We start from the raw sequence: 288,358 nt of genomic DNA, 5'->3' as shown, positions 1-288,358 counted from the left end.
ACCTAAAAAAAAAAAAAAAGTGAAACATCTGAAGTACAGGGAAGAAGTTGCCCGGGATGAAGGTTTCCAAGATTATCCTGAGGTGTGGCAGGACTAAGCACTGCTGACTGAGACATGCTGTGCCAATTGACCCGCCTGAGCCTCTGTTCCTCTTTCTTTAGTTTTCCACTTTTCAACAGAGAGATCTGACTGTGGGCATTGAATCTATTTACAGATCTTGCCAAAGAACTTCTCAGAAATCCATGTATTTCACTACAGGGGACAATGTAAGCAGAAGGTATTTTTGTGTCTATTTAAGGAGAAGATATTTTTGTGTCAATTTCTTCTGAGGTTGCTCTGAAATTTATGAAAGAGGAGAAAAATGAAGAAAAAAGCTTTCCCTTAGGTGCCTCTGGAGGTAATACTGATTCAGGCTTAGTTTAATCGCCATGCCTGGGTAAACTAATATTCACTAATCCACTCAAAATTGTCTTTTAAAGGAGATCCTTATGTGATCCTTTGCCTGAAGACAAGGGGATTCAAAGAGGCACCCTTCACCCAACTGCCCTGATTGAAAGGGTGCAAAGTGGAGCAGGCAGGCATCAAGATCTCAGAGTCAATGTCCCTTTTTCTCACCATCAGGAAAGTCTCCTAATCCCTGGGTGTTCCCTCTCCTTGGGGAATGAGGTTCCTGCCACAGAGAGGACTCAGTCAGAGACCAATATGATCAGACAAAAAGCCATTTATTGCAAAGCATTAACTCCTTATATACTATTGCTTACACACACCTACAGCAATTTGGCATATCATGATTGGATACTTGTCTAGAAGACCCTTAGTGACTAACACATAACTGGTTAAGCACAGGTGTGAGAACTTGACCTCGAACACTTGCCAACAGTCCACAGTTCTCATAACTCAGTGAATTACAGCTTCTTCTTATCTTGCTTGCTTAAGCTTCCTCAGGCCTCCCATGCCCTTGCTGTATCTTTCAGAGTTATTCAGAGGGCATGTACCAAATATCCATTCTCCTGTGAGAGCACTGTCTCCACAGGTTCCCTATGGCTTTGGCTCGTGAGCAAGACTGACAGGATAAGTGATTGGTAATTTTAGGCTGACGTTTCCATGCACCCATGGCAGAGCCACGAGAGGTGGTCAGTGTGGCTGTTTGCCCCCACATGTAGCTAAAGCAGAATCTGGGACAGAATGGTCTGAATTTGGGAATCTGGAGATTGTGTCTCACTTCTCCCTGTTCCTGCACCCCACCCCCTGAATTAATTGTTGCCTTGTTTATATAGCCAGGCCTCTTTCCCAGTGAAACCGCAAAGTTATAGCTCACAGAAAAATAAGCCTCATGCTCTTTGAACATTTATGTTTTTATTATACGGTCTCTTACACCTGTAGTTTGATGACTTCAACTGTTCAGATGCATAACTAGGATTAAGGTTGATCACAGCCGGAGTGCTGCCAACAGCCAGGCAAAGGACCCCTTCTCACCAAAACACAGGAGTGGACTGGGTAAGCTTACAGTCAAACCCCTCCATGTGGTGTAGGGCACCAAGGGACGGGGAGGAAGAGTTGCACAGACAGAGCTCACTCCCTGAATGCAGGTCTCATGGACTGCCTATTGGCTCCTGCATACTGTGGCTCAAAACCTTCAAGTATGGGCGATTGCTCTTCCAAACAACATGTTAGCCCAAACAATTTCCCAGGGAAGCAATACAGAGGGGCTAGATGGATGAGTACCCCTGTCTGGCTGCATCCATGGCAGGGGGGTTGGAACTAGATGATCTTAAGGTCCTTTCCAACCCTAACTATTCTATGATTCTATGATTCCTGGGGTGTACCATTGTCCCTGGTGTCACCTTGGTCACCTTGGCCATCCTGCTCAGGACAATTGATTTTTTGGTCCCTCCTTGGAACAAATACAGAGGATTCAGCCTCTCTCAGGGAGGAGGTACAGCTGACAGCCGGCTGCTCTCACCACAGCAATCAACTAAAATTAATTAAATTAATACAGAGCAATTAGCGTTACCACCTTCCTGAAGCCTGCTGTTGCATGACCTGCCTGTGGCTGGGATGTCACCCACTTCCCTTGGGAAAACAGTGCCTGGGTGCACATTGCTTTTTCCAGAGTGACCCATACTATTGTGCTCATTAGGGGAGAGGAAGGGAAGGCTGGTTATTTAGAGGGGGGTTGTGCTTAGGTGAAATCGCTCTAGTAGCCTACATCAAGACCCTAAAGTGCCCAGTCCTGAAGCAGTGTGACTTCCTGCAGTGCTTCCAACAGTGAGCATGTTGCTAAATACTCCCAGCCGTTATCCCTCATTATTTTTGCCGTTGTAGTGAATACCTGTGCGATTCAAGATAGTCACACTTTGCTCTTCCAAGGCGCTCTGTTACAGAAGATGGGGGAAAACCCCAATACTACACAAAATACAACTCCCCAGCAGGCCAGCAAGGCAGGGCAGTGTTGTACAGAGGTAGGAAGGGACTGATGGCCTACTTGAGGCTCAGGCTGGCTGTGGTACAGCCGGTGGGTATAGCTGCTGAGTGATACTCAACCCATGATGAAATGGCAACAGGACCTCAGTGACTGCGAGTGTGTGGCTCTTGTTCATGGTGCAGCTGGGATTCCTGCCCTGCTTGTGAGCCAGTCACTGCCCTCTCCACTGGTTGGCTTGACATGTTTCTCCAGCATTCCCAAGAAGGAGCAAAAATTGAAAAGATTTCCTAAAAATGGAACGCAGGAAGGTAAAGGAGCAAGGGATAGCCCCCACCTTGGCTGGCTGGTTCAGCCCTGCAGGGGAGACCTGCCCTGAAAGAGGAACCAGCTAAACCCAAGCAACTCAAGTAATGAAACTCTGTGTTCAGGCTGAGCCATTGCTTTTTACATGTTTGTTGGGGCTTTTGGGGGGAATGGGAATGGAGAGAGATGCTGGAGCTGCAGCTGCCTGGCTCTGAGAGGAATACACTGATCTAAGCATTTTCAGTGCAGTTTGTTTGTACTTTTCCTAATATGACTGTATTATTTATACAAGTATATAGACTACATTTTAAGGACACATGTTTCTGAGGAGAATTTAAAAAAACATTTACTTAACAAATCATGTAAATTTCTCAAATAAATCTCTGATTTAATGCACGGAACCATACATACTTAAATTTGGGAGTTGTTTTTCTATGCATGATTAACACAGATTTCTAATGTATATGGTGTTGCTTCTCTTGGTAGCTGCAACCTGCTTTGTAACTCTATAAGGGAAATCTTAGTGTTGTCTCTTGAGCTGTGACAGAGACAAAGGAAATTTTAGAGGATAAATGAAGGATGCTCTTTAAAACCAGGACTGTTAATTGCTACTCTTCTCTGTATTGATCTCACTCTTCTGCTTCTGAATTTGACTGAGATTCTGCAACCCCAGGCCAGGCAGATTGCCATTAAAGAGCTTCTGTCTGCATTAACCCAGCAGTATTAAACCCTCTGTGGTTCTGATATCCACTTGCTGAAATGCTTTTCCTTTTTCCATCAGAGATGCCAATCCAGCAGACTTTCTGTCGTTCCCTACCCTACTCTAAGAACATAGGAATGTTCCCATCCAACTGGCCTATTAAAAATTGTCCAGCATTCCCTGAAAAAAACCCACCCATATGGCTTGCAAAGCACCGCTTAGTCTTTTTGCAATTTAACGTTTCATTCTGCAGAACTGCTGATAGTGTTGTAGCTCCAAGTTTCTCCACATTAATTGCAATGATATTTTTCAGTCTTTTCCTGCCAACCAAGCTGCTGGCTTTTGATCAGGAATCACATGTGTGCTAGGAAGAAGCGTATTGCTGTCGGCTGGCTACCATCTGTTTTGCCAGGGAGGGAAGGGTGAGGTGCACAACACGGGGCTTCTGCAACTGGGGAGAGAAAAGGTGTAAGATGCACAAGGCATATGGAAGTAAGTGGTAAACTGGGGCTTAAAACCCCAATAATCAAACAGGGGCCCATGTTTATACAGTATTGGACTTGAATGGAGTAGAAATTATTTCCATCCCTGGACTCACTTCTGAGCTGACCACAGACTGCCCCCTTTCTGTGCCTCAGTATCCCTGTATGTGAGCAGGAGATAAAAGAGTCCAGACTCCTTTTACAAAGTGCTTTTGGAACTGCTGTGAAAAGCAGTAGGCATTATGTGCACACAAAATACGTTATTTGCCACGATGTGGCATCTCATACAGTCAGCCCTATGGGCACAATGAAACTGATTTCACTGGAATGAAAAGGCACCAATACATATGTAACAAACGGGTGAAGAGGCAATCAGAGCTGGGTAGAGCTCAACACAGCTCCCACAGCTTGGCTGATCTTGCCGAGGTGAGCAGCTCCAGAGAGGAGCCTGCAGCACCAGAGCGAGAGGAAACCCGCCGCCCAGGAGCCTCGGTACTGACCAGCGAGAGCCTCTGTGCAAACCTCCAGCCCTCACCAGGACCTGCCCAGGAGCCAGCAGCTCCGCTGAGGAGAGCAGAACTCACAGGGGGCGGGGAAAACCCGCCCCGGAAAGCGAGCATTCTCCTCCCTGCCAGGACCTGCAGCGCAGGCGCGGCTATAGCTGCGGCGGGGGCGTCACCAGAGCCGGGCAGAGCCGATGAGAGGGGGGGGTTGCTGTGCAGAGCTTAGGGGGTAGAGAGTGCCTGCCCTGGGCTTGTGAGGGGAGGGTGCGCAATGGGCAGGGCTGCGCTCGGTGCGCCCTGGTGGAGGTCCTCTTGCAGCAAGGGCTGAGCTGCAAAGATGTCAGGGAAAATGGGAGGGAGCAGGACTGCTTGCTCGACCATCAAAATGTGCAGGGGCCACAAGCGTACACCGTACCTCACACAGGAAAGGAGGAGGGCAGTAATCCAGGGAGCTGGGAGCCAGTAGCAAAAAAAAAAAAAAAAAAAAAAAAACAAACAAAAAACCCAAAAAACAAACAAAAAAACAAACAAAAAAACCAAAGCAACCCAGGAACAGGTGGTTGTACTGCTGTAATCGGTACTGGTGCAGGCTTGCCTTGAGTACCAGGTGCAGTTCTAGGCCCCACCATTTTAGAAGAACATGAAGGTCCTCAAATGCATCCAGGAGGGCAAGAAAGCTGGTGACAGGGCTGGAAGGCCTGTGCTGTGAGTTGCAGCTGAGGACACTGGGTTTGTCTAGTTTGGAGAAGAGGAGGCTGAGAGGTGACCTCATTGCTCTCTATAGCTCTTCCCAAGGAGAGGAAAAGGAGAGGGGGTGCTGATTTCTTCTTGCTGGCATCCATTGGTGGGAGGTAAGGGAATGGTTCAGAGCTGTGCCTGGGGAGATTAGACATTAGGAAGCATTTCTTTTACTCGAGGGTGGCCGAAATCTGGAAGAGGCTTCTGAGAGAGGGGACCAATGCCCTGTGCCCATCAGTGTTTCAGAGGCATTTGGACATCACCCTTTGTACCATGCATTAACTTTTGGCCAGACCCTCAAAAAATGTTTGAGCAGTTGGACTTAATGATCATTGTAGGTCTCTTCCAACTTCCAGGGTTTTTCTCCCTACCTCCTTCTTTCTGTAAGAGTACAGGCTGAGGAAATACTGGATGCCATTTATTCCCAGCCCTGTGCTAGCAGAAGGGATTCAATGGGTAATCGTGTCCCGTCACAGGTGTTGGCTCTGTCACTCTGTGGGAAGGAGGCCTGTGCCTTCTGATGGGGGTGACAGATGGTGATTGTCTGGATGATTTGAGCATCTGCACAGATTTGCAAAAACACGTGTGAACTGGTTTTTGAAACTCTTCTGTGTCCATCCAGTTTAGTTGGGTTTACAGGAGAGCAAAAAACCCTGTCTCTGATATCCGTGAGGCTCAAAGAGGCTCAGCCTGAAGCAGGATGTGCTCTGAGCTACATGGTTGCAAACCTTGTTTCTGTGGGTAATACCTGCTTTTGTCCTTGTGATTCCCCCATTCCCAACCCCACCCCTCCCCCAGATACTAATGTTTAAAAATGCCTGCGTTGTTTCTTTTGGAGAAACAGAGCAAAACACAAGAGCCTGGGAGCAGCAAGGCTCCATCAGGAGTCCATCTGGCCCAAAGCTCTCTGTCCAGTGGCACCTGGTACGTGTCTAAAGGAGAGTAGATGAGGAGTGCAAGTATGCTTGAGTCAGTGTCCAGGGGGTGTTCTTAGGCCTCGATGCCTGGGACTGGCCTCCCTTGGGATGTGCACTGCACATAGCCCCTCAGACCTGCGTCAGAGCTTGTCATGCAGAACTAGATGCATAACATAGCATTGCTGTTCTATTCCTTTCCATTCCATTCCATTGCATTCCATTCTGATCCATTCTGTTCCGTTCCATTCCCTGCACTCCTGATGAGTTGCGTGATGACATGACCATTATTTACCTGAAATGCCAAGGGGTGTTCAGCACCAGAAACACTTTCAAAGACACAAATCAGACACAAATCAGGTTAGAGGTGGAAAGAGTATTTTATTTATTTATAAAGAAAGTATTTTTATTTCTTTTAGTTTAGTTAATTTTAGTCTGGCTTAGTTTTGATTAGATTTTCTAAGTCCCTCAGAGCTGATGCCCACAAGCCTTAACCCGATGCACACGCGTAGCCAGCAGTGGGCTGACACATCCTTCAGTTTAGCTGGAAAACACCCTCCCTTGCAGCCTGAGATAGGAAAGCCGGGGCAGGAGCGGTGCCGTGGTGGGGCGAGAGGAGTGGAAGAACCCAGCCAGAAAGGGCCAGGGCAGACCTGACTCGGGGTGGTGCTCAGTGCTACAGAGGACAGCAGCAAGTCCCGGGGCCACACTGGGGTCACCCTGGGAGTGCTGAAGGCTGCCTCCCCCCGGATGCGGGGCACGAGGGCCAGCTGCATGGAGCACGAGCCGCTGCCTTTGGGCCACAGTGACCCAAAGGAGCCCCATGAAGGGGCTGTGCTCGGCTGCGGAGGAGGCAAAAAACCCCGGGGACACTTGCTAGTCCACTCTGGGGGCAAAAAAGCCTTCCCCCCCCAGCTGCAGGACACGAGGGGCCACCTTCGTGGTGCATGAGCACCAGGCGATAACCCAGAGCACCAGGACCACAGGAGCCCTGACAAGTGGTCGTGCTCAGTGCTCAGTGCTCAGTGCTCAGAGGAAGGCAAAAAAAAACCCGGGGACTGGTGCCAATCTGCCCCGGGGGAAAATTCCTTCCTGACCCCAGGGCTGGTGATCGGCTACTCCCTGAGCATGTGAGCAAGACCTGCTCCTGGTCCACGGCCTGGTTATGCCTCTAAGGGGACAAGGGGACACTAGTGCTGCCTTTTCTGCCTCCACCTGCAGCCATCTCAGGGGCTTCCAACAGCAGCAAAGTGCTGCTGTCCTGATCTAGCCTGGGAGCAAGAACCCTTCCAGTGCTTGGCACTGGAGCTCCAAAGCACTGGCGGAAGGCACTGGGCTTTATACTGCCCCAAGCATGGTGATGCTGTGTTGGTGCGTTCTAGCACTATGACACAGGGGTGCAGTTCTAGTGTGTACTGGATGCATTTCTAGGCCCCACCATTTCAGAAGAATATGAAGGTCCTCAAATGCATCCAGGAGGGCATTCCTGTAATGGTAATTTCTGTTTTGTCTCAGGTAATCTAGCAGGCTTGTGTGATTAGAAGGTAATTCCTATATGTGTTTGTCCATGGTTTCAGCAGTAGCAGTCATTTTTTCCCCATCTTGGTAGCTGGTGCAGTGCTATGTTTTGACTTTCGGACTGGGAGCGGTGTTGATAGCACCTATGTTTTTAGTTACTGCTCATATATTCACTCTGGCCAAGGACTTTCTGAGCCTCATGCTCTGCCAGGGAGGAGGGGAGGCCGGGAGGAAGGAGAGACAGGACACCTGACCCGAACTGACCAAAGAGGTATTCCATACCACAGCACGTCATGCCCAGGATGTAACTGAGAGTTACCCAGAAGGGCTAGTGCTTGGGGGGGTTGGAGGAGGTATCAGTTGGTGCTCGGTCAGGCAGGGTGGGGTGAGTTATTGGTCAGCGAGTGGTGAGGTGTTGTATTCTCTTCACTTTTTATTTCCTTTATCATTATTGTTATTATTGGTGGTAACAGTAGTGATTTGTGTTATACCTTAGTTGTTAAACTGTTCTTATCTCAACCTGTGGGAGCTATATTCTTTTGATTCTCCTCCCCAGCTCTCCAGGAGTTGGGGGAGCAAGGGGGGGAGAGAGTGAACGAACTATGTGTCTGGGTTTAAACCACGACAGTGGTATATATCCCTTCTCCTGCTGAGATTTTCTGTACCAGTATATTAGGTATGGGAAAGTTCTCCCAACCTTGAATAAGAACTGAATGTAAAATAATTATCCCTTTGAACCAGGCTTTCAGAAGTCAGTTGAGGAAGCACTAAACAGTTACAGGCACAGAAACTGTCAAGATTGCAGTTTTGCCATGCAAGCTGCAATTTGATTAATGTGGCAGCTGTTTGATGGGAAATTAGGAGAGAGTCTTGAGAGTCATGAGAGGAAATTAGCCATCTTACACTTTTAAAGCTCTTTAAAACTCAGTGGTGCTCCTCCTCCCCTGGAGGTTTATGATCATGCAGGCAGCCTCTGTATTTAATTAGGAAAAGTGAGCACAGCACAAAGGCTGGCAATGTTTTCCAGTGGCTGCAGGACTCACTCTTCATGTGATATCAGACCAGAAATCTTGGTTCCTGAAAATCTTAACCTTATCATCTTGGGTTGCATTGTCCAAATCCTCAGTCATGTATCTCACTTTATCCAGTGCTGAGGTCTAACTCAGAAGCATCTCCAGCATTAAATGCTGAGGATGGCTTCACTGGCCTCACTCATGGCCTCCCTGGTACCTCTGGAATTCTCCTTCACCTCAGAGGGATCTCTTGGTAGGTTGGATTGTCTGTCTAGAATGAATCTTGGTTCCCTCCAGCAGAGGAAAGTAGCCAGTGTGTCTGAACTATGTGGAAAAGAAGGTCCCATGGTACAAATCATCCACTTCCTCTGGTGGAAACAGGGTGGTTCTAATCAATGTGTTACAAAAAACTAGAGAAACCGCTTTCCTGCAAATGATCAACACAAGCCTGGCTGTATGACAAGTGTACTTCAAGAGGAGCAAACTTGGAGTCAGTCAGCAGTGTTGAGGATACCTTGGAAACTTCTTGGTGTTAATGAGGGTTCCACTGGGATTTTAAGACTTTAAGCTTTTCTGCCAGACGTGGGAATGCAAAATTAATGCAGATGCAATAACCATGGCCCAATGGAGAGGTTTTGGGCTGGAACTCAGAAGATCTGGTTTCTGGTTTTGGGATGTGCCAATTGCGACATGGGAAAATTCTCTGTGCTAGATTTAGGAAAGTTTAATATTTTTAGCAGTCACAAAATCCGGTTTTAACCTTCTGTGCTCCCAACCTTTCTGCTCACTTTGCAATGCTTGAGTCCCCAGGGTGAGAGCTTTTTAACCTCCAGGGTGGAAACTAGTAATGGTCTGTTCTGGATATCAGAAGGAGATCTGTGGAAGTGCCACAATTTAAAAACAAAATGAAATTGTCACCAGTGACAGCATGAATAGAATGGGGAAAATAAAAGTACTGAACATCCTTAGCTGTATTTGGTAATTAGTTGTATTGAAATAAAAGCTACTGTGGTGACTGCACAAAATAACATTTTCATTTTTTTCCTGAAAGATGGAAGTTGCTCTGGATTTGGGAAGCATCACTTTCCATGCATGGCTCTTTGCTGCTGTCCAGGCAGCCAGACATACACATCTCTGACAAGGCGGAGCTGCATGTCTTGTGTTTAAATGTCACCCTGCTGCCCAGACTGGTGCTTCCCAACCTGTTCTGCATCTGGAATCAAAGTTCATCTCACCTTCCCACCAGCAAATCTGGAAATCACCAGTGTTTTCCCACTTGGGAATGAATTTTGCAGTTAAGGCATTAGTTTAAGTTGCAGAAGAACCACATTCAACCCTCCCATCTGCCCAGAGGGAACTTGAATCTTTTTCACCTTCTGCGAGGTTGTGCCTGGATTCAGGCTCCCAGCAGCCCTCAGTCTCTCCCTCCCTATGGAGCATTTCCATATTTCTAAGCCAACTGTGGCCTTGCAGCCCACAAGAGAAGGTGCTTGCTTGGGAGGAGGAGGGGAGACTTGAGGTTCAGCCCTTGCTCAAATGAAAAGCTCAGTGTTTTAGTAACATGCTTGCTAACAACGTTTTTAAAGAAAGGCAAAGCACTGAAATGGGGAGCCAAGGCAATAAGTAAACTCCTAGAACAACTGCTTATTGAAGTGCTGAACAAGTTTTTTTCACTCGGAGCCTTTATTGCAGGCAGGAAAGCATATTTCCTTTATTTCAGTGTTTTCATTTTAGCTTAGTCAATGACTTGTTTATTGGAAATGAGAAATTAATTGCAAGTTTAAAAAGCTGGAAATTTCTTTTTCCTACCCACCAGTCTATGAATAGACTAAGACACCCAGGCTAAGATTTACTTGTTCTAAGCTGTTTAAGTGCTGGTTAACAGTTATTTTGTGAACATCAGTTTTCTTTGTTTAATAATTCAGTTAACTTTACATATGTTTTAATACCTTCTTCTTTCACATCCAGATAATTTAATGTGACTTTATTTGATAATGGAAACTGATGCTGTCTTTTTGCATATTATAGCCTAATTTCTATCCAAGGCAATTCAACGTAATTCCTAAGAAAAAATTTAATTACCTAGAGAATACAAAATATAATTTGCCATTTCCTAATACAATAAAACATAAACATTAAGTATCTGAATACAAATTTCAGTTGTTTAAGTATTTGAATGTATCACATTCTATGTTAGCAAAACAAGAAAGTGTGAAATGTACCAAAAGGCTTTGGGTGCTATGGAAGAAACCTCAGTGTTTACCAATTACTACCAAATACAGGAATTACCTGTTTTTAGGAAAAATGCTTAAATACAAATGTAAAACAGGAATAAAACCTGATAACTTTAACCAAGGTCACTTGCTTTCTCTTTTAAGCAACAAGTAAAATAGATTGTTCAAAATAGATTGTTTAAACCCATGTATATGAATCACTCCACCCAGCTCATTTTTCACAACAGGAGGTAGCAAGTTTTTGTGCCTCTGTGGTCATGAAAGAGAGGCACACTGCTAACCCTGTCACTGCTGGCTGCTGTTTTGGTTCACCTCCTCTCACTCCCAGCCCTCCCTTGCAAAGGGCTTCCAGCAAATGTATTCTTGTCTCATGTTCCTCTGTAATGCCTTTCTGAGGAGTAAGGCACTTACATTTTCTGCCTAGCCCTTCCCCTCCCAAACACCCATCTCTCTACCCTTGTCTTGTCCCATTTATGTTCCCACATATCTCTTCTGATGGAGGTTTCTCTTCTGAAACCATCATGTAGGTCTGACCAGAAAAGCTTGTAAGAGCTCAAGATTTTTGTGGAGCAGCAAGCTGCAACCCATGAGGTTTCTAGGGCATGAAGGGTACTGGGACCTATAGCATATGAAGGGAGAAAACTAGACAGCTGAAGTCTGCCACCCTGGGAAGTTAGGAGATGAAAAATGAAGCAGCCCTGATATACTGTTCACTGCTGTACTTGTTACCTGGGACTCTTCTGCTCCTTTCTGTCTTTCAGAGTCACTACAGCACTACACACCCTGCCCACATTTTGTACTAAGCCAAGCCCAAACACAGTGTAACTCCCCTGGATGACTGTGGAAGAGTTTTAAAATCCCACTGCACCACTCACTGCAATTACACATTCTTCCAGGAATAGGGAGGACTTGAGCTCTGTGGCATTTCCGAGAGCAGCCCAGTCCTTCTGGTGGGATGCTGCTGTGCATGCAGGTTACCAAGTTCTCTGATCCCAGCTGCTGCCTCTGAGTTACTCTGAGATGGTTTAGCATAGCTTTTGCTTTGGTGGGGTTTGTTGCTTAATAAACATGCTGAGTGCAGCACGCTGGCAACCATCAGTATTCAGATCAAATATGACTGTACAATGCAATGCCCGAGGGATAAAGAGAAATAGAAGATGACACTGGGAATCGCTGAAACTTGTTAGCTACTGGTTAGCTCCACTACAAGTCTGATGTGAGGGAACTGACTCAAGGCAGGTTTGTCTGCCTTGAATGAAAGGCATAACTGCAGAACTGTAAAGCCTTGTGACTGTGCTTATTGGGGGACTTTAAAACAAAAAGCAGGATTTGCATCCATATGAGACTGCTTTGAAAATAAATTTTAGAGCATTTGCTGTGAGATAAGAGTTAATATTTCTTCCTCCTTAATTTTCATGAAAATGAGTCACAACTCAATTCTGGGCCATTTTCTATGCCATGTGAATGTCACAGTGATTCTTTGCTCAGATATCTGAAATGAAAAAAAACAATGCAAAAATGAGAACATCACATTCCAACAGTCAAATCACAGAGCTTCTCCTTCCCTTGGCCGGGATCTGAGATGCCTGCATTTTCTCTAGTGTGAAATGAATGAAAGAAAATGCAAGCATCTCTCCTTTCAAGATGTGTATGATTTCATGCTTATTTTTGATTTGCCTTTGAGCCTTGCAAAATCACAATGTTTACTACACTGAAAACTATTTCTTTGTAGAATCAAATCTGGTTAAGTTTAAAGTATGCGTGTAAACGCTCTAACCTGGCTTTGTAAAATGGTCTCAAATGTGATTAAAGGCAGCCCAGCTTTTCATAGTAAATAATAAAAATTACGCATCTGATAGTGATATTAAACTGAAAGCTGCCAGCGATTGCATTGCTGTATTCAGCACACTCCTTTGTCTTGTCTCTTGATAGAGCAATAGAAGCACAGTCACACATTTTAGTGTCCCACGCAGGGTGTATGTGGGACACAGGTCGATGTGTACTGGTTTAGATTTGTGATTCCATAATGTCCTTAATAAAGCTGCCCTACTTTCTTTGTTGCTATGCTTTTCTAATATTAGAAATGCTGAGTGCTACAGTACAGCCTTATTAGTATATGAAAAAAAAATCTATTACTAAGCAATCCTCATTCATCCACTTTTGGTCATTTGTTCTACATTGCAAGGTGCTGTGCCCTTAAACATCACATGTGCAGCTGGAACACTGTCCTGTGCGTTATAGGTGAAATGTGTAGTCCCTGCTGCAGCCCTCACTCTGTGAGCAATCATTAAGTCCTTTCATGAGGGTTTATTTAATAAACCACAGTCGCTGCACCAGTTCCTAAAATGCTAAGTATCCTGAATGATTAATGCCTGAAGCCTGATGATGATATATGTAAATATCTGAGCTGTTAAAACACTTCTGAATAAATATTCTCCTCTTCAATAAAGTTTCTTTGAAAGAGTGCATTTTTATTTCAAGAGAAAATTATGCCTTGTTTAAGTATTAACAAGAATTTCTGTGTGGAAATTATCTGTTTATCTTGAGTTGGGAGTCAGACTCTAGCTGTTATGATTTCAAAGGACATCTCAAAAATGTAACCTCATTAAAACCAGTGCCCAGCTGCCTTCCTCAGTTTGCAGATTTCATGAAAGCCGCTCTCTCCTATTCATTTTGACAGTGAAAATTCAGACCCAGATACCAGAAATCATTCATTTCAGTACCAGAAAGTTCCTTCAGGAGGGAGGACCTGTTCTGAATGACGGCAGGCACAGGGCAAGGCAGAAGAGGAAGAGGAAGCAATCAAGCCTGATTTCAAAAAGGAAGTCTCCAGCTTTCAAAAAGCCAAGAAGTACCTTTGGCTCTTAAGAGAGAGAGAATTTAAAAAACATCTGATTGTTTCTTTGTTAAAAGGAAACCAGTGATGCAAGTTTCCTATCCCCTGAAGTACTTGACAACATAATCTCCTCACCTTGTGTGGATGGGGTTATGAGGGACCCCAGGGATGAACTGGCTTTCCTGCTCTGAACAGCAGATGTGACCCCTTCCTAAGGACAACACTCACCTTCTTCACTACAGGCATTTCATGGGTTCAATACTCACCTGTGTTGAAGAAAAATCCTACAGAAAGAACAAAAAATAGGGGGTTTACTGCAGATATGGGAGAATTTGCAGACAGCCAATAGCCTAGAAACTGGGCTGAAATGAATTTACCCTTTGCACACAGGACACAGGGTTGACTGTTATTGATTTAATGAGGCAAGGTCACAAAGCAGGTAATGAAGGCCAGATTTCAACATGATAGCTTCAGTACAGCTGGCAAATCTAAAGCCTGATATTTAATAGTGTGACAGCCTTAAAGAGCATGATTTCAAGGGAAAAATAGCTATGTGGAGGCACACCGATGTCTGAAAGCAAACTGTGGTAACCCTGCTTGTGCTATGGTACAAGTGTAGACCTGACTAATGGGGTTTAGTTTTTTTTTTCCTCAGTGCATAAAAAGTTACTTGTTAACTAACATTTACTTGTTCAGATTAAAAACAATCACAGTACCGAACCAGAGCTCCAAATACACATGCCAGAAATTCAAAATTGAAACGAAAATAAATGAGGAAGGCCTCCTAAGTTCCGGCTGACAAGGACCTCAGTAGGTAATGCAATAAATACCGCTGCCTCAAGACCTCTCACTTCAGTAGCCTAGCAGGAGAAACAGAAGAGTGGCATTTTAGTGTGTCCAGGAAGGCAACAAAACTGCTTTCAGGCAGATCATAGGAAAAGCACAGGTTTCTCTACTAATTATCACCAAAAAAAATGTGTGAAGAACAGCAGCAGAACACAAGCCTACTTTAGAAGAGAGCACTCTCCAGAGTCAATTAGCTGAATTCATCTGTTCCTGGGAAACAGATCCTCCTGGGATTCAGGATCTTCTTAGTGCACACAGGACATGGGCTTGTTTGAACAGGTAGACAGAAATTCCTGCTTACCCTGCCTGAATCACTGAGCCTTTGTTAAACAGCAGTAGGTTTTCCGTGGTGAAATGCTACTGATTTGTAGTACACTGGAAGGCTGTCCAAACCTGCAGTATTTAACACATCTGATATTTGAAAATTATTCACGCAATAGATACATTTTCCTTTAAACCCTGTTCCATAACTGTCTCTGTTAAGGCTTCTTGCAAGTCACCTTGAAATTCCAGCTGCTTTCAGAGAAAGGACACTTGGGGAGAGAGGTGACTGACTCCAGCATTGAGAACTGTTGCGCTATATTCCCATGTAAAATGTGGAGTTCTACCAAACTGAACTCTGTCAAATCCACACTGCATAGGCAGGTTTAGAAGCCTGGAAATCACATGTGCTTGCTTTCACGCCCTCCTGTAGGAATAATAACATGATGATTCTCTGCTATTTTCATCCCAAAGTAACATCTCAGTTGCCCTGCAAGCAATGTGCAATGTTCTATTGCTAAAATAATAACCACGTGTGCAGCATATTATGGCTATTTGTGCAGCACTTAACAAGTGTGATGTGACACAAACTACTGCATGGCCTCAAAGCCATTTTTTCAGCATTAAGAATCGCTATACAATTAATTCACCTTGTTATTTTTTTCACACCAAAACACCAATATGAGAATTCCCTTCTCCATGGGTCTATCTACATATTTCAACAATCATAGATTTACTAAGGTGGCTTAGTAAGCTTTAGCTACTTCTGCCCAGTCCATTGCATTTGTCCAGGGTCTCTGGTTTCCTGGCAGAAGCCCAGGCAGAGCAACAAACAGCCAAGGCACAGGAAGTGTTGTGCTCTAGGTGCGTCTCAGGTATGGCTTCTACAGAAAGGGTCTGGAAACTGGGAAGGAATAAACTCAGAAAATGTACTGAACAGGCTCAGAGTCCCCAGGCAGGGGCACAATTCCCACTGACCAGAACTCTGGAGGTCTGAATATATTATGGACCCTTTGCTAGCACGTGGTCTACTCTCTGTGGCAGGTTGGGCCATTTAATACTACAAATGTTAATTCAGTTCATGCCTTTCGATCCCAGAGCACAAACTTCTGTAGGTCATCTCATTGGGAATGCATTCAAAGAGACACTAAAATAAAGCATATGGCTCTTTGCAGGAACAAATTCCTGTTGGCCTGAGAAACTGCCAATTGTGTGGCATTAGATATAAAAAAGAACTTGAGCAACTCAGCTCTCACATCCTTTCTCGTGCTGCACACTATAGCTGTGGATGAGTCAGTGTGGCTGAGTGGGAGAACCAGACAGGTCTGAATCACCACTTTTTTCTTGTCTCCGAAGCACTGTTACTTCCATGCAAATAACTTCAAGCCTCAAAGCCATAGAAGAAGCCCAGTAGTGGTGATCACAAAATGCATATCCCAGAAGGAGTCAACTGGTTAATGAAAATTCACAGTTAACTTCATGCTTGTAGACACTGATTTATGTAAAAGGAAATTAGGTAATTAATCTTAAAATCCTGGAACTTGAGAAGAGAGACAGTAAGCTCCATTTCAGTATTTCACTGAAGCTATGTATTATTCAGCTCTTTCCATTGTTGTTCAGACTGATGTATGAGAGGTTTGAGAAACGCAGCTGTGGAGTCTGACAGGATAAATGTTACAAAAGTCTGAAAAAGACCAGATTTTCTTTTAAGTATAGAGAAGTAAGAAAGAAACTGTGTGGGATCCTGGTACACCATCAGACAGATCCTCATCTTTCTGTGGAGTTCAGCAGGCCCTAGATAGAAACCTTAGCAATATGTGGGAAAACACCTTACACATTGGGAAAGTAAATGAAGATCTTTTATCTACTAAGTGCTCTCTGCATCTTGAAGACAGCAGCTTTCTGTATTTTGCTTATGCCAACAGATAAGTATTTGCATGTTGTGTATGCTTGATTGACTCTTATACATCTTTTCTATATCCTTTTATATCTAATCTAATACTTTCAATTTACTAGCTACTTTAATAATAAAACTAAATATAAGGCTACATAAAATTTAAAATAATTGAATAAAAAGTAAAAAAAAACCCAAGTATTTCTTACTTTCATAATCTCATCATTTATTCAAGAAGAAACCAATAGAGTTCTACAGATAGAACTTCATACAATATATGAAATTCAACTGAGAAGATGGTTTCAAATCTTTGCAAACAACTGTATCAAAGGTCTGTAGAAGTGCTATTGAAGTGGTTTTTCTCACATAAAACTGGCAATGTACCTATATGTACATTGTACAGCATGACCTGGAAAACTTCACTGAAATATGTAAAAGGAACAGAACTGTGACTGCAACAGTTTTATTAGTTTGCTGGTTGCTTTCACTTCAGTGGCATGGTTGTGGTGTGTTCAGAGGTTGACTTGGCTACTGGAATGCTGAGAGCTAGGTGCCATTCTCTCAGCTTCACTCTGCAAACCATTTTCTTTATGGAGAAAAAAACCCACCAAAACCTTTTGAAAAGTAAAGCAAGGAAAAACTCTCTCAAGGAAAACAATGGACTCAGCAGAGTGTAAAAATTTCATTTCCTAGTCCTTAATTCTCATTTTTATGCCTTACTGAAAATTTCTCAAAACAATGACTTTACATAGATCTTGATAAAATGGCTCATGCCTACTAAAATAATAAAAGCTACATACTGATTAAATAGACATATAGCATCCATTTTTCTTCAACCTCCACATATTTACCCTGTTCCTGTAACCCAGGTACTTTCTTGAAGTTTATTATTATGTGCAGGCAAGCAAATAAGACAAGAAAGATATTCCAAATTGCTCATCCTGGGAACAACCCATATAAACAGGTTTGAAGGTCTGATGGAGAGCCCAAACGCAATCTTTGTATTTTAAAGAAAGGCAATATCGCTGTGGTTACTTGACAAATGGATCTGGATAGTGTTTCAACTGTCAGAAGTCAAAGAGTATCCATCTCCTTCACTTTAGTGCTAATAGTGTATGGAAAGGAAAACTTGTTTAACTTGCAGCAATCCTTTCCCTGCCTGTGCCTTTTGTAACAAAGAAGTGTTTGCTATGAGATGGGGACAGGGAAAATAAAAGCCCCAGAACACCTCGTCACAGCATATAGGAAAGGAGTGCTGGCTTGCAAGCCTAGTTTTTTTGGACACTGGTGGATTACCTTTGCCACATTGTCCCTGGCACGTTTCCAGGAGTCTAATACAGAATCATGTCACATTGAATCACAGAATGGTTTGGGCTGGAAGCAGCCTTAAAGACCATCTAGTTTCAACCGTCTGCCACAGACAGGGACACCTTCCACACAGCCATGGTGCTCAAAGCCCCATCCACTATAGGAAAAGTTGCATTTTCTTTTGTCTTTCCCTTTCCCTTTTCACTTCCCTCTTTTTTCATCCATTCCTCACTTTCCTTCCTTACCTGTTCTCTTCCTTTCTTCTAGGAACTGGTAAAACGTGGGAAAACAACACTTTTATTCTTATCCTTTTGTACTATTTCTCTTTTAAGAGATAGGCCCTGATGTAACTGTGTTGCATTTGCTGTAGCTTCTCTGCCCCTGGACCAGCTGCTCCGTGCTCAGAGCCAGGGCAGAGATTCACCTCTGAGCTAGCAAGCTCTGCACTGATCTGTGCAGGGCTGAAGATGCTGGGGGTCTGCAGCTGTTCCTGGGCTCATCTGGTAGCCCCTGGGTTGGCTCTGGAGGCCCATGCCTCAGCCTTGTCAGGGGCAGAGGTGAGATGAGCAGGAGCTGGCACCGGGCACAGATTTGCTCTTCTCTAGTGCTGGGTTTCACTGTTCAGTCCTTCCGACATATGCCAATGACCCAGTAAAGCCGAAGGGACATGATGTTTGTGAGGTGGAAAAGTGACCGAGAGTCCATTACAGGGCTGGACGGTTGGCAAGGACCTTGGCCTGGCATCCCGATTGGGTGGGTGTGGCGGGACGCTCGGCTGGGGACGTTTATATCACACACCGCTCAAAGGGGGATGCCGGGGTCCATCCAGGGTAGCTCAATGCTGCTGCGGGACACCACGGTTCTGGAGAACTGTCGCAGCAGGAGGTGCACCCCCGGCAACCACCATCACACGCCAGTTTGCCACTATGGCTCTCCCAGCTCTGCCGTGCCTTTAGCAGGCGTGACTCACAACGGCCCATCCATCACCACAGCCCCTCAGTTGCGCTGCTACGGCACCCGCACCCCCGTCAATCTCCGGCTCCCTCCGGCCGCCGGCGGAGAGGAGGGCGAGGCCTCTCCGGGGGACGCCCTGAAGGGCTGGGGCGGGGGGGGCGGGGCCGGGGCGGGGGGGGGGCGGGGCCGGGGCGGGGGGGGCGGGGCCGGGGCGGGCGGCTGCCAATGGTGTGCCAGGGGCGGGGCGAGCGGTGCAGAAACCCCCGGGAGGTGACAGTGAGGCTCCACCCCCCGCGCGGCGAGCGGGCGCCGGCGGCGAACATGGCAGAGGAGCGGCGCTGAGCCCCGCGCTTGTTGGCCGCCGCCGGGGAGGGCGGTCACCACTGCCCGCCCCGCGCCCGGAGGGAGGGCGGGCAGCGCCGGCGCCTCGGCTGAGGCGTGTGTGATGGTGCTGGCATGGCGGGGCAGCCGGTGGCCGCGGCGCTGCTGAGGCGGGGGGCGGCTGGTCCCGGCCCCGGCGGCAGCAGCAACCAGCGGGGGCTGCCTCCCTCTCCCGCCCGCCCCGGGCGGCGCTGAGGGAAGGAGGGAGCGCCTCGCCGTGCCGTGCCGCCTCGCCTCGCCCCTCGCCGCCGCCGCCATGCTGCCCGGGGTGGGGGTGTTCGGCACCGGCCTGACGGCGCGGGTGATTGTACCGTTGCTGAAGGCGGAGGGCTTCGCCGTGAAGGCGCTGTGGGGCCGCACGCCCGAGGAGGCGGAGGAGCTGGCCAAGGAGATGAGCGTCCCCTTCTACACCAGCCGCATCGATGAGGTGCTGCTGCACCAGGACGTCGACCTGGTCTGCGTCAACTTGCCGCCGCCGCTCACCCGGCAGGTCGCCGTTAAGACCCTGGGTGAGTGCAAGGGACCGGGGGGATCATACGGCTCCGGAGCAGGTCGTCGGATGCAGTGACACCCCACCTGAGCGCCGACTTTATCCTTTGCTTTGCTTCCCTCCTTTCCCCCCGCTTTCCCATTTATTTAGAGAGGGGTCCGCCGAGCTCGGCTATCGCCGCTGTCGCAGGCCGAGCGCCAGCGGCTGTATGGCGTTGGGGCGGCCCGCTGTGGTATCCCGCATCCCCGGTCCCCGGTAGCGGGAGCCCGCCTCTCCGGGATGCTCAGGCGAGCCTGGGCAGGGCCGGGCCCGACATCCAGCCCATACAGCGTGGGGGGGAGCAGGTGCCACCCGTGTCGCGCTAAGAAGGGGAAAGCCGGGGTAAATAACCACCCTGCCCGCGTCTGGCCGGCCGTGCCCGTAAGCGTCTGGCAGGGGAGAGGGAGCCGAGCATCGCTCCCGCCTCGGGGACCCCAGGCTGCTCGAAGGCTGGGGGTGCCGGCTCGAGCCCCGGCGGCAGACCGGGGAGGGAGGCAGGAAACGGTGGCAGCAGAGGAAACGTTGTTAGAGCCGAGGCTTAATTGAGTTCACGTACAAAGGGAAGGAGGGACTGAAAAGTAGGCATGCACTGTTAAAAGCGTCTCTGGTTTCAGGCGTGCAGAAATGGGCCGCATTTAGCTGTCTCTTGTGTGAGCCTAAGTCTGTGCTTTCCTTTTCCAGCTTTGTGATCTCTGGTCCTTGGACACCTGTTTCCTGAAAGGTTTTAGTGGGAGTATCCTGTGGAGTAAGGAAGTCTTAATTTGGCCTTATAAATATAGGTGGGAAAGGGTAAAAGATTGTGAGTTATCCTTGTTTCAGAGCACGTTGAGGTTGACAGGTCAGGATGGCTGGTTTGGCTCTGGGGCTGCAGCTATGTAGGCTGATGGCTATCACTTTCAGCCTCATAAATGTGTGTGGCATGTTGTAGTGTTCCATTGCTACTGGCATACTCATTAGAAACTGTTACCATTCAAATGCTGCTACTATCACAGCTAGCTAGTGTTTTCAACCTTTAAAATTAAGCTATTAAGGGAATTCAGGCAGTACATACAAAACCTTAAGTACAAGGCAGACATTTGTCTGGAAGCCTTGCTTAGCATTGCTTTCTCTACTTGGAAATGCTTGTCTTTGAGTCAGAGCATTTGCTTGTTATTTATAATAGACATTTGACTTTTTTCCTCAAGATACATGTGCACCAGAAACCTGACTTGCTTGCCAGAATGATGTGCAAATGGGTTTGTAATGTAGAAATACATATCCCACAAAACATACATGAAAGACAGTATCAAGGCAACAAGGTTTCATGTTTGACTCACATTTATTTGGTGACAGTTGTGTCAGTTTTCCTGTGACACTCTTTCCTGCAGGTGTTGCTCAGGGAAGTGCCCTGGCTTGCCTGAGCTTTGTGGAAGTAGAGCCCCATGAGGTTTCAGACAGATACAGGGCAACTGGTACAAGAAAAAAAAGGAAACACAATCGGTGTGATCTTTCTGGAGAACTTAAGAAAAAAAAATCATGTTCTTGAACATGTGTTGAATTTATGAATGGTGCTGGCAGTTAATGTAGCTGAGATGCTACTGATAACTTCTTGCTGATGCAATCTGCTAGCAACTGACTGGAGGAATAAAGAAAGGTGTTTTCTCCCTATTCATTAGTACTGTACCATTCTCAGTTCCCTTTTATCTCTAGTTGATTTGGTTTCCTCCTGTTCTCCAACAGTCAATTATTTGTATGTTGCAGGGGTAGTAAAATGTATTTGAAAATGCATGAATGGCCATTAAATGGGGATTAAATGTGCTAAATGTGACAATGTGCAATATGTGGGGGGCTTTTTCCTAGTATATTACTTAGAGGATTTCTATTTACAGAAATCTCTTGGGTTATGAATAACACTTCCCCCAGTTACTCCAGAGTTAATTTTTTACCTTTTTTTCTTTATAATTCAGGTGTTGGATCTATAACAATAAAAGTTCTTGCATGTTCATACAGGTGCAAATGGGGCTAGAGCAAGGGTTCCTTCCTGTTGGCAGCTCTTTTTTCCTGGTCTTGCTTATGCTTCATAGTTTGGGAACTGCTGTGCCTTGGAGTGATTATTTTGCTTTAATCGCTGATTTTTCTGTTTTGAGGGGATGGTTGCAATTGCGTTCATCAGGGAGGGGCTTCAAAAAGGCAGGAGTGTTGCTGTGTAGACTGAGGAAAGAAGCTGGAAAAACATTCCTTACTATGATAAGGAAAGGATGTAGGTCTTATCTTTTTTTCTTTTTTCAACTTGATTGTTTTTTTTTTCCTCTTGAGATTTCACACACAGAATTTTACCCAGCAGCTCTCTATTGGGCATAGACAGGGATACCAGAGGTTTTATTCATAGATGGCGGCTTCGGGAGGTCTAAACATGATGCCTTGCATTGCAGCAGAAAAGGTTAAGACAGACATGAGTTATTGGTTAATACTCCAGGGTCTGGCTTTCATATGAGAGGAGTCATATCTGGTCTGGGAAGAGACAGGGACAACCTCTTCTTCTGTATCTGTATTTTATTTTAAGTTGGCTTATTGCCCAAAGCTGTGTTTTCATTTGGGGAAGTCTCATAACATAAAAGTGGGGAAGTAGTTGGTGGTGTTTTTGTCATCCACCTAGAGCTGTGTTTACACTATGAATTTGCATATTGTAGTGTAATAGTTCATATCCACTCTGGTGTATTTCTGATGTGGACTCTGGAGGTGAAGGTGGAGTAAAACAGGTGTCCCTGAAGCTGTGTTTAACTCGGACCATGCAATGGGAAAAGCTTTATTGCTTTGTTTTCACTGATACGTCTGACATATAGATTTATTGCTGCTTGAAATGTGTTTTTGGCACAGTGACCCATCAACTGCTATTAAAGCACAAATATGTGACTGCATGCCCTAGCTGAGGAAGTCCCCAACCTGTGGTTTCCTGGAAGCTGTTGAGGGGAGAAAATGGGAGAAATGAAACTTTAAACTTGCCCTGTTAACTTTTTCTTTCTGCCTCAGCTGCTTGGCTCTGTTAGAGTATCCTGAGCGGGGTCTGACTCTGTATGGCAGTTTTCTTAGGAGATAGACCAACAGCGGGTAAGTCAGTGGAACAGACCAAGTTCAAGCTAGCTTCTGAAACCAGGCGTGTTTGGATGATGGCAGAAAGTATGGATAAAACCCATGGCTTTAAAAAACATGAAATAGACTGATGGCCTCTGTCACTTTTGTGTGAAAATTCCTTGTTCTACAAAATGGAGCTGATTGACTCTTTTCTGCCTCTATCCTCTGTGCTTAGGAGCTCTTTTGTTTATTGCTGTTTGTACTCATTCCCTGTAGCAAAACTCATATCCCAACTGACTTGCTGCTTGGTGGTCAAGAAAGATCAATGGGTGAATATTTAGATAAGCACAGAAAACCGCCTCAGTGTTGGATAAGGATGCCTTTCCTTCTCACAGAGCTGAAAAATTTGGTTTGTTTGCTAGAAGTGGTCTGCTTTTCCCCTTCCCATGTGCACCAGCAGTACAGTCATATCCCAAACCTGATCAGGCATGGGAGATGTATTTGCATACAGGGACAAAATGTCACCAGAGTGCCTATTCATGTTCAGCATCAGAAGTGTTGCTGGTGCAGACAATATGATATGATCCTCATACCTAAATCAAAACTGTCAATTTACAACTTTTCACAGTGTAATCCCTCCCCTTGTTCAATTAAATATGACATTCTTCGGATCCTGACTGAAATGGTTCCCCTGTGTGACTAAATAGCTGCCAGATCAGGTGAAGTGGTTTGTTACAGGTGGTGCTGAGAAGTCCTCGATGACATTTAATCTCATATCTGAAGAGATTTTTATGTGTCTGGTCTTGTTGATGCTTGAGTCAAGTCAACTCAGCTAAGAGGGAAGTTATTCCTCAGGTTCACGTAAGTGTTTCTGGGGACCAAATGTCTTGCTTTTGGGAAGAGTCAAATGCCAGATGTTTTAATAGCCTGTCTCTGGAGATGTTACCGGTAATTGTATTTACAATGTTTTTACTTGCTCTCATATTAAGAATGGGAACACTGAGTTGTGTGCTGAATATTCACAGCATGTGTTCACAGCCACTTTTGGAAATGTTTATATGGTAGTAGTGCATGGTAGGATTCTACCTGGGCACTCTGTAGAGCATGGCTTTCTCAGCCCTTTGGAAACTGTTCCTCTTAAGGAGCACTAAATTTATTTTCTGATCAGTGCTACTTCTATACTTGATTGTGATCTGGTCATGAAGGAACATCTTTATTCAGAGATAAACATAAATAGCACTGCTCAGATCCTTACATTCCCAGGAAAGTACGGGCATCGCACAGGTACGCAGTACAGACCCACTCTCTGTAATATGTTTGTGAGAACTCCTTCTTAAAGCATTGGCAGTGTTACTGCTTGATTTACCCCTGAAGTGGGAGGAACATTAGCTGTAGTGAAGTAATTCACAGATCTGATGCAATCTCTAATTTCTGCATTTCTCTGCACCTATGCAAATCAGGCAGAGGGTACAGAGTTGTAGCAGTGGATGGAACTTGGTCTGGACTTTGTACAGTGGTTAGGATCCTTTGGGATGAGATGATCTATTAAGGGAAAACATTATCATGATTATTTATTATTAGTAGCTGTGTAATATCTGTCCTGCAATATTAGTTTAAATTTGACCTAATAGTAGTGACTTTCAGCAGAACACGCTCTTGTACTTGGCAGATGACTTTGCAGCATATTAAAAGTGAATTATGGTCATCTTATTGCAAAAGAAAGTCAGATGAAGTGCTGTCTATCTTTAATCACCAGGGCTAGCAAAGGCTATGATGCCTTTTTTTTGCACATACTAGAAAGTCAGTCTAAAGAGCCTGCTGGCAATCGGCTGCAGGTCATCTTTTGACTTGAGTGATGCTAGTATACCACAGAAAATGGCACCCAGCTCTTCCATCAAGCTTTTTCTTTCAGTACTGCAGACCTTTATTTCCAGTGTTCTTCCTGTAAAACTCCTACAGAGATACTGTGGGATTTGGGCCTCTGAGACAGGTTAAGGTAACAGAGCACTGTTCAGGTACTGCTTAAAAAACAAATAAAAAAATAATAAAAAAAGGACTTCTTCCTTTCCTTCTCCTGTTTCCTTTTTGACCTTCAAATCAAAGCCATGTTTTCAATTTCCCCAATTGTCCTATTCTGTCTTAAAGTAATCACCAGTTCTGTTGCTGCAGTGGTAGGGTAGGTTTGGAGCCCAGTCTGGACCAGACTTGGGACACTGGGGCATTAAGCTTATGCCATGATGATGTACCCACATTTGCTGCAATTGAAGTGGTTGTATTAAACAATGTTAGGCATGATGGGAAACAATTCTTCGCTGAAAGGGTAGTCGGACATTGGAACAAGCTGCCCAGGGAAATGATGGAATCTCTATCCCTGGGAGTGTTCATGTAGATGGCAGACTTGGCAGTCCTGGGGTAACAGTTGATCTTGATGATCTTAAAGGTCTTTTCCAACCTACTTGTGTGTATGATTCTATGAAGATGACCACTGTGATCCTGTATCCACTTGGGTCTGTTTGTGTTGCTGCAGTTTCCTCCATACTGTTTTTAAATCGAATGCTTGGCCTTGAGGATCCCAGAAGACTGCAAGGACAAGTTGCTATGTTGCTGTCTCTGGACCAGTGTGGGCAGCTGAAGCAGAATGGGCTGTACCTCTTGAGGACTGCTGCATGTCTAGTCTTGTGCCCACTCAGCAGCAGTCTGTAGAGATGTGGAAAACAGCATCTTGCAGGTTTAGGAAATTACCATCCTCTGTCAGAGGCTGCTGTGCCCTGGAGGTGAGTTGACTGAAACAAATGTGTGCCCAAGCCCTCAGCTGTCCTACTTCTCCCTGTGATTAAAATGGCAAAATGTAATGCTGGAGCGTGAATGCCCTCCTTCAATCTGCTTGGCTGCAAGGGTCTTGGACCTTTGGCACAGGAGCAGTGAAGGAAGCCAGAATAGCACTGATGTCTGCCACTGCCAACTTTTGATCTGGCACACATTGTTAGGCGGAGACCATAGTCAGGGTGGTGATACTTTGAGTGGAAATCTGATTTTCTTTTAAATACAGCTGCTTTTGTGTTCTTTTTTTCTTCTAAAGTCCTAATGGCCTTTATCTGCTTCACTGCACTTTGGACACTGTTCTTGTACGGTTCTGGTCTTCCACTGGTGTTAGCAATGGTGAGAAATGCAGCTATTCTTCCACTATCTGTGGTACTGGAAAAAGGGCTATTCAAAGGCTAGCTCACAGTAGGGCTATTTCCAGCACAGGCCCTCTCAGGTCATCCTTGTCAGTATTAACAGTGACACACTAGCATTAGCAGTACCATAATGTCTTGATTTAGTGCTGAAAATGCCTGAAAGAGGTAAGTACTCTCTTGGGTGTGGCTTCTGGCATGGCTGACAGTGATCTGACTAATATGGTGTCAACTAGAAAAAGGCTGGAAATACTAAAATCATCTCCCATGAACGAAGGCCTTATTTCTAAAGGTGTGGGCATGTGTGTCTAGCCTTGTGACTGTGCTAGTGATGAACACTTTTCTGTATTTCTCCTGCTGGCACAGTTGGTAGAGTGGCTATCTTGTAGAGGGCATCTTGTGCAGCTTTTCAAAATGGCACAAGTGCTCTGTGGATGCTGCTACAAAAACAAAATATGTAGTATAGATTTCTTCAAATCATAGAATAATTTAGGTTGGAAAAGACCTTTAAGACAGAGTCCAGCTGTAAATCTAGCATTGCCAAATGTACCACTAAACCATGTCCCTACATGCCACATCTACATGTGTTTCAAATACCTCAAGAGATGGTGACTCAACCACAAGAAGGTCCTGATAAAATGTGTGTTTACACTGTTGGAGCTGTGCTCAGGCCAAACATTGTAATTACCTAACTTCTGGTTTAAATTATTTCATCCCTGTAACATGGGAAACAGCAGAAAACAGATCTTTTATTATTTATCTTGCATAGCTTTGTGCCTTCATTCTGATAGGCAGTTGCCACCATAACACTTGCTGTAGTACTGGGTTGTCTGATGCCTCTTAATAGACCTGCTCTCCCTTACTTTCTCTCTTGTTTGTTTTTGAGGACTTGTCTTGCTGAGTGCTCAGTGGTGTAGGTAAAGGAAGGACTTGCATCTTGCTTCTGTTGTTGCAGGTTTTGGAAAACTATTAAGTAATAGGGGAATTAGGGAAGAATGTGTAGGTAAATGTGGAGGAAGGAAAACATGTTTGGCAAATAAAATCACCATATTTTCAAGCTTCTCACTGTTGCTTCTTCTCTCTCTTTCTCTCCCTCTTTTGTTTTTTCTCTTTCCTTAAAGCCCTCTTATGCTCAAAATTGACACTACGTAATAAAGAGGTTTGCTATATGACTCCTGATATGGATAGTCGAGCACAGTCCCTGATGAAGGCAGAGCAAAAACCTTGCAAGATACCAAATATGTTGTTCTATCTGCTTTTGTTTGAGAGCTAGGTAAATTGAGTTGGAGCATATTAAAACTTTCTGTCCTTTTCTTTGTATACGCAGTAGATTGTGCCCATTTAACAAAGTAGTGGCAAAGCATGGAGGATAAAAATGGAGTTAAATTCCTAGGAAGGGCAAGACTGATATTTTTCACAGGCCACTGCAATGCAACAACACACTTCACTGTTAGTATCAGCTTGCCACAGCGTTATCCGGAGTTGCTATTAATTGTTCTGGTTTCCTCAACCACCAAAGCAGAAGCATTTACTCTACTGCTTTTTGTTTATTATTCATACAATAAACTTCTTAGCTCATAAGAGTGAGTTGTCAGCTGGGGCCTTAATTTATAAGGTCAGCATGTAGGTAAGAAAATCATGCTCTACCAAAAAAAAAATTTCAGGTCTTAAGTCTTGATCTAAACAAACTGGTTTAGAGGCCTGTGTAATTAAACAGGAACAATCCCTTGTGTAGGTGCCCTAAATTGATTTAAGGCCTGGTCTGCATATAGTTGTTTTTTTTTTTTTTAATTTTTTTTCTTTGTACCAGTATAATTATGACTGTAAGGGGTATGATTTCTTTAACGTAATAATTGCTGCATGGCCATTAGAAGTCCAGCTGGTGTGGCTCCTGGTGTGAATGCTGTTCCACTGGCATAATGGCATCTGTATTTGGAACAGTTTATTCCTGTGCAGGCATAAATTGTTGGTTGCATATATATTTAGAGTGTTCGGCTAGTAAAAATATGTCCATGTTACTGGTGTAGTCCAGCTCTAGATGAATGCATGTAGCTGTACTCTGCATAGTATGTGGGTGACATATTAATTCAGGTGGCTTGTTGCTGTAGGCATGTGGAGGAAACAGAATGGTTGTTTAGGTTGGAAGGGACCTTAAAGCTCATCTAGTTCCAAGCCCCCCTCCGCTCCCCCCACAGGCAAGGACACCTTCCACTAGACCAGGTTGCTCAGAGCCCCGTCCAACCTGGCCTTGAACACTGCCAGGGGTGGGACAGCCACAACTTCTCTGGGCAACCTGAGCCAGCCGCTCACCACCCTCACACTGAAGAATTTCTTCCTAATATCTAAATCTGCTCTCTTTCAGCTTGAAGCCATTCCCCCTTATCCCCTTACATGTCTTCTGAAAAGCCTCTCCCTAGATTTCTTGTCAGCCCCCTTTAGATACTGGAAGGCTGCTATAAGGTGTCCCCTTAGCTTTCTCTTCTCCAGGCTGAACAAGTCCAACTCTCAGCCTGTCATCATAGGAGAGGTGTGCCAGACCTCTCATTGTCTTTGTGGCCTCCTCTGGACATGCTACAAGTCCATGTTCTTATGTTGGGGCCCCAGAACTGGACACAGTACTGCAGGTGGGGTCTCACAGGGGGAGAACAGAGCGGCAGAATTGCCTCCCTCCCTAAGGTCAAGCTCCTTTTGATGCAGCCCAGCATGCGGTTGGCTTTTGAGTCGCTGTACGTTTTTGAGGCCTTTGAGCAAAGGTCCCCAAAAGGTGTAAGTAGTTTTTCCGTGCTTGTTCTGAAGCTGTCTATGCTAAAAACCTGGTGATGAAGAACTGAGGAAGCTAGATCTTGCTGCACTGCCCAGTTGGCTCTGACCAGCAGTGTCAGACAAGTCTCATGCTTCTGGCAAGTGCAAGTGTAATTATTCTTGAACTGTGGATGCCCTTAATAACTGCACTTCCAAATCATGGAACTTTCATCCAGGACATGGTGTAAACAGCAGATCTTATTAATACACAGGTTTGACTCACAGGGTAACAGGAATTCTAGGGAATTGTGGAGGAGGGGAAGAGTTTATCCCTTCTTCTCCTTTGGAAAGAGATAATAGCATCCTTCAGTTTAGCGCGGACGGGGCAAATGATGGAAGTTATTATTTAGCTGGTGTAACTCCTTTAAGTATGAGCATGGTGAAGAGCACAGAAAATGAGAACATGGTGTGAGGAACTCGGTTAGTAGTAATGTAAGAATAAACATAATGATTTAACAAAGGGAGTAAAATTACTTCTGTCATTTGCTACTGTGCTAGAGTTTTAACCTCAGGGTGAAAACCGATGCCTTCAATTCCATCACAGCAGCAATCACAGCTTTTGTGAAGCAGATGGAGGTGGAAAAAAAAAGGTAGCAACTTTGTTTTGCATTCTGATGTTTCCATGGCTTTTATCAGCAATAAAGACCCTTGTTTTGGCACTTCCTTGCAGTGAATGCTTGGCAGTCTTCAGCTCTTCCATCTGGCCATTTTTTGCCAGGAAATGCCCAGGAGGGAGGTCATGGTTGAATTAAATACTGTCTCTAGGGTACTGGGCTTCACATGGCTAATGAGAAGCCTTAATGTAGAGAGCTTTCAAAATCCAAATAGAATTAAACAAGGAGAGAGAAGGACAAAATAGTAGTTATCTTTGCTGTACTAGAGTGATGGTGCTGAAAAATGTGAATCTGAAGGCTAAACTAAGCACTCAGAATTCATGGTGTCCATACATACGCATTACATACAGTTCCACAGATGTATAAAAATTTTAAAAAATCCCCAACATTAGGGTGAAAAATATATAAATTTAAAATTCCTGGAAGTTCCTCCCCTTCCTTTACTTCCTCAGCCCATACAAGACAATGCAACTGTTACTGTGTTGTGTGGGGATAGGAAAGGGGAGAGAGAATAGCTGGGAGAATAACTGAAACAGTTGCAGCCAAGCTCATGCGTGTTGAAGTGAATTCCAGAAACATACCAGAGAAATGCATGTGAAAGTTTGGTTTCTGATCCTGCTTGCTCCATTGTGAATGCAAGTAAAGCTCTACTGGATCAAAGGAAATAGTTGTAATTTATGTGATGTTACTGAGAACATGCGGCCTATAAGAAAAGCTGACCATGCTGAAGAGAGAAAAGCCTGCCCTGCAAATCTGTGTCCTCTCATCAAAGGCATTGCTGTCATTTAGGAAATGATTGGTGAGAGTCTTGGGACATGGCTCTGTAGACCTTTGCTTACTTCAGTAGTCTCCTTGAAGACAAAATCCCCAGTTCCTTACAGGGAATATTTGTCAGGTGCAATAATTAATGTAAGTAGGAATTTTCTTGCAAACTGCTTTTGTACCATTCATCAAAAAAATCTGAAGATACAGCTACATCTGTGCAAATCCACAGCGCGATGCAGTTGTGCTTCTATAACATTGCAGCAGCATGTCTGCAGGAATAAACCATGAGGTCGAAAATATTTGGAGCAGAGGTGCTTAGAAGCATTAGCCATAGCCTATGAAAGTCTATCACTAAATGAGCATGACAGAGCTTGCAGAACTCTTTTGTGACTTGCTGCTTGCCTTGAAGGAACTTGACAAGTTAGTGTTGTGAAAGATGTTTTGTGGTTAAACAGTATGAGATAAAGGCTTGTTTCTGGGGTGCAGTGCTAAGCAGCACTCCCTGAAACTAGTTTATGGGTACAGAATAATCCAAATGCAAGAGAAGATGTCCTGAATTTAATATCCTTGGTTAACAGGTGGAACTCATTATTTATGTTGCTGAAGAATTCTACTTAAAATCTGTGTCATGAGATGCTTGGTTTGCAGGTGTGACATCTTTGCTAAACTAGCCAAAGTACATTTGGGCATGGTCTATGAGTATTGGTATAGCTTGAGAGAACCATGGACCTGAAATGTAATTCTGGCTCTGATTTTTACTGGACTCCATTGTCTATTAGGGAAAAACACTTTGACACATTTTATGCCTGAAATGAGGAAAACCTGTGTTCACAAGCCATCTCACTTCTATCTCATAAATACTGATCTGTTTGCTTGTGAGGTTTGATGCTAGCTAGCAGACTTATGCCTTTGATCATAGTGCTGTCTTGCAGTTCTTCATATAAATTTAATTGTGTTGATACTGTGATTGTTGTTTAAAGTTACAGATTTGTTCACATAGGCAAAGGTGATCCTTCACAAGGCTGATGGGCACAGCTGTTTCAGCAGCTGCTGTGCCTGTGCCTGCAGCCATCTGTGTGCAGAGAGAACTGACCCCTCATATGCTGGGTGGGAACAGAATGAATGTGTAAACCTTTGATGTGTGTTTGATGAGACTCATACCTGCTCTAAGCAAGAGTGGCATGATCAGAATAAGCTTGAGGATTCCTGTCCTGAGCTTTCATTCTATGTAATATAGATTGTGTGTTTTAATTAGATGTCACTTCTATGCTTTCCTGAAGCTGTCTTAATTTTTCAGGATTACCAAAACTACAGATCAGGGATGGAGGAGCACGTAGGCGTTAAGAGACTTGCTGAAGCTTGTGTGAGAAACTGGTTATGGGTCCTCTGGTATCTGTTCTTTCACTGTGGGACTCACTGTGGCTAAATGCTGTTGGGTGGTTTGTAATCCAGGACAAACACCTGAGCTGCTGGAAGAGGATTGATCTCTGTCATTCTCATCAGGGCTTTTCCCTGGATGGCTGTTGGGGGGTCTAAAACCAGGGTGGGAAGAGAGGAGTGGGGACATTGCAGGGAAACCTGATTCCCAGTTAGAAATGAGCTCTACACTCTTCCTGTTGATATCCCTTTTTAATGTGTGTGGGGCATTCTTGTGAAGGAATTACAAGGACTGTTGGAAGGACTCTGTTCTCTGCTGAAGATTCATGGTTGGGATTCATGGTTGGGATTGAGTGATCCATGACTGTGTTGTGTTTGAGGATTGTATCTGGCACTAGATATTTTGAGTTGTAATGCCAGTAATAATCTTTCCAGCACTGGAGCTTTATTTAACAGATGCTACAAAAAGCCTTACTAAGCCAGCTTGCTATGAGCAGTGATGGCTCAGCAGGTAGACTTGTGTGTTTATTTTTAATGATGTATGGAGTTTGTCTTTAGAATATACTATGGCCCTCTGTACAATGGTACACCCTGTTAGCAAATGGGCAGGGCTTTTCTGGTCTGACCAGAACAACTCTTTTTTTGGAAGATAAACAGTAGCATATGCATGAGTAATGTTGGTTGCAAATACAACCCTGAGCATCACCTTAAGCTAATGAGAGCAAGTTCAGATTTGCAGCTGCTGCTAGGAGGTGTTCAAATGTAGAAAGATACCTAATTTCAGGTCTGGGTGTTTTTTCTGCCCTGTAGATTGCACAGCCTCCTGCATTGGGTAGAATCATCCCAGACCTTCTGCTGTAAGGTTAATTTAATAGCATAGAAGTATAAGTATCAGGTTTTCTTTTTATTCCCAAAGAATATATATTTTACCAATGCATTGAGAGGCCATGACTTTGGTCTTCTATTTGAGGGGACTGTGTATTTTCAGAGTCCTCGTGGCAGGTAGTACCTGTGCTGTTGTGAAGTTTCCTGGTCACAAGTGTCAGATGTTTGTACCACAGCTCTGGACCAAGGCAAGGATTAGGGATATTTCTAGGTTTTTAGAATTGTCTGGTCTAAGTATGCTAGCCTAAATTCTGTGTGGATTATGTGATGCTTATAGCTGGGAACTCTTGAGTGTAGGAACCAAGCAGATCATACAGCTTATACTCTCATGGTTGTAATGACTGTAAATATATGTACATATTCCTTGCCTGTGTATCAGAAAAATCTCTAGAACAAACTTCAGATAGGCTTGTGCTGCAGCAATAGGCTTGTGAAGTTGCTACAACTGTTGGTGCAGGAAAAACTGAGAATATTATATTTAAGTCCTGCTAGCAAGTAAAAATATATCGATTTGCAACTGTGTATTGCTCACAGAATACATATGTCTAGTAATGAAATTACTTTTTCAGTCTCTCCATCTTCTTCTCACCTATCTATTTACTGTAAAGCCTGTTAGAACCTGAAACTAATACTATGGAAATTAAAAGTGTGGGAAATTGTGCTACTTCAATTTGCTCACAGCAAACAGTGGGAGTAGTTACTTGTGGGTGGGGAAGCCACAGAGAATGGGAAATCAGAAAAGCAGCTTCAGACCAAGACAGACTCTCTAGCCTCTGGTTGGAGAACTGTGTACCATGAGCCTCTTTTCTGGTTTAATGCAGCTGTGATGTGCCAGTCTCTAAACCTGTAATTACAAGGCTATGAAAGATGGATTGATATGGACAGTAGTTAGGATATTAATTAAAATACCATGGATGATGTGGGGAACAATATGCTTTATTTAAAGGAACTGGAGAATAATTCATTCAAAATGCCATGAGTTGTCAGTCTTGGGTCTTGTTTCTTCTTCTTTTGAACGTTCAACCAACTGTAAATTGCTTCACAGGCTGCAAGATAGTGGAAATCTGGGGCCTTACACTAAAACCAAGGTATTTCTAGTCAAATGTTTGTTTTGGTAGGATTAAGCTACTTGTAACTGGCCTGTTGCTTTTCAGACAGAAAAGTCAGAAAAAAGACCCGTGTGGAATAATCTTGAGATTTATCTCTAGATCTCCTGTGGGAATTTAATGTTTTGTGTTCATGCTAGTGTCTGCCTGTGTGTTCATGCAGCTCAAACTCTTTCAAAAAATATGGATGCAGTCTGTCTTTGTTATTCCTCCTTGGGATTAAATTGCACAAAGGTGGAGCAGGTGAAGAACACTTTGGGCAGCCAGGGACAGGAGTCCATGTGCCTCTTGTTCCCAGTTTCACAGATCCTATAACCCTTAACACAGCTGTGAAAATCCTTTTCTACTGAGCTTTTTTACATATCCCACGAGAAGTTTCACAGTGACAGGAAAACTTTCAACCCTGTTGATAGGTACATGTGTCAGAGCCCATTGATTTGAAGCACATCTACTGGGGTAAGTAATTGGATGCAGTGTTAGGGTGCAGGGTGCTTCCAGAGAGTGAGGTGTTGTTTGGATTAGAGGAGGAGGAGGGAGGTGAATGGGATTTGTGAGTCCTTACCTCAGGCCTGCTGCATGCTGTTATCCTTATAGACTGCCTCTATACAGCAGTGGGTGTTTTGGTTCAAGTACAGGAAGGAGGTTTTCCATCTGGCAGGGTAGGACTCGTAGGCAGCTCATCCCTCTTCCTGTTGGTGAAAAGCAGTGAAGTAGATATAGTTGACCGATAGGCAGCCAGTTCATTAGCCAAATTCATTAGTGCTAAAAGATTCACAGTCCTGAAGAACTGAATTGTCTCTGAAATCTTTGGTCAGTGTCAGGGCTCCCAGGCATGACCCTAAATGAACTTTCATGTGCCTGAAACCAAAAGACTTGAAAGCCTTCTGATTTGCTACTGGCAGAAAGTCATCTGTTTGAAGTTATTTTCTGTTTAACAGTTATTGTTTTGTCTGAACCTCCGAAAGAAGCTGGTTTTCCAGCTTCTGAACAGAGTATTACTGAACAGAGTATTACAAGAAATGGAATGCCAAACCCATTCACTTGCATTGTCTTGGCACTTCCGTGAGGTTGAAAACAGTGGCCAGAGCAAGGTTTTTGTACTTAAACAAATATTTTAGTTTTTTTTTCTCTTGTAGTGTTTGCTTTATGGCTGATGCCTTGTTCTCAGGCTTCATCTTGGAGCTGATTTTATGGTTAAGCTGTAAATACTGAAGTAGGATAAAGAGAGTGCAAATCCTGATGGAGATGTGCACTGGGCCATAGCTGTGCCATGCTGCCACTGCCATCTGGACAGGAGCAAACTTCAGTCAAATCTGAGACTATAATACTGCTCACTGTGTGGCTGATTTTTTTTTTTACATTCAGTGACTTGTGTCTGGCTTGTTACCTTCATTTGGAAGCAGTGCTGAAAAAGGACACTTACAAGGGAGGAGAGAGTAGTGTGGGCTGCTGAATGGCTGAAGTCCTGGATTGGGTGTAGAAACCTTGGACTTCTTCCTCTGCTCCTGTTTGCCTAAATCAGATGCTTGTTGCAGGCTCCCTGAATGTCACAGCAGTGTGGCAAGCCATGTTTTGTGTGAAGCCTCATGTTAGAAAGGTAACATTCTTTGGCATTTCTTGCCTTTGAAAATGTGCCCTCAGAAACACCAGTCTGGAAGAGGAGGATGTTTCTGTGAAAGAAGAGGGGAGGGACTGCTCTCAAGGGCCTGAGCATGAGACACCCTCATCATTAGAAGTGGGGAAAAACAGATGAATATAAAAAGTGGAAAAGCACCCATGATACTGACAGATTTGGCCCAAGGAAGCCAGCCAGATAAAGGCTGGCAGGGGAAGGGATGGGAGAGAGCTAGAGCAAGAGGGTTTAACACAGCAGGTTGTGCTGCTGTGACTGAGCTTGGAAAAAATGGAAAGGGAAGGAGGGTATAGCTGGGTGGTTGTGGCTCTGATTCTCTGTCTTGTGGGCTGCATTTCCTGTCTCCCTCCTGTGGCTGGGCTGTAGGCAGCTTCCCTGGAAGGCACTGGACAGCAGTTGCTCCTGGGATGTGCTGCAGAGGCTGCCATGGTGGTCACTGGTGGGTCCCCGGCAGGGAGATGAAGCTTGGAGGGGTGGTCTGCAGCAGCTTGGAGGGGTGGGCTGGGATTACCCGAAGTAAGGTTTGCATTGCATTGGGAAAGGGTGAACTGGGAGGAATGTTGTGGCAGGAGGAAACATCATTGAGTTCAGTGGGAGCTGTAACATCTCCAACACTAAGATGCAGTGGATGTCTTCAGAGTGATCTGTGGCTCTGCCAGGCCCAAGTGGAGACAAACTAAGTGGTGCTTTTATCTATTCAGTGTTGTTTCTTCTGGGACAGAGAAGGCTTAAGATTATTCCTTGGCTACATGAGCAGGGCTTATGTATGTCTGGAGGTGAGGAAGAAGGATGTTTAAGTCCTAATGAATCCTTCTTGAAGCTTTTGTTTATTATCAGTCTTCAGAGTTGTAATGCATGACAAAAATCCTCTGCTTTCTCTTTTCCTGGGGCAATATTTCTGCTTTACGAATTAAAGGGTATGGTTTCAACCAGAAAATGGCGTGGATGTGAGTGATCCTTCATCTTAAGATGGGTTAAAGGTACAGTACAACAGTGTTACTCAACCTGAGGTCTGTGAGATAAGAGTCTACAGATACATACCTTCCTCTAAGGGCAGTCAATCAATGTGCAAGGAGTAACATACAATAAATTAATATTTCAGGCATAATTTAATATTTATATGGCTGAAAGTGATACAAATGCAGGACCAAGATACAAACCAGCTCCTCTTTTTCTTTCTTTCTTTTCTAGCCCCCACCTCAGCCCCCAACAGACTTGGACTAAAAATTGAGAATGTTTTGCTTGTAAGTTACAACAAATTGCCCATCTCACACCTGGTTCACAGCCCACGCTGGCACTTTTCTGAACAGTGGGCTTGAAATGGAGACTGAAGGGAGCTGTCACCTTGACTTGGCCCAATGAACAACTTAGCCTTCTCCTAACATGGCTGTTTCTGGAATTTGCATGGTGTTGTAGTTAAGCTATGTTTTTCTTCTCCTGGCTTATTTTTATGCAAGCTTTTCTCATGTGAAATATTTTTGGATTAGATGAGATTTACAAGGAGGAGTTGACATTGCATTTAAAGGTTTGCTTCTGCTATTACATTGGCTTGCTGACATCATATCCCCAGGAGCCAAACCTCTGGGCTGAGAGCCAGTATTTAAAAAGATTTTTTTGCAGGGTGGAGGAATATTTTGTTATTTCACCCCCTATGAGTTCACCCTCTTCTCTTGCACTGCTTGTTCATTATTTCAGGTTCCACCTCTACAACATAGAAGAAAAGGCTGTTTTAGTCCTTATTGTGATACTTTGTGCTTAACCATCTGCTTAGAAGGCACTGATGATACTACATGCAGCTTGATCTCCTCATGATTCATTTCTGAATTGCTGGTACATCCCTGTATGCTGTTAAGCCATCTTTGAACCTTACTGTGTCACAGCAGTATACATGAGGAGTAAATCTACTGAAGTCAGTCAAGTAGTACCAGCATGAAACTGGACTGACTAGAAAATCATGTCTCCTTTCTTCTGGATTATGTATAGCAGAAAGGAGTGAAAGCCTCAAGTGAGCAGAGGGAATTTCGAAAGCAGTGTTTTGATTTGCCTACCAAAGAGACTGGCCAAGTATACTGAAAATAATTGCAGAGACCACAAGCTGATTTGAAGTGAGTCCCTGGAGTTGCATAAAGAGATGGTGCATTATTCATGGTAGCTGAGTGTTTGCCCTCCTCTGGTGGAGTGGGACATGCAGAAATGCACTCACTTGCTTCACCTGGTTGACTGGCCCTCTGGGAAGGGTCTACTCTTTGCAGAGTGGAGTTGAGAGCAGGGAAGGCTGCTGATACAATTAGGCTGATTTGCACTGACTTAGGAGCAGTTATGGGAAGTCCATATGAATTCACTTACGGCTTGTTAATGCTATGTTTGTCAGTAGTCAATGGGGATCAAAGATTTGAGGCACACAAAAGCAGTGCAAAATGGAAAGAATGCCTAAGTACAAGTGTACCTGTGTGCTAATCTCATGGGCTCAATCACACCTCATCCTTGTGCCTCCTGTACCTCACTTGCAGAAAACAAAAATAAATAATTGCCATTAGAAACTGTTGATTGTGGCCTCCTTCAGTGTATTTCTGAATCATAACCTTGTAGAAAGCATACCTCACACAGCAGGAATTCAGCAAATCCAGTAACAGGCTTATGACGCTGGATTCTGTGTGAGATGTTTTGGTTCAGCTGACCATAACCTGACCCAAGAGCAGAGAATTGTCCTTGTTCGTACCCATAGCTATGACATTCATGTGGCATGTGTTTATGGGAGAGCTGGGTGTTGTGTGTGGTTTCTGCTTTAAGCGTCTTGTCACAAGGGAGTTAGGTAGACACAGAAATGTAGACTTGAAGGAGTTGAGGTGGCCACAAAAGAAAAGATACTGGTGGGTGGCCATTGCCATGTTCTTCATGCTGTGTTTGTCATTCCTGCAAGCTCCACTTATGACTACTTCCTTGGTAGTTGCTCTCCTCTCTGATTTTCATCCAGCAACAATGCTAAAATAACATTTGTTTCCTCTCCTATTCTCTGCTGCTTACTTTACCATTTAAGAACTGAGGCTACAACAGTTGTAATGTTAATATACCTTGAGCAAAAGCTGCTAAAAATACTATGATCAGATAGAGTGCAGATTAATGATGTCACTTGGATGCATTCTACTAAGCTTTATTTAGTGTTATGTGTGTAGTGGTGGATATTTTAGCTGGCACAGATGTGCAGTAATGTTCTTAGTCCCAGGACTGCCCTTTCCTGTAATAGTCACAGTTCATTGCAAACAAGTGCTTGGAGGGAGAACTGGCATAATCATAGCATACTGGAAGAACTGGTCATATTACATCTTTGGAATATGCTGATGTGAAGTCATCATGAAAACAACTATTCAGGTTTGTATTTGTCTCCGATAGACAAACTTGCCTATTGCATCATATGTTCATAGTCATTTGAGATAAAGCTGTTGAGGTCACCCAGGCAATCTCCTGCACAGAGCAAAGTTTTCCCTACAGCACAATTTTGTGATATATCTAATATTTAATATTTTCCCTGGTGGAAATTCCATGTTCCTCAGAAGGCTGTAGTTCACATTGTTACCTCTGCTGGAAGAGGTACCTTTTGTAGTCAGGCTTTGTTGTCATCTCTTAATTAAGTCACATTATTTCCATGTAACTCCAGCTTTTAATACCTTATTGAGTTCCCTTCAATCCGTTATGTTCCATTCTTTGGATTCACATCTATATGAGAAATTTCTACACTGGTGCATCATACCCATTTTTCAGTGTGATTGATTAAATTATAGCTCAGTTTACTAATGACTTGCATAATCTTTTGAACTGCATTCAGATGTCATTAAAATGGGATGGAGGGTCAGACCATTGGGATAGAAAAGCTTGGAGCTGGATAATCTTCACGATCAGTTTCCAATTTAAGTTATATCCAAATGGTGTAGTAAAAAGCAGAAAAGCTGCTTTCATGATGCTGTATTTGCAGTTCATCCTCTGGAGTGTGATCAGATGACCCATCAGAGGATCTAAACTTTAAAGCCTGTGAAGACAATGCTGAATGTGTGAGCAGTCACTATTGCAGAACTAGATGCATCACAGAGAGGCACTCAGCAATGTGCTCACTTGCGAAACACAAAGAAGTGTTTTCTCAGACCTTTTGGAATATGGGTTACCAAGGGGCTGTGTTTTCACTCTGTACCACTACAGGTGGTCTGCAGCATGTGATGTGCGTTCATACTATGAAGGCAGTCTACATGGTGGTGCTGGATCTGGCATACCCATTGATCACAGCCATGTCAGATAGGTAGACAGTAGCCGTGATTTTTCTTTTTCACTCTTCACTGCACCGCTCGGTCTATTCACTGTAAGCGTTCCGGCAGCTCTTGCCATTCAAGTGGGTGATGTTCTAGCAGTATTAGAAAGCTGGTGGAAAGGGTGATGATCAGATGCAGAGAGTTAAAAGCTAGCTTACCATTTACGGGAACATTTGCTCTGCTCCCTGAGCTGAAGCTGAAATTTCACAGCATCAGGGCAGAACAGTCTCATAGCAGTCATAGTGACCTTTTGGAGTGCTTACTTAAAGATTAGATGTACATGAGAGGGCGTGTAAGCTCTGCATGAAGAAAGAAACTCAAGATTTTGCTATGGTGGGAAACCCAGGGTTGGAAATGGCCTCTTGAACACAGAAGTCTTTTTAGTGAATGTGTTGAGGGTGTTGCAGAAATACAGCTGGAGTGGGGGAGGTATAGGTGTACTCCCCAGGTTGCATAAACACATTATAAAATATATATACAGTTGTAGCTGAAGTGCTACCCCATGGTGGGAGAAGTTCCCTTGGAAGCACCCTCCTTGGATGCCCTGCTGAGCTTTATAATACAGTCTCTTCTGTCTCTGCAAAGTGTTGTGGGAGACCAGTCTCATAATTTAACATAAAGTTAGGTTACTCATCCCATGTCAATGACTTCATGTGGCAACTGACTTCCTCTCAGAAGGGTGGCTGAGGGCTGCATGTATATGGAAATTGAAACCCCTCCACCTTTGAGTATTTGGCCCCTTCTCAGTTGGATGCAGTGATGCGAGTGCTGCAGAAGAAACTGTAGCTGCTATTCTGTTCAGAAGCAGGATATGAGTCTCTGGGGATATCAGTCTCATGCTTGCACTGGCCTTAAATTCACAGAACAGTAAAATGCAATTGTTGTATTATGAGACCCAAATGTAATACATGAAGAATGTGTGGTGCATTAAACCTGTCCGTTTCATACAGAAGCTCATGTATAATTCACAGTCTTTGTAAATATGTCAGCTTAATGCCTCTCTGGCACCTATCAACAAGGCTCTGGCTCCCTGGGGTTAGTCAGACCTGACAGCTTCTGAAACCAGACCCTGAATTGTGTGACAAATAGTGCTGAACTCTGAACATGACTGAATAACAACTACTTTTGAATTCAGAAAAAGGATGACTTTTACAGTCAAAGCAATTTTTTTAAGTTCTCCATTGTCTCCTTAGAGCAATGTTAAAACTTTATCCTTGTTATGATGGAGAAACCCTGTAGTTTTTCAGTAGAATAGGACTGCATCAAGACGTTTACACCAGCACCAAGCTTTGGTTATACTTTCCTGCAACACATTATACAATGTTTCTTGATATTGGTGGATTGAAGTTGTTAGCTTCAGAATTTTCTTTCAGACATTTATTTGTATTTTAATATGTGTGATATCTTCCTTCAGACTGTAGCTTACACGCAGGTTTCTGGGTAGGTGTCACTTGCTCATACATGACAGTGCACAAGACAAATTGTTGTGCAGTAAGGCTCTTGGTAACTGGTATGGTGTGTATCTACTTTTCATTAGCTGAATTGGCTGTATTCTTGTGGAGAATTTGAGCTGCACTTATGTGAAGCCTGTAAGAGCGCATGATCTTATGTGTTTGATGTTTGCAAGCACTCCTTTTAAGTGACAGCATCAGACTTTTAAGTAGTTTGTAAAAAGCAGCAGCATGGTTCAGCCATTGCTACTCAGACTAAATCAAGTCCCAAATGTACTGTAGGCACTGAGAAAATTAATATTAAATAGCAACACGTTTTACTCTGGCTCAGAGACACTGAGAACTTTAAGAGCTGTTGGGTGGTAAATTGCTAAAACACGCTGGTCTGTAAGATGCTAAAGTAGCCTGGGCTGGAACAGAAGTCTGTAAGAGTCTAAAGGAGTTATCCAGTGAGTTTAGCCTGCGTTGGACTGGGTCCTTAGATGAGATTCTCAGAAGCAGTCAGCCCTGCTCAACTTCATTGACCCTAACTCCACTGGGAACCAAGAACTGGAATTCTGTGCTTTCCTGGCCTGCTGGATTTCATACCATCTTTAAGCAATTTAAAAGCACTGAGGAAGAATAATCTGCATTTTTCAAGTCAGATACACTATGCATTCTCTTTAGAGCTGGTTTTACAAGATTATGAAGGCTTCTGCTATGTGGTAAGTGTATATTATTTTCCTGGATATGCCAAACCAGGGGCAGTGAAAGGTGAGTCCGGATTGCTGAGCACAGCCATTTGGCTGGAGCTGGGAGCTCTCTTGGGGAAACTTAATGTCTGCCTATGAGAAGGGAGCTAGAGCAAGAGACTTTAACATCCAGAGGCCCTCCCAAGGGGACTTCTTAGACTCTGCTCCTTTTCCTGAGCTCTGGTTTCTTCTCATATTTTAAGGTTAACATTTATCACATTTTAGCAGCCAGTGGAAGCAGTATGGCTGCCTTCCTACCCTGCTGTAGGGTTTCATGGTAGTTCTTTATTCTCTCTTGAATTCCTATAATTCCTCTCACTGGGAAACAAAACCAAACCTATCTATAATAAAAACAAGAGCAAGTCTTGCTGCAAATACAGCAGCACAAAAGCTGGTTGCTCTTTCCCACTGAGGCTATCTGAACCAAGCAGCCTTTCTCTTATCACCTTCAAAGCCCTTGCTTTAAGGAAGAGGAGTGATTACTTAATCATTAAGGATAATGGCTATTTACTTTTGGGAACAATGGACTTCATGAACCACAAAAAAATTACCTAATTTTCAGAAGTGCATTTGCCTTGGAGGGAGCTGGCTGGCTATGGGATGGAACTGCATGCATTATCTTCAGAGGTGGTAAAAACTGACCTTTTGTTCTGAAATAAATCACAGTGATTTTTTTTTTCTTTATTTATCTTGAGGACTGACATGGCCCAAGCCTGGAAATGTCAGTCTAGAAAACAATACTGGCATTTAAAGTAATGAGCACAGAATAATAATAGTAATAATAATAATAATACTTACAGCCTTTTAATGACTACAAGTTCTCAGCTTTACATGACAGCTTGCTGTATTTTCCTGTGATCATTTTGCATATGCTAAGCTTAGCGCTTTGCTTTGTCTGCAGTGGGATTTTACCATGTATTCATCAATATCTGGAAAATTGCTGTTTCTGTTCCATAGAATCATAGAATAGTTTAGGTTAGAAGGGATCTTTAAAGGTCATCAATGCTCCTGCCTGGGCAAGGACATCTTTTTCTAGACCAGGTTGCTCAAAGCCCCTTTCAACTTGACCTTGAACACTTCAGTGATAGGACATCTACATTTAGACATGTCCACTTTGGTTACAGTGTAGTTAAAATGTGCTGGGACCTGTGTAGGCAAGAATAATAGAGACCATATTGCTGTCTTAATTCGCCTGTTCTTGAAAATAGGGAATACTGCTGGATATACTGTGTGAGCTGGGTTAAATTGTAAACTGGAGGTGGTGGTGGGATAGCAGGTATTTCCCTTCCTGTCTCAAGTCTCCTGATAGTCCTTCCAGCCTGTGTGCCTCTGGAGGTTGAAAGATGTGTATAGTGTCTACAGCCTTGGCTGAAACTGACTACTGCTCTGTTGTAAGCAATGTTGGTGTTTATATGGATTTATTTCTCAGGGTATAGTCTGAAATTCAGACTTCTGACTTCAAAACTGGGAGTAAATGGCACTGCAAACTTGGATGAAGGTGTCTGTCCTTTCAGAAGAGGTCCTGACAGGGCACTTATTAGAGGTACAGATGTGCATAGCAGAGACTTTGAATGACAGGATCCTGCTGCTGTTCATGATGGTTGCTGTGAAATAATCACTAGCAGCTGCATATGAACCTAAAGAATAAAATACTAATAGCAAACTATGCAGTGGCAAGCAGAAAAATCACATAGGGAGATCAGAATTAGGAAAAAAAAAACAACAGTTTTGACCCTATGTAGGTAATTCTTTATAGGCAAGTGACTTGTCAAAAACCTTGTGTGAAAGCACCACAAAAATGGATGTTCCAGGTTTCATGCACATTTTATAAAATGGGGTGGCTGTACCTTTGGCTTTGGCAAATTAGGTTTGCAAGTTTAAGCCTTTTTAATTTTCTGAAACCCTGAGCTTGCCTTTTGGTGCCCATGTATCTTCTTGCCTATGTATGCTTTCTCCGTGGAGAACTCCAGTTGCATTTCTTGTCAGACAGACAGATTTGCTGTTGTTGCCTTCTGTTGGGCCTTTACTAGGGTACACTTACCCTAGCAATGACATAATGTGAAATTTGTGGTCTCTGTCACCGATAGAGATTTTGGCTTCAAACAGTCCTGAGCTCTGTTTGAGTGACTTGTGACTGGTTATTTTGTCCTTGGACTCTTTCCGTGTTAGCAGTTTTTGCATAAAATGCCCAATGACTTTACTGGTAAAATATGAGGAAATGAATCTCATTTGTGCTATTGCACTTCTTTCTACTGGATAGGTACTATGCCTGTAGTAAGCATATAAATGCTTTAAAGTTGTTTTAGACTGAAGGGAATAGAGTGAAGTCGCCTCTGGGCTCTTAAGAAATAGGCTCAATATTTCTGAAGGGATTTGTTCTGCTGGCATCCTATGATATGTCCCCAATTTGTAGGGAATCTGTTATTAAGGCAGCTTATCTCTGTCAGTTGGATAAAGTTTTGGTAGGTGGACAGGGTCATGATTCAGAGCTTGTAGCATGAATGAGTGAAGAAGCCTCCCCACTTCTGCTGCTGTGTTTGCCCCCAGCAAACGTGAAAGACTTTGGGAGAGCCCAGCTTTTATTTCAACATTAATTGCCCTTTTTTCTGCTGATTAGTTCAAGTGGAATTACATGATTGACCTTGTCTTCCTACAGTGGTTGGACTTCTGTCACAATGCACGGTGTCTCCCATGAGCTAGTGAACTTTAGCAAATAAGTGTTTGTTCTTTCCTGATTAAACATGAGAATAGATGTTTAATAATACCCATACTGGCACTTTCATTTCACACATAAGTTCCTAAGGGCCTCATGCAGAACTGAAGGAGTGAGTCATATATGACTACAATATGGCTAATTTTGTTGACAAAAAAAAGGCATTTTATAAAAGCAGTGATTTTGTGGTGTGTCTCTAGAAAATACAAATATGCATGCATATGTGTATACAAAAGGAAGAGTATCACCATATAAGAATTATATGTATCTTCTGAGTCTGTTTTAAACTGTTTCACTGCAAATGCTTTGTTTTATTGGCATTGTACAGTTAAGAGTGGTCGAAGGTGACCTAAGGTCTGTAGAAGGACACAATATTGTCTACTTGATCAACTGATGATGTTGGGAGGAAAAAAGACCTTTGAAGCACACAAACCTTTTTGCTGTGGGGTTTGGATTTTCTTTAGGGTTGTTTGGAGTGTTACAGGAGCCTCAATGAACAGACTTTCTGTTCTTCATTTTTATTTTGCATTTTGGGCAGTGAACCACGCTAAAGCTCTTTCCACTTCACTGGTGCATGCCGCAGAAGTGTAACTGAGAGCTTCTGTAGTTTTGAGCAGACACTGCAGTAGAATTCCCTTCTGACCCTTTTTGCAGTTCAGGCTTTTGCTAATGCTGCTAAATCACCTAAAAGGCTGGATTTAAAATATCTCGCACAGTCAGAGCTGGTTAATCTGTGCTTGGTTTATGTGTCTGAACAAGCAAAAAAGTTCTCATTGATTGATTGCTTATGCGTTTGACATGTGCTTCAATGCCTTGGTTTTGGACCTCCTTGTACTGTAGATTTTACCACATTTGAGTGTGGCTCCTATCCTTTCAATATCCACAAAAGACAAAGATGATTTTCTTATATCTCAAGCATTCTGGACCATAGCAGCAGAGGGCCCAGGCTCTCAAGTACAGAAGGTCTGTATGACAGACAGTCTCTGCTGCTGTGATTTCATTGCTATTGCTGCTAGAGTAAAACTTACTCAAGTGTGTCTGCATGAGCAGCATAGTTTGCTTACAATGTAGATGTGACCATGGAGAACAAGGGTACTGTGCTGCCTCCACAGGTAGGAGGGAAACAGCAAGCATGACTCCAGAATGCTTTACAATTGTTAACCTTTAAAATGGGGACAACAATTAAGGTAGATTAAAGGTGGAGATGACCATATGGGCTTTCCTGATTATTCTCATTTAGGGTGGCAGTTGGATGATGATGATAAGAGTTTATGACTTAATGACCTGAACTCAGACTTGACCTTGTTAAGGTGTTATGAAGCCTGAAATAGTTATGCTAGCAGAAACAATACCGGTGTAGCTGTATAGTTATGAAGATGCTTACACCAGTGTAGTTTCCTGATGGTAGTTTCGATGATTCTATGATTCTTCCTGTAAGAAGAGTGGAATAACCCATGCTAAAATAAAGCATGATACATATATAACTTTTCACAACAGATGGACTGGGGAATCTGAGAGTGCTTGGGAAAGGTTCTAAGAATGACTACAGAGTTTAGACTGATTTTTCGCTTTTCTGTGGGTGGCTACTAATAAATTAGGATGCTTGTATTCTAAAATATTTATCTTACTTTAAAAATTCAGATTTACATTAAAATAGCAAAAGCAGTGGTGTATTTTGTTCACTCCAACCTCTTGGCTCTTTCGGTACACAGACTACTTGTATCCCAGAACAAGTGAAAAATGCGCATGGCCATATATTAGATCTGCACTGTGTTACCATATACTACATGCTATATACACATTATGTTGCGTGTTACCATACTGTAGGCCTTATCTGGCACATGGATTCCACTGTGCTAGGCACAGAGCACTAAGCTGATTCTGTCTGAGCTTTTCATCTTAATGAAAAACAATATAGAACAGATGGATATAGGTGGTACATGGGGGAGTGCAGAGAAGACAAGGGCATCATGTTTTTCATGAGCCATATGTCTGTTCTGATATAGGTGCCACTGAAAAGTTGACACAGGAAAAAAATTGGAGGAGACTAGCAGTAGTGGTAGGAAAGGCAAGATGAAAGGAAGCATACAAATGCTTGTTTGAAAATCTGATAGTTGGGTGATAGCAGAAGGCTTCAAGGGATGATCAGAAGCAGGAATCAATGCCTCGGCAGCAAGTGAGGAATGATAGATAGGGTGAGGGTAAGTGCTGGTAAGTCTTAAAACCAAAGATAAACTTTGCTGAAAGCCTTGAAACCAAAGATAAGTTTGATGCAAAAATGTGTGGAAAGAGCTGATGAAGATGGTGGTGAGTGAGGTGATAGTGACAGGGTTGGGCTGTGATCTTTACTAAAGCCTTCTGAGTAGGAGAGAACAAGCTTCTCTTTATCAGGACTGGAGGAAATGATATCTAAGTCACTGAGATGTTTGGTGCCAGATGCCTGAGAAAAGAACTGTACAGACACTGTGTAAAAAGTGTGTGCAGGATGTCTTCTCTGCCCCTCTGTGTTAACACAGGCTAAAGTAAGTTGTAAATTTAAAGTGTTTTCTGTTTCTAACTACTCCACTTGCAGGTATGTCTGTTGAGGAACAACAGACCCATTTTTCTATTTAGATTAACCCTTTGCAAGTGAAACTGCAGAGAGGCTTATTTCTGGACCTGAAGAAAAGTATCCTCCTGTAGAGTTGAGGAAATTTGGAGAAGCTCTTAGTATAAGCTCTGTCTCAGCAAGACCTTCTGCATTATACGGGTTTGTAGACTTAGAAGAAGTGCATATCTGGTGATATGGGGCTGAGCTGTGCTGTCCCCAGGATGAAAAGCAAGAGGAGGTGAAATCTGATGGGAAGTGAAATATTCCCTTTTACCATGTTGTGGTTGAGCTGAAGGCTAGATGTTGTGGATGTGCTGTCCAATAGACAGGCCAAGAATTTATCGAGTGCTGAAAGTGAGAAGCCTGGAAGTAGTTGTACATCTGTGTGTCATTAGATCACATATAGTTGAAACTGATGATAAAATTAGCCAGAGATGAGATGCAGAGCGGAAAGAAAAGCCCACCAGAGTATTGTATGTAACAGGTCCACAGAACATGGGAGAGAATATTAAGGAGGGCATGAGTAATGCAGGAGAAATCAGGTTTGGACAGAGTCATAAAGATTACAGCTTTTACATGTCCTGAGAGACAACCTGAACAGTTGTATTAATGCTGTTGTAGTATTGTACAGTCTCATTAGTGATGCTGAATGCTTTATGGTTAATACTGTTACAGTGTTTGTGTGATAAAGAATATAAGCAATCAATGGTTATATTAGCATTCTGATCTTGGCAAACAATTGAATTAACATTGTGTGTGACAGTAATGACACAAGAACCTTAAATGATGGTTGACTGCTCAGTGCTGCTGCTCACTTACGGAAGAGTGCTTTTCATTTATTTTTTTTTTAATTTTATGGAAGATTTCAACTAACAAAAAATGGGTTTAATATTGTAGATTTTTTTTTTCTGGCCTCCTAAACAATATCTGTGGAGGGAATTCAGCAGCCAAACTGGATAATGGGGTACTCTTGGTTGTGAGTGTTGCAAATGTCTTGCAACTTACCTGGAGGTTTTGATTGTCAAAAGGACAAGAAGGGGGGGTAGGAGCAAGAAAGCTATTTGCTGAAGACTGAAATGTGTACTGTTTTCCCAGTATAAAACCATGACCACTTTTACCAATAGCAGACTTTTACTGAGGAAATTAAATTTTAGTGTAAAAGCCATATTACATACTGAAGAAGTAAGTAAGCAGATGCTTTGAAGAATTGTTTTCAATGAGCCTACATCTAGTTGAAGTACAAGCTTGGTTCTATTTCTCTTAAGCAGTATGGTGCTGCTGGTGTCTGTGAGTACTGCATTTTCATATGGGACACTTAATAGGGTGCAGCAGTAAGACTTGGGGTTTTTTTGGAGACTGGGGACTATGAGTGACATAAAATAGGACAGGTGGCCCAACAATGAATTGAGGACTGTTGTGGAGGAGCTGTTGTGTAACAGCAGAAATGTAAAACCATTATGTAAAACCATTATGGGCTGTGACTGGGACATGATGTCCATGGTGTCCATGGAGAACTCAGGACCATATGGCTCAGCTGGTATGGCAGCTCCTCATTGGTATGTGTCCTGGGTTCAGCAGTGGCAGTCATTTTTCTCCTTAGCAGCTGGTGCAGTGCTGTGCTTTTGACTTTTGGCCTGGGAACAGTGCTGATAACACTGATGGTTTTAGTTGGCGCTTAATAGTGTTTACTCTGACCAAGGACTTTCTTAGTCTCATGCTCTGCCAGGGAGGAAGGGAAGCCAGGAGGAAGCAGAAACAGGACACCTGACCCAAACTAGCCAAAGAGGTATTCCATACTGCAGCACTTCATGGCCGGTATATAAACTGGGGGCAGTTACCCAGAAGGGAGATCACTGCTCAGTCGGGCTGGGTATCGATTGGCAGGTGGTGAGTGGTTTCTTCTCTTCCCTTGTTATTTCCCTTATCATTGTTATTATTGGTGGCAACAGCATTGGTTTGTGTTATACCTTAGTTACTTGACTGCTCTTATCTCAACATGTGGGAGTCGCATTCTTTCGATTCTCTTCCCCATCCCTCCAGGAGCAGGGGGGAGGAAGGGGGGGGGAGTGAGTGAGTGAGCTGCATGGCTGACTGGGCTTAAACCACAACAGCTCTTTTTGGCACCCAGTGTGGGGCATGAAGGGTTGAGATGACTGATCTGACTGGAGTGTGTCTAATCGTATTTGTGAGAGGCATTTATTGTTTTGGATTAATAGTTACTTGTCACAATGCTGATTTATTGGCTCTCAGAGTTGTTGCTCTTGATCTCACAGTTCCAGCATGTTGTACCTTACTTACAGCTGGTATTTGCTGTGTTAGTGTTTGTTGGCTGGGGCCTTGGGCTAAGGTTCTTATTTCATTGTACTTTATGGTGATGACTTGTAATACAATCGAATCATTGATCATGAAATTGGTCTGGCTTGCATTCCCAGTGTGGTCACCACCTCTATACTTTGTGAGGTATATGATAGGAGTGTTTAACAATTACACTTTTTTTTGTTTTCTTCCTTGGGTGGTCAGTCTGTGAAGGAGACATTCCCTCATGCTCCTGCCCTGCCACCAGACTGTTTACAGCATCATTTGAGAGTTCTGAAGGTTTTGAATGGCCTTTAGGTACCTTTGAGACCTTCCTGATGATTGTGATGGGGATCACCATGTTGGCACACATACAGAGTGTTTTGCCCATGACCATTTTGTCTGATCTCAAAAGTTAAGCGGAATCATGTTTGCATCTTGTCTAGGGTTAGACAAGGATATAGGAGGACCAAGAGATTTTCCCTGAGGCTGCACACTCATGAGTGGCAGGGTGTATGGAACAGTATGGGCAAGTATCTAGTCCACTGGGCCTCTCCAGTGCTTTGGAAGCATTGGAGATGGAAGGCAGCTGTATGGAGTCCCCAGTAACAAGCTGCAGAAACTGATGAAGGGGAGGGTGAATAATTTGGAGCCTGGTGGGCCCATGACACTTCAGGCCATCAGGACAGAAATGGAGATGGACTCATGATCGAGGGGTGGACTTAGTAATGGACACTGTTGCCAAGGTTATTCACAAGTGTGAACACTGCACACAGCCTCTCCTGCTCTGAAAGACTGTCACAAGAGATGGAGCCTAGCATCATGGACCGGATGGACTCAGCAGCTTTATAGGGATTGGTCCATGCACTAAGGAATGCTCTCTCTCTCTCTCTCTGTGTTGATGTGTATATATGAGTGATGGTATATTGAAAATGTGGGATCTGAGTATGGTGTGAATAGTATGGAATATGGGGTGGATACTGTCCTGGGTTCAGCAGTAGCAGTCATTTTTTGGCAACATGGGGAATTTTTGGTAGATGGTCTGTATCTCACATTTGTCCTGAAGTGTAAACAGTTTTTGGAGGGGTCTGTAAGTTTTTTGGTTTTTTTTTTTTTTTCTCTAGATCTTCTTTTCCTTGTTGGAAGCAAATCCATCTCCTGCTGGAATGACTGAAGAAGGGAGGGGAGGGTGTGAGAGACAGAGGACAAAAAGCTACCCACCAACCACCATAAACCCCAAACCACTGTAAAGGAAATAACTGCTATAATCCCTTCTTTTCAGAGCCTTTTTTTTTCCCTGTGTTTTCTGCTATCTTGTTTTGCGGCATCCTCCCTACTCCTTTAATCAGTGGGAACTTCTGCCTTTAAGAACTGAGCAATGCAGCACTGTTTCATTATCCTGTGATTTTATTACATATCAAACTTTCCAAGAAGTGAATAATCTGTTAGTCAAATTTAAACTATAAACATGGTTTGATTCACTTTCTGCTTGTCTGTTTTATGCATAGCAGGTATAAAGCTGCTGGCATTTTAATGGAATAGCAGTTTGTGCTTTGCTTAATCCCTGTGCTGGTACACAACCAGAATGGTGTAGCCTGTAATCTAGTTGTTAGATAGGTATAGACGAGTTCCAGAAACAAGGTTGGAGCAGAAACAGAGAATCATATTTAAAGATCCACAAGCATATCAAAGTTATTAGATGTTGATCTGCACAAGGAACCTGTTGTATTTAGTGATCCTATAATTGCTTCTAGATTTTTGCATTAGCTTTGCAAGAATGTCAAAGACCTGTTACACGTATTAATACTAAATTAGGAATGCTAATGCCATGTTACCTTACTGCCGTTTCCAGTGTAATTCAGTACAATCACTGGCACTCAGATGTGACATTTTGATTCTTATTTTCCATCCTCTTTATAAAAACCTTTGCTATGTTCTTCCTCAGCCTGATGCATCAAGCAAATGGGTCATAATCATAGGGCTTCTGGCTGTTTCTCTCAGAATACAGAGTTGTGTTCTAGTTTATGTTTTATTTTAAAGGTAAAAAGAAAGGGAAGTGGTTGAATGCCATTCTCTTTATTGGAGATGTGTTCTTGCCTGAGTGAAAAGGTTTGTGCCCCTTTCAGGAAACATTCAAACTGAGTTCACAAGATTTGCTCCTGGGAGCTAGTGTTTGGCAGCTGGATCTCCTCTGCCTTTGTAAAAGTTACAGAAAGTACTTCCAAACAACTGATTATCACAGAAATTCCTGACTGGTCAAGAAGCGGGAGCAATTGGCTTGGGGAACACAGTTATTGATCCATAAAAGCAGAATAATTACAGCAAGCAGTAATTAATGAAATCACATTGCACTCTGCACTAAACTGCCTTTGCGTATTTATCATACTGCAGTTGTTGGCTATGGCCCATGTGATTCTGTCACTGGTCTACCGCTAATAATGGAGTTTTAAATCCACTGGTCAAGTCATTAAATTTCAGCATCTGTTGCTCAGCCTTGCTTTGCAGTGCCATGGTAACTTGGGGTTAGTCAAGTTTTTGTGAAACTCTGGCAGTGAATCCTGGAAACTGTGGTGGTGGCACCATGTTACGTCCTGAGGTTCTCTGATTCATGTTCAGATTCAGGAAACAACCATATAAATAGAGATCTCCAAATAGTACCTTTACATCATCATCATGTGTTTCCAGTTGGGGCATAAATACTTCCTCATTCCAGTGGTGATATCACTTTTCCAGACCCTCTCTAAAACTAAATATAGTCATAGAAAGTGTTTCCACATATATAAACTGAAGTGGTTGAGTCATTCAAGACCTTGGAGAATCAGGATATGCTGTATCATACTTCACTGACAGTAATACAGGATGGCTTCATTGTAAGTAGTAAAAATGGGAAGTATGGGGTTGAAGTTAAAGTGAAGCTTGGAGGTCAGTAGGTCTGTTATGTATGGACTGGCATGGCACAGATGGTCGCCTATTTGTCTGTTGATCCTTAGAATTGCAAAGTGTCCATCACTGAGACACCTGGGTATCTTCCACCTGAAGGAAGTTGCAGACTTCCCTGACAGCTTCATGGCATTTCTGGTAACTGCTGCTTTTAGCAGCTGAATTCCACTGGCAGTAGCGTTCCCTTCTCAAGGGAATAGTAGGGAAGAAGAGGGATCTATTTGGCCTGATTCTGATGACTGAGGAACATACACACTGGTTTCATCACTCAAAACTCCTGAAGCATCTGTGCTGTGGGCTCCCGTATAGGCCCTCAAATTCAGAATAATCCAAAATCAGTGGCCACTCCTGAAAGTGTTGACTTCTAATGCTATGGTTTCACATTCAGTTTAAAAAAGGCATTGGATAGGAATAAGTAGTGTTAGAATAAAGTCAAATATGATTTAGAGTTTGGGCCCTGTGCAAAATTAGTAGCCTTAATTTAAAAGAACTGATGAAGGGTCATGTCAGTGAGCAATTCTCCTAACACTTAACCCTTCCATGGTTTTAACTGCTTATTCCCCTACCTTAATTCTTCTGTTGTTACTGTCTGTGGTGGAATCTTGCTAGCTGTTATTATAGTGTAGTTCAATCTCAGAAGGCGAACCACTGTCTATAGATATCACTTCAAACTGAAGGGATGGTTCCCTTCCAATATTTGGATATAGAAACAGAGAAAGAAAATTACTGTTTGGGCCTGTAATTTGACAGATTGCCAGGGGATCTGATAATCTGAAGCTGATAACCTGTCTGCTAGGGCCTTGGGAGGAATGCTTTGCTCCACATTGGTTTTCTAAGGGAGACATTTTTTTTATCTGTAGAAGGAGAACATAAAAAAGAACTTCCAATTCTGACACAAAATCATCAGGCTAAACTAATCAGTGTGCTCATTTGCTTGTGGATACCCAGAATGCTTTTCTACTCTGCTGCCTTTTCACAGAAATAATGATGTTAGAGCCATTAGAAAAAACCTAAGGCATGCTAGATGAGCAGAGAGCATGTTTCCTTGTCATGTGCTTTCCTAACAGGAGTTCCAAGACCTTTCTTTGTATCTGCCTGTCACAGAATAGTAAGATTAAATAGTACTTAACCATGATTTTTTTTTGGTTGGTTATTTTGAAAGAATAAATCTCTTTAAAAGAAAAGCCCCAAAGAAGTCTGGAGCTTCAAGAGGAAAACTTAGTGGGAGGAAAAACCAAACACCTCATTGCATTCATTATGAATCCTTCTCATAATTCATCTAGATCTGGCAAATGCACATTTGTAAAGCATAGATGTTGATTTATGAGAGCATTTCTGATTATTTTTTTTCAACAGACAGCGGGAGCTAATTCACCAATTTGTGAAATGCTGGCTTTTCAGTGCTGAAAGGTGCCACTTGTCAGGCAGCACAAAGAAGCGCTGCCCATGCTTGCTGAGCCAGGAGAGAGAGCTGTGTACTTGCCATCATTATGGATAAATGCATGGATAGGTAAATGGTAATTTTCCAAACCAGAATTTTGCACAGGAAAACTAGTTTATTCTTCTAATGAAACAAAAAGACCATAGAATTGTTACTGGGTATAGTGATTTGTTCTGTGAGATACACCAGGAAACAAACTGGGGGGAAAAAACAAGCGCAGCAATGTCTTTACCTGAAGTTCCTGCTTGCATGCAGAAGCCTTATCAGTATCTGTGTGTTACCTGGGTGTTGAAGTGAAAATGTCACCCTCCTCAGCCTTCAGGTTACTGTCTTTAGCAGTAACTAGTCTTTGCACTGCCTGAGAAGATACACACTCTGTGTGAGGCATCAGCTTAGCACTTCAGGCTCAGAGGGACTGGAATAGCTTATTGTGAATTGCCAAGAAATCCTCTGCTATAGTAACTACACAGAGAAGTTAACATAAGTGTTCAGCTCTTTGCAGGGAATAAATTTTTACTGCTTCCTTGCTAGCGCACTGCCCTCTGATCCAGGTAACATCCTAAGCAATAGCTGCTTTACACTGATGCCTGATCAGTCCAGAAGGAACTCAGGAAAGTTGGCATTAATTTCTTCCATCTTGTTAAGCTGAATCAGGCCGTGTTTACAGCATTTGCATTTTATTGTGTGGCATTCCCCTGGTATGTACTTTCTCTGTTTCCAGGGCATCACTCATGAAAGGAGACAGCATCTGCATGAGCTCAGGGAATGCTAATATTTAGGATTCTCATAGTTAGCTCTGCTTCTTGTGGTTGTTCTTCAGAAGCTTTTGTAGGACAGAGGGACTGGCAGGATGTAAAAGCATATGATGTGGGCAGCCTGGATTATGGTATCTTTGTAAAGCATTTTAGGCTTGAGTGGCATTCATTCTCTTGTCTTCCTCTTGCTGTAAGGAGCAGGGAGCTTTGCTACAGAGCAGGCCAGATTCAAGTCAGTGATCTAAACAAGTTTGTTGTTTATCTGTAGGCTTCTTTCAGGGCCAGAAGAATAGTGTTTGAAGTGTGTAAGTACATATATTCCTTTCTCTGAGAGTTTATGACCTTATTGGACACAAAGACAGGCCTGGAGGAAGTTGTAAGTTAAACAAGATGAGTTAAATTTTAGCACAGAAACACATATCCTGATGCTGACAGAAAGAAATAGCAGGAAATTTTCCAGCCGTTCTTGTGGCATCATTACATCATTTCTGGGGCAATGCATTCAGAATAATCTGTGAAGCAAAGCATAACTAAATTACTTATCACCTCCTATCTATGCAGACATTATGTGCTAAATCATCAGGAGATGTCTTCTGCCTGTATTTCCAGCTGCAGCAGCCTTGGCATGAGCCCCTGCATGCTTTCTGCAAGAGACTTCTGTGGGCAAACGATGGAACAAAAAAGCTAAAGAGCCCCTTTCTCCATGCAGCGTTTGGGGAAAACCTTTTGTTTAAACAAAAGGAACCAAGCCAGTAGTGCCTGGAAGGCTGTAGGCTTCCTGCTGACATGTAAATCATGTTTGATTCTGTCAGAAGAGATATTCGGGGATCAGAAATGAGTGCCTCAAGGAGCTGCAGAGAGTGGTTTGTGACAATCCTACACGGTGTGCAAGCGTGGTGGCTCTCTTTATACCCTGACTGCTCTGAAGGGGAGAAGGTTCTCAGTCTGTTACACAAGGCGCATGATCTCCTTGGGATTAAGTCAAGCCAGAAAAAACAAGTTAAAAGTCTTGCCCTTGGCTGGTGTTTTTGAGTTACCAGCTATTGTACTGCTTTAGCACATTAGGGTCCACTGTGACCTGTGTACCCCATAAACATGCCACAAGAAAGGAGCTCCTTTCTCAGATGGATCATGATCTTTTGTCACATTTCTGCGTTGGTTTTAAGGTTGCTTTCTTGGCAGTGTTTGTTGCTGTGTGAAGACAAAGGTTTTGGGAGACAGGCTGATGATGCATGCAGTGGCCTCAGATGCAGAAATGGCAAATGGGAAGAGCAAAAAGAGAAGGGGGGGAAAAATGTGTTTAATCTTTTTTGTCTCTTTCACTCCTTCTGTATAGCACAGAAGGTTTCAGCTACAAATGATGACAGCAGTGGGTCACCACTTCTCAGGCAGAAGTTGTAACTTCCAGTATGATGGAATTTCTAAGTCTGCCCTTTTTGAGCAGCCCTTCCCAGGGTCTTCTGGTTAAAGAAGCTTCCATAAGGGCAGGATTTTGTAGGCAAGCATGAGCATGTGAGGTGCTGATTCTCTGAACCAGGGTGTGCTGATGCTGCATGCCTAGCTGGTGCATCTGTGGTAGCCGTAATGTAGTCAGTGCGGGTAGTAACATCAATAAAGATATAGTACCGTGGGCTCGTTCAGCAAGTAGTGGATGTATGGGCACCTAAGGAGGCTTGTACCCTTGTTGCTTCCTGTGGTGAAGCCTGCTATTGCATCTTTCTTCAGCTGGCGAGTTCAGAGGATGCCTGGAGGTGGCTGTGTGAAGTCCAGTCATGCTTCTGTGTGCTGTGTAGGCACAACAAGAGGGATGGTGCCTGCACACAAGGGTGCAGGTCTGTTGGTAATAGAGGTTATGGCAGTAACAGCAGTTGCAGCAGGGAGAGGCAGTGGGAAGTCTCTTTGCGTTCTGCCTCCCCTACTAGGTAGGATAAAACTAACTTTTAACAACTGTCTTTGCTGCAGAGACCTCCTGTGGATATATTTTGGAAACCCTGATGTTTCTCTGCCTAGAGCAAAGTAAGAAAAAGCTTTTAAATGTAAACATATGTCCTGTTATCTCTTTTAACTTTATTCTCTTGTAACAGTTGGCTAATTTTCTTACTGACAACAGAAACCTATAGTTGGCCTTGGCTCTTTAGTGTAAATCGGGAGTAATCCCAAGGAAGTCACTGGTATTTTCCTGTGTTCCAAGGAGCTCAGAGAGCTGAAGAAGGGGCTGATTACAAAAGATATTATGTATTTTCACTTGCTCTTGAAGGGAGCGGCCTCATCCTTGTCATCTTTGCCAGTGTAACACCAGGGAAGGTGCAGTTGTGTGACCAGGGAGACAACAGGTGAAAGGGAGATGACCTTGGTTTGGGTACTGCAAGTGTTAAACTTCTTGAAATGTCAGTTGCTTTATAAAAAAATCTTACTGGCTTTGCAAGTGGATTTGAGCTGCCTGAGGGGTGTTTTTGCAATGTAGCAACTTGCAAACTGTCCTAACTTCATGGTAGGACTCTGTCCTAGTTTTGGGAATGTTCCCATGGAACAGTACAAGGCTATCAGCTCCATTTTATATGACTTTCTCTGTTCCCCAAAATGGTGAGCTGTTCATTCTTTATTCTTACTATAACACATGAGGAAAAAGTACAAGCCAGTAATCCATGGAGGTTTAAGATGCCCCACGCTAGGATGAATTGGTGTTCAATCTCTATAGGTCACATTCTTACTGGTGACTCAGAAGTCCATTTTTCTTTGCTAAGGCTTGGGATATTACTGGATGTGACAGTAAAGTCTGTCAGCATGAGCAATCAGCTTCGCATGAATGTTCATATGACCAAATGACAAGTGGAGCTGAAATTTTAAGATCTATTTAGTACATAAATGGAAATCAAGAAGACTTAAAGGTGATTTCTGCCTCTTCCTCTCCTGCCCTGGATCTTTCGCAGTCAATCGAACTTGCACTGATCTCTTTCTGTGCCCACTAAACATAAAGTAGCTCCTTTATAGGATGGAAAATGTTAGGCTCATAATGTGCATGTACAAAGGCTTTACATACCAGATAATTATTACAATAGAAAAATAACAGTGGTAAGGGAACTACTCCTCCACATTCTCTGACATCTGTGGAAGCCCCTTCTCGATGTCCTTCTGCTCTTATTTTTCAGAGCATGTGAGCTCTAGGCCTGGCAGGCATGTTTGTAATTAATGTTTCTAACATTATCCTGATGCTGCTTGCTGTGCCATGGAGAACATGTGTTCCTCATGAGCAGCTGTCATGTGGACCGCTCAAGGGTAGCACTGAACTTTCATCAGCCTACTGCATTATAAGCCTGTCTCTTTGCAGAATAACAAAACAGGCCTTGTTGGAGAACTGGAATTATTAGGGTAAAAGCAGGTTTGAAAAGGGAAAGGCATCAGCCTGTCGGGGGAAAATATGGAGGGTATTTACCAGGATTCTTAATGCTGTAAAAGTGAAATAACTACAGATACGTGATTGTATAAAAGAGTGCTCATCTGCTGGGAAGTTAATTCCCTTTGGACAGCATAAAGGGAGAAAATTTTTATAGCCTTCCTTTTCAGTAGGCTTCATGAATATTGGCTGCTGCCTCTTTTTGGATGCCTGTTACCAGAGACTCTTCAAGCACCCACAGCTGCAAGTGAGGTAATGGACACTGTGGAAATCAATCCCAAACTAAGTGCCCCAGGCAAGCAGTCCACCTAGGAGTCAGGCATAAAAAGATAAATGCTCAACTGGATCACACCAATGTTCGTATCTGGCCCTGGGTTTTTCTCCAATAGCACCCAAAGGGTGTGCTGATCAGGGGTTGTGCAGTAGCCTGGTTTCTGTCTATAGTTTGCTCCCTTGCACTCTTATAGGTCCACCACTCTTGTATTGGGGACATTGGGAGGAGCATTCTTGCCTGTTCCCTGTAGTGTTTGTTTAAGGACCCATTATCTTTGGATTTGTCTAATCCCTTTTTGAACCTGCTGATACTGTCTGCCTGTGACAGATGTTACAGGTCATCACTGTGACAACAAATTCCAGAAATTCACTACTGTCTCAGTAGAAGTGCATCTTCTTTTGTTCACTTTAAATGATTCCTGGCTAGTTTGAGTGAATGCCTCCTACATCTAAAAATACTGAACATAGTGAAAACAGTTCTATGTGTACCTTATCCACAGCCTTCATAAGTTTGTAGATCTTGATCATATCTCTCATTAGACTTTTCATTTTAGGCTGAAAGCCCTTGGATTTTTCTCTCTTGCTGAAGCAGCTCCTCTGTCCTCTTAATCATTGTTGTTGCTTGTTTATTTACCTTTTCTGTGTTCGATTTGTCCTTCTTTCAGTGCAGAAACCAGAAATTCCTGCAGTGCTCAGGAGGCTTTGTGCAGATCAAACTTGAAGATGGAACCAAAGCCTGGCAGAATTCACTATACACAAGAACCACCACAGCTGCCAGTTTGAATATTTACTGGGCACATAGATGGAAATACGCTTATAAAGCACTAAAATAAAAGCAATTTGTAATATATTTAGCATTTCATACTGTAAATATGAATGGCACATTACAGAAAAACAGATATAGGGTGGGTCAAAATAACATAGCACTACCTCATGCTTTGTGAGCAAAAGGGTTTAACACACTGTCCCAACCCTGCAAGCATTTCCAGATGTAGTGTCGCCAAGAACAGTCACATGAATGTTCAGACTAATTCATGGTAGAGACAGCATTGTTGTCTCTGAACTCACTATGGTTAGGTGTGTACATACGTACATACATATATAGGTAAGGACTTTTTTAGGCCTTTTTGTATTTTGACAATGTCAATGTCAGTGACTTAAAAAGGCAGAATGAAGGTTAGCTTAATTGCGTGGGAAGACTAAAGGAACTTCTCCTTTGTCTACAAAATTGATAGTTAGACTGAGGTAGTGTTTTATGCAGCTTAAGATAAGGAATGGATCTGAAGGTCCCTAAACTTGACCATATGGGTATTTTTAAATCTGGTGATTTGTTTTGTAGTGAGCATTATTTTTGCCAAGCTTTGTTGTACCATTGTTCCCTGCAGATGGAGGGTCAACCCTGAAGGTGTGACTTTGTGTAGTAAGAGCTCACTTTTTTTGGCATTGTCCATTGGGACAATGAAGGAATATCCTATGTTCTTGCTGTGTGACCAGCTTTGTCTGAATTTCAAATCGTACATTCTCTGAAAGTTGTTTGCATGCTTTGAAGCTGGTTAGTTGTCTCCTGGTTTTGGTACATAATTTCTTGAAAGCCTTAGAGCACACTGCTCTTGCGAGAGATTATCTGTGAAATTTTACCCTATCGTCCGATGCTCCAAGGCTATTCATGGGTATATCAAGTTTGATTTACTAATGGACAAGGAAAAAAGTGAAAGAAGCATTATATGTGAAAGGCATCACATTACTTGCCAACATTCTCAATCCTTCGTGCATAGGGAGAAGTGACAGAATACATCCATTTTAACTTCAAAATTTTCTGTCAAGGTAACAGGAGAACTAATTACAGTCAATGTTTGTCCAGTAAACTTTGTATTATGAATCTGATTTCCAGATGCACATTTCCTAGAATAAATATGGTCTACTTTGGCACCTCTTTCATTTATTTTTCTGCCTTTTCCCAGTTCATTATGAATGATAATCCGTCCAAAAAGCTGCAGTGGCTTTATGGTGCAGCTGCACTCAATGTATAAGCAGTTTGGCTGCCTTCCCAAAATGGCACATTTCAACCATGACTATCATAAAAGCTGCTACCAAGGATACTAACCATACTGATAGTCTTGTGTTTGGACCAGCTTCATTATATTTTTAAGTCGGGTCATATTCAAGAATATTCCTGGCCTCTGGCTACATGGTACAGTAACAATTTGAAATGTCATCTCTTGGGACATCAGCTGTCATTGAGAAATGAGTTTGATGATATCTACCCAGTCCTTGGTGAAACATTTGCACATAGAACCATCTGCCCCTTTAATAGAGTTGTCATTTCAGCATCACTCCTATTTCTGCAGCAGCTGTCCATTGATACCAAGTCAGATGCGGGGATGTTGCAGAAGAAAACTGCAGAGCCAGTCTGCAGTGCTGTCATTGGCTTTGGCTCACTCTGCCAGTACAGCATTTCCCCAGTTAATGAAATCCCTGTTGTGCTTTCTGGCTGATCCACCCATCAGATTTCTTCTTGAACTGTCTCCAGCCAAAGAAGAAAATCATGATGTAGCTCAGCCTTTTTCATGGCTTCCAGTTAAAGTGAGCATCTTTCTGTACCTACCTAATTGTGTTCTTAGCTTGGCTTGGCTAACTCAGTTAATAGGCTGGCAAAGATAAGGGAATTTACTGTTTCATATGGATCAGCATTTCTAAGTTTGGTTTTGTTTTGCCTTTTTTTAGGCTTGAGCTTGAACTGGTAATCTCTGTTTAGTATTAGACTTTCCAGACATCTGCCTTCCAGCTGTCCAAGTCAGCATCCTACAGAACCAGTGCAAATCCAAACTGTCCAGTTTGTAGCACACCAACACTTTCGAGCCCTGCAGTGACTCAAAGGGCGCTAATGCTATCTCTGGAATGCAGGCATCTAGTAGGCTGTTTAGCTTGTGTGAAAAACCTGTCATTTTATAAACAGCCCCAGAGTAAGTGACTTTCAATAGTGCTTCTCCTACAGGTGTCTTCTCTTACCCCACACAGATGTGCCAAATGAGGCATTATGAAACAATGAGGTGTAGGAAGTGTCATTCCAAGAATAGTTTAGCCTGAGATCTGAGAAGTGCAAGTTAACTTTGCTATGTGTTTTCTGCCTCCTTTATAGTGGAGACCTATTTCAATTAACTTTAGATGATTTCTGCTTAGGTATAGAACCATAGAATAGTTTAGGGTTGGAAAGGACCTTAAGATCGTCTAGTTCCAGCCCCCCTGCCATGGGCAGGGACACCTCACACTAAACCATATCACCCAAGGCTTCATCCAACCTGGTCTTGAACACTGCCAGGGATGGAGCATTCACAACCTCACTGGGCAACCTATTCCAGTAACTCACCACCCTCACAGTAAAGAATTTTTTCCTTATATCCAGTCTAAACCTCTGCTGTTTAAGTTTCAACCCATTACCCCTTGTCCTATCACTACAGTCCCTAATGAATAGTCCCTCACCAGCTCCCTGTATGCCCCCTTCAGATACTGGAAGGCTGCTATGAGGTCTCCATGCAGCCTTCTCTTCTCCACGCTGAACAGCCCCAACTTTCTCAGCCTGTCTACATACAGGAGGTGCTCCAGTCCCCTGATCATCCTCGTGGCCCTCCTCTGGACTTGTTCCATCAGTTCCATGTCCTTTTTATGTTGAGGGCACCAGAACTGCACGCAATACTCCAAGTGAGGTCTCACGAGAGCAGAGCAGAGGGACAGGATCACCTCCTTTGACCTGCTGGTCATGCTCCTTTTGATGCAGCCCAGGATACAGTTGGCTTTCTGTGCTGTGAGCGCACACTGAAGCCGGCTCATGTTCATTTTCTCATCGACCAACACCCCCAAGTCCTTCTCCGCAGGGCTGCTCTGAATCTCTTCTCTGCCCAACCTGTAGCTGTGCCTGGGATTGCTCCGACCCAGGTGTAGGACCTTGCACTTGTCATGGTTAAACTTCATGAGGTTGGCATCAGCCCACCTCACAAGCGTGTCAAGGTCCCTCTGGATGGCATTCATTCTCTCCAGCGTATCAACTGAACCACACAGCTTGGTGTCATTGGCAAACTTGCTGAGGGCACACTCAATCCCACTGTCCGTGTCAGCGACAAAGATGTTGAACAAGACCGGTCCCAACACCGATCCCTGAGGGACACCACTCGTTACTGTTCTCCAGCCAGACACTGAACCACAACTCTTTGAATGTGTATCTGGTCTAAAAGTTATGTATCTAGTCTTGACTTATTACCAAGGCTGTTTGTTGGTGGTGGAAATTCAGGCAAGATCCTAAAATGTGTGCCTAAAGTAGGTAACGTAAAAAATCTTTTCTAATGATGGTGTGTATTTCTGTCGGAGTCCAAAGAAATCTCAGATTATTAATTTAGACTAGATGCCTAACTTTGTAATGGCAAAAATAAATCCAGGGCTTGTAGTCTCTCTATGCCTCTTTTCATAGGCTGCACACACCATTAATGATTATCTGCTCTTTCACAGGATGTTGTGGTTGGTAATGACGAAAGTGCCCAGAGATTTTATAAGTAACTAAATTATGCAGAAGGGAAACCTGCCCCGTGTAAGCAGAGGTGACCCAAATGAAGTGACAGTGGCTTCTTTTGAGTGGGAAATCAAAAAAGAGAACTTTATTCTCTTATTAAACAGCTAGCTTTATAAAATTTATAAAGCCAAGAGCATAAGCAGCTTTTGTGGCTGTCTTGGCTTCATTTTCTGCTTCCCTACGGTTAGTCTTTCAGAGATGTACACATTTCTGTGTGTGCACTGTCTGATCACAAATTCTCTGCCTCCACCCAAGTTTTGTGTGTGAATGAATTCCTTATTTATTTTAATTTCTTCCCCTGTAGTTCTCCCTTCTCTAAATTGGGTGCTCTATGTGGGGACTAAGAGGACAATTTATAATAAAGATGGCCTCTTGATCCTCTGATGGTTGATTAGGTGCAGATGGACCACTTTGTCTGATTTCTCATTGGGGTTTTTTTGGTGTTCTTCCCTGCAGTCGCATGGAAGGCTCTGAGGAGTTCTGTGCATGTTACTGGGTTGTTTTGGCCAGGTTTTCTGACTGCTTTTTTGGCCTTTGGGTCATCTTACAGGCAGAAAGAGGGTAGCAATTGTTTTCATTATTAGAGCAGTCATTGTATGTTAATAAAATAGGCTGTTAGGTAGAAGTGTTCTTCAGGGATTTCTGAAAAAGACCTTGACGTCTTTGTGTCTTTTGGAAGTGTGGCCAAGCTCATTGGGCCCAGCTGCTGGGGAGCTGGGTGCATCACCTTGGCTGGAACTGACTGCATGAGTAGAGGGTGAGTTGTCATGTGTTAACCTCAGTGCTTGGTGCTTCCTGCAATGTGGTGGGACTTGTGAGGCACTTGGGCTTCATATTTAGCCTCATTCAGCCCACCAGGGTGTACAGCATTGCATGATGGGTTTTGGCTAAGTGTTACACACCACCTGGGAACCTGGAAAGGCTTCAAGGAGCATGTGGTGCATGATGCCTTGTGTGCCAGGTAAGATCTGCTTTGTCATGATTAATTGGTTTTTCTTTCTAGGCCAGATTCATGTTGATTTTGTAGAAACTGACCCACCAGAGCCAGATGCTATATTCATTCACACTGAGGTGCTGTTTGAAAAGAGCTTTATCAGTGTAGAGGAAAACAGTCAGTTTCTTTTAGAGTGAGACCTAGTGTGGAAAGATGTGGTTTTGCTTGTGCTCTATTTAACATCACAAGAATTATTTTGTTAAAATAATGTCCTAGTTGGTTATGAAAGCTACCCAAGGACTTAAATTTGTATTGCACAGCTCTAACCTCAGCTGGGTATGACTCATGTCCTAGTAACAGGAACTGCTGGAGACACTTTCCCACTCCTTTGTGTCTGTGCTTATTGAGCAAACTGGGGGAATGAAGTTAAGACCTGAAGTGCTTTTTCATAGAAACCTACTCTCAGGTGTGCTACAAATATGACAGTTCCCACCAGGTGCTGTGCATGTTGTGCTGTCCTTGTTCCCTTTAGTGGTAGTGCCTAGGACACCATGAACTGGAGATGTGACACTTCATTTACTCTGAAGTATATTCCTGGTGGCACATTTACACCATGTGCTGCATGATGAGAAGGGAAGAGTGTTTCCCTTGTAGGTGCACATTATACTTTCACCATAAGAGCTGCCTTTGAAGAGCCTGACAGATGTTATGGCAGGCACACAAGCTGGTGTTTTGAAGCTCTATGTAGTGAGTGTGAGACATTCTCCATGTGTCTTACCATTAGAACTTTTGCACTTCCTCCTCCTCTAGAAAACTCCCCTTTGCCAAACAAAAAACTCCATGGCACACAGGGTAAGTTGCCAATCTGGTGTTTTTTGAAGAAAGCCCAATGTTTAAGTCTCTCCCCTTTGCATCTCACTCATAAACATGCTGTAATGTACATTATTATGGGATACCTTAGACTCCTTTTATCGTTAAAGCTGTAGGTTATGACCTGGTTTGATTTCAGACAGCATACCTGTACGACTGCTACATTTATGTTTCACTGTATTCTGTTATAACAGCACTGGGTCTTTGTCTGGGGCGGGTAGCTAGTGAATTTGAACTCTGAGCCCTGGGGTTTCCTCCCTTTTCTCTGACTGAATGCTCATAGGTTCTCACATTTTGGCATTTGGTCCCAGACTGAAATCCTCTGTGGCCTGCCGTGACCTGGGAACTGCATAAATTTGCCTTAGAATCTGTTTTCTGATGTTAACTTTTTGTTTTGTTGTGTTCCTAGCACAGTGATGTGTAAGAAAATCAGGATTTAGGTCAAGCTGGAAGAAATTGTTATTAAATGACATTGATTTTGTTTTATATGACTGGGACTTTTTTTGAAGTCCTTCTTTAAATATTTAGTGACCCTTTTTTTTCCCCTCTTTAACTCCAAGGTCAGTGTCTTATACTGGCTAATTGTGTGGGTTCCCTTGCCAGCATACAGAGGTTGCCAACTGTTTCTTTTCATCTTACTAGGCTTGGCTTTCCCCCATGTCTGTAAGCAGTGCTTGAGTATCAAATCCAGATGATGGTCCAGCTCCCCACAGCTAGACACTGCTCACTGACTTCCTCTAACATGTGATTCTTTGCTGTTTGGGATACTCTTAAGCCCTTCTTGCATTGCTGAAGTTAGGTCAGTAAAAGGCCATGCGTTAGTATAGTTTTCCATTTCCTACTTATGTATCATATTTCTTCCCTACTCGGCACCTTGCATATTGCACAGCACCTTTGCAATCTGAATCGAAATCCCTTCCTGGTCAGAACTGCTGCATTTTCTAGAGAATGGAACATCAGTCATGTGTGTCTTTGTCCTGCCCCTTTCATCCCTTTTCCCCACCCTTTTTTTATGTCCTGAGACACCTACTTTATTATCATGGCACACTGTTTGTAATAAGTTGGTACCTGCAAAGGTGAAGGCACACATTGCTGAAATCTGGCACATAATAATAGATAAGGAAATATTTATCCCAAACGTTCTCAATAGGATTGGTAACTTAAATCCCAAACAAACACAACTAAACAACAAACAAAAAACACAAACCACAACAAAATAAAGCAAACAACATAACACAAAACCCAAACAAAAAATCTCTCAACAAACCAAAGCCTCCCCCCTGCCCCCCTCAACCCCATATATATATACACACACCCCAGATAGTGTAAAGTTTACTTCACTGTAAGTTGAAACCATTTCTAGGATGAAGTGTTGCAGTTGTAGATGTGTGCAGGCACAGGTTCAAGATGCTGCATCCTGTCTCAATTGCAACCATAGATATGGAGTACAGCTTCTGCAGTGGAGCTGGCTGATTTCAGTGGTCCTAATGCTCCAACATGAAAATGGCCCAGTGTAATGATTTATTATGAGATCTGTGTTTCATTGTTGAAACAAGCCTTGAAAACCCAACATTATATCAGTGATATTTAATTGTGTGCCAAGGAGCTTGTATGCATTCATAGGATTTGGCTTCCAGGACAAACCAGGGTTTGAAGAACCTTCTTGTGGAGGGCAAGGCACATCTAGGTGTTCCTCAGGGGTCCCAGCCCATGCACTTCTCTTGGCCTTTCAGAGGCATTCAGGTGGTGGAAGCAGTTGAGTTTTTCTGTGCTTACTAATGCTGGGGAAAAGCTGTGTCTCCTTTCTACACCTACATACATTCGTATGCACTGAAGTGGTGAGTGAAGACTTTATCCCATCTCAACTGACTGCACAGAAGCAGTGCACAGCCAAAGTTTACATTTGTATGCATCAGATTCTCCTTGTTTTCATTACTTTCCACTGTGAAGTGATAGTGGAGAGGGGTGAATGAGGACAAGCAGCTCTTGTCAGGGGAATGAAGAGAAGCTGTGGGTGATTCTGTGTGGAAAATTATCAAGCCCTAGTGAGGCAACTGGAACTAGGTCTTGCCCAAGAAGGGGAAAACCAAACCCCTTCTGCTCTTCTGCCCCTGTGGTGCTGGGACTCATGTTCTCCCCATGGATATTTTGAGTGTGTTATGCAGAGGTGGCCTTTCTTGTAAGCTTCAGTGGAAATGTCAGTTAAGTTGCAGTGGGTGTTTGTGACAAATGGATAGCCACAGATGAGATAGGGCTGCTCAGCCTCTTTGCTAAAACTGCCTGATCCTATTAAAATGTTTTATAAGGAGACTAAGCCCGGAGCTGAAGACAGGACTCAACTGCATAATTTTTTTGGTGGGGAGGGGGAAATGAAAAGTGCTTCCGGTGAGGATCCAGTCCCCTGAAGGAACTGCAGATTAATGGCTGAGAATCCTTAGCTGAACTCAGTCAGTGGGAAGTCATCTCTGGTCATTCAGGGAGACAGTCAAAATCATTTTAGTTTAACTGGATGTGGTGGTGTTCTTCCATTTCTTTCACAACCAGCACTGGGGGTTTCTGCACTTGCAGCCTGGCTGTGAGGTTGTCTCGGTGTTTTGTGGCTGACACAGATGTCTGTCAGTCAGACCCAAGTGCCAGCCTGCATGGAAACATTCCTGCAGCAAAGCCTTGATAGATGGGAGACAGCTGAGGTTAACATTCCTTACAATGTGCAGTGGAGGTACCTGTAGCTGCCCCCTTGGACAATCAAAAGGGTGCTTCACACTCTGAAGTTCCACTATCCTCCTAGGAGTAGTGGAGCACACTCAGTTCCAACCTGTTAGATATCTGTTCAGAAGGCTTTTCCTATTGTTTTTCTGGGGAGCAGAAACTGCAGTGCCTCCACCAGCACACAGAAGTATCCCTGTATGAAGCTGGCTGGTCCTGCCAGCAGTCCTGCATAGGTTTCTTCTGTAATCATGTTGGTAAAAACATGATTTTTTTGTAAGAGCATTTGGGCTACTTTGAGGCAGGAGCCACCAACATTGTTTGGTAATATTTGCTGTAGAGAAAGCAGTAACATTCTTCTTAAATACTGTTTGGGATGCAGGGAATAAACCTGTTAACATCTAGCAAGTAGGAAAGAAACGTGAAAGATACTGCATTTTTCAGTTAGGTGCTAAGAACTGGATGGCAGAGCTCTGTACTGTTTCTGCAGCCATCCCCTGTCCTCTAAATGGGATCTTCTTCAAAATCCCAGTGCTTGGCATAACAGCATAAACAAGTGAATAAAAATCATGTAACTTTAAAATTTTGCTAAGGTAGCAACCATGTGGCTGTTTACATATCTGCATGGGACTAGTCATTAATCAGGCTGTGCATGGGGTTCATTTGTTTCCTCCTAGGAAGGACTGTTTTCACACTAATAATTGCTTCCATATGAGAGCTGGAGGGGCATTGGGCTTATCCTTGTTACTGAGAACTGTGTGCTGGAAAGCTAAGCCTGGGATAGATACTTGCTGTGAATGATGGGGTTTGCTTGCCTTCTTTTAGCCTTTTTTAGTGATTAGAGAAATTGTCAAAGGCTTTTTGGAAGAAAAAGAAAATACTGCTTAAGTTGCAGATTGCATTAAACTTCTCCTCTAGTATCACCTTTATTAATTTTCTGTATTCTGGGTAATATTGTCACCTTTTTCTTGGCTTTATACACTAAAGCCAGAAGTCAGAAAACCAGCTTCTTTCTTGCCTTCTTCCCTTCTCTGGAATTGATGTTTCATTGCCTACCTTCAAATTTTCCAGGGCAACTGGCTCAACTAGGGATCCGACATGGATGAAGACATGTCACAGCCCAGTATTTCCCCTGGATGTGTTCACTGTTGATTGTGCTTTGGAGGGTTATTTGTATGGCAATGAAAACTCTTCAGTAATGCAGTGAACATGTACACTGGGAATGCTTGCTTTCTGTATGTGAAGGGATGCATTAGAACCTTTTCTGAAATAGAAACTGGAGAGGAATGGATGAGCTGGAATTGGCATAGCTTCCCCTCAGCAGAATATTTTGACCAGGTGACCAAATTTCTGTATTTTGTCAATTCTCACGGTGGAAGGGGCAATTTTAGAAGAGTCAAACTAACAATGACAACAAGCTCCAAACCATGCAGTTGGAGGACATAATATTCTCTGAAGACTCTGGAGGCCAGTTTTGTTAAGAACGAACAACACAATTTTTCCAAAGAGCGGCCCAACTGGATGTGGATCAGAAGGGAACCATCCAAATTTCTGGGAAGCCCAGCTTCTTTTCTGTGTCACAGAGCCAACTGAAACCTGTTGTGTAAAACACTGGCATCAGGACACATGTGCTCCGTTTACCTTCAGTGTTGCGTTAGAAATAGTTTTATTAGTGGGAAGCCACATCTATAGCATAATAGTAAAGTTCAGGCTTGTCCAAGCTAAAGAAGTTTGCATTACTGTGGTGACATCTTACAGACCTGGAAAACTCCTCTGTTAAATGTGCTGCTCTAGTACAGATTGGAGCTTGCAGCAGAGAGGCTGTTCCACTGTGTTGTCACGTTTTTGTGTCCTGTCAGGCCTCGAGGACAAGCACAGCCTGCACAGTTTAGAAAAAGGATTTTTGAAACAAAATACACTTGCAGTGGACAAAACCTCACTTAAGGAATCTAAATATCCAAGCAGCATATAAAATGCATGCAGTATTTTTGCAGCACATGTAAGAAATCTCTAAAGATCAAGTAGCTTGTTGTCTTTGTAGTCTGAGCTTCTGCAGATGTGAGCAGCCTCTTCTCCAGCACCCCTCTAACACTGGCAGCAGGATAGTCTCTCTGTTCGGATCTACCAAGTCATTTCTCTTCCAGGGCAGCAGCACCAGTGGTGCAAGCAGCACTCAGTACACAGTGTAGTCCAAAGGTATGCCAGCTGTATGTTCATTGCAGCATTTGGTAGGACTGCTGCAACACAAACACCTCTTTAGTTTACACTGTAACTTAAAAAAGTTTGCTCTTAGGCCAATAAACCTGGGAAACTAAAATGCTCATGGTCAGGACAGCTGATGTGGTGCCAGGTACAGCCGCATGAGCATACTGCATGTGCCTTGAGCCTGGGGCTGGCTGCTGGCCTCTGCTTTTGCCCCAGCCATCCTGCTAGGAGGGCCCTGAGGGCAGGCACTGGTCTTGTCAAAAGTGGTTGTGATGATGGTCATGCTTTGTTGCTGAATGCCAGGAGGGAGGGTGAGCCCATTGTTTCACCCAGGCCACCACACTGTTGGCAGGTGTAAAAACATGCAGTCTGCTATTACTAAGATAAATTTGAATTTGGAGGGGAAACTGATTACTGCAGCAGTTCCCCTGAGCAGCTGAGTACCCTGCAGTGCTGCGTTTGGGCCAGGCTTACCACATGAGAAACAACAATAGTTGTTTTGGCATCTCCCTCTTGGTGCACTGAGTCATGGGGTTGAGCTGCTGATCAGCCTCTCCTCTCCTGTGTTTGGCACTCTGTCCATTTCTGGTTAGGCGGGGTAAATATTAACCCTTAGCTGGAAGCACAGGAATAGAAGGTACATTGCAATAACCTCTTGCACCCAGTGCCTAACAGTGTGACTGACTGGCCCCTTTCCATATGGGCCTGTTGCTGCTGATGGGTATCACCACAGCCAAGGGGTGTTTCTGCCATGGCTTTGGGAGTCTTTCTGTCTTGGGATCCTCCCCACTCTCTCCACATGCTGGTGTAGAGGAAAACAGCCAGGCATGACACTAGCCTGCAGAGCACCTACAACCAAGTGTGTGAATGCAGGAGAACAAGAGGCTGGTGGTTTTTTGCATGAAAAATCCCTGCCCTTAGGCAGTAGACTTACATTCCTACTATTGAGGTTTGGTCTTTCACTGCCAGCTAAACAGAAATTGCTTTTAACATAGGCAGTTGAGATATTCCAGCGATCTGCTAAGTGCAGATATGGTTTCTGTTTGTTTGTTTGTTTGTTTTTATAAAAAAAGAAAAGCAGAAATGAGAGCAAAATTGTGTGGAAGAGCTGAAAGGAAGGCACAATTCCTGCAGGTGCAGAAAGGTTACCTGGGAAGGAAGTGGTTGGATTCTTGTTGCTTTTGCCACTTTCACAATACCTGTTCCAAGAGAAATCATCAAACTTCTTGAGACCTCCTTCTTCTGTCTTTTCAATGGGAAGGATGATACCTGCTTGGCTTTGAGTGCGGTGCTTTGAGATCTGTCAGCAAACTGTGGTCTTTAATTGACCTGTGGCTGCTTTCTGTAATTACCTGTTGGTTGTCCTTGTTTCTACAAAGGTATAATATGACTCCTCATTTCTTCTGTGGCAGGTACAGGTAAAGACTCTTAAGTTGAGGTGAAAGTAAATGATGACACTGAAGGGGCAAAAAGCATAGCTCTGACATGTCATGTGGAGCTTTCTGTTTGGCGTATGGGGATTCTCAGTTCAAGTTTAAATAGGCTGGAGTCATAAATGAAAGGGGAAATATGAGAGTGATTTCAGTAACTTTCCCCCATTCCTAAGCAGCAACAAACATACAAATTTGGAATCAGTGCCTCAACACACAAGACACAAGTCACACAAGTCACCCTTGTGTGACTGACCAAGAAGTGTTCTCTCTGATGGCCCATGAGTTGGATCCTTGGCTGGAGTGCAGAGCAAAGCTCTTGTCTTAAATCCACCCACATGAAGTCACATTTATATTTCTAACCAGAAACTTCAGACTGAAGCACGTTGCAGGTAATGAGAGACCTTTCAAGGAACTGTCTGTCTGACCTGCATGGAAATGAATCCTGGCATAGATGTTGGATGTGATGTTTTACGTGCACAGTTGCAGTGGTGTGGCTTCTAATGTGGCAGTTTATATGGGAATAAAGATGACCTATCCAAATACGCCAAACCACTATAAAGTACTTTTTATCAGTAAAACCATGTGTGCTTGGGGATGGGTATGGCACATTTTCAAATGCATTGTTACGAAATAATGAACTGTGTGTAGACATGGCCTAGGAAAATGAAGAATCCCAGGCTAGCTTTTTCTGTCTTGTACTTCCTGAAGTGTCTTTTGGGTTATTAAAACCCTGGGCTATATTAAATGATTTTAAAGATACAAGTTTGTTATTATGAAGCCACTTGAGGTATTGCATGATGTGACTGCAGAGCTATGCAAATTGGAGTAATTTCCATTTGACATATGCACTGCAATTATTGAAAGCTTTTTTCCAAATGTATTTATGTCTGCTTGTAGTTAATGCACAATCTCCTTTTAACATTGGCCTTGATAATTATTTGCCAAGAGCAAAACCTGGCTGACAAAAATCCATTTTTCTTTAGCCTGCAGCTTTCCTTTTGATTTCATGATGAGGTACTGTTAATCAGAGGAACCAGTCCTGGCCTTTGAGTATCCAGCAGTGCAAAAGAACACTGCAGCCAGAAAAAGTAATTCAATTAATTAGCCTAAGCTTCTTTGTAGCGTCCCAACCCTGGGCCTCCTTACTCACTGTGTTTGAGTGGTAAGGTGCTCTGTGAGAAGATCAATCAGTCACCATCTCAGTGAAAACTCTCTGTACCCACTGTGAGATTTCTCCTCAAGACTTTTTGCTCATTCTTCTTCTGTAGGGGCTCCAGGTAGAAAATAGCATATATTTGGGGAAAACAGTGTTATTAGGTTGACGAAAATAGTTCTAGGGCTGTTTTGCATAGGAATCTGTGCCAAATCTGTGACAGAAAAATGCAGTAGTTGAAGGGCTGTAAGCTTCTAGCTGCATACTGTTGCTCAGAAATAAAGCGATTCATACTCACTTGCAAATGCCTTACCCTTTGTGCCCTCCTTTTCCTTGGAGATCAGTGTGTTAGGCAGCTTCTCAAAGGAAATGTGAGTGCAGGTATGACTGAATGGTAAGTGCAAGAATTACTGACCTACTTTGCAGGTATTTTACTCTTCATTGAATCATATATGTCCTTGCAAGAGTGTAGGTGGATAAAAAGTTACATTTCTTTCACCCACTGTGGCACAGATTAAGTGCATGAGATCCCTTGCCCCTTTTAAGTTCCTGCCCTTGGTATATTACTTCAAGTTCTCCTGGGTCTTCAGAGGGATGAGGTCTAAACATAGCCTTTCAATGAGGTGGGAGCAGCTGCCATAGCAGAAGGTCTGGTCTGAAGATGGCACAGTGAGAGGAATTACCTGCATTTTCTTCCCAGTCCAAGTATCCAGCATGTGCATGGTAAAACAAAGCCCATTGTGAATAGGGGCTTGTTTTCCATTGTGTGCTTGAGAAGCATGTAGTGCAAGAGGGTCCTGGGATTACGATACAAATGCAGCAAAACCAGGCATTGAGGTTGGTGGAGAATATGGTCAAGTTGAGCTTACTCTAATTGACTAGATCCAGCCTACTGAACATAGCAGTGAAACTTTCCAGAGTTTACTTGTTTTCCAGCAGATTTTCAGTGGTGGGGAAGAAGTGGTGTTCCCAGACTCCATTAAAGCAAGCTGTGGAAGTGTAGTGAAATATGGCTTCAGCTGCTACTGTGGTGTAGCTGTGTCTTGTCCAGTGCACACTTAGCCAGCATGAGCATGAATGGCATTTTCCAAGAAACCCTTTTGGGAGGATTAGACTGCAGATTGACTGCAGACAGGGCAATCTGGCATCGAGGCAGATTGCACCAGATGAGTTATTGCTGTCTGAGTCAGCTGGTTGGGCTGCTGCTGAGTCCTTGGTTCTTGTGTAAGCTCTGCAGTCTGGGGAGTAATTAATCAAACATTCATCCTTCTTATGGACACCGGGTTGGAGCCAGGGAAGCACAATGTCAGCATCTCATGTAGTTGGAATTGCTGATTCACTTTGATCCATTCTTACTCCTGCTTTTCAGAATGGGTTTATGGCTGCTCTTTAGTGGTACTTAGCTCTCACTGACACGGATAAAATACTACCTGAGAAAGTATACTGTTTCTAAGACTAGGGCCTTTTGGGGGAGGCTTTATAGTTTATTTAGATATTCCTCCAAGAACCTGGGAATTACAAAGTAGTTCTGGGTGGGAAGTTAATGAAAAGTGCAGTTAGTTCAAACCATAGTTTGCTTGTAATCTCTTCACTGTTGTACCATTGACTGGGTTGCTCAAAAAGCCAGGCTGATGGCCAGCATGACCGCTTTAATTAATGGTATTACAGCTGAGGGCAAATTTGACCTGAAACTTGCTGAGGCCTGATGCCAACTTGCTGTAACACTCATTATCAAAATTCACATTAAAAAATGGGAATGGGGCTGGACTAAAGCAACCAGATTCAGTAACATCTAGGATAGAGCTGTGCTGACTCTGAGAGATGGGGGTCTTTTATGAGAACATATTTTGGCTTGACAGCATCCCAACAAAAGTATTTAATTACAATCAGCATTTTAATCAAACTGGCTTGATTTTTCCTGTGTGGGCCAAGCTAACTTGTTTTCTTCACCTGTGTGTTCTGTGGTCCTTACCCTTGCTGTTCTTGGCAAGACATAAAAACTACTCCTGGTGTGGGCAGAGGACTTAGACCATGAAGCAGAAATAAGAAGCCATGAAGAATCAAGCCATGGTCTCATCTGTAAACAGTCTTAGGCAACCTTTGATGAGGTGGACAGATGCCATCCTTTAGATTGACTGTTGTGTGTATGCTTTTCTACTCTCCCAGATCCTGGTGAAATGGCACACCAGAAACAAGCAGATAGAAAAAGCAGCCTTAGGTTGGTCCAGATGACCTACTTTATTTTGACACCTTTTACTTCCTGTGTTTTTTCCTCTGCTGTGGTCTTTCTTGAGAGTGGTGCAGTTATACCACCTCCTCCAGCCCTGCTGCTGATGCCACTCAGTGAGTAGAGAGGTGGCCTGCTGACACAATGAGTATGAAACCACTGAGAACATTCTCCTTCCTGAGACATGTTGTGCAACCTGGTCTTCGCCCATCCTTTAATAACTTAAAAATGCTCTGGAAAATCTGGTTCCACTGCTAGGCACAGCTTTATTGGCTCTAGTAGGGTTTGCCCAGCAATTATAAATGGGCATTTCCAATTTCTGGAGCTGTATACCTGAGGGAGATGATGTGATTTATAGCGTGAGTCTGTACATGCAGATGAACGGAGAGACACACAGAGTGTGCATACACTCACTACTGAATGTAATGATACTGTTCACCTCCAACTTTACTTGTATTTATGTATGTGAAAGGGACTCCCTTTCACATTATTTTCTCTGCATCTATATGCATATGTCTGTATGTGCTTATATAATAAAGTCAAAATTATGGGTGCAGTTTTTGAATGCGTCCAGTTCCGTTGGAGCATTCCAGTCCATAGTTGAGTGCTTTGGTGTCCGTAGTCAGTACAGTATTTGGGAAGGTGAGTAATGATTTTAGAATTTATTTTAACCACTCAGAAAATTAGGTCAGATGCAAGCTCTATTCATCCAGTGCTGTAGGGCTGACACACATTTTCTTCAGCACAGAGAAGCTTCAAACTTCACTGGGGAGAAAAAGAAATAGAAATACTCCAGTGGAAAATACTGCAGAGAAATAAGGTTGGGAAAAATGTTTGCAGCACTGTCTGGGTTAAGTAGTGAAGCTGATGCTTCATATAATGATCATGTAGAAAGGGTTATATTAGAAACTGCAGTGCATCTCACACAAACAGAGTATCACTTAATGTTTACTGGAGAAAAACAATCCTGAAATATGAAGTGCAGGTAGAGTACAGGTTTTGGTGCTCTGCACAGTGATGCCATGTGAGATACAGATAGGCTCTGACACTGCAACTCCTAGGGTTGGGTCTGTTTGGTTTTTTGGATTTTTTTTTTTGTAAGACTTGGATTTCCTTTCACTTTCCCCATCACTTGGCTGATGAGATGTAATTTTTCAATGTTCATAAAGCTGCTTGAATCCTATACAAATCTGCCAAAATAATGGCTGCATTAATTACTTACCAGCATCAGTCTAATGTTTGTCTTTTGTCAGTTTATTATTTAGTACCCCATTACAACTTGCTAGTTTTAATGGGGGTAGAAAGGATAGGCAAGGGAAACATAAAGAAAATTAACTCTAATTATCAGCCATAAATTTATCTGACTCAGTAAGCATAAACAATTCTGTGATGGAAAGGCAAGCTGAAAGAAAATTGAACTGCCTGATTTCCTAATCCTCTCAAAGCCTTTACAACAGCTGGGCATTTACTTGTTGTCAGCTAACATGGAAAGAAACATATTTAAATATAGATAATAATGCCTCAGGAGAATAGTGGTTGACTATGGGTTAGGATTGCCCTGTGATTTCATTACTATGGAGAAGAAAGGTATTATACTGGACTGATGGCGTGCATTTTGTTCTGGAAGTTGAACAGAAGGAGTAAGAGTAATTGGAACAAATAAAGGACCCAATACAGAGATTTTCACCAAGCTTTTTATTTAGTCCTAAAACAAATTAAATCCCATTGGCATAAGTGTTTGCTTGAATAAGGTCTAAGAGAATGGTTTTCTTTTCTTAGTTTGAGTGCTTGTGAGAGACTTACAATATTTTTTTCCTTCACAGGGAAGTACTCATCAGGGATGTGACCCTACAGTTTTGATGGGGATTTGAAGATTAAAAAACTGGAACAGAAATTTGGGAAAGTAGCATGGTTGTCCCATATACTTTTTTCCCAAGCACATAGGAGAACATGGAAGGCATCCAAGTAGGGCTCAGGGAATGTAAATCTGAGCATGTTTCAGATGCCTGAAGTGATAATCTCAAGATGGGACCCCTGAAGCATTTTCTTGTGGTGTGCAAGTAGCTGCTTTGTCAGGGTGTATTTGCACCTTCTCTAGATTTCCCAGCAGTTAAAGGTTTTTAAATAGTTAATACTAAGAACTTAATTTACTTCAGTCTCCAGTATTGTTATTTGCATAAATGCCTACAGAGAAGAGATCAGAATGACATGCCAGGTGGGATATAAACTAATCATCAAACTCTAGCCCATGTTAGGAAAGGGCTAGAGAGTTTTGCTTTGCCTTGCAAAGTGTGCACAGAAATTAATGCAAGATTTGGTTGCTTTCTTTGTTCTCAAGCACATTGCCTGTGGATTTAGTGATGCAGGTGCTTTATAGTCCCAAATCAAAGGCCCCAGCTAGCCAAACTAACAGAACAAGCAATCAAAAATTCATATGGATGTATGAGAAAAATTTACCTTGAAGTCAGCACGTTGTCAAAATCATATAGGGTATGTAAGATTTTTGCAGGAGATTCTATATATCGTAGAATCATAGAAGATCTCAAGTTGAAAGGGACCCATAAGGATCATCAAGTCCAACTCCTTACAGGACTACCTAAAAATTTATGAAGCAACAGAGTCCAACCTCAAGCACAAAAGGACTGTGCCTTGAATACGGCTACAGCAGCATTTATACCTACAGCAATAGTAACATATGCAAGACATAGCCCCAGTCTATAACCCTCATGACTGCCTCATGCAAATAAAAGTTAGTGGCAATATTAATACATAATGAAAATTGATATCATCATTACAGTCTTCTTTCATCCTTATGAACCATCTTGGTTCTGCTTAGATGGCACATATTTACCTGCAGTTTATTATAATCTCTTGGAGTCAGCAGGGGATATTTCTCAGCCTAGGCACCACAGCTCAGCAGTTATCTACAAAGAACCCAACATCTCTTTTTCTGTTTCAAGACAAACCTGTTCCCTGTTTTTCCATTTGCTCAAATGATTTTGCAGAGTGCTAACCCAGCTGAAACCACATCTGTAAGCTCACATCTTGTGTTGACCTTCTTACTTGTTGAGCCTGCTTGCAGTTCCCTTTGTGTGAGCTGCTTGTGAGTCGTTAACTGGGTGCCTGCAGGGTTTCTCTTCATCATTCAGGTAGTCATCTGAGTGGACTTTGGTTTAACCTATGGTTACAGGGCAGCCAAGGCAGAGGCAGTCACAAATACCTTTTTTTCCAATGTTTGTGAATGTTTAGGTTTCCATTCTCAAAGCAGTTACATGGAAAAGAGGTTATATAAGTGAGGATAAGCCAGCCTAAAAACTGGAATCATGGTGTGATGCACCAGGGCCAGAATTAGGTGCATGAACTGAGGCCCTTGCTTTGGTGGTGGTGTGTACAATTTGGCACCTGCCTCTTTATAGAATCTCTCATCTAATATTTGTGAAGTGTGTCTCACCCCAGTTGATGATAAAATATAATAGTGTATGTGTTCTTTTGCTTCATAATGTTTCTGATGTAGAGGAAGAGATGCAGAGTTTGTAAAATCTGTATAAGCCGTTGATTTGCTGTGGCCAAATGAGCTGTTGCTTGTCAGCAGGGCCCTGTATTACTCCCTGTGTGCATTTGCCGTCTGTTTCAGCTGTGAAGGAAAATATGCTCCTTCAGTCACTGTTATTTTCCTTCACACTTGCAGCAGACTAGGAATACACACATGCCCTGATAATATGAATCAGTTCATGAGCTATGACTCATTATGCTATAGTAACATGGTTTTTTGCAACAGCTATATGTATCTGTGATTAACAAAGATTGCCTTGGCCAATGTTGGAGCTGTGACTAATGCCAATCTTGTTAGGCATTCATCATCCAGATTTATCTCCTTGTCAAAAGTTTTGTTAAATAAGGGTTCCTCAAAGAAACATTGTCTTGCCATCAGTTTTCCCCTGGCAGATGTATTGATTGAAACAAATGTGTTTTTCATGCCACTTCAGGAAGCGAGTGACAGATCATGCACTGAATATAAATACAATCATTGTTCTTATTGTAATTATCACTATATCACAATATCAACAGTAGCAGCATCTAATAGCAGCAGAGACACCTCTATTCATTAATAAAAACACTCTCGTCCTGTGAAAAGGTTTTCAAATCACCTGAGTAATTGTTTTTATGAGATAGCCCAGAAATAACTCCCAGAGAGAGCAGGCTTTTAATCATCAGGCTTCCCATTCCTCCTGCTAGAAATGTACATATCCATATTTATTTAGACCCTGTTCTGAAAGACTTAAAAGCATTTATTCACTATGCAGTATGTGATTTCACACATCTCTACATGTAATGCATCAGAAAATAATAGCAGCACCATAGAATAGCCTGTCCTGGTATTACGTTTCTTTAGCCTGATGTACATATAGCTTAACTCGTGTGCATATCACTGTTTTAGTGTGGATGCCTTTTCATCGTCCCTCTCTCCTGTCCAGTCTTAGGGTACTAATGTTCTCTGAAATCTATTTCTGTCTTCTCCATTGTTATTTTTTTGTCTGCAGAAAAGATGCCAGCAGGGCTCACATGAATACTGGACTGAAAGAGCCTTTTAGGGTAGGCCTCTGAGGATTGGGGATGTTGCTGATGCTCATTGGGGCTGGCTGTGGCAGGAGCTCCTGTGGGCTGTTTGCACCAGCCCCTTCCAGTATCCTCCTTTCCATCTTGTAGCATTCTTCCTTTCCATTCCCTCTCCTCTGCCCTTCTCCATTTCATTGGCTATCTTCCCACTTTCCTCTGCTCACCCCTGGTGCTGCCTGCTCATCTGCAGTGACTCCAGAATACCCTGTGGCTGCCTCTAGTTCCCCTAGGAGCCCCAAGAGGAAAGCAGGACTATCCAGCGCTTCACCTGGATCCTCCCTACACCCAGGTTGCCAGTCCCTTCTCGTTGCTCTAGCACCCAGACTAGCTTCGTAATGAGCACGTTATCTTTCAAGGCCTTACAGCAGTTTCATGATGAGACAGCCAAACCAAAGAAGCACTTTTTGTTGAGACTGTTTGGAAACTGTGCCTGGGGGCCATGGCATTCCCTGCTTCTAAAATCCAGGGGCCAAAGTATCCTTATAGTCATCATCTGCAGCTGAGTAGGCAAAGGAGCATTTTGCATAGTTGTAATTACAACATTATTGGTACTGCTCACCAAGCAACATTGCAATGATTGAAGAATAGATCAGAAAATCATGAGTTATGATGCCAATGGCTTACCATGCATGTTGCAGGCTAAAGTGATTATATGATTGCTGCATCTCTGAGTAACTGAAGAACCACCCCAGCTGTCAAAGCTTAAAATAACTGAACAGTGGCTGTATGAGCTACTTCTACCTTCAAGTTCTGTATTTGCATATAATTTCTGAGAGGCACTCTCAATGTTGTGTGTCTCTCCTTAGTACATACATGCTAGAAATATGGAATAGTCTTGATCTGGTTTGTTCCAGCTTCACACAAATGGGACCATGACTGTGAGGCTGTCATGAAGATAGTACTGAAACAGAAAAAAGTGCCACTGGCTTTCGGGCCCATGAGCTTCCTCTGTAGTCAAGGGTTCAGTGCAGTTACAGATCAGGTCTCGTATTTTCATCTGGGTTTCTTAGGGAGTCATTAATTTGTTCTGAGTGCTTAAGTATTGTAATGAGTCAGTAAGGTAACTGAGAAGATGTTTCTGAGGTCCTGACTAAATTACAGCCTCCGCCAGAATTCATTTTAATTTTTATGCAAGATAGAAACGGAAAGACATTTTCTGAATATCCAGTGGCATTGCAGTAGTACCATCAGGCAACACAATTAGTATCACAAAGCGATCTCTGCCTAGTATAGGAGTGTGCAAAATACACAGTTCTGCTGATACTCAGCTTGTATCAAACATCAGTTTAGCTGTGGGGAGCCACACGATGGCTTCCGGCACCTCACATAGTTTCTGAGATGGATTCTGTGCAAAACCACGGAGTTGACAATTTGTGTGCATATGTGCAGAGAACAAATTGCTGTATATCAACTATTTAAATGAGAGGCATCAACTTTTGATTTAAGCCATTTGGTTTGGCTGTGGCTTTTGGTATTTCTAAGGAAAGGTCTTTTGTCTGTATGGCCAAAACAACTGTTACATAGCAAAGTATAGCCTTTTAATGAAACTTGCTACTTTTGGTTTGTTGATTTGACCACATTTATAAAAGCAGCTCTATTTCTTATTTATAAAAGTAACTGAATATCTCAATTTTCCAGTGTTGCAATGCTGGGAAAATATTGATGAGATACTCTTCATTCATATCAATACTGTTTTGTATTTACAAGCCATGTCAAACTGCATTAGGGTGGAAACTGTGATCTGATTGCAGCTAATCATACAGCGCATATCACTGAAACATGTCTTACAAGCCATGAACAGAACTGAGTGCCAAAGATGATTTCCCTTCTGATTCTGCGTAGGATACAAAGGCAACAACATCAGCTTCAATGGTCAACATCTGAGGAGAAATTTATCTATATTTATTTATTATAACCATAATAGGGATAATGTAAATTCCTGTCATTTGGAATGTAATTTTGCATTAGCTTATTCTTTCAAAAATAAAAACGTTTTTGAAGAAGATACTAAAATCTGATACAATTTTTTGAGCTCACCCATTTGAAATACCCGGGTGAACATGGTCTTCTACCACTCCTGTATTTGCTGCAGCGCTCAGACTGTTCCTTGAATGTTGCCAGTTCCTCTTTAGCTTTAGAAGTGTAATTTTCTGCTGCCTAATTTAGGTTATTCCACCAAAACCTCATTTTCCCCTTTCTCTTGCTCCCGTCCTGACCAAGAGCAATAGGTAGCGACTGCTAGCTAATGAATCTTCCTGGTGCCAGTGGAGATTTTGATTATATGCCCAGACTCCAAATAGAGCCTTTTTGATTTTGTTGTGAATAGGAGGAGGAGAAAATATTGGGCCTCATGTCCTGAGCTGAACAGAGGACTGGTCTTACCTCAATTCAGCAACAGACACTTCTTTTAATTACTTGGAGGTTTTTATGTGAAAATGTTTCTGTCCTTATTTGAAACAATCAGAACAGATGGAAAAAAAGACTGACACTGCAGGTTTTGGAGCTGAAGCCTGTGCTGGTTACAACGGTGCTGCCCTCCCTGCACTGTGGGCCCAGGAGTTCTGCTTGGTTTTAGGCTGTGTAGCACAGGAGTGGTACAGGGACAAAGAAACTTGGGCTGCTGGTAGGCAAGGAGCTAGAACTGCCTGTAAAATGAAGAGCTGCAAATGCCAGGCATTTCCAACTCAGGAGCTTCTTACTCTTCCCCTGCATCAGAGCACTGGAACAGGTTGCCCAGGGGGGTTGTGGAGTCTCCTACGTCAGAGATATTCAAGGCCCGCCTGGACAAGTTCCTGTGTGATGTACTCTAGGTTACCCTGCTCTTGCAGGGGGGTTGGACTAGATGATCTTTTGAGGTCCCTTCCAACCCTCGGGATTCTGTGATTTACATGCAAACATTGCATGTGCTGCCACCCCGGACTGTATCCACTCACCAGTCACTTCTGCGCTGCCTAGCTTTCAGAATTATCTCCACATCATACAGGCTTCCTTTTTCTGAGGTTTGCAAATATATCACATAACTTCCTGACAGAAATAATTACTGTGAGGTGCATGACAAGCCATGAGGTCCTGGCTGCAGTTTGACTTTCCAGCATAAGGTGCTAGAGAAACCTTCACCCAAATGAATGGTAGCACCAACAACAGCATAGACAATTCCATTTTCTGTTTGTATTTCCTCAGCTGCTTCTAGTGAGTTGGTTAGACATCTCCTTCTTCCAAGGAGTGTTCTTAACCTTCTTAAAATAAAGGCAGATTGGTATCTAAATAGTTAAGGTTTGGCTTGGGCGATACATGCACGCTGGGAGATAAAGTATAGTCAAGATGGGCTACACAGCCTTTAACCTTCTTGTGAGTCACTGAGAAGCTAGAAGACAGTAGTGTTAGTAGTGGACCGGCTCTGGAAACCTTCATTTATTATAAAGAAGGAAAAACCAGTCATCAGATGTTGCCATCTTTTCGGTCTTTAGCACCCAAACCTAGAAGTTAAATTCTCTTGTGTCATTTTGCTCAGACTCATGCCCTTTCACATTTTTAAGGACTGCTAAAGCGAGTTATATGTAAGTCATTGGTCTAGGGATCTCATCTATCTCATGGATGGACATCCTCCAGCTCTACCATTATTTTTTTTCTCCTGTTTTTTGTCCTTTCCTGGCAAAAGAAGATAAATGGGTTCAGCACAGCAGACCTAACTGGTCTAAAATGGCTTCCACCTCATGGCACCATGCCTGTGGGCAAGGGCAGCTCACTGGCCCCACAGCACAGTGCCTGTTAATGTAGGTTCTTTGCAGTCCTGGCCTTCTGTTACTGGAGCAGTGGGTCATGGAGTGCATCTCAGACTGAAGTCCTGCATGACAGCTGTGGGTGGACTTCAGAGAGGCAGCTTCAGCAGCTTTGCTAGGAGGTGCATTGCCCAATTTCAGCTTTGGACTCAGGCTGGCCGGGAGTGAGCCCTCCCCTGTTGCGTGCCAGTCCTAGAAATCCCACCTCACATTACTTACCACCTGGTTGGCAACGCTTTGTCTCTTGGAAGCACAGCCAGGCAAAGAGACTGGTGTGAAGGTTGTGTATAGGCCTCAAATAGAATGCCTTGTACTTATTTTTCTTCTTCATTTTACCGAAGAACTGAAGAGATCATGTTCAGAAGTTGCCTGACTGGGAGCTGTAGCATTGTAGCCCAGATTTTGTGATGCTTGTGGAAGGGGTGTGTATTTTTTCATATGATGAGATATATTCAACTCTGCTACTTATCACCATGGACAAATGCATTTCACTTTCTTGCTAAGAGAGGCTGACTGCTTTTATGTAATTAGTGAAGTTTCTGCTATCTGCTGTGATGTGTTTTGCAAAGATGTGTGAAATGGCAAAGCACACTGGTAGAATGACAAGTGGTAATAATTTATCCTTTCTTAGAGAGTCTTGTACAAAAGTGGGCAGGATTAAACCCTAACCAGGAGAAGGGGGTCAGTTCCCAGAGAATCCCCCTGCAGCACCGGCAGTCAGAGCACACCTTTTAATGACTGCCAGTGTTGGGAAGGGAGGTTTTCCCTGCACACTGCCCTCTGCTCTGCTGTCGCTGCTTATAGAAGATGGCTCAAAATGAAGGTGTCTTTTTTTCCTTCTCCTTTGAGAAGGGAGCAGAGGAAAGAGAGCAGAAACCAGTGGTGTTTTGATGTGCCTGTTTCTTATTCTAGCTGCATAAACACACCAGTGTATTTCTGTAAATTAAATTAAGCAAACCTTTCATGTTCTCGCCCTGCTTCAAGAAAGCCAATGTGGCTGCTTGCAGATTTGCAGCTACAGAGAGGACAAAAATCTCTAGTGTGCACAGACTGAAGTGCTAAGCAGTGTCATGCTGAAAGAACCCGCACAAGCTTTAATAGAATATAAAAGCTTTCTGGGCACCAGGCAAAAACCTGTTTAAATCTCTGACAGGGATGAGAGCACAGCATGTATTATCAGCATACGCAGAGATAGGAAGGCTCTCAGAATATTTGCATTTTGGGTTTGCTGGAATTAAAAGCTTTCAGTCTTTCCAAAAAGGTTGAAATGGTGGAAGGAGTAAGTGTATGACTTCACCTTTTCACTGTTTCCATATAAATATTTAGGGCTCTTCCCTTTTCTCTGCATGAGTGCCTGACTTATACTGATTCTAGTGGCAATATTTCTTGAATGTAAGGGATGTAAGAGAAGCCCAGATGCTTCTCTTTTATATTTATAGTCATAATTTGGTACTCAGATTGTGACAGTCCCAAGTGTTTCCTGCCCTACACAGTGAAGGACTGACCCCCACTGTGCACAGCACTGAGCACAGAGCAAAAAGATTGTCCCCAGGCTGCAATTTTTAATTGAAAGCAGATATTTTTTCTCACAAGCACATGTGTAGAGCTGTGTATCTTGAGAGATTAGTGCCTGCAGAGACCCCAGGTAAAATGTGGCACACGTCTGTGAGGCAGAATGATGCAAGCTGCACTGGAGCAGAAAGTTATGCTTGGTGGATCCGTGGTGAAGAGGTCAGATGATGGCGTAATACACATGTATTCTCTAGGAGGAAAATGACTGTTTCAGGAAGGTTTGGCTGTAGGTAATTTTTGTCTAAGGTTGCCCTTATTTTGAGAACTGATTTGCCAGGCTAAAATCTCTCTGCGAAGTTTGTGTAATTCAAGGACTATTATATTAGTGATCTGTATCAAGTGACATAGCTGGATATCTATCTATATATCTATATATATATATAACTGGTAGATATGGTATATATCTATCTATATATATCATATCTACCAGTTAGAGGTGGATGAATGCTTTCTTCAGTATCAAACAAGAGCAGGAAAAAATTATTCAAGAGCAGGAAAAGAAGTGCTGTAAGGTGGAAAATGTCAACTCAGTTACCAGTAGCAGTATGTGAAGATGGGAAACTGAGAAGGGCAGACCATGGCCACTGAATAGAGGATTCCTGCCTAATACAAGAGGAAAATGAGTAGACCTCTAATTATCTCATTAAGTGGAAGGTAAATAGGAGCAAGTTGAAGGAAGATCTTTACCTTCTTGGGTGTTAACTAGGTGTGACTGCTAATTCAGTGGTGACAGCCCTCCCTCCAGTTTCAGATACTCAAATAGCAGCAGACAAAGACTAGGAATAGGCAGTGTGGATAAGCTGGTTACTGAATGTTTGGACTGTGACCCCCTTCTTCTTCCAGTCAGGCTGTTAAATATTCATGTAAGTGGGCTCAGACAGATCTGTGCCATCTGTCTGTATTTATATGACTTCATCCAAACAGCTCCAAAATATGTAAAAATTTATCCTCATAACAGCTCTTTAAAGAAAAAGGGATTTCTCACCTATCTGAAGGGAAAAGGAATCAAAACACAGAACAATTTAGCATGTAACTAAATTTATTCATCTAGGCTCCAGCAGACAGGATTCAAATTCAGCTCTTCTCAGTGCCGGGCCCAGCTATAGCCTGAGGCTCTCAAAGCAGAGTTTTTATTTATGCTATAAGAAGTTTTATAGCTCATCTAATGTTGCTCATTAAGCATGTATGCAGCTAAAAAGGAAACTGGAGACTGCCACTATATGTGTGTATGGGTACAGAATTAAGTATTTGATGAGGAGAAATCAATAATAAAACCATTATTCGGGCATCTCAGCCTGCACTGCATTGAGTTGAACACCTTGATGGCCAGATAAAACAGGAGCATTGTGCCAGCTTCAGTAAACAGTGTGCCCATATGGGCAATTCTGTGAGGGAACAGATTGTCACAGCTACGTTTGACCTGGTTTAGAGCAATCGCGGCTCTCCCTTGGCACCATGGATGTGCTGTTGACATTTCAGCAGAGCTGCTTCAAAAAATGAGAGTGCCACTGTCAGAATAGCATTGACTTTTATAAATGAGAAGCAATTTCTACATCTAAATCAAGCAACAAGCCCAGTGCTTTTCACTCTCTGCCGTCAGAGCCACTCAAAGAGTCTGAGTGGGAAAGATCCACTGAATGGGACAAGTCCACTGAGAAGACAAGCCCAGACTTCAATATCTACTATGTTAAGTTACTGTATACATGGGGTTGTGTTACTCATGCTTCAGGGAATTCAATCTGAAGCTCAGATTCAGTTCTCAGAAGCCCACGCACAGGCAGGTTATCACAGAAGAGGTGTCTGTGAGCTGGCTGAGTGGGGGTGAATGGTTCTGTACCTGCTTCTAGCAGGTGGCAAATGGGGGATAACTGCCCACCTCACCTTAGCTTAATTTCGTAGCTGTCCAGGCCCTCAACTTTGTGCTGTCTTTAGACAGTAGTGCATTTTGAAAATAAAAAGGGATACTGTGGTGAAGAAACTTCTGTGTGCATTTTGGAAACACACCAGAGGGGTTCTTTGTGCTGTTAACACCATATTGAAATGTTTACTTCTTTCAAGTATCTTTCTCCTTAGCTTAGTGTTGGAGAATAGCCTTGGGCTTTCAGCTTACTCACCCATGTATTTTTGTTGATTTTTTTTTTAAATTGTTTTTCAGGAATTGGAAAAAATGTCATCTGTGACCGAACGGCGACTCCCCTGGATGCCTTTAGGATGATGACCGCGGCTCATTATTACCCAAAGCTCATGAGCATCATGGGGAATGTGTTGCGCTTCCTGCCTGCATTTGTGAAGATGAAGCAGCTAATTCAGGAGGGTTATGTAGGGGAGCTGCTGGTGTGTGAGGTGCAGGTTCACAGCGGGAGCCTGCTAGGCAAGAAGTACAACTGGAGCTGTGATGACCTGATGGGAGGTGGAGGCTTGCACTCTGTTGGCACCTATATCATCGACCTCCTGACCTTCCTCACCAGCCAGAAGGCTGTGAAAGTGCATGGGTTGCTCAAGACCTTTGTGAAGCAGACAGACCACATCAAGGGGATACGGCAGATCACCAGCGATGACTTCTGTACGTTTCAGATGGTGTTGGAAGGTGGCGTGTGCTGCACTGTGACGCTCAACTTCAACGTCCCAGGGGAGTTCAAACAAGACATTATTGTGGTGGGGTCAGCAGGGCGGTTGATTGTAATAGGCACTGATCTCTATGGACAGAGCAACAGCTCTCCTCAGCAGGAGCTCCTTCTAAAGGACTCCACACCAGTCAGCAACTCCTTACTTCCGGAGAAAGCCTTCAGTGACATCCCATCACCCTACCTCCGGGGCACCATTAAGATGGTTCAAGCTGTCAGGCAGGCATTTGAGGATCAGGATGACAGGAGGACCTGGGATGGGAGGCCCCTTACAATGGCTGCCACTTTTGACGACTGTCTGTATGCCCTGTGTGTTGTGGACACCATTAAAAAGTCCAACCAGTTGGGGGAGTGGCAGAACATTTCAATCATGACCGAGGAACCGGAACTGAGCCCGGCATATTTAATCAGCGAAGCCATGCGGAAGAGCAGGATGTCTCTGTACTGCTAGCTCCTCTCTGCTCCTAGGAAAGAATAGGAACCAGACGGCTCTTGAAGGAAATGGTAATTCAGCCCCTGTGAAGGGTTTGGGCATCTTAGAAACAGCTGAGGATACAGGAGAAGGAAATATAGTGTGTGGATCAACTAAATCTGTTGGTGGCTAAATGCCAAAGTGATAAGGTCCTCTGAAATGCCCCAAAACAGATAGGAGACTGAAGAGCTGACATAATGTAACTGTTTTGATAACAGTATTAGCTGGTTGATGGGAAAGAGATATCATGGACTCACCTCCTGCTTGCAGGTGCTTTAGATTATCCAATTGTGTTTACTGTGAAAGGTTGGGAAGATCCTTTTAGATTTTCCTTACCTACCAGAGGGCTGTGAAGGTACTGTCATGTCGTTAAATTTTCTGTAGTGTCTGACATGAATGGTTCCTACCATGACAGCTGACACCACCATGTTGTAGTACTACACCTCTAACCAACACACAGAATAATAGGACTTGATGTGAAAATGTTGTGTGATATGGAAAATCTTGGCAGCTCACTTTTCATAAAGCTTGATAGGAGCTTCTCTGTGTTGGTTTAACTAGTTGGGGTTTGTTTTGTTTTCTTTTGGGTTGTTTTTTTGGGTTTTTTTTAAAGCACAATTAAGTAGGAAAATGTGTGGCTTTTAAAACAAAGCAGTCCTCAACCACAGTGTGTGCCCCGCTATTGGAAGAGGATCTTCTGCGAACTCCCAGTAAGCTTCAGTATTAAGTGCGCAGATTTGTTGATCAAAATGGGTTGTGCAAAACTTTCATGGATGGTGAGTGGCATGATGTAGTAGTGATACTGGGTTTTATTATACAGCTGAACTCAGGCTAGTCTTACAGAGGTTTACACATCATTTCCTGTATCTGGAACTGACTTTTGAGTGAATTCATTGCTCATTTTGGTGTTAGAAGGAAAACAGTAGAAATACAACCAGAAACTGTACGATGCTCAGACAAGCAGTGCTCTTTTAGACCTTTGTGAACTCACACTTCAGAGATGCACACTGACAATTAATTTGATATAGCTCAACCCAGAAGCTTTCACCTCCCAAGTTCTGAATGTGAGTGAAAAACAAGAGATGACAAAATTTCCTGTCCATTTCCAGGGGAAAAAATCAAATAAGACCCTCACCTCTTCAACTCCCTAAAGGTGCCAGCTACTGGTACTGTAGTAATCGTTCCCTGCCATCAGGGAGGGGAACTCTTTTAGTATGCTTGTCCTGTTCTTGTTAATATTTTAGATTGCAGTCTTGAAATAATACATTCTTTTGAGAATATATTCTTGAAAGAATGTAATGAAAGGCACATGACTTATCCCAGTGAACAGGGATACTGATATTCTGCATAAAGCTGCTCCAGTGCATATGTGTTTACAGTGCTAGGTTGTCAGATAGGAAAAAAAAGTAGAACACAAGCATATAGCACTAAATAATATTAAACTTGAGGAAAAAAACCCTTTTCAGGGTTTTCTGTTAATTTTGACTAGGAGAAAGAAGAGAGCATTTGGATGAGCAGTAAATTAGAGGAGAAAATATGACGCTATTTCTCCAGGCCATCACAGTACTGTTGCCATTTTAGGTTAGAAAGAGAACGGTCAGAATAATTTATATTTAAGGCACTCACAGTTCTGCTATTTTTAGGAGCACTAAGGTCTTCTCTCGGGCTTCTCCTACAAATGACTCTCTCTGACTGCTGTATGCTTCTGCCTGTCCTATGCCTAGTTTTAGAGCTTCATGTTTTTGAACAAGAAGGTGTCAATAGTGTGGTTCATCTCATCTGATTTGAGCCAGCTGAAAGTCAAGTGTCTTGTCCTGATCAGCTGTACAAGGACACAGTAGTCAATAAAAAGCGAGCTCTCCAAAGGCTGACTCAGTTCATTCTAAGATTAATATAGAAGGAGATGCCTATTGGAAAGTCCTGTTCTATGCAGAGAGCCTTGTCTTCTAAATTTTTAAGTGGCTAAAGCTAAGAAACTTGACCCCCACCCCAAAATTATTAATGTGTGCTTAATTTCTGAAGAGCGCATGTGTGACCTTTCCTGAAACATTCCCCAAAGTGTAATAGCGTGACTGATGAAAGACGCAAAACCACACCCTAATGGAGAGTTGTTTCTATCCATGTTGTTCTGCCAGTTCTAGCAACTGTCTCTGAGGTTGACTGCTTCTGCTAAGACCTCAGGCAAGCTTTCATCATTCCTTCTTGGAAGCAGCCCTTGACAAGTTTGGATATTTTTCCTAAAATTGGATTACTCTGAGAATTCCTGAGGTAGTATTTGTGCCAACAGGAACTTCCCATTGTAATTGTTGTGGTATACCAAGCTATCCAGTTCCTGCCCTGAACAGAACAGAGAAATACAGAAAGGAGAATTTGATAAAGAAATCATACCTCTTTCTCTCTCCTGAAAAACTGAATTAGTTCCAAGAGGATCAAGGGAACTTGCATATAGTAAGGCAAAAGCCTTTTATTGAAAATAGTGGCTAGTTCAACTCATGAATGCAAGCCTGATGGATAATTAACCATGTCCTGTTAAACATCATCCAAATCTGGAACTAAACATGAACCAAAATGTGTGTGAGTCTTGCTTCTTAGTGGTTTGGCAGCTGTGCTGGAATTGCTGTTCAAGTCTTTGCACCTAGTTTTAGTTCACAGATGTTGGCAGTTTTTCCTGTCTGAACGTCCTTATTTTTTGGTATCTTTCTGGGTTTTGTGATGACAGCTGGAAGAAGCCCTGCAGTGAACAGCTCCAGGTGAGACACAGTGTGTAGGGACAGTACTACTGAGCTTAACCTTTCTGCCCTGGATCCAAAGGCTTAGCTGACAGGCATCATCTATCCACTGTGCAGACTTACTGATTCAGACAGTGCTGCTTAGCAGAAAGAAAATCTAATGCGTTAGTTCCATAGCCATCTGATGCTTGGATTAGTACTGGCTTGCAAATGGGTTGCATCCTGTACAGCTCATTGTGTGACCAGAGTGCTGTCCCCAGAGGGGCAGGCAGAATGACCAGGGCAGGGTGGGACCTCCTCTTCTGACAGCAATGGAGATCTTATGCTAAAATTAGGTGAAGTTGTTATCTAACTGGGATGGCAGCAGTAACTGCATATGTTCGGGATTGTATGTCAGTTTTTCCATTCTCTAGGAGGTGAAGGTGCTGTAGTGTCAAGTGCAAAGATACTCATCTTCCACCTGGTTTAGAGGAGGAAGGAACTGGTTCATTTATAGAATCTTATTACTATTCTGATAAATTGTTACTTTACAGTCTGGGATCTTTCTTGGCAGCATCAAGCCCTCTGCTCTTTTGGTACAGTTGAAAGTACACTGAACTGCCCCAAGTAGCCTCTGAAGTTCACAGTGTGTTTAGGAATATTGGGCAGCAGAGATGTACTTGACTGAAGTCAGAAGTGGTACCACACCAGGAAACATGTATTTGGAATTGCACTTTTAATGCTGTTCTTTAATGCTGTGCCACAAGTTTTGAGATGAATGCTGCTAGAATCGGTGCAGGCCTAGTAGCCAAACTGTGGCTACTGCTGGAATTTACAGTAGCCCACATTGAGCTTGTTCATACACTAGGTAAGAAGTGGTCATTCCTCTTACCCAGGGCTGCTGTTGGAGAGGCTCTTTCCTTTGCTATCAACCTGTGCACATAGGACACTGAATCTTGTGGTCTGTTGCCAAAGACAAGAAGAGCCAGAGGGTGAGCCCCTGTGAAATCTGTTGCTCTGTAGGGGTCTGCTCCAACAATCAGCTGAAAAATGATGTCATATTTTCCATGAGAATTGCACTGGGGTCTACAGCAGTGGTAGAGCAAGACTATGCAGTGCAACAGCAGGGCACAGGTGACTCCTTTCATGAGTCTAAAGGGAGAGTGCTGACTGCAGGGAGTGACAAGAAGGTGTGTCTGCAGTCTGGTACCTATACGCTTGTGCCAACAGGGAGAACATGCTGGTCGTGTGCAGAGGGTGAGGGCTGAACCTCCTGAGGGTGACAGCAGCAGCCTTGCTCCATCTCTGTGTTTGGGAGCCTGAGAAGGGACCCTGCCTTCAGGAAAGCAGTATCCGTTCTGTTCTCCTGCTAGATCCATGCACGTCCTCAGTGCTGAGCTCAGTTCTATGTAGAGGAATAAGAACTCTGCAAGAGCTTGGGGTTTCCTGTATCTAATATCGTGCATGTGTTAAATTAGTAGTACTTTAGCTGTGTAGTTAGAAAATGCCAAGTAGAGATGATACACCCTTACACATGCAGCCAATATGGCAGAGAATCAGGGCATGCATAGGTGAGTTTAGCCTCAGGATGGGCTGCTGTGGAGTTTATCCTTTGCTTTGGCTGAAAGCATGAGAAATTCCTGCCCAGCCAGCATAGGGCAATCAGAGGCACTCTCCACTTTGTGCTTAGTGTTTCCTTCTTTAGAATAGCTTCCAAATCAGTGACTGTGCAAGTGAAGTCCTGGAAGTTCAGCCTTTCAAAAAAAGGGAAGTTTTTCTGCTGCATGTGGTCACAGCACAAGGACAGTTCAATTTCTCTGTTACCTTGTTTATTTCTGTGTCCATACAAATGTGGGAAAGACCCAGACAATTTAAAATGACTCATTCATCTACCAACAAAAGTGCATATTTTATTAATGGCGAAAGGTAAACATAGTATCTTGATGTTGTTCCTTACAGAGTTTCAGAAACTACCGAAGACAGAATTTGTTGTTGCTGAAATTTTTATATTTGACTTTTATCTATGGCCTTCAATTTAAAATATTGCACATTATGAGGTCAATTCAATGTTAAGTTCTGTATTTACAAGGGTTTAGAAGTACCCAGCAGACTTTTGACATACACTTTGTGATGTTGCAGTGGCCCAGTGATGGACCCTTAAGTACATATGAAACTCAGCACCGGACTCTTTGACCTCTGCAGTGGACTCTGGATATCTAGGCCTTGTTGAGAAGTGGCAGAATTATTCAGGACAGCAGTTTCTTGTTGTTGTTGTTGGAGTTGTTACTTGTGGGGAGCAAAGTCTGTAAATTTTAGAGATGAAGTATGACTGAATAATAATTGTCAGTCTTATCTGCTTTAAAATTTCCTCTCTCTTGAGCTGCTGGATGAAGTTTGTCCAATAAAAACAATTTCCTCTTAACAATAACTACCCACTTAATTTGCTCACAAAAAGAAGAAATTTTCAGTAAATGGAACTATACATAATGCTGCATTCATGAACTGATGTCATAACCTCATGACTTACTGAGTGTATGAAGCCAGAGCCCAAGCAAGAAATAACTTTTCAAAGCTGCCAAATTGAAGCCTTGGGGTTGGGGAATGAAGGGTATCAGCTTAGGTCAAACTGAAATAGCTTTTATTCAGCATTTTCAAGTTAAATGAATAAACAGAATGGCTATGGTCAATCTAAAACTGAACACAAAACATGTTTGTAGAAGATCACTTAAGTTTTTTCTTTTGGGATTAAGTTCCGTTTTTAAAGACTGCTGTTTTGAAATGAAAAAGCCATCTTTTATTATGTCTTGGCATGTATGAAATTAACTGTTTGGGGTTGGGTGTGGGGTTTTGCTTGGGTTTTTTTGTTTTGGTTTTTTGTTGGTTTAAGTTCACACTTTAAAAAATCCCATCCATTAGGTTTAGAATCATAGAATCGTTTAAAGGTGTTCAGTGAATTCAGCTGTCCTTGGGCAGGTTTGGCTCTGAACCTGCAGCTTGCAGTGTCACTTCTAGCATCTGAATTTGGCCATCTGGATTTCATTTGTGTCTTCATGTGGCAGTGGGAAAACTAGTTCATTACATGGAGTTGGCTACAGATAATCAAGATACGTTTTGCAGCAGTGCCAGTCATCTTTAAAAGCACTTAATTCTATTAATTTGTTTGCCATGGTTATTTATGACCTTCCAGCCATGTGCTGTCCGTGACTTAATTTTTGTTTTACACCAGCTGTCAGACTCACTTCCCTCCTCTTTCTGTTTCTCATTCCATGCCAAGCCGCAAGGCATCTCCCTTGTTTCCCACTGAGCTTGTGCTCAGTCTATGTTACACATGGCATGCAGGGTGCCTAACCTACAACTTGAAGTAACTTTTAACAGAGATTCATTAAAGAATATGTCAACACCACAACTGCTCAGGAACATGGCATAATGAATGCCTGGCCAGGGCAGGAATCAAAGCTCCCTGCTATGCTGTGTTTCACAAGCAACACTCGCTGTTTCTCGTTGTACTGGTTTTATTTGATTTTGAAAATGAGAATATGTTCAGTTTGTTGCTGTGTCAATATTAAGTATATATTTATTGTTTTTCAGACATACATACATATATATAAATGCTATATATATAATGTCAACGCATGGACATATGTACAGTAGATATTTTAAAGAGCTATTTATCAAGAAAAGTAAGTGTTATAAGTAAACAGAGTTTATATTTTATATATTATGTAGATAGCAAAAAAAAAAAGTGGTTAAATTATAGTAGGACTTTGGGGGTGGGGTTGGAGAAATGGGCATGGGCTGGTTCTAGCATTTTAAATAGCCAAACTACTTTGTACGGAAGCTGCCTGCTGTGCCTCTCGGCTGCAATATCTGTTTGTTTCTTCTTCTGGAAGATGATGTGCATTGTTACTTTTACATTGCTTGGGGAATGTAGTTAGTTTATTCTCAGCCAACTGGTATGTGCTGCTTAAAACATGGTTTCCTGCTGTTCTGCATATTTGCGTTGATGGAATAAAAGGATCTTAAATGGCAAATAAAGACGTAAAAGGATGTAATCTCTCTCTGTTGTCTGTTGTTTTTCCCCATACTTGTATTTCTGGGGGAGGCAGTAACCATCACCTTTGGTTTCTGGCCTGCCTGTTAAGTTCAGCACATCTGAGTAAAATACATTGGCTTTGTGTTTTGGGGTGGGGATTGTGATGGAAAGAGAGACGTTTTAACACAAAACTATTGAGAGGTCTAATGTCATGACAAGGGCTGAACTAACACCTGCTAGAGTGATGTGTCCTGAGGCCTTTCTCATGGATTTCCTTTTTCTCCTGAATCCTTCCTCTCCTTTTGCCAGTACAGCCTGGAGATCCTCCTCCTACCTTCTCACTGGTGTCCTGGGTGGGATACCTGTGCCTGCTCTGTCCTCATCTCTCTCCACTGACTTCCATGTCCGTACCCGATCGTTGCTCCCATCCACCAGGAGCTGTCAAATTTTTCTGCTCAACCTGGTGCTCCTTTCCTCCCTTGTATGGGGTCTTAATAATCAGCCTAGTAAGGCGCTTGTCACTCCAGCCCCTCTGACACTGGAGAAAACCTCACTTGAGTACAAAGCAGAAGATAGTATGAAGTAGTGGTAAATTCTAGGCTCTGAGGAAAGATTTGTTGCCTCTGTGAGTGATGTGTAAAAAGGATAGAGCAGTTCCTGTGTTGCTTTTTCTATTTTACAGCAGAGCACACAGAAAGATGTTTGATTCTGCTTCTGTCAGTGCTCACTCATTTCCCAGGTATGCAAAAGTACAGCGAATCTGAGGCACAAATCTGTGAGGGGATGTGAAATCATCACTTAAAATATGTACTCCCCTCAGACCACACAATCCTGGTGATATGTGTATTTTTCATATTGATGGCTTGGCTTCACAAGCGAAGATCTTGGGAAGGGCTTTAACCACTCTTATGACAAGCACAATGACTAAGGGTGAGCGGGATATGCAAATCTGGTTTGGAAAGGGTGCTTTAGGCAATCAGGGAGTGTCCGACCAGGACTGTCATCTCCTGAGTAATCTCGAGCTACCCATGCACTGGTCCGCCCACATGCAAGGCTGGATCTGCAGCTTCCCATGCACCTTGTCACCTACTGTTTCAACCCTCACCTGTCCATACAGACAAGTGAGAGCCAAGCCCTTCCAGCCTGTGCAGGGGAGTTTTTAGGTGAGGGCAGCTTGCACAGAACTGGTCCCACTCTTTACACCTGAGGTTTAACTGCCAGGGCCTAGAGAGATAGGATGGTGACAGCAAAGTCCTCAGGTCATACGTTTTGTAAGAGTGTCCTTCTTTTAGATGGAAGCCCATACAAGGCTGGATGAGCTCCATCTGCCTGGGTTTGGAGATAGGAGTTTTCTTTTCCCTATGTTCTGAGCAAGACTGTCATTTCCTGGGTCAGTCTCCAGCGACCACTATCACGAGCCCACCGAGGAGCCAGCAGCGCTGCGGTATTGCTACATCTAGGCGGGATTCTGACTTACAGGCATTCAGTCATAAGCCCACAGATGGTAGTCTCACGCCAGCGGCTTCTCAGCCAAGTGCACGCACCAGGGGTCTGAACCTGCGGTTCCTCTTGTACTGAGCAGGATTACTATTGCAACAGCACATCATCAGTAGGGTGAAACTAACCTGTCTCATCACGGTGATATATATGCATGAAAATTAACAGAGTGGGTATACTATTTGCTTCATCCCAGAAATGCAGCATTTTAGCGATTTCTACTACTGCCATTGCAACTATCATACTTCAAAGATATGCCAATGTTTATATACATTTAAAATACATATTTATCAGTTTTAATACATTATTCTCTTATGCTAAATAGGAGAAAAGCACAAGCCAAAGGAGAATCAGGCCCCAGGTCTTCAGGAACTATACTTTAATGTTTGCCTTGCCCTCATGAGCAAATGCAGTGTAACCTTGCTCAGGTTTCCAGATCTGTCTCCAGCTAATTAATTAGGCACTGAAATAAAATAGGGACACATTTTATGCTATATCCTTTCCCATCAACTTCACAGTAAACCAAGGCCTGTTTCTCTTTCAAAGTTTAAAACATAGGAATCTTTGGAAAACAGCACTTAGGGGAGCAATTACTGTGAAAGAGCATTGGGAATACAGAGGGACTATTGGTAGTTACAGCACACAGTGTATAACTGTATAGGTAAGTACAAATGAAAGACCAAGTATAAACATTCCACACTAATGAGGCTACATAAATGCTAAGGTAAACATTTTCAAGCGTGGGGCAGCAGAGTGGGACACTGAAGTGTAGATTTATGAACCCAAGTAAGAGTTCTGCTTATAAAACCAACTGCAAAAATGTGGATAAGGGGGAAAACTCCCTTGCCATTTGCCATAATTTTTAAGAAACAAGGCTTCCACAGCTCCCCTGGCTTGTTCTGCTACTTTGTGGAGTCCCTATTGATTAGCAGCTATGTAGTGAAAACAATGGGTGGCTTGTAGCCATAAGTATTAAGCAGAAGAATGCTAAATGTGTTGCATTGTTCTCTTCAGGAATTAAGAGTTTGCTGGGGCAGGAGTTATTAAAAAGTGTTGCTGTGCCAAAGAGAAGATGCACTTCATGCTTTTCTCACTGATTCCTGTCAGGCTGCGGAGTTCTTTGTGTTCCTGATGTGCCAGTGGAGAACCCACATTTCAGAGTGAACACACATGATGCACAGAATAACAGGGCTACTTGCCCCATGTCATACTCTGGAGCTATGGGATAGGCGACAGGTCTGGTGTCACTGAGGGCTACTTGCTGTGGATGGAAATTTCCTCTTCTCACAGTGACTGGCACAGGCACACAGGCCTGAGCAGGCCAAGCAAGAGGCACCGGGGTGCTGCTGGGCTGCAGCAGCCATCCCCCCTGGCTCCAGCCCCAGGAAAGGCTGCTCTAGGAAGAGCCAGCACTTTCTCACCCCCATTTGAACTGCTCTCTGCATATGTTGCCCTCTGTAACGTGTTTTCCACTTGGGGGTGCTTCAAGTAGTGAATTTAGCACCACAAACTTTGCTGTGGCACCACATCTTTGCTTTAAAATGAGTAATTGCCGCTCCACAAGCAGTTCCTGAGGGAAGAGGCAGGAATGATGGCAAGTGCAGGCACTGATCCTTACTCTTGTCTCTGGCTGCTTGTTTCTGCCTTCCCTGAGTATGGGCACTGGGGAGTGTGTGCAGCCACCAGGTTAACGTGATCATGGACTTAGCTGAAAATTAACAATGTGGGGTTTTTACTGTTAGTTTTCAGGCAGATCCGTTCCCTGATCTGAGTCATTGTCGACAGCAATTTATGCCAGATCACTTTAATAGCAGAATGTAAATAGAAAGCAGGTCTGCTGACTGCCAGAAATGTGTATTTTATATTGGATCAAAGAGTTGGTAGAATAACTGTGGAATAATAAACAGGACTAAAAAAGGAAATGGATAGAGGAAACCAATTTTAGGTTCTGCATTTCCATACAAAAGGATATACATGCAAGCAAATGTTTCTTAAGAAACTGGAGGCCCCCTTCCTCCCAAAGTGGTGCATACAGAGATTCTTAGAGAAGCCTTTCAGAGTTTGCTCCAGTCTGTTTCAATAACTCTGCCTTTCACAGTTAATCACATCTTGCAAACTAAAGGCTTTTGCAGAAATTATCATATCCCATCCAGGCAATGACAATGGGCTCTGAATGTAACTGGCTTTGTCACTTGTGCAAGTAAGTTTTACATGGCATTTCAGTCAAACCTGAAAAAGCTCAGGCCTGCATTTCAGACTTTGAGAATACAGAGACAGCTGGAAATGGTACTTGATGTGTAGCACAATGTATTTTCTTTGGTGGCCTTTTTTTCCTCACTGCTATCCCTAAATTGCTAGATTTTAACATTTCTTTTAGTGGTGGTAGTTGTTATACCTTCTGGAAGTATCTGTGATGAAAAGAAGCCTTATAGTAACTGTGACAAGCTCTCCAGCTCAGGAAGAAGGGTAATCAGAAAGAGAATGAATGTCAGAACTGTGATAAAAAGCAGATTCTTGAGACACAAGAACATTCCTGGGCTCTGACAATTGACTCACTATTCTGTTTCTATGTTAGAAATGTCCTAAGCATGGGTTTTGGCTTAGATCAACTTACATTTTTCCATATCTGTTCTGTGGCACAGTTAGGAAGTTAGCATGCAGCAGAGTCTGTTCCCACCAAGCAAGCTGCTTGCAACCACCTATTTTGGAGATTATGAAATTAATAATAGGGCCATGGCTGCTCTGTGCCAATTGGCTTTAGTGGCAGAGGGTGATCCTGGGCGCTTCATCTGAGAGCTGAGGACTGATGATCAGCAGAATGGAAGGATGCTGAATTACAAAACTAGTGTGTTAAAAAATTAGGCTATCTCTTGTCCCAGTGCAAGAAAATTCTGGTATAAACTGTGCCAAGCTCATTCAGCACAACATTTTAGTTAAAATGGACTATCTTCTCATTTACTTTTCTATGCCTTCTGCTTGCAGTTCCAAGACAGCAGAAACAGCTTTCTGGGGGCCACCCTGCTTTTTTGGCTACAGACCTTGCTAGCTGGGAACAATTCCAGTTGTTTAGGCCTACAGCAGGACCAGGGACTCTATCACGAAAAATCATACAGTCAAGTAGGGTGGAAAAGACCTTCAAGATCATCAAGCCCAACTGTTACCCAATGACTGCCAAGTCCACCACTAAAACATGTCACCAAGAGCCTCATCTACATGAACACTTCAAGGGATGGTGATTCCATCAGTTCCCCAGGCAGCTTGTTCCAATGCCCGACTACCCTTTCAGTGAAGAAATGTTTCCTATCATGCCTAACACTGGTTAACACAACCACTTCAATTGCAGCTGAAGTGGGTACCTCATGATGGGACTGAATCACTTGCTGAATTGACAAAGCTCACAGCTACCCACCCACATTTGGCACACTTTGTCAGTACTGCTTCACATGCACATGAAGTGCTTTAGAAAGATTAACAAAATCCCACAAAATGAGCTGTTGTGATTATTCCCATTTTGAAGCTGGCAAGGTGGAGGATGAGCTAAAGTTGGTCACATCACTCTCAAGTGAATTTATCTTTCCTCTGAATTTCCTAGTTGGAGTATTAGGTTTTCTCTCTCCCAGTGGCTGAACCCATCACTAAGAATGTCACTGTCAGAGGGCCCTCCAAATGTTTAAGATGATACAAATGTCTCATTCCAGAACAGGTACAAGCTCAAGTCTTCATGGAATTTCAGTTTACATGGAAATACTCTTGCAAAAATGTAATTTTAAAAACTATTTTCTTATTTACTTGTAGCTTCTAACATTTTTTTTTTTTAAAGGTGGCTTTTGGTCGGATTTTCCTCTTCATGGACTAAGTGGTCTGAACTATTTTAGCTTAAAAAAATTATGTAAAACCTGTAGTGCTGAAAGATTTTAACTTACATCCTATTATATTTATATATACATATATTTGTGTTTATAGTAGGCCTCATTGGCTTTGCAAAGGAGGTACATACCATTATGTTCACCTTGTCTTTCAGAAAACTAGAGACAGAATTGCAAACTGTGGTGCTCAAGGTCATGCATAGCAAGTCCGTGACAGCCCGATATGAAATCTGAAATCCTGCTTCTTTAATTTCTAGTTCCCTTTATAGGTCTTAAAGCTAATATAATTCTCATTCATTATAATTAATATAGAAATATGTAATTAATGTCTAATATGCTGTTGCAGTTTGTGAATGTTAAATTAGCCAGTGCTGTCTGCACAGTCTAAGTGCAAATTCTTCAGCTGAGAAAAGCACTATCAACACCAAAGCCAATATTGAATGCTTTACCTAAGTGAATTCATTCTGAGTAATTCCATTTATGGAGGGGGATGTGAGAGACACTGCACTCTTCATGCATTGATTTTAAAACCAAGCTGAAAAAATTAGCACCAGATCTACGTGCTGACCAGAAAATCGCTAAAATAACCAATCAGCCTGAAGAAGCCCAAATCAGTGAGCACAAACCTGCATTTCTGTTATGTGTTTCAAGTTCACACTGCTCAGCTTGGCAAGGATTTCTGGCCCCAAACTCTTCAGAGAACATTGCTTTTAGGTCTTACAGCAAGTTCTCAATGGTAATGGCTGCAAATCATTAAGTGAAGAAGTAAATGATAATCATCCCAGTGTAAATCAGGAATTTATGAAGTAAATTTTTCTATGATTTTCACAGCTTTCCATTATTCTCTACATCAACGACCAGAAAGCAGGACATTGACAGTACCTTTAACAGCTATAGGAATGAAAAGTCTGACAGAAAATCAGGAGTGAGGTGAAGACTACTTTGTCCTATCACAAAACAAACATCAGTTTGCCATTCCAGCTTAACAGCTTGTCTTCATCTATTAAAACAAACCTCCAAGCCATGACTGATACAATTTAGAGTCATTAATTAGTTGCTGCTCAGTCCTTTAAACAAATCTGCTAGCAAAGCCCCCTGAGCTTCACCGAGATCAAAAGCCTGCTTGTGTACAAGGCTCCCCTCCCCTTTGGTAGGCAGTCTTTCTGAAAGGAGGTGATTAAGTGACAAATTATTCTTTGGAGGTACAAGTGCTGTGTCTGCTGTGTTGCTTTGGTTGGATCTTATCCTTTCACCCTTACATTACTGGTCCAAGTGAAGCCATTGGGCTTTTGTCTTTGAGCCTAGGGCACAGGTCGGAGCTATGAACTCATTCCATGGCCAAATGTACAAGCAGTTAGCTGGGTTCCATTCTCAGGACAGGTCCTGGCTGAGGAGGGTGGCAATGGTGAGCAAAACCTGACTGGCTTCTGCAATCCTGGTTGTTACAATGATGCCCTGAAACCCTGGCTCAGCTAGGCTTGCTTTAGAAGATGTCTGTCTGGTTCAAATATGCCTTGAATACTTTGTTCAAATGAGAGAGAATATTATTTCAAATATCCCCTGAAGAGACTGAAACAAACCGTCTCCATCCTGGGTCACAAGACTCGAGCAGAGTAAAATTCATTGAGTGCACTGTGCAGTTTGCCCCAGCCTTAAAGATTTGGGGATACTTGGTTGAGCGAGGAAAACAGAATGTAACTACCATATGCAGCCTGTGGCCTTGAATTAGCTTCTGGGCACATTTGTGGCTCTGACATGAGAAACATCGCAGAGACTGAAACCTCTTCCTAATTCCTACTTGCTCTCTCATTGCGTGGCAGACACCTTCATACTGCTACAATTTTTGCTCCATCTCTAACCACATAGAGTGATCACAATAACTATACCTCATCCACATACCAAGTTTCTTGTTTAGGATTCTCAAGGTGTATAATTGAATTTTCACCCTGCCCTTAATCTGACTAATCTTTGTCTTATCACCCCATTGTCACTTCTTAATTAAAGAGTAACAAATCTGAGGGAAGATTATTTTGGGCTATTTATTCATTACTATGTAGTGCCACAAATGTGCCATGCTCACTGGCAGCACAAAGCATGTTTCAGGTGCTATTTAAAAACTTGCAAGCCTTTTTCAGACAAAAACATCAATCTTATCCTTAACACAGACACTATTCAGGTTGGTAGAAGAGTAATTAGGGCAGGCACAGTTGATTGATACCTGAGCTTATGGAACAAATTGAAGTTATGATTAGAATCCATAAGACATTATCCTTAAAAATCACTAACATAATCTTAAAACAAATCCTATTCCCTTTCTGTTTGCAGCAAGCAACTGCACTCTGTTATTTTCTTTGTAATGGTCTTGTAGTTTCTGTATATCTCTGCAGACAAAAGCATGTCACCTCTGAAGCACTCTCATTCTCTAGCAGGATAAAGAAACAAAGTAGGACACATCTGAATTCAGCCTTCTAGGTTCAGCCGCTCCTTATGTTGTTTTCAGCTCCATAAGCCTTTTCTTTGCTGTCATTTGGGGATGTGTATTCATGATTACAGAGACAGTGTCTGATCTGCTTGGAGACAGACCTGCCTGTTGTGCTGCCATGCTAAAATGAAAGGCTGAATTCCCTTTTGCTGCCAAACAGTTTTATTGTATTTTTATTACCCCAGAGCACTATTTTTTTTTCTTTCCCATCTCATTTCAATAAGGGATTAAGTTGTGAACATATATAGCTACATCTGCATTCTTCTCTCAGGTAAAATATAAAAAGCAGAGTGATGCTGGTTTGGGCAGGAAATGGAGGTAAGCTTTTCTACATCTGCTGATGTTCATAACAAGAAGGTTATGTGAATGTGTAAGTAAATTGTCCATTTCATTAGCTCAGATCTTCTCACCATCCAGCATTACTCATGCTTCTGAAGAAACAGGAGATGATATCTTAGAAAAGCTGAAGTGACCAAACTTGCAACTCAGTCATTTTCTATAGCAACAGGAGCAAGGGATAGTGCATTAGCAGGCCAAAAATAGATAGTGCTTTTGAGACACTGTGAAGACATTGCAAGTGTCTTTTAAACAAAAAGGTGCATCTTCGTTCAGTTCAGTGCAAATGAAACCCACCTGAAAACAGCGTGGGTTTTTTTTTGTACGTTATGTCTATTATAATTCCATGCAAATATCGACTTTCATGCTGTATAAAATCGCTATTACGTTGCTTTGCATTTTCAACTTCTTTTGATATTCACACAACAAGGTGCACTTCTGATAATCATCTGTAATTCCACTGATAAATCAGTCATACAGGAGAGACTGATGCCTAAAGACTTCCCAAGAGCTGTAATATTCAGCGGCACATTGCTCCCATTAAATTATTCCAGCTTTAGTAGCAAAAGTATTGCTTTTCAAGAACCATGGAGACAATGCAGTTTATATTTTGCAACAAAAAAGCATTAGCAATGCCTGTTTGGCTTTCTTCTCATGTGTCTTTTATGTCAGTGAGTAATTCACTTGTGCAATATAAACACATCACTGCAAAGCACAAACACAGTAATACTCAAAAGTTACAGACAAAAATGAGAGATGCAGTATGCTAGCAGGGTACTAATCAGTTTGGCTTTGCTATCTCAGATAACCCCAAGACAATTCCAAACCTGTTTCCCTTTTATCTGTTATGTGTTTTACCTTTTCTGCTGTTCTGTGCAGTTTAAAAAATTCATTGATTAGGTTATCAGAGTCTGGACAGATGCCTAGAAAAGTATTACTGATTAACACGGCATTAATAAATCAATTTTACTATAAACACAGTCCTCCGCTTTGCTGATTGACACTTGCAGCTATTAATGATGAAATTCTGCTTTCTTTTACAGTGCCAAAAAAGAGATTCTATCAATAGGCATGAAGATACTTTACGTCCATAGACAAAGGATAATAAGGTCATTATTTGGCTTATGAAAATATAAACCCACTTACATGAAATATTTAGGTAATTACTCACCTGTGTGCTTTACACCACCATTTTACAGCATACAGAGTCATTTAGCTAGTTTCACTGCAGGTGGATCTAAAGAGGCAATAAATGAAATAAGACTGATAAAGTAAGGAAGTCCACCTCTGTGCATGGCTGTCTCTAAAAAAAGGTTAGCCATCTTTGTTTCACTGTGTCACCACATAATAATCACAGCAATCATTAGCTCAAATGATGTTTTTAATTTCCTTTACATTTCAAAAAGTCTAATTTTTTAAATTTTCCCCTAACTTAAATAGAATGCTGGTAGTCATTTACAACTGACTTTGGATGGGATCCCACTACAATCTATTATCTATACGGTGGGATCTGTTTACAGATAGCATTAAGAAAATCTGTGTGTATAATAAATGCGATTAAGAATCTTCCTATATGCGGGATTTAGAAAATTTACAAGGGGGCCACATTTATTTTATTGTTTTTCAGAGCAGCTATTGTTTTTATGCTGTATTTTTATGCAGCTAAACCTTTGAGACCCTAATTTTGATTAGGAACTTTTAGCAATGCCATGATTGCTAACATTAATATAGTGGAAACCCATAGCACAATGTCTGATGGCTCAACTGCTTCAAATATTTTTGCATCTGCTGTACCATGAATTAGTGCTAAAATAAACTGTGCCTACTTCAGCCTTTTTTAAAGCACCACTGTAGCTGTGTAATACATCTTGAAAAGGCAAAAAAAATAATAATTAAAAATTACAGAGATTTGATTGAATTTCAGTAGCCGTTTTCTGAACCCTGTGATACCGGTGAGCCCGCAACAGCACCAAACAGATCTTACCCAGAGACAAGTGCCATCTATCGATACAAAAAGTGTATTTGAGTTCAAGAAGCCAAAACCGACAAAAAATGGCCCCAGCCTGCCACCTGCTGCTGTACAGAATTACTCCAAGAAACGTGTTTGCTAGGACTTGCACTGACTCAACAAAAACACTCCTGTGTGAACCGGGTTTAAGAAAAGCCTGCCCCTTCTACAACAGTGTGCTTTGGCATTTCAAAAGCGTTGGGCAAGATTAAAATAATGGGAATGTTCTGTGCATTTGAAAATACACCACTTAACCTAAGATGCTGTCTTGGAGGGCTCTAGTACTTTTAAGTCCTGGTGTTGCTAACTCGGATGCCTGATGGGGTTTGTGCAAGTTTCTGCTCCTGCAACAGTGTGCTGAAAACTCAGCTCCTATTAAAAGCAGCTGCCTGGTGCTTGCAATTGTATGGTTAAAGGCTGGCAAGACGCCACACATCTGAATGAAAACACCACCAACAACTAAAAAACTCCCAAGCCCCATCAGCATATGAACCCACACTATTACTTTGACATCCCATGGTTTAGGCAGCATAGGTTGATTCTTGAATGTTGCCTTCCAACAGCGAGATCTAGGTCACTTACTCGTTTTGAGGGGTGGCGGTTTTAGCACAAAGTACTTTGCTTACACACATCAGTGTAAATCGTGGGTTTGGAACATGCACTTAGCTTCCTAGAGATTGTTCTAAGTAAAACGTCAGAGTGAATGGGCCAAAATGCTAAGCATACCAATGTCAGTAAATAATCTGGTACAGGCTATACAATTCTTTGCTATTCTTTGTAGCCTCAGTGTTAAGGGAAAGAGTTACTCTCTTATTGACAAGCATTATCAGTGGGCCTTGTGCAGCACTGCACTTTCTGGATCACTTCTCTATATAATTCCGTACCGCGAACAGCTTGTTCTGTCAAAATGCCCAAGTCTCTGGTGTCACCTTGAGTCATAGAATCACAGCACGGTTTGGGTTGAAAGGGACCTTAAAGCTCATCCAGTTCCAACACCCCGCCATGGTCAGAGACAAATTCCACTATAACATTGCCAGGGATGGGGCAACCACAGCTTCTCCGGGTGACTGTGCCAGTGCCTCACCACCCTCGAAGTGAGGAGTTTCTTCCTGATAGCTGAATCTTTCAGCTTGAAGCCATTTAGAGGTTTTACGAGGCCATTTAAGTGGGTAGGGGAGCCCTCAGCGCACTCGCAGCTGCTCCGTGAAAAGCGAGGACGAGAATCCATCATTGAGGGGCCGGTGCGTTAAGTACTCCGTTAAGTCCATCGCGCTACCGTTAGCCGGGTGTGCGTATGGTAACCGCACACCCCTGAACCCCGCCTGGGCTACGGCGGGACGTGGCCTTCTCATGCGCATGCGCTCAGTCAGCGTCGCGCCGCGCTCCGCCCCCGCTTGCGCCGCAAGTGTCGCGCCCGTTTGCCGTAGTGCTGGGGGGCGGTGGGTGGGTTGTTGGTGTCGACTGTTCCTCAGGGCCTCGCGGTGGCGTTAGCTTACCGGGGGTGGTGGTGGTGACCGTGACCGGCTGTTGCAGCCCCAAAGGCCGGGACGTTGGCGAGGCCGCGGGTCGGGGTAAGCGAGGGGCGCGCCGCTGCCGCCCTCCGGCCGGCCGTGCCAGGGATGCTGCTCAGCCTGCAGGTGTGCGGCCAGAGTTTAGCTTGGTCTGTGCAAGGTAGGGCCTTCTCTAAACGGGCAGAAGTGTATTGGCATCGCGTTTGGCTCTTCACTAAGTATTTCTGGTTCATTGTTGTTAAAATCACCTAGTGTGAAGTTTATAATATGGTGAAAAGCGTTCTTGAGGCAGAGAATGCATTAATCTTTCAAGACAGGATGAGTTAACTGTACTCTATTGTACAGAACATTTCCAGTGAACTGGTGAGGGATTTATTTCCCCTTTTTCCAGTTTGTTGACGATACATGCAGAGATTGGAACACTGTTTTTTACCTAGCATGAAATATATATCCCGAATTTGGAGGGAGGGAAGAAGGAAACGGTAAATAAAATGTACTGCTGGTGTAGTCATAGTTTAAGGTTACTAAAATAGCATTCCTGTTTTACAGATTGTGTTGTTACTTTTCAAATGATACGCACTATTTCTGCTTTGTGGTTACTGTCAGGTTTCTATGGGTTGTACAGGCTAAATGTTTTTTAAATATCAAATTAAGGTTTAAAACATTTCAGATAGTTGAGTGTCTGTAGCATCCTAAGTCTGGCTTTGGATGAGGCTGCAATATATGTAGTAACCATTGTGACCACTGAACCCTTAAATGCACAATACACAAACATCACCACTGTTTTCATGAGGATAGTGCACAACTGGACTGCCTTGCAAATCTTACTTCTGGTTTTGAGGTGGTATATGATCTAGCTCAGCATTAGTTCAGTATTTGGAGTCAGTTTGAAACACAAGTAGGCCTAGTGGATATACAAATTTAAATATGTGCAGAATTGTGGCTTTTGCATATATCTGCAGACTCTCTGCTCCTGATGTGTGCTTTGATTTAGCAAGGGAAGGAAGACTTTAAGGAGAAAAGCTTTGCAATGCATCACACATTGCTCCTCACTCAAACCAAATTATTTTTCTCCAAATTTTATTGCTGTCACTGGGCATAAAAGTTAAGATTTTTTTTCTTTAGTCTTTTGAGTTACAAGCCAGAACTTCCCTATATTTGCAACCCTGCAGGAGAAGAGTATTGATATTTAGAACGTGGGCCTGAATTATCAATTGCATTTGTTACGAAACACAGGGTACTTAATGATTTACCATTGTTTCTGGTATAGGTTGAGTTATTTATTTCTTTTTTCTACTGGACTAAATATGATCAAGACTGTGGCTGTTACAGCATCTGATGACAACATGAACATTTAATTCAAATCTGCAACTTAAGAACAGACTTACATACCTAGGCTTATTCTTCCCTGTCATCCCTGTGCTACTGTGGCAAGCATCAACTTGTCCTTGCTTCTGGTTACCTTGTTTGGTGAGTATGAAAGCTGGATAACAGTTGTACTTCCTCAGGGCTTCTGTAGCCAAAGTTTTGTCAGACTCTGAGCTGTATTTTTTCATATTGATTGTGAAATACACGATATCACATAAAAGACTGAGTGACTCTCCATTTTTTTTGTTTTTTGTTTGTTTTTTTTTTAAGCCATATTGTTTATTGCAGGAATAAACGTTTTTTTAAAATCCCAGTGTTTCATGTGGAAATTGTATCTCTTTAGACCTTTTTTAAATTCAGTTATTTTAATGATTGTTTATGTTAACATACAATGGCAAAAATTCTTCTTGGAAGAATTTAATGTTCTGTAGTGCTTATTAATACAATAGGGACAGAGGCAGTCAGCTTTTATCAGTGTGCAAAAGTACTTGATCTTAACACAATAGGAATGTATTCTTGTAAGTCTTAAGGGGGAATTACTTTTTCTCCAGAAGGAATCAAATCATGGCTGATGACTCTCAGAGAAACTTTCGCTCAGTGTATTATGAAAAAGTGGGGTTTCGTGGAGTTGAAGAAAAGAAGTCACTGGAAATTCTGTTAAAAGATGACCGGTTGGGCAAGTTGATTTCACTGTTTCCTCTATTTGCTTTGGCGATTTGGGGATGGGGAGGGAATAACAGAAGGTGTTTAGCTGCTGTGCTGGGTACTGAAGTGCTTTTTTAAAACTATTGAAGATTTGTATCTCCTTGGTTTTTGTTTTCCTCCTCTCATTCTGTGCCCAAGAAACTAAAAGTTTTTTAATAACAGCAGTTTTAATCTGAGAATGTATTGTTTCATGCTGTTAACTCCATCTAACCTCAAAACAATGAAGACTTTGTTATTACTGTTGGTCCCTGTGGAGTGCCATATCTCTAAGAGAACAGAAAGTTAAATGTTTTTTTAACGAAATCCTTCATTGTTTTGAAATAGCAACATGATTTACAAAATGTCTGTAAAAATGGTAGTTTGTTCCTAGTGAACCCTAGGTAGTCTTATTGTAAATCAAGCCAATGCTTATATTTTTCAAGATTGTTGCAGTTTATAGGACACATTCTGTTCTCACTTGAAGTAGTGAAAGTGTTTGCTGATAATGTATGAGGAAAGTGGGGATTTCCATCTGCGGCAAAGGATTTGTCATGCTTAGGTAGATCAGAGACTCAAGCTGATTTATAAATGACATTTAACTTATTTTTTTTCCTCTTTATATCTCTACAGATATTGAGAAGCTTTGCACATTTAGTCAAAGGTTTCCTCTCCCATCCATGTATCGTATACTGGTGTGGAAGGTGCTTTTAGGTATGAAGTATAACGTCTGTGATGCTCTGTAGAAATGAGTATATAGGAAAGTGTATTTTTTTTTTCATTTGGAGAATTAATGATACAGATAATTCTATCCTACTGTACCTACTGATACATAGTTAGTCTATTTTGTATCTCCCTAGGCTGTCCAGTGGCAGTTATAAAACAATATTCCATGTATGAGTTCTGAGAACTTTTGCTGAAGTGTATTTAGGAGAGTGTGTTTCTGTATTTAACTTTGTAACACCATCTCAGCAAATTTATACAATGGATTTGAAAGGTGGATTATAGTAAAATGCCGATACCTGATAAGGTACTCAGATCTGTTCCTAAAATAACAGATAAGGAAGTTGAAGTAAAGGTGTGATTGAACTTAGAAAAACTGGGCCAAGTATGGAATGGATGCTTATTCTAAAGAGAAACTATGTGTTCTGAAAAATCTTCTGTGTTTGATTCTGGCTTTAAATTGTACTTGAAATTGAAGAAGTTATGAGGCAAGAAATTAGATTACGGTATCCCTCAGAACGCATAGAAAAGCCCATAAATAGATTCTGTTATCCTTTAAGTGCATTAGTTAGATGACTAACTCAAAAGTACTAATGACTTTGCAGTAACTGGTCAAGAGCATTGGGTTTATGAGATGTGAGGTAGAGTTGCTTGGAGACAGGAGGGGTATTCAGAGAGTTTCCTGAAGAGTTTGCTGCATTTAGAGAAACACTGTCAGATTGAGTGTGAAGGAACAGCATCTGACTGAATTTCTGGAAGAGAAATGTAATTTACAGTACCATTGGTGGTGAAGTGTTGTGCCACTTTTGGAAAGCTTGAGTGTGGCTTCTGTGTCTTGTATTACCAGAGCTGTAATGGCAGGAAGGGTGCTGATTATGCAAAATGTTGTTTCATTGGGGAGAGACCAGCAGCATGAATTTGCAGGTTGGCTTGGAAGCTGCTGTCTTTTGCTGTCTGTGAACTGTTCTAATTCTTTGGCTTTCCAGAATATGCTCCCATATATACCTCCTATAACAAGATTTTGGCATGTGAGTCAAAGTTGGAAAGACTGGTGATTTCATAATGAGTATTTTACAAAACAGTTTTTCTCAGTTTAGGATGTTTATTAATCTTAGGCCGTGCCTTGATCTTGAGCAGTGTTCAAATAAATACTTTGTTTCCTTTTTAGGTCTCCCTGTTCCACTGCAGTGTCTGGAGTTTCAAATAATGCATTAGAAAATGTTAGCCGACTTGTAAACTATCTTTTTTTCCCCTTCTGTTTTTCCTCTCCAGTTTTCTACAATTTAAAAATTGTAGCTTCATATTCCTGATTATTTGTTTTTTTTTAAGTTTCTTTTGGGGAGAGATAGTAAATTAACAGTGTGCAGAAGGTGCGAGATCTAATTACAAAACTTGAAGTTCTTGGCATTGATTGTTGAACTAACTGTAACGGAGGCTTGATAAAAGCCTCTGCCATTAGAGTACTAATTCCAGGGTGAAAAAGATTTTTGTACTCTAGACACTAGTTAAGTAGTCTGCATCCTTTAAAATGTTAGTAGTAAGCAATATAGTATAGGAAGCTTGCACAAGTGACTCAGTAGAAGATCCTTCAGCCAAAATTATAGTAGTATAATACAGTCTCTTAACAAAATCGTAGCAGAGTCAGTGGTCTTTGACTGTTTTAGATAGGGTGATTTCTGATTTGTATGGTACCATACCTTCTGAGTTAACTGTATGAAAAATTATATTGATTTTTTTAAAGAATTTTGTATTTTAAACCCAGGGTGATTTGTTTCAAATACATATACGGTCATTGTATATACTCCTGAGGTGAACAGAAGTACGAAGACTTCTCTTATGATGGATCTCAGTGTTAACACTTGTTAGAAAAACTTGTATTCAGAAGGGAAGTACAAAATATCTCTCCCTAGATGACTGGAACAACAGCCCAGTCCATTTCTGGTGGGAGGCATTACATCTCAGCTAAATAATGTTAATAGCTTAACAAAAGGAGTTCTATTCTGCGAGTAAAATTATCTCACAAAACAAAGCTTGGTGCTGTCCCAGGATACATTGTATGTCAGTGATGTCTCTGTTAACTTCCTGTTTAGTATGACTTGTGGTGGTTTCTAGACATCTTTGAATTGTTTAAGCCGATTGTCTGTCTGCCTAAGGTAGTTTTCTGTATTTGAGGAAAGCAGTTGGTGGTGTGTACATACAAAGTTATGATGTTGACTCTGTTTTTGCATAACATGAAAAATGCCTTGTTTTGTTCTAGCTTTTGAAATGCAGACAGGTTTGCAGTTGGAAAATAAAAGATGATTTTCTGTCAGATGTGCGTATTACTAAAACTCAGCCATTTCCTAGTTTAACACTTGGCAGAAATACTTTTTTCTTTCAATGAGACATAAAAGCAGCAGGTGGCCTTGAAATAAATCAGAACTGATTTTTGAGGAGTACTTTGTTCTCATGGCTTTCTAAAACAGGAAAAAATTCTGTTCCATTGGAAGTAGCACTTTTTTCTTTGGTGTATGTAAGATCTTACTTCTGTTGAAACCTGTGACAGTTTTGCTTGAACATAAGTTCATGGCAGGATGGAGTCTTGAGCAAGGAGAAGGATCAAGTGAAATGTTGAGCATCTCTTCTAGAAGTCATAGACAGTTTAATTTTTTCTGCCTCTCTACTTGGATACTTCCCCTCAACCACCTTTTTATGTTCCTAGGAAACTAGAAAAATATTAGTGTTGTGCTAAGAAAGTGTGGAATGTTACCTTGCAAAGTATTTGTGTGATATTCTTAAATTTTAATCAGGAATTGATTCAACCTGTGTGATTGACTTTGCTTCTAAATCTTGCTTTAGAGAGGATTAATCTCTGATACAGTGAGTATAAGATTTCCTGGCGAGATCTAACAGTAAATTGGATAATACTGGAATGTACAGTATCTTTGTGTGCATATGTATATTCTCTGGTCATCTTGGAAAAAGTGTAGAATTTGAGAATATGCACAGTTAATGTATATAAAAATCATTCTGTGCTGACTTTGTTTTCAAAATAAATATATATAAATATATCTGGATATATTACTGTATTAAAAACTACAAGTGGATATAAACAAGTAAGATTCACAGTCTGAAGATACAGGTTGTTGGAGGAGGAGAATAAACCAGTCAAATTATCTTTTATTCTATCTCAACAATGACATTTCTTACCAGAGCACTGCTATGAGTTAGTGCTCTGAAAACCTTGTAGAAGAGCTTGAGAAGCAATAATCTAAAGGGTAGATTTTGCGTATGCTCAGTTAACACATGAAATTTGTTTTTATAAATATAATGCTAAAGTGCATCGTTGGTCCATTGACTTTCAGTTTGGTAGAATTTTCTCCCTGTAGTCTTTGACCAAGTTTATAAACAAACTGCAGTGCCAGGTCCTACAGTTCTGTAGGATGGAGTTGTAATAGAAATTGAATTTAGGCAGATCTCTTGAAAAGGGAGTTTGTGCTTAGCTTTTTGTCTTTACAGTTGCTTATCTTTTTTTTCTATGTTCTGTTTTTTAGGAATTATTCCTCCTCACCATGAATCTCATGCTTTGGTGATGAAGTACCGGAAGGAGCAGTACTGGGATATACACCATGCTCTCTGTGTAATTCGTTTTATTAATGATTCTACCCCACAGGTAGATGTTTTCCTCCGCATACATCAACTGGAATCAGGAAAACTGCCTCGAAACTTGGCTTTTCCATTGGTCAGTTGTCATTTTAACAGTCTTTTAAGTATAGTATTATTTAACTCTAAACTATAAACCTGTGAAAAACTGAACTGCAAGTAGCCCCAGGAATGCATGTAGATAGGCAAAGTAAGGTGAATGGAAACCAGAGAAGTACTGGTATGAAATTACCAGGGATTATTAGGGATTTTAGTCAAAGTGCTATTCTCTTTTTTTCCCCTGTGTACTTACTTAAAATTTTATGCCTTAAAATCTCTTTTGTGCATTTTGCCTGTTAGGCTTTCAAGGTTTTTGTACTCTTTGCACTTTACAGTTTCTTTATAGTACTGAACTTAAAATGACAGTCTTACTAGAGCTCATAGATTCTTCAGTGGCCTGGAACAAGAATAATTCAGAGCCAGTACAAGCAATGATTTATTGCAGATTATGTTGTATATTGAAATTATTTGGTTTTAAATCCAGACTTTAATGTACTGACCTCCTTTTTCTGTTAGGGTGAACTTATCAAGGTTTCTGTCAGGTCATGTATTGTGTAGTTTAGAGAATACTCACATAAGGGTAAACAAACCTATGGTTTGATAAGTCTGCAGTGTGGTGATAAAAGCAATGTGTGGATCTTGTATATAAGCCTGTATGAAAGAGGAGGTGATGGAAGGAGCCATAGGACTTTCTGAAGTGAATTTTATCCAATATTAATGTTAATTTAACCATGTTCACCCTGGACCAACTTACTTTGTTATTTTTTCATCTGCAAGAAAAAATCTGACATGTGGTTTTAAATTAAAAAAAAAAAAAGTTAAATGAAGTCAACATGGAAAATTCAGTAAGATTTTGGAGGATTATATACAGCCTCCTCTTGTTAGAGGAGGGAAAGTGTTTTCTTGCTTTTAGCATTACCTGGGAATGTGGCCATCCTGCTGTGCAGGTTTCCTATAGAGAAATTTCCTTGATCTTGGTATGTGTCCTAGTAGGCTGAAAATTCATCCCTTCTGGAGCAGCATTACTTTCTGATCAGGTGTCAGTGCATCCTAGAGCACTGTCTGCTCTCGGTCCTGTTATGGGGTTTCATAGAAATGGTGTTCAGCAGATCCACTGTTATTAGTCCTGTAACTTATTTTTGTTTTGCTGCAGAAGGCATTTGTTCTCTTTATGACAGCCTGCTTTCAGTGCAGTAACTGTCCTCTTAAACTTACAAGAGGTCACTGTTAGATAGTAATGCAGATGTTTTATTGTGGAGGCAGAGGGAGTATAAAGGTCACAGTTCTGGATTTCTGAAGGGCCAACTTTGGCCTCTTCAATCAGCTGCTAAGGGAAGTCTCATGGGAAAGGGTACTAGGTGGTAAAGGGGCTCAAGATAGTTGGTCAGCATTCAAGGACCACTTCTTTCAAGCTCAGAATCAGAGCATCCCAATGGGTAGTAAATCAAGTAAGGGAGCTAGGAGGCCAGTGTGATTAAACAAGGAACTGCTGTGCAAACTCTACTCTGCCTTGGTGAGGCTGCATCTGGAATATTGCATCCAGTTCTGGGCCCCTCAGTTCAAGAACGACAGGGGATTGCTTGGAAGAGTCCAGTGCAGAGCCACAAAGATGATTAAGGGAGTGGAACACCTCCCTTATGATGAGAGGCTGAGGGAGCTGGGTCTCTTTAGCTTGGAGGAGACTGAGGGGTGACCTCATCAGTGTTTACAAATATGTAAAGGGTGGGTGTCAGGATGATGGAGCTAGTTTTTTTTCAGTGATATCCAGTGGTAGGACAAGGGGCAGTGGGTGTAAACTGGAGCATAGGAGGTTCCACGTTAACATCAGGAAGAACTTCTTTACTGTAAGAGTGACAGAGCACTGGAACAGGTTGCCCAGGGGGGTTGTGGAGTCTCCTACGCTGGAGATATTCAAGGCCCGCCTGGACAAGTTCCTGTGTGATGTACTCTAGGTTACCCTGCTCTTGCAGGGGGGTTGGACTAGATGATCTTTTGAGGTCCCTTCCAACCCTTGGGATTCTGTGATTCTGTGAAAGGTGATGTTGGATTGGTCTCAACATTTTAAATGTTTGAGTAACAAATCACAGAAGTCTGCTATGTTGTGTGCATCTGTAAGAGGAGAGTTTAAGTAGAAGTATGTGTGTGTTACATCAGTCCATGTAGCAGAGCCATATCCCAGAAGTATTTGGACTATCCACTCATTTTGCGCAAGTTGTAATCTGTGCAAAAGCCTCTGTTACTGTAGCTTACTGCTACTGGTGGTTACAGTAGATCAGACTGTGGATACCTGTCTGGCTTGTTGCCCTGCCTCCTAATGTGATCAGTACTGCCTGCAAAGACTGTAAGAAACAGGGCAAATTTAAGAGACTTGCCTTGTGCACCTTCCCAGTTTAGCTGCTTCCTGACCTAGCTGTTTGCATGATGTCTTGCTGGTTTAGAGTCAGTTCACCTCCATCTACCCTATGTGCAGTCATACCCGTAATTTTGTTCTAGGCATGCTGATACTTCTGTTAGGAATGTATATTCTCAGGAGAAAAGACGGTGATGTGCCCATCACGTGCTTCTAGTCATGTATTGTGGGGAATAAGATGCTCATCACCTAGAAAAGATATTTGTTTTCAGGAAGATGTATATCTCAAACCAAATGATTTTCTGTAAATTGAAGGTAGGTTTACAGCTCATGCCTGCATTATTTTTTTACAGTAACTGTAACAACCGTGAGAGAAGTATTTGAGGGGCCGGTTTGGTCCCTAGCAAGGAACAGGATGAAAGATTTTGCTGCTATGCAGTATAAAAACATTGGGGTATAGAAGTAAGAGTATTGCTACCTTGTTAGAATGTAATATTATCTCATTTGAGAGCTTTGAATCAGAGTTGTTCCAAACTCCTGTTGTATGTTCTGGTTTTAAAAGCAAGGCAGGTCTTAACTTGTACTGTATTAATAGGTATCTGTTACCATAATGCAAGGAAAAGGAATATAAAAATAATTTAAATCAGATATATAGTTCACTTTTTTGGCTTTGTTTTCCAGGAACCTGAAGATGAAGTGTTTCTCGCTATTGCTAAAGCAATGGAGGAAATGGTGGAGGATCCTATAGAATGCTATTGGCTTGTCAGTTGCTTTGTGAATCAGCTAAACAGCAAGCACAAAGATTCCTTACAGCAATTGGTAAGGAAGAAAACCACAGTCGTCTTGTTGTTGTTGTTGTTTTGGTTTGGTTTGGTTTTGGGTTTTTTGGTTTTTTTTTATTTTTTTTTTTTCCCAAGGAGAGCCAGTCACGGAAAGCATTAACATGTGGAGACAACTGAAGCAACAGCGGTGACACCTTTGAATTCTCTTCACCACTTGTTTTGAGAAAATGGGAGTGCTTTTTGTATTGTAATTGTGCTGTCCTGCAGGACACTGTCTAACATAACATTAGAAATTGTTTTTATTTGCTACATCAATTACATCTTATTTTACTTTTAGGTTAGCTAAAGCTTACTTTGTATATAGTTGAATTGTATTTCTCACAAATTGGTCACTTAAGAATTTTCTTTAAGGAATTAAAAATATCACAAAGTTAGGAACAACTTGTCTGCTACTTTTTAGGCTGCATCTCTGGCATCCATCTGCTGCTTATTGGATGATAGACAAAGCACAATTGTTTTGTATTTAAATGGAGCAGGGTACAAGATCTTCAGAAAATCAGTGTGTTACAAATTAAATTATAATGAAAAGTGGAATAGAGTTCTTTTGGCACTGATCATTTAAATGCTCTCATTTCTTACTGGTTTGTAAAATTAAAATTTCACTGTAGAGAAAATGCATACTTACATGCATACTTATTTTGTAATTCTTCAAATTGTCTTAACAAATAGAAAACTTGAGGTAACAAAAATCACTGACATAAGAGTACCCATGCATTAGCAATCGCTGAATGAAAATTAGTTGCAGAAAATTATGCATGTCCTTTGTTTGTTACTCTTTGGAACAAAGAAATACTTTTTAAGCCCGCTTCCTGTTGCTGGAGGTGATACATTCAGCTATACCTATTTCTATAATTCTTTTCAAAGGATGGAAGAGCATTTTTAAAGTACATGCTTTCAGTACAAAGAGTGAATTTCCTTCCTCCCTGTTTGTTCTAATACAAACATTGTACCAAGATGCTGGATTTTAGAATATGGACAAAGGAAGCGTTTTCTGCCTTTGACAAGTGAAGTCATTAGCTGTCTACCTAATTATTGCAAAAAGCATAAAGGTACTTCCGAATTTATGAAAGTGTGTATTGTGTTAGATTAGAATTTAAACAAAATGAGTTATTAATGTTTTTATGTGGAGCATTGTCCACATGTTTGTACTTCTGAATAGTTTGGATTTTTAAACAAGAAATTAATGTTCAGCTTTTAATATGTTGCACAGGGATTTACTTTCAGAATTAATTTTCTGGGATTTGCTGCATTGTGTGCAGATTTTTTTTTATGTGTGTTAAGATGATTAGGTTTGAGGTGAATGAAACTCAGTGTTGCTTGTGAAGATGGCAGTAATTAGTCCACTCTCTGCATTGCCTTAAGGTCTCAAGCACCTCATTGCCTTAGGGAACGCTGCATATGGTCAGCAATTTAAGGAACATGTGGTTGGTTGTTTAGTTAAGAAGTACTTAATTAGCTACTTGCAAAAGTCATCATGTATTTTGGAACATGATATGTGTAGTTAAAACAATGTTAGTTCATTATTTTAATACATTATTTTATGAGATTGAATTTTTAAGACATTTTGTGTCTGTCAGTGTGTGTTAACCGTGGAGGGTACTCTGATGTGAGTCACCTAAAATTTTCCAATTCTTTTCACAGCCAAAACTTCTGGAGCAGTATTTGAATATTGAAGACAACCGACTGCTGATGCATCTAAAAGCATGTGCTGCCATGAGCAAACTCCCTTATGATCTTTGGTTTAAAAAGTGTTTTGCAGGCTGTTTACCTGAGTGCAGTTTACAGAGGCAAGTGATCTTTTTTTTTTTATTTCTGTTTGTAATTTTACAGTAATACAAGTTTTTGTCATCGCTAGCAGGCAAAGAGCTTTTCTTAATTTATTTGTAAGATTGTGGAGTTTACTGTTGACTTGGAAATTATGAAATTGGATTTGATTCCACTTGTTATTGATGCAAGGTATTCTCTGTGTGATTGTTTCTGGCACTGAAATTAAAAAAGAATGGAGTTAAATATAGTTGCTGATTCCATTAGGCACTTAATGGCTTCTAGGATTTAAAACTACAAATCCCCTTTTAGTGATAGATAGCTGAATGGTAGTCGATTTTCAGGCTTTTTAAGCAAAATCCTTGCTTAGGGAGTGGTTATGATACTGTATTATCATTAGATTTAAAAGATTTTGGAAATATGTACTGGTATTGGCTGGTAAAGAGTTATATTTCTTCATAGTAGCTGATACGGGGCAATATTTTGGATTTGTGCAGAAAACAGTGTTGATACCACATAGAAATGTTTTGGTTGTTGCTGAGCAGCACTTACACAGAGCCAGGGCCTTTTCTGCTCCTTACATCACCCCACCATCGAGCAGGCTAGGGGTTCACATTAAGTTAGGATGGGACACAGCCTGCACAGCTGCCCCAACTGTCCCAAAGGATACCCTACGGGATGGCATTATGCTCAGCATTAAAACTGGGGCAGAAGTTGTTGAGTGGGCTGCCACATAGCAGCTTAAATTGGCATTTAAAAGAGGAAAATTCTTATGCATGGATCTTCACGGAAGGGCTTTTGAAATGAAGCTTGTATTATATCTGTAGTTTTGTTGCGTGAGGACTCTTGGAAAGCAGAGAATTCAAGCTACATGTAGAGAAGTGTATCCTTTCTGCATTAACAAGAGTTGCTAGTAGTTGAGCAGTAGGTGGCACAAAGAAAACAATAGTTTCATTTTCAGTTGCCTGAAAATTTTGAGCAGTAACAAGGTTCAAGTGAAGTTTTACTCCAGGACTTCAGTGGCTGGTATAGGAACCTAGCATGGCAGCAGAGACCTCTGTAAAAGGCTCTTCAGGAAATGCTTTATGGTGTTTCAATAAAAATGTTTTATTTGCCCATATGAAAATAAGGGGGGTTTAGGAACAAGCTATGACATTAGAAATCATGCTCTCTAGCCTTGTTGTACCATGGTCTTTGAGGGTCTGTTTTGGCAAGGAATATGTCTCAGAGGAAAAATAAAAAAGAATGAAAACTCGAGGATTTGGTAGTAGACCTTTAGGTGTTTTGCTCTTTGCAGCATGGTAATTTTTACATGGTGCTTTTCATCAGGCACCTGTAATGCTGCAAATTAGGCACCTCTATGTAGTATTTGTGTGTGATGTGGTGGGTAAAAGCATCTACTACTTTTTGGTTACAGAATTATGTAAGCATGCATGAAAGGTTTGTTACTTCCTTAAAAGCAGTTGAATGTGTATGGTTTGCCTGTATCTTGATTTCACATTTTCATTTATAGGTTACTTTCCGCAGGTAATGATTGACCTTGTTTCTTTGTGCTTTCTTCTATGAAACTTACTGCCTTAAAACTTAAATGACTGTCAGTAGAAGCGACTGCTCTACCTGGGACTTGCTAGCCTCTTCAAGCCTTTTCTTCTGTAGGCTTCTGTGATCTGAAATAGCCTTTGCAAGCTACTACATAAGGAACCTCTTTACATGTCTTCTAGCAGATAGTTTTCTTTAGAGTTTATGTGATTCAATTTTACTACTAGGTCTCAGAGCTGAGAACTTGAACTGAAAGAGGAATTTACGTCACAGCAGTTTTGCTCTTGGATGATTTGGGTTTTTTAAAAAAAAATCTGTTGAAAATGTAACATTTCATGGAGCTGTGTCATCTTGCTAGTGTAAAAGAAAAAATGTGGATGAAATTTTGATTTCATATTTAATCTTGTCAAAATCTTTTCATTTCAAACTTCTATCATTTTGAATTGCTTAATTTTTATAAAATAGTTTATGTAGCTAGTGTGCTGTTCAGCATTGTCATATACTGTTCTACCTTACTGAAGAAGAGTATGTTGATGATCTGAAATTTTTTTAATACATTTTTTTTTCCTCATGGGAAAGGTCAAAATCCTGTCTTTTTGTATCACTCTGGAGTAAAACCAAATTTCAGTGTTAGTGCTTCTGATGGCACAGCAATCCCTTTTCCCAGCAGTTCTTGTGTGAATGTGATAAAGGTGCACTTTTTATTGCCAGTTTAGTTTTCTGCATTATTCAGTTGTAATCATAACAGCTTCATTTACTAAGGAAATAACATACTTCATGGGTAACATGTGACAGATGAACTTAATTAATGCTTGGATTGCTTCAGTTTGGATTAGAATCTAGAAGCCCAAATGCTTATCTGAAATGTATCCAAATGCCAGTGTTGGAACTGCTGAGAATTAAAAACAGGTCTCCAGTTCTCTGGGTTTTACTTTTTGTCAAGTGAGAGATGATCAGAGCTCAATCTCATGTGATTTAATTTAACTTATGATTTAGCACTGTACTTCTTAGAGATGTTGCTTGCTTTTTATAAATTGTATGCATTTCTGACAGGCAGCTAAATCTAAATTTCATGGTTTTCTCTTTTTCTCTAAGGTGCATGAGATTTGTATATGCTATGCAGAAATTTTATTCAATACTGGTGATATGAGGTCACGTAATACCAACTTTATTCCTGACAGGCATTGTCATTCAGTATAAATACTGGTTTATAGCCCACTTCTAGTTATAGCATAGGTAAAATTTATGTACCAATTTAATTTAAATGGACTTGAAAAATTTATATAGACAGGTTTAATGTAGAAACTTTTCCTTTGATCTTATGCAGTGTCTTTGCTAGCCCCTTTGTTTGCACTTGAAATATTATGCAACATTCTTCTTAACAAACTTTTACCAATGCTAAAAGAGAGGAGCAGAGTGGACATTTTGAAGGCACTAGATTCTCAGGGCTCTCTATCCCACCTGGAATATAGTCAGGGTTCTTCCTGGAACATGACTAGCCTGTAGCACAGGCAGTAGAGGCTTACTCTTCGCTGAAAGAGGGAGAGAACTGGATCACACCTTTTGTTTTTCTACCCACCATTGCTGTATTTACTCAGTTTATACAACAGTATATCTAGTCATCTGTTCAGTAAGCTCCATGTGTGGAGAGCTTTCCAATGGTGCTGTGTAGGCCCTTAGCTGGAGAGCCCTGCTGTTACAGCTTATTGTCCCTTCTGTGGCTTCTGCTCTACAGGCAAAATGACACTTTGTCTGCCAGTTTATTCCAGCACTGTCACCCCAGGTGATCCAGCTACAACAGTAGTAGTGTGGCTTTGCAGATAAAATAGTGGCAAGCCAGGCATTTTTTATGGCCTCACTGTCAGTCGAGTATTCTCCTCCTGACTGACATTGTTTGCATTCTGCCCTGAAGACTTGGCATTAGCAGGACTGTAATAGCTGGTGGGGTGGTGTTAGGTTATTAGTCTCTGGTAACTTGTTTATGGCAACGTATTCGGTAGTTCTCCTGAAACCTCTTGACTGCCTTTCAAACTGGCACTACGTCATGTGTTAATGCATGGTTTCTAGTGTTTGACATCTGTCATCTCCATGTGCTACATAAATTGTATCTAGTAATGAAAATGCAAATAATTTGTTAGCAGAAACAACAGAAATATGACGAATGCCTTAGATTTATTGTGGAGTGGGAGGACATAAAAATGTGCATGTGGACTAGTATAGAGAAACTTAAGTTGGTTTGCCTTTAACTAACTCAGTTGCCTCGCAGCTCTTTTAAGGACACCAAGAAGTGCAGGCAGAGGTTTAAACAGTTTCTCTTTGAACATCTCTGGATGACTGGAGGACCAAAACCAGGGAATAAGGTTGAGAGTGTTTACCCTGAAGCCTTGGGGCTGCATGTGAGGTGTGATACGTGACATGTGAGGTTAACGATAATATCAAAAAAAGAGTGAGCAGCAGTGACATGATGCTTTTTTGAATACTGCTTGATAGTCATGTTTAAGGAGCCTCAGGAACTGTCTTGAGAGTAGGTTGTATCTTGTCTTGAGAGTAAGTTGTATCTTGTCTAGAGAAGAAGCTCAGTGAAGAGTAAATGGGTTCATTTGCATAATCCTTGGCATGCTCTTTACCTTCATAACTTCCTGTCTTTAATTTTCCTTGCGGTTGTTCCTGTTTTACTGTTCAAAAAATACTTACTAGAGTGCTCCTGTGGTTAATTGAATACTGCTGTCTTTCACAGAGGATGATAGTCACAAAAACTAGAACAAATTTACTGTGTGCTTTCTTTTTCATCATTCCTGCGTAGGGCTGTAGGCACAGTTGCATGGCATTTCCATTCTAGTTACCCCATCTCCAGGAGTATAAAAAAAAAGTAAAAATTTGCAATCTCTGACAGAAAACTTGATCTTAAGTGCTTGCTGTTAACCTATGTATTCTGCTTTCACTTTTTATCATCTCTAGAGACACAATGTGTAAAGGCTACTGTATTAGAATAGAATCAGCAAAATACATGTTTCCTTGAAACTGCTGTGGGTTCTTTCTACTCTTAATTAAACACTTTGCTTGCAGTTTATGTTGTCATTCCTGGCTCTGTTGGGATAGCAAGGTGCTGTGTGCTGCTGTGTTTATCACAGTGTCACAGTCATTTCCCTATTGCTGTTGCTGGTGGAGTAACAATAGCTGGTAATATTAAAGATACTGCAGCAGACACAGCTGGTTAGTGCTGACATCTCATCCACTTTTTTATGCACCTTCTTCCAAAACTTGTTAGACACTGATGATTTAGATACCATCTGTTTTGCCAGTGTTAAAACATTTGTTCTGGTATCCAACTAAATAGTACAGGAAGACATTAGAGTGTTTTCTGAGCGTGAAATGTAACCTGCTGTAATATAATTATGGAGACTCAAGTCAGGAGACTTGGAAGCAAAATAATGAAAGAAGGCTGTGTGTTTTGTATTAGGACTAGTAAATTTGTTTTCAAATTAGCCTGAACTTCAGTATGAACTTTACATTTTTTTTGCTGTTTTTGAGGTCTGCTGCTCTCAGTATTGTCATTCATAATTTACAGGTTTGATGGCTGTGAAATGCTTGGGGAGCTGCTCTTGGATTGTAAACAGATATGTTTGTAAAGGAAAATGCATTAGAAGTAACCAGGGTTGACCTGTACAGTGTGAAACAGAAATGTGATTGCAGTTTTCTCATAGCCTTGCTTAAAGCTTCTAGACCTGACTTCAACACCATTGTAATATTTACAGTGAACACTTGGCTTGGATGCTTGAATCACAAAGGAAGCAGTAAGATTTTTAAACTGAATTATTAATTGTTCCTGCCTGTATTGGAATTATTTTTTTTTAAATCATAGTGAGATAGGGAATTAAAACTGAATTGTAAAGGGCAAAGAAATAGGTACTACCTTTTTACCCATCTGTGTATGGCTTTTGTTTCCTTTTGTTTTATTTTTTTTAAGAGTAGCCTTGAGGATTTGACATATTTATTTCCTCATTTCTTCATTGTAAGTTAAATTCTGATCTATTTTTTTTTTAAGAATAAAGAGGTGGTGAACATAGTGTCAAAAGAATTATATGAATAGAAGGTTAAGAAACTGACTGAGAATTGACTTGAGTTACAGTGTGAAAAATAAGCACTGTGTAACACCAGCAAGCATTTGGCATTAGGAGTTACAAAAGCTTTTCACAAAAAATCACAGAGGATGGGGTTGGCAGGGACCTCTGATTGTCATCTGGTTCTTCTAGCCCCTCTGCTCAAGCAGCAAGTTGTCCTGGACCATGTCCAGACAGCTTCTGAATGTCTCCAAGGAGGGAGACTCCACCACCTCCTTGGGCAGCCCATGCCAATGTTTGGTCACCGTCACAGTGAAAAAGTGTTTCCTGGTGTTTAGAGAGAGCCTCTTGTGTTTCAGTTTGTCCTTCTGGTCCTGTCACCAGGCACCACTAAGGAGAGCCTGGCTCCATCCTTTTTGCACTCTCCCTTCATGTATTTATACACATTGATGAGTTCTCCCCTGAGCTTTCTCTCCTTCAGGCTGAACAGAGACAGCTCTCTCAGCCTTTCTTAATGAGACATATTTCAGTCCCTTAATCATTTTAATAGCTCTTTGTTGGAGTCTCATTTCTTAACTCATTTAAAGGTGTGACACCCACTCTTCAGTTCAACTGTCAGAGTTCAAGTTATGCCAGCATTGTGTTCTCCTGGCACTCAAGGCTGAAGGGCAAGTTCTGAGAGAAAAGGTCATATAAAAGTTGACCTGTCTTTGGAAGAAGCACACCCATAGATCCAAGTTTGTAGGTTGGCTGCAAAAGATGTTTTCCAGTTAATGTTGCTGTGTTCAGAGATTATGGAAGATAGTATGTGATCTTTGTCCTCCATGGTTTTATTTGGAAGGAGAAATACTGTTAACAAGTGCCCAGGGGGAGCAAGAACAGTAATCCTCAGAAAGTCTTTCTGACACAGCTCTTAAAATTCAAGAACTAAAAATAAAGCAAACTCATAAAAGCTGCCATCTGACAGATGGTTTCACACTGGTTTTGGATAATCTTTCATCCCGAGTCTGTTGAGTTGAGACTGAGATAGAGCTGCTGGATGAAGGATGATCTCAGATTGTTGCAGGCTGTTCTGGTAGTGAGGATCCCTTTTAATATTCATCGGAGTTCTGTTGCTCAAGTACTTGCATCCTTTGGAGGCCTGCCCTTCAGCTTTTGTTAAAATTGTGAGATCCAGGGACAGTTTCCTACAAGTGGTAGAAATGCTTAGGTAATTCTGAGAGAGTCTGTGCACACAGTGGGGTGGATTGAAAGACTTAATAGTTGTTCTTCCTGTCTAATTTCAACATCACGGCTTGTATCCTGCTGATCTATCGTATTTGCTTCTCATACAGCAGTGACCTGGAATACGTAGATTCTTGAGATGTAGTTGCTAAGTATTACATCTTTCTGAATTCTCAGCTACTTAGCTGTCTGAAGAGTGTCTTTATTAGGCATGGTAATAAAGCCTGTTATCTTTTTGCACTAGGAAAAATTCACACCTATACTGTATGCTGTAGAATTGTTTTCACAGTTCAGGCTATTAAAACAAGATTTGCTTTCTGTATTTGAGCTTGTAAACAGTCCCATTTCTAAACAAGACCACACCATATCAGTACATTATCATGTTCTAACACTCTGCTCTGTACAGATGCAGGAGTCGATAAAATGTCTTTTGTTTTCCTTGACTGGAATAATTCAATACATTACTGTTTTTCAGAGAAAAAGTCTGGAAAAAGATGATTATCCGAAGACTGTTCTTTAGCAGATAAGCACTACATAATGTTTGGTGATTCCCTTTCATTTTTCTTTTTTGTAGAGTTTGGGACAAAGTTATAAGTGGGTCCTGCAAGATTCTTGTTTTCGTTGCTGTGGAGATATTACTAACCTTTAAAATGAAGATAATAGCACTGAATACTGCAGAAAAGATCACACAGTTTTTGGAAAATGTAAGTACTCTGTTGTGCTTTGCATTACCTTTTATGGTTTATAAACATGTGTTTCATCCTTAGTCATTTGCATGTTTAAAACATACCATAGGATACTATCCCATTGCTTACTGAGAATAATATAGTAGCATCAAGGTGAAGGGAGAATGCACAGGCATGAGAGCAATAGTTTTTTTCTGTCTGGAGGTAAGGCTTTCATAGAGTGATTTTTAGGGTTTGGCAGTGTCATCCGTGTTTGTACAGATTTGGCAGTATTCCTTGTGATACTAAAGGGCTTTTCTGTGCAAGTAAGTGCAGGTGAGGTTAGGTTAATGTTTCTGGAAGCTCCTTAGAGGGTTGGTTTCTCTCACTTTCTTTGCTCCTTATCTGAATGTGAATTAATAGACTCAGGGTATGTCTTCTGCTGATGTAAGGATGGGGTCATGAACTTTTCTGCTGAGAATAGTAATGAGCATCACAGCAGGGCTGTAGGATCCCAGTGTAACCTAGGTTATTTAGATTAGACATGTTTGTGGTCATGGCTGGTCAGTACGAATTCTGCCTGATGTCGGGTTAGAGATGTCTGAAGTGTGAGATGCCTGATCACCTTACCCTTTTGTAAACAGAAGGTTTTTTTGTCTAAAACCTGGAGGCAATACGATGCATGAAGGACGGAGGGATGGTGGGATGGTAGGGTGGGGAGATGGGATTCTAGTTTAGTTTTCATTTTTATAATGAGAGAAAATCTGAACTGGAAATGAAAACCTGTATTTTAAATAGTCCAAATGAAGTACTCTGACAAGGCATTTTGCCCTGATCTTTTGTAGATTCCTCAAGATAACACTGATGCTATTGTCAGCAAAGCTGTTGATCTGTGGCGCACACACTGTGGGACTCCAGCACACTCAGTCTGAGAACGTCCTTACTTATGACAGCTTGGGGAAAAAAAAAGACATTTAAAAGGACATTCTACCACTCTTCCCCTATCCTAGTGTGATGTTCTTCATTACCTCTTTTATGTAAAGATGCTGCTAAGGCAGCTAATAGCATGGTGATCAATATGTAAATATTTTTCAATAAATACAGATGGCATAAAGATACCTAGCGGCAGTGTGATCAGGTCCAGAGTGTTTTGTGGCCAGCCAGCTACAGTGTTCTGATCGCACAGTGTACGCACTGCCTTTTGGTGAAGTAAATGTGACTCTTCAAGCAAGGTATATAGACTTCTAATTTAAAAATGTTTTTGTTTGATATAACTAGTTAGTACTTGGAGGTGTTATAAGGTGAATTTATTAAATGTTAGTGTGCTGGAACTCATTGGTGAGTAAGCATGCCTTTGCTAGAAATGTAACTGTTCTCTGTTCGTACTGTAAAATTTCAGGTAAATGTTCAAGAAGAGGCAAGTTTGTGGCAGAGGGCATGACAGTGACCCAGAGTGATATGCTTTTCTGAAGTGACTTAAAATACTTTCTTTTCGTTTGTCAGCTAGCTTTCTATAGCTGTACCTCCTCCTTTGTTCTTCAGGTAAGATGCTGTAGAATAGTGGATCTGTTTTGTCTCAAAATGTAGCTTTGGGCAGGTCTGGAGAAAATCAGTGGGATGAGTCAATATAGTTCTGAATTACAGTCCAGTATTAAACAATGCCTCTGAATGCTTAGCTCGAGGTTGTAATTTGATTCTTGTTTGGTTTAGATTTCAAAATGAATTTAACACAGAAATGGAATTCATTATGTCAGTAAAAGTAGTGTGATTAGCCATAGATAGTGATTTGCTGGAGAAATGATCTTTTTCTTGTAAAAGTGTAAAATCCTATTTCTACATCTTGCATAGACAAGGGAATAGTATAAAAAAATGTGTTGCTTAGCTGTTACTTGCCTCAAATTGATGCTTAGTATGCCATGTGCCAAGTATGCTCATGGCACTTGAAAGAGTGTGTTTAGCTTGTGCTCAGTGTCATGCAGACTTGAAATGCTTTAGAAAGTTAACTTTAGTTTTAAAGTAGGTCAGGTTTGTCTTCCAAAACATACGCTGGGGAAGCTTGGGACTTGGTGCAGGCTGCACCTAAAAACATGGGTAGATTATTTGTGGTGGATTCTGAGATGCTGCTGTTAGTGCTCCTGAAATGCCTCATTTTCCCCAGTTCAGAAAAAGCATGTTTGTGTCTGCTCTGAAAGCCGTCTGTATTGTAGAGTAATCCATTTAGTTCACTTCAGATGGGAGCTTGTTTTCCTAGTCTAGGCATGAAAGCTGGGTGTCATGGATAGGAAAGAGCATATACATTCTGTGAATAACAGCACTGAATTCTGTAACATGCAGTGCATAACATTTTCAAGTAATGGCTGCAGGTGCAGTTTGAGAGAGTTCATTTGAACATTTATCCCTCAGGCTGCACAGCTTATTCACAAAACCCCCAAAGTTACATACATATTCAGACCTTTAGACAGCAGATTACTTAGTCATTAAAAAACCAAGCAGTGATGACACTGGAGGTGTCAAGTAGTTTCAGTCCTGAAAGGAAATCAGTAACTCGTATTCTGTGAAAAGAGATGCAATGAATCAGGATTAGAATTACCCGTTAGTGTTATTGCTCCCAGACTTGCCAGTGAGTGCTCTCAGTGATGCTCTCTTTGACTGTAGACTCTAAATGTTGCTTTTTGTGGGGTGGTTAGTTTTTAATTTAAAGCCTTTTTCCATCAATAGGCTGGTCCTGGAACTGCACAGATGAGAGATGGAGATCTGCCTTCACAGAGTCACAGAAGGGTTGAGGCTGGAAGGGACCTCTGGAGGTCATTGAGTCCAACCTCCTGCTCAAGCAGGGCTACCTAGAGCCAGTTGCCCTGGACCATGTCCAGACAGCTTTTGAATGTCTCCGGGGAGGGAGAGTCCACCAGCACTCTGGGCAGCCCATGCCAGTGCTTGGTCATCCTCACAGTAAAAATCTTCATGTTTCCACATGAGCAACAGCAGTTTTACTTAAACATTTTCAGTGTATGTGGGATGGATCCTCAAACGTTGCTCTGCTGTAATGTCAGCTGACGTTTGTGTGCAGCTTTTTTAGTTTCATGTTCAAAGACAGAACAGGGGTGTTTCTTTAATGGAGTTCATTATTTCTTCTGGGCTATGCTGAAAGAGGGGAGTTCTCTAGGGAACAGATAGTGGTTTAACTCCATGCTTCCTTCACTGATCTCATAAGAGATATTTGTGTGTATCTGAATGGATCCATTTCCAAGCTTCCACTGTGGATTTTTGAGGGATACAGTTTATGCAGAAAACTGACTGAATTCCCAAGAGACTGAAAGTATGAATCTGGCTTACACTCAGTTAATTTTTGGTGATGTCTGCTCAGTTGAACATAACACATTAGCTCTGAGACCTGCTTCCCAAGAGAGCGGAAAACTAAGATGTGAGCTTTCACTGTCCCCACCATGTGATGATCAGGGTGAGGCTGAGGCAAGACATCTGAGAATGGAATCTGCCATTTAGGCAGCCTTGATCTGTGCCTCCAGCCTGGAGTTTGGCATATGTGGCTAACAATTGCTTTTGTGCCTCTTGAATACCACAAATAGTGTAGTAGGCAGTTCAAGTTTGGTTATTTATCTGCTGTGCACTATTGCCTTACACAGATGATTTTGAAGTTGCACATAGTTGAGCCTCCAATGCAAATCCCTAGCTAGGTAACATGGGAAAGGGGTTACTTTTGCTATTTGTTTTCTGCTACCTCTGTGTCATTCAGGAGGAGTGTGGTAATAAGTCATCTAATGTTCATTTTTCTTGAGAAGCTTGAAAAATGATTTGTCTTTATTTGCATTATTTCTCCCTGTCAGAGCATGTAACTGCTTGTTGCATGCCTGTTTGTTCATAAAGAACTAGCTGCTGAGAGTGTTTTTTGGTTTATTACACCCCCCCGCCCCCTTTTTTTTCTTTTCCTGGAAACAATAGAAACAACACTGAAGCATTCATGTTGGAGAGTGAAAGCTCCCCCCTCAAGCCTTCCCCTGCCAAATATCTTCATGGGCTTTGCAAACAAGAAAAATATGCTTAATTTGGTCCAGTTCTTCCCCCAAGCAGTACTTTCTCTCCAGAGAGGTTTAGAGCAATGCCACATGTCTGTGCTCTCCTGGGTTGCACGCACCAAATCTTTTCCAGCTGATGTCCAAATGTGATGGAAACTCCAGATAAGAAAAGTAATGGCAGATGTCAGAGGATGATGCTTCAGAAATGCTGAGTGATTTGAGGTCTGCCAAGGGGCCTAAGAGTATGGGAAGAAAAGTGTAAGAGTGTGGAGACAGAAGTGGCTGAAGTACAGTAATTTAGAGCTGATCAAGTAACAATGATGGAGAGTATGTTCCTGTGGGTAGGAGCTCAACTTTCAGAGACACATGGGATGACTTCAGTTGAAGAGGATGTCTCTCTGAACACTGAAGTTCCTAACCACGCAGCACAAATTCACTGGCCAGCCAAGCTTTCATGCACTCTGCCTCTTGGGCAAAGAATTCTATAAGCAATTTTGTACAATGGCTAGGCAACGCTTGCCTGGGTGAGTGCAGGGTGGTGGTGCACCTCTGCGTTGTGCCCTGACAGCTGCTCAATGGCTGTGGGGTGATGGAGTGCACACCAGAAGCTATCAGCTCACACTGCTCAGGAGGGTGGCTGCTTTGTCCCATGCAGACCGGCTCAACTGTGTGACCAGGGCATGGCCATGCCAGGGAACCCTGATCTGAGCCGTGAAGGGGAGAAACAGAGGTGAGGAAGATGATAGCAAAGCAGTCTCACCCCATACCTGCACTGAGGGCACTAATCTCTTAGCCAGGTACTGCTAAGCAGCAGTGTCTTCTTGCATGTGTGGCAGTTTAGTAGGAAATTGTGGGGTTTTTTCAGCCTCCTCTGTTTCCAGCCTAAACATGATGTTGGATTGCAGTTTGATTGCTTGGAATTACATGGACTTTACTGAAGACACAGTAGGTTAGTGAAAACTTACGCAAAGGAAAACAAAGAATTTGGTCAGTTAAAGTAGATGGACCTTTCATTTTTGTGTAGTGGGAAGCCTGGGTGCACCAGAGGAGGCGAGCAGCTCCCACCTGCCAGTTACAGTGAGGATGCTGCTGGTGCCGGTTGTCTCTTAGGGGTCCAAATTTTTGCACCATCAGTTACGAAAACTGAACAGCTTACACTGTGCTGTTACCTTCTGTGCTTTCTGCAGGCTGCTAGTGGGACTGTTTGAAGGTACATACTTATCTTGGTCAGGAATGTTTTTTCTTCACCCTTTCACTACACAGAGGCTGCAGCTTGTCACAGCCTGAAATGCTGTGCAACCACAGAAGCTGCTGAAGATGAAAAGGTGGTATGAAAGTAGGTGGATGTGCAGGTAAGGCTCTTTTGCTGCAACAGCACTTACTAGTACTGCTCAGTGAAGTTTGCTATAACCACAAGGTGCTGTACAGTGGACAAAAACTTGTGAACAGGGAAGGGAGAGTTGGGTTTGTGTTCCCAGTGTTGAGGGGTGTGAGTGTGTGTCTAGTGCAGACTGTTGGTTTTGCTCCTTTACTAGCCTGGTGCTGGGTACAACTTAAGCAGCTGAGGTACCAGTTATCTTCCTTCACACATCTTTACTGATCCAGCTCACGAGACAGCACTAGTGTCTCAGCTGATACGGTACCCCTTGGTCTGTTCTGGTAAGTTTTGTTCTTCTGCTTTGCTTCCCGCTGAGGTGTGAGCATGCTGTGGGCACACACTATGTCGCTGCAGCTGCCAGGCTGCAGTGCTGAGCCTGGCTGGCAGCAGGAGGGCTGCTATCCTCGACTGCATCCCTCTGTTACACTATCAGTCACTGGGACAGAGGGTGATAAAATACACAGACACAAGAATGCTTTTTTTTAAATTAATTTTTTTAAGAAACTGCATACATCAGAGACAAACAATAATTTAAATACCATGCAGTTTCAGTATGTACAAAAACTAGGACATAGAGATCCAGTTTAATTTTTTCTAGTTATTTACATCATTTTCATACAGCCATAATCTGTTAAATTACAATACTGGAAGAGCACAATTAACGGCCACCACACTCACTCCTATACAAAGACAAACTATATACATACACTTGGATATCAACTGGAAAATGCAACTGGTACAGGAGTAACTGGGACACATGAGAACACAGGTAATGTGCCCATCACCTCCTCTTTGTTTACAGAAGTTGTTCCAAGCTCGAGCAGACCGAACACCTGGGAAAAATCGTTTGTCCCCTTTTTCTTTCCTGATATTTTTATTAGCCTAGTCATCTCCCATGGCTAGTTATCAAAGTGATTTTATTTGCAGGCACATTAGGGAGCCCCTCGTTCGTGTGTAATCGTGGGTTTCCATCTCAACCATCTATTTCTATGAGTGCAAGCTTTTACTAGACATGTTGGAATTTCTCCCCCTCTGTAGGTTTGTAGTGTTTCCACAGCACAGACAGCACCATAGAAATAACAAAGGGTGAGTTTGGTGTCAAGTTGCAGTGATAACAGAGTGCTGTGATTAGATGGAAGTATTAGGCTGAAATATGTTTGTGTAATAGGCTCACTAAATTGTTCCAGTTAAACAGTTAGAAGTCTATAAAATTCCATTCCCCCCTCCCCTCTTCCAGTAATGTCCACAGTGTGCAAGAGGAATTGTCTAGACACAAAAGCAGGCCTGAGCCTGTCCCAGCAAACCGGCAGCCTGACACTTCAGTTTGCTACCACATAACCAGAGGGTCTTGGGGTTGAGGAAAAGCTGCAACACTGCCACCTTCTCCCTTAGCCATAAATACATGGTCAGGTCTCTCCTGGCGAGGGTGCAGGTGGGAGGGTGATGCCACCATCATGTTTTTCACCACTGATTTTTTTGAAGCAATCAAAACTTTCCTCTAGACATTTTGGAGTAGCCTTTCCAATCCCCACAAACTCCCCAGCTCCCCCAGTTTCCACTACATCTTTCCACAGGCTGTAGAACAGATGTCACAACACTTGCACATTTTAAGTACAAATAACCCATGAGGATTCAGCAGATTATAATCAAATGTTTTTCTTCCTTGACTCTAGAATATTATCTCCATTATCAGACCGGAGATGGATGATCGGAATAGCCATTTTTGTTCTGCGTTGATTTTTCCATTCTCTAAACCTGATGTAATGTCTTTATTACTACTATTAATCTCCTCCTAATGAGGCTGACTGGTGTTAACTGCAGTGTTAACAGAATCTTAGCAGGAATGCCATCATCTGTATGTCCTACATACATTCCAGGTTCAAGGTGGGGAAATCATGACTTTGTTGGTTTTGAGGTTTTTGCTTCACCCGAACAGAGCACAGCGACTTTGCTGTGATAGAGACAGCTTCCACAGAAGAGAGGACAAGTGCTCAAGAAAACAGATTTTAAATAAAGGACTAGCTTTCCCCAGTGTGCTTGCAACTTCCCATGGATGCCAGAGGTGGGTATGCAAACCCAGTGTTCAGGTTGTTGAATAATGCCTTGCCAAAGGTTGACTTTGCAAAATACCCAGAGTCACTGAATCTAAAACCAGATTAAGTGCCACTTCTGCTTATTACAGTGCCAAACACTTTATATGGCTTCTTTCTCCTCTCCCTTCACCTTTTCAGTAATAAGCTCTATTTCCAATTTGGGAGAAATATGGCAGTGCTTCCACTGTGTCCTGGAGTCTGCTCAGCCAGGAGTTAACATAATTGAAAACAAAAGGAAAAGGCATTGCTGCAAGTAGCTGCCCTGGGGACAGCATGAATCCTGAGGCAGGTAGAGCATGACAACTCGCCAAGTGGTCAGCAGGGACCTAACATGAGCCCATCCAGATGAAGGCAGGGTGCTGGGGGGATGTCTGACCCTCAACCAGGACTTGGCTGATATGTGCCTCAGTCAGTGTTCTGGGGTTTATTTAAGCTACCAAACAGGCAGGTGTGGGCATTCCTGGGATCCATGCCCACAAGGGACAGTGGCAGGCCCCAGACTGTGCACAGACTACCCATTCCCTGGGGACTCTCTTCCACCTCTTCCTCTTCATTTTAACCACAAAATGAAGAAAAAAGTTGTCACTTTTTCCTCCCACTAGCCTGCTGAGTCCTATGATTTCTGTCCCTGCTGCTCCTTGAATGGCTTTCCTTCCCCTTTCACAGGGAATGTCTAAGCTAATGATGCCAGGGCAGGTATTAGATCCATAATGGGAACATGAGGGCTTGTTGCTCTTCAAAACAGTTATATTGCAGAGCCCTTTCCTAATATAATGTATGTGTAGTAAAAAACATAGGGTTTTGTTTTCCTTTTTGAAAGCTGTGATGCAGTCTTATTGTGTGTGCATATGTATGTGAATTAGTTTAAAAACATAAACCCCAGGTTTTCAAGAAAATTAACCCACAGCAGTGAGTTCCTGGCTGGTATGTAACTGCTCTGTCTTTGCTGCACTGAGCTGATAACATTGCACATTAAAGATGAACTTGTATCTAAAGCAACTGTGAGCTGGTGATAGAGAAATCACTGTGTGTGTTTCTTTGGAAATCATTACCCGGTCTGGGAAGCGTATCACATCAGGCACCAGAAACAAGCTAGTTTTTACTTCCTGTGTAGCATCTTCCATCCTACAACATCCTACAAGCCAATTCTTAATAGCTGATAATATACAGCACTGCAAGTATGGCCACAGATGAGAAGAAAAAGAAATGTTTTTGTTTGTCTCTCTCAACAGAGATAACTCTGTGATGTACCGAATACCATCACTAAATGTAAATGGAGTGCTTTAGCCATACTGCCAGTGTTTGGGCAGGATAGGTGCCAAAACAGCAGGTCCTTTTGGTTTACTCCTTCCCCCAGAGGAATGAGGTGGAAGCCTCAGAAGAGTCAGGACTGTTGGCACTGTACAGGAGCATTGGCCACTGAATGCTCAGGTGCAAGAGGCTTCTCAGCCCATGCTCAGTGAGGGGCAATGTTAGCACATCATCGGGAGGTAGAGAGGGAGCACAGAGGGTGGGTAGGTACATGGAAGACAGTAAGAAAGGGAAAAAAACCCCAAACAGAATAATTAATAGGAATACTGTAGTAAAAAACTTTGGCCTCTCTGTTCAAACTGTCAAAGCAAAATAGCTATTAGGGAAGAAAAAAAGGTGTCCTGAAGTAATAATCTGGAGCTTCTTAAAGTTGCTACAGTGCTTTGGGCCGCTGACCCAAACCATGGCATAATAGTTGCTTGTATGAGCTGGAAATGATTTCTAGACAATGTTTGCCCCAGCTTGCTGGCATTATACGAGTTAAGGACTTGATTCTGGAAGGTGCTGGCCTAAGTTCAGAAAAGCACTTGAATGTGTTCAGCTTCAATTAAGCCTGTCAGACATGTTGTTGAATTCAGTGAGGCTGTTTGCATGCTTACTTAGTGTTCAGCATGTGTTTAAATTGGCAGGTAAACCAGGCCCAGAGTGACCCGCTCTCTGAGCTCCACTTGGTCAGTTTGTGTGCTAAACCACTATAATAAAAATAAATTAAAACCAAACCAGAACACTTCTGAATTGCTGTTCTTATGCCCCAGCTGTGGGTGCCAATGACAAGTCCCACCATCCATACCAATGCACCACACTCCTTTAATTAGGCCAGGTAACAGAGTCTGTCATGCTTTTCTCAGTCTGAGTTTAGGATCAGTTCTTGAAACACCTGATACAGCAAGGAAAGGTATTGCTCACCGAATCCTCAGCTCTTGGTGCACGTCCCTCTGCAGAGCTGGTGCGAATCCCAGCCTTGCTGCCAGATGTGCGTGTCGGCTCTTACACAGTCATGAGGCTTGGGTGTAAAAACAAACTACAAGCTGAGTGAATGCCATGCAGTGACTATGAAGAGATGGGTTTTGCTTGCCTGTCCTCAACATTCTTGTCATTTACTGCTGATGGGTTCACAACTGGGTTTAGAAGATCAGAGATGAAAAATAGTTGGTAGAACTGAACCAGCCTTCAGTAGGGTGTCATGTACTTTACAGCTGATGCCTTTTTCTGCTTGGGACCAAACAATGCAGATTGACTGGCCATTAACTTCTCCTGGGAAAGAAAAGCCTTTCTAGTCAGATGGTATTCACAGATGGGCTGGCCCATAGAGTAGTTTTGCTCCTTCATTGTCCCTGTAAGGTGCTTGCAGCCTGAAAGGAGTGTTTGGTTTAAGTGCTGTAATGTCATAGGTGCTCATTTTTTGGAGACTTCACCCAGGCCAGTGCTTCCCTGAACACCATCTCAGGGCTCTCTAGAGTTGACGACAGAGGCTTGTCAGGATGAGGGGTGCCTGAAGACGAAATGTATGCACCACCAGCTGGGCTTGAACATGTATGGCAAATCCACATGCCAGGAAAGTCTTATACATAGATGCCAAGTCTTGGCACGATTCCCACCAGGGGTATTTTCTGTTACTGAAGCTTGAACCAGCAGGTCTGATGATGCTGCAGTACCCATCACATGTAAATACAATTTTTCTTTTTTTTTAAGATTTGTTTTTCTACTTTTTCTTTTTTTTTTTTTTTTAAAGGCAGTTCAGAAGATTTACACTGTATGTAATGGGGAAGTGAATAATACCAGCACTTATGGTTCCTTATAGTTATGTTTTGAAGATGGCATAGTAGTCAGGTAGAATTGAACTGCTACGGTCTATGAAACCTAAAACAGAAGTAGGGAGGGAAAAAGAGACATAGTAAGATAATATCCTCACATGCATGTCGTACATAAAGAAACCTGGAGAGCTGTTACCGTGACACCATCAGGCAGCTCAATTCCTGCAGCACTGACATCAGCCATGCTGCACTGCAGACCCAGAACAGACACACACACTTCTTGGTCCTTGCCAGTCTGACACACAGTTCATAGGCTGATGCTCTTTGCACCAAAACCTACCAAATACAGTAATAAGCTTTGGATCTACCCGGTCAGATCCCCAAGTGAGTTATTTCAGACCAGCCACTCTTCCTGCAGACCACACCATGACTGATTCCAAAAAAATTGTCTGGTTTAGACAAACTTTATGCTCCTCAGCCAGAAAGATGTACATACTGTTCATGTACGATTATTTCTTAGTGCTGGAGGCTAAAGAGTCAAGCAGTGCTAAAATAGCCATGCTTTCTGCAAGTACACCCTTCATCAGGAGTCATGGGTTTGTCAGTTCTGCAGAGATTTTTCATTTAGGCTTTGATTTTTCACTCTATTATGAATTAATTAATGTGTCCCACTAGTAAGGCAACACATTCTTTGCTCAGCTCATGCCACTGCTTAATGACATGAATAGCTCATTACCTTTCTAATGATTTTATAATGGTGATTTATCTAAGTTTGTTTAATGGAATTACTCTATTTTGTTTAAGCATCCTTCTTTCAAGTGCATATTTTCCAAAGCCACTTGTCTAACCAGCAAGTCCTGCTGAATTTCAGGCAAGGCCTTATTCCAATTTCTGTTACATTAGCTATAGCCCTGAGTATGCCTGGCTCAGACTTAGCTAGTCAAAGCCACTCAGCAGCTTTCACATACAGTGGCACCTCAAAAGGGTCACGGCTCGCCCCAACACTGTGAGAGAAGCAAATACTGCCCAGAAACCTGTGAAAGCCAAGCAGGTGGAGAGACTTCTGGAAAACTAAACCAATCTCTATGTTTGTGGGATGCTAAGGGCCTCATGGAAGTCAATGGAGCTGTCAGTTGACTCCTTGTAGCAACACTCCCTTTAAAACGAAACAGCCTCATCTTTTCTAAACATGTCATTGCTCTCCTGGAGGAGTGAGCCAAATGTCCCCCAAAGGCTGAGTCACTGCGATCGATAGATTTAGGCCAACTGCACACTCTAAAGCTTCTTCCAGACTTTGTTGCTCAAAGGCAGCTGGCTTGTCTCCAGCAGCACTCTCTTACTGCAAACCCTGGTGCAACCACCCTAACACATGCTAGGAAGTAGACGGAAGATCGTTTCTGCAAGGGAGTATGTGTATTATACATGTGGTGAATTTTAATATAATTGTTAATTTATGCACATGAAAATCCCCTAATACAAAATTAATTTTGCCTTAAGCTTTATCTACATTTTTCTTAACAGTACTGACTGTGTATTTCATGAGCATCTAGCTGATGAATGTATTAATAAATGGGCAGCTCCATTTCTGCACCAGATCGGACTGTCAGTTGTCTCCAATACCTAACGCCTATCTTTAATGTCTAACAGTGAGCAGGGGTTAAGGTTGATATGCAAAGGCCTGGCTTCAGCTGACATGCCAGGAGTTCAGCTCATCTCAGCATCAAAGCCAGAGCAGGCTCGGCACAGTCTGTGTGAGGGGACGTGTCCTGACCTTCCAGCATGCCTCGGCCCTAGCCTGTCAGAGAGGAGGGTTGTTAGTTTGGGGTCATAGATAATGCATCAGCCTCTAAACTTTTAAACAAAAAAAGTCTAAAAGTGTAAAAACTAATGCCTCTCATCATGTCAGTCTTGCTATTTCTCTATTGCATTGCCTATAGCAGGATGTGGACGGCAGGACTGAGCAACTGAGCATGTGGGACACACGTAGTTTGGAACAGCTGTATGCTCAGTGGGGTTTGAGTGTGTGCTCATCCATGCCTATGTGCTGGTTCTGCAGGAGTTCCCTGTCCTCCTTCAGACACCAACGCCACTTCTAATATCAAGAGAAAAGACACACAGCTAGAGCATCAAGACTTAAAAAATAAAGGGATGTTACACATCATTAAACAGCACATGGCTGTGTAATGCCACGTAATGGGGCAGCGTGAATTTGTGTGAGTTTCTTTTACAGCCTGTAATTCTACATGTTGTCTAGACCTCATGGTGTGTTCAGTCGGTGTTGGAGAAGCAGCTGCTGCGTTTTCCTTTTGAAATCAACAGTATTCATTGATAGTCTTAAAAAATTAATCTCAGCTTACCTTGTTAGATGCCTACTTAATTCATGAACTTCCATTTCACTGCTTTTAAATTCATTAAGCTCTTTTCGAATGGCTGCCTGCAAAGGACAAATAAACTCATAAATGTATAATTGAGAGAGATCAAAATAAGTTCACTTTGTTCTCAGTATATTAGAAGTGAAGAAAACCATAAAGCTTTAAAATACGAAAAGGAACAGATATACACATATTCTAAATCACATCAAGGGAAGAGATAAATGCTTCATTGGAACTGCCTAATTTGAGAACGTATCAGATAATACAGATACAGAATCCAATTCTGCTTATTGTGTAAACACTATCATGTACAAAACCCAGATTAGCATAAGCATGAGTAAAAAAAATGTGCACCACAGTTTGTCAAACACAGCAATCTGTTTTGGAGCTGCACTGTGAGTAAACTGGGCCTGGACACTGCCAGGCTCATGTTTGAGGTATCTGCCACCTTTATGGGGTCTTGAATTTCCTTGGGTGAAGTTACCTGAAGTGGCTGAGGTTACCTGGGGGGAAAAGGCAGATGCCTGGCTCCCTGCCCTCTGCTTTGCCTCAAACTGTACCACTCTGACCTCCTCCTCCCTTCTGCCCCAGCTGTGGCATTTTATTGAGCTGATGCCACACACTAATCCAGCAGAAAACTAGCCACAGGTGGTTGTATTCAGCATCTGCAGGAGACCCGGTTACCTACAGCCTCTGGGGCTTGTCCTTGAGGGAAAAGAACACCAGGGCTGACTGGCAGGAAGAGGAGTATGGAATAATAAAAAAATGGAGGAGGTGAGTTGGAAGGACTCAGCTCTGTGGTAGAGACAGTGCTCAGCAAAACTGGCTCAAGTCCCAAGCCTAGAGTCAAGGCTTCTGACAACCTGTGATATTTGTAAACCGCAAGTGAGTTTCACTGTGAGCATTTGGAGAAGATGTGCAAGGTGGCTGCTGTGGCCTAATGCTCCCCTGGGTCCAAGTGTGCTGCCGCTTCTCCCTGTGATACTGAAAACATCAGCATCAGGGGATGCAAGTGGCACCACTGGTCTGTCAGGAATTTTCCTTGATGAAGGAAATCTAAACTGGTACAAACAGCATGAGCCCAAACCAGAGTTTCTGCAACAGTCACCGATCCAGCCACTAACTACGTTTGCCTTGACAAGCCCTAAGTGATAGGCTTTGTGACTGTGATCCACAGAGAAGGCCCCTTGTGCTCTTTGTGTACAGCTCTGTTTTTTTATTTACCTAAGAATGTCTGTCAGGCTCTGCTTCCATCTATCAGGACAGAGCAACAGTGGTGCAGCAACTCAAGGGCCTACCTTCAGCAGACCAATTTGCTACTTCAGTGAGGCCACATGGGCTGCTTATTCCCACAAGGTCTGACATTTATCACCCTCTGCATCCCTTGTCTGTTGAAGAGAATTAAAAGTGCCCTTTTTGTTCCTCTCACAGTGAGACCTGGCAAAGATGAAGTCAGACTGAAGGCAATTCCCTACATCCAGCACACAGAACAAGATTTACTGGCAAACACAGAAGTCCATTACTAATATCTGTTTTTCAATAAACTTCGCCTGTTCTGACCAATAAAGACAGTTATTGAATCAAAGCTCTGGAAGAAAATAAAAGATTATTAGGATGTTGCAACTTTTTCAGGCATTGTGGAGTCCATTCCAATTTGTCCAGCTATTTTTTCCAACAGTGGATGCAGCAGTGGGGAAAAGCAGGTAATCTGAATGGCAGAAACCAGAACACTGGCCACAGGACCCAAAGCCAAAAGAGAAATATCTGCTTCCTTATGCCATGAGGGGCATTAATATTAGAGTGACAAACAATTCTTCTGCATTGCTGAGAAAAGATTAATTTGGAGAACTCAGGCCCTTTGGTCAGGGTACTGACTTTGCATGTGCATTATGAAAGAGTGAGCTCAAAGTACTTTGCCTCAATGCTAAATTCTTTACCAGGCTACATTTAATAGTGGTATTTAATACTTGTTCTTTTCACAGACACAGGATGAGGAAGGACCTCTCTCGACACCAATCTTCCCCCTTCCCATCTGAAGTTTCTCCATGCCTTTCATCCCAGACAGGGATCTCTCAAAGGCTGCAGAACCAATTGGAGATAGTTTTATTCTCCCAATTGGTAGATGTGGGGGGGATTCTAAGTCACTCGTATAAGATCTTGTCCAACATGGTGACATAAAACGGGAAAAGCTAATTCAACCCAGTATGTTACGGCCTGTGAGCAGTCCAGGCGACATTTTTCTGATTTTCAGATCAGTTTATGCTGATATCCAAAACTAAACTGAAAAAAGCCCTGTCAAGGAGTAAACCAGTGCTCATGAAACTATACAAATCCTTTGGTTAAATTATACAAGTGTAACAGGCTGCCCTTTCCTCTGTGAACAAAACCAACAGCACTATAAGTGAGTGGCATGGCCAGAAATCCTGCTCCTGCCTCTAAACATTTGACATCATGGTCTCCATTGCTGCATGAGCACTACAGCAAAGAAATAGGCAAGGCTTGAGTTTAGGTACCTGAAAGTCTTTAAAATTGCATGGGCATCATAGAGTGACTGTAAGCTTTGGAATCACTGATCAGCCTTATAGTCCTCTTTTCTTACAGTGGCCATAAAACATTTAAATCTTCCTGAGGCAACACTTAAGACCCTCAAAATGTGACTTGATATAATTTGCCAGTGATTTAACCCCTCTGTCACCAATGCCACAGATATCTCTCACACCAGAGACACCACTTAGCGAAAGTCCCACCAGGGCTCAGAGGACAATGCTCTCAGTACAAAACATGCGTCTTTCCTTTCTCTGCAGGGCTCATGTAATTTCACTTCAGTACTTACAATACTCTGCATTAGAAATCCTGAGTAAAGGCCCCTGCTGTAACACACTACAGAGAAGTTACCTGGCTTCGGTGGGATGGAGCATTTTTGCACCCAGACCTGTTCTGTCCTGACACAGCAATTCTGGCAAGACCAAAACCAACAAAGAAATAATATGGCTGCCATGAAGACCCTTCCTCAAAGGCCTTGATATCCTTTTGCCTGTGTTTAAAAGGTGTAATGCTGCTAACCTTGCTCCTAATTCCCACGCATAAAGAAGCCTTCTTGCCAAAGATTTATGACTCAAACAACAAACCTTAAGAATGAGAAGAAACCACAGGTGTGTGGGGAAGGGATGTCAGGTGCAGGTTTATTCCTTGATGGCCATGGGACCTGTGGGACCCACGGGATGCTGTTTGCTGTGACATGCTCTGTTCAGATCATGGCTCTCCCAGAGCTGCTCCACTTACTTTGTCAGCGGCTGTGAGTCGTGTCCACGGTTTGTCTGCCCTCCTGTCATAGTCCTGCGCATCTGCCACTTCCACGTAGTCACTGAAGCGGATGAGGATCTTCCTCTCACGTAGCTCTTCTACCGTGGGCCTTTGACTCAGCTGCGGGTTTGAGGAAGGAGTGAAAAAAGACATCAGGACATCACTTTTTCCCTGCAGAGTGCTGCTTGCTTGGGGATTTGTTTTACTACAACCATCACTATAGGGGTTCAGACATTCCCAGCTCCATTCTTTTTGTCAACCTTTCACAGAATTGCTACGTGGGACATAACCTCTTGTTATGGTACGTTGAACATTATCCCACCTTGCTGCTGGAGCAGCTCACTGTTTGGGAAGTGGCTATGGCTGAACACTCTAATCCTGGGCTGAAGTTGATCCCCCAGCCAGAAATGAGAAGTAACACAGGAAAGTCTTGGAGTGCAGCGATGTCTCAGGAAGAGACAAAGAACACAAGACAACTTTAAAACTACCTGCATAGGCTGTATGCTCCCCAGCCTTGAGCTGCTGTGTGTGCTTCTGTGCTGCCTGGGAATGGTCAGGCAAAGGCACTAGGATGCTCCTGCCCTGAATTATGTGCAAAAGATAACAAACTACTTTTCTTACCATTCTGATATTCTCCAGACTTGTCCTTACCTCCTGAAAAGGTAGGCAGGATGATGAGTAGTACTTATTGAACTTGTCACTGTATGCTGCAGCTCTATTTTGTGTCACAGTGTATTTGACTTCTAACAGTTTACACTGCATACTACAAGCCAAAAAAGAAAACAATTGCAAGTGTGGATGGTATCACGCAAAGACAGCATCTTCATTGTTCCAAAGCATTTCTGTCAAATTCCACAGCAGAAGAGGCAGCCACAGTCAAAACTCTCAAATGATATACACTAGTGTGCTGGTAGTCCACCTATTATACAGTCAGTTAACATGGCTAGGGACAGGAACTGGCTTTTCATTTGCATCATTCTCCTTGGATGCACAGCATGCTGGTGAAGAACTTCTTTACTGTAAGAGTGACAGAGCACTGGAACAGGTTGCCCAGGGGGGTTGTGGAGTCTCCTACGCTGGAGATATTCAAGGCCCGCCTGGACAAGTTCCTGTGTGATGTACTCTAGGTTACCCTGCTCTTGCAGGGGGGTTGGACTAGATGATCTTTTGAGGTCCCTTCCAACCCTTGGGATTCTGTGATTCTGTGATGTCAAAAGCAATTACACAACTAGTTTTGAAGAAGGTGCTACACATACATGTGCACATGGCTCTACATTAGCTGCAAAAGTCTCACTACTGGAATGAAACATCAGACATCAAGGAAAATAATAGCCTGCTAACACTTAGCTACACAGTGTATCATACTATTCCCACTCACTAGGAATAGGTGTGTGTTACAATAATTCACCTTTGTTAATAATGAAGTCTAAATATTTCATAAAACTCTTGAGACTCTATTCTGCGAAGTTATTTAGGGTCTTGAATCCACCTTCCTTCAAAATTAAGTATCTCAGTTCTCTGCATTTCATCTTCCAGGGAGAATTAAAGATTCAAACCAGCCAAGACACTAAGTGGAGGGTGAAAAATACCACCATTCTCCAGCATTTGGATGCTGATGCAAGACAGCTGCACCACCCCATCCTGCCTCTAGCTTTAAATACCTGTGTGCTTGTTCTTGGCATGCATGGTTGCCTCTTCTAGTTTTAGGAAAGATGGTTGTGCTAGGAGGTGACAATGGGGTTGCCCTTCTTACACTGATAACCCTGAGCTCACAAACTGGATTCAAGCATCTCATGCAGAGTGTTTGCAAAGGGGCACTAATGCCCTGCCTGTGAGATGCTCAGGAGGACACATGAGGTTCTATCCCTTCTGGCTGCAGCCCAGCCATTTTGTACACACCAAAGGCAGAGAAACCACAGAAAGGAAGTGTAACCAGGAGCACAGCTCTACACTCCACCACATAATGCCCTTGCCTAGGACAGCTGGCATCAGTCAAGTCACAGCTCAGCAGTTTGTATATGATCTCCAGAGCCATTTTATAGTAAATAATGATATTTAATAGGGGAAAAGCTCCTTGGTGGTTTGAAAAAGAACAACTTCAGAACTTCTGAATATTGCAAAGATCTTACACTAGACAGTTTTCTACACCCACCTTCGTCTATGGGAGGCGTGAAGTTTGCTGGAGGGAGCTGCTCTGCGTGTGGTTGTCACACAGCATTCCTCCTCTTTCTTCCCAATGCTTACCAAGAAAAGCCGCATTTTGTATACCCACATTCAGGCCAGTTATGCTAAGGTCAGCCCGTGAGGTTTGCAAGAAGCACACCTTTCTGAACTCAGACTACAAAAGTTTTGCTTTTCAAAAAGCAAAGTGCATACACAGCAGGCATAACTTTTTTGGCTGTTTTTAGACAATGGAATAAATATATCTCTGAGCTGGGGCACCCTGTCAGAAAACAATGTTGTGTCAGAGGGCACAATAAGGTAGGCTGAAGTACATTTAGATTTAAAACTTGCTTTTTGTTCTAATGGAACAAAATTGTCTCTTCAGCCTGCAGCCCCGATACCTACACTTAAGTCACCTGCAAGCCAAACGCACACTGCAGGTAACAGAGGGGCTTTTAACAAAAGCAAGAAAACCGAAGTGCTATCCCACACTTGGAGTATAACCCTAGTTATACTATCAGTGAGGTGTCTCTGTCCTGACCTCATCTTGAATGTGATTCCGAATTGGTAGGTTTTTCTAGTTGCTGTAGTACTAGGAGCTGCAGGTTTGTTAGCACTGATAGTGTTATTATCCAAATGGCACAGCAGAGTTTTGCTTCTGATTATTTAGAATGTAACCCCTGACTCTGGAAACAGAGAATTTTCATGCTGAAATAATATGGCTATACTCAAAAATTTCAAAGGGTGGGACTCCATCTTTACTTGCTTCTACTGCTTCTTTTCACACAACATCATGAATTAAGGATGAATCACCAACCTTATCTCCAGATTTCTCAGCTTTTAACATTTCAGGACATACCCTAGATGTTATTTCATCTTGGAATGGATTTTTTTTCCTAAATAAGATGTCTTACTACACTGATGACACCAACAGAATATGAAATGCTGTGAATTACACTTGGTTTTCCTAAACAGCTACAAGGAAAGCAGGAACTGCTACGAGCTTCTCAAGCTGAAAGAGGGCTTTAAAAAACCCAGCTCCGTTTCACAGCTTCTGTCAGCTCCTGACATTACCCAGCTTTCACGTTTGTGCTAATCAAAGCAATTAGCAAGTCTGTACAAAGGAGAAGGCAGGCGGCTGTTGATACACTGAAACATGCAGTGCCAGGCTGCTGGCTATAGGCAGTGTCAATAAGGCAAAAGCATCGAATACCACAGCAGTGGTGGTGCTTCTGCTGGCAATGTGAATTCACTGCTGGTATTTACTTCAGTGCTGCACAGGGTCTTAAACAGCTAATCTGGCTTGCTGGGTATATGTTGAAATCAAAGAAATGACAGTAAATATTGAGTCACATAGGAAAATTCTCATGTTTGCAAATGCACAGAAGTCAAATCAGGTGCATCACCTGCACATTTCACATCACTGAAACCCTTGGGTGAGTGTGAAGAACAGTGCACTGAGTTACACATGAAAAATGTCAAGGGCATAAGCACATTATGAAACTTTGGCACTAATGCTCATTTTTCAATCTTAGGTGATACCTGAATGCAAGACAGAGTAAAAGCTGATGCTTCTTTTGCTCTAAAGTCATACAACTATTACTGTACATTGTTTGAGACATCCTGCCTTTGCTTCAGAAACCTGCAGTCAGTGCCATTTCAGATACTTATACACCCCATCAGAGTGGTGGGCAGCATCCCCATGGCCACAGAGCAGTTGGAGCAAGTGAAACATAGAGACCAAACAACCAGCTCAGGGTGACCCGGGAGGCCTGGGGCAGAGCTATGAACAGAAAAGAGATGCACTGTCATGCTGTGAGAAAGTCCTGAAATCCACAGCTTATGAGTTCATGTGTAGCCATAAATTTACATATATTTACACATATAAACACACAAAACCATATTCAGTACATCAGAAAGTCAATCTGATCATACTAAATGTAAAGAGAGGGACAACCACACCAAATGGTTTTCTAAAAACCATTAATTAAAGCTACAGTAATTGAACAGTTAACAAACTGCCCTCTTTCTCATGCCACTGCAGGTGTTTCTTGTGAGCTGCTAAGCATGAGAGTGGCTCAGTATGTTTGGGCTACCCGGAGTACCCTTACCTCTTAAACAGGTGGGGAAACAGACCTGCAGAACAGGCTCAGACTGGCTCCACTGTAGGTGTCAGTTCAGTGTCTGTTCATGTTGAAGGCACATCTCACCTGAGATCTCACCTTAGGGTTCTTTTTTATGACATGTCAGCTGCAGTGCAGTCTCTTAGGTCAAAATTGCTTAATACTACACAGTCCTTGCTCAACACCTGACAATGAGCACTGCTGCTTCTAAGAGGCAGAAGGAACTGGGCACATTTGTAAATTACAGTAAAAGGACACAGTCAAGGACACGGTACAACTGCCTTCACCAGGCAGTGGTGCTCCAAGTGGAGGGAAGGGTCTCACTGAACTGTGTGGTGAGTGACCTCATTATTTGAGTGTGAACCTGGCAAAAATACCTTTTGAAGTAAATGGATGTCTATTAATGCAAAAGCAGTGTAAAATAAATGAGGACAGGACCTCCCATATCTTGTCACTGGAGATTAAGTTTTCTTCTATATATTCTGGATCACTGGAGGTAGAAATGGGCACATTTCAGGCTTTAATACCAAGCCAATTTCCAAGGGAAGGTTTAACACAAACCCCCTTTGGTCTTGGCATGGGAAATGAAGCATACCCAAGCACTGCCACCACGTAAAGTGGAAGGGGATGTACTCTTGCCAGGTTGGTCTTGGGATTTAGTCAAATGCGAAATGCTGAGTTTGCTCCACTTGTTGTCTTGTCACTTCATTATTGCCTACTTTGTTACCTTGCTAAAATGTTATGATTGTTATTTAAGGAATAAATCAAGGTGAAAAACTACAGATCCTAACCAGCAGTGCACACAACCTCTCTTCTTTGTTCCTCACCTTTTGTGGTAAGATGCAGGAGCAGGACATGATGAAAATGCCCTGAAGACCTTTCCTTCTGACTCTAAGTGCAGTTTATCCAAATTAAACCCCAGCCTCTTTTCTTCTCTGACTTTTCCCCGTTCCCTACTTCCCTCTGATGAATCCCACCTCTCTCAAGAGTTCATTATTTTGAACAGCCCATGCTGCTGCAAGCCAGCAAAGGTCAGTTACAGAAAAGATTGAACTGCAAGGCATTTCCCAGTGAGGCACCAGTGAACAGAATGTTTCAGTTGTACCAGGGCAGGAATTCAATGGGAGCAAAGATTTCAGATTATTGTATGGATTATAAAGGGCAGCCACACCTCATCATTTTGGTTGTTGATGTGACAGCTACAAGATTTTTAGCTTTGGAGCTAGACCTCTGGGAAATACGAGCTATTGACAGTGGGGGATAAGAGGCTATAAACAGCTCTGGGGAATGGGGAGCATGATGCTACCTGGGAGGAAAGAAGGTAGGAAGAGTTTTATTCCTCTTTGCATGTGATTTTAACATGTTCTTTTAATCCAGGCTACAACTCTATCTCTAATGCAAGTCCTCAGGAAGAGTTCAGGCTTTTGTTAAATTGCCTTAGTGTTGGAGAAATTAACTGCAGTTCAGAGTGGATACATTCTTAGTAGTAATTCCTGGGTGTCTGGATTTCCGCATGGAAGGAACCCATCTACAGCACTACTCCCAGAGGGCTTTTGCACATTAATGTTCCAAGAATAGGCTTGTGGGCCAAGAGCAGTGCTCAGAGAAAAAAGGTCCCCACATCCCTCCACTCAAATGATGCAAATCCAGTGTGCCTAAAGTTGCTCAGTGTGCCCCAAGGGGCAGGGAGAAAGAGCACAGCAGCAGCTGGATGTACAGAACCTGTCCATGGGCATCTCAGGTGACAGCAAGTACACTTCACCTTTCCTTGGACAGGAGGGACATGAGCTATGGAAAAACTGTACTGAACAGCATTCGCCTCCATTTTGTTCTTTGAATGGCAGCTAATCCCTATGCCCAGTTAATTTGGAGTTAGATGAGTCTGAGAGGATGAAAAGTGCTTAAAGGGGCAGCTCGCTATAGGTCACCTAATCTAAATTTTCTTTTAGAAATTGCCTGTCCAGATGATGGATTCAACTGGATATTTATTGCTGACTTTATAAGGTGTCTAGACCTAGCAAGGTAATCTTACTTATTACAGAGCGTCATGTTACAACTTATCATCATAATACTGTAACAAAATGTCAGCGCTAAAGGAATTTTAAGAACAGCTTTTTAATGGATGAAATGGGTTGTTCCCTTGGAGTTGGAATGATGCCACTGAAAAAAACAGAGACAGTAGCAGCTATTCTAGTGCAAGGTCAAAAGTCTCGTCACCAGCTTCTGCAGAACCCCCTTCCCTTTTTATTACCAACTACACATGGTTGCAAGGAAGCAATATGGCATATTTTCCTTATGTTGAATTTACCCTGGGGGCATGTGTGTGCATTAAAACTCAGTGCAAACAGAAAGGGCTGCTGGGCAAAACCACTTGCCGTGCTCAATTAAACTTCTGCTCAATCTGAGGTTTAAAATCCTTTGGTAATAAGACTTCAGTACAAATCAACAGAAGGAGTCTGCCACTCTGCTGCAGACACAATGACACATCTGGGACATGCTCATGAAAGACAGAGCTGGGGAATAACAACTATTTTTGCAGGATTCACTAGGTGGCTGGCATCTTTAGTTGTTATCTATCCACTTACACACTTTATTCCCTCCTTTCCTCTAGTGATTTCTGAGCTTTTATGACAGTATGTTTGGTAGGTGAGAACAAAACCTGTTGTTAGACCAGGCCTGTGGTTCTTTTTAATGAAAATTACATGTGTCACTAGGTCAATTTACAACAGTTTAAAAAGATTATCAAAATCAAACAATGCCAAGTCATACTCACAAACATGAGGGAGAAAAATCTTTACTAGGGAAGAAGCCACAAAAAGGCTAAAAGGAACATTACTGGGAACAGGGGTATGAACATTAAAGAGCCAGCTGCCAGGGGCTCAGGCTGCTGCTGCTGTCACTCCTGTTCCTATTTAAAAGTGCAAATAAGACAAAGAAATCTCGCAGAAGACTGCTGAGGTTTCAGGGAGCAGACACTGTTGTGATGTTACAGCAGCCTGGATATGTTAATTGAGCATGTGGCTGTGGCCTCTGCCTGCAACAGCTAATTCATGTGCTTCATACCTTTCCTACAAAATAGCGGAGGATGGAAACTGCATGTCAATAATGCTAGTGGAGTTAGCAAGCCCTCACTTTTTAGGCAGCAGATAGGGTATGGATAGCTTTGCTTTTTATCTGTTACTGATGTTCATAAAATGGCATCAAGCTTTGGACTGGAATCCTGTACATGTTCACCTGTCAATGTACAGGGAAACTGAAAGCCTGGTAAGATGGTATTTCTAGCCTTTGTGCAGAGCCTAAGTCCCATGAGACATCTGCAGTGCAGGTTCTTTCAGACAGTGCTATGAGAGAATGTGAGACCATCACTGCCATTGTTGCCAGGAATTTAAGTGTTATAAAAATATTACAGCTCTCTGGGTTGCATTCTTAGCCCCTGCAGACAACAACAGTATTCTCCCATTGATGAGTGAGAACTCTGCTGATTTACAGGAGCTGAGAAAGCAAGCAATTCAGCTCTCTGAATGTAACCTCTCCATGTATATTCAGAGCCCTTTCCTCATCATTATTTATACTGTGAAAATTTGCAACCACATAGGTCAAAAACACTAAGTCACCTAAAAATGTACAGGAAGGGATTGGCACTGCTTCATAAGCATGTAAGTTCTTAAGGGGACTTTCTCCATCTCTGAAGATAGGAAATATGTCAGTGGTGAAATAAAGTTTATCCGCAGTAACAGGATGCATTATTGGCTATATATGGTGGGGCATCTGCAGGCATTTACACTAGCTGGGAAACTGAATATGCATATCTGAAATGACTGTTCTTCACTTTTAAGAGTAAATGACTTTCAAATGGGAGGAAAATCAAAACCAAACTATGCTTTTTTGCTCATCCTTCCCTGCCAATACAAGATTGTTTTCTGCACTATACGCCATTTGTGAGTGCTTGTCTCTAGTTTAAATGCCTCAAGTGACAATCTCCCTTTTCAGAAAAGGTTTATTTCCCAGTTTTATGCCTTTTTTTAGATGGAATCCTTGAATGCAATCAGCATTGTTTTAACTTTGCTCTCTTCATAATGGCTGCAGAAGCCATTACATTTACAGGAAGCAGGGTCGGACCAGTGCTAAGCTCTCTGTCCTTTGCTGTTCAAAGCTCCTTCAGTTATGACTTTTGTCTTTTTTCAAGATGTTATCAGCAATAGCTTGCAAAATGGCTCACTTTACTCTGTGGACTTACACCTTGTAACATTGGTGATTTCTTTTAAAGACTGCTTTGAAGACTTGTTTCACACTGTACATTTGAAAATGGTGCTGAGGAAAAGGAAAAAGGCAAACAACTGCAGTTGCAGGGAGAAAGTTATAGTAGTGTCATAATAGGATCAAAGTTGTTTCTCACCTTACGTGTTAACCTTCGCTTTATCTCTCGTTTTTCCTCCTGCTCCTCTTGCTCATTCCGGGCTGTAAAAGATTTACAAGGATCTCAGGCTGTGGACTCATCAGGCATGCACAGTATGCAACAAAATAAGCTTCTCCATCAGTATATTAATGTTTCAGGACCTCTCTGATGCACAGTGGGTCCCTCTGGGGCTGGTGTACTTCCTCAATCCTTAGCTACCGTGCTTCTTCACACATTTCATCAAACATCTACAGCCTCCTTCCTTTCCCTGTGTTGGCATCTCTTCATGTGTGTCACTCTCTAGAAGGGCCAGCTCTTCAGAAACTGTCTCACAACCCACAGGCCCAGTCCCTCAGAGGGTTCAGCTACGATACGGTTGGAACTTGTGAGGATGCAAGGCCAGTGGCTGGAAGAGAAACATACTTTTTTCCCATTTACAGAATAATTTCTAGCAGCTCCTCTTTTGGGAGAATGGAAAAAAAATCAGAATAGGGGTGCCAGGCAAAAACTGCAACTTTCCATGAACTGAGCAGTGCAGGGAGAGAGTGTCCTTCATGAGCCTTCACAACACATTGGAGCATAAAAGCACATCCTAGGGCAATTCACTTTCAACATGAAGCCAAAAGATCATGTTATAGGTTCATATCAGGGCAAATCTCAAACATTATCCCTCAAGAAGACAATAACATTTGAGTATACTAACTCTTCTTCAACTGAGGAGCAGGCTATCGTGCAGGTCTTTGCACTGAACTTCACTGAAACTCTCTAAGAGCCCAGGTTTTTAGATACTCGTCTCCTCACCCAGGATCTGTGTCCACTGCTTTGTTGACAGCTGAACTGCTCCTTACTCCAATCATGCCTGCGTGTAACAAAGGAGAGCGAACACAACTCATCAGCTTTTCCAACAAGTACCCTTACTCCTGGTGTGATCCATTTTTCACTCAGATAGGACTAGCTCAGGCAGGAATAACTCTCTGCAGGGGACATTAAGGATTTCAAAGTCCAGTTTGGAATAGGTGGCTTGATTTAAATTGTCCAACTTTGGACTGAATTAAACCCAAGGGGGGAATCCCATGTTCCTGTCTACTGATCCTGCAGGAGAAGCAGGCACCTCTGGCAGAGTGGCAGTAACAAACCGCCAGCCGTAACTTCTTCAGCCATGAGAGCACAGGTCACCACTCCCACTAACCAGCTGGGACCGGCCAAAAATAATGTAAGGAAGCCCTAACCCAGTCTGCACACAGTGGAGGAGATGCAATTTTTCAAAACAGGGGCTTTCCCTAAACAGAAACAAGACCTGATGTTCAGAGACCACAATGGGCTCTGAACAGGTGAGCAGGGCTAGGCTGGAAGCCAGGTTTCTGCTGCTCAGGGCAGGAGAGCTGGGAGATCTGTCACAACTGCTCACTGACTTCACAGGGCTGGGAAATCACCACCAAGGAGGACAAACAGCACGTCAGTGTTAGGATGTTTTACAATATGCTGCTTCTATTTAAATGCCACTTTAACAAAAATACCGCTTCCATTTTCATGAGGAAGGAAACAGATCCTGGAGTAAAAAGAACAGAACACAGCAGGGAGTCACAAATGGCTTTTAAAATGGTAACTGGAATACACACACTGATAAATATATTTTTCCTCTTTCACCAGTTCCTGTCCCTATTGGGCTGGATTCCTTTCTAGCAATTGCTCCTCTTGCAATTTTATTCTTCCCTTTGTGTTTCAAATTTGGAGGAGCTTGTCCTACAAATGCCTACTTTCAGAAATAGAGCCACTAATAAATCCTTGTAAGATTAAGCCAGAGGGACACAGTGCTAAGCAGAGCCCACACATAGGGTAGAACTGCAAGCAGCCAAGGAGTTATATATAATATGTACTTATGGCCATTCATTTCTGTACTTGGTATAAGATGTCTTTCTTTTCTCCTCCTCACCTCTCAGCAACCCACCTTCAGAGAAGCCAGGCAGGCTGAAGGCCTCAGTCATGTAAAAGCTGGGAATTAGGAACACATTCTCCTCCAAAGCCAGAAAGTTACTTTGTTTTAGCTGGGTCTTTTTTAAAGATAATTAAGTCAGGTCCATCTTCTGAAGCTACTTTTGCTTTATTTTATGTGTTCAGGAGATGCTGTGGGTGGGTGTGATTTTGAGGCCTGATTTCTGTGCTGGTGTGAAACGTCCCCTAGTACAACCTGAGACCCTCAGAGCCTAACCTAACCATAATTTTTTTGTGAGGAACTGATGCAATGGGTGTGCCAAGCTGACAACTGAACTACTTGTATCCATCAGAGAAATGTCATGAGGATGGGGCATGAGGGGACTGAGAAATCCTTCCTCATAAACTTGGCCAGCATGTATTAACTTCAAAAAGTGTTCTTCAGTCTTCACACTAACTCTGCAGGTCTGGACTCCACTCACTACATTCCTTTGACTTAAATAAGAGCCAATGAATTATTGGTCATACTTCAACGAAGGACCCTTCTAGCACCAGTGTCCCGGTTCTCTATTTCTTTGCTGTGCATACTGTAATCTTACTGTTGCTACCAGCAAGTAGTGGAACTTGTACAATGGATGCTTTGCTCTTGTAATCCAATAAAGATAATCATCTTATAATCGTTGCAGCAGCACAGAGATAGGAAGCGATCACTTCTTGTATAAAAACTGGCTGTCCCACCACATTTTGTCTATTTCTTCCCAGCAGAATGAGCAGTAATGCAGTTACACATGGTACCAGACATGACATTTACATCAAGGAGATTTCAGCTTTAACTGCAGAGGAAATCCCATGTAGTCTACTTCAGAACTTGCTGGGCTTTCTTTTGTGCCTCTGTGTTTGTCCTCTCTGAACTGGGCTTCTGGCAAATCACTTGACCTGCTTATGCAGAGAATTTACACTCATTATCACTGCCTATGTCTCTTTCTCTATGCTCCATTGTATTTATTATAATTCTCTTTCTCAGAAGACTAGGGAAACGACACAAAGTGATGTACAAACTAGACACTATTTATATTTACTTGTTTAAGGATGGAGAATTTTTATACTTTCTTATTTTTTAAATTATGTAGCTATTCTAATTTTTTGTTCCTTTCCTGCTGTGTTTCACCAAAACTGGGATGCCTTGGAAATTCCACATTACTTTTTCCTGTAATTATGAAGCTGTTTGTCTACCAAGACACACATGTTTTGGGGCAGATCTGTTCTTAGGAACCAAGCTATAAAAATTCCATTTAGAAAACACAATATTGTTCTGGATTCAGGGTAAAATTTTCAAACACATCCATGTCATTTAAGAGCCTTTATCCAATTCAGAAGGAAACTAATATGACTCAGGGGATAATTCTCCTGAAATGTAAGACATCTTCAGATTGCTATGTGACTGCTGTGATTAGCAACGTGACCCTTAGGAGTCACTGCAAGGCACCCAGCACTGGAGATGCTGCCTGCTGATGATGTTGGTTCAAACCCTGCTTCCAAAGCAGCTGCCCAAGATCTCCACTTCCCCCCAGCCAGCCTCACCAGTGCCAGGGTTATGTTTACTGGTCACGCACCAGTGCCAGGTGGTGCATGACACATGTTTGTTCCTAAGTCCCAGGATGACAACATGAGCTGCCCAGAGAATTGGCCTCTGTCCCTCCTTGCCTGAGCCTGGCACCAGTCATGTCTCAGGTTTTTCCTCCTCCAGCTGTTCTGCTACCCTCCTGTGAGGCAATCACATCTGGATGTGCCACCTATATCCCCAGGTTCTGTCCCTGACTCCCTCCAGCAGCCAGTCACTGGAGTTAGGAGTAGGCAGTATGAGCATCGCTACCAAAATGGGGCTGGCCCCAAACAAATGGCTTTTCTGGAAGCCTTGGGCTAGCCCACACTGCTCTGCTGTCCAGTGTTTTCTCCTCTTTGTACTGACAGTGTGTCTCTTTCTTTCTCTTTGTCTGATGTGTAATAACATGAAGAGATGAAATGACCCCGCTGACCATTAACACAATCATTTACTTGCTAGGAATCTGATTTTTAAGTATTTAATCAATCAGTTCTGCCAATTTTCAGCAAATTAGCACATTTTTATCATTCTGTACAATGCAGTTATTTGAAAAACAGGAGAAGGTAAATTCTCCGACCTAAGGAGACATTATGTATGAGGTACCACTTAGAAGTACTTTTTCCTGTAGTAATTTTTAAAAATTTCCCTGGAATGATGCATTTACTAACTAAAGAAGGGAAAAACTTGTTTATTTTGTTTTCTGAAAGTAACAACAGTGAGATAAACAGCTTGCTTTTAATACTCAAACCACTTCAATGTGAGTAAAGAAATTGCAGTATTTTTCCTGTTCTTTCATAAGATTACAAGATTTGTGCTGGACTCAGTCCTGCTTCCCTTGAAGCCGGTGGCAATGTGTCCAGTAACTTAATCCAGGTCAGGGTCTCTTAGTGGTATTTTGCCCCTTTAAAGTATCATATGTTGAGGATCTACCAGCAAATTTTTGGCTGATTTAAAGGAAGAGCTTCAGCAGAACATTTCAGGAAATAATTCCAAGTCACACTGGTTTCTTTCTTCAATTGAATAAAGGCTCCACCTAATCTAGATGCTGTAAAGATTTTTAGGAAAACTAATCAAGCCATGCCCTAATGTCTTTACTAACTTATAACAGGATGCTCATCTGCGTAAGAGCTGCATAAAAGCTTTTCACAATGACCAGCTCTCTGTTTGGAACAGGACTTGCAAAAGAGATTTAAAGTCTGCTTTTTTTCCCCATAGATAGTTCATTCTTGTGAATTTACTGGCTCTGATTTTAAAGAATTGCAGCTCTGGATGTTGCTACAGACTTGCATGCTTATTTGCATTTATGATGCACTTCTTTATTATTAATGATTCGTGTACAGAATAGTTGATGTTCTACAAAAAAACACCCAAAATACATCTAAACTAACCCAAACTAGCTTCAGGTTTAATGTCAGAGGTATCCGGACTTACGTTTCAGTATGTTCCTCTGCTCCAATTCTTCAGCAGTTGGCCTCTGGCTCAGTCGTCTGCGAAAAAAGTCCAAGATCAGTTTTTGGACCATATCACATTCTCCTCAGTTGTCTTGAAAAGTTATTTTGGGGTGTGAGAGGCAGAGCAGAAAGCACTGACACTGCTCCATTATGTACTTGGTACGCCTGGACCATGCGTGACACAGACCATGCTTCGCTTTCGCAGTTTCCTCTGTTTTCAACTCACGAAAGACAAAATACGTTATGTCATCTTAGGCATGACTCTCCCACCCCTACCCCAGGCAGAGCTGCTGAAAGCTAAGCTACACAGATGTCTCCACTTAAGTTACTTCCTCCCATGCTTGCTTTCCGACTCATGCAAGTATTTCTAGCTAAGACCGCGCTAACCCTCTCAGTGCCCTCTTGCCAGCCTCCTGACTGTGCCCTGTTTGTTCAAACAGCATTTGGACACACAGACAGGCCACAGAAAAAAACAAGGGATGGTTTGGCAGTGCTGATGATAGAACAATAGCAGCTGCCCTCCTCCTCCTCCACACCCTCACTGCCCTCCTCCTCTTGTGGCTTTTACTTAATCTTGTATTGAAAGATCAGCGTGACTTTCAGTCAACCTGTACGTAATAGGGTCACAAAACCCACAATCTAATTACAAGTGGGGACCCCGAGCATAAATATGGTCTGAATATTCAGAATACAAAGCAAGGGAGAGAAGCACAAAGGGGTCTTTGGAAAACAAAGTAAACCAAGGAGATGACATCAGAAGTCAGCACTGTTTGGCCTCCTCATACTCTCCTCCAAGTCAATAGGAGTTTTGTCAATGATGCCAATGGCAGGACAGAGCCTCCTCTTCCGTCAGATGTTGCCATTCAGAGATGTTCCGAACTTGGGGGGCCCAGTCTCTGCCAGCTGAAAGGGGGAATACACCTATTCCAGTGGAGAATGTGGAATCACCAGCTTTTCTCTTTCCCATGGCAGATTGAACACTTATCTCATTGGAGAAGTATTGAAAAGGACTGGAGCTTATCCTTAATACAGAAGAAAAGAATGTCTGCAAAGTACTTTGAAGAGAGAGCATGCTATTCAAGTGCTTGCTATTACCATCTTTAAGATACAGTAGCTGTTGCTAACTGGCACACATCACCAAGAGGCAAATAAAACTATTTTATTGCGTTTTTCATGAGAAAAATTTGCCATTCTTAGCCCCACCATGTGTGCCTGCAGGAACTGAGTTATACAAGGTTTTGAACCCACTGCACCATGATGCTTTTCAAGAAGCATCAGAGGGATGTTAATGATGGACTCCAGCTACCCAGTGTGTGGCTGCGCCTATAGAAACAAACCACACAACAAGCAAAAGGAGAAACTGGTCTGAAGAGAATGCCCCCAAAATGGTCCTCCCCTTTCCAGGAAAACAGGGATTGAAGGACTCCACTAACAGTTCCATCAAGAACAGTTCACACTGGAGATTTTCTAACAAAAGGCAGAAGTTTTATCTATCTACACAGGTGATTTGCAAAAGGGACCAAGTCTTCCATGTATTTACTGGGGCACTTACCATGAAGCAGATGAATTTAAACAAAACTTTCACTTCACTGTGTCATTACTTCCACACAGAGGACAGAAATTTCCTCCAATTATACCCTTAGGATTACATGCAACTTCTACTCCTTTGCTACTCAGGAACTTACAAATGATGGGATTCTTCTCCATGTCTGGTAGGACCCATAGTGACAGCCAGCCACAAAAACCTGTATTCCCCATGAGAGTCAAATGTGATTTTATAGACACCATTATCCATGCTTTTCAGGCTGCAGAGTGCTCCTGCCTAAATGATGGCCACCATTTCCAAGTGATGCACTTACATGGTGTAAAAAGCTATGACACTTTCGATAGCTTCAGTCTGGAGAGCTGAAGCTATCTGCATTCATGGGTTGCTGACTGCTTCTGAACCCTTACAAACCCAAGAATTTTTATAGCAAGACTTAGGGAGTAGGAAAAGATAAAGTGCCCTTTTAGTGGAACAAAATCATGATTAGTCCTTGCAGTGCAAGCACTGAAGGATGGCTGGAGGATAAGGAAGGTAACAAATAGCAGCTGTGGAGACTGCTGGCCTCCAGTACCAGTGTCTGCTTTCATGTCCATGAACTGTTGTCATACCCCTATTTCCACCATCCTTTCAGACTGAGCCTGCTCCTGCTCCCTCATTGTGAGTCCCTCCTTGCTGAGCGCCTCCCACAGTTCTCTCTTCTCTGAATCTCTTACTCTTTTAGTTTAATTTCTCTTGTTGCTACAGTGGCTTCTGCCCCCAAACTATCTTTGGGCTTTGCAAACACCTCCACCAGCTCCTCAGAACAGCATCACTTTAGTCCTTTTTTTCTTGCCTCTTAACTTCTAGGTTTGCCAGATGTTGAACAGCTGGTAGTGTTACTGTCTTTGAAAATCTTGATGCTAGTTACAGATTCTGTAAATCAAAAAATGTAAGCAGCTATTGCTTTGTTACCATGGCTCCAACAAAACAGTATATTTTTCACACCAGATTTCAGTACATCATCTCCAGTGCACTGCTCTGATCTTGGCAGACACCCAGGTGTGATGCCTCCCCTCCTCTACCTTCCCTCCTGTGCTGCCCTGAATAAAGAAGTATTGATGAAGCCCACCTAGCTTGCAGAGGTTCATTTCAGCAGTTTGATTGCAGGATTGCTGCTGTGCCTAACTTCATTTAACATCACAGGGGCTGCATGAGGCTGTCAAGAGGCCAGAGGTTAGGAGACAAATGTCTCATTAGCAGCAGCAACAGAATAAACAGGAGAAAATGGAGGTGAGGAAGGAGCCTGGTGCAACAGCAAAGAACAGATCTGCCTGTGAAAACAGAATTGAGTGGAATGTGGTGTTTGTTGGTTACTCTGGCTGTTTCGTGGAACTGTATGAGCACAGGTGTCTAAGCAGCAGGCAAGACAGGCCTTAAAGAGCAACAACCTTCAACAGCATTTTCTGTATATAAGATTTCTTGTGTGAACATGCTTGACCCTCACTGAGCCATTCATGCTGTTTTGCAATGAGCTTCAGGCATTCAAGGGGATCAGAAAGGTTTTCTTTTGTAATTTGTGCTTTGCAATGTATTGCTTGGTTTACACTTCTGTAAGTATAATATCCAAATTAACCAGTTTGCTCACATTTACAAAGATAAACTTGACAGCAAAACAATTTTCTGAATTAATTCCCTGCATGCTCAAAATGTACCACACTCCTTGTGCCAGAACAGTACAACAAGAGCTGTGCAGCTCTTCATAAGGACATTGTGAGGTGGTTAGTTTAGTTTAGTTTAGTGTTTTAATTCATTTTGGGCTGTGTTGAGGATGTCATGGTTCATGAGTGGGAGTTTGGAGGCATGAGGGACAATCATCAGTTGCTATAGAAGTTTCTGCTCCATGTGGCATTGGCCTGCAGGAGCAATAAAACAAAAAAGTGGTGGTACATCTCCCCAGGCAAAGCAGAACACTTGAATGAAGAGTCCACAGTGATGCTTTTCCCTGCTGTAGAGCGTGGCCATACCCACAGGACTCTCAGGGCAGTGGCCAACTACCTATGGGGATGACAGGCTCTTGCAGCCTTTTTGTCTAATAGTGCTTTAGAGGCAAGTCACACCTGGCTGCCAAGGCTGTCCCCTACTAGGAGGCATGAGTTTTCCCTCCTTAATCTCCTGTTTTGTTGAGGATGAACTTTGATTAATGCCATGGTGGTTACGTGAACAGGATGGTGCTGGGTATGTGTATTCTGAGTACCAGGAATTCATCTTTGCCTCTACAGAGGACAAGAAAATTTAAGAGCTTAGTATAGGGTCATCTGTAAATATAATGGCTTGATATAGTACAGGGCTTGATGGAAAACGATTCCCCATATACTTGCCAGGCTTATTAACTCTGAGTGTTTGGAGATACAAGAGGCAGAACAAAGTAGTTCTTCAGTGCTTGAATGGTTACATCTGGTGCACATGATCCAAGAGCAGGACTGATAGACAAACAGGTCACGGGCGACCACAACAGGGCACATAGCAGCAGTGAGGTGTCCAGAACATCACCAGAACGTGCTCACACAGCTATTCCTAGTAACTTAAGTCACTGTGATGCAAAATAACTTCAGAGCACAGTGAAGCATAATCTCTGGAGTAACTCCTGAATTTATTCTGTAGATGCAAATCTTTTTACTCAGTTGCAACTTGGCCCAAACTACCCTAGAGATTGCTCTAAGAGAGGAGTAAATCTGAGCTGGGCACATGAGAAGGCAGCTGCTACAAAGAACTACTTGTCACATTGCTCTTTAGTTGGCATAAATGAGCACGACTGAAGCCAATAGAAATGTGCTGCTTTACATCAGCTATGTAATTTGACATGAGGAAAATTCAATGGGAGTAAAGAGTCTTACTGTTGCTTAATTTAGCTCGCATTTCTCGACAATAATGCTGATAGCAAAGCAATATTGATGAAGTATAGGCTACCAGGGGCTCTTTGCACTCCCATGCCAAGTACAGAAAATTGGAGGAGAAAAATGGAGGAGAAGCAAATCTTGTATCTGCTTCCACCAGTCAACTGTTAGCAGAGGGCAGGAATGAACTACCTCCTTTCCTTACATCACTGCACAATGAGCAAAAATAGTTGTAAGCCTAGAGATTCACCGCCTCTGAAGTATCAGCCCAGATACTGTCAGCCAGACTTTAGTCTACAGCGAACTATCCTTCTCCTAACAGGATTTATAAAATGGGATTAAATGCAGTTTTACCAATGAGTGAATAAACTGAAGGGATATTAAATAGAAAATCCCTAACCAAAGAAGCAAATATAAGAGTTTGACACCATTAAAATTCCTGTACTTGACTTCATTAAGATGTTGGCTAACCTGTAGGATACATTTTCTTTTCCTTTAAGCTCTCTTTCCTGTGTGACAAGTCTCCCGATATCAATAATGATAATATGCCTTATAACGTCTTTCCCTGAGAAATTAAGGCAATAAAACCATAAGGAGTGTTTGCCACGATTCAGTTACCATGTAATGACTGCTCTCCACTTCCCTGCTGATTTTAAACACTCAGCCTCTGGGAGAAGATGGTTCTTCTGCAGCTATAAAGAAGCCTGTGGCAATGACTAGGGCAGATTAAAGCAGGCAGAGACCCCTGTTCATCCCTGGGAAAATGAGTGAAGCACCACTGAGACAGGGTTTAGATGGGAACTAGTTAGACAATTTTGCTAGGACCAAGTCTGGAATAAGCAAAAATTATATGCATAGGGGGGTAGAACCTAAATTAAAATCTGAATAATTTTAGTTGAAAATCTGATTTTCCTGCCTAGATTGCAGTGAGGACTTTGAGGAAAACTAATGAGCAAATCTTCTGCTTGCTGAAGCATCTGCAGGTAGTGAAAAATATAATGAAGCTCACCCTTTGCTTAAAGCTCTGAACCTGACCAATTTGTTTTCTCATTTTTTAGCCCACGTGAGTCCATTCCTGACTCACAGCTCCAAGAAATTGATTTATTATGATTTTGATTTACTCTTGGGAATGTTACAAGCTGCCCAAGAAAGAACAGGCTGTCCAGATTAGGTCTCCTGAGGAAAGAGAATCATATTCAAAATGTAGATTTCAACAATTCATTATGTCTGCATAAAGTTATAATCCTGTCTATCATATACAGAACTTATTTCTTTAAAATACCCCAGAAAAGCAGAATCATCTTGGGCCACGAACTCTCTATTTTCTTAAAAGAAATAGAAGAATGACCAGATAGTCCTGTGACTCTGAGTAGAAACAGTGTGACTAATTACATACCCAAGTTATTAATCTTTCATTAGACCACAGTACCACGATGCAGACACCCGCATTCACCCTGGGAATTGCTTAATTTCTCATTTATTTCTAGCCAAGTAGTGCTAGACACTGAGATTCCGATTTTGTCTGAATATTAATAAATAATAATATTAACTGTATTTTAATAATATTAACTGTAAAATGCCCACCAATACATGGAACACTGCAAGATAATGCATGCTTATGTCTCACACCTCAAGGCCTAAAATGGAGCCTCCCCTCTTTCATTAACATCAAACCTTTTAGCCAAATGCTGGCTGTTCACATAAAATATGATCAGGCAAGTTTTAATGATTTTTTTAAAAAGGGCATGGTGGAATTAAGATAGTTACAGCATAGGAGCTTTCAGCATTAATTCTCAAATCTCTTAACCCTAATCCCAAGAACAAAATATCCAACAACTGCTGCAGGAAACAAAAAGAACAATCTTTTTTTTTAGAGGAGGGAATTTACTATGTATCTAATTCAAGAATATATTTTTGGAACAATTAAAATGGGGTATTTTTGAGTACTAGGAATCCAGAGGGGAAAATATACTAAACACTGGTTGAAAAATCTTAAGCATGCCAGAAAAAACAGATGGATGTTAGGACCCATAGTAATAAAAAAAATGTTCTAAAATGTTAGTGATTGTCCTTCTGTTGTCTGTGCAGCATTGTGAGGAGACGCTTCTCCAAAGGCAATAATATTGAACCAAAAGCTGATTTTATAAAGCTGAAGAAATCATACTTTACAGTTCAAGCTCAATCCATGAATGACTTGAATAAAATGGCACCACATAAAATAATCAGAGCTGAACAGAGATACTTGCTATCTATAGGCATTATTGTGTCTGGTTTGTTATAAAAGTACCCCTTGTCCTATCGCTACAGTCCCTAATGAAGAGTCCCTCACCAGCATCCCTGTAGGCCCCCTTCAGATACTGGAAGGCTGCTATGAGGTCTCCACGCAGCCTTCTCTTCTCCAGGCTAAACAGCCCCAACTTTCTCAGCCTATCTTCATACGGGAGGTGCTCCAGTCCCCTGATCATCCTCGTGGGCCTCCTCTGGACTTGTTCCAACAGTTCCATGTCTTTTTATGTTGAGGACACCAAAACTGTACACAACACTTCAAGTGAGGTCCCACGAGAGCAGAGTAGAGGGGCAGGATCACGTCCTTCAACCTGCTGGTCATGCTCCTTTTGATGCAGCCCAGGATATGGTTGGCTTTCTGGGCTGCGAGCACACACTGAAGCTGGCTCATAGAACCACAGAATCTTAGAATGTTCAGTTTCACATTGATATTTGTCCCCAGTCTCCTGCCAAAGGGCTTCCTGGACAATCTGATAGGTGGTTCTGCCAAGCAACAGACTGAGGCAGAGGCCAAGATCCCTTCAGTTCTCTGCCACCCAACCAAGCCAGCTGTGACTGGAGTTGTTACTGGTGTTTTTAGCAGCTTGGATGAAACAAATTTGGGGTATCTCTCTAGTCTGTAGCACATGGCTGCTTCTTACCAAAATGTTATGCTCTTTAAAGTAGAGCCATCTCCAAACATGAGCATGTTCCTCTGCCCCAGCTCCTGGTGATCAGGGTTGCTCACATGGGTTGAGCATGCTTTGATATGGGAGTAAAGCAGTTTTTCCTGTGTGTGTTGTGACCTTGGTATAGAGAGAGGAAGCAATGCTTTAGGTGGGAAGGAGGTCTGTAGGACCAGGTAAGAAACTGCAGAGGAAGGGATAGCAACAGGAGCATGGCTCCACTCCCCAAACTTTCCATAACCCTCTAAAACACCACTCATTTTCCCCAGTGCCCTTCTCCTCTAAAGATCCTCTTCTGAGAAATCTGATGCCACAAACTTAAATGTCACCTATGTTGAGAAGCATCTGCTGGCTCCGAGAAAGGGTTAAGGGCTGAAGCACATGAGTGAGGGACCACCTTCCTTGTATTTAGCTATCGTGAAGATCAGACCTCTGTGGACCCTCTGTAATGGGCCTCTGTGGACCACAGAGACTATGGTGATTGTAAATGGACCACAGTGACTGTATTGTGCATAGACTGCACTAGCAGGTATCTTACACTTCTGGCACTGTCAAAATGCAATTTGTCTCAAAAAAGCAACAGCGGTCTATCTTCTTATTCACATATGCACTAACAAACACAACTGTAATCATTAAATATCAAGCCAGGAACATCCAAAACATGTAAACAAACCAGTTCTGGCTGGCAGTCCAAATAATCTGTGACCATCATGGCAATCTCAATCCAAAATGCAGAAAGCTGTTGGTTTTAACAAAGGAAACTTATGTGGGGAACTTCACCAGCTTGCTGATGGCAAACTTAACACTTATACAGGCAACATGAAAAAGTCTCCTTTGTTACTGCAGCAGCTACAGACCACTCAAAGAGCAGAGAGAAGAGTCATGTATATCCCCTGACCATGTTAGTTTATTATAGACCACCCTACCATGAAGGAAGGCAAATGAGCCACACTGCAGAAATCAACTTCATCCCCAAACAGGCACCTTACATTGATAATGTCAAAAAAGCACAACTTACCCACTTTCTGAGAAATTAATCAAAAGCTAAAATACTCAGTGACTTCAATAGCCACAATACAGGAATTCCAAGTAAACGTTTTTGTAACAGAAGTTGGCAGTACCAACAATTCAAAACCACAGTAATTCAGTTTCTAGAAGAAAAGATACATAGGAAATAGCATGGTGCCCACACTTTGTCTTGTTACTGAAGTGGAAAATTCTGGGAAGTGAACAAATTTTGAGAGACTTAAGAGTGAATAACTATTTTGTGCCAGAGGGATTTCAGACCCCCAGACTGCATGAAAGGAAGGTGATAAATAGCAGTGACTTACTGCAAAGGGTTGCGGCCTAAAAAATCTTGAAGATTAAGAATTAGGGCTAGGTGAAATGTTTTTGACAAAAAGCAAAATTGCCAAAAAATAGAGTTCCAGCAAGTCAGAAACTATCTGCAGAGTGAGGTCAAACCTAGTGAGTAGTTAAAAAAAAAAAAAAACAAAAAAGGGAAAGTATTAAAAAAGCATTAAGGAAGTGCACTGAACAAAATCATAGAACAGTTAGGGTTGGAAAGGACCTTAAGATCACCTAGTTCCAACCCCCCTGCCATGGGCAGGGACACCTCACATTAGACCAGGTTGCTCAAGGCCCTCTCCAAACTGTTCTTGAACACTGCCAGGGATGGGGCAGCCACAACTTCCTTGGGCAACCTGTACCAGGGCCTCATCACCTTCACAGTAAAGTATTTCTTCCTTATGCTTAACCTAAATCTCTCTAGTCTAAGTTTGAACCCATTACCCCTTGTCCTATCACTACAGTCCCTGTCCATGGCAGGGGGTTGGAACTAGATGATCTTAAGGTCCCTTCAAACTCTAACTCTTCTATGATTCTATGATTCCATGAAGAGTCCGTCTTTGGCATCATTGATACTGGACGATAGTTGATACTTCAGATACTGGATGCTAGCTCTCAGTTTGAAATAAAAAAATGAATGCCTCTATTTGATATTTTTATTCTGTACCCCACTTAATTATTATTGCTAATTATGTTGTTTTATTTTAGTACCAAATGCAAAAAAATCCCTTATTCAGCCAGCTCCAGTAGACACAACTGTTCTTGCATTAACCGTCATGGTAATAACAAGCACAAATCTATTGAAGCAGGTTGCAAGGAGAGCTCTTCCCAGTAGCTGCGCTGCCAGCTGTACTGCAGATGTCTGGGTCATTCCAAGCCATTTAACGGTCACATCTGTGTCTGTTACCTGCTGATCAGACTGTGCCTTTGCACACATTTTACCATACCGATTCTTTTGTATCTACATCACTGTTTACAAATTCATTTCTTATCTTCATAGAGAATGCATGTTTCACTATGATTTGCCCATTGTATAGATCCCCATCTCGCTCAAAAACACAATCTGTCCCCTTCCAGGGGGTGTGTATTTAACACCTTCACTGCCTGAGCCTACTTTTGCCTCTGTGCATTAGAAAAGCACAGAAATATTTACTTGAAAAAATCACAGCATCTCATGGAACATCAATGAAAACATGCTGCACCTGAGACAGAAAGTACCAAAAATGTCTACTTAAAGAAAAAGAAGAAATCATTCACCTGGTTAAAATGCACCTCCCCCCCCCCCCCATTTCCCCCACTAGCGCCTTAGAAAACTGCACAGTTGTTCTTTTGACAAGATATTAGATATGATTTGCTCACAGCTATTCATCATCTTTAGGTTTAAATCTAGTGGCCTAAAAGCATGACAAGGTATATTTTAATCAGGAGAATTCTTGTCCCATCTGTGTTTTCTTCTCTCAAAGTTATTGAGATGCACATAATTACCCAGAGGCTAAATTTGGACCATAAAGTGATAATCTTTCTTCTGTTGTTGTTGCTTTGTAAGTATTTCCACAGCAAAACAAATGGAATGTTACAAAGAGGCTTATTACATCAAATACAGAATTAGCAGCAGGAATCAATAATCTCCAAAGTAACAAAGATCCTATTTCTAGGCAAATACGCTTAACTTCAAAATAAACAAAGAACCCCCCATGAAACAAAACACGTCCACAGGGACATTCAAACCCTGTGTGCTACACTGAACAGACTGCAGCCTTTCTCTTCATTTGCTGCATAGTGTGACACTAGCTTTATATATTTTCTCCCTGAAGTTACAAAGGCTTAGTGCAACCTCTAACAAAGTTTTTTCATCCTGACTAGTATCAGGTGCCTGTACTCTTGCCTGCACATTCCCCACCCCCCCCAACACTTTATCAATGTAAAAACCTGCTGTGTTACCACAATCTAGCTGCTAGGTGGAGATCAGCATTCTTGTCATTATTGTTTTACTTAACTAGAGCTGATGTTGAACTATGGAAGAGGAGGGAATGCCCCACAGTATCTTCCATCTTCCTTATGTAAAATGGGAGAGAAACCTGTTCCTGGCCTAGCTGTCTTGAAGTCATTTCTCCTTTACACTTCAGACACTTCACTTCATAAACCCCACTGGCACAGCATTGTAGATGTCTTCCCTGTGACATTTCAGATCAGGGTGATATTAAACTCCACATTTTTGCAACTGTTCCTCTAACACAAGACTACCTTAAACTGGTGACTGGTTTTTGAGCTTCTTACTGGTCGAAATAGTTTATGTAGCTGGCATTCAGGCAAGGAGGCTGAAGAGAGTTAATAATTTAGAACATTTTGTATGCAAGACAAACAAAGTATGTTTGCTCGTGGCTGCTGAAATGTGACAGGAGAAGCCTGGATTTCCCTGCAGGGTACCCTGAAATACATCTGTCCTGGGCTTTCAGTGCCCTGGTTTTGTGGCATCTACTTGTGTTCTGTATATGCAGCTGCATTGAAGGCAAGGAGAGGGCTTGGAGAGAGGTAATGAAGGGAATCAGCATAGTCGCCCTGGCAAAAGTTCCTTCTGAATATGTATTGATGGTGCACAAAGTGTTCATAAAACTGGAAACTGCACTTACTGCTATGAGGGGCTATGGATTGGTGCTAAAACATGCTGGCTAGGATGGCCTGGGCAAACAGATGCAGTGCCTGCTTCCCAGTTCTGCTCAACCTCATTATTAGTGTACACATGCAATTTCTCATGCATAAGTATTAAGCAGAAGTAAAAGAATACACTCAGCCCCTCCTTCCAGCCCCCTCTGGCCAGTTATGTGGACTTGGGTTTTGCTTTACAAGCATACTGAATTTACAATGGTACCTTGTAGTTTATTGGGTGTTAAACCCACTCTCATGACCGGAGATTATTTAGTGCTAGTAACAACTTTGCTCCTACTTGACAGCAGTGGTGCTCTGCTGAGCCCAGCTAATGAACGCCAGCTGTTAAGGAAAAAAGGGAAGAAAATGTCTCACAACTACTAGGCTCTATCAGCTTTTCAAACTCTGATGAGCAGTGTTTCTGGCAAAACGTGCATCAAATACAGGCTTCCATCCTATTTTCTTACTAGAGCCACTAGAACACTGCTGTAGTCTGCACTACTGCAGATCACTGCTGTTGCATAGATACCAGACAGCACCGTTGCAGGGACAGGATGTTTCTGAGAGGAGCAAGCTCCCAGTTCCCCAAATTGAGAACGAACAATAAATTGCTGTGTGCTGGATCTGGATCCACCCAGAGACAGCAGATTTTAAAGTTCTGATTCAGACAGTCAGAAAAGGAGAAAAGAGTGCAAGGAACTGGAAGACTCTTGGAAGTGAAACTGTGACTGTTGTTTTGTTTTTTCTTCTACGGCAGAGGTGGACTAAGGGGATGGCAAGGTGCTGAGAAACATGCTTGTTGAGGGAAGTTGGGCATCTGGAGTTGATTTCTATGTGGATACAGGGTTTCTGTGAGACATTCTTGTTTAGAAACTGAGTCCTGGTAATATTTTCCATGGAGCAGAGCACAGGGAGTTTGGTCTCAAGCGCTAACTCCGTACATTCTTGGAAGTGAAGTGAGCTAAAGACTTTTATGGTCTACATGTCAAAGACAGGCATTTGTCAGAGCTTGTGACTTGGCTACACTGTGCTGGCACAGCCATTGTGCAATAACCGAAAGCAGGAGAGATTTGTCAAGCATTGCATCAGAGCAGCTTTGTGACAGATACATTCACAGTAACCTTAGTCTGGGGGGTGTGAAGGGAGTCAGGATTCAGAAAGTCTGAGACAGAACTTGGCCACTCTGCAGTGCCAAAGGCACACAAAAACTCAGCCAACAACATCATCCACTTCAAAAAGCCAAGATGCTGCTAACGTATAAAGACTTTGTCAGCTTTTCTGATGCCTTATGCTATCACAGAATGGTGGAGGCTGCTGCCTAGAGCCAGGATTGTGTCCAAATAGCTTTTGAGTATCTCCAAGGAGGAAGACTCCAAAATGTCTCTGGGCAGACTGTGCCAATGCTTGGTCACCCTCACAGTGAGAAAGTGTTTCCTGCTGTTCAGAGGGAACCTCTCATATTTAATTTGTGCCTGTTGTCTCTGGTCCTGTCACTGGGTGCCACTGAGAAAAGTCTGGCTCCATCCCCTTGTACACTCTCTTCAGGTATTTATACACATTGATCTCCTGAGCCAACTTATACACAAGATCCCAACTTATACACAAGATCTCCCCTGAGCTGTCTCTTCTCCAGGCTGAACAGCCCCAGCTTCCACAGCCTTTGCTCAAAAAAGAGATGCTCCAGTCCCTTAATAATCTCTGTGGCCCTTCACTGGACTGTCTCCCATATGCCCATCCCTCTCTTGTACTGGGCAGCCCAGAACTCAACACAACACACCAGATGTGGCCTCAGCAGTACTGAACAGAAGGAAAGGATCACCTTCCTCGACCTGCTGGCAATAGTTTTTCTAATGCAGCCCATGAGGGCATGTTGCTGGCTCGTGTCCATGTGATGTCCCTCAGGACTCCCAGATCCTTTTCTGTCAAACTGCTCTCTAGCTGGACAACCCCCCAGCATACATTAGTGCATAGGGTTGTCTTCTCAAATGCAGGAACTGGCACTTGCCTTTGTTGAACTTAATGAGATTCCTGTCAGGCCATTTCTCCAGCTTATCAAGGTCCCTCCCTCTGGATGGTAGCATGCCCCTCGGTTGCATCAGCCAGTTTTAAGTCATTAGCAAGTTTGCTGGGGGTACTCTCTGCCCAGCATCCAGATCATTCATGAATGATGTTAAAGAGGACTGTACCCAGTATGGACCCCTTGGGGTATGCTGCTAATTACTAGCCTCCAACTGGAGCTTGTGCCACCAATTACGAGCCTTTGGTCATGGCCATTCAGACAGTTTTCAATCTACCTGCCCACTAGCACATAATTCAATAACTTCACTCTGAGTATCTTATGTGAGACAATGTTGAAAGCCTTACTAAAGTCTACATAGACACTATCTACTGCCCCCCCTTGTCTACCGGGCCAGTCTTTTCATTGTAGAGATCAATCATGTTGATCAAGCATGACTTCCCCTTGTGAATCCGTGCTGGCTACTCCTAATGACTTTCTTGTCCTTTATGCGCCTGGATATGGTTTCCAGATTTATCTGCTCCATCAGCTTCTCAGTGATCAAGGTGAGGCTGGCTGGCCTGTAATTCCCTGAGTCCTCCTTCTTGAACAGATGAGTGACATTTGCTTTCTTCCAGTCTTTGGGCACCTCTCCCAGTCACCAAGACTGATCAAGAAAACATTACAGAAAATAAAGATAGCACTTAATCTTCAGTACGGCTGGGTCAAATCTGTCCTTTCAGATATACTATTATGCTGAATAGTGAGAAAGCATTGCTCTCTCCTGAAGATGTTAACACGTGCCCTAATTATTAAAACATGACATGTCTAGTGACAAGTGCAAAGTACTGAGAGAAAGGCAAGGTACAGTGATGGGCAGGTGAGAGAATGAAATCTGAGGCAGTCAAGTGTGCAGTGATCGGAGGATGCTGAGATAAGTGAGCAGTGATGCCTAGTATTCACTCACTGATGCTTTGCATTTCCCCATCATGGTCTTTATATCTGCTCCAAAAATCCTCAGACTGAGGTCAAATGCTGTACACTACCTTGAACTGGGGTGGGGCTACCAGCACTACTGAAATACAAGACAGGATGAAGACTCTGAAGAGAAGAATTAGTCAAGACAAAGTGAAATAAAAGTAACTCCCAAAAATGTTTCCCATGACAAGGGTTACAAAGGCAAAAAACATACCTTTTCACTGCTGCAGAGCCTTTTTTCACCTGTCATGTTACATTAGAAAACATGATCGAGACTTTAACTTGCTGAAATTTGTGCAGTGCAAAATGTTGACAGCTTCTCTAACTGCAGTAGAGCATTAGATTTTCTTTGCTAGTCTGAGGGGAAGATGATATGGATGGTGGAGTATCACACAGCTTCTATGATCCCTGCAATTGCACAGGTCTCTCTACCTCAGCATATATGTCTGCCTAGATAAGGGAAAGGTTAATGGTTCTGGCCCAATCCAAGGGTGAATGACATCAGGCATTTACACTCAGTTGTTAATCGGGAAAAGGGAAGGAGTCTCTGGCGATGTTCTGGCCCTGGGACACCAGTTACTCCTTCTGAAATGAGCACAGGAAGGTTTTGGGATCAGCTGGAGAATGCCCTGTTGAGGAGATTCAAGAAGACACCAAACTTTTGTCAGGGAAATTGCTCCCCGCTTTGAGATTGATGTGCAGCTGCAGGGTGTCCATAAACCTGACTCCTAACAAACCGATTGCTATCAGAGGCACTGCCTGCCTCTTTCTTTTACAGCTGAAACCTGGGAAGGGAAGACCATGCAGTGGGGCAGAGATTGCTCTAGCAAAGTCGGGGACCACAGTTTACTTCCCAGTGCAGAGGAACTGGCCAAAGCAGCTCGTTGCTCACACTGCTCCTAGTCTTAGTTGGAGGTGTGCCAGCTGATGGGCCAATGAAAACACCTTCAAGGCAGATGGCTAGGGACCTTTCCCTGTAGCTTCTGTAAGGGCCTCATGAGGATGGCATTTACCTGCAGTTTACATCTCCCTGTGTGTGGGACCACAGGGCCTGGGTGCCATTTGCAGCACCACCAGGTGATTGAGATGCCCCAAAATCATAGAATCATAGAATAGTTAGGGTTGGAAAGGACCTCAAGATCATCTAGTTCCAACCCCCCTGCCATGGGCAGGGACACCTCACACTAAACCGTATCATCCAAGGCTCTGTCAACCTGGCCTTGAAAACTGCCAGGGATGGAGCATTCACAACCTTCCTGGACAACCCATTCCAGTACCTCACCACCCTTACAGTAAAGAATTTCTTCCTTATATCCAATCTAAACTTCCCCTGTTGAAGTTTTAACCCATTACCCCTTGTACTGTCACTACAGTCCCTAATGAAGAGTCCCTCACCAGCATCCCTGTAGGCCCCCTTCAGATACTGGAAGGCTGCTATGAGGTCTCCACGCAGCCTTCTCTTCTCCAGGCTGAACAGCCCCAACTTTCTCAGCCTGTCTTCATACAAGAGGTGTTCCAGTCCCCTGATCATTCTCATGGCCCTCCTCTGGACTTGTTCCATCAGTTCCATGTCCTTTTTATGTTGAGGACACCAGAACTGTACACAATACTCCAGGTGAGGTTTCATGAGAGTGGAGTAGAGGAGCAGGATCACCTCCTTTTGATGCAGCCCAGGATATGGTTGGCTTTCTGGGCTGCGAGTGCACACTGAAGCTGGCTCATGTTCATTTTCTCATCAACCAACACCTCAAGTCCTTCTCTACAGGGCTGCTCTGAATCTCTTCTCTGCCCAACCTGTAGCTGTGCCTGGGATTGCTCTGACCCAGGTGTAGGACCTTGCTGCCACTCACCATCCCACCAAGTAACTGAGGTCCCCATGCACATGCAGGAGAAGGGGCCCTGGTCCAGGCACCATTACCCACTGAAAAAGCAGGCTGGCACTTTTGCAGCTCCTGCTGTTTTTGATCAGGGTCTACTGCTTGCCAGGCTAGCTTTTAAATCAAAGCCAGTTGATTGCAAGGAGACAGGAAGACTGTTTCTGTCTTGATTACAGCAACAAAGGACATTGTGAAGACTCTTCCAGCATGCTGAAAAACTCATGTATTCTGTAGGATAAATCGTCCAGCTTGACATTACAGATGCTTGCTCATTTAGCAAATACAATATATTGAATGCTCATTTTATTTATTACCCATTAACTATTAGTGTTGCTGCCTCCTGAATTCAGGATGTCAGTGAAGAACCAAGTTACAAATTTACCTTCGTGTTAAACATGCTTTCCCTGTAGTTTGCTGGTTTGAAAATTATTTATCCTCAGAAAGGCAAGTAATGAATATTTCAGGTTGCATACTTGGAGACATGTTGATGTGGTCTACTATGCAATAGAATGGTTGCTCTTCACCGAAGTTGTTCACATAAACAGTAATTTCACATGGTCAGATCTGAGGTTAAGGACTTAGTTTAATCCCCACATATGGTCTGTGCAGTGTTTATGAATAGCAGTGCACTGAAATATGGGAATAATTGTCATCAGTACTTGGCTCTAAAAGACCAGTTGTAACTTTTCTGCATATATGCAAAAGAAGTCCCTGCTCATCTCTAAATGATCCTTGTGTTAACACTATTTCTTAGGGAAAACATGTAAAATTCCAAGCTTACATTAATTGTACCAGGAGTAGCAGTAAGTATATTCTCTTTGCTGGTACATTTATCCAAAAAACATTTAAAACTCTATAAATCAAACATGTAAAACATTAAATCCTGTTTACTACAGCACCAACCCTTCAAAAATCAACTCTATTTACTCACATACAATAACCTGCAAATGAAACCCCTACATTTCTGAAAATAGATAGATACCATGCACACAAGTTACACTTACTTCTTTAGCTTGTGCTCAGAGTAATAGTCACTGTGTATAATATGTTAGCATATATATATTTAAAAGCTGACTAGAGTCAGAACAGAAAATCTGGTTTACTGTTTGACTCCTTTACAAGGATTACTTATGTTAATCTGCACATACCTTGCCATAATAAACCAAAGAGGGAAAAAAATTGCAAATTTGAACTTCTGAGTGAGGTTAAATATTTTTCTCAAAAAGCAATTTCTCCATTTACAACCATCAGCCTATAAAGTGAAATTTATTCCTGCCAGTCTGCTTCTTTTATCTACTTGTACTGCCATCTGATTTGTTTCCATTACGAAAATTACAAGGTCATCCAAGCTGAGCAACTGTTGTACTTATGATTAACTCCCCACAATCAGCAGACAAAACATGAAGATTTATGGTTAGATTTTTTCAAGGTGGAAATTGATGAACTAGTTCTTAATGGAGTTGCCCTAAATTTGTCAGCATAGGCAGCAAAAGAAAAATAGAAGACAACAAAAAACCTCCTTTGTTTTCTTTTTTAAAATGCCAGAATATAGTATTTTGAATCAACTACTTTGCTTGTGTTTGCTTCACCTGGTTTTATTAATATTTGACATTTTTTTACTCAAAAGAGTACTGAATGGACTCCATGTGGCTTCTTGTTTATTGGAGAAATAAAAGACTACTTCTATTGCCGACGTATGTTACTTCATTACTGCCACAAGCTCGCATTATATCACCATGAATTATTTTGCCCAACAGAGAAATGTGGCTTCCTCTGAGGTAAGAGCTGACAGTTGTTTGACAACTAAAAGCAATCAATTTGTGGCAGAAAATGAAGAATATGACACCCCACTGAAACTGCAAAGGAAACTAAGGTAGACTAAATATATTTGTCTCAGCTACATTGACAGCCTAACTTAGACCTCAAATAGAGACTGCATCGGGGGCTGAATAGCGTAGGAAGCATAAAGTGGAAATTGTAACCCCATAAAGTATTCTGCCTTGGCTTCTGCAGAGAATGGACAGGAGAAACAGATGCTGCAATGGCAGCACAGAGTGACTTGCACTGCTTCCATGAGAGCAGGGAATGGAAGCAGTGACAAACCCCAGGAATAACAAACACCTTCCCGGGCTGGTGACATCTCTGATTGAAATGAACTTTTGACACAGAGAAAACACTTTCCCTTTCATCAGCTGCCACAGGGGTCCCTCTGGGGAGACCTGCCTTCAAATGCCACTTCCTGTTGCCTGTCGCCTACCATTAAAAGCATCCCTCTCCTCAGCACACCATTCCTCCTCCTTTATAGTAATGCAAATAAATTGTCTCTGCACATTTGGAGCCTCACCTTCTACCACGGAGAGATACATCCGCCCAAGGACAGACTATATCTGCTCTGTGAGGCCTTGCTCTTATACATAACAAAACATTTGCTGACATTGGCTGAGTGAAACTGGTTGTAGGAGGGGTCCATCCCCTCCCGAGGTGGAGCTGTGACAGAGGAGAGATGACACTGCCAGGGCCCATCCAGACCATAGGTTAAAGACACTGTTCATCCCACAAATGAGGGAGCACGTAGAGGTGCATTGCTCTGCAATGACATTACCCACTGTCACCTCCCTTTTCCCTTGAATGCTCCACTGACCTTTTGTCACAGAAAATTACTAAGATGAAGTAAACTCATGCTTTTAGTTGTTGAAACTCACATCAAAACAATGGTAATAGCATCATGTGTGATATTAGACTATTCTTCTGTGATAAATGATGATGTTAGCTATAAAAATTCCTAAGGTAAAGAGACAAGTTCAAAGTGTGCTCAGAGAAGAGAATTCTTGTCCCCCTTTCTATTGAAACACAGATGTCAAAAGAAAACCTGGTATCTGGGTGGATTTTCAGAAGCACACAAACATTTGCTGTCATTGCAAGTTTGTTACCTAACAGAATTTTCCAAAGTTCATAGGCCCATACGTACATTTGGAGAGCCCCAACATACCTTAAGTATATATATACAAACAAGTGTGTCTTTCAGTCGCTTGCCTGAGGTTGGAAAGCCTTAGTAGACGCCAGCCTTCCCAGAGTGTTTTAACCACCTTTCTTTTCAGTGTAACAGAGCTCACCAGGACATCAATCACAGAAAAGAGGGCTGACAAGAGCCTTGAGAGCACATCTTCCATCCGTACCTCAGCACAGAGTATTTATTACTGGTGGTTGAGCCCAGATGTGTAATGATAACTTTGTTTCAGCTTGTCACCCATAGATAATCACCTGCTTTTGCTACTTTCCTCCTGATGCTAAGGACAATTTAGATAGCTCCCCCTGGGATTTCCACAAAGGTACAGCTTCCTCACAGAGCTAAACTAAAAAGAAATAAACAAAACCATGTTTTCCCTAGCTACCACTGTGGCTAAAAGCCAGGCTCAGACCTCTGCAGCTTTTTTGGTCACCCCCATTCATGCATCCAGTGCTGTCGCATCGCCCCTTCTAATCCAGGATTTAGATGAGCTTGTTTAGCATAATCCTATTTTCTGTGAGATTTATCCCTAGCACCCGCCATGCAAAGAGGCAAGCTACACACACACATGTGCATGCTGCCACTGGGGATGAGCTCTTGCTTTAGGCACTTGCTTTTCTCTCATTAGTAGAAACTAACAAGTGCGAGAATTGCAGACGTCAGAGGTAATTAAGAGGAAATTATTTCACTTTACCCAACAAAATGAGGTTTGTGAATAAAGACTAATCCTGCTGTCTGCCCATTCTTTTATCCCTAAATGACCCTGAGATGGGGAGGGCACACAAAATGCTCTCCACCACAGGGCTTTCTGCTCAACAGGGGCCATCTTGCTGCCATCCTCTGGCTGAATAAACCCTCCCCTCACCAGGATGGCAATGCTGTTTAAATAATTAACCACTTCAAAAAGCTGAATCTCCTCATAGTGTAATACTTAAGTAAATAAACATGATCACTTCAGACTATTCAGTCTCCTCAGGCCTCTGAAGGAACTGCTGTGCATTTTAACAACTGTGCAAGCCTTGCAGACTGACCTTTCCTCAGCACTGGCAATATCTCCATCACCTTCACGGTGATGTTGGAGACACAATCCTTTTCCCTAATTACCCAATTTTTCTACTCTTGTTTCTGGTTCATGTCTTTTCTTCTGTTTACAAACACACTCTATTGCTCTTTCTCCCAGGTATTCTCCCTCAAGCAGGGGGACATAAAGACAACTGGCACCTGTTGTGAAGAGGTCCAAAAGCCTCACAGCAGCTCGTGACATTTTAAAAATCAATGATAATTTTTTATACTTGTGGGAATTCACCACATTCATTTCATCACCAGATTTCTGTTTCTAGGCAGTATAATTCAGTACAGCCAAGGAAGACATAACATTGATCAGTGAATGAGTAGAGTAGATTACCTTTCTGACTGAGGTAGTAGGTGACCACCATCTGTCAAACCTGCCGCTCCCTAACAAAGATTTATGACTTTTCATGCTACATTTCTCAGTCACAGACATCTCGGTACTATTTCCAAAGCATCAATGGGACTATAAACACATCTAACAGGTGTGTATGTCCATATCTCAAGTGTACAAATTTACAGCCATACACACACAGTGTCTCTGTGATCTACTTTCGTACTTTCTATCCTTTACCTCATGATACTTGCAATCCACTATTTATATTGCTTCAGATCAAGATTTTTCCACTTGCTGCTGTAAGGACAGCATCCCATAAGGAACTGTAGTGAATAAATCTAGGGCTATAAAAACAAAAAGCAGAGCACTACTGTACATCTGAAAGGGGAGCCTGCCATTGATTCACTGCTTTAAAGACAGCAGAGCATACCCAGTGACATACTCAAAGATTCACCTGAATGCTGGGCTGTCATCAGTCAGTCACATGAAAGGCAAAAGGTAGTGTGTGGACACTTGCAAGAAGTTACTTTCTCATTTGTTTCTAATTGAATTATTTTCTATGAAATTATTTAATGTGCAGAGGGCTGCTCACCCACCTCATCTCTCTCTGCTTTCATACTGGGCATGGTCTTGGGTTAAATGTGACTTCTACAACTGACAGCTTTTGGCAGCAGCACAGCACTAAATCTTAGAGGGCTGCAAAACCTTAATGAGTTGCCTATGGCACCCACCAGTGATGGGCAGCAGTCCCTCAGCCTGCACTGCTCACCTGTGGACAGCCTTTGTTTATCTCTCCTGCCCCACCTGCAGCCAGCCTGCCCTCTGCCCCGAGGTGGGTAGGAGTGTGCTGATGAGAGAGACATCATGCTGACCAGTAATAAAACTGTGAACATCATGAAGTTCTCTTAACACCAATTATTACCAATGTGATGATATTTTGCATGATTAGTTCATCCTATTCCAGCAGGTGGAAAAAGACAGGATGGAAACAATTCAGGGAAAACAGAAAAGGACAATGCTGTGTGCTCTTGAGAGACAGTGGACCCAAATTTCAGCTTTAATACTCCTGTATCTAACTACTAATGAGCACTTTCACTAGCTTTGGGGGGAAAAGAGACTCAAGAAAGACCTGAGTGCTTTAGAAAGCCTCTCTGGTAGCATGCGTGGCAGATCAGCCAATAGTCTAAAGATATGCTGTCTCAAGGTATGGGAAAGACTTTGTGAAAGTCACTCAAAGAAGCCAGGTATTTCTGGTTCAAAGGAGTGCAAAGTCCTCAGCAAAGTAGGGTGTAAGTGTATAGATATACAGAAATACATAGATACATTTTCTCTAAAGGCTCTGGCCTGAATAACCAGGGGACCATTTCTTCCCAGCAGGTCCAACACATCCAGAGAGACAGGCAGAAGGCAAAAGTCTGTCTTTTCCCTCTGCCAGCTAACTTTCAGTGTTCTAGCTTTTCCTGTTTACATGCATTTCTTGAGCAGCTGTGAAGCTGTGCAGGCACCAGAGGGATAAAATGGTGGAGGAGACTGGGAAAAGCTGAGCAGGCAGAAAAACATAGCAAGAAAACCATACCCATTTAAAAATTTACTTAGCACAGAAGGTCTGCATTTCAGAGTAGAGTTAACAGAGTTGTAAGGGTTTTTAGCAGCCAAGGACATAGCCTCCAGCATCCATTTCCTATCCCCAAGTCACATGTAGTTATGAGCTCTAAGTTCTGCATTTTAACTCACTATTTTTGCCCCTTGCTTGTAGGTATCGTATTTTTGAGTAGTCCATTCTGGTTTGGTTAGAGGAAGAGATCTTCTAGTTAGTTGCTGTAATTGCAGTGTAAAGACTGCCCAGAAAAGGCTATGGTGAGAGGCCTGTTTATATGGCTGGTACTCATGTGATGTGGGATCTCTTGCCATTGCTAGGATGCATGCTGCCATCTTGGGCAAAAAGTTCCATTTTGCTTGGATCTACATGTGCTGAGCCATGATACAGGATAAACACCAGAGAAGCATTACATTCATGTGAAGTGTTTCTATGATAGGCACAAAGGTTGTAATCTGTCTCACGATTGAGCCGATATTCATGTGTATAGCAGGCCAGACCTTGCTACAGGATATAGTTTCTGCAGCCTCACTTTTTCAGCTGGTTTGGTGTAAGTCAAGCACTATTCTCTCAGTATGGGAAACAAACAACATGAAGTCTGCTCTAGAATCTCTCTACCAGTTGGTTGATGTGATAATAAAGTCATAACAATTTTCTGGGACTAACTGGAGGTTCAGAGCTTCCAAGCTGCATTTCAATAGCATCTGAACAAACAGTTCTGAGCCAAATTGATTCCTGGTGCAACTCTTAATAAAGCCAGAGGAATTGCACCTGGGATGATTTTGGTCCCTCACAATATGTCAATGGTCAATTTCTCAATATGCCTGGCTATAACTATCTTTAAAAATTATGTTCTCTTTATAGTATTAAATTCTGATCTGCCAAATGTGGCAGCCAATGAGTTCTCCCAAACTAGATACTGTGAGGATTATGCATAAATACTGAAGTATCCTAATCAGACCCTTGGTGAAAATTAATGAATCCATTACAGACAATAATTATTTGCTGAAGTTTTTATTCTGCATTTTTTACTTCTGTAAGTAGCATATGTGATTTCATTGGCTGGCTATTTTAAACCATAGAGGACCATTGGTGGAACATTACAAATCCCTCTGAAATCCAAAATTGCCAGCTGCAATTATAGTCCGCATCTAGCATCTTCTCTAAGGACTATAAATGCTTCACAACTTTAATTTTGCTTGGCATCTGCATCACTGTGTGACAATTACTGAGCAAAGGATGGATTGATTCAGTAATGAAGTCTAGAGAATAAAAAAATACTGTCCAAACTGAAATATTCTCTCTGCTTCCATCCAATATTCATCAGTCTGTGCACATGGATACATCACATTTAGCTACAAAGCACTGGTAAGACAGGTACCTTCCTTTCTGCTGCTGAAGTATGTGGCTTTTTGCATATTAGAGATGAGGAAAATTATTTGCTATTAATACTTCTTGATTGGTTTTACCTACTCAAAAGGATGAGATACTAAGTTGTAAATGCTAGTAATTAAAAGGTCAGAATGGTAACTATATTATTCCAGATAAGGCTTATGAAATTCTATCCATTTCAGTAATGTTACACTGGTATAAACTGGGAATGAAATAGCAGCGGCTCAGCTATTTTTTGATTCTTGTACATACACAGTTTTAATTACTTTAAGTATTTGTGATTGCCCCTCAATCCTAGCCATATTAGAAGACAAGATCAAGCATTATACCTCAGACTGAATGAGCAGATGCAATAGCAGGAACAAAGAACGACACTAAGAATATGGAGCTTACACAGAAAGGATTCTGGGTATTGCCAAAATTAGTTTCCCTGTTAAAAAGAGATATGCTGAAGAAACATTGTTTAATGAGGGAGAAGCAGGTTTTGGAGAGGTGAGATATAAAATATTTATCACAAAAAACACCTGGGGCACAGTGAGCTGTGCAGAATCAATGTCTGCAGGTGACCCTATTTGCCTTCATCAGACAGAGCTGTAAAACTCCCGTGAGACCTAAGTAATTTGGGCAAATGGGCAACACAATGGAATTCCTGTTCAATGTTGTTTCAGTGTCAAGCAGTGCATAGTAGGATACACTAAGAGACAAATATTTCAACTCTTCACATGCTTCAAAAGGGTTCAAAACTAATCAAATACCAGGACCCTGCTATCATTTGCTGCTCTTACGGACCCAGAGTTCCATGTGCAGCTGCAGGCTAACAAGGTATTAGACTGAATAAAGACTGGACTGAAAAATCACAGTACCAGCAAAGTGCAGCACCATCTTGCATACTTTGGGCATCACTGCTGAGGCCCTTCTACAAGAATACTGAAGAATTAGACAGGTTTTGGAGCAGGCTAAGCATGATCCAGCACAAAGACTTTCATAGACAGACTAGAAAGATGCGGTCAGTTTATTCCAAAGAGGCGACAGACAGGACCATAAACTGATTGGTCTTCTATCTGTGGTTTTGTCAGAGTCACACTGGACTGAAACTAGCAGCATTCACCAGTTCTGCATACCATCAAGTTGACAGCATAAAAGTATTAAACATATTTACAGAAATCATGGTTGGAGCATAGAAGGTTCTCAGATGTTTCTACCTGACCTTAGCTTACTAATTCTTGACAGAAATCTTCCACATTTAATGGATACCCCTCTATACCCTTCTATAAGCAATACAGAAAACCAGAACAGCTGCTGAATAACACTGTTACGAAGAACAGACTCTAGATAGGGTAAATCTGTTCAACCTGACTCAACAAAAGCAGGTACTAAGGGACATAAATATTTTGAGTCACGAAAAGGCTCAGCTACTCACGGGAGATGCAGTCAGAAGAGAAAGTTATATCTCTGCCCTTTGGCCAAACTAATAATTTATCAAATGGTACCTGCAGCTAAACTTCAAAATGTTATCAAAGTGGAACATTTCCAAATGGTGCACTGAAAACAACCAAATCCACAGAGTACACACTGATATTTAATGCAACCAAAAATCCCATAGAATATGCCAGGAAAATGAAATGGGGCATTATATGGGAAGTTATACTGGAGCAGAAATAATGCCTTCCCTCTTCCATCCATGGCTTTTCCTTTTGATAAACTCTGAACAAACAGATCTCAAATATTTACAGACTAGGGATAAAAACTGCATCCCACCATGTGTTTCCAAGAGCAAGAGTTAGAAAAAATGTTTGTCTCCTACCTTGTTAACTTTGTCCCAATCTGCTGCCTAAGTTCAAGCCTCTCTTCATCAGTCTGCATGGGGAGGATGTTCTTTTCCTCCAGCTCCCGCTTTGAAGGCCTGTTGCTTAGTTTGATTGCTAAAGAGTCCTGCCTGCAGATCTTCCTTGCCAGGGAGCCTGTGGAAGAGAGAAGAGGCTCTGCCAAAGGAGGTTTCACCATTTCACTACAGCATACAGCAGGCAAAGAAGCACTAGCCATCTTCTGGTAGTGGGCTCTCATTTACTCTAGTATGGACTGTGGGAAAAGGGGCGTCAAGTAACTTCAGGTGCTCTGTTAACCTCAATTTGTACCATAATAAAGAAAAGCTGAATTTGGTAGGTATACAAGAAAAAGAAATCAAAATAATGTTCCATAGAGGGGAGTGGAAAAGGGCTTGGTTCAGAATTGCTAAGAGCATCTGTAGACTTCTCTAGAACAATGTTTCTGAACCACATAATGAAATGAATAATACAACCTCAGAATCTAGGCAGGCAGCAGAGCTACAGCATGTGTAAAGAGTGTAACTCTTGCAGCATAACACCAATGCGCCCAAGCTAGCACTAGAAGAAATTAGAAGTCAGTCAGAAGCAGCACAGATCTAAATGTACATTAACTGACACTGCTTCTCAGGCAGTAACAGTGGCAAAGACACCAAAAATCGGTGGCCGTTCAGGGCTCAAGCTTGATTTCCTAGGCAGTATGAGCAGGGAAGGCACACAAGCAGAGACACACAAATCCATGAAAGGTTTTGGGCTTTGGCAGGAGACTGCAAGATAGTGCAGTTCTGCTCTGTTTCTTAATTTAAGAGCAAAGACTGCTTAATTTCACTTCCAGGATAAGGGAGGACTCTGAGGAGATGAAATATGACTGGTTTAGAATCTTCTTTGTGTGTATTTTAAAAAGGGTGTTGTCTGATTGTTCTGAATACTGATCCCAGTTTTCAGAAGAAAACCAGGGGCTTGAAACTTCACTCAACCTGCAGGATGACAAGCAGCTGTCATAGACAAAGTACTGTATCCTGTCTTCACGGGACAGTCCCGTGACGCCACACCAAGATCTTGACTTAAGCCAAAGGCAGGGCTTCTGTACACCACTGACACTCAGGAAAGTGATTCCAAGTCAATTAGGAAATGAATTAATATAAGTAATTTGGATTCTGCCTGTGAGCTACCCAGCAGGGATTCATGTAGATTAAGGAAATCACTATAAATTCATAATACCTGCTATTTTGGATTAATTTATCAAGTATCACCATGTAGTTGAGCCCTGAGAGATGCAAAAGCCACTGTCAAGAAAGAAAATTCACAGGCCTTGTGTTTCTCTTGTGTATTGAGAGTTCAGACTAAAACTTAAATAAATGAGAACAGAAAAATGGAATGAGTCTTACTTGTAAATAATGAGTTATCCTCCTCTTCATCTTCTTCCTCTTCCTGTCTTCCTGGATAGAGGCAGGAAGTATCTTCATAGTCAGTTTCATGAGGCACATTTTCTTTATTGTCATCGCATTCGATCACAACAGTTGGCACTTGTCTCATGTCTGGAAGACCCGTAGGTCCTGTTTTTGTAACACTGTCACCTGTGTGCAAACCAGAGCTGTTGGGAAAGAAAAGCAAATAAATAAGGAAACAGCTCCACGAAAGGCTGAGTTGCTTCTTACTGTATTTAGAAAAGCGGTGGTCTTTCATTCCTTTCTGAGAAGAAATTATGACAGAAAGATCTTCATGACCATCAAGACATCTAATGGATTTAAACTGAGTACACATTAGAATTAAGGTACTGCATTTTCTAGGGAGAGGTATGACAGTACAGAGGCATAAATATTGGCAGCCAGGACTGAGAACTAAAGATCCATGGCAAATACAGTCTTGGGGCTTAGTGAGAACTGCACCAGCTATTCAGGGTAATAAGCATGTCTTCAGCCTGGTGTCTTGTGTGACCTCTCCACCAGTGTGCAGGCAGTAGGGAGAAAATGTCTCACATGATTGCAAAAGGTGGAGTAAAAGAGTGGGAGGAGGGAAAGATATGGACTGTAGAGAAGGAATGTAGAAAGGCAGAGGGAAACCACTCCTTGGGCAAGCAGATGTTGATTGACTTACGAGGAAGGCAAGGACACAACTCTCTGAAGCACAGGGGACTAAGGATGTGAAACTGGGCCTGAAGAGGCTCTGAGAACTGGTGAAAACAAGGAAGAAATGTAAACCTGGCAGATTTGTTTGCTAACAGCACAGTTATATGCTGTGCGTTGGGGGGGGCTGCAGTGACAATATCCATTCTCCTGCCCTGGCTCCCCACTCCAGCTGGTGCTGGAGATCAATCTGGATTGGAGCTAGCTTCATATTTCTTAAGTCACATAGAGTGTGATTGATCGTTTCCTGCAGGTTAAGAGCTGTGGTAGGTACTGCTATTATCTAGCTCTGTGTTGATTTCAAAGCCTTTACAAAGGAACATATCAATACAAGCAGGGAAACAAGAACATGAGGAAGCAAAGCCCAAAGTCAAACAGTAAAAGGAAAAGCCAGGAACAGAGTCAGGTTTCCTAACCCATTTTTATCTAATAGCTCATGTTGCTTTTCTGATGTGAAATGAGAATGAAAGACTGGCAGGCAAAAATCATGGCTGCTCAGGTTTATTTGTGAGTCAGCAGAAACCACTTCAAAGAAATAATTTTGTTAATTGCAACATTTACTATTGCAAACTAACCAACAAGATGCATACCTTTACTGGACACCTTGAAGAAACTCTATTTTCTTAGTGAGAGTCCATGTTTTGTACCACAGAGCAAGAGAGATTTATGAAGAACTGGCTAGTGAAATTTTGTATTAGACTTCAATGAGTTTAACCCCAAAAATTTTATCCCAGGAATAGTTTTAAAATTTATCAGCTGAATTCTCCTAATGAAACATAAATGCACTACTAAAAGCTTTCAGCCAGTGTTTAATTTATTGATGTGCCTTAAGAGTTCAATGAATTTAAATTTTTTAAATCTGTTTTCTCTATAGCCTATTTTTTGTGTAACTCTTTTTAAGAGGAAAGGTAGGAAATTCAAAAGCCTGGAATGAAACTTACAAGAGAAACTAAAATGCTGTGAAATTCTGTTAACATTGCTAAAACAACAACAAACTCCAAAATACTGGGAAAAAAAAACCCGAACAACAAATTTCCAATGGTGAACACAACCACTGGATCATTCAGTTAATTTTAAAACAACACATACACAGAGTAAATAAATACAAGTTCACTAAGTCCCTCCTGGGAGTACAAATTAAAGGAGCAAAAGGTAGTTCAGCATCCAGGACCATTTGGTGCTTCCCTGTCCTGTGAAGGATGTATGTAGGTTACAGTGCATCCTTACAGGCGTGCACATAGGGTGGCAGATATCAAAGTGATTCATCAGTTTAGGTTACCAAGCAGGTACAAGATGGAAACAAGATTTACAAATTACCATAGAGGAGCTGTATTTGAACTAGTGATCTAGAAATAGGCAGCTTCTCATCTCATTGTAATTTTTCTGAATCATTCACTTTCTTGATAATACTACTTTCTATTTTAAGCCCCTCATTTTTCTTCATGTTTTGTGTTCTTCTTGATTAAAATCAGCCTTTGCCACAGCTTTTTGACTATGTCAGCTGTCTAAGCAAAGCACTTAGGAAATACATGCAGTACTGCAGTATTCTTAAGAAAGTCAAATCAAGGTCACTAGATAGGCCCATTGTGTATAAACTCCTCTGGGTCATTAGCAAAAACCCCACATGGTCAGGTGGTCTACACCACAAATTCTTTTAACATTATTCACCAAAAACCACAATATTGCTTCAAACTGTCCATTTTTGCAACAAAATTAGAGGACAAAACTACAGCTAAGCAAGTACTTGTTTTAAGAAGATAAATGTATCAACAGTTTTCAACAATTCATTGCTGACTAGTACAAGCACTTGCAGTTACCGTTGCATCATCTTTACGTGACCAATACAACAAGAGTTACACCACTATGGCTTACAGTGATTCTAGTGAGAAAATATTTTCATGAAAAATCAGAATTTAAGCATCAGAGTGACTCATGGTACAGACCAAATAAAAAAGTGAAATCCCTTCTGTAAAATCCAGCAGGAAAATAATGCACAATTTTCATCTGTCATCCCAGGCTCTTTGACTTCAGAATAGAGTTACATTTTTATCAGCATGTTTTCAGATCCACAGTACACTCTTCTGAATCAGTTAAAAACCAAAAAGAGCTGAAAAAACTTCAAACCATTGTATATACATTTCTACAACATGGGCCTATGTGTGAGAGACAGAGAAGGCAGAGCTATAAATATTAAGTGTTTCTATCCTTAGGCAATGATAAAGTTTAGACAAAAAGCACTTCTGTTGACAAGTTTTATGGAAGATAAATGTTTTCTGACTCAAATATGTTTTATGAGATTTACAAGACACTGGCAGGAATGTCTAGTGCATTTAATTTCATAAATCTACAGTCTGAAGCAGGGCTGGGTGTCCCAAGAGGAACTGGTCTCACACACTATCTTTTTGGACACAGTGATTTTTCACTGCTCTACCACAGATGCCATTCTCATAAGGAGTGAGATATTGCCACTTAACAGCTCTTTGTACATATGTTGAACAAACGGAGGCCTTGATTCAGCTGCTAGTGTGTAAGAGCCCACAGAGGAACTGAAATTGTCGCTTTACCAGAGAACTACATAGGCAAGGCAGAAAAAAAGACTATTTCAGATCCAAAAGCTATCTCCCTAAGTCAAAATTAAAGATATATTCCAGGGGCACAAGAAGGTTTCTAAAGCCTTTTTTGCTACTGTTTGTGATGCAGGGCTTTTTGGGCATGGTCTTTCTTCTCAAATTCATTTCAGTCAGGAGGATGAAACCTGAAGATTTTGGTGGTAGAGTTTACCAAATTTTCACCAACTCTTGAGATGCATTCTTAAACAGTAAAAAATGATGCCTGAATCTAGGGTTTTACTTACGCTTGGCACATATGCTTTGGGATGAAGGGGAAAGTTGTTTGCAGTAGGGCACAAACTGGCAATAGAGGCTGCAGGAAAAAGTTTAAATGGAAATTATACTCTTCTCTGTTTTCACTTAATCTATCAGAATGCTGGTAATTTATCAGGGAAATAGAGGCAAACTGACAGCACAAATGACATGTCGTAATAGCCATACTTATAACAAGGGACAGATTGCACTTCTGAGAATAGGTTATGAATAGATGTTCTGAGTAACAGAAAACATTTTAAATCAATGCATAAAGTGTGTAAATGAATTTAATGTTCTATAATGTCTGTAACAAAACTGAATAAAAAATTTCCAGTAATTAACTGACATTTTAAGTCATCAGAACAACGGGGGCTTGAATTGACATTACATGCTTTTAATGTACCTTAAGACATTAACATTAGTATGTGCTAGATCTAGGATCTAGGTGAGGCAGTAACATACAACCACTCCTGCAGAGGGGAAAATAGAGGCAGAGAAGCTCAGTAGCTTTCTCAAGGTCAAAGACACCATAATAACTTGTGGCTTCTAAGCCAGTACAGAGGGACAGCTTATTTTTCTATGGCAATCTTCGAATATCAGCTGGCAAAGCATTAGTATCAACTATCGGTCTTCAGATGTTGTTAGACTATCTGAATTCCAGTGACCTCACCTGTGAAAGCAAAAATCCAGATTGCTAGAGAAATGTATTTCATTCTTTGTTCCTATTCACACTCACAGCTTTGGCAGAGGGAAGAGTTGTGAGGTCTTTACTTTTGGCCAGTAAAGAAATCTTTATTGGGCAAAATGCAGAATTGATACAAACTAGCTATGGATTCAGTAAATATCAATGCAGCTTAACAGACTTGAGGAGCTTCACTGCACGAGGACCAAAGAAACTAGACAAAGGGAAGAAAAAAAATCCTGAAGGAACACACAGAAAAACTTTAGAGCAGAAATCTGAGCTGCACTTGCCTACATGGTCCTCCCCTATTAAAAACAAAATACTATTCTAAATAATCCCCCAAATTAACAGACTCGGCAGCATTATTACTGCAGCATCATGGCAATTATTCTATGAAGTTGTAAGGTTCTTTTGAGATAAAGACTGAGATCAGCAAAAATAAATGCTGCCAATGAACTCAGCATTCCCCAGAAGGTGCCTCAGAGACTTGTCAGGCTCTTTCATCTCATCAAGATTATCGACCCAACAGCAGTGACCCAGTACATTGTTATCTTGGAAGGAACAGTAAAGCTCAGGATGCCACTGCATATCCTATGCTACAGATGTGAGCACACTACCAAATTTTAAATAGCAGAATGCAAATCTAGGATCTTTGCATTTTTAACAGGCCCTCAAGACTTCTGGGCAGAAATGGTTGGGTGAAGTGGCTGAATGACAAATACTGCAGTATGATTTCCACTGGGTTTAATCCAGATTTTACAAAACTAATGGAAAAGAACTACTGTCAATAATACCAGAAAACAGAGACCTTTGGTGTAAATGATCCTCTCAAAAGTTAAATACATATATTTTATAAATCTGCAGAAATCTTCATTCAAGATGAGTCAGCAAATTTACTAAGATCATAATGTGGCTTGAAAAGGCAATTTAAGAATTTAACAGCAAGTGTCAGCTCCACAGACCTGTATATACTCTGAAATCCTTTCACCTCTGAATACTATGAAAATAACAATTGCTGTTGCAGAGGAAACAGACATCACCTATTTTCTCTCTTGTGAATACCAATGTTATTGATTTGTTTTGTCAAGGAGAGTAACCGAAGCAGTCTATTTTATTTCATGAAATAACAGTTAATCAACACAAGAAGGCTATAAAAATCAACTGCCTGCAATATTGTGAACTACGATTTATTTCACTTTAAATGTGAAATATCAGTGCTACAGCCTTTTCTTATTTTCTTCTTCAAAGGGAAGCAATTGCTTCATATTGGGAAACAAATCTTTGCTTATTCATTTTTTAACAAGCATCATAGCTTCAGCTTCAAATTAGTAATTAAAACCAAACAACATTACTTCCTTTAAATCAATCAAATGTATTTGCAGACATAAACATGACGGATGCCTAGAAATTGGAGTATTCATTGCTGTGGGGCAACAGATGTCACAGTGAAGTCATACTCAGAGAGGTGTCACTGGGCACGTGAGCAAGACAGTGAGACATCCAACCTATGCTGGGGATAGCAAAGGCAGTGCAGCCCCAAAGGAACCTTTGTGAGACACCAGCTATCCTCTGTGCTTGATGCACCAAGCTTTGTAGCTATATAGATGTACCTGACCAGCCCTGCTGGCAACGTAAGTGTAAGTGGGTAATCACTGGCATACAGGGGAATATGGATGCTCTTTCCAGTCCTACAACTACAGCCATTTTATTGATAGAACTAGGAATCTCCCTCATAGCCTTAGCAGTTTTCCCCAGCACAGAATTCCCCCCACTATGCAGAAACATTAGCTCCCTTGATGTAAACAAAAAGGTCTCACTATCCTGGTACTAAAATAAACTGGCAGTGTGGGATAGCTCTGATCCCCTGACTGTTTTTCACGCAGTAAGGAGAATCTGCCATCTCTAATCACATTAGTTTCAACTATGCAATATAATGAAGTTAACATTATCACAAGGAGGTACTGGGGCAAATCATTAGTCATTTTGCCTATCATACCAAATACTTTTAGCTTTCTGTCTAACAGAAGGTTGATCTGATACTCCTAGAATGAGCTGGATACAAAGCTGCCCTTGGTACTAAATAGAATATGTAAATTTTTGGACTACCTTCCTTATTCTGAGACTTGCTCAATTTTCCTCTACAAGACAAAACAGATTTTCCAAAGCTTGCTGATCTTGCAGTCCATGAGAACTGCTTGCATTTATACCAAATGCTTCACTTAGGCTATTTGGAGCAGCATTCAGAGATATTCATAGGTGACAGTAACAAAAAATAGCCCCAAAGTGGGTAAGGCTGATCAAATGCACTACCTTCTTCCAGCTGTAAATGGCTAAGAAGATAGGTCCTGTGGAATGGGTTAAATACTTATTTTAAGATCAAGCATACAATTTAATTTAAATTAATAGGAATAATTACAATGCTGTATTAAAACCGCTTTGAGTGACTTGTAGAAGGTCCTCATAGGCTGGTTCAAGCTAATTGGTAATACTAATCAGATGCCCTGGTTGAGTGGCACATTTGTTTTTTATCAGTCTTTTCTGAATCTTCCATTTCTTTCCCTTGATTTGGCAATCCTCCACATAAACCAAGCTCTGAAGTTATGCACTCTGCAGTATATACTGCAAGCCAGTCATGTCTTATTAAAATGTTCTCCACTGACTGCATTACTTACTTTTTCAAACAGGACAACAGAGTTCAGGAAATTTCGTCTTTTTCTCCTTTTGGCCACAGACTTGTCAAACAAGCCTGAAAATGTTCTTTCCCTGTCTTTGTTTCTCCAGCAATGACTCTGTCCTGAAGTTTTTAAGGCCCAGAAGAGAGACCTCATTCAAGTACTATCAACATAACTCAAGCGGTGATATTGATGCTGAGTTTAGCAGGAAACATCGTATGTCAATATGCAATTTAAAAAGTTGATCCATTACCTTTCTAGCCTTTGCATGGTCATGGCTAGTGTTTTGTTCAGTTCCTCTATCATCCGGCACCCTGAAGGGTGAATGGGCAACGTGCTGGACCCAGAAGGCAGATGCTGGCTGTGGCTGCCGTACTGGAGCTGGTGCTGGTGAGCTGCTAACTGGGATGGCAGGACAGTGTGATGGTGCTGGGTCAAAGGCTGCTGGGAGCTCTTCTGTGTGGAATAGGATGAGAGAGAGAGGTCTGGCCCCCCTAAAGGCATGCAAATCATGACTTTCTTTGGAGGTAGTGGAGGTGACAGTTTAACTGGCATACAAGGCAGTTTCACAGGAGCGCCAGGATCTAAAACAGAAGAAAGAGAGGCCCTGGTGTTATTTTTCATGTCAGTAAGATGGAGATCAGAGTATCTGCCTGGTGAGCAAGTACTGAGCTTGCTAGTCAACTCTGCATAGTGTGTGCTCAGTATGGTCTTCAGAAACAATACTGTTGTTTTGCAGCCCTTCTGAGTCTCACAAAAAAACATCCCAGGGCTGTGCATGTCCCTTAATAAACACATTAAGCAATGCTTAACAAGGCTCATGGCACACTTTGATGCTTTAAAGCCCTAATCCTCCAAAACAGCCAAGTGCAATTTCTCCCACACAACAGGCATGTAAGAAGGGGGAGAGCAATTCCATATCTGAAGTTACAGGATGACTCACTACCATCAGTTCTGGAGCAAAAGCTCAGGAATTCCTGATGCTTCTCAGCCACTGCAGTGTAATTACTACAAGTCACATTACCTACAGCTTTGTAATGTGCAAAACATCTCGTGCTAAAAATTACATTATAGGCATGAGAGAAAAGCAATAGTGGTGAATATTAAACAGGAGTGGTTTGGAAAACAAATGGTACAGAAGAAGATGATAAAGGGCAGAAGACTGTTAGATAAATATATTCTTTTACAGAAAAATTGGCAGGCACTTTCCTCTGAACTCATGCACTGAATTTTAACTTTTTTAATTCTAGGCGAGTTCACTGAATCACATAGCTGTCCTGCCAGGCAAAGACTTTTCTGACTTCCACATGAAATCAGTGAGAGGTCCACAAGTAAACCTCTCTGCCAAGACTCAACTGCACAACGGAGATTTCTGGAGATACACTGTGAAATATTTTCAGAAGTGAGAAAAAATAATGGGAGTGCTTGCAGTTACAAAGATGAGTGTGGGAAATGGTCACAATGCACACTAAGCTGCAACTCACAGTTGTGAGTTTGTGTTTAGGAGGAAGGCCAAGCCATTTCCAGCCTGGATTACTGCAGATACTTGGCTCTGCAATGCAGCTCTGTGGGCAAGGATTGAATGACCTTTGGCCTCTTGTTACTTCAGACCACTCTTCTTGCTGTAACATGGTAAGTGAAGGGCCAGCATCTTCTTTTGACCCAAGAAAACTTGGGAGTAAGATGCTGCTCTCCAGGGTTATAGAAAATAGAATCCAAGTCTTTTGGCTTTCAATGTAGTATCGTATTCACTTGATGTGTTATCTCTTGAAGGCAAAAAGACTTCTGATGGGTCCACCAAGACAAAAATCAAACTCATGGGATTGCAGAAGCACAGGGCAGTGCCCCCTTCTCTAAAGCAGGCTGCCTTCTATACATTAGGATGAAAAAAAAAAGACTTTAAGGATTTTCATTCAAGCACAGGACGATCTCCAAGTTACCAAATTTTTCTTGCAAACATGCTATCTGTGTATCTCTGTATCGTGTGTAAAAGAATGCACACCTTCAATAAAAGGTAAGTAACAGAATAAGTAAAGAGTAAATTGCATACGGCCCTGAGAATAAGGCTGCTATGGGATTTGTAGTAGCGAAGTGTTTTTATACATTTGTGCTCCAGGCAATTTCACTTCCAGAGTTGGTCGTGAATTACAAAGACTACACCAAGACATGCACTTCCATTTTGCAAAGTGCAGGTTTGGCTGTTGGCTTTAGATCCTTTTCTGCTGCATCTCAATTAAAATCTTCATCTGACAGTGCCTGTTACCAGATACCCCAGCACTCTGTGCATGATGCAGGGAAGTCATCCTTTATGGTGATTTCAAAGAGATCCCAACTGCAGGAATCTCTTGCTTCTGACAGAATAACTGGAAGTATCAACTGGGTTGGCTGCCTTCTATGATCCTGAAGATTAGAGCAATATCGTATGTTAGGGGTGAGTATAACATTCCAAATTAGCTTAATTATCCTGAGTAATCACATATTCCATCATGAATCAGATATGAATACTTTGTTTTCCAGTCTTCACAACAAAGGTACAGACTTTCAGTTTCCACTTAAATTCAAAGAAGTCTTTCACATCAACATATTTTCAGCAGCACTGGTGCTGGGTGACTCCACTGGATACCTGCCAAAAATCTCATCCATTATTTTTAACGTAAGGGTTTATTCAGACTGACTGTGTCTCACCCATGTTCTTGAGCCTGTCTGAATATGGCCCTAATAGCTAAATAGAACCTTGAAAAGGAATCAGAGACATTAAATCTACTTGTGTGCCCTTCACCTTCAGGAGAATTCTACTTGCCTGTCAAAGGAGAATGACTGCAATGGGAGGAGAATTTGACCCATTTGCTTGGAAATGTAACAATATATCTTCACCGACACTGGTAACCAAGAGCTTGTCCTGCCAGTTTTACTGTGTGGTCAGATCAGTGAATGTGATGAACAAACAAGGCCCTGCTCAAATACTCCAGGCACACTGTTGGAAACTGCATATACTATCATCATCTGGAGTAAAGGAGGGAACAATATTGCCCTGTATGGAAGACTGAGATGATTGCATTTTACAGTTCTTTCCTCTGTTTACTTTAATTTCACAATGTATGTGATTTATGAACTAGAGGTGGAAACAAGTTGTTGTCTCCAGCATAGAATATCTGTCAGACATGGACATCTGTAAACAAATGACAAGCTGGACAGAGGAAATATGAACAAGGAATCTGTGATAAGTATCTTCTCAGTGGAACATTACCAGTCTTAAATCATTGCACAAAGCACTCATGTGACAGAAAAAAACCCCAAACTGTGTGAAGCCAGGTGTGCAAGGCTGATTAATCTCTTTTGGTGAGGTTCTTCATGCTCAAGAGAATAATGAGCAATTTTGCAAGATGTTGGTTCCCAGCAGGATTGTGACCACTCTGCTCTGTGCATGGTTAAGTAATAACTGTGCCAGAACTGACGAAAGAGATGTTAGACATCAACCTTTCCAGTGCTGATGGCAATAAATTACTTACAATATAGTTGTGGATGCCACAATATTTGCTGCACATCAGACATTTGACAAGCAGGTCAGATCACTAAAATCCTCAAATTATGCCCCAGCACAACTGCTGAAGAAAGAGGACATACTTGGGAATCCTGAGCTTGTGGCAGAGCTGGCTTTGTTTTGCTATCCTGCCAATGGGAGTCAGGAGACTGAAGAATTATTCTCCTTTTATTCAGCACTCCTTCGACTGTATCCAGATCACTGTTGTGTCAAGCTTAGGAAAGACACCAAAACAGAACAAATTGAACAGAAGGTCACAGCAATGGTTGACAGCTGGAGCACCTGAGCTATAAGGAAAAGCTGAGGGACTGGGGTTTGTTCAGCTTAGAGAAAAGATAGCTTAGGGAGGTAAAACCTTACAGCAGCCCTCCGGTACCTTCGAGGAGGTTATCAGTAAGGTGGAACCAGGCTTCACAGTAGCATATGGTGGGAGGAGAAGAGACAGTGGGCAAAAGCTGAAACAAAGGAGGTTTAAGACTGGATTATAAGGAAAATATTTCTCCCCATGAGAAGAGCCAAACAGCTGAACAGATTTTCCCAGGCAGGTTGTGTAGCTGGCATCCTTTGAGGTTTTCAAGACCCATCTGGACAAAGCCCTGAGCAACCTGGTCTGATCTCACAGCTGGCACTGCTTTGTGCAGGAAGCCAGAGACTTGCTGAGGTTCCTTCCCACCTGCATGACCTCATACAGTGATCTTTGCTGTACTACATACAACTATAAGTTGTATGCACAACTTGTGATAAAGTTAATGAGTTACTGTTTAAATCGCAACCAAATAGTTAATTCTGTGAACAAAAAAAAAATGCAAACCCCAGCGTGGCCTGTTGAGGGAGTTCCAGAGTAGAAAAGAGGTGATGTGCCTGACACTTGCTGGTAGCATTTGGACAAGTGCTTTTACATTTTCAGGTCTTCTCTCAGAATATCACTTGTGCCTGAACAGCTGGAGTCTCTTTAGTCTCTTTTCTTATTTCAGTGAATTTTTGAACAGATTCCTAATGACAAGTTAAAAACTGTTCTCAAAGATTTGCCATGTATCTCCTGCTGACTACAGCAAGATCTGCAGCCATGTCTTCAGGGAAGATTTGAAAGAAGTTCTTTGCTGTTCTTGTGCACCACATATGCATCCAAGATTCAAGTTGAATTTGGAGAACACAAGGAAAAGATGATTGGCCTAAAGGCTGAAAAGTACAGCTCTGCATGAATTCTTGTGCTGAGCCTTGAAGAGGGTTTCAAAGACAAGACTTCCTGATGCCTGCTTGAGTTAGGTACTCTCCTTCAGGTAGGAGCATGCAGAGGAAATACAGAGAGAGCAACTGCATCTGGGTCCAGCTTCCCATGAGGACCTCTGGGCACTGGTGAAGGACAGCTGCTTTTGCTCTGCTGCCTCTCCCTCAAGCACATAGAATTGTCCTTTGCCCCCACATGAATATAATCTGTCTTCATGAATATAGCCTGCCAGAGCAGGCAGCAGTAGGTAAGGTCACAGAGGAGAAACCTGTGGAAAATATCTTGGGCTTAACTACAGAGGCACCTTCTGAGACACATTGGACTGCTGCATTCTGAATACTGCCGAGAATATTTATTGGATAAATTGTAGTTATAAATATTTTTATAGTGTTGCAACTAGCAACCAGCTGTGTTGTGTCAATGCAGCGGGGTAACAGACATCCATGATCTCAAACCTCATCCTCGGCTTGTTTGCATTACCTGAAGTAACATTTGGGGAGTTGTAATGTTTCCTACCCTGTTAAATGTTGGCCTCTAGTTATGAATTAGTTCTTAATCTACAGAAATGTAACTAAAAAGCATTGTCTCAGAATGAAAAATGTGCTATGCTTCTCCTCAAGATCTTGAATGAAGAAAGCAAAAGAATGCAAAATGTTTTCCAATGCTTAGACATAACAACCGAGTGGCCAGATATGACCAAAGCTACACCCTACTGTACTATTAGGCTAAATTTGGGCTCAGATACACTCAGGTGTTACTGAGATCCCATCTTAGTGGCATATATTTTGTTCTCTGATGTTCTACAGGACTTTATGGGTTACTGGAAGTTTAGTTGTTTGAATGGAGGATATCTAATTAATTTTAGAAAATATTATCTGTGCTGGTGAGGAGTAACAGCTTAATGAATCAAGATCAAAAGGAACTTTACACCACCGGGGTGTGTTGTCCACCAGATCAGACATGACCAGTTTTCTTGTCACTTTTGGCCATTAGAGGCTTTATGATAATCTGGAGATCACCCCAGCAGTCCAATTAAATTTGGTCTCAGGTGATTTGTTTCAGCTCCTCCTACATTTTCAATAAAAGGGGCTTTCAAGTGTTGACTAAAATGCCTGGGTTCTGCATGTGGATATCGGAGAAGGAAAGCGATGAAAGAAATTCTGTTCATGAACATTGTCTAATAATCTAAAAACCAGTAGAAGGCTCACCAGGAACTGACTGGCCAAAGGGCAGTGAAACAATGCCATCAAAATAGTTAAGGATCATGTTTTTCTCCCAGTGTTGCCTGTCTTCCAGAGCTGTGTGGGCACTTCCACACTCAGTGCTGGGATAGGGATGCTCTCTGTGAAGGCAACATTATCAAGAGCATGGGAGATAGTGTGAGGCAAAGCATGGAGCATCTTCTGCAGCAGCAGTGGCACCAGTCCCAGTGGCTGCTCTGTAGTCTGCTCTTGGCTCTGTCTCATCCCCACAGTACCTCAGCCTTGAGAAGAAGCATGCCAAGGTTGTGTAATTTATATTTGGTAGAAGCAATCTCTCTTCTCATCACTTTGAGAGGGATTTTTTTTTCTTTTCATTCTCCCCAAAATTAAATGTGCTCTTACATGTTTATTTTAGGCCTGCTCTTTTATGTGCATTTCTTATCAAGGGAAAAGCCAGTCTTTGTCTTGGCATAGGCAGACAGATGTTTGAGATGGTTCACAAATTCTTTCAGAGGTAAGGAATGTTTCTTTTTCATATCTAAAACCTGTATTGAGTTCTTTGCCAAAACCTGTAAGTCAGTCTTCATGCCTTTACTGAAGAACTTTGGGATAAGTTCACAGTAAGAGGGTGGTCAGGCTGACAGGGAAGCCTTTCTTTCCTGAAGTTTTGCATTTAAAATATTTCTCTTTTTTTTTTCCTGCTTATCACACCTGTAGTGTGGTCAGCATATTTTATGAGATATGTTTAAAACACATCCCAACTCAATATACACATGTACACAAACATAATTTCAGACAAAAGTTGAGGAGCTTCTGCATTCTCATATGTGAAGTTGAATTCCCAAGATCTCATCTCCCCTCACAGTCTTCTTGAGCAGAGCTACCAGACCATTAAACCACTCTCATTCTGTATTAGCCATGCCCAATGCATCTTAATTTGTTCTTCAACCTTCCCACAAAATCTTCAGTAGAAAAATGGATATGCAAAAAGAACAGAAAAGTCTTCACCTTAGACGTGAGAATTCAGATTTTACTTGTTTTCTCACACACAAGCTGAAGATGTCTCTGGAGTAATTAGTAAAAGAATAGCATTAATTCTGCTTCTCACTGATGAGGGTGCTTCATTAGGATTGATTGCTCATTTCCAAAGATAATACAAGGCTAAAATAATTACCAGTGGAGAACACAAGGCCCTGAAACAACACAGATATCCTTTAGACCACCAAAGTAAATGGACCCATAAGAAAAAGTTTAAAATTTATTTCTAAGGTATATATAAATGAGGTTTTCAGTTCCACCAGGAACTGTTAGTTAAATTAGGGCCTGAGTAAATTTAAATCTCTGTTCTTTTTCCCTGAGGCTTCTGTATGCACATGTATGAAAATCTGTCTATATGCACATGCAAGAATTTATTTAGGACTGGATGAGAGACCACTAAAGGCCACCAAAGTATAAGAAATCACAGTTCTGTTTCACTTTCATTGGAAAGTCATCACCATCAAGCAACTGACTTATGTGGATAGCTTGAACCTGATTCTACTTCATAGAAAATTTCCAGCTGAAAATGTCCCATACCAGAAGCCCTTATCCTTTGATTCTTCTGCTCTCTCTTACAAAAGAAAGGCTTATGAATGAAGGACATTCAGTATCTGAGCTTTTACTTATGCTATTCCTTTTTCATTATTTCTTCGATGTTGGCCTCATTTCTGAGCAGCTTCTTGTAATTGGGACAGAGTGTTATGGAAGAACAAAGGAAGCTAGTTTTGTCCTCACCTGAAGCCATTGATACTGCTGCCTGGCTTTGCAGACTGCAGAAGTGCCCATTCAGCTTGTAATATATGACAAATGTTAACCATTATGTGTAGATTTTGGAAGGAGAGAAAGTAGAGAGCTTTCACATAAAACGAACGAAACTGTACAGAACAAAAATGTGTGGTCATCCAAACAGAAACATAAAGAGACTATGTAGAGATATGAGAGAATACCAGAACATGTTCTTTCCTAACGAGATCTTTTCTGATATATATCTTAACCTGAATCAAATAGGTATTAACTGAAAAAAAATCTAGAATGTATTAAACTGAGGTATTTTTCACATCAGCTGTTAAAAGATCAGGGCAGCATTAACACAAGAAGACTGGCCCGGTGAGAAGACCAGCAGCTGCTCCACTAGAGAGATGCACCACATCTCATGCTGAACTCAGGATTTTGAGGTGCTACCTCCCGGGTGGCAGCTACAATTATGAACAAACTGTTTAAAAGGTGCAGGCATGGGAGCTTTTTTTTGGTTGTGTAGATGCATCCATCCTTTGCTTCAGTGGTCTAAATGAGACTGGAAGCAAAGGAGAGAGGAGACCCACCAATTCTCCTTCCACACATACTTAGAGCTTTGAATCCCAAAGAGCCTGGACACTTGTGAAAACATCTGGAACATGAAAAATGAGCCTGTATTGTCTGTTGTTGCTAGCTGCCATACAGTGAGAGAAAGACTGCAGCATACACTGCAAGACTCTAGGATCCTCATCTTTGGGAACTGAAACTGCCCATTATCATCACTGGTGGGAAGGGAGTAGTCAGAGTAGGGGTGGAAATGGGGAGCAGGTAGGTAGGCAGTGTGAGCAGGGAGCAAGATGGCAAGAAGCCATGGGACAGAATAGCCTGTGTAAGGATCAGGAGCCAGATGAAAGTCAAATATATGGAAAGATACAGGATGTGTGCAGGAGGACCCGCCCAGATGGCAGCTAAGGGGAGAAGAACAGAGCAAAAGGAGAAAGGGAGAAAGCAAAACTCTCCCTTGCCCATCAACTCTCACCCGTTTTCTCATTAAAGGCATTTAATGATAGCATTTTCCTGATACTTCCTTTCCCCCCAAAGCACATCCTGCAATTTCTGTGTTCATGGTAAGTCTTGATGAATAGGAGTAAGAAGGGTTAGGAAATGCAGCACTGATCTTAGGTAAACTACAGCTGAAAGGGGAAGGGCCCTGAAGCAACCTTGATGAAATTAGAGTCTGAAGATGCTTTGTGATCCCTGCCCTAGGTACAACATAGATACATTACCAGTACACACAACAACGTGCAAACAGCATTACAGGAGGAGGAAGGACATGAAGAACCTTATTGTAAGGACTGTTTTTTCCTATGAGGGAAACAGGGGTGCTGAGGGTCCAGGAACACCTACTTACCAGTTAAGTGGCTGGCAATCCTGGCAATAGGTTTAGGAGGCAGGGCAGGGGGCTGTTTGAGGAGGGACAACTGTTTCACTGGGGTGTCCTCATGGTCTCCAGGGAAAGCAGCAGATTTTTTGGGGGGAAGTAGCAGGACTGGCTTAGCTGTAGGATCTTGGGACAGAAGGACGCTGGATTCATTGGATGTGGGGCTCTCTTCAGACACTGGAGGACACAACCACATCACAGACGCAACAATGTTACGAGCAAAGCAGCGGCAGATACAGCCATTGTAAGACAAGAAAAGCAGCGCAGCAAGGCAGGTTAAGAAAGACTAATAGATTTCTCAAACATCATATAACACAGAAAGGAGGAGAAAATGAAAGAGAAAAAGAGAAAGAGTAGCACACATCTACACAACAGTCAAATTTCCCATTATGTCTGGGACATATTCACACATCTTGAACACAAATCAAGAGCCTTAAAATATTACATCTCAGATGGTCTGTCACCACAGTTTGCTCAGGACCAGTTATGTTAACAGGAGGTCTCTAAACTTATACTATAAATGTAAAAGCACCTCATGGGGCCTACTGCATTTCATAGCTGTGTAAAGTCATGGCTGAACATTTCTACCAGTCACTCGCTCAACCTTTGTCCACAACTCTCAGCATTAAGTGATGCAGAAAGAGGAACTAACCTAGATGTATAGCATTGCTGTATCTCTGCACAGGCTGAGGAAGACATGCAGACAGCCTCACCTAGGGTAGGGCTGTATTAGCTACTGAAAGATGCATGCTGTGATCATCACCAACACCACACAGTAGCTGAAGTACACAATGTTTACCCTAGGGTTTAAAAATGCTGTCAGCTCTCTGCTCTGGAACACACTGGCACAGGTAAGACATAGCTGGAGAGTTAGAAATCTCAGATGTTCAGGTACTGAAAGTGCAGGGACTGTGCCTTACAACAAAGTTACTGTGTACGAGTAGAGGTTACTTCCATATCAACTCAGTCAAAATTTGTCATGAAGCATCCAGTGACAACCTGCATGTTGTCAACGCCTTCTCCACAGAAGACCTTTGTCTTCAGCAAGGATTCCTCAGGGCTGGACACCAAATGTTAGATGTCGAAAGCTTGTTACAAACAGCTTACAGTTATCTACATCATAATGTACACAAGATGTTACCTGTCCCATCCATGATCTCTGTGGTTGGGAGCACCTCGTATGAGCAGGGTTCCCCCGGTGCTGGACCTGATTCCAGTTCTGCTAGGGCTGGCAAGGATACCTGGCTGGAGCTCAGAACTTGCCCGGAGCCCAAAGGCTGCCCATTCTCCAAGGCTCCTTCTTCATCTGGTATGGAAAGTTCCCCATCTGTTCATAGTTGGAGGAAAACAGAATGGCAATGTAAGGCACATAAATAAGATGAGCAGAAATAATTAAAAATTAAATCTGCTATCTCCATTAGCTTGCTTGTTATTGAGGAACCTGAACTGAGATCTTATATGGATTCATATATTGGGTTTGCATTACAAGGTTTTGGTAGTGGGAGGGATACAAGGGTGGCTTCTGTGAGAAGCTGCCAGAAGCTTCACCCATGTCCAACAGAGCCAGTGCCAGATGGCTGCAAGACAGACCTGCAGCTGGCCCAGCCTGAGCCCATCAGTAACGGTGGTAGTGTCTCAGGGATAACGTAGTTAAGAAGGGGAAAAGTTACTGTGCAGCAGCAATTGCCACTGCAGAGAGGAGTGAGAATATGTGAGAGAAACAGCTCTGCAGACACCAAGGTTAGTGATGAAGGAAGAGGACAAGGTGGTACAGGTGCTGGAGCAGAGATCCCACTTCAGCCCATGGTGAAGACTGTCCCCCTGCAGCCATGAAGGTCCACAGTGGAGCAGATATTCACCTACAGCCCATGGAGGACCACATGCTGGAGCAGGGGAAGAGCATGAAGAATGTTCCCTGAGGAGGAAGGAGTGGCAGAGACAACACGTAGTGAACTTACAGCAACACCCATTTCCTGTCCCTGCACTGCTGGGAGGGAGAAGGTGGAGAATTTGGGAGTAAAGTTAAGCCTGGTAAGAAGGGAGGGGTGAGAGGAAGGTGTTTTTAAGCTTTAGTTTTTATTACTCATTATCCTTCTCTGATTTGATCAGTAATAATTTAAATTGATTTCTTCCCCCAACTGGAGTCTGTTTTGCCCACGATGGTAACTGGTGAATGATCTCTCTCTCTCCTTATCTCAACCCATGGTTTTATTTCCTCTCCCCCTGTCCACTTGAGGAGAGAGTGATAGAACAGCTTCAGTGGGTACCTGGTCTCCAGATCACCACAATACAGAAGACTTAAGGATAAGGATCAAAACAACATGATCTGTAGCTCAAAAATATAAGTTGTGCAGAGCAGTTCTGGAGATGTGTGTCTGTTCTGTCCACAACTTTCACAGAAGTCAGACAGCATTCTACTCACTTTAAGGAGTTATTAAGATCTGGGAAAGATCTGCCAAATATCTGTGTTGATCCTTTGCTTACCCTAGAACGGTCATTATGAACCATGGTCTAAACTAGATAGCCCCTGACCACCCTCCTCCCATGGGGCCATGCAGCCCCATCAGGGGCCACAAAATTTGTTTTACCCCTGACTCTGTTGAAGCTGGGAAGTCAGGAATGAGAATAGGCTGGAACAGATGCTACGGAATTTTCTTAAAAGAATACTAACATATACAGTATATAATTAATAATAATTAAATAAAAACAACAAGAATTATTCTCTTCCCTTACACCAATTTTTATGCTATAAGGGACACAAGAAAATCACAGAAGTGTGTTCCTATTTGACACACAAATATAAACATTACAGCTCCCAGCATCAAGATTTTAAGTGAGGGAGAGAATAATTTTTATAGCTGCCTTGTATAAGGTCTTGATACTGGCATATAGCAGATTTCATTTAGAAGGTCTGTTTTCAAAGTTATTAATAATATCTCATTTATCTGAACAAATTTTCTGTAACAGCAGCAGGTAGTTTCTTTCCTATCCAACACCACTTCACATTAGAAATAACAAAGAACACAAGTGAGGGATCAGATCATTCTCTATGGTGTCAAGCCACGTGATTTTTATCTCAGAACTTGTCATGCACAGCACTTTGGTACCTGGAGGCAATGACTACATGGATATCTCAATTACAGTTTCATAAAGGAAAGAGCTCAGCCCCTATGGTTATGAGCAGAAGCCTGAAAATATAACTGGAACGTGACCTGTAAGGCTAACAATCAGTAGGCAAAAAAGGAGCCAAATTTTTCTATGCATTAAAATGATTTTTTTAAGTCAAACTCAGGATTTCAGGACCTGGTTCCTGATTTCTGGGCATCTCTGATTAGCCATATGACTGCTCAATGTACTGAGAAGAGATATATATCATTCAAGCAAGTGCACACTATCCCCTCACAGTGCTGTGAGAAACACTTTGAAAAACAATACTGAAAAGAGTAAAACAGCTGAAGTCTCATTTAGGTGTTACGACACAGTTAACAAGTCTGAAAGTACGTTAGCTGATAAGCATTCAGAATAATGTGTCTGCCTTTTAAAGCTTCTCTACAGCGAGTGAGGGTGTTCTCTGCTTATTTTGGAATTATTAAAAATACCAAGGTTTTGACTTTGCTTTTGTTGGAGGCTTTTTGAAGACCTAGAGAGCTATTAAGATACACAATCACATCATACTAGACTGAGGCTGGACCAATGGCTTTCAAAGCAATCAACTGAGCTGGCTACAAGGTAGCAACATTAAACAGAACTGATGGTTTTGGCCAATTGTTTGCAGCACAGCCTCCTTCTAACTGCTGTGGTCATTCAATACAAGCCCGTTTATTACCCTAGGCAGCAAAAATCAAACAACAGTTCAGCCAGTATTTAAGCTGAAGACTTTTTAGACTTCGCTGTCTGGGTGGAAATGCTATGCATTCTGTGCTTGCTGTCTCCCTTTTATAAACACACACCTTCACACATTTGGGATAGGGGCTGCTATTTCTCAGTTACTTGGTTTCACGAAAGAGTGTAACTGTTTCTTAAGCAGAAGAACTGCTTCCTGAATACAAGGCAGTGACTGTGTCTGGCAATATTCATTAATTCAGAGCAGGACTAAATGTGACTGTATCTGTGAGCAGGCAAAAAAGCATGCATGATAAAACCACTAGCATGTAGTTTTTGGAGGGATATCTACACATTTTTAATGAAGAGGGATGCCTATCATAACACGCTGAGCACCTTAAAAATCTGTCTTAAGTGCACTTCGCGCTTCTCAATGCATGATTTAAGAAGACAGCATTCAAATGATAGTTTACAGTTGCGAAAAAGCAATATGTGAGATAAAATTTTGGCTTTTCCTTTTTGTCATGATAACAAGCATGACAGTTCTCTGTACTGACAGCATGACCTCTTTTAATCTTACCTCTGAATATATCTAAACTTCATTTAGATTCTAAAACTTGTCCTCGGATTTGACTGATATCACCAGACACAATCATCAGAAAGAATCTTCACTGAAATATACACCCTAAGTCAGATCTTGCTTAAAAAGAACTACATAGGAAGCTACACAAGTACAGAAAGCAGATCAAAGATGCAGATAAAATAATTTACAGAGTGAAGAATATCATAGTGTGAATAAATCCTGGATCAGAGACATGCTTGACAACCAGATATAAAAGGCAAAGTATGTATTATTTTCAACGAACTAAAAGCTATTCTGGTTAGCTGACTTGAAAATTAAAAGAATCCTGGTACTGCAATTATGACACGGATGAATCAATTAGTCTCCAGGAGCCAGCTGTGAGTTTAAAGTTAATTTTGCACAGTGATAACCTATGTAATATTTTCTTCTCACACTTGCAAATTCCTTTGCTGTGTTTCCACAGAGACTGCTGTTACTTAACGCAGAACGACTTCCCCTAATGCATGAGTTCTGGTAATGCTGGCTGAGTGTGAATCTGGACAACACCAGAGAGAGTAGCTTGACCTCTGCAGCACCATGAGTACATGAAGGCTGCTCTTCTGTTACGCAGGAGGCTCTGCACACCTGAAGTCACTGAAGAAACAGGACCTCAGAGGAAACTCTCTGATGCAGGGGACTCTTTCATTCACCTTCACATGTGAAAATAACAGCATGGGGAGAAGGCCCAGAAATGCACAGATGACATGTTCAAAACATGTGGCCCCAAGCACAGTGTACTCCTGAACTCACTTGCCATTTCCACTTTTGCGTACTGCCTGCTGTGAAGAAGCCTGCTGTGCACCACGCTGACTGACACAGACCAGTCCTTTACATCAAAGCTCCGCTTACCCTCTCAATGTGTCTTTTCACCACCAATAGTGGTGAGTAGGGAACTTCTTGCATATCTGAAAGGTGCCATGCTCACGCACTCCTTCCACAGACAAATGGCTATCAGAGGCAAAATGATGAGGACTGGAGAATTCAACTTCTGGTTGTCTCCGTCAGAACTTGACTACTCTCAAGTAAGACTGTCCAGGCAAGCAAAACTACTTCTTGATGGGAAGAGCTAGGAAGGGCAGAGAAAAAAAAATTCATGTTCTTCTCTGCTGTGGCCCCTATGGGCTAGGGGATGGAAAACTGAGTGTTAGTGTCTGTGGCCCACACCTGTCCAGGGGGCTGCCTCCTAGCCTCGGTGGCTACCTTAGCATGGTAGCTAGGATCAGTCTTAAGCAGACCCTGATTTTGTGTATTCCTATGGAGTTTGAGACAGGTTGACATAGGGATGTCCTCCTTGCTTCTGGAGGAGTTCAAAACCTTTCAATGCTGCACAACTGGCTCTTCAGTGCCTGCCATGCCTTCCTCCTTACTGCATTACCAAAGCCAGTTCTTCAAACTTATTATCACAGGCTGACACAAAACTTTAATTAGCATGTAAGTGCAACATGTTAAAATCCTATTAGGATTCAGGTAACCTGAAATTTAGGTGTAAATGTATCATTTTAATTAGGTAGGGAGTATAAAAATGCAAAAGTGTAAAAGATGAAGACTGCCCATGTTTCCTTGAAGAACCATTGTGCCATCATCTCTAAAACAAGCAATCAGTACGCACTCAGGCCATCTCATCTACCTTCAGATATAAACCCAGGTTTCACTGGCACCACATGACAGCAGTTCTAAAAACAGATGCTTCTGGGATGGTTACACCTTCATGTGAAAATCAAAGCTGCTTTTCTACATGTAGGAGCAATGGTATAGCAAAAATGTGAGTTATTCTAAATTCTGTGGTATGTTCCGCGTTGCAGCTGGAAGCTGTGTTTTTAACCTTTCAGCACCGCCTGCCCACAAACTATTAGAACAGCGGGTGCCTCATCAGACATTTCAGCTTACTGTTTTTCTGAAAGTACACAGTAGTTGAAAAAATTACAACCTTTGCCTACATTTTCAGAAGACTGAAGTCACAGAACCCTGGAAATGGAAGACGATAGAAACTGATTTGGTCATGAGTCTTGCCCTTGCCAAGAAAAGAGCTCTGCAGTTCAGTTTGAAGTGGTTTCACTTGACTTGAGTTAAAGCGTGGGGGTCACTGAAGTGATAAAAGCATTTCTTGTTTTTCAAATATAGCAGCTGGACTACAGTGACTCTCCCATGTGTGAACACTGTGAGTTGCTGCATGCTGCTAACTTTCACCTGCTGGATGACACAAAGTCCTCTGAAAAGCCAGCAAATCCTGAAGCAAACAGGTCAGACTGTCATTTTAAATAGCAGGGAAGGAAACTAGCTCATTCTGGTTTTCTTCAACATAGAAGATATGGTAAAACCAATACAAAGCACACTTCAAGCTCCAGAATGTTTGTTCTTGGGTCAGTCTATCTATAATAAGTTTCCTTTTATCTGTATGGACTTTTTGAAGAAAGAAAAATGCAAAATCATTAACAGGTTAATCCTGCCTGCATCTTCCACCTCTTAGGGAGATAAAGAGATTTAAAATTGTGGCTACACCTAATGTCTGTGTAAGTTGCCTCTTGGCATGCAAGGTGCTACTATCATCAAATAAAGCCTTCTTCTATGAAATGTTAAAGTCTGCTGTTTTCTTGAAGGATTAGAGATTACCTAACAAGAATTACAAGGAAAATGTTACTTTAATTTAAGGTTCACAGTGAGATATAATATCCTTTATTAGAATTACTCTCAGATTATTACACCACTGAAGCAAATATTGCTTTTGCTCTACACATCTTACTCGTATCTTTTTATGATCAAAGCTACTCAATCACTGCTACTATTCTTGTGTATTACCACTTTCTTCTCTGCCCTACCTCTTTCTTTCAAGGAGGGGTACCAATTTTTAGCTTCCCATGTTTGCAACCAGCAGGAAATAATGTAGGATACTGAATAAAAAGTCCAGCTGTTTTGCATTGTAATTTCCCTTTTAGTGGCACCTGACATTGAAAAAGTCTGATGTCTCTGCTTTTTGCATTGGAAATAGGAAGAAACAGCATGTGTTTCACTCCATCTTTTTCTGATATGAAAAGATGAAATATGACTATAAGGAGGAATTAATTTCTTTTTTCAGACAAGGACCCCCAGACAGCTTAGCATCTGCTTCACAAGATGACATAGATTACAAACTACAGCATTATTTGATGAATGGAGAAAGCTGTAGAGCTTCAGTAGTGAAGCAGGCAAAATTTCCCCGAGTTTCAACATGGAAGGCAGGGTAAGGCTGCACAGGAAAGATTTTTCCTGGGGATGCCTTTAGGCATATGAAAGCAGCTATGCGTGGGATATGAGGCAGGAATGAAGGAGGTCGCACCCTGGACAGAGGTGTGATGAATGAAGGCTGACTTCTGAGCTGGTCATGCCACTGAACAGGGTGCCCCTTGCCGGGGCTGGAACACAGTGTGACAGCCTTGACTACGGCTCAATGGCCACGGGGATGCCTGCCTTCTGGCTGCGTGTCCAGTCTGTATGACACTCCAGAACATTGACAATCCGAAGCAGTGAGAAGGGCAAACCATTTGCCAGGAGTTGTCTCTACTGTGAAGTTGCCTCTAGGATGACTTCCAAGACAGCAGGTCATAGTGAGAGTACAGACAACGTTAGATCTAAACAATTAGAAGCATCTAAAATATATAATGGGTAAAAAGTGTAAAAGGTAATGACAAGTAGCATATTTCTTTGGTTTTGCAATGGTTCGTGGGTTTTTACACTCAAAAAAGAAATGGTTTGGGTTAGTAAATTATTAAATTGTCAATAAGCTAGACTAAAAAAGTAGGTAGCAAATTTAAATGTTCCAGACTTTATGAAGTATACACTTCTCCTAAAATCTGTGAAAGTTTAAAACTTCTATTGACTTCCAACAGGTTTTGTACTCATATTGTTAAAGACTTTTAGACTTTGGATTAATGAGGTTTTAGAGTATAAGCGTAAATTCTACTGAAATTAAGAGGCAATTCTGGCATGTCTTTATATAATTTGCTGAATTAATTGCCTTAGTTATTGACAAAGGAAGAAGCAAAACAAATAAAAGCTACAGTTAAAGACTGACACATACGTAATAGATGTCAAATACATGTTGCATTAGCAGTGTATGACAATGGTGTTTGCACAACAATGGAGTTTTGCATAAATAATACATTACCAACCCAACAAATTAATTATCCTGAACAAGGAATTATTATGTCTTTTGATCTGTCAAGGGAATGTGCATTATTCTGTGCTCATCAGGATCCAAAACCTTTAAATGCTTCCCTTTTCCACAGTAGTTAATCCCAGGGTAACTCAAGAAGATAATAATAACATATGCAGGCACAGACCCACTCCATCTCCCTGCAGTTTGGTTGCCTCACTGTTTTGCATTGAGTGACTATCAACCATTGCTTTATATTTCTGATTTGCTTTCAGGTTTATTTTCTAGGTAACTATCACATGTATCCAGTGGAGAGGGCCAGACCACAGTGAAATCAAAAGAGGTTTAAAAAAACAGCTTACTTTGCACAGTCCTGAAATTCAGGACTGTATCCCCAATTCCTAATGCTATAGGACTATAAAAATATATGGGGTCTGATTTAATGCTGTGAAAAGAACAACACTTACCTTTATCAAAAATTTCTTTCAGTACTCCTCGTTTTATAAGCTCCTCTCTGCTTTGCCTCATTGACATTTTTCTTTCTAAAGCTGTAAGCAAAGGAGAAGGATCATATAAATAGAAAAGAAGGGAAATGGTCATTTTAAAAGGCTCTATGCCTTTTAAGGCATTTGAAAAATGCTTTTTCTCCTTTTCAAGTCAGTGGCAAATTAGCATCTCAAAATAAAAGACTACTGGCAGTCCAGAGAATCTGCCTGCAGCTGTAGCATGGCTGTTATTGACAGAAATGGCTACAGACTGACTGATCTGAGGGCATGTCTGTACTCCCATTGCTTAATTTTGACACATGACCCAAGCATTTCTGAGAAGAATTAGACACAGCGAAAGGAGAAAAAGGCAATTAGTGCAGAAGCTGGAGAGGGAAAGGTAAGAAAAGATGCAACACAAAGAATCACACCATTGGAAGACATGGCCATTGGCTGTTCCCATGTCACTGAAGAGGACTGGCCCCTCTGCCGCCTTGAAGCCACACTTGTTTGCCACTAATTCCAGTTAGAGAAGATCAAGGTGCTTAGAACAGTGCAAAAAAAGAACTATTTAATGGAGCCTTTTCCTCCCTGGAGGAGTGTTTTCCCCTAAAAATGTGTAAATGAGGGAAACTCCATGACAGCCACTGCAATTTATAACAGGTATGAACATCCCAAGTCCTGTATTGGCTGCTTGGAGACTGTGGTCACTGGGGTGACAAAAGGACAGATAGAAATTTCATGTTTGTTTAGTTCAGCAGTAATTAAAACAATGTCCAATTAACCAAAATGCCACAAAGGACACGCATTAAGGCAAAGACCTGAAAGCCAGCAAGCAAGGGGTGCAATAAGAGATGTGCAGGACTGGCTGCAGCCTCATGTGCTTTGCGAGAAACAAGCCTGTGCCTGCCAAAAGAGAGGCACAGTCAAGGGCGAATCGCTTCTGCCATATGCTCCCCTATCAGACCCAGCACAGATGTATGCACACACAAATGAACCCGGACTTAACATCGCCAGTCTGCCCAAGGCAGATTTAAAGCAAAAGAGGCTTTGAAACACACTCTCCATCCCTAAAAACATGAGGGTATAGCCTTTCCTGGCATTGCTGCATGTTGGCTGTTCCCACAGGGGCACGTATACTTGGTAAATTAGCTGTGCTTATAGTGACATACTGCACTCATTGCAACTTACTTGTTGTCAGATATTTATGGCTTAGTACGAACAGGGCCAGCTCTGCTTCAGTCTTTTTGATAGGATAAATTTAGGTTTCCCACTTTTAAAGTCAGTTTTGATGATGTATTCTTCAGGACAGAAATGGCCAGTAGGTACAGTGAGTGGCTAACAAAAAGCCTAGTCTCCCCTGACACACCCTATGAACTTCAGCACTGATCAGAATTAATGTCAGGACCTTTTGCTGATGCACAAGACCCCATACTAGCCAGCCATATGGTACACTTTTATTTTGGAGGCTGTTAACATAACATCCACAGCATTTTCCAGAGTGCCTTAGCCTCATTAGAAGAAGCTCTATAGGCACTTCACTGACTTTCAATTTCTATGTTTCTAATAAGCTTTTGAAAAGAAATGCCCAACAATCAAACTCTGGAGTCATATTGTAGACTTCTCTCCAATCTGCCTTTTCCCTGTGCTGAAGGCAGCTTGTTCTAGTACAGTATTTCAAGCTTCTTCCTCTTTTTCCTTAAGCATAGCTGCCCTCAGACCTTCCAAAAAAAAAAAGCCCAACCAAGTTAGAGCTTACTCCCAAGCCTTCTCCCACTGAAGAGGTTGTTAAACCCCTGCCTGACTGCAAAGAGCAATTTTGTAGAACCCAACATCTTTTCCAATAGGCCTGAAAAAGTGACATTTTCTGTTAGTGTACGCAGCAAATAACACCCAGTGTGTCTGAGCTTGTCCTTCAGTGGGAAATCAAGTTGGGTGAAACAGCAGCAAAGCAGCAGTTTCTGTATAGAGACAGTGGCTATGTTCACGCTAGAAAATACTGCTATTGCTGTACTTTTACCATGAATAGCTAAATTACAGATCCACATTTTACACACAAATTCACTGGTGCCCACCTGGGTTCACCATCTCACCCTCCTGCTTTGTCAACAGCTGCCTATGCAAGGCAGCAGCATTACTACTGACTTCACAGCCCGAAGTCCCACCACATTATTAAAGTAGTAGCAATTTTGTGAGTTGGAGTGGAGGCTTCTGGAAGATCAAGTGTTAAAGAGGGCTAGCAGGACCTTCTGAAGAAGTGCAGAAGCACCTCTTCCAAAACAGTTGCTGGGAAAGAAGACACTTAAGTAATTGACCAAGACTTCTCAAAGTCACGTACTAGTTTTGCAGTCTAGCAGAATTTTGAACACAGAATACGTATTTTTGGAGACTGTCTATGCACAGGCTTTTCAGATACTCCCTTTTAGTTGTGATTTGCTTCTGATCAAGAATGAAAAAAATCCACAACCCTACACTTTGTAGCTCAGACAAAAATATTTTTTCAGTTTCTAAATCCTCTCTAAGTAGGTACAGGACATAAGAGTATTAATTATTTGCCTACTAAGCCAGTTTAATTAATAAGATATTTAGAGGAAGGGCATGCTGGGCTAAGAGCAGTACTGAATGATAATAACAGATGTTACACTAAAACTATGGAACATGCTGCCTCTTCCTCTAATACAATCTTCCTCCCAAACAAGTCTCATACATTTAAGTGCATAAACTACTATGCTTCTGCTGTATCAGATAGGAAAAAGAAATCACAAGTGCTTAGATGCAGAACTCATTAGGATCTAACAGCCTAAACAATGGAATGTTTTACTCTGGATTCCTCTGGCAAAGGTTGCCAGCTCTTTCATGAAGGATTTTAGTTTTCAAGCATAAAGCTGACACAAAATAAATTAATTCACTCTCCACTGAGAAGGGATCCATTCACAGCAAAAGATAAATAAAAACTTTTGAATTAATCCTTGATTCATGAGAACTTTGTAAATTCTGTGATGGAGAAAAATATAATTAATATCTATCAAAAGATGTATTACTTCACTGGTGATTTTCCTTGGTGATTAACATCTTTTTTTTTTTTCATTTGTACAGTCTTTCAGGTGATTAGACATAAGAAATAAGCATTAAGCCCTGTTTATGGGATTTACTCATTGCAGAAACTGGTTAAATCTTAACAAATTCATCCATTCTCCAAGAAACACTCAGTAAATACTTTATAGAAATGAGCATATGTGTATTTAATGGTTTAAGTGTACAGATTTTTGCCAGTGTGCTTTGGACTATGCTGTTTCTTTTAAGCTCTAATGAAGAAACAGTGGGAATGTTTCTATTAATGTTTCTGAGCTGGTGTTTTTGAACTCATCCCTCCGAAGCAGCACCTCTCTGCTGTTCAAGCAGAGCTTTTCTCTGTGGCAGACCCATTAAAGCCTTGACAGGGTCAGGAGAAATTCCTGCCTCTCCATTCTGGAAATCAAGTACAAATTTGTCTTTATTCCTTTAATAAGCTATTGTGCCCCATGATGGCAGTGACTGTGAGCTGCTCCTCCAGCTGAGAATGTGAAGCTCAGCATTGCCTCTGTGCCAAGTGTTTCTGCTGCTCCATTAACAGCCAGAGAGGTGGTTATGTGGTCAGGACATGTAACCTTTCTGTCCCTCCTATCCTTCCATTCAAGACCAAAACATCTCAGATAAACGCTGCCGTCCTGAATTTATATGAGAATAAGCTAGCCTCCTTTGCATAATTTGTCATGTTGTTGATTAAACCAATGGGCAGATTAAATAAGCAAGCTCTCGCCCTTTCTTCTCATCTGACAGCTGAAACTAAGCCACAGCCTGTGATAGCCAGTTGAATCATAACTTTGTTTTTATTGAGGCTGCCCTTGGCCTCTGTCTTAAAAATCACTGGGGTTTGCTTTGCATGAATTCTTGCTTTCAAAGGCCACTATAATTTCCATGACAATTTTAGGAAGTAAAGGCCATTATAGGAATGGAGTGTAGAGAAGCTTTCTGATGCATCAATTATATTTGGATTTAATAGTTGGAAATTTTCTTTGCTAATAATTCAGATCTGATTAATTATAAAGAAGTAAACCAATTGCTTTGCACAGTGTTAAGATAAAATCCCATAAATATTTCCTTTAGACTTGTAAGGAAGGAGAGATTTTCAGAAGTGGTCGATTATTCATCAAAACATTTTATATCACCTTGAAATTCTTCCAACTATGAAGACTTTCTAGATAATCAAATGGAGCAGGATTCATCTGATACAAATTTTTACAGTGTGCGCTTCTGCCTCTGAGTTGGTCTCTTTAGGTATTAAGAAAAGTCTTGGGCGTGACTGACCTCAGCTTAAGCATCTAAACCAGGCTGAACTGCACCTTGGAAGTGCCTGTTAGTCTCTACTGACTGTAAAGGAAGCCAAGGGTGAGTAGCTGAGATAAGATGCTGAAATCAAAATTGATTGAGGAGGATAGTTTCAAGAAAAGAAATGCTGCCGTAGATGAAAGTCTCAGGTGGAGCCGAAGAAAATGTAAATGTGTCAGCCCACAGAGATTTCCATTAATTTCAGGATTGTGGCATGACACTCAGCATTGCTGCTGCGAGCTTGGGGTTCAACCAATGCCAAGACATAGCTTGGTTGAAATAACAGTTTGCTTTGCTCAGTGCTAAATATGAATTTTGCTTGGCTTCAAACACTCCTAAGTCTCTTGAAGCCTGAGGGAAGAAAAAAATATTCCAACAGGTTTCTGAATCTTTGAGATTTAAAGTTCTTTACGTAAGTTTTGTGTCTCTGATCTCAGACTGGGTTTTCCTGTAACAGTACCATCTACAAAATCTGCCTCAAACAGATTGCTACCTAAAAAGAATTAGGAGCCCCTTTTTGTCTGTGATGTATGCCTATGACATTTCTTGTTCTGATTTTAGCCTAGCATTCCCATTCTATGAGATTACAAAACAAGTAAACATTGGTGGAGGAAAGATGTATTAAAGTGGATGAAAGAGGTATTAAAAGTTAAGCTTGATTTTAAAGAAAGTAGTACAAATACCTCTACAAAACAGGTGCCGCTACAACAGTTGACCAAATAAATCCCTTTTAGTATGTGAATCATTTGGAAAACTGTGGCATGGGCTATAACTCAAACAGATAAAACAGGAACAAAACCTAGCATTGATGCCACACCAGAGGAGTAACTAAAAACGTCAGAATCAAACCAGTATCATTATTATCATTATAGAGGTGGAAAAGTGAGGTACAAGTAGGAACAACTTGGCTCACCACCTGCTAGATCAGTAGTAAATCATCAACAGCAACTGTCCTGTAGCCAGTGGCCAGCACACAGCTGGGAAATGATCCTTCTAGATTTAAACTTGGTTAACCACTAATTAAGACAAAAAAAATAATAGAAAAAGAGGCCAAATTAAAAAGAAGAAAACTCCATTCATTGTATTTATTTCCAGTGTTATGATGACAACTGGATTGTTTTTAGATTATGACTACTTAAAACATAGAGAAATTGATAAAAACACAGAGAAGATGGTATTAGGGCATCTTGCTTCTACTCAGATTCAGATCAGCTCAAGACACTGGTCTATCTCTAATTAGGAGCACTAGACTAAGAACATGGTAAGTCTTCATTTGTGACAGGCAAGCCTGTGATATAACACAGTAAAAATACACATATTCCTTTGAGAATGCACGATCAAACCTAAAATCCCTAGTTCCTAACCAGAAGAGTTTGAGAGGTATAGCAGTTGCCGAGCCTGCTTACTACAGATAAAAAATTAATTATCTCTTCCTTACTAATGGCGAAAGAAAGTAAAACTGGGGAAGGAGCTGAAATCAAGCTTAAGAAAACTCTAGATTTATACTGATCTTTATTACACATAAACTGCCTGAGGACAGACTCAGGAGGATGCAAAGTCAAATCTGTAAACACAGAACTGTAGGAGCTAGTCAAAATACTGCAAACCGCATTATACAAAAATCACAATACAGTAATTCAAAGCAGCATACATCCAAGAATTCAGCAAACACAAAGAAATTATATCTGAACTCTATGGTAATGAACAGAAGGAACTGAACTAAAGAAATCAGAACTCACTCTTAATCCAAGAGCAGATGGAGTATATTGTGGGGTTTTTTTTTACAGAGGAGTATACATATATATTTTTTTCACATAGAAGGACTGAAAATATCAATCAAAGAAATTGCCTTTCAAAGGGGAAGAACTAAATTTCAAGCTAGATCCACAGAAACCCAACATAATGGATTTCATAGGCCAAGCAGAGCAAGCATGGCAGAAGATGAATACATGAAAACAGGAGGTAAGACAAGAAATCTCAACAAATATGACAAAAGGTTTGTGCTCAAAAACAGTCCAAGAAAATGGAGGTTTAAAGAAAGCAAGACTGTAGGCTACCTTAAGAAAAATGTTAATGCCCTCAACTTCCTATCTAATAAACAGCAAATCAGAACTCCACGGTGTCAATAAGCTGTGACAGTCTATCAATAGTATTTTGTAAGGCCTTGTATTTTCATCACTTTTCTACATAATTGTTTTTATTATCACACTTGAGAAGTATTGTACAGGCTGGGGAGAACTCAGAAAGCTGACTGCAATGTTGAAAACATGGAGAACATACATTCCTCCTGTTCTTCCCTCTGAACTGCTGCACAGCAGCAGAAATTTCTAGGAAATACCAGGTCAAGAACTGGAAAGCTGAGCCACCAACAGGTACTGCTTTCCACAATTTAATGAAAAATGAGGCTCTGTATCTTAATTAAAGAAATTTGCAACACTGTAAAATAGCGTGTCTTAGAGTACACCTGCTCTGCAATTACAATGTGATTGCAGCACATAAAGCAATACCCTGGGCATTCTGAGTATATATAATTTAGGCATCAAAAACAGTAATGAGGGGGTGGTACTCACTTATTTGAAGGCTTTCATCCAAGTAAGAAACCTGGCAGGCTAGAACAGCTCATGCTGAAGTCCATACTGCCACCAGCACCCTAAATAGCTATAGTTAGACTAAAGATAAATTAAGCATAGCTATTACCATCACAGTTCTTAACTGCAATGAAGCTATGTCCTAAGTGCAGCAGAAGGCAGCTGACATGATCCTTATGACAGGAGACCTATTCATGTTTTCACATGGACCACTAATGGATGAAGTGATGGTTTCTCCTACAGGCTTCTCTGTTACAACATGCAAAAGTTGTAGCATCAGAGAAACAGTAAGAATATGGGTTCACCAAGCCTTTGCAAACAGACAATATGAGTGATACCATCTGAAAAAAATATGTACAAACAGCAGCAGCAGCGGCTATATGTTCCAAAGAACAGTTGCTTATTACAAGTGATTCTAGTTGCTTTAGGCACCTTGCAGTCCCAGATTTCTGTATGTACAACAAACAACTAAGCTAAAAGTAAATTAGCAAAGAGCTGGGTGAGGTATCTGCTGTGTGTTCCCCTTATCCTTAGAAGATGGCGCCCAGACAGACAACACTGCAGTAGGGACCTTCAGTGTCATGTGTAATGGCAGAAATGTCTATTTGCATTATTCTGCTGCGTAATAGTTCAAGGCACCTTCCTCAAAGCGAAAAGCAAAGCATCAAAACGGTGGGCATCCTTAGAATAAGATAACGACTCCTGCAGCTCTCTGGAGAATTCTCTCCAGAAAAGAGTTTACACATGGGATATAAATAACCAGGCAAGCTGTTGCTTTTGGATATGTTCCTCATCAGACAACACATCCAGATGGCAAATGCAGAGCACATTTTATAGAAACAAGTCTAGCAGATGTCAGGGAACTGGATTCTCCAGTGTAACTTTTAGAGGGTGAAGGGATTAGTTTTCCTGGGATAGAAAAAGGGGGGAAAATTTCCAGATAAAACCAAAACTGTGGCAGGCTGATGATAAGAAGGGAGGAGGAATGCTTGGCTAGACCACCAGGAGATGACAACCAAACTACTGGCAGGTATTTGATCCCCTCTGTTTGCCAGCTGGGAGGATCACCTTGCTTGTAGAAAAGGGAGCTCTAGCAGTTGGACAAGCAGCACAACTCATTCTATACAGGCAGCTGCTGTATAGTTTGTTTTACAGCTTGAGTTTACCTTACAGCTGTAACTCTGCAAATGTATATTGCCTGGTATTCACAATCAGACATGTAAAAACAGTGCTTTACTCCCTAATGACATCCTATTTTGGGTAGAGCTTTATCTGCTAGTGCTTCTATTTCACCAGATAGGAATTTGGGATAACTTAAAAAATACCCACATATTACCCAAACACTGCTGTAGTAAGGTCAAGTTTAGGAAACAGTTCTTCTATTTATACTAGAAAAATGAGTACACAGCAGACACACAAAGCAGATGGATAGTTGTATATCTGTGTCCACATATACACCTGTTTAAAATAAATGTTTCAAAGCATAGCTAGTGACTAAGAAATACCTACTTAAATCTGAAGTTGGCTTAGCACTCTTTTGAGAGAGAAGCTATTAAGATTTCAAATGCTTGTAGGAAACCACCACTACTTTTGTACACACAGAAAACCTCAACTAAGCACACACAAGTTTAAAATGCATTTGTTATTGAAATGAACTAACATCAACCCTTCAACACAGACCTCTATAAGGAACCAAACAGGAAATAGTTCATTTAATCCTTGATTATAGAAATGACTAAATCACAAAGCAACAGACACTTCCTCCAAAATAAGAAGATTCCTGAATTGCAGCCGTCACATCATCCAGCAATTATCTTTGGATGATATTTCCAGCTTGTGCAATGACACTAGCTGGTTGGCACATAATAGACTTAATGCTGAAAAAAAACCCCAAAGTGTCTTTAACATCCCAAATAGTGCAGCCTGCTTAGTCTACTTTCTGTTTTGGAAGCTGATGATAGTTCAAGCTACAGTAAAGCCACATATGCAATTTCAGTATGTTTTACGAAAAATCCACCAATGACAAAATTGTTTGAGGCTCCTCTCCAGCAAGTGCTGAAGTTATCTGGAAATATAAGCCATTTTTACACTCAGTATTATATGTTATCTTAGTGCTTCTTTTAGAGTGTAAAACCAGTAATGATGCTTGTCTGGGAGAGGGAGACAGAGTTGAAGATACCAACACCCTTTAGAAAATAACAGTACTGATATGAGGAGCAAATTTGGAAAATGGGCAGGAAGGGCAGTGAAGTAAAGGAGGTATGATGATAGCCTAGACAGTTCTTATGGTGCAATCACTTTATAAATGTTGACAATACTATACAAAGTAAAGGTATAAGGGCAGTATTCCAGTCTAAGTGTCCCTACTGTCCAGAACTTAATAAAGTTTACCTGTTAAATGTGTAGAAAACCAAACAGAAAATTTGCACATTCATAGCTGATCTAAGGTTAAAAGCATTGGTCCAGAAGGGTAAAGGCCATGGTCAACAAGCTAAATATTTTTCCCAGTCATGAAAACTCTTCTTTAAAGAAGCTGTGGAAGTCTTCCTAAATGAAGTGTCACTTGAAGAACTTTTTAAAGAAATCAATAAAAAAAAGAGTAGCAAGCTGTCAAGTTTTCTTTACAGAATTCCTTAGGAATCAAACATGAACTGATTAGCATGGTATATAACCTACATAAGACAGAAAAGTGGGAGGTGGCAAATAGAAGGTTGCTGTTTTTAAGAGTCCAAAAGTCACCTGAGAATTACAGACCAGTAAGCTTGGTTTCCATACAACCAGTGTAGGAGCAGCAATATAGAGCAGAACTAGAAACAGGAGACCAAGCACTGAAGGTAGATAGGAGAAGAATCATCCTGGGTTTGAGGTGGGAAGCTCACAGAAGTCTATGAATGAAGATGCTCTGTTCCATGGTAGTGCCTTCAGAGTTCCCAAACCCCTAAGTTAAGGCCACTGAAAGACTCAAAATTGCAAGAGAAAAGACTGAGCATCCTCTAGTGGATTAATAACAAAGAATCACAGAATGCTTTGGATTAGAAAGGACTTTAAGATTATCAAGTTCCAACCCACCTGCCGTGGGCAAGGACACCTCACACTAGACCATGTCACCCAAGGCTCTGTCCAACCTGGCCTTGAACACTGCCAGGGATGGAGCATTCACAATCCCCCTGGGAAACCCATTCCAGTGCCTCACCACCCTAACAGTAAAGAACTTCCTCCTTATATCTAACCTGAACTTCCCCCATTTAAGTTTAAATTCATTATCCCTTGTCCTGTCAACTACAATCCCTGATGAAGAGTCCCTCCCCAACATCCTTATAGATTCCCTTCAGGTAGTGAAAGGCTGCCATGAGGTTTACATGCAGCGTTCTCTATTCCAGGCTGAATAGCTCCAAGATAGAGAGCAAGGAGGAATGCCCCAAAGATAAAAGAGACGGCTGTGGTATAACCTGCTCTCTTCTTTACAAAGACACATTTCTAGAAAGGCTGGCAATAGGGAGGAGACAAAATCTGCTGACTGAAGTAAAAACCAAGGCTGACTGCTTAGAGCTGCAAAAGATCTTATGATACTAAGTGACATGTGACAAAATTCAACATTGATAAGACAAAAAAGACATTTGGGAATAGGCAGCCCTAACTATGCACACTTAATAACAGCTAAATTAGTCATTCCCACTCAGAAGACAGTGCTTGGAAACTCTGCAGAGAATTCTCTGAAAACATCGTCTTAATGGTTAAGTAGAAAGAGGAAACAAAAATAGGAATTACTAGGCAATAAATATAGCACCTCTGTGCTACTGTACTAACTAGTCCACGGCTAATTCAAGACTGATTATCTCTCCAAACAGAGAACTAAACCAGCAGAACTAAAAAAGTCATGGGAAAGAATGATTAAAGGGATGGAGCATCTTGCACAAGAATAAAGAGTAGTAGTGAAACTGCATTTTTGTCATCTTTTATATCAAGGTCCTGGTCCCCTGATATTCACAAAAATACACGGTAACTGTCACCTAGGCTGTGCTCTGTATGAACTGTGTAGTTTACCTGAAGGAAAATCAAGGCACAAAACAGGATAGCGAACATCAGCACATATTCTACATAACCTCTGGTGGGAACTGCACCAGGCAGGGCACCCTTGGCCTGGCATAGCCCTTCCAAGCACCCCTACAGCCTTTGCACTCTTCTGGACCCAGAGATGAGGGTAAACTCAGGCCAGAAGGGCTTTTGCCTTCTAAATGCATAAGACAGCCTTTGGCAGCAGTGTGAGTTCCTGCTCTCATGCAGTGTGGTCATCACCCATTGCTCCAAATCTGGGTCCGTAACAACAAACAGAGATGTAAGTCAGTCTGCACAACCTGCCATCAGGACCATGGGCCATGTTAGAGTAAATACCATGTTGCAGCAAATACAAAACAGAAGTCCACACCCTGGGGAACCAATGGGGAATATAACAGAGGTATATAACACCATGAATAGTTGTTCACTCATTTATAAAATGCAAGAAATAAAAACCAATGAACAAATGATCAGACTGCATCTGAAAAAAAAAAACAAAACAAAACCAAAAAAAGTCCCAAAGATGTTTTTGTGTGCAATGTCTTTTTTCATTGTGGAATTAACTGCAAGAGGTATCTGTTAAGGCCAAAAGTGAAACTGGTTTCAAATGACACAAAGCAATGGAGGATAAATCCACATATGGCTCCTTAATTTGGATGCAGCTTTCGGCTTATGAATTTCTGAGTGCTGCAATCTAGTTTGTTATGTGAGAGGACAGATAAATACATACTTGTTTCTTGCATGTGCTTTTACTAAACATAACTGTTGACTGCAAGAGAAGATGATGGGCTACATAAACTTCAGATTGATAGACTATGTCTGTCCTTGAGTGCATTTATCTTTAAAGTATGTGTTTAATGAATCAGGAGAAAATACCCTTGATCCCAACACACAAAACTATACACTGTATTCAAGTATCTAATTGTCAGGAAATGTGCAAAGACATCTAGTTTGCTTTTGAATGGAAACTGAATTTTATCTCCTCACCATGCATGTCAGGGGATTTTTCTTGTGTGATTAAATCAGACCTGTTAAGTAATACAGAGGCCAATATATCGGCACCTAAAATCACAAAAATGGGCTCAGGTTTCACGGCATGTGAAGCACTGGTTGCTAGCTAATGTGGCATCAGGCTTAGAACCCTTTACAACATGGGCTTCAGCATTCTTCATTCATTAATTCCAGAGAAAGCTTAGACTTTTTAACAGAAAACCAAAACAAACAAACTTTTTTTTTTTTCTTTTAGATGTAGGAAGTACAAGAGTGTGCTATATTTCATACTGGACAAATCTTAATTATCATCGATTGCTTTCTGACAGCGCAGTACATGAAGCACCAATGGGATTCAAACCTGAAATGTGAAATTCTGCCCAGTGTCACATAACTACCTGACTGCAGATGTTTTTTTAACAAAGAGAATAAAGTTGAGCTGTTCTGCAGCTTTCGAATAATGCTTCACAAAAGAACCACAGTGAGGCTGCAGAACCACAGCTCCATGGACAAGTACGAGTTTGATGAAAGCTGACACTACCTTGAAATATTTGTCTGAAGATTATCAAAATGCCATTATGTTGTTATAAATACATCAAATTATTCACAAAATAACTTCAGAATGCAGATGTAAGTGAAGAAATATTACAATTTAATGATTAACTCTACTTAAATATTCTTCTGTTACAACTTCATCCTGGTCCTTTTTTACATCAGTAAGATCTGCATGATTTATTTTTGTGGAAGTTCACTTATTTCTGTTGCATAATAGCAATAGATGTCAGTCTATTTCTGCCATCATAATTAGCTGCTGTGGAGAGGGTTGAAATATCATGGATTATTATAATTGCAAATGAGGAATAAGAAACAGGAAAAGATGACATTGATAATCTTCAAATACTGCAAGGTTCCTTGAAACTAGTTAACTACAAGATATTTGAATTTCCATAGTAAAGAGCAGGCTCACAGAATATAGGGTGGTGCACATTTCAAATGAATACACTGTGAAAAAACACAACAGTTACATGTGATGGCATGTCAAATTTAGTTTCATTTTATAGCTAAATTATCATATGACCCCTTCATCTCATGATTTTGTGGCACATAATTTTGCTTAAGGCCTACAGAAAAGCCACTTGTGGTATTCACCTCATTATTAAGAGGTAAAAAACCCCAGAGCAGTAGGTGTTATCCTGAACTAATATTCTTAGGCAGATAAATGAAGGAGAAACAGGTGTTCAAGTATCTGCATGAAAAGTGACTAGAATTATCCCTTTTACATAGTTCTTTAAAAGGCAAAAATTAAACTGCATCTTTCCCTGGAGACTAATGAACCTCTTGGAGGGAAGGAGGACAAAGTAGACAAAAATAAAATTCCCCAATGTACTATTTTACAACAGAACTCCTCTGCATTATGTTGCATTTTCCTGTAGGGCTGGCTGGCACTCCAATCTGCACCTCAGCTGTGTAACAAGAGCTGTATAACTGATTGTGTGTAATGATGCTGCCTTCATACAGCCACTGTGTGCACTTCCAAAATGACAGCGTTATCAAATATTTGCCTTTTCTGCTTTACTAAGATGAAGCAGTTGCCCTGCATTTAAAAAAAGATAAATAAATCCCCCAATTATGCTTTTATGAAGAAACAAGCTTTTAAAACTCGACTGAGTAAACACTGAGCTAAATACTCTCTTATGTATTGCTACTCAGAGAAAAGATGCTGCATTCTGAAATGTGAAGGTAAAGTGAGAAACGGGAAGGTAAAGTGAGAAGTGAAAAGGTAAAGACAGAAGCAGCTGTTTGTAAGACAAGATTTCTTCCCTTCTCTGAGCATAGAGAATGACTAATAACAGAATTATATTTCAATTATTTCCATGCTATTATTTGGATAGCTTTTTAAACACTGAACAAGTATCCTGTCATCTTATTAAGATGATAATGATAATTTAGGTGGACTGACCTATGCATGTTAGAGCTTTAGAATATTGGTGAAAGTTTACTGATTGAACAACCCAACACAGAGTGGTTTTAGTATCAACAAACCTGCTGAGTTCAAAGATACTGGAATGGAAAGATTCTTGTTGGAGTAAAGATGACTACTGCATGCCATTCTGATCCACCCTGATGTTCAGAGTTCTCATCAGCTGCTTAACAAAGCAAAACCCAAAATACACTCACCTGCTGACTTACGCATTTATTGTACCTTTTCAAGCCACTTGTTGCTGATGTGGTAGGCTGATAATTAGGCTAATTAGACATGAACCCTCTTGCTTTTAAGCTGATTTGTTTGTATGTATTAAAGGCTTTACTTTGCAGGCAATTAAACAAATAAATAAAAACTGAAAATGCTTCTGGTTTGGAAATTTTCTTCTCTATGCTGTCTAGAGACTGCACATCTCCTAACCTCTCTTAAAGGTTGGGTGGGATATGCAGCATCTACCCTTTATTTCTGCATGCTAAATAAAACCATGATGCCAAGCTGCACGCTGCAGCATTACACATCTGAGGAATGCTCTAGGAACACTAAGAAAGATCAAGTTTTACTGATAACTTTTTGTATGTCCAATTCCATTAAGAGGTTCAGGAAATCTTCATTTTGCTGTAAAGAGTTAATTCTGTAAGCCATGTTCGTATTGTATGTCAAGTGGATTAACGGGAATTTACGATGAATTTGCGTCTTAGCTCTGGTATATTCCTTCAGATGCCTCTTCCACTGGCATCTACTGAAGCTTCAAAAAGCCCAGAGACCCCCAAGTGTTGCACCCTAGACGAAGTAAAGTAAGTATTTTTTCAGTTCCCCCAAAGCCTGCAGATATAATTGCTTTAAGAAACTAAGAGAAGCACAAAAGCATCAGACTTTTAGGAAGTCTTCTTGCTTTTGGGACAGGATTTATTTGCTGAACAGTAGCAAGTAGTTGTCATATTTTTTTTTCCTGGTTTGATGTTTATTTAATAGACACAGGCTGAAAATAAATGAGATATCAATGCTGTAGTACTTCTAAATTTCAAAGATACTACCTCAGTCAAGCAGTCCAGACATGCCCATGAATATGGGCAGGATTTCCTGCTTTGTGGTATCTGACATAATAATAACTATGCATAACAATAACCATGCAAACTGACACCAACCACAGAAATATATGATTATCCACAAAGCCAAGATATAAACCAGTGGAGAATGAAAAGTTACCGAAAAAAAAATTCAAGGAAAAGTAGAAAAGTAAAAAAAAAAAAAAAGGTTTTTCTTGGGATTAAGATGACATATCAGGGTTTTGAAGGCTGTATCTGAGAAAAAAGCCAAGGGCTACACATGATGAGTATATGAAAACCACTGAGCAGTTACTGGGTGGGTTCTTCTTGCAAGCACCTCTTGAATAATGCTTAAGAAGTAAAGCCCTGCAGGACTTAAAATCTGCTTAGAATTATCTTAAATATTTTGGATATTAAATAGCCTTTTATCTTGTCTTTTAGATATCAAGGGGGAGTCAGGCAGGTGTGACTGTTAAGTATTGCTGTAGGAGAATATTCTGTCAGTATTACATACTGAGTGGAATAAAGCATATTCACATCAGGCTTACTGCCTTGGCAAAGAAGAGAAGATAATTAAATAATTATGATTTTATATTCGCAGAAAATTATTTAATTATTTAATGACACTGTATTTATTTAGTCAATGGATAGATATGGACATGCCAGCTGGCTTCCCTCCATCTCAATGTATTATAGTGAGTTGTGATATTTTTTCAAGAGTAAAAATAAAGGCCCAATTTAGGTGACTAATTACTGCAATCACAAAACCAAATCCTGCTCTCATTACCTTTTTATATCTTAGATGAAATTTCACTAGAGTTCATGAGCTTATTGCAGATACAAATTGATGCAGCAGGGTGCACATATTCCTGCATTACTTAAATTATCTAAACAACAGTGTAAGTTGACAGTTCAAAAATAATTTTAAGGGGGCCGATCTCTCTCTTTTTTTCTTGGTACATAAAAAGTCCTGAAAAGAGATAGAGGTGATCAGTATTTTCATACTGTTCTTTTCATTTCATCTCAGAATTACCACGTAAAGAAGTGTTTTGTTAATGAACTTTAGAAGGATTGAAATGATATTTCTGTAATGCTACTGGACTTTGTAAAACTGTTCTCTTTCCCCAGAGAGTTAATCGTACATGACAGGCTGAGAGTATTGGGGTTGTTTTGCCTGGAGAAGAGAAGGCTTCATTTAGTGACAGGCCACAGCGTAATGGCTTTAAACTGGAAGAGAGTAGACTTAGATTAGATATTAGGAAGAAGTGCTTCACTGTGAGAGTGGTGAGACACTGGCACAGGTTGCCCAGAGAGGTGGTATCCTATCCCTGGAATGGTCCAAGGTCAAGTTGGATGGGGCTTTGAGCAACCTGGTCTAGTGGAAGGTGTCCTGCACATGGCAGAGGGCTGGAACTAGATGATCTTTAAGGTAACTTCCAACCCAAACCATTCTGTGTTTCTACGTTTAAATGATGCTAAAAAGAACACACTTTTGAACAGATTTTGTAAACATCTTTTGCCACTCTGTTCTTGAGAGGACATAAGTTGAATTACTCAGGATAAGTGTCTCCCAGGGCAGATAAAATCTGTGTTTTTACTCTATGTGAAAACGCAAATATAAATACATAATAATCTCCATCTTCCTTGTAAATGTAATAAAATTGAAAGAGAATTCCTCCTCCCATTTAGGTCACTTTTACCAAAGATCAGACACCTGAGCTCAAAGGCAAATAAATGCTGCATTTCATTTCCCACTTTCTTTATAAAGAGGCAATTTTTTATTTTTTTTTTTTTCCAAGTGAGTTTTTGATTGTGTTCTGCTCTATCCCTTTCTTTTGGCCTGGCATGCTGTAAGAGGAACAATCACAGGAACATAAGCCTTAGGTACAGACTCTGACAACCAAATCAAACTTTAAAAAAAAAAAAATCAATTGTCACATTAAAATTGCTTTTAGTATTACATCTTTCATCAGCAAGACCGTAATACATCCTGAGCCTACATAAACAGATTACTCAGCCACCCATGAATTGCAGCCAGTACTGCAGTGGGAAGCAATAACTGTGATATGCTAGCAATACAGCACAGCGACTCTTGATGGAATACAAAAAAGCCATCACCAGTTGAAATTGCACAGGCGAGTTATGAAAGGGGAAGGCTGAAATAATTGCCCAAGGTGGAACTTGATCCAAAGGCTAAGTTAGTGTCCTTGTTCTTGCAATAATTTTTAAGGTACCTTCACTGACTGCAAGTAGGTGTTAATGTCTGCCATCCTCTGAAACACAATCCTTAGCAGTACAACTTTCCTTAGTGATGTAGCAAAGCTATAGAGTAAGTTTAGAAAACACAGTGGATCCTGTGGTCAATTAGCAACACTTTTCACATCTCTGCTAGTTTCCCTAGAAAGGAAATAAATCAGAAGGGACAAACAAACATGAAGAACCTAACCTTCACTATGCAATAAGAGCAAAACCCAGATGTTCCTTCAGAGAAGCACAGACCCTGCACCACGACATTGCTGTGTTGAAGTAGGTGACCATGGTACAATTTCCTATGGCTTGGCCCTGAACAAAAGTGCTCTAGGACTGGGCATATACACTGACAGCAGCTCCAAAGGAAATTTTCATAGTAACTCCTAATGTGCAAAGGTAAGCGCACAGAACAGCCAAAAGAATTTGGGAAAAAAGAGCATTCTGGCTTAGCTATTTTTCAGACCTTTCAAAAATAAAACCTGTATGTAAATTTTCATGGAGAAAAGAGATGAGCTTGTTTGGTGAAATCTTGATTATTTATGAATTTGACCGTGACAATTCATTTGACCTTGACAATTCAAACAAAACCATGTTTGCAAGGCAAATAGCCTGATAACGCAAGAACATTTCCCTAGCTTTTCCTAAAGTATGACAATTCAGCTTTCTAGAAGCTATGAATAAATAAACATTTAAGTATGGGAATTTTCCTTCTGGCCAATTGTGCAAATAGCAGTATTTCGCTTTTTGCACTACTGTAGTCCTGTAAACATATCCTCATATCCACATGGAACTGTGTGCTGCAGCGTTATTTGAAGTAATGAACAAAGAGCACTGCCATCAGTGGGTGTTCACTGACTGTAGTCTACTGCTAACTCTCAATTTTTTTTTATTAAAGAGGAACAGGAGTATGCTTATTTCACAGAAGTTACCAAGGGTGCAAAAGAATATGAAAGAGTTGTTCACATTAACTTAACCACAAAGGTATGGCACAGGGCCAGCCTCCCTTATAGCACCAACACTTGCAGCCTTTTAGCCACATTTCCTTAGCACCACATGTTTCTGTGTTTTTTAATTAAAAATATAATTGTTTCAGTGTTTTGCTGAAAACGTTTCCTTTAGTCATTGGCATGGTTTAAACCCAGCCGGTAACTCAGAACCACACTGCTGCTAGCTCACTCTCCCCTTTCTTCCCCACCCTGGCTCCCAGAGGGATGGGGAAGAGAATCGAAAGAATGTAAACCCCACAGGTTGAGATAAGAACAGCCAAATAACTAAGGTAAAACCCAAAACTACTACTGCTGCCACCAATAATAAGGATGATAAGGGAAATAACAAGAGGAGAGAATATAAAACTAAAAAGGGAAGGAAAAATCTCACAGTAAACACAAGTGATGCACAATGCAATTGCCCACCACCTGCCAACCAATATCCAGGCTGACCTGAGCCAGTGATCTTGGCCTTTTGGGTGACTCCCCTCAGTTTCTATACAGGGCATGATGTGCTGTGGCATGGAATACCCCTTTGGCTAGTTTGGGTCAGGTGTCCTGTTTCTGATTCCTCCCGGGTCCCTGTGCCCCTCCTCACTGACAGAATATGAAAAGTCCTTGATCAGGGTAAGCACTACTTAGCAACAATTAAAAACATGGGTGTGTTATCAGCATTGTTCTCAGGCTAAAGCCAAAACACAGCACTGCACCAGCTGCTAAGGACAAAAATAACCATTACAGCTGAACCCAGGACAGCCATTTTTTATGAATACAGAAAAATACTTCTTTTAAACTGTAAAATCCCGCAGCTTTGCAACCTGACAAGGGGATGAGTCTGGCTCAAAGGCTAATTGTATCCAAATAAAATTACTGAACCCCAGGCAAACTAGCATCTTCTTACCAGGAGAGATAACCATACCCAAGAAAAAACACTGTTTCTTCTCTCTTTGCTGAATTTACTTTTTTCCAGGAAGATTTTCTTCTTGCATTCTTCGATTCTTTTCCAGTCCTTCAGTCCCTGGAAACATGCAATAACTACACAAAGGGTAACTAGAGAATCACAGAATCCCAAGGGTTGGAAGGGACCTCGAAGGATCATCTAGTCCAACCCCCCTGCAAGAGCAGGGTAACCTAGAGTACATCACACAGGAACTTGTCCAGGCGGGCCTTGAATATCTCCAACGTAGGAGACTCCACAACCCCCCTGGGCAACCTGTTCCAGTGCTCTGTCACTCTTACAGTAAAGAAGTTCTTCCTGATGTTAACGTGGAACCTCCTATGCTCCAGTTTACACCCATTGCCCTTCATCCTACCACTGGATATCACTGAAAAAAACCCTAGCTCCATCATCCTGACACCCACCCTCTACATAGGAAAGGCAACTGCTTTGCCAGGTTGATAAAAGCTTAACTGCTTTGTTAAATCTGGGCTTGAGCACTCACTTTTTTCACAGGCTCTCCAGTTTTTGTGAAGTTTCATGAGGTTGTTTTTCTGGGCTTCTAAATCACAGCACAACCCAATTCTCTTACCCTGTGAGGTGCTGTGCTGTAATTAATAAATCATTTGAATTTCAACAGCAGCTTCTGTCACAGAAGATCAAAGAGCCCAAATATTAATGTCTTAACATTCACTCCCTCTGGTGCTATTCTTCCGGGAAATCTAAGGCAAACTCCACATCTATACTTGCTGCTCAATCTGTGGATAAGTCTCCTTCACCACCCTCAGGCACCTAATGCTGCAGGATGGAGCACCTCTGCCCTTCAGCCCCATAAATCATGTAGCAATATGCACCAGGATCACTGCGCAGTATGTTTGCACCCCACAAACCCCACTAGTTTTAAAATGGAAATACTACTACTACTCCCAGCTGACAATTTAACTTTAGTCGTGACTCATGTAATTTCCTGTGAATGAAGAAATTGATTGCACTGGCTAACTGGTTACCATCATTATCTGGTTAATTTTGCTGGTTGCATCCATAAAGCTATCCATTAGTTTAAAAAGCCATAGCACCTGCATCTCCAACAAAACTAGTTCCATACACATCCCACAAATGTAGGGACCGCAATACAAACTCTTCTGAAACAAAAGAATTGTTTCCTTCGAAATGAATCCAACACAAAGCTTGCTGCGAAAACTGAAACATGTTGTTTTTCACAGAAATATTCATTTAAGAAAGGAAAATAAGCCAGCAACCTTAATAAGTTTTGTTTCAGCTAGCTGAAAACTATAATCTTTCCTACATATTCTAACATTTGTGGTGCCTCTGCTCTCTGCGATAGTATTTAAACGAGGAACAAATGGTTTCAATATAAATAAATAAGAAGTTTAAAATGTCCAAGAAGCCTTTATGATCAAAGACAGTTGATTTAAAAATACCTTAGCAAGCCTCTTTCTAATTAGAAATATTAACCTTTCTGCCTGGAAATAAGCATGCATATCATAGTGATTGCCTCAGATAGGTTTGTAATGAGAGGTTCAGCTAAGAGGAACTCAGTTTAAATGAGACAAGTGATAAGGCAGAGTACTGTACTAATAGGAATTGCTTTCCCTTCAAATCACATTGCCTTCATAGAACATTTTTATTTAAAAAGGCCATGTCACCTATCTCTGTCTGAGTATGCATGCTCAGGGTAAATGCTCCCGCAGTGTAATTTACTACTGAATTTAAGGAACTGAATAATGACAGATGTTATTAGTCCAGCAGAACAACCTTTAGACAGGTTTGGTTACCTGAACTCTGTTCATCAAGGACATTCTGTAAAGTAGCAGAAGGTCAAACTCCTTAAAGGCAACCTCCTTTCACTGGGAAAGCTGCATTGCTGGGATGGTCAGCTGAAATACTCTGTAGCATTGCAACCAAGTTCAACTGGCTGTAATCACATCAACAAAACTGTCGCAATCCCTAGATTCTGTTGAAATAAAGAACTCAGGAAAACAGAATGTTTTGTAATTTTAGAGAGAACATTTCCCCAAATCTTACCAAAATATCTCTGGGAGAGGAGAATATAAGGGCTCTGGAGACTGGTTTCACATTTTAATTATAAATGGAATCTCTTAGATAAACACCATAGTGTTTATTTTCTGCAGTGAGCTGTGTAGCTCAGACCTAACTTTTGAAAAACATGGACAGGGCAATGGAGAAGGCAAGAAGAACTTGAATCTCCATCAGCCAGGTTGAGCCTGTCCTAAGGAGCAAAGTTTGCAGACAACCTTTATACAAAGGTGCTTCTTTGCATTTTCTCTGTTAGCTGGTGACTGCTAGAGCACATCTGTCCAGCTGTGTCCTCTTCCCTGGACATTTATGCTTTAAGGGTGAGGAGGAAAGAATCAGTGTGTGCAACACCTGCAGGAGAGAGGTCACAGACCTAATTTTTCTCTAGGGTTTTATTGCAGTACAGCCTCAGAAAAGAAAGAAGAAGTAGTTAAATCTGGAACAGTTGTGCTGGCAAAGCTAATAAACCCTAATTATCCTCTCCACAGTCCATGTCACGAATCTGCTGCTAAGAAAGTGAAGATGAGCTCTGTCCTGTACTCTCAAGGGTCTCAGATAAGTAGCTGAAAGGTGAACAGTGACAATTACGATAAAGCTCAATAAAATACTCTTAACTCTGTTACTGAATCACAACGGCCTAGTATCAAGTACAGATGGGGGAGCTATAATTTTGAGTCTCCAAAGCTTTCACTGGGAATTTGCAGTCTGCAGCCCTGAAAAGGCTAATATATTTGCTTATTAGTTACCTAACATCATATACTGAGTTGGAAAGCATTTCAACACAAAGCGCACTGTACTGGTGATTCCCACCCATTCGTTGGGTTGACTAATCACAGATTTGATGACTTACTAGCAACACTATTCAACTTACTCTTTTTCAAACGTTTTCCATGGACCTTGAGGAAAACAGAATTCAATAGGGATGAAAGGAACATAGCTACTGAAACAGTCACTTTAGAGGTAATCTGGACTTTGTATGAGACTGTGCACACACATGAGACCGCCCCTGCCTATCTTGGTATGCCTTCCTGAAACAGTGTCTTTAAAATGGGACAAAGAGCTAAGCAAGCATTACATAAAAAGATGTTGGCAGATTGCTTTTTTCCCACCCTGTAAACTTTTGCCTCACAATATTAAATACAATTATAAAGCATACTCCAGATTAAATGTTAAAGAGGTCTAATGCTCCATCTCTTACTTCTGGCAATGAAGAGCTTAATCTAATTAAAGCCATGAGCTGAATGTGCCTGCTGGTTCTAATCCTCAGCAGTTTTATTGTTAGGTTATGCAATCCCAATTAAAGATAATTTTAGACAACAGGAAATTTTAACAAGAGAAAAATATATACAATGTCCTTGCAGATCTATTTAAGAATTATTTTTAAGGTTTATTTTTAGCTAATAGTTTTCCATATATAAGCTACAACTAAGCATTCCCTCAGAGAAATTTCTCATTTTAATATTTGCTATTGTAGCACTGTCACTCTGTGCTTGCAATTCAAATGCTACCACCTAAAACCAAGGCTCATTTCAATGCTGTTCAGCACACCAAAATACAGCGATGTAACATGTAGCCTGTGCTTCTTAGTTCTAGTGTTCAGCTTAGGTCTTAACTTTCAGAAAAGTACTAAATACCTACACAGAGTCTTACAAAGGAATCTGGTTAGCCATCTGACATAACATGAGTGCTCAAAACTGCTATTTTAATAAACCTAAACCACAACACTCCAGACAAAATACATTTCAGTTTTATTTTTAGGAAGTGAAGAAAAATGTCATGGAATTACATCAAAAGCCAGCTCTCAACACCATGATCTCCCTGCAGGGTGCTGTAGAAACAGTAATTTTGGTACTAGTGACAGAATTATTATAACTGTCAGGGAAATGCTTTTAGTCCCCTACAGATGCCTCAGGGTGCTCAGGAAGGCCTTAGCTCTGCTGCAATGGTCTACGACCAAGGCCTGAACAGAACCAGAGAGAATTGAAGCAGAAGATGTATAATTTCTCTTTTGGTATACCAGTTTCTAATTATAAAATAAACATGAGTTAAAAAAGGTATTGAGGAAGCCTGAACTGGATGTTACTATTCTGTGAATGACAGCCACAGCTGGAGATATGGATCTACTAAAAGAGGTGCAGGATGGCTGCAGTGGGGAGTAAGGGAGGGATATTTGCCTATTTTTATTGTCCACTGCAGTCGAGTTCATTGCTGCTTGGAAAAGTAGCTGCGGGCGCTGTATCCAGCCCTTTGAATTCAAAATGTAAGAGTTACTGGCCTTAAGAGAAGAAAAGTGCTTTAAGATGACAAAACTGTCCTCTTGAATTCACTTTGCCCTTCTATAGACACAGGGCAAAACCTGTCTGCTCAGAGCATGTCTAAAGCAGTCATGTTTCCCACTCTCTAAACTTAAATTACAGGGAGGTTATCATATTCTTATTAACCTACACTTCTGAGTATCTGGTCAGCTGTGGGACTTGGCAATTTGGGATGTGCCTCTGAGACACAGGCACGGAGGGATGACCCAGCTGCACACCCTGATCCATGCAGCATTCCCTTGCAGCTGTTGCTGGTTTAATGCTTTCTGCGGTGTAGGAGTGGGGAGGTTTGCAAGCACCTCTGTGGATGAACAAGGAAAGGGAGAAACTGCTTGAGGAAGCATGCACAGGAGGAAATGGAGAAGAAAAAGCAAGCAGGAGCAAGAGCCAAAGGGAAATTCATGGCCCAGTTTGAAATGGTGAGGCAATATGCAGCTAACTCACATGCTGGCACAAGGCCCTGTCCAACATGCGATTCTGCTCTAAGCTTAAACAAAGGCTCCACAGGAAACCTCTAACCTTGCACAGGATTTTAAAGTAATTTTCTTAAGCCCAGCTACATTAAGTATGAAATGCAGACAAAGCTTTCTCAGTTTAGTTTCAGTAACATGGACAGGTTTCTTTGTGCACAAATTCCTAATCCTAATATGCCTGCATTTTACAGTAAGGGAGGGCATATATCGCTGCCGTGCTGTGATTTCCTGAAGAAGTGATGAATAAAGCAATGGAAATTGGTGAGGTCCCTAAGGAAAATCACTCACATGCCTTCCTGGTTCTCCAATCAGGCAGCTAAGGAATGTGAGCCATTACAATAAAAGAAGTAAGGCATTTCAAAACATTTTTTTACCATGTATTTCTGCAGGTCACATCCTTGTAGGCATTCTGATCCCTGCTGTCACAACCAGTGCCTATAATATTAATGTTATTTTTAGAGAAAGGAAAGCTTCAAGCTCTAGTAAACACAACTCCTCTATATAAGATCAATACTTAAAAAAAAGTTCCAATTTCTTTTTGTGCTTTTACCCTTCCATCTGGTCATTTTCTTTATAACTACCTCCTGTTGCCAATCTCAGTATGGAGGAGGCAATTGCCTGGCCTGAATCTGGAGTTAAAATAAAATTGGAGTCTGATTCTTGTCTGATGCTAGACAAGAACAGAGCCTGAAAATTTGAAAGTCAAGTCTATTTTACACGATGAACATTTTGAACGGTGGGCTTTATTTTATTTATTTTATGTTTTGTGACTACCTGAGAGCACTGTCAATTTATTTTGCTGTTATGGGATTACAGGAAATGAAAGTCATCTCTATGTAAGATTTAGCAGGCATATGAAAAGATAGAGGTGAGTTGCAGATGACTGTCTTCATTTAATCACATTAAAGCTACTTTAATGATAGAAGATAGATTCCTTAGTCTAAATAACCAGGCTGTTACAAGAAATCTGCTTGACTTCATATGCCTTACCAATAAAACCAGGCTGGGAGAAGTTAACTGAGGTTTTTGCTGACAAGGCTCCCAGAGCCTGCGTGCTTCTCCTCTTTTCTGTCTAGGGCTCAAGCACTGAATATCATAATGACAAATATTTTAGTCTTAACTCATTTTATACTCATATTTTGACATAAATTCTCAGTTCAAGAAACCTCTATATTTAAATTAGTTACAAATGGGACCAAGTAGAAATAACTTTTGATTTAACAGGCATGTTCTTCACATTTTTTATAGCCAGCTGCTTATAGCTAGTTTCTTTACCAATAGTAATTCCAGCACAGAGAAGCCCTTGGGTTTTCAAACAGTTGCCCAGTGACTGAGTAACTTAACCAGAGCTTGACCACCTTCAACAGAGCCTGATCAGGTTTTGCAGTTTCGACAGGGGAGGTTACCTGGCTGTTTTCAATTGCAGGGCAGGTTGAAATCACTGGGTGAAGGCTTACTTTAATGTTCAGGGGAACAAGGTTTACTTAAGAAGTCCTGAAAGGTCAGAAAGGACAAGGTGAAGGCTGGGGATGAAGAACCTGTTTTGCAGAGAGGCACAGCAATCTCCAGATATAATACATGACATTGGAAGCAATAAGTGTGCAGTCCTCGGCTGATGCCCCACTGATAATCAACATGGTAAAGCAATGCTACCTATCCCAGGCAGGCCACTTGCATGGAGATCTGCAGAAATGAAGAGGCACTCTGCATTGAACAACAGACTAGCAGCAGAGCTCAGGGCATAACAGGGTTTTCTGATTCCCAGCTCAGCTGCTTAGTCATCACTCCAACTTTAATCAACTTCAAAGTACAATGGTGAAAAAGACCCAGAAATAAGTCCCACCCCTTGCTGCAATTTCAGCCACAAATCTGACCAGTTGTGTAACTATGAGAAAAAGCCTTTGGGCTTTTCAGTGAAAGATAGTGAAAAACCTGCAGAAAGAGAGGGAAATGACAGGTGAAAGAGCCCTCTTACAGTTTTGTATAGGTGTGGGTAGCATCTGCTGATCAGAGCCCAGCCTGGAAACAAATACACTTCAGACCACAGCCTTTTCCTTATGCATGAGAATAACAGAACAGCTGAAGAGGAAGGAGAGATTTCAGGCAACAGAAGAAGTGGCATGGGGTGTCCTTACTACCCTCCATTTGCCACTAGTAGAGTCCCAGTTCTGGCTTCAACTACTCTTCCCATCTACTGCTCTCCTAGGCTCCTTTATATACTAGCAATATTAATGACTACTGTAGCCACCTGAGGGAGATTTCCTTGCTGAATTTCATCTACATGAAATAAATCTTGTTAAGATGAACAGTTTCTCAAGAGCTACATTCCGTGCTGAGCACTTCTGAAACACAGAAAGCTGTACATTTATCACCCTGAAGAAGAAAATGTATCTAGAAAATTGCTATAAAAATATCTCCAGTGATTTATAAAGTCTTGTCATTGTAAGTTATTTCTACAGCTTACATGCATTTCCTATATATTCAAACAGCAAACAGAATATGCACACTCATTTTTTAATAAATTTACAGAAGCAGTCTAAGATCCTTGAACTGCTATGATTTGAGCTCAATTAATCTCCCCCATTTCACCACTGTCTACATTCTCTATTCAGGTAAATCACAGAGGAGTTAACCCAGAGTAGTGCATATACATTTTGGACAGTATGTGCTGGTGTAGTCAGCTGTGGTTGGTGTCACCAGCCAAAGGCTGTTGAATCACACAGTCATTAGCAAAGGGGCTGTTACAAAAACAAGGCTGAGCTATGAATTATGTTGCTAATATACAGTTAACACTTAATTTTGTTTCAAATGACCTCCGTTATTTTAGGTGAGGATCAGATTTTTGTTTAGGCAGGCTAAGGTTCCCGTGACAGGATTTGGTAAACCTTACCCATTTATGTTACTTCAGACACCTCTCCCCGTATCTACGTATGGACCTAACTGTACTTTTTAAGGGTAATCATGTGAATGAAACTTGACTGTGTAAATATTTATGAAAAGAAAACGCAAATAGGCATGCATGACTGAAATAAATTCAAAATTAAATTCAGAGATGTTTTTCCAGACTAGTATTTATGAAAGATAGGTATGCTAAATTTTAATGCTGAAGTAACATATCTATGCTTATGCTTCTGCTTTGGGAAAATATGGTAGTAGGAAAATATACTAAAGGATGGGCATCTATGACATGAGGTGCTCTTTATTGTCTGCTCACTATAAATAACTTAAAGAGAGTTGAACATGATAAGCTTAGATGGTACTTGCAATGAACAGCTCAATGTTCCAGCCTCCTCATAAGAATCAGAATGGGACACCTGAACTTGAGTTTTCCAGTGCTTTCATAGCAGAATATGATGGTACACATGGGCAGAGTCAGGGACCTCAGCCAGCTGTGCTGAGGAAGTAGCAAAGCAGAGGAAGAAGTTTTAGAAACAATACTGAGCAGCAGACAGCATTTTCTGAAGTACCTGCTTTACTTTAAATCCACGTTACCACTTTGGGATTCACTGTGTCCAGCAAAATAACTGCAGATACAAAAATTATTCCAAAAACACATAGAAGATCACATATTCTGGTATGGCCAGCCATGTGCTTTCTAACAAATAACAGTATGATTATTAAAGCTAAAATAAAACACTAAAAGCAATTGTCTCTTCATAACATAGAAGCTGGCATCGTTTGCCCAACTGAAGCACATACTGAGGCACTTACCATACAGACAAGATCTGACAAACTTAGCAAGACTTGAGAGGATCTTACATTAGAACTTCTGAAGCTTCTTCATTCCCATATTGGTATTGGTCCTGTCTACCTTACAGAGTACAACTTGCAACATAAACATCATCACGGGTTTGTTAATCCAAGTTACAATAACATTGTGTAAGTCTTGGAAATGGCAGCCAACTGACAGCATGTTCTGCACAAAACTCTCAAGTCTACAGGCTATACTCTGTAAGTCTCATATCATCCAGTCAGGTGAGTTCCTATGCCATCTGTAACACCAAAATAATGTCAAAACCTATTGATAAGGTCGGATCTAAAGTTCTTCCTCAGAGCAGAACTGCTTGTCACCCTCCAACTTTGCTCCATTTATGTCTCTGAGCTTTCCCAATAGCTTGGCTCTGAGGTATCTTGTTTGAGAAAAGCCTAGTATTATACATATTTTGTACCTATGAAAATACTACATGGAAAAAAATAACCCATACACAAGCAGAGAATACACTTATCTCTACGGCTTCAACCACAGCAGCTGCATGCAGTGGACAGCTGCTACTGAATGTGGCTTATTCAAGTTACTATGAGAAGCCTCTGAAAAAAGCCAGCAACTTGAGCCAGACTGCCCATCCCAAACCATCCCTTCTACGCAGGAAAGACATCTGAAGCATGAGACTTCATTAATGAAAAGATCCCACAGAGGATTTTCACTTGAAAATGAACAGCAGGAGGGAGCAATGTCCACTGATTGTAACAGTTTTCCCAGTTAATTTATTCTCTGAGAAAGGCAAGTTCTGCAAGGCTGGTGCTTCTGCCTCTTAATTTCATGGTAGTTTCTTCCACAGAAGATTCAGAGCAGTTTTAATATGCAAATGCACATCAGCTTCCAGAAGCTTAGATGAAGATATTACAAAGTCCAATTCTGGTACTGCTCTTCGGTTTTCAGTCCCCAGATTATAATGCTTTCACCTGAGAATATGCTTAGATGGATAATGCAATGCTCAATATACGAATTTATGAGTATTTGTTTTTCTGGTTTGCTCAATACCACTTCTGCACTGTCATGAGTTACTCACTTAATGAAAGCGATAGGACTACAATTTTCTTTGCAATATCAGCATTATCCCAGCTATACATCAAAAGAAATGAATGATGGGCAAGGTAACAGAATTTCCAGTAATATTCAATCATGCATAATAACTGAATACCCAGCATTTTTGTACATTCCAGACCTAGCTGAAATATTGTACATATTTAATTGTTCTGAATTTAGATGTGAACTTCGCCAGAGTTCAAGGAATATTTGTACCCAAACATGTGATCTAGGCACATTTGTAGCTAACAGCATTATTAAAAATTAATCTTTATAAATACATAATCGTATTTCTGTGACAAGGAAATTTAAGTGGTTCGTGATCTCCTGCTGTTCTTCATAAAATGTTGCAATAATATATTTTGTCCTTTTCTCAAAGAACCCTACTGCTGCTGTGTTGTGGAATACTATTAACTAATATGAAAATAAGAACGTTAACTCTATCTCAGCTGAAACCAGGACACACAGTTAACAAGCATGAGTTGTGAGATGCGCATATATACAGATGGGGAGGGAGAGAGGTGGTGAGAACCATGTGTCCCAGGTGAGAAGAATGTTTTACTTTTTTCCTTACAAAGAACTATGGCATTTGTGTTTCTGATGCCAGCCTGCTTTGTTAATAAGCAGTTATTTGCTTGTCCTTATGCAAGCCTTCTGTATATCCCCCAAGCTGAAGAAGCATTACAAATTTTACTAAGAGTACTTTCTAATTTAAGTAAAGAATCGCAATTGTTTTGCCAAATCCTTGAATTAGCAGATGGTATTACAGTCGTTGTTGGTCAGATACTGCTCTAAGTACACTCCCTTCATCCTCCAGTGGGACATGGAGATGTAAATACAGACAGTATTTCCACATTACTCTCCTGTAAGTAAGTAGAACAGAGTAGGGAAAGGACACAACAAATATAAGATCAATGTTAAAATGTATAAAAGTCTGGAATTGTTCTGCTAGCACTGTGATAAACCCAACTCAGAAAAATCATAATGATTTTTCTGATGGAACATCAAATTTACCTAGTCTCAATACATTTGCTCTTGTGAGACCTCACTTGGAGTATTGTGTGCAGTTCTGGTGTCCTCAACATAAAAAGGACATGGAACTGTTGGAACAAGTCCAGAGGAGGGCCACGAGGATGATCAGGGGGCTGGAGCACCTCCCGTATGAAGACAGGCTGAGAAAGTTGGGGCTGTTCAGCCTGGAGAAGAGAAGGCTGCATGGAGACCTCATAGCAGCCTTCCAGTATCTGAAGGGGGCCTACAGAGATGCTGGTGAGGGATTATTCATTAGGGACTGTAGTGACAGGACAAGGCATAATGGGTTGAAACTTAAACAGGAGAAGTTTAGATTGGATATAAGGAAAAAATTCTTTACTCTGAGGGTGGTGAGGTACTGGAATGGGTTGCCCAGGGAGGTTGTGAATGCTCCATCCCTGGCAGTGTTCAAGACCAGGTTGGATGAAGCCTTGGGTGATATGGTTTAGTGTGAGGTGTCCCTGCCCATGGCAGGGGGGTTGGAACTAGATGATCTTGAGGTCCTTTCCAACCCTAACTATTCTATGATTCTATGATTCTGTGACTAAGGTTCTGGTACAGCTGGTACACACATAACTTTGACCAGAACTCTCCAAGAATTTCAAAAGCCTTTCATTAACACCAAAGTGATATAATTAATCGCACCTGAACTATATATCTATAAAACTGATGCCACAAAACCCATAGGGGTATATTTTTAAAGACCTGCTATTCTCAAACAGGAAGGCAGTCTGAATGTTGAAACTGCCAAATGGTTGGCAGCTCCTGAAATCCTGCCTATCTCTGTGCTCACTTTAACAATGGCAGACTGCTAAATTGTTCCCAGCCTTGGAGTGACCAGGAACAGGTTTAGATAGCCAGAACTTCACTGCAAACAGAATCACTTCAAACTGGCCCACTGCTGTAAGCAGCACACAGTAGCCAGCAGAAGTGGACCTGTAAACATGTCCACATTTATCAAAACATTCAAGATGCTAAACTAACATGGGTTTATCAGGATTCAGCGTGAGAGTTTCTTCTCTGTCTCCGTAACAGACTGATGCTGGCAGCACTGAAAATGGTGCCTGTCTGGCTTTTTATACTGGCTCTTTCTCATGGATTTCCTACATTTCCACCATGGCGCTTCACTTTATGAAGCCTCCTTGAGGTTAAAGCAATGTGCAAGTCTGACAAGGTATTCTGTCAGAATCAGTTTGTGCAGTTTCACCTGCCTGAATGTTCCCATGAAGGTCTGAAGTCATTCACAACCCAATGCATCTGCATTGCTCTGGCATTTCACTCACAATTCACTCTGGCACTCACACTGTGAGTGTGCTGGCGACCTGTGAATAGTGAAGTGTGAAACAACATCCAGATACAAAAAATATCAGGAATTGTGGTGAAAATTCTCATGTCTCTTTAGTTTCCTGGCAGCTAAGAATTTCAGTTGCAACTAATTCCGGTAGGAGTTATGCATCTGAAACTCCCGATGGGCTCTGACAATCCTAGAGAGGAGGAAGGAGCATATACCTGGGCACATTAATATAAAGCTGGAGAAAACATGGTATCCCTGCTGAATCACACACTGAAATATGAGGAAATTGGAAGAATCAGTGCTTTCTTAAAAGTGCCCAGATACTACACAATCACTTAACATCTTGTTATTGTTCTTATCACAGCTATTTTATATCACTACGAACCCTGCAAATCTAGTAAAACATTTTATTTCTCATGTTCTATATTATTTGGGAGCAATCATCAAGTAAGAAAAAAGACCTTAAATTACTCATGTCTCATTTCAGAGGCAGAAGAATAGAAGCCTGCTACTATTACGTGCTTCACTGCCTTTACTTCTACTCAGGGTCAGCCGATCTATAAATTCAACTTAAAAGTAATATAAAATATGCATCTGTTTACATAATCAAGGCTAAAAATGTTTACAAATGGACAAGAACTGGCATAGCTTTTAAATTTTATAGCAAAAATATCAAATTAGAATAAACCACAGACAGTAAGAACTAGAACATGTACCATTTTATGCCTGTCTGACTTGTTCCAGCTTACTGAGCTATGATCAAGATACATATACATATATCTATACATACATACATAAATTGAATAAGCTGCTTTGGCTGATTCACTCCCTAAGTTAAGTGATTACACATTTCTTAATACACTTAACCTCAGAGAATAATTGCTTACATCAATCCACGCCTAGCATGTGCCACATTAATATAATTCATGTGCTACAGATTGTCAGTATATGGATTTTGACAAGGTTTTTAAAACTAGAAAGAGGAAAGTAAGAATGAGTGCATGTGTGCATGTGTGAGTATGTAATAAATACATTAGATATCTATCCATGCCTCGTTTCTCTTCCTGCCATCTCAATTCAGTCTCTACCTTTGTTCCTCATTTATAAGTAGTATATTGTTTGGCACATGCTTCTGACCTTCAAGAACTAAGCACAGGTTCAGTTCAATTTAGCTGGACAATTAAAAGACATGTAACTGAACAGATTAAAATGGACTGGAAGAACAATGCAGTCTGGGACAAAATTTATGCTTATGTTTACAACACTGGTGTTACACAACCTCATGGACTTAACAGAAAATACCTAGACATAATTGCAAGCAAAATTTGAATAGAGATATTTGGAATAAAGGTGAAAAGTGATGTTCAACTTGATCTTATGCAAGCAAAAGTCAATTGTTATTTGTTGCTTTGTGTTATCCAGATGGCACTGGTGCTAAGTATTTAAAAAAATGGTAAAGATCACACATAACTCTAATAAAAGACTGTAAAATAACATGAATTGAAATCTCAGCCTAGCACTGCTGTGTGGCTTGCATGACTTTTAGGCAGTATGTGCTTTCTTTATCCTCTCCTAGCCTGCCTGCTGGAATGCAGGACAAAAGACAAGCTGAGAAAACACTGTGAACCAAGAACCTGGCTTAGCGATACCATGGCCTGCCTGAGTTATGCAAAGGCAAGTGCTTGAGAGCACATCTTTGGACAGGGCCCTATTGGTTGTGTCTTACAGTTTCTTCACTGGGGAGTTATTCCCTGGGCAGATCCAGGACTTTTGTAGACATTTTAGCTGATGTAAAAGGGCTGAAATGCAAGTGATGATCCACCCCACGTCTCTTGTGCATGCTCTTTTTCTGCCATGGGTAAGGCTGTCTTCTGCTGTCAATTCCTGCAGCAAACACGATACTACTGACATTTGTCTGGGACATCTTTGACAGGAAGAACTGGAGACTTAAACTTGCATTTGTTGAGGAAGCTGCTATCTGACTTCAAAATTTTCCAATGATGCAGAGTATAGAAAAATGAAACAAAATCCTCCAGGAGTACACTCTGAGCAATCTCAAAGCAGATGGTATCGAAACAATGGAAAACAGCCCAGGTTTTAGTAAAATACAGTGGACCTCTGGCTGCAGAAGATATCCTAAGGCATGCAAATGACCTTAGGCAGATGGCAAGAAGACACAGGTCAGTGTGCTCACATCAACCTGGTAGTGGGTCCATTTTTGAAAAATCTTGCCGACTGCTTAGTTTATATTTCCTATCCTAATACTTAGTGAAATTTAATTAAAGTGGTGTTTGGATTTAAGCATTTCACCATAGTATTAGCTACCCACTCAGTACAGTGCTGCTCTCATCAGAGACATACTGATTATAGTTTACACAGCACTTGCTGCTTCTCCACAGAGGGCTGATTGGTCCCATGATGCCCATGCTCTTCCTGATTTCCAGCTGTTACATTTCATTAAGAGACAGCTAAAATTGCCTCAGTGGTTTCCTCATATTACTTCTCCACATAAGCAGTTGGCTCAATTACCATGGGGATGCCACAGAGTCAGGAACAAGATGAGAGGTGGCTCTTGAGACTCTTCCTACACAGAGGTAGTGCCACTTCAAAAGACTTTGGGAAACACTCACATGAGCAACTAACAAATGGAAATGACTAAAGATCTTCTGGATACTAATGGGACCAATGCATTTTCATTATTCAAGCAAAGCGCAAGAGGAAAAATTAAGCAAATCATGACCCAGAAATCAGCATTTTGTAAACAATTTCCCCTTTGTTATTCAACAACATAATTTTGTTCCACAGTTATCTTCTCTAATAAGTGAGTGTGTGTATTTTCTGTTCTTCTTTCCTTGAGAGCATTACTTAAAATGGTCTTCTTGCTGACTGGAGTGCCCTAAATATGCAGCAAAAAGTCTCCTGTCTTCACTGCATTTTTGCATAGAGTCAGGCCTATTGTCACCAAAGGTGATGGTATTTTACCACCAAGTTTAACAGACAAAAAAATGTCCTACATCAGCCCCTGCGGGGAGGCAATGTAATGAGGGACAGCACTTAGACATGTATACACATTCTAGGGAAAATAAGTAGGACATAAGCATGTATACATAAAGGTTGTATAGAACTTGCAGGTGTTACATGAATAGGGAGACTCTACCCTATTTGCTACAAATTAACTATAATATGGATCTAGGACTCCTGAATATTAGCCCTTTTTTTATCCAGCTTTTCTGCAGCACAAGAAACATCATTAGAAGCAAAAGTACTTCGCTTAGAACATACCTTACCTCATATGCTTGGAATAGCTATTGCTTTGTTCATTTCAGTCTACAGGGAGTTTCAGACCAAGGATGCACACCAATTTATTCATAATGTGCATACTGGACCATATTTGCTCTAACAGTGGCTAAAAGAGAGCTCTGCTCTTCTGGAGATATGGTTGGGCTTTATTAGATAGTGCAATCAAAAGCCTGTCTTCTGTTTCTCCCATTTATCTGTGCAGTGAACTATGATTTGGCATATTTTCAATTAGCACAGAAGGGGAGCGTCTCCGCTTTTTCCCTGTGGCTTTTCTATCCTGTATATTTGCAATGTTCACTTTTATGATCTCCCCTTCTAGGGTTGCAAGGAAAGAAATCAAACCAATATAACTCATATTGCAGCACAGTTATTAATACACGCAGTACTTCCCATCACATGTTACCAAGACAACACATACCACAGACAATAGCCACCCTCTCCCTCAGGGAACATAATTCCAGAGATAAATCCTGTCGATCCCGGTCAAATACAACTTCTTTTCTCAGTGTTCATTTTGATCATTAGGTACCCATGAGGACGATGTCATGACTTTCCCGAAGAGCTCAGAGACAGCTCAATTCAGCAAATTAACCAATGCCAGAAGATGAGAAAAAATTGTAAAATTGCTAACTCTTCACTGACAGCAGGAACTCTGGTCCTCTGTAAACCAAGGTTCAGGTGTCAGCACATGGGATAGTCCATGGGATGCTGTCAATGGTTCCCAACTGGTGGGTGGTAGTGGTGGGGGACTGGCTCATGACCTTCAAAAGGAACTCAGCTAACTCCCTCTCAACGGATAGAGGAATGTCCTAACTAAGACATCCTGACCAAAATGTGAGTTAGCATTAAACTTGTTAATTCAGTGGCGTCAATACCAGCCTCAGCTGTGTTAGTTCAGATGTGATACTATGAATGACACAGCTGAGACTTGGCCTAATCTAAGTGCAGCCATTCAAATGAGGGCAGTAGAGTTAAGCCAGTCTCATAACCCTTGCAGTGAAATCAGAAAACAGACTGATCTGCTAGACTAGCAAATGGGGGATTTTGATTGGTTTTGTCAGCTACTTGCAGTGCATATTAGCCTGCAGGAATGTTGTCTGCACATTAATGCCAGAAATACCACAGCGTCACTGGCCTTACATTTCAGCACAATACCTTTACAGATTCAGATGCGAGAAATCAGCATCAATATTTAGAGGCAGCCATTCTAAACTACAAGCTTTCTGGGGTGTAAACATAGCATCTAAATAAAAGATAGTGTATGGACTTGGTTATTACAAGGGATGAGTACATGTGATAGAGCTCCTGCATCAGTGCTACCCAGATGACAAGAGTTCTGTCAAAGATCAACAATGATCTACAGAGATCAACAATGGATGCCTGACTGACTGTAGGGCCAGGTTAGATCCATTGCTAATTAAGAAGAGCGTCTGTTGCTGATTTAATTCTTTTAATTTATAAACCAATATACACGATTCTTCTATAATAATCTTCACTTTTGCCCTGATCAGAGTTCTGTGAATTATAAAGAGGCATACTGTTTAACGGTGCATACATACACCAAGAATACTGTAAGCACATGCAGAAGGGGCTCCGATCCTACTCTGTCTCTGCAGAGAGACAGATGCAACATGGACCAGATCCTGGCACAGGCCAGTAATGCAACAAATGATCCCTTCATGGCAGAAGGAAACCTTTCTCCACAGCACTGAGCTCTCCTAGGATGGATTGAGGCCATCACATTACATGCCTTCCTGGCAATGGTGGTGATCTAAGAGTTCATGTATTAATTACTTCCCTCTCAGAGAGAAAAGAAAGTAGCTGCTGCAAAAGCTGAATGAGATTACAGAGATAAGTTATTATAATTATCTTCTAGTTAGTAAGTAAATCAAAACCTGAAAAGATTTAGAGTCCTTCAGTTACTGGATCATCATCAGAGAACATACAGTGTTCAGCAGCAGTAGGAGATATACAACTGGCAGGGCTTACAGTAGGCATCCATCTGCCTTGTGAAAAACAAGTAGATCAGTTATTTGTTCTACAACCAAGGTAACCCTTGCCTTTGACGTTGTTCATTCCAAGCTAATTAGGGCACCCATAGCATTTCCCATACTATTAATTCAAGGGCTGAATGAGACATGCTCCAAAGAGTAATTACTGAGGTTTGTGACCTATTAGGATCAAGTATTGTGAAATGTCAACTATTTGTAGAATTCCAAATCTTGGCTCTTGACAGATTTTGTGCTCCTCTTAGCTAAAACTATACAAATAATAATTTTCCAAGATATGGGCCTGGATGAGGATGGCGAAAGCTTGACCCCTAATGAAAGCTACTGAGAAGACTGAGGAAAAGCACTGTCACATGTCAGTAAGCAAAGGGTATCACGAAAACAGTTCCAGGTGCTGTTACACAGCCCCTGTACAAATTTCTGCACAAATCAGCTGAAAAATGAGAGAAAATGATTATGCTGTTGTCATGCCTCTGTTCCAACCTGGGTGATCCCTGCTTTCTTGGGGGACACACAGGGAACATATGAAACTCCCACAACATTTCTGCATGTGTTTGTCTGCAGAGAAACCATCTTTTCTCTCCCAAGGGTCCGATCCAAACCCCACAAACACTTGCAGAGTGCCTTTCATGCCCTAACACCAAGGGGCTTGGGAAAAATGTCCTAACTCGTTCACAACCCAAGTGGGGCACAGGAGTGGCTGCAAGAAGCACTGGAATGATCAACATGGTATGCACTCAGGTTTGCCGCTGCACTTCGAGAAGTTGCTGCCATGACTCTGCCTTTTCTTTTCCCTGCTTGTTTTGACTTGTTACCCTCCCCTATATCCCACTGTAGCATGGGAATCTTTTTGCAGTGCAGCTAATGAAAGTTTTTCAATTTAAAAAAATGGAGGAAAAGCTTCTTGCATTCTCAACTGCTTTTGTGAAAAAAAAACCCCACAACTATTATACAATTAGTTACAAGCAAATACAATCTTTGTTAAATTTTACTAATGCTAATACCTGTCCTCCAATAATGCTATGTTAATAATACCTTCTCCTTCCAATCTCCCTCTTTACAAAGCAAATGGAAGAGCAAGGAGACACAAGGATTCTCTGTTGATCATAAAATCCCGAATTATTTCCATACACAATTTCTCAGAAGTTCCCTTTCCTGATTCTTGCTATTCTTATAGAAATACACTTGGGGAGTGGTGTTCCACACATTTTGGAGTCAAAACTGAGGTTGTAAAAGGATGCCAGGTGCTCTTCCAAACTCATTGCCCAGTCTAAAACCAGAATAGCCAATCCAATGACTGTTTTCACCCATCCCTTTCTGCTTATTTCTACCAGCAGTAGTGGCTTTCTTGCCTTTCTCTGCCCTAGCTGACAACTTTTGCAACCTGTTTCCAACTTTGGTGGCAGGACAAAAGACCATAAATTTTCTGTTTCTAAAGTCCAGAGAAATTGGGAGGCTGATTAGAGAAAATTAATCCAAATTGCCACAATTAAACAGCAAAAGAACCTGGAAGAAGCAATACATTCAAAATTTGGTTTAATAAGTTGTATTGCTCATGGAATTATCCAGTTGTTTTTCTCCACAACTATAAACTAAAATCCTCCACAGGAGATGATGTACAAGAAGCCACTAGCTGGTGAGAAAAAAACACTGTCACTCAGGCATGGCTGAACCTTAGTCCACTTGCCATATGAATATTTCACTCACAACCAATTACATCTTTTTTTAACTGATGTTTAATCCACCTATTGCATATTTTCTCATTAGATATGAAATTGTGAGGAATACTATTATGACTACTTAATATAAGCTTGATCCTATGCCCATGAAAAGCAGAGAATCCAGCAATCACTTTTATGGGGCTTTTGATCAGGTCCATAAAGCACACAGGCTATTAGAGGTACATGTACAGTTTTGAAAATATAAGTGCCAGCACAGGAGTGTAAATGCAGTATTGATTCTTGATGACGGTGATAGAAAATTCATGGGCTCCAAAGTGTCTTCAGGCAGAACTTAAATTTAAAAGGCTGCAGAGGTGCATTCTGGATACATGTGCATATCCTAGAAACTTTCTGGCCTGCTGATGCATTGCTTACTACTGCAAAGAGCTGAGCACCCACCAATCCCACGGTCTTTTTTGGAAAACAAAACACCTCAGAAGGGAGATTGTGAAGCTGGCAGAAGCCTTCATGGCCTATCTGTATGAGCAAAAGCTTTTGGTATTCAGCAACTGCCTGCCAAGTACCCTGCACCCAGTGAAGACGGGAAGAATTCGTCAGCTTCAGCAGGAAGAAAGTAAAACCTATTGTGAACCATTTTCAGCACAAATACATGTCACTGCCTTCAGGCAGGAGCATATCTGGCTTTCTCTGGACGTTCCTCAGAGTTCTGCTTATCTATGCACATTCAGCTGTCAGCCCCATGCTACTTTTAACTAAGGAATTAATGAAGAGCACAAGGAGACCATAAGCTTCCTGCAAAACACAGAGAGGTGAGGGATTGGTGTTTACAGCTCAAGCAGTAGCTAGTGGCAAACAAATTCCCTAATAACTTTTCCTTTAAAATAGGCAACTAATGCTGTTGATTAGGTTGAAAAAGTATGATTTGCCACAGAAAAAGGATGACTTCTACAGCCTGTTTTGATAAACAGAATTGTTTGTGATTATCTGATTATTTTGGCGAGATTCATATAGAGTTCTGAAAATACAAAGGACCAAAAGAGTTAATTATCAAATGAAAACATTTTTACAAGGAACTAAACTCTGTTCCTTCAAAAATCTACATGTACATATTCAGCTGAAAACTAAGAGACTGAGATACTTCATTTTCTGGCCTAGAAACGTATACCTGCTACTCCAGCAAGAACAAAAGGCATAGTGAGTGATGTTCAGTGTCATCCATCTATCCCACCACTAGTTTTATCTAAAAGTGTGGAACATCCTGTAGCTAATAAATAACTCAGATGCAGTTAACAACTACAACTTTGTAATTACAAAGTATTAGATCTTTGGCCTATACAAATAAATGGAAACCAAAAAGTCTTATTTTTAACTATTCCTATCTTTTTTATACAGACAACATACTGTCAAACTGAAACATTAGTCTGAAAATGTAACTGATACCAATAAAGCAAATTATAAACATTCAGAATATCTGTAAGTTGCTTTAAAATTGTAAGTTTAATTTCTAACAAGAATTTGAGATTCCCCCCCCCCCCCGCTTTTGTTTTCCAAGACTTTCTTCTACAGCCACACAGGATTTTTAATAATTGTTTTTGCTACTGGAATCCAAGATTCTCTCTGAATGACTTGACTTAGTAAGCTGCAGCCCTGAAGAAATCCTACACATGGACAGACCAAACAAAGAAACAAACAAAAAAAGAGACTTCATGAAATTGCATGTAAATCCTGCAACACTTAGAATGTAATGATCTATAGCTGTTGTTCACAACAAGACCGGGATGAGTTACCAGCAAATTTGGAAGGCTGTGCCACAGCTTTCTCTCTTCATTAAATGCTCTAATCACCACCTTGGACTTCTTCTGCCTAGTCCCTTGGATCAGTTCAAGTAATCAAATCAGCTCTCACCACCCAGAGCCTTTAGGTCCCATCTCTTGTGGTAGTTACTTGATTCCTTCCTGCACATTAGCTCCTGTGGCTACTTAGATGGGCATTCAAGAAAAGCAATCTGAATTAAGTAATTCAAGGAGGATCACCAACGCCACATTAAACATTTGCATGGACATTTTAATTCAGAACTGAATGGCCTTAATGAATTAAAATAAAATAACGAGCTTATGAACTGAATAAATATCCACCCAAGGGTTTATGGTGATATAACTAATCTGTTTCATATTTATAGTTTAAATAATTAAAGTTACAATGTATAAACAAGCCCTTGTATCAAACAAGGCTTAGACCAAGATTTTTAAGAAAGTGTTCTTCATCAAGCTATCTTTGATTCCCAATTCATAATCTGATTTTTCCTATTAAACCTCTGTGCACAGGGTAATTTAATTCAGCTTCTCTTTCTAGCATCTATTTATTATTCCTCAACATATTAGCCACTGGAAAGAGCTCATGAAGCTAATGCTTTTTACTGGGTGACTGCCATCCATGTTTCAGATCCCTGTGGACCTGGTATTCTCATCCCTGCTGCCAATACCCTATACATTTAGTTGTGTGTACCTTTTTAATGCAGTTCACAGACATGGAAATAAAGGGAAGCTATTTTGATTTAAAAATCCCATTAGATTAGAATCACTGAGCTGCATGCTTGCATTACAATACCAACCCATTTCCTAAACACAACATGGGTCAGATGTCAATCAGGTCACTGATGGAGAAGGGCTCACTCGAGGTAACACCATGCTGGCCTCAGGGATTCCTGCTTCATTTCCCCTGTGTGGGAAACACCAAGCGAGACCAAAACAGTATTCTAGGAATAAAACTTCCTCAACAGCACTTCTGAGAGAACACATCTAACAAATACCACTTTTGGAAACTACCCAGCAACAGTCTCTAAAAGGCAAGGGAGGTTTCCCTCTGTTGCTCTGGGAGTGAAAAGACCATATTCATCTCTGACCAAAGTATGGAGAACTGGTGGAATCACGGAGCAGATTTCCTCAGCTGAAGCACCTGGCCTGTGCAATCCAAATCTGTTGGACTCTGCCAAATCTTAAAGACATGTACCTGCACAACATCCAATTACGGATGTATGACAAATTTGCACAGCAGCATTAAATGGCTGCTGCTTTGATGGAATAAGAAAAATGACCTGGGGCATGAGTTACTTAAAAGCAGGATCCTGTGATAAGCCTGCATCCTGCTGGAAAAGGCCTGCAGTGTTTTTGGGTCACTGGGATAACGTGGTGCTACAGCTGCCTGCTGTTGTCTTTGATGAGTCTTTGATCTCATCACAGACCAGATGCCTCATGGCTCCATGCCACTGTGAAACGCTGCTATTTTCCCCCCACATCTTTAGAAAGGGCAATAAAAACTTCAAGAACAAAAACCCAACAGTCTGAGAAATACTAATTAATTTCCATGCTTCAAATGCAATCTAAAATTAAAAAGCAGCTTCAACGCATTTTGGGTTTAAATAAAAGCACTCTAAAATAACCTTTAAGGACGCAGTCTGATGAAGACTGTACGTTCATGAGTCACAGCAACAGCAGCTGAGGATATACAATTTTTTACACAAGACCGAACTTCTTCCAAACATGCTCATTCTCTCTCCCCACAACCAGATATTCCATTATTGCTGATTCGTTGGTAAAATACTTCTTAAAACATCTCCAAAGAATGTTATTCTCTAATACATATACTACACAGAAGCTTATGCTACAGCATCTATTTTTCAATCCTCAGAATTTGCTATAAATTATATTAAATTATATAAATTAATTAATTGTATTATTATATTAACGGGAATACACTGTTGCAGAATTATGTTGCATCATGACAGTTTGGGTGGCCTCATACAAATCTTCATCGCAGCTGGAAATGTAATTAGCACAAAACCCAAACAGCCTCATGAAACATCCCTTTCCTGTAAGAAGAGACATTAAGGGCCTCGTCTCATACATTCATACCTAGATCTGGCATGGTGCTAGAACAATCCCAAATCACATTTTTCAGTCCAGCTTAGAAAAGTTCACTTCTTAATCCCCCAAATGTTCTGCAGCAGATCTCAGGAAGACACAATGATGCTCTGTAGTGGAATACATGCTCCCAGGGAAGCGATTATACCCCCTGTTTTTGAACCAGGAGCTTCTATTTGGCAATTCAAGTATAAAAATAGACAACTGCTTTAACTGCCTCCTGTGTACAAATCAGATCTGCAACTTCCGAACACATCTGAATTCTTTTAATCTGCTTAAAATAACAAATCTAAAAAAAGCTGACAATTTTATAATTCCATCATTAAAGAAGTAAACTTCTTCACCCAGTGCTTTCCCTTGCTATGAAGTGCCTTCTGCCACCATAAGCTTTGGGCTGTTCATCTAATTGCAAGGTTGAAAATAGTCACTGGCTTTAAACACCCCTGTGGATCCATAATCCTAGAATGGTTTGGATGGAAGGGACCTCAAAGATCATCTGGTCCCAACTCCCCTGCCATGGGCAGTGACACCTTTCACTAGACCAAGTTGCTCAAAGCCCCATCAAACTCACAGCAGCAAGCAAATATACATGCTAGTTTTGCTCCCTCTATAGAAATGCAACAGAACAAACTTTAAAAAAAGTGTCCTATAATTTTCCATGAATTCTGGTGCAACTTCTGGACAGCTTCACAAAAGACATGAAGAAAATATTAGTGCATGCAAAAAGAAGCTGTGGACAATCTGCATTTAGAACTAGGATATAATTTTTTATCACTTCCAAAATTAAAAATACATCAAGTATGCAATTTTAGACCAAAGCAAAAATAAAACTGAAAATAGCAATGAAGCTGGTGAAGGGTCTTGAGCACAAGTGTGGGGGTTGTTCAGTCTGGGGGTTGTTTAATCTGGAGAAGAGAGGGCTCAATAAAGATCTTACCACTCTCTTCAACTACCTGAAAGGAGGTTGTAGTGAGGTGGGTGTTGGTCTCTTCTCCCAGGTAACAAGCAATAGGACAAGAGGAAGTGGTCTCAAGTTGTGCATGGGGAGGTTTAGACTGGATATTGGAATTGGATATTATATATTGGATATTTACTGAAAGGGCTGTCAAGCATTGGAACAGGCTGCCCTGGAGGTATTTAGATGTGTAGATGTAGCACCTGGGGACATAGTTTAGTGGTGGACTTGGCAGTGTTAGGTTAACAGCTGGACTTGATGAACTTGAAGGTCTTTTCCAACCTAAACAATTCTATGAAATGGATTTTAATTTTTTATTCAGCCCTTGGGCTCAAGCAGTGTAGTGTTTCAGCAGACTTAAAATAAATTCTTTCCTGTCTGTCAGGTCATTTTACATCTGGAATTCAGATTTTTAGCTATATTTGTTACTATCTAGTTCAAATTTGAAATGGAAAGTGGTTGCATTACTGGGTTTTAACAAAACTGAACCTCCTTTTTGAAGTCTGGACTAAGTTTTGAATCAGTGTCATTTCTCTCTCTTCTCCCAAAAACTTGGAAATGATCAGTTATTTTCAGCAATGTGTTAATGCTCTATGAGCTCTTCCAGCACAGCAAAAATACCTGGCTGGGACCAGCATCCATATTGCCTGCTCACTTTCAAACACTGAAAGTACAATTGGGAGCTGTACACAGTCTTATTAACAAACAAGCTTTGTCATCGATGTGAACAGGACTTTGGGGTATTTCAGGCTTCATGATAAACTCAGGCTCAGCTACACTGTGGGGCTGATCCCACTCTCTTTCTCCATGCTGATTCAGAATTACATTTGTAAGTCATCAAAAGAAGAGACTGAAGGAATTAAAATCGTAATTACCTCAGCCATCCATACCTAAATCTAGAGATAGTCTGTCTGGCCTGCAAGCATAGGAGGAATTGCAACTGAAATATAAATACCTTTCACTTGGGATCACAGTATTTATTAAATAAAATTCAGGAGAAGAGAATGGGACCATAAAGCTCTTTAAAACACAGTTATCCTTGTTAGCCAATAATTAAAACAAAACCACTGCTTTCACAGGACCTTTGCAGATAGATTTCAACAACCTGGTAAGTCTTGGGAAAAGCACTGAGAATCTCCCCACTTTAGGCCACCTGCCGAAAAGGACAGGCAGAGGTGAGGGCAGGCATGTGGGCAGGCACATGGACAGGCTGCACTTCTCCTTCACATCCCCAAGCAAAGGTCTCATTTAATAGCTACCCTGACTAGTTTAACAGCCCAGGTGTTTTACATGAGAAAACAAAGGAGGCAATCACCAGCAAAATAGAAGGGAGTAGGAAGGTTTAAGAGCAGCACTGGTAACACATCATTGAATTTCTACTGATTGGAATATTCTGGAAAGTAAAGTTCAAAATATTTACCTATTGTAGTTAGAAATAATCAGCAGTAGGGACAAAATGATCTGAGTATGGTATATTAATACCAGTTCCTCTAATTGCACAGATTTACCACATTTTGTTTTCTTCTTGTTATTTGTCAGAAGCATTGAAAGTCCTTGCCTGTGTTGCCAAATTTAAACAATCCCTCTGCTGACTGGGAGACTTAACTTATATAAACACATTGACATATGATTTTTTTTAGGGCACTTTTTTAGTAACTCTGGATGGAAAAACCAAAGCACTGAGACTTAGCAAGTTAAAAACATAGCATTTGAGCATAAAATGAATGGCTGGTTTAATGCATATTCTGGGAGTGGGGCAGCTAAAACTTGCATGAGTGGATTTTGTTTTGGCACACTTGATTTTCTTTAATTGGCTCCAGCAGGAGTGAAAGTAAATGGTAGAGCATGTATTCCCTTCCTAAAAAGCAAACTGAAAAAACCCAGATGCTGCCTTTTGTGGCACTGTCTACAGCACTGGGCTTCAATGTTTAGATCCAGTGCGGAGACCTCAGCTGTTCCAGTTTAACAGAGTAACTGCTAGCAAGAGAAGTCTGTCATCCTCTGTACAGACAACTGTTAAGAGACCTAAGACCCTTAGACAGCAGATCAACCCATGAACCTGCCCTGAAAGTCCTAGTTCCCCAACCTAACCTTCCCCAGCTCAGCTGATGATGCCTGGGTCACACTGATTTGCCTCTTGGCACTTCTGATATCCTGCTTTACATTGTTCAGGCCCAGTCTTTATACTTTCAAACTCCCTGGCCCAACACCTGAACACCACCCTCTACAATTTCACACTAAGCAAACAAAGCTTCAAATGAAGCAGGAGTGAGTCTTCACTCTTCTCAGGAAAGCAACCCAAACACTAGGCTAGGAAATCACCATTACGTCTTTCTCTGGCCACAGAACAGGTTATAGCTCATTAGATCACTCATGGGTTTTAGGGATGGGAGCTGTGGCACTGGAAGATGGATCTGTCCTTACCATGCTGCGGAAAAAGTTGTAAGTATTTCTATGGGGGGATCTGTGATGTGAGTGACGGGAGGTTTCAATGTACCTAGGAGGAAAGTCTTGAGATACAGATTTCATTTTCTCTCTTTAGTATTACTGATTGTTTCAGATAACTGTCTACCTGGCAATAGGGCTGCTGTGGAGCTTTCTTTTGACACTGGACCTTCTCTGCTCATTTTACAGGGTGCCTATGTACCTAAACCCAAAGATTGCTGAATCCTTCCATCTCTTACTGTATAGCTGAGCTTTCTCTACACTCCTTAATTTCTCACCTTCTGCTTTCCTCTTCTTGTTGCAACCAGTTTCCTCCAAGTACAAGTTACAGGCTTCCTCCTTCCATCTCCCTGAGCACTGCAAATCAGAAAGCCAGGATGGAGGAAGATGGACACAACAATTCCTTAAAATGAAGGTCACCAGAAACAGGAAATGGGGAAATAGGACATTTTCCCCTATTCAGACCCCTGCAAAAAGCTGAAATACTTTTTTTCTGAAAGGTTGCAAGCAGTTGGCTCTTGATGAATACAGTAAAAAAAAAACTTCAATAATATTTCAAGTAAGACCAGAACCTATCTTCCCTCAGGCTTCTTTATTTCATAAGCACTTCATTCTCTAAAACATCACCAGGAAATGACACTTCACCACCACGTGTATGGCACTGATATAAAACAACAGCACATGCAGGAACTGTTTTCAAATTCGCATCAAGGCAAGCAGAACAAGATCAAAGTATTAAAAGCAATGGCAAAGTTGTGGCTAAGGAGACAGTGCACTTACTCTCTTGCTATCTGCTTTGCTGATTCCCAGAGAACCCAGGGTGGCTTTAAAAACCGTGTGCAGCCTGCTGGAACCATCCCAGCTGCATCCAGTCAAGATAACATGCTTGAGCAGAGAATTAACGGTTTCTTCCTGGCTCCTTCTGCCATAAGTGAGATTGCTCTTCTTATCAGTTATAAGAAACAGTCTGATCAACTGATAAAATCTTGCCATTTAGAAATTTTCCTGTGCTCCCAAAGCTAGATTTGTCAGCTTTATCATACTGCTTGCTGCCATGAGGGGCCCTCAGCCCTATATGGTAATAAAGGTTTCCACACTTTCTGTGCAAGAAGAAATTTTAGGTGAGTTTAGAAAAGTTCACCATAGTTTTGACTATAGCATGAATAATTGTGGCTGAGCTTAATCTCTTTGTCTAACTCCCTGCATATAAAACTTCACTGTCAGGAGTGTTCCTATTGTACTGTGGGAGTTTCAGCATCCATCAAAGAACTTTCATCAGACCTCTGTGGTAAAATAATTGGCAGCCCTGACATTGAAAAAACACTATTTGATGGGAGAAGTTTCACTTCTATCTAGGAGGAGGATTACTGTGAGAATTAACTTGTTTCTGGCCCCACTGTGGTACACTGGTGTCCCTCACACAGTATAGTCTCCCTTTTGCTTGCTCTGAGATTGAGCTTGTTCATAGATGGAGCCCATGTGTCACTAATGGTGCATGTCTTGAACAACCTTCTTAATACTCCACCTTCAGCAGAAGAGGCTGCTCAAATCAGACCCCAGATGCGGGCTCATCTGGTGCTTACCATCTGCAACAACAGATCGCCCTATAGCGTGACCTTTTCTACCTGCTCTGGCTGTTCTAAAAACATACCTAATGATGATGCTCAGAGACAGACCAACTGCAAGGCAAAGGCATTAGAAGTCTGCATCAAACCCATAACTTTCACCTTCATGACTAAGTCAGCATCAAGGCAATGTCAGACTCTGGTTCTTTCTGCAGTTGCTTCAGGGATAGCTAACCAACATTACCTATAGACATATCAAGTCTATGACACATGCATCCTTTTAACCTTCTACTTGTCAGTGGCAATAAAATAACAAAGACGGAGAAGGAGGCACTTGTTACACTCAAACATCACAATACGAGTACTGATGTGCTGAAAGGAACCATATATAATAAGCATAATGTTAAGGTCCTCAATCAATCAAATTAAAGATTTTTTATCTCATCTCATGCAATTACCAGGTGTCAGAAAATAACTTTACCTAAAAGGGTTTTTTTTGCCCACTGTATTTTAAAGTATTCATCACTGAATAAATAATCAGTTTTCAGTCTGATAAAGATATGGATACAAAATGTTAGCACTTGGAACTCTTAAGAAAAGGGCAACCCCTTTCAATCTTAAATGCCAGCCTGACTCTCTCTTTCTTCCAGTCCTCTCCCAGGAAAAAAACCCCATGAATTTCAAAGGAAGTTTCAACAGATAAGGTCTTGTGTTTTGACCCTTACCGTTTTTGACATTAAAAATAACTGAATCTATTGTTGCAGCAAATAAGAGCCCAATAAAATACTTGTATTAGTATTTATATTTTTATAATTACTGATGTTCTATGCAGGTGGAAAGCTTGGGTGCATGCCTGTAGGACACTAATGGGAATTTATTTTTTTCCAAGCATCACATTTATCAGTGCACTAGAAGAAAATAAGCCCGTATTACGAAGTTTCATGCTGTCTCTCATTATGCCATTTTATAAGCTTGTTCTTTGATTTATTATAAAGATTAAATATATTTTATCAGTGATATCAGAGGTATTAGATGAGATGCCATGGAAATACCAGCAGAAAACTGCTAGTTTTCCACGTGTAAACTCTTTTGTATCTCACATCTTAGGTTCAGTCAATGCTGCTGAATTGCCACAGAGGTCTGATAGGATGCTGGTGGATTCATGTTCCCCAGCATTGGGCATGATGAAAACTGTGGGGTCCCCACCTCTCATACAGTCCAGATGTAAATCTCTTCCCCTGCCTCCTGCAGGGCGCTCTGCAAATTTGACATCTTTGTCAACTTTGTTGCAGTTAGTAGCAGGGTTGCTGATGGGAATACCAATTCCGCAGGGCAGCAGCAGGATACAGTTAGCTTACCAGAGATGATTCTTTTTTTCCTTTAAATTTATTTATTTTTTAAAAAGAAAGATTTTGGATTCAACTGAGATCAAATCTAGTACTGCAATCGACAATCTCCTGCAACCAGGAGACTCAGATTTTAAATGAATTTTTCAGGCACTATAGTCCCTCTTTCTAGGGGAAGAGATACACAGGAATGTGTGGTAAAGTTTCCTATACCTCTGAGGAGAGGAAACACAAGTTTTTACTCTGTTTCTAATCTCTATGTACTTTACAAGTGATGTGGGAAATGGGTTCTTCTTGTAATGCCCAGAACAGATTATGTAGGTGTATTCAATCCAGCTTAAAACTAATCAGTCAAACCACAGCAGTGTGCAGCTCAGCCCCACCTCCCAGAGCTGGATAAACCATGCAAATAAATACTAGGCAGGCTTTGGCAACCCATGGCACCTTTTGAACTGCTGTGGTTATCCTCCTAGTTGTATCCAGTTAACCCAGCACGCTGGATGGAGCTAGCTTCAAAGCAGTTGTCACCACAGTGTCCACATATCCCTGAGCTATATACAGTTTCCACGGAAATCCTGCTACACTGCACTGTGGTTATGTCTGATACAAAACATGAAAGACAAGCCTTTTGATTTGCAGAAACATGTCATTTTTGGTGACAATAGCTTCTCAGCTGTCAAGTCAAAAAATACGATCGTCACTCAGAGTAATATAGCCATCTATTCCAGTTCATTAGTCTTTGTCTGACACATCAGTGAGCAGCTTAAACAGCACACAGTTAAGAATACCTTCAAGTATAAACCCTGAAAATTCTTATTCTGCATTTAACCTTATGCAAGAATTTGCACTTAGCTAAATGAGACTTCTCATGCAATTACAGGCCATTTTCAGGAGCACAGGCTTTAGGGTGCCAGAAGGTACAATCAAGTCTCCTGCCTGAAAGCTTTCACTGTGCAATAAAAAGGTCAGAGAGCAACTGGGCTGTAATTCAAGCTTCTTCTGGCACTTGAAGGAGCAAGATCCTCACTGCTTTCTTTCTAGTTCTAGTAAGAACAGTAAGAAATCAGAAGAAAATTCACAACTTCTCGCAGACAGTCCAGGCTTATGACTTGCAAAACCACATGTAGTAATTATCAGTCATCATGGAAGAACAAAGACAAGAAATCTTCTAAATAGATCACAAAGCTTGAAAACAAACACATCAGGTACAAACTTCTACCACATGCGTAGGTGCCTGGATATGGAATTCTTGCTCAGACCAAGTAACAATATAAAAATAAGCTTTTGCATTTTTTCATACTTGTTTTTCAATTAAAAGAGTCTTAAACCAGGAGCATTAGAAAGCAATAGCATAAGGAGGGGTGTGGCAGGAAGAGAGTGTTGTTTTTCTCAGAAAACAAATGACATACGTCTTTTCTGCCCAACGGAACAAATAATTTATGGTTATGCAAGTTACTCAATAAAATGTCAGCTCCTTTGTCATGCATTTTTCTTGCTCCTCTATTAGCAGTTACAGGGAGTTTGAATGTGGCTAAATCCTCCAGAGTTGTTTTTTTCATACTACTATTCCCTTTACCCATAATCTTGTAAATCAGTGTAACAAGATTTCTTCTGAGCTACCCTCTAGCTCTAGTGGCAGAACCTGAATATACAGCTTTGGTGAGCTGCTGCTTTAACTGTCGTGCACTTAAAATGTTGGTTTTGCTTTTTTTAAAAGAAAAAGCTGGTAACAGAGTTAAAGATCTCTTAGAATCTGAGAAATCTCTCCAAGCCAAGTTTCAACAACCTTAAAAACATGTAAGAATTGGGGCTGCATTACAAACTTTTAGTCTTGTTGAGCAAACAGTTACAGATTAACAAACCAACCCGATCGCGACTATTACCTGCTGAAGTGTGCTTAAATTTTTCACTCTTCTTCTTCCTCCATTTCCATGGCTTAAAAAGCCTTCCAAGAGTGGCAAATTTGCTTCTTCTTCTGATTGGAGGCGTGTGAGTCCCAGGTACTAGAGAATCTGAACGCATTGCAGCCAGTCTTTCCACTTCCTCAGCTGTAGTTTCAACAAGAAAAAAAAAGGGGGGGGGGAGTGAAATAACTGCTTTAATAAATCACCAGAGAACCACACAGATGGTCAAAATATTCCATGGTTACAGAGAACAGTAAAAAGGAGAAAAAAGTGTAGTCATTATTTTAGCATTGTTTTCTGTGATGGGGCTACAGAACTGATGGAAAAGCCCAAAGCAGTTAATGTTGTCTGCCTGGGCTTGTGCAAAGCATTTGACACTGTCCATGACATTGGAGGGAAGGGATGTCACCCAGAGGGACCTTGACACATTTTGTGAGGTGGGCCAATGCCAACTTCATGAAGTTTAACCATGACAAGTGCAAGGTCCTACACCTGGGTTGGGGCATCCCAGGCACAGCTACAGGTTGGGCAGAGAAGAGATTCAGAGCAGCTCTGCAGAGAAGGACTTGGGGGTGTTGGTTGATGAGAAAATGAACATGAGCTGGCTTCAGTGTGCGCTTGCAGCCCATAAAGCCAACTGTATCCTGGGCTGCATCAAAAGGAGTGTGACCAGCAGGTTGAAGGAGGTGATCCTGCCCCTCCACTCTGCTCTTGTGAGACCTCACTTGGAGTATTGTGTGCAGTTCTGGTGTCCTCAACATAAAAAGGACATGGAACTGTTGGAACAAGTCCAGAGGAGGGCCACGAGGATGATCAGGGGGCTGGAGCACCTCCTGTATGAAGATAGGCTGGGAAAGTTGGGGCTGTTCAGCCTGGAGAAGGTTGCATGAACACCTCATAGCAACCTTGCAGTATCTGAAGAGGACTACGAGGATACTGGAGAGGGACTCTTCATTAGGGACTGTAGAGACAGGACAAGGGGTGATGGGTTTAAACTTAAGCAGCAGAAGTTCAGCTTAGATATAAGGAAGAAGTTCTTTCCTGTGATGCTGGTGAGGCACGGGAACAGGTTGCTCGAAGCAGAGGTAAATGCTTCATCCCTGGTGGTGCTCAAGGCCAGGTTGGACACAGCCTTAGGCAACATGGTCTAGAGTGAGGTGTAGAGGTTGTAACTGATGATCTTAAGGTCCTTTCCAAATCAAACCATTCTGAGATTTAATTTCAGTGGAATCCATAATCTGCTGTAAAGATCATTGTTAGCAATCAGTTTTGATGGGAATATGGATTATTACAACAGCAAAGTTACAATCCATAGTAAATTGTTCTGCATCACTCTAGACAGCTCACAATCCATCTGACAGCCACTCCTGGGGAAGTGGGACAGAGACTTGGGAAAAGAGAGCTCCAGAGGAAAAAAAAAAAAAAAGCAGTATGGCTTAAAAGAAATACTGCAAGTTTGGGCTTGGTTTGTTTTTTGTTTTTTTTTTTTTTTTTTTTTTTTTTTCTAATGGAAAGAGACATTTCCATTAATTAATGTCTATCAAGAGCAAGGACTCGGATAAGTAATGACCCTCTGGTATCATTACCGCGCCCATTAAAACTGCCTGGGTTACAAATGGGGCTGCATTAATAACAGAAAGGGTGCTAAAAAATCATAGACTCATAGAATTGTTTAGGTTGGAAAAGACATTTAAGATCATGAAGTCCAACTGTTAACCTAGCACCACTGAGTCCACCACTAAGCCATGTGCCACAGCTACACATCTTTAAAATACCCCCAGGGACAGTGAGTCCTACTTTCTGTCCACTCATTCTCCTCCAATTCTCCTTTTAACACAGGGACTTCAAGAAATTTTAAAAGAGTCCACACTAAGTGCTGAATTTCCTCAGAGCTGTTTTCACTGAACTGTGTTTAAAAATTTCATCATTCTGTAACCTTCATCCTGTAATACATCATAACAGTCTATACAGCTAATGAAAACCCAAACCCTGAAGAATTTAAATTACCCTTCCTCCCCAGTGACAGCAAGAGAAGTCTGGAGATGCTCACTTGGCACAGTAAGATTGCATGGTCCCCCTTCACATTTGCTGGGACAATGTATGTTAACAGCTTTGAGAAATAACATCCCTGTGATTAGAGGTACTGAGAGAGGTAAGCCAAGACCACAAAGGAAAACACCAACAGAGGAAAGGTACCAGCAGCCCTGGAGAAAAGTTCTCTCCATGCCATAAATGCCAGGACTGCAATAAGCTTTCCCAGCCCCAGGCTGATGCATGCACACTTTTTCCCCACAAAAAAACCCATCTGCAATAATTAAGTCATCATATAGGAGGAGGTTTGGTGAGGGGGTTTCTAAAGCTGTTGGTGTTTTGCCTTGTTTTGTGTTTTAGGGATACTGTTTGCCAGGCTGGTGCTGTAATGCGACACTGCCAGTAAAACCGATTTGCGTGGTTTGCACACAGAGTCTGGATTCTTAAAGACAGGACGCAGCTCATCATCCCTCCTGCTCTGAAGACAGCAGCCCAGTTTCTATCACCTCTAGCATATTAAATATTAATCTCAGCCATAAAAGCATGGGCTCCGGAACCTCAGCAAGAACATCATTCTGAACGGATGAGCATACCCACTCCACACTCACACAATCACCAGAGGTTTTGGCTAGCAAATTCTTATGTGTCTCAATGAAAATTTTTCTGAGGCTTTGAGTGTGCCAAATTTAGGACGGTTTTCATGGGAACAGCCAGAGACACATTTCTAACACAAAGGAGGCTTCATTACCAGAACTCCAAACTGAAATCCTATTTGAGACCCTCAGGTTTTTGCAGGAAGGTTGGTTATTTTGTTATTGCGCTTTTGTTTGCTTTGAACATTGGCAACAAAGTCCTTTTTTTCCTGTAAAATATCACTGCCAGATACAGCTGCCTGTACTATTCGAGAGTAAAAAAAAAAAAAAAAAAGCTACCCAGCAAGATACAGAGAGCCCAAGTGTTTCAGTGGAAACTGTTAAAACCAACTATTCTTTGGGGTAATGGAGAGAAAGACAGGCATTTCTGAGAACATCTTCTTTCCATTTAAAGCAGAGGGGGAAAAAAAGGCAATCTGGCCAAAGCACTTCATTCTGTTCCAGCTCTTTGTGCCCAACTGCCTAGAGAAATACCTTCTTATCCAGAGAACCCATTACAAGGCTCTGTCCTGTGCAGGGGCTGGGACATGCTGCATCAAGGCTGGAAATTGCCTCATTATGCTGAACAAACCATGAGGGTAAAAAGAGGAGGAAATCAGAAATTTCCTTATACTTTCTGATTTCACTGGAACACGCTGGGCTTTGAAGACCAGCACAGGGTACCGACTACCTTCCTCTACAGGCAGACCTCCTCCATTTTTATGATGCCTCTAGTTAAAGCATCGTAAGATCACTCTGTGTTCCACTGCTATGATTTTTTAGAGATGCTGCTAAAAGTAATGGGCTTGTATTGTCTTTGCTGCCTTACTTTGAGGATGCAGAGTATAGAACTGGCCCATTCAGCAAACTGGGAATGACATGCTACTGCTGCTGAATTGGGCATCCTGCTGCATAAGCCCACAGCTTAAACAATGGCATTCCTATTGCTGCGCACCCTCTCTACTTTTCACCATCATTGAGTCACCATTTCTGCTACCCAGGTGCCTTAGTTACTAAATCTCAGAGCTGCAACAACTCCTCTTTGAGTGCTGGTCCTAACTGGTATTGGTGAGGCCATTCCCTGGAAAACTGACATCTTTTAAAGACTCTCTCCTTTTGTATCGTACAACCCCTCTGTCCCACACCAGCTGTGCTCTCACTGCCCCTGGGAAGCTTTACCCATTCAGGGTAAATGAGTATGGATTCACAGTCAGGCAAAACCAACACTGGAGTCAAAAGGAATTTACCCAAAGGGTGGGTTCATTAAAAGTCAAGCACAGTGTCAAAACCATTACCATATTTTGACTGCTTTTCCCTGAATTTCAGTATCATCTCTCACACAGATGTGCCCCAGGAGTCCTGCTGTGCTCTCCATCAGTCATGAACATGGCTCTTCTCCTTCATCCTCTCCAAACACACACAGCTCCAAGCTAATGCAAGTAACAGCTCTTTTCCCCTCTTGCTCCTATTTCTCAGAAGGACTACCTCATTTTTTTCATGAAAAGTACTCTCAAGAGCACTGCTAATTCAAAGCATAATAATCACTGGCTAGGAATGAACCACATTAGCATAAAGCCATGACAGTTTCAATACAGCAAGAATAAAAGCAGACCATGATGCAAGAAGTAAGAGCCAGATTTCTGCACTCCTTTATGCTGCTGCATCTTTTGCTCGAGTTGGCTGGGTTTCTCTGCCTTTTTGGCTCCTAACGACTATTGACTGGCTGTGGGCTGTGACACCCACTGCTAACAGCAGGCTCCGTAGGCTGGTTTCACACCCTTGCTGTTCCCAAAAAAAGGTGGTACTTGCACTAATGGAAACCAACCAGGCCCTGCACTTGGTGTTTTTTGTGCCGTCAAAAAGGAAAGCAGTCACAGCAGTCCCAGTTTCATCAGTCTGCTCAACTGGGAGAGGGAACTGTCATGTGCATTGGTGCCTCTAGTCATACTGTTGAGGGCTCATGTTCAGGCTGGTGCCACAAACATGATGTTTACGGGTCACAATAACTGTTGACACTCAGTGCTTTTGGGAGCTTGTTCTGACTGTTTTTTCCCAGTATCTGAGAGATGTTGCCAGGACACAGAGAAATACTGGGACCTGCAATTACAGCAAGAGGACAATACGCTTCCCTCATGCTTTCTCCTGTCCAAGATGCCATCCCAGAGTAACAAGGGGAAAATGACCCGAGAGCTTTACACAGGCCATTTGACTGTGAGGCAGCTCTCAAAATTTTACAGTAGTCCTCAAGGCACTTGATGTTCATATAGACTGAACATTAAGCAAGACTTTTGTCTTTGGTTTTAATGAGAAAAAGCGCAACAAATAAAAATATTTTTCATCCCAGTAATGTAAAAGAAATTTTATAATCATAATATACTACAAAGATTTACAACAACAGGTCTAAAAGCTAACTTCTTCTCTTACCCCCCTCCTTTTATTTTGGTTCTGAAGTTAACCCTAGGTTTGAGGATTATTTGACCTCAATCATGTTGAGGTTTGTGAGCTGTAATGCACTGCAAGGACACCTGATACAGACAAAATCAGCAAGTCTAGGAGAGGCAATTTGAAAAGCAGTTCTTCAAAACAATCAATTTATCAGACAAAGAAAAAAAGAGGCCTAATCTGTATGTTCTTATGAGTTTCTCACATCTCTCAGTAGGGTGTTGATTTTCAGAAGGTCAAGTAAGAGACAGTATAGGGGTCTCCTAATTTTTGGATTTGAGAAGCTTAGCAAGCAGATCAAAGGCCCTCCCAAAGACAACATAACTTCCTAAGTTTTCCTGGAGAATGACAACTAGTTTTGTCATTTTCACATCTGTCTGGGAATCATGGCATTGATTAATGTTGCTGACATATACCCAGCTTCCCTTTTAGGAAAAAACCAAACCCAAAACCACTCTTACCACATTTGGGGAGACAGAGCAATTTCACTGCTGAAACCCAAAACCCACCCATCCATGATGCTTAATATTACCTTCTCTATAGCTAATCACGAGGTTTTTCTCAGACCACTTCTTAACACTTGTTAGGCATAATCAGACACATTATTGTCTTAACAGCAGTTTACCATCCAAAGTTAGATTTGAAGCCTTCCTAGGAAACACCAATGGCTACATTATCCTTTCTGATACATTTGCACAAATCTGTATTAACAGTTTGAAAATAATCTTGGCCCCGAAGATGTAATTCACTAAACGTGCCATTTTACTTAATGACAATAACTCTATATAAATAACCCCCCCGCAACGTAATACTTCTTATTTCCAATTTACATCCAACCAGTCTTTATTCCACAGATTCATTTCCAACAAACTTCTGTCGCAAAGTTGCTTTAGAACTTTGCACCCTGAATATCGTTCACTTCAGACAGCACAGACCTCATTCCAGCAGCCTTCTTCAATACAAGATGTAGACACATCATGTGCCTTTTTGGAATGACAGGGAACCGGAACGACTAAATGCTGAGCACTTATGTCTTTTCTTTACCTGGATGGGAACACTTTAAAATTAAAAAAAAAAAACACCTTGCTTTTCTTTCAGGAAAATGGTTCATTTTCTGCTCTTCTATTATCATCTGTTCAGTTATTTCCTTCTAATTTTCCTTTGCACCTGGAATTAATTTTCATCAGACCCACCTTTGCTATCTGAATTGCCCATTTAAACTTTTCCTAACTTCTCCAAGGTTTGTTTCCCAATGAAAGACAAGGTATAGCATGTAGCAGTCTAAATGCAGTCTTGCCAAATGAGGATGATTACCTCTCCGGTTGACAACAGCTCCCACTGGATATACACATTTGCAATGGCACTGACTGGGTTGGTGTAGCGGATTTATGAGCCATGAAGAGGCTGTCAGTAGCTTTCCTTTGCATGCTAAGCAGCACTCACATTTTCCAACCCTTGCCAATTAATCTCGCTCCCCAGGTGTGTAGCACTTTGCACTGTATTTGTAACTAAATCTCTCACCCTTTACACTTGCCTGTGTCAGACCATGGTACGGCTCTGCTCTCTGCTGTGATCTCCCCTTTTCGTTCTATTTATTTCTCTTGTCAGAACAGAAGTGCAAAGAAAAGCTTTGCAAGTCAAATCCCTTTAGGACCCTGTTTTCAACTTCCCCGCATTTTGACGTAAAACATTAATTATTCATGCTGATTGCAATCTGAAAGCCATTTTTTTAACCTCTGCAAACTATACTGCACTGCATGCATCACTATGAAAATGTCTTTATTGATATGAAATCTGTCAAAACATCAAGTATTTTCCATATTATAATATAGTGCACAAGAATTTTACTTGCAACAAAAGTACTTTATCAGGTTATATCATCAGTAGCTACATAATCTCTTCCTATAAATCCTGCAATTACAGAAAATAAGGATTGTTAGATTTCACTGGTATCAGCTATTTTGTGTATACCTTATTGTTCTTATTACTCACTGGGTTTTACATCTCTTAAGTGTTTATTACATACAGATTTAAGGCTAAATCCACTAAACAGCATTGCAGCTCCTCACTCTTGGGTGTCCAGACTCTAGAGCAGAACCCACAGGTCTGTCCTTGGTACCACACAATGTGGAGACCCGGCAACTCCAAAACAGGACTCAGAGCAGCTACTACAAGTGGAGCACAACCAAAAGACAGTAAAGAGAAAAGCAGAACCAGCAGAAGCAAACCAGATATTCTGCTTTTCTTGGGGCTACAAGAAGACAATTCCACAAGTACCAAGAACTGCTCTGGCAAAAACCTTCAGCTTGAAAGGAAGGGAAATTTTACCCTAAGTGGCAAGCAGGAAGGAGATAACAGCACATAACATTTTTTTCCCTGTATTGTGTTTAGACTTGATAGCAAAGTGTCTTTTTGAAGGAGCAGGTAATGATTACATTTTCATGGTTGGATTTATCTCTTATTCCAGCCTGACCTGCAAATTCTACTCAGCTTCAATATATAAAAGTAATCCAAGAAAAGGATCCAGTCCACAGGAACCCATGGGTTTGCTGCTCACACTTTGCTAGGCCTCTGATGCTGGGTGATAATTTTCCTAATTGCCACGTGGACAGAGGCAGACATAGTTACTCGTACAAAAGAGCGCATTGATCTACTGGACTTTCACTGGGAACCTCATGGAAGGGCAGTTCTCCACCTTTCTGGAAACAAACCAGTAGTGCTAAAGGCTGGCTGTTTATTTTGAGAAACCCCAGGAAAAGTATTTCAATGATTCTCATTTCTTAGCAGAGTTTTGGTGGACTGAGTAACCTCTGATCTTTATCTTTTGAGGTTCTCATGTAAGAATACCCAATATTTTTATTTTATTTTACTAAAAATGTGCACTTTAGAAGGCATATCTTTAGACTATTCAGAAACCTGAGAGAAGTATGTACTCTTATTCAAAGTAACAAACATTAAGCTTTCTAAACAAAATGGTACCCTCTCATCACTATCATCATAAAGATAAAAAATTAAGGTTTGATTACTTTAATGTCTGGGAGAAAGGAAAAAGTACTTTTATTTAACAGCTAGAAAGTTCAAACCACTCCCTTGTAAAATCTATATTGTTCCTCTTGGGTAAAAGAAACTTCTATTTCTTTTCCTTAAAGAAATTGACAGGAGGTTGGCCAAGAGCAAAAGAGTAATGACACCAAGTGGCACATTTATAACAAGCATAAATGTGAGTTAAAAAACAGAGTCAGTAACAGCCTAGCAAAAAACAGCCTGTTTCACTAGACTCTGAAAGAACACAGTCTGTATGCATGTTCTGGAATGCAAAAGGAAAAGGGAATACTTCTGCTTTGACTACCTAAGTACAGCTATATTTGGTCTTTGCTGATTGCCATTATAATGGGAATTCTTTTGTTGATTCAAATGATGGTTAGTTTAAACCCTTGGCTGTGGTGAAATATCTGTTTAGGCAATTATGGTGCAGGCTTGAGTTTCAGAGATGAGTACTCAAAGGGAAGAAAAATACTCACGACTCCTTTAAAATCATGAATAAAGCATGGCTGGTTGCTGACTAAAAACACACTGAGTATTTCTGTGTGATTTTCATAGCTGTGATTTCACTTTTTTTCACCCTCTCTTTTTAGCGTTAAGTTCTACGGTGTCTCATGGATGCTGAGCTCTGCAGGCTATTGCTCTTGCTCAATTGATTTAGAGGAAAGCCCCTGGTTTTAAAAAAGTTGCTGCCTTTAAAAAAAGATGGATCCCATCAGGTAATCAAATTGGTATATCTACCTAAGAAATGCTACATTCAAAGGAAGTATATATGCACATAGCTTCAAGTTCATGAATAATTCCAAGCCCAGCAACCAGAAATAGCTCAGAAAATGAGAAAAAGTTTAGATCAGAGCTAAGGGAAAAAAATAGTACAAGGAACCAAGAAAATACAATCATTGAAAAAGCTACTGAAATAGTTCCAGCTGCTTTATGCATGGAAATAATGTTAGCAGAGAGAAAAGAATGAAATCCTGACCACACCAAAGTGAACAGCAAAGGTCACAAGGAGTAGAATTACCTTACTCAAGCCATCTAGCGACTGGATGACCATCTTAGGAATCAGGGATCTATTTTGCTTTCTGGGCTATCAAATCTTTGCTAATTAAGGTAAACTATGGCCCTCTGCTCTTTGATTGTGACTAATAAGATGAGCAGGAAGAGCAAGAGAAGATGAATTGCATTATGTGTGGTTGTTCTCACGTGGGCTTGAGACATGCTGGTTGCATGGTAAAATGTGCCTCCTTACTGGTGTCAGACAACTTTATCAGCCAAAGCTGTAAAAGGGGTCTTTTCTGCATGTGGAAATTCACCTACAGAAAAAAGAAACTGACAGAGAAGACATTACAGCATAGTCTTAATGACTACTTTCCTTCATATTATGGTGTTTGAGAGAGGAACCTGTGGCATGTTGTGAGGTGCAAATGTGAGTGGAGCACCTCAGCAGCATGATAGGATGTGCCTACACAGAGCTATCTGACCATGAAATTGGCAGTAAAGTTCATTTTGCAACATTGTGAAGGTAACTGATGGGCATCTGCATGAGGTTTCAACACAGAAGTAGGATAAAATTAATTCCAAACCTGACATTCCTTATAATTATAATCAAATAATCTTTTTTTTCACACTTTCACTGCTGGCACTGGGCAAAAGAACAAACTGATGAAATCTGATTTTCTTGAATGATGAAATTTTCCTCTCAAAGTTATCAAGATTTTCTACTAAGCAGATAAAACCCCACAAAACACAACTACAACTTAAGCCTTTCTGAGCATTTCTGACCATATAAATTGCCTCTGCCCACAAGATTGAGAACATTGTTGCCTATGGGTTGTAAGTACCGACCTCTTTTGGGCAATCTTTGCAACATCTTGCAAGTTTCACATATCTCCTTCCATTAAGTCAAAAGTCAAACTTGCACATACACTTTTCCAACTGAACTGGAGCCTTTGCCATGCAAACCTGCATTTTGTTTGAAATTGCAGGTCAGAGACTGGCCTGAACCATGGCATCTGGCTGAGTACCTCAAGCTTTACAATGTTTGTGATGGTGCTCAAAACGACAAATCTCCCAAGTATTTTGCTACAAAGGTAGGAGAAAAGAAACAAAACAGATATTCTTGGAGGTACTTATGCACAAATATTTTAAAATGGAGCTTGGTGTACTACAAATACAACAATAATACTGCAAAAATTTGAGATAAATTAATCCTAGCAGGTGAAGAACACTTCCATTTGTTTGCTCAACGAAGGGAATAGCTGTATTAGCTCTGAACAGCTGAATTCTAAAATTACCACCCATCTTCATATAGGTTTGCAACGTTTATTTTTTATCACACAGATCCCATGTCCAAAGGCAGCTGAGGGAAAGAAAAACAAAAGAAAGCAACCCCAAAGAAAAGTATCACCAAGAACTGTCCATCTTGAGCCTCTATGCAACGCCTGAAAATGCATTAGTGAACTGATGCCTGTCTTGCTACTTAGTGAACTGGCTGTTCTGCCAACTTGAGATGAATTGAAGAAATTAGATCAGTTCACTGGAACCACAGGATCTCCCTATTTTTTTTTTAGGCTCACGGGTTTCCATGCACAGCACAAGCACATTGAGTTAACAATGAAAATGGTGCTTGACTCAGATAACAGAAATGCATAGAAAGCCAAACCCACATTAGTAACTCAAGTACTTTCCTAGAATCAATAATGCAGGCAAAATGCTATCTTTATTGTAAGGAAACACACAAGAAAATAAAATACCTCCTGAATTCTGGCTTGTTCCTACCTGTGACTTGGGGAGGGGGGGATGACTTAGAAGGAAAGGAAGCTAATAACTGAGCCTCACAAGTCTCATTTATGTATCATGTCTAATTCTCTCCAACAGCTGCTAGAGGAGCCAAAGACTGGCTGCTGAAGAGAGCAGGCAGTCAGAAATTGCTTTTCTCCATTATGATGCTGGAGAAGGCAGCAAATCCCATCTTAAGTGCCACCACAGATCATTCACCCTTATGGCTTTAAGTGCTCACCCACAACCTGTCACCTTTATGGCTATAAACCAGCAGATCATTATTTTGAGGCTGTAACTGTTAATGAATGCTTTAGTCATCTCACTCCTATTCCTCAGCAGGGTACAATTCAGATTCAAAAAGCCTAAGTTCCATGTTAGTCTCTGCACCTGGCTTTTCCTTCAGGCTGAACCCAAATTTCAAAGCCATTTATCCAAAAAACCCACTGTGCTAGCATAAGGAAAGCATCTTGTTTTGCTGGTGTGTGGGAGGAAGAGAGGGAAGAGGTCTTTCAATGCTGATTCAACTTCTGGTTCAAATACCTTCCACTGTCCATCTGTCCGTCCATCCATCCATCCATCCACATGTCTGTGCAATTACACTGCTGCCTGCTCAGCCTGTGCATCTGAATTTTTAGCAGTGTTGACATTTTAAGCAGATTGGGAAGTAAAATGAGAAAGATAAGATGCTATAAAGCTCTATGGCAGCATGACACACAGTCTGTATCGGTTCAGTTTCAGCTGATGTAGAAGAAAATAATGTTTCTACTGCTTTTATTTATTTATTTACTTTATCAAGAGCAAGGCTGACAAAATCTCCATGTTGGAAAAAACCCCAACATTGGACCTGCCCACGTGCTACCTCAGATAGTATCTATAATACTGGAAAAATCAAAGCAGCTGCACCTGATGGATGGGTAAAGAGGGATAAAGCCAGTGCCACAATCCTCATGACATGGACTGCTGACATTAGGGACCATAGCTATGGGCCATGTGGATGCAAATACATTGATCATACATACTTCAGAGAAGCTTGCTGGTATGTGGACTGTGGGTGTAGTAGACCACAGTGGCATTTCCAGGTCTGGCTCATTTGTCACAATGTAGTTAATGAGCATTCTAATTATTTATCTGAAGATCCCCAATGCATTGAAATCTGCTTACCAACATTTCCATCTGCTGATTCTTGAATCTGTGTCAAATGGATAACTAACATCCAGGACAAAGGTATTTGTATTGCTGATGTACATCCCTCTGCCCACTGCTGAAGACACAGAATATTTCATCAAAAACTTAGGCACAGTTTTCTTGAAAGGACCTGATACTCTCAGTGTTACCACCATGACACTTCTGTGCTTCCAGACCTTTAGAAGGAAAGACTTAAAATACCACCACTCCCTGTTTTTTCAAACAGATAATCAATTTCTCTTAGGAGGCAAGGTGAAATAAAAATCATTCTTTGCTACCAAAATCTCCCAAGATAAATTAAATAATTGGATCCACTTAAATTTTATTCCCTGCACTTCTATTACAGACTGATGGCCTGAAAAGTGTCATACAAAATAAGACAGAGAGCAAGCTCCTTCTCTTAAGTAGTGACAGAGGAGGGTGTCTGCTGAATGCAATGCTAAGCCTGCCATCCTAGTCTTGGGCTGCACAGCTGGGGGCAGGGGGAAGGAAAGGAAAGATTTGAAGGACACCTTACATCCTTCCCAAAATGTCCCAAGCGAGAGATGCACTGAGCTTCCCATGTATAAAAGGTTGTACATCTAAATTGCAAGCCTTAGGCTTCAGAGTTCCAGTAAGTAGCTGAGATTGAATGCCTCCGTTGTTAGGGCTAAAGAAATGTAATCTCAGTTACACATACCAAGGTCTTGGAGCCTAGGTGTCTCACACCCAAGTCCACATCCTGACTAGCACACTATGAAGCATACATATATAGAAACCTACCATTCTCTTCTCTTTGAACATTTTGGAAACAGTTTTATTTTTTGAGGGAGAGAAATGGCAAAATGCTTGGGTTTTTGATTCCTGAGTCCTATTTTCAAACTTTCAAAATTTCCATTATCTATGAAGAGAAAATGTACACATGCTGTCAGTCAGGTCTGGTCATCTCTTATCTCACTTGGGATGTGGAGCTTTCCTTTGTGGAGGAACAGTGCTTATCCATGAGAGCTCTCTTAACAGCATATCAATCAGCCATCTTGTGATGGCTGATGGGCACAATGATTTTGGGGGCATCTTTTAAACAGGGTGGCCCGGGCATAACAGAGCCAGAATGATATGTCTAGTGATTCCAAAGAAGCTACAGCACATGGTGCTTTTGACTAATTTTATCTTTCATTTAAATTATACCATGTGTTTATTGTTGAAACAATTAATCTTCTTTTGAATCCAAGAGTTTCATCCAAAGGCAGAGGCTCTGCTATATCTGCCTCAACTTTCCAAAGCCAGGAAAGTCAGGGACAGATGACAGTGACAAATCAAACATTACCTTATTCCTCTCTGCCCAATCCATCCCAAAACAAGCAAAAGCAAAAATACCAATCTGCCCAAATCTGTCCCAAAACAAGACTAAAAGCAACAGACCACTGAAGGCTCATGTCACTTCACGAGAGCCAAAAACGAGCAAGAGGACAGTTTTCCAACTCATAGGAATGTCAATAACATCATTATTTTCCAAGAAGTGTGCAACTTGAAATCACAAAGGAAAACTGAGGCCTTGAAGTATGCCCCAGCTACAGCCCTTTGCAGCTTTGCTGAATCCATCTAAACAATGGCAAACATCACAGTACCCTCGAGTTTCTAAAAAAGCAATTGCAATATCCAGGCAAAACTGGCTTAACCACTGTATGCTCTGGTGCTGCCCTTCAACTGCCATATTTTCCTGATGCTGGATTTTGGCTAATGGATTTGGGAAGATGTGCAAGACCTGGCATAATCAATTTAACAGACTACAAACATCCAATTAATCTTAGACATCCTGGCAGACTGTTAGCAAGGTAGTAGTACTACATGCACTTATCCTGTGCTCCTGCAATTATGTTCTGGCTACTTGGGGGCTGAATAAGGTGACAACAACAGGGAGCCAAATTCCATATTGTCTGATAAGACAATCTCAAGAGATACAAAGGAATAGCTAGACATTTACTACCAGTCACTGAAGTGGATCAAGGAATAAAATCTTACAAGACAAACCCAGATGTAGAATGCCTACCTCTTTTGTTGAGGTAGCAGCAATGAATGATAATGTTATAAATAGTGCTCAAGGCCAGGTTGAACAGAGCCTTGGGTGACATGGCTTAGTGCAAGCTGTCCCTACATATGGAAGGGGTGTTGGAACTAGATGATCTTAAGGTTCTTTACAACCCAAACTATTCTATGACTCTATGATTCTATACATACAACAGTATCCTCAAAGGACAGGTTTTGCTCATCAGTCAAGGAAACCATAAATGAACTCTGCTGCTTAATACATGAACTCTCATTTCTGAACAGAGGCAGAAGGTATCATAATAGCACAAACTGATATAAGTAGTAGTGGTTACAAACTGAAAGAAAAGTCAAACAAAAAGAGGAGAAAAAGATGTGATATGGCAGAATACTGTCTTCTGATCTCCTTGCATACTAAATATTTCTCTGGTGCTTAGCAGGGAAATTAATGAATAAAATTCCAATAAAGGATGCAAAGTGAAATACTTCCATATATATCATTTTCCTCTAAAGAATCCCAAGTTTCAAAAAAGAAAGAGGCTAACTGTGCAAACCATCCTCTAAGAGACACATCTCTAGGCAAGTAAGGGAAGTACTCAGAAAAGACAAAACACAGAAATGGAAACTTACTGCCCATCTGGCAGGAATCAAAGCATAAAATAGGGCACAGGGATGATGCAAAAAAGGACACAGAAAGCCAAGCTTGTTTAACCAGGTCAATATCAGATGTTTTGAAGTGCTCTGATACTAGCAGAATGAGATGAGAACCTGCTCCTCCACAATCCATGACATCATCCACATCTTGCCTCTCTTTTTACACACTGCCTGTATCCTTCACACATCAAAAACTTGTTTTTTCATGGTTTATCAGATAGTTTTATAATGTATTTCTGACGTATCTGACTTGATACAGAAGAATCAAAACTAGGCATACTACTCAAGATGACAACAAATACTTACAGCAGAGTGTTATCACTGAATACAGGAAAACCACCGTAGTGCTTTCATCACACTTGATGGCTTATATATCTGCTTATTTGAACTGCCCAGGAGTAACTGATTTTTTCATGATGTGTCCAGTATTGCCCTAATCTTTGCACTTAAGAGGTTTACCTATTCCAAGTCTTTAAACCTGGCTCTCAGAATAGAGAACAGGATGGTAAGATGCGATCAAAAGATGACAGCTGAGTTAAAACATTGAAAAAGGAGAGAAAATAGTGAGAGGACACAGGACTGAAACAGGCCAGCCATCTCTCTCTGAAGACTTGAAGAATCAAGGTGTCTTCTTATCAGTGTCCTTACGTCAACACTGTGTAACAAAAATGAGAGGGTGCTCACCCATTGTGACCAATTCCATCATTTTTGTTGTTTTTGTTCCTAAAACTCCTCAAATCAATGACATAGATATACAGAATTCCTGGAAAAGCTCGCTAACATTTCTCCAGTAGGGACACAAGAGTTTTCACTGGAAAACAAGACTCAGATATGTTTGCATAAGCTAGACCCAATCTTGTGTACAACTTTTTCCCCCATACTATGTAATTTACCAAAGCCTATATTTACCTGTATTTTTCCTAGTTTCAGTTAATAATGTGAATTGTATTGCCGTTTTGAACAAGGCATTTTCCAGGGCTCTTCAAAGTAAGCTCAGAGCTCTGCTGGGAGACAGCCAGTGTAAATGTGGCTGTGAGCTTCCCACTGCCAATACAGTCTAACCTAGAACAGTACACAACACACTCATTTTGTGGCCAGCAGTTTTTGCTACAGGCAGTTTAACAGGATATGAGTTAGTAACTACATAGATGCACATATGTAGTTAATGACTTGCCTCAAGCTTGGTGGTGTTTCTTCAGCTTTATTTTGGGACATAAAGATAGAATATGTAATCTCTCCTCTGTTTCTCCACCCTTTTTCTTTCCCTTTACTGCAGACCAGTCAACTGAAATAACTATTAGCATTTAAGGGAAGCCTCACACATCTCCCACTTGCATTTACATTTGCTAGTCTTCGTATGTAAGCCAGAAATACACCCTCTTATAGCCCAAATTGACCTTTTTCTTCCTTTTCCTCTCCCCCCTCCTCCCTACTTGCAGGCCATGCCCAGACACACCAACACTGTGCAGCCTTGTTAAGTCTCTGATCTCAGGACAAAACCACAAGTAGCTGATGAGTTTCTGTTAGTCCCTAACATGTAAGACACACTGGTGGGAGTGGAGCATTAGGAGTTTACCCTCCCTGCTCCTTCGTAAACAAAAGGGAAAAGATAGTGTCCTGTTATTGGACACTGCCTTGGGATTTTGCTATTTGAAAGTTAGCATGAGTAGGAATCACACCTTTTTTCTAGAGGGGCATATTTATTCTCAGCCTGAAAAATGCTGAGGGCTTGTATCATCCCAAGCAGAAAGTGATACTGGTGGGAGCACAGCATCCTGCCTGGCTCCCCAGCAGCCTGTTGGGATGTGGAATATCTTTGCTCAATCTCAACAACTTTCTCTGGCCTAGCACCAAAATCAAACACCCAAATCAAACACTACAGAGTTCAACCAACAAAAATAAACCAATTTTATTTTATGATCTTTGCTATCAAGCAGACTTATTTCAGTCTGCAGTGAAAGTCTTTCCCCCCCACCTCTTTCTTTAAGGCAACTATGCCTCAGAGACTAAAGACACATATCGCATAATTATATCAGCCGTTGAAACCTCCAACATGCTTCTCAGCTTCCCACACTTCACAGCAGGACCAGGTATACTGGGTTGGTTTCTTTTTGCCTATTTTTCCACTCTGTGTAGTCTAATTTTTTTCTTCCAAAATATTTTAAGATTTTTAACAGGTACAATTGTAAATGACTGCAATGCCTCATAGCCACATACTGCGCTCGCTCTAGAGATGGTAATGGAAGAGCAGTTACTGTCTGAAATGTGAGAATTAGTGGAGGAAAACTTATTTTTATGCACAGCTCTTGCAGGACTTACAGCTTGCCTAGAAGATAACTATTTCATTTAATAATTACTTTTTTTTGGAAGCAAAACAATGGCCTGGGAGACAATCCCTTTAAGTGATGATAAAGTAAATGTTCTCACAGCTCCTGGTCAGAAAACGTAAGTTGCCAGTTCCAGGTGGGAATCACACACACCCACACACACATCTTCCCCTCAGATACCCCTTTCAATTTGGAAAAGATACTTATATGGAAGCTCTAGTAAAAAGACAGCAGCAGTAAAACCAGTGTTGAAATCCCTACGGCAACAGTATCTTGGTCCACACTTATTTTCATGCATAAGATAATGAACCGTTTCTGCTTAAACAGCAAAACCCTGAAGTATAGGAGCACACAACAAACAGACCGTGTTTGGACTCTGAAACCTTTCAGCCATGTTCATTCATAATATTCTTTATATTTGCACTACTTTTGTACCTAGAGACCCCAGAACCTGGAGCCCTACTGTCCTTGGCAGCAGGAATGCAAATGCCAAGAGACAGCCTCTCCCTCTTTCCCAAAGGACTCACAGTCTATTTACACACCAGCAGGCAGGTGAAAGGAAATCCCACTATCTCCATTTTACAGACAAGGAACTTAGGTATGCAGCAATACACAAATGGACACATCTGAAGTTGCCCACGGATCCTCTGCAGAGGTGGGAACTGAGCTAAAAAACCCTCATTTGTCACTGACAAAAAAACACCTTTCTTTGTGCAGCTCCTCTCTTGCAATCCACTGTTGGGTAACTGCTTTCCAGTTAAGTTGTCTTATCAGATCCTCTACATAAAAATCAAAAGTATCCCACTTCAGTAGCTCCACTTGTTCCTTCTAGTTTTATTTCTTTTTTCTAGGTGTGTCTGAAACCTCTACAGTTCTTTCTAGCCACACTGAAGTAGAGATGCTTCTAAACCATGTTCCAGATCCAGCCTCAGACTTCTGCAGGAAATTGAGATTTGCAGTCAGTTTTCAGTGTATGAATACCTTAAATAAAACCCAGCCAAATCCCTTCTCCCTGTATTTGTTCCTCTAACTACTATTCCTTTGCTCATCAGTCATGTCATCTGCTGTGATCCAGCATGGCTACAGCCCTCCCAGAGGCCACTGAAATCAGTACATTGAGAAGCACTCTGTATGCACCAGGAGACGTTTAGCATCTCATAGTCCCAATGCAACTCTCACTTTGGTCTTGATCTCTTGCAGTTTAAGCTCCACAGCTTATGAGTCACTTTCCCACATTTATGTTCAGAAAGTATTTTCATTCCTCTTCATGCTTCTGGCACTTTCAAAATACATCCACTTGTGCTGTCTCCTCACTTCTCTGTCTTTTCTTGGGACTTTTGCAACTACTTATCATCCTGCTTCCCCCAACATCTACCTTGCAGCCCTTCTCTGGCAGAATTCAGACCTTAGCCCTGATTGTTCTTTAATTCCTGGAGGTGTCTCCTATCTTTATACACTTGACCTCCTTCTCGGTTCAGCCTATCATGGCTGCCTCTCTGGCATCATGTCCTAGATGTCCCGTGGCCACTCACACTACAGGATGAAGCCACACACCTCATTCTTCCTTCACATGCAGTTTCACTATTTCTCCATTTCTAAGGACATTTCTGATGTTCTGTCACCCAAACTGCCAGTACTGTTGCTTTATACAACCCTCTCTCTGTTTTCCATTTTCCAACTAAATTACCATTAAATAAATCCATTCTTTTTAGACCAATGTGAAAGCGTCTCCCACTGTATTACTGTAACCTTCTGCTTCTCTTTGAGCTTCCCACTGCTTACTTTTTTTTCCATCAAAAAGCTACATCCACATCAGCCCCCTTTATCCTTAATTCAGTAAGTCTATCTGTATGGCCAAATTCCTTCACCTTCCAAATTACATGACCTGTCTTCCAAGATACCATCTTTTTCTTCACTTTTACAGCTATCTCTTCTGCTGTTTTCCTAGTTATGGCTTTTGCTAGTTTAGTGGTCTTTGAAGGATATCTCTCTGTTTCAGCATGAATTTTCCTTCTCCAGTTCTGCTAGTGCAGTAGTATAATGAGAATACAGATTAAGATAATGACTAGAATCCAGGACTCATAACTGGATCTGGACGGTATTTCTGCATTAAATCAATGTATCCCACTGCCTTGCCTAGTTTTTGTACACAGTTCCAGCACATGTAATAGTTGCTTAGGGCACAGGACCCACACAGTACTTTTGGGTCCAGTAGTGCAGTTTCAGGCCTGCAAGACTATCTATAAACTATAAATAGATTTGAATAGGAAGGTGGAGTTGTCCACATTGCACAGTTATGTGCATTTCCCTTATAAAAAGTACTAAGTCATTGCCTTCCTGGGTGCACATTAGGCTGTGCAACTGTGAGAATATACAGACATATTGAGATCCACATGTTTCTCCATGCCTCGGCTGCTTACAGGTTTGTACCTGATCTGTCCTGCTGATATCATGATTACCTCATAATTTCAGTTCACTGTATCATCCTTTCCCTCCAAAACCCAAAAAGTCTAGAACAGGTATTAACCAGGGAAAAACTGGCATTTTTCAGCCCTGAAAAACAGAGTCAAGCCAGAGAGTGTGCTCAGCCAACATAGCTGGACTACATTTTCTTTACTTTCTGAAAGAAACTCATAGATGTGCATGCTGATGGGAAAGAAAAGATTAAGGCTGTACTGGTGTTACATACTTTTTAAATGGTAACCATAAAAGTTATTTGCATGAGGTGGAATGAAATCCTGCCCCACAGAAGAATAGGGTGAAAATGGACCTATGAGATGCTCTGGAAGGCTACTGGCTAGAAGTCTCTCTGCTCTAGTCTTTGCCTCTCTAGAAATCTACTAGATTATCTTCTGTCAAGAGGCATACCCTCCCCTTGGAGTGTCTAATGGTTTGAAGCTAAATAATCAAACACAAGAGAGAAAATAAAGTTCCCAAATACATACCTATTAGTTTGCTAAGAGGTACAAGTAACTGGAGTTATATTTTCATAAGCACCCATGCATACACATGGGTGCCTTAAAAAAGGAGAGGAAAGCATTGTTATTTTATTACCATGCTAGGATTTCAAGTACAAGCTTGAAAAAAAAAAACAACAAAACCCCAGCAAAGGATGCTTATGCAAGTGAGTTTTAGATCAATTTAATTAATCTAGGAAAGCATATTTTTAACAAATGGGTTCATTTGCTTCAAAGGATAAATAAACCATGCTAATAGTGTAAAGTACCTGCTGCTGCTGCTGCTGCACACAGCTCTCCATTTAATATCTGTGGGGCTTGCTGTCACCAGCAGCACATGAGGAAAGAAAACACTCAACATTTTGCATTGCATTAATCGGATTCTTCCCTCTGCTGTAATGGCATAAGCAGTAACAGTGCTTAACCCACTGTGGGTTTCCAGGCTTCTCAGGCTATCTTCTCCCTTTTCCACTAAAAGCAATTCCTTTCAGCTTTAGCTGCTTTTTAATCAAAGGAAACTATAATCACACTAGCAGGATGCTAATTCTGAAGAGACATTAGCAAAACCACAGTCACTTACTTAAACTGCAGACCTGTGGTTGACAAAAAAGCAGCATAGGGCAAAAGAAAGCAGCTTTGGTTAATAATAGTAGTAATAGTAGTAGTAGTAGAAATAATAACAATATCAGCTTTAACAACAAAAGCTGAAAAATGAAGTACCAACAACTACTGAGAACCTCGTGTCAGAAAATGACGACAATTTCATATTCACATTTATCACAAAAAAAGCCTTTCCCTGACCTTCAGAAAATGAGATCTGTCCACCACATCAGTTAATAGAGAGTCCTAAGTCAAGTCTTTTCAGTCCTAAGTAACACGTAAAACCACACAGCAAAACGAAGTAATACAACACTAAACAAGAACCCAGGGTAACATCTGTGAGGCTGTTTTTCTCCCAAATCCTTTTATGCTCCTTTTAGCTCTCAGCTTCTTCTAATTGCTGACTTTGGCAAGATCCAAACAATTTGTCACTATTGCCTTCACATATTTGCATTCCCAGAAACATAAAAAGCATATACTTACCTGTAGCAACACCTGTGATTGATTACACCGTCACTTTCTAAATACCCTCTGGAGGTTTTGCTCAGTTCCAAAAGCAGAGGGGGGAGGGATGAGAACAGTTGTCTGATGAAGAGCACTATATTAATTCCAATAAAAATACAGTTTCGCCTATTTATTTGACAGCATGGTGAAAATCACACTAGCTGGATTCCATGTAAACCAGTCCTTCCAGATACAGAGTTGAGTCAAGCAAACTCTACTGCAGCACGACAAGGAAAAAGTTGATGTATCAAGGCAGAAAACCCTTCATGGGAATGGGAATAAAACACAAACAATACACACAGCAATTTCTATAGCAACTGGGGGAATAAAGGAAAGTAAAAAAGAAGAGTTGGTGCCTTAACTGTTAGCACAAAGCTTCTGTGGTAAATGAGGGGACCTGTCCCTCTTGGCATTTCTCTGATCAATGGGCTGAATCGATGCCCAGCGCATTCCTCCCGCGCTCCCTTTCCTCTTTCCCTAGCATCTGTGGAGGGGCAAGCCGAGCATCCCAGCCTCCGACAGGAGCGCACACATGTACACACCCCCCCCATGCAAGCAAACACGCTCCCCTGCCTTTCTCCTACACCCACAGGATCTCAGCACTCACCGTCACGGGCTTCCTCCCCGCGACTGCAGTTGCTGCAAATGTGTTTGATCTCCTTGCCTATGTGACAGTGTATCACAAAAGAGACATTGTTGTTAGTGGTGGTGGGCTCCTTCAGTGGCTTCATCCTCACTAGATAGAAAGCTTTCTTTTTAGGTTTCTCTCCACTCATGTCTGAAACCGAGCCCTGCCGGCAGCCAGAAGAAGAAAAAGCAAGCATCCCAGGCTGCCTGGCGTGCGTGCAATCCGCCATCCGCTCTCTCGCCTCAGTGTTTAGCTGCCACACACACAACAGGGATGAAGGGGAGGGCTGGGGGAGAGAGGAGGGAGGCGGGAGGCAGAGCACAGGCAGAAGCGCTGCCTGAGCCTTGCTGCCCTCCGCGACCCTGCTCCTTAACCAATCCACTTGTGCTTGGCTGAAGGATGCTCAGCAGGTCCCCGCTCTGGCCATGCCTACGATGAGCCTCACCCCTGCCACGGGCGCTAGGCATGTCTGGTGGCAAAGCGGAGCCTGGCACACAGTTCTGGTTACCTTGTTGCTGCACACACCGCAGGAGCACACAGCCTCCTTCACTTTACCTCTTCACCCCTGCTCCACTCCCATGTTCTCCTCCTGTTCTAGCAAGCCCCCAAACCCACCCACATTGGGCCACAGCCCTCTGGAATGCCGGCCACAGCTGCGGGCCACGGTCCTCTGGCAGGACATGCTGTGATTATCTAGCCTAGCAAACACGGCAACCTCACCCTTGTGCTTGGGCGGCCTGGCAGCCTGTCACACTGTAATTAGTATTTTACACACAAAGGACAGGCTGACAGCAGGCTGCTCTCTCTCGCACTCACATGCACCCCCCTGTTCACAAGCAGATTCGGCTTGGGGAGCACAGGGCCACTCTGCTTCAGATGCCCAAGGAAAACCCAATTCCCCTCCTGCAAACCCCTCCTGTTTTTCATTCTTTCTTTTTATGCCTGTATGCTGCTTTTAAAAGACAGGAGGTGCCTGTCCTGCCCGGTGTGGGGCTCACAAGGGCAGCCATTGACAGTGGCTTGTACTGTCTGGTGGCTTTCACCCAAGCTCCCCTGCAGTGTGACTGCTCCTCCTAGGAAAAGGCTGACCAGAGACAGGCTGATCAGAGAGGTGCAGACAGTGTGAATTCATTTTGACAGCTTATCTGGGGGATGAATACCCCCTTCTTTGTCTCCCTTGACCAAATTACAGCTGCTCTGGAGAGCAGTCCTATCATCCCCAGGTGCCCACTGCACTTCCAAAGCTCCCCCAGCCTGGAGGGGATTACAGTCTCTGGCCAGACACTCTGTCAATCCCTTGCTGCCCAGCTGCCCCCAAAACGTGCTGTCTGTTTTCATGGCACAGTAAACAGTCCAAGCTTTCCCTGCTGTCAAAGCAGCAGCTCAGGACAGTGCCTGTAACACAGAGAAAGGTGGGGGGCAGAGGTGAGCACTTTCTTCTTGCTGGTTTCAGGAAGGAAACCCTGATGAGAAAATTATAACCTCAGCTATCCGGGTAGCTATTATAGGAATGTGAGTGTTGCTCCTTTAAATCTTCAGCACGCTATCAGTTTGGCAGGCACTAAGCAGAGAGAGAGCAATTGGGGCAGACGAAACATGGCAAAGAATAACACCGTTCTTATTTTTAGCCAAAGCCCTTGCTCACTGTTAGAAGAAATCCACTCACTCTGCAATTCTTTACCATTTCCACATATTGTTGCCACATGTTTTACAGCAGCAAGAGGCCAAACCAGCCCTGATTCTCTTCAACTGCACATGAAGCAGTCAGTGAGACTTTTGCCTAAAGAAAGAAGGAGCAGAAACTTAAGGATTCAGTGCCATGATTTTCCATTTTCTCAAATGCATGCATGCACGCACACACACAGACACACAGAAGATACATGCAACAGAACTGCTTGTTCTGCGTCTTTCTGATGCAGGTCTGACTTCCCACCTGGCACTCCTGGAGCTGAAACCTTGAGATGTCACATACACCAAAAATGGCAAGGCTTTACTTTTGTCAGCAGGATGCACAAATCAGACTAGGTGCTATTGGTTCTCATAGAAATATGGGGTAAAGCATGCTCTCAGCAGAATCCTGCTGTTCACTAAGCCACGCAAAACATCCTGCACACCGGACTATGAATGTAGGTTTATGTTGAATACAGTCGGTCACCTCAGGGTAAGTATTGCCCCAAAAGACTTGATTTTCCATGAGTTGCTCATCTAAAATCCTCACCCATTGCCTATAAGTGGCAGGAGAACAGGGAATGTGGAATTATTCAGGAACAAGTAGGTAAATTCCCCAAATGTATGTATCATGTAGTTATGAATTAATGTACTGAAAAGCTGTCCCTTTGAATGCCTGATGATGAGACACTGTTTGCTATGTTACCCATTTGGAAAGCAAAAGCTAAGAAGACTTTGATCCCCCCCAGTCACACAGCAGTTCAGACACCCGCAGTGGATTTCTCTTTAACTTATTCATTGCCTTTGAGAACACCTTCAGTTCAGCTGTGATTCAGAAAATAATTAGGTAAGCAGAAGATACGACCATAATTCACCTTCTGAACTTGCTTAGAGTTCATGGCTGGCTGTCACTGGTACTCAGTTCTGCTGCATTATAGAAATAGGTCAGGAAAGTAAAGCACATTCAAATGTGAACTTCCCTGAATCTGGGAAATAAGAGTGCTAATGCAATGCAGGGTGAACTCAAAACTGGAATACCATATCTGCTGTGTTACAGCAATATTGGGGTGTTGTGCCTCACCTGTTTTAGGAAAGGAAACTACAGTGATATATTCAGCAGAGCTGACAACCAGAAGAGCTGGTCTTGTAAGGCAAATGGTCTTGCAGTTTGGGAATTGGGCAGAACTTAGGACATGAAAAACTGGGTTAAGCCACCAATCTTCTGCAGTCTCCCTCTGTGGCTTTGGACAAGTTACTTACATCTTGGTATTTCAGCTCCTTGGCTAAAGAACAATGATGTTCACAGAAGAGTTGAAGCTGGAAGGGACCACCAGAGGTCATCTAGTCCTGCTCAAGCAGGGACACCCAGAGCACATTGCTCAAGATTGTGTCCAGACAGCTTTTGGGATATCTCCAGGGAAGGAGAGTCCACAACCTCTCAGGGCAACCTAATCCAGTCCTCAGTCACCCTCACAGTAAAGAAGTTCTTCATGTTCAAGTGGAACTTCCTGGCTTTTAGTTTATATCCATCGCCTCTCCTCCTATCGCCTGGTACCACCAAATGTCTGGCCCCATCCTCTTGACACTCTCCCTTCAAATACTTACACACATTAATCAGTTCTTTCCTGAGTCTTTTCTCTAGGCTGAACAGGCCCAGCTCCCTCAGCCTTTTCTCCCTGCCTCACATGAGAGATACTCCAGACCTTTGATCATTCTAGTAGCCCTTTGCTTTACTTGCTCCAGGAGCTCCATGTCTCTCTTGTGTTGCGAAGCCAAGAGCTGGACACAGTACTCCAGGGGAAGCCTCACTGGTGCTGAGTAGATGGGGAAAATCTCCTCCCTCGACCTGCTAGCAGTGCTCTTGCTAATACAGCCTAGGATACTGTTTGTCTTCTTGGCCACAAGGGCACATTGCTGGCTCATGGTTTACTTCTTGTCCATCAGGACTCCCACCTCCTTCTCCACAGAGCTCCTTTCCAGCAGGTCAGTCTCCAACCTGTACTGGTGCATGGGGTTATTCCTCCCCATGTGCAGGATGCTGTACTTGCTTTTGTTGAATTTCAAAAGGTTCCTCTCTGCCCATCTCTCCTGCCTGCCTAGATCCTTCTGAAGGACAGCACAGCACTCTGGGGTATCAGCCACTCCTCCCAGTTTCATATTGCCAGCAAACTTGCTGAGGAGGCATGTTGATGCTTCTGCTTTTCAGAAAAATTTGATGAAATCATATTTCAAGATGCTCTGAAGGTGGTTGTATATGGCAGAAAGGGCACACTCACACAGACTGGTCAAATACAAAGATCTACTATTTATAGCAAAACGAGAGGGGAATCAGGAAAAACATGTTCCATCAGGCTTAGTCAAAATTGTTCACTCATTCAAAACTTAAGCTTTTTAGTTTCACTGGATTTTGTTTCAACAGCATTTATCCCTCCTCTTCCAACTCTTTTTATTCTAAACCCATAAAATTCCACTCAGATCTGAAAACAGATTTGGTAGCCAAACCCCTGCGTTTTTGGTGAGTCTGTTACTACCTCTCAACCCCAAAGAACATTTAGAGAGGGATACAAGCAACCCCTCTCACAAACGAAGACTGGAAAGAAACTATGTGTGTAACTATTCCTACAGGTCAGGTTGAAAGCTTTTTAGTGACCCTGTCCCACTTTGCATGTATTCTATGCTACAAAAACCTCCAAACATTACAGGAATGGACCATTTTTGCAAGCAAATCCCAGGCGACTGCAGAAGGCTGGCTGCTCTGACAACATTTAGGGACAGTTGAGAACTAAATAACTGGTCCAGTGGGTAACACTGATTCTGTGTGGATAAAAAGCCCAACTTATCATGAAGGAAGCCCTGTGCATTTTTGCTTGCAGGTGCTATGTATTTTGAATGCAAACAAGCCCTGAAGCCATCTGCTAGTATGTCTCTTGTAACAGGCACTTCGCTATAACATGCAAATTGCCTTCATTCCTAAGAGCTGCCTTATAGAGAATGTGAATTTGCCACAGCTCATAAAACAAAAATATGTTTGATTATGATCTGAGTAATTATGGTGAAAGCTGCTGCTGCTAATCAGTTCCAGGACAAATAATGTAAAATGAACATACTACAGTATTCCTGCAGAAAAATTACTTGCTTTGCCTCATTTTTAAAGACAAGTGGAGAAAAAAAAAAAGAGCACAATAACTCTTTCATTGCCTCAATATGCAGCTACAAAGCTTGGCATAATCTTACTGCACAGTGGACAACAAAATCAATGAAGAGTATGTCAGACAGCTAGTGATCTGACAGTGAATAAACAAACTTGCATATTATTCCCAGCCCAATTCACTTTTGTATAAGCTTGGGAAATCATTTGTACCTTTAGTCCTCGCCTCCCCACAGCCTTTGCCATTAAGGAGAGTGCCACTTCCATTGTCCATAGAGAAGAGATGAGCTCTGGATCCCCTTTATACAGATGACTACTGTGATACAGGTTCATATCTGCACCAAAATCTTTGAGGGTCCATTCTGTCTTTCATTCTTTCCCCCCTGGACTATGTCTCCCCCTGTCACAGATCACCCTGCTGGGAGTCTTTTTTTTTTGGGATGCTGTGCCCTCAAACAGTCTCTGTGAAAGCGAACAGTGATGCCAGAACCAAGCCGTCAAAATCAGGTAAGCTTTTGGCTGCATCCTCTATACCACAAAAAAGATTTCCTCTTGGTTCCTTCTCCAAGCTGTGGCACTGTTCAAATGCCCAATGCCAGACAGGATACCGCCATAGCCTGCTCTGAGCCCCTCAGCTGAACAACACGGAGGCTTCTGTGCGGGCAGGACATGCTCCCTCCTGCTTCCATCACAAATAGGGGATCGTCAGAAATCATGTGGAAGCCCCTCAGCCAGGTTTTTTCAACACAAAGATTGTCCTGCAAAGCTGTAGTGTTTTTCTGAAGAAGCTGTGGCTAACAGAATGGCATCGCCCAGGTGAAAATGCTAGACAAATGCAAGTCTAGCAAGGCAGCAACAGTTCTCAGCAGTTTAGTTGTTCTAACCAAAACACCATGATTCGTTTGTTTTATAGTCTACTTAGGCAGTGGTGTTTTCACAGGGATGCCCCTGTACTTGGCAATTTTCTCTAAATATTTTCCTTCCTATTTCCTCTGCCCACTGTACTACGAATCCCAGTGAGAAAGAGACAAAAGATAAATTAACTGATTACCAGCTGCTCTGGTGATTAATGCATACGTTTATGTTGTATTACACATACTGCAACAAACTGATCAGCTTGGAGTGAAGAGAAAAATATATACAATTTGATCTGCTGACACAGGAATCAACCACTAACACAGTGTCCCCTTCGGTAGCATTTTTTTGTTCACTGCCAAAAAGTGCCCCAAAAGCGAACGCAGGACAACTGACATTTGCCAAAGGAGGATCCTTCTACTTGCAAGCCACAACTCAAACCTGGATATCCCAGTATTTTCTGTTTGCCAGGAAGTTAGTGCAGCTGGACCCTGGTCCATGGCAGGGGCTCCAGGGTGCTAGGCTGACAGTATTTCTGTGTATTTCTGCTTACAGCATGGCACATCAGCAAAACTGGGAGGACAAGAAGGAGGCAAAATCAGCCTGAGACTCCTGCAGGCCAAAATAGAATATGACCTTTTTAGTTCCGCAGCTATAAACACATTCTTAAACAACAATCCCAGCTACTCCTCGCAGTCACAAACCCAAGAGAGCCAGGTGATGAGTGCTGCACAAATAAAAGCAAACTGAAAAGAAAGGAAAGAAAATACCCTATCCTGGCCCACCTACATTCAGCAATGCTGCTGGAGTATTACATGGCTCATTTTTGCTCTACTTGCAGGGTTCTCCACATCCTATGTACACACTTTGCCATGATGGAGTTCTCTCCTTATTTAGAAGAAGCCCTGCTTTATTTCAACATGATACCATATGGTGTGATAAAAATGAACAGAAAAGGTTACACACAAAAAACACATAAGCTTAGAAACACCTGTTTGCTGCAAGTGTTAAGGACTGCTGACAGTCAAGGACTTCTAAGGATAAAAAGGAAGATGTCATCTTAACCAGCAGGACAGATGGAAAGTTGCTGAGCTGCCATGTATGTGTAATTAACACACAGAGGCCTGGTGATGGTAAGGCTAAACAGCAGCAATGAACCAATGTGGAATATGGATTTGTAAAACAGGTAAGGAAGCAACCATTAGCATTAGATGACACTCAAAGGAAGAGACAATCTTTATGCTTAAATTATAGGTGAAGTTCTAGCTCTAGCAAAGTCACTGTGTGTCGTAGCACCAGAGGCACTAATCACTACAGTCCCAGCAAGGTTATTAGCTCCCATCTTAGAAGGTCCACTCTGAATTTTTGTATCTAACTTAGATGTGGCATGTCCTGGGGTTTGAGTGATCTGTTTGGAACACTTTGCAGATCCTGCATAACTGACTTTCCACAGGAATGAAAGCCTACACCATTTTTACCTTGGTAATAGACACAGCATAGAGTAGAGGCATAAACTGGGACTCAGTAGCACTCCTGCACCCTCAGTTTAGATAAAGCTACAATCTTAGAATTAACAAAAAGTAGTTCCAAAAACCTCAGTGCAATTACAAGAATGAAACCAAGGAGGAATTAAATTCTGCCTGGCCAATTTAGCAATGTACATGGCTGCACATCCTTACATACACCAAAAGACAACAGCACCAGTGATTTGAAGTCCCACAACATGCAGCAGCTTCCCTGCTTCACACTGAGAGAGTGAAGTTAAAAACACACTGGATTTTCACCCCCGCCCCCAAATACCTTTTTCCTTCTGCTCATAAATAAATAGCTCTGCACCGTCTGCTTCCTATCAAAACCAGAGCTGTCATATAGAGGTGCAGAGAAATATTTTAAAAATCCCAGAGAACCAAACCAGTCAGGTATCCAGCTCCATCTGTAATTCCTCACAAGGTTATGTTCCTAAAAAAAGCTCAGTGAGGAAATAAGGCAGTGTTGCCTCTGAGTGTGCCTGTATGTCTAGCAAGCCCCTGGGGGAAAAACTGAGCATGACTTATTCTTGGCAGAAATACTCCTAGCCATGAAAAAGGGAGGGAGAAGGTCCAGAGGAGGAGTCAGAGCCTTCAGGGTAAATAAAGTCAAGTACTGGCAACCTCTGGGCGGCAAACAGGCAGAAGTGCTCCCACATCATGGGTTAGTTTTCTACTGCTTCCTACAGATACAGAAACTAGGCACTTGTGGTTTTATTGGCTCCAAGTAAAACTACATGTTTGAAAAACGAAGTGAAGAAGGCAATAGGAGGGTTCCAGAGATGTGCATTACAACTGTTCCTTAACAAGAATATTAATTTGAACAAAATGAAATGTTTGACTTAAAATAACATGGAAAACACAGCAGGAGCCCTGAATTTGCAACATGCAATGAAGAAACTTGTAACTCTGGAACTGATCAAGTTTTCTGTGTGTCACAAAATGACCACTTGGAACAGCCTTTCTGGAGACTCCTGCATGCAAAGATAGCTCAGTAATGCAGGTTACTGTCACCACCTTTCAGGATGCCCCTGATTTTCTTCCTATTTCCTCAAGAATTGTAGATGCCTCAAGACGGGAATAAAAGAAACATTGCTGGGAAAAAAATCTACTTGTAACTGCTACTGCCTGAAAATCTTGGTTGATTAAGTCATCTGAGAAAAACACCAGTCCTTCTAGACCTGCCACCTGGGATATCCTGATACTCTATCACTTTTACAGTGTGTGGGATAGACATGAATATCATGAAATCCCAGAGGTCTAAAACTTCCCCTGTCACAGGCATACAAGGACTGAGCCATACACAGTGCTCTGTCTGCCCTGGCTCTAGAAAGGTCTGAGTCATCTGGCTTGAAGGAAAATTTAAGAAAATAGGTCAAACTAAACTTTCCATCATAGGCAATTGCAGTGAAGTCAGTCAGCTTGCACAAGGCATTGCTCTCAGCACAAACTGCCCTCGCACTTCTGTCTACATGACTAATCAAATTAATTCCTCATAATATCAAGTAGCATGGCTTCCCTAAGAATATACACAGACTAACATTCCCTGATGATAATCCTTCCTGTTATTGTCACTTCTCAGGCCAGAATTATGGAGAAGGACACCAGACTGGAGGAATCTTTGTTGAAGTAATACAGCCAAAATAAGTAAGAGCATAACTCGAAATTACTAGACAGACCAAAAGATTTATTTCAAAGCAATTAAATGGATAGTTATCATCTCAGAAACTCTTTACTGGCTACTGAGATCACCAGCCTACAACAAAGTTATGATCAGCGCGCAATAGGGATGACTGGATTTTTTGCCTTTATAAATGACTCATATTAAGTCTGTTGCTTGTAGTTGAGAACAGTTTATTTGAAGGTCAGGGATATGACTGTGCATGAAGCACGCTCATTTAGGGAACACTTTCACACAAAAAAGAAAAGACAAATGAAGAAGAATAAGTTTTGCAGACTTAGCCCCGAAGAGTTCATTTGTAGTAAACACAGTTTTATACTCTTACCCAAACTTTCCAAGCCAACAGCCTGGGACTTGCTGTGTCTCTTGTGGGCCACTGGGTCAGCCACACAAAACTGAGTTTTCATTTCAGTTTAATGGCTCACTATGGTTTCTGCAGTTTCCAGCATCATTGTATCTGAGGCAATCTGAGAAAGTCATAAAATGCAAAAGATGTGGAAGATGAATGTATGGGGAAAGCCAGATGGCAAGTCCAATGAAGTCAAACCCTGATAAATTCTGACAGAGGATGAGAGGCTGAAATGAAGACACAAGCAAAATATTTGTGAGGTCTAACAGGTAGAAATGAGTTGTCAGGCAGGCAGAGATTCAGGAGGGAACATGAGGTGAAGGGAAGTAATTTTCAGTTGGAAGAGAAAGCAGATAAAGGGAAGGAGGAGGAAAAGAGAGAAGATTAGGAAAGCTGTGAATAGACATTTAAACTTTCAGAATGCCTTTGAACTGACAGACCCTCCCAACCTTCAGAG

At 41.6% G+C, this 288,358-nt stretch overlaps 3 protein-coding genes across 12 annotated transcripts; 2 read left to right on the top strand and 1 right to left on the bottom strand.

The window, feature by feature from the left end:
• The first annotated feature begins 19,399 nt into the window (after positions 1–19,399).
• GFOD1 (Gfo/Idh/MocA-like oxidoreductase domain containing 1) lies at positions 19,400–94,042 on the top strand. Its single transcript, XM_034063058.1, has 2 exons — positions 19,400–19,819; positions 86,342–94,042. The coding sequence occupies exons 1-2, from the start codon at positions 19,567–19,569 to the stop codon at positions 87,259–87,261; spliced, it is 1,173 nt and encodes a 390-aa protein (XP_033918949.1). The 5' UTR covers positions 19,400–19,566; the 3' UTR covers positions 87,262–94,042.
• Positions 94,043–105,620: 11,578 nt separating this feature from the next.
• TBC1D7 (TBC1 domain family member 7) lies at positions 105,621–125,743 on the top strand. Of its 9 annotated transcripts, none has more exons than XM_034062288.1 (9): positions 105,621–105,635; positions 106,994–107,193; positions 107,643–107,767; positions 108,406–108,486; positions 112,029–112,216; positions 115,208–115,345; positions 117,010–117,155; positions 124,531–124,660; positions 125,467–125,743. In XM_034062288.1, the coding sequence occupies exons 3-9, from the start codon at positions 107,656–107,658 to the stop codon at positions 125,551–125,553; spliced, it is 882 nt and encodes a 293-aa protein (XP_033918179.1). In that variant the 5' UTR covers positions 105,621–105,635; positions 106,994–107,193; positions 107,643–107,655; the 3' UTR covers positions 125,554–125,743. The 9 variants fall into 9 exon arrangements, with proteins under 9 accessions (XP_033918179.1, XP_033918167.1, XP_033918174.1 ...); XM_034062276.1 differs by lacking the exon at positions 105,621–105,635 and adding an exon at positions 105,650–105,783; XM_034062283.1 differs by lacking the exon at positions 105,621–105,635 and adding an exon at positions 105,651–105,849.
• A 9,419-nt stretch (positions 125,744–135,162) lies between these two features.
• On the bottom strand, positions 135,163–278,903 carry PHACTR1 (phosphatase and actin regulator 1). Of its 2 annotated transcripts, XM_034063275.1 has the most exons (15): positions 278,654–278,903; positions 256,846–257,010; positions 206,539–206,619; positions 198,640–198,825; positions 197,469–197,675; positions 188,567–188,897; positions 187,334–187,335; positions 184,597–184,612; positions 181,358–181,599; positions 179,951–180,107; positions 154,512–154,567; positions 149,546–149,607; positions 140,843–140,983; positions 137,546–137,622; positions 135,165–135,294 (listed from the first exon to the last, which is right to left on the bottom strand). In XM_034063275.1, exons 1-15 carry the CDS (start codon positions 278,901–278,903, stop codon positions 135,279–135,281), a joined length of 1,989 nt encoding a protein of 662 aa, XP_033919166.1. In that variant the 3' UTR covers positions 135,165–135,278. The 2 variants fall into 2 exon arrangements, with proteins under 2 accessions (XP_033919171.1, XP_033919166.1); XM_034063280.1 differs by lacking the exons at positions 184,597–184,612; positions 187,334–187,335; positions 256,846–257,010; positions 278,654–278,903 and having other exon boundaries at positions 135,163–135,294; positions 181,358–181,563; positions 206,539–206,660.
• Positions 278,904–288,358: the final 9,455 nt, after the last annotated feature.

The sequence above is a fragment of the Melopsittacus undulatus genome, chromosome 1 (assembly GCF_012275295.1).
Source record: "Melopsittacus undulatus isolate bMelUnd1 chromosome 1, bMelUnd1.mat.Z, whole genome shotgun sequence".
Classification (NCBI taxonomy): Eukaryota; Metazoa; Chordata; class Aves; order Psittaciformes; family Psittaculidae; genus Melopsittacus; species Melopsittacus undulatus.
Note: the sequence above shows the minus strand (reverse complement) of the source record. Positions and strands in the feature narration are given on the sequence as shown.

Bases quoted from the DNA above. Each gene is read 5' to 3' on its own strand.
- PHACTR1 (XM_034063275.1), bottom strand. From the start codon at position 278,903: ATGGCGGATTGCACGCACGCCAGGCAGCCTGGGATGCTTGCTTTTTCT. The intron at 149,608-154,511 runs GTAAGTCCGGAT...AATCTTTTACAG, and splicing joins GCAGAGGAACATACTGAAAC to CCCGGAATGAGCAAGAGGAG. The intron at 140,984-149,545 runs GTGAGAAACAAC...TCAAACCCGCAG, and splicing joins AGCGAAGGTTAACACGTAAG to CTGAGTCAAAGGCCCACGGT.
- TBC1D7 (XM_034062288.1), top strand. From the start codon at position 107,656: ATGGCTGATGACTCTCAGAGAAACTTTCGCTCAGTGTATTATGAAAAA. The intron at 108,487-112,028 runs GTATGAAGTATA...TCTGTTTTTTAG, and splicing joins GGTGTGGAAGGTGCTTTTAG to GAATTATTCCTCCTCACCAT. The intron at 124,661-125,466 runs GTAAGTACTCTG...GATCTTTTGTAG, and splicing joins TCACACAGTTTTTGGAAAAT to ATTCCTCAAGATAACACTGA.
- GFOD1 (XM_034063058.1), top strand. From the start codon at position 19,567: ATGCTGCCCGGGGTGGGGGTGTTCGGCACCGGCCTGACGGCGCGGGTG. The intron at 19,820-86,341 runs GTGAGTGCAAGG...ATTGTTTTTCAG, and splicing joins GGTCGCCGTTAAGACCCTGG to GAATTGGAAAAAATGTCATC.